The 284,728-nt window shown below is 25.4% G+C and overlaps 6 protein-coding genes across 16 annotated transcripts; 3 read left to right on the top strand and 3 right to left on the bottom strand.

Moving 5' to 3' along the window:
• Positions 1–40,409: 40,409 nt before the first annotated feature.
• Positions 40,410–46,224, bottom strand: LOC113552760 (uncharacterized peptidase C1-like protein F26E4.3). Its single transcript, XM_026955670.1, has 9 exons — positions 45,994–46,224; positions 44,762–45,104; positions 44,086–44,301; positions 42,969–43,017; positions 42,607–42,805; positions 41,569–41,867; positions 41,301–41,500; positions 40,973–41,124; positions 40,410–40,654 (listed from the first exon to the last, which is right to left on the bottom strand). The coding sequence occupies exons 1-9, from the start codon at positions 46,030–46,032 to the stop codon at positions 40,457–40,459; spliced, it is 1,695 nt and encodes a 564-aa protein (XP_026811471.1). The 5' UTR covers positions 46,033–46,224; the 3' UTR covers positions 40,410–40,456.
• A 6,387-nt stretch (positions 46,225–52,611) lies between these two features.
• Positions 52,612–54,709, bottom strand: LOC113553936 (methyl-CpG-binding domain protein 4-like). 5 transcript variants are annotated; one of them, XM_026957535.1, is made up of 6 exons: positions 54,576–54,698; positions 54,451–54,518; positions 54,260–54,332; positions 53,813–54,115; positions 52,934–53,083; positions 52,612–52,860 (listed from the first exon to the last, which is right to left on the bottom strand). In XM_026957535.1, exons 4-6 carry the CDS (start codon positions 54,111–54,113, stop codon positions 52,682–52,684), a joined length of 630 nt encoding a protein of 209 aa, XP_026813336.1. In that variant the 5' UTR covers positions 54,114–54,115; positions 54,260–54,332; positions 54,451–54,518; positions 54,576–54,698; the 3' UTR covers positions 52,612–52,681. The 5 variants fall into 5 exon arrangements, with proteins under 5 accessions (XP_026813336.1, XP_026813334.1, XP_026813335.1 ...); XM_026957533.1 differs by having other exon boundaries at positions 54,455–54,518; positions 54,576–54,697; XM_026957534.1 differs by having other exon boundaries at positions 54,447–54,709.
• A 1,222-nt stretch (positions 54,710–55,931) lies between these two features.
• On the bottom strand, positions 55,932–60,828 carry LOC113551653 (translocation protein SEC62). 2 transcript variants are annotated; one of them, XM_026954027.1, is made up of 9 exons: positions 60,412–60,828; positions 60,141–60,273; positions 59,964–60,057; positions 59,171–59,387; positions 57,638–57,825; positions 57,324–57,510; positions 57,031–57,245; positions 56,069–56,180; positions 55,932–55,977 (listed from the first exon to the last, which is right to left on the bottom strand). In XM_026954027.1, exons 1-8 carry the CDS (start codon positions 60,448–60,450, stop codon positions 56,075–56,077), a joined length of 1,179 nt encoding a protein of 392 aa, XP_026809828.1. In that variant the 5' UTR covers positions 60,451–60,828; the 3' UTR covers positions 55,932–55,977; positions 56,069–56,074. The 2 variants fall into 2 exon arrangements, with proteins under 2 accessions (XP_026809828.1, XP_026809827.1); XM_026954026.1 differs by lacking the exon at positions 55,932–55,977 and having other exon boundaries at positions 55,981–56,180.
• A 10,621-nt stretch (positions 60,829–71,449) lies between these two features.
• LOC113551123 (ectonucleoside triphosphate diphosphohydrolase 5-like) lies at positions 71,450–79,943 on the top strand. Its single transcript, XM_026953166.1, has 10 exons — positions 71,450–71,470; positions 72,966–73,152; positions 78,086–78,159; positions 78,251–78,397; positions 78,454–78,571; positions 78,651–78,819; positions 79,243–79,406; positions 79,504–79,554; positions 79,765–79,796; positions 79,866–79,943. Exons 1-10 carry the CDS (start codon positions 71,450–71,452, stop codon positions 79,941–79,943), a joined length of 1,041 nt encoding a protein of 346 aa, XP_026808967.1.
• An 8,613-nt stretch (positions 79,944–88,556) lies between these two features.
• LOC113554506 (ectonucleoside triphosphate diphosphohydrolase 5-like) lies at positions 88,557–92,254 on the top strand. Of its 2 annotated transcripts, none has more exons than XM_026958387.1 (12): positions 88,557–88,670; positions 89,020–89,089; positions 89,166–89,318; positions 90,320–90,402; positions 90,491–90,634; positions 90,694–90,811; positions 90,888–91,050; positions 91,123–91,263; positions 91,464–91,621; positions 91,714–91,764; positions 91,898–92,010; positions 92,098–92,254. In XM_026958387.1, the coding sequence occupies exons 1-12, from the start codon at positions 88,662–88,664 to the stop codon at positions 92,164–92,166; spliced, it is 1,272 nt and encodes a 423-aa protein (XP_026814188.1). In that variant the 5' UTR covers positions 88,557–88,661; the 3' UTR covers positions 92,167–92,254. The 2 variants fall into 2 exon arrangements, with proteins under 2 accessions (XP_026814188.1, XP_026814189.1); XM_026958388.1 differs by having other exon boundaries at positions 88,616–88,670; positions 89,030–89,089.
• Positions 92,255–115,879: 23,625 nt separating this feature from the next.
• On the top strand, positions 115,880–256,762 carry LOC113551151 (calcitonin gene-related peptide type 1 receptor). 5 transcript variants are annotated; one of them, XM_026953203.1, is made up of 11 exons: positions 115,880–116,045; positions 144,904–145,058; positions 155,583–155,696; positions 157,499–157,605; positions 183,023–183,114; positions 220,739–220,865; positions 226,334–226,551; positions 235,406–235,706; positions 241,131–241,172; positions 242,088–242,177; positions 256,528–256,762. In XM_026953203.1, exons 2-11 carry the CDS (start codon positions 144,959–144,961, stop codon positions 256,573–256,575), a joined length of 1,239 nt encoding a protein of 412 aa, XP_026809004.1. In that variant the 5' UTR covers positions 115,880–116,045; positions 144,904–144,958; the 3' UTR covers positions 256,576–256,762. The 5 variants fall into 5 exon arrangements, with proteins under 5 accessions (XP_026809004.1, XP_026809005.1, XP_026809003.1 ...); XM_026953204.1 differs by lacking the exon at positions 115,880–116,045 and adding an exon at positions 116,105–116,248; XM_026953202.1 differs by lacking the exon at positions 115,880–116,045 and adding an exon at positions 131,861–132,086.
• The last annotated feature ends 27,966 nt before the right edge of the window (positions 256,763–284,728 follow it).

Here is a 284,728-nt window from a genome sequence, read left to right as displayed (position 1 = left end):
GATTTACTATTGATTTACACGCTCGTCGCACATAATATTATTATTTATTATTTGATGTATACGCTGACAGTGTACGAGAAGAATTTTAGAATTTCCGAAAAAAATTAACAAAAAAAAAAAAAAAACACCGCCGCCGCCACCGCACTGTAATCAATGAACGTACAATGTGTACAAAATATTTTAATTTTATTTATTTCACCGAATTCCAAGAATATCTTGTCAATGAATAAATATTATTATTAAACATCGCATTTGTTTACAGACAGAAATATCAGAAATGCCATATTATTATTGTTATCTCACAAGTTGTGTTTAGCTTTCAAATCGGGATAGAATTCGAACTAGTCATTTCGATTACGTCTTGCAAATGAGCAAAAACAAAATATTTTGACTTCATGTTACAACATATCTATGTGCCCTTGAAATTGAAATATGTAAAAAGTATTAGCGTCATTTAACGGTGTAATAAGTATGGCGATATAATATAATATTGTTCCTAAGTAAATTATTTTTTTAAACTTTTTATTTACCTGTCGTATTGTGTGTACAGTTTTGTTTTATTATTAACATACTCGATATTTTTCAATTAAGTGGATTTGTGCCGAAGAACGAATATTGAAAATATTATAACAGCTATCTATGTTTACGTTCAATATCACAATTAATACGCGATGTTTTGAAATGATTACCTCAGGACAAGTAAAATAAAATAGGCCAAGATTGATTTCTATTTACCTACACGTTCCCCTATGGTACTTAAACATATTATAAAATAATATTTATCAATACAATGATCTTTATTTATTGTTTTCATTTTGCAAGACATTATGAAACGATTTCTTTTTGATATTCCGTATAATACCAATAGTATAATATTTTGATGGATAAACGAGAACGCTATACACATATATACCTACTATCTATAATAGCCTACACTTATAAAACTATCTGTTAAAACTAAAACTCAAAATATAATTTTAAAGGTTGATATTATAGTATAATTTGAACGTTCCAAAGCTTCGTGGAATACAACAATTTTGCACGTTACATTTATTATTGTTTCTCATAAAAAAAAAAATTCAATATTCAGTAACATTGTGAAGTGGGTTGGTAACACGAATGAGTCACGAAAAACTGATTTACAATATTAAATTGAAATGTGTATGTACACAAGGATAAGATGTAGGTAATGATGATTCTAAAATAAATAAATATGTTACAACTGTTGTTACAATAATATATTTTTGCACACAATAAGTTACTGTCGAACTTATTATAATATCTCCCGTTTAAAAGTAATAATCCGATAATTATCTCATTGATAAACAAGCCTATTAATGTATAATATTATAAAGGTACATAATATACGTTAACACGTTATTTTTTATTAATTCGTATTTCATACCATATCGATGGATCTCATTAAGGATGAAGGCTTGTTCACTGGTTGCATGATGTGTAATATAAATTAAGTCGTTTGGTATTTACAATGTTACGGGCTAAAATAAACGCACTCGAACGTCAGTATATCACATCAATATTATATTACGCAATGGAATTCCTAAAATATGCATAATTAGTACATTAAAAATACCTAAGTGCACATTAAAATAATATTAAAAAATAAAAAAAAATATGGAAATATCTTTATCTATTTAACGCTATAAATACCAGTTTCAGATCTAAATAGACACAGTTTAAAGAGTGAGAGAGAGGGAGAGAGTGGGCGAGATAGAGATGTAGAATGACTCTTTAACACAGACAGTATTTATGACATCACGCCCACGATATAGAGCTGATAACCCGCAGGCGACAAAATAAACATTGCCAGTTGTCCGCGGATGATTAACCTAATACCTTAAAAAAAATTTTTTCACGTGATGGGTAAGTGGAAATCGAGTCCAGTAATTTAATACAAATCGCGATGTAGCTTATTTTACGATTACTCACCCATTTTTTTTAATCCAACAATAACCGTGTAAGTCATATAATGTATATTTGTATACGTATTATAATTGTATAGCAATACTATACTAAATACGATATTAGTTAAGATTTGCTGAGGAATTTAAATAAGCCTAACATAACATAAAAGTAATAAATTATTCAGCGAAACATTTTGTTTACTGAGACAGTTGTATTGCGCTTTATAATACCAATCATCTGATTTACAAGAAATATCTTTACTAATACTATATAATTGGTACAATCGAAAACAGTCGGCAGGCACGTTAAAGAAACCACATCATTAATAATAACATAAAATACCTACTATTTATTATTATTTGGCTATAAAAAATTGTTAAACATTTATAAAAGCTTTTATAAATGTATATAAAAGTATGATCTTAAATTTATAAAAAAATCCGTGAAATATATTTACTAGCTAACAAATAATAATAAAATATTATTCCTTAAACTATTGCCAAGCTATATATAATAGAGATGTATGTAGGTACATTCAAATCATTTCTAGTATAATATACATAATATAAGTTTAAGCTACCAATTGTTTAAATACTTTTATATGTATTATTTTTTTACCAAAAAAAATAAATTCAACATTACCATTGTAAGCAATTTGTAAATACATTTTTCTTTCTATAGATATTGACTGAAAAATAAATACAAATAATGATATTTCAAAGATGTATTTCAAAAGTTAAACTTTAAAGTATTTAGTATTTGACATTTACTTTTGTTATAAGCGGACAATATAAATAACATATATTTTTTAAAATAAATTTAGACCTCAAACATATTTTTATGTTTAATTTGACATAAAAAAAGAAAAGAAAACTTTCAAAATTGTTTACATACATTTTTGATTTTATGCTTTTTTTATAACATTATTATGTCACAAAGTGGCAACCAATTACTAAGAGAAATAAAACCTTATCTTTTTTTAATATGCGGTATCCAAATGAAAACTATTTTTTTTTAATTTTAGTAGGCCGCTATACATTATATAAACTATTAAATATTATGCACTTACATTATGTTTTATTGATATTCTTTTGAAACACTTTGAAATAAATTACAAAATTACTTATTTAAAAGAAATGATTGAGTCCATTTATTTGCATTTTTACTTTGTATAGTTATATGTTGTGGATACACATATAATATGTAATTATACAAATATTATCTTATTGTTGATATTTACACATAAGAACATATTTTGACGTTTTTTAGTGTCGTAAGTCCGAAACCAAGACAACAATTATAATATGCTCGTACAATGCCGCCAATAGTTGAAGAATATAAGCGTTAAATGTTTACAAAATTATTTAATATTACGCTCAATTATGGAAATATTGGGGATAGATGCGCTATTATCGTAAGACTTATTTATGAATGAATTTTCGTTTCATTAAGTACGCTTGTACACGTGTAATGTAGACGATTATTATGTAATTAGCAATCGATTTTTCGTCGAAACAGCATTTTTACACATAAAGAGTGCCATATACATAAATTCTGTAAGGGTATTAGAACGGGGAAATGGTTAAAATCTGTGAAAAAAATCGAACCTCTTGCCTTCCCCCCTATGATTAAAAAACAGCATACGAGCATCCTCCTGTCCAGAGAAGAGCGTTTTCCTCGCGTAAACAAAAAAATAATATAATAATATTATATACAAGTTTTGGGTATTGATACATGTTATGTTTTATCAATAGGTATTTTATCGTATTATTATAAAATTTAATTAATAATTAAGACACTTTTATTATACAAGATTTTTAAACTCATTTTGCAAGGCATAAAAAGTATACACTTTTTTTAAATATTTCTTTGAAATGATATCATTGATAGTCCAGGGGCGGATAGGCCTAACGAGAAATCGGGAGTTTTCTGGTGGGCCCCTGTCCGTACCAAATTACAAATTATGGAGCTCCCAGTCACAACACGGTATTTCATGTTTTAAATTTTATTAATAATATAATAATAATATCAAACTATATACAATTTGGAAACAGTTTATTAAGTTTATTTTATTGGTAGGTATTTGGTTTATAATTAAAAATGAAATAAATACTTTTGCGTTTACGTTACTAATACACTACATTGTATATTATATTATAGTACGTTTTCTAGGCAGTTTACCAATTGCGCTCAAACAATTTTACAATACCTAAGGAAAATGTATTAGTTAGTTATAAATTATAACTTATGATTATTATATAGTAAATGAAAACATTAACCGATTATTTTATGCGTATTAATATATAATTTCACCTTGGGCCTTGTGCCTTTTATATAATAATAAGTACAATAAATAAATAAATAATTTTTTGCATTGTACAAGTTATTTTGTCTTGGTTAATTTTTCAAAATTAAATACCAGTTATATTAAATTATAATTCGTTTCATAAAATTCCCGATACTGTTATAAAATACCCAGTCACTTAAATCAGTAATCAATTGATCAATAAATAAGTTTTAATTTGCGATAATTTTAGTATATTATACTATACAAGCGTAATAATTGGTATACTGACCCTAAACTAAAATGTTGTTTTATTGGTTCATGCCCGTTTTCTATGTATATTATGAATAATGAATATATTACTATTACCTATTATAATGTATCGTATGTATGAGTGGTGCTCAGAAAAGAAAAAATAACAAGAATGATCTTTTATATGACAAGCGCTTCTAAGTGCAATAAAATAACTGGATTTTTTTCTCTTAGATATGTAAAAATATATTTAAGACATTCAATGGCACAAGAGCATTTAGAAAGTTTAATTTTAATGAGTATTGAAAAAGACTAACTAAAATTAACCCTAATGATATTATTGATAAGGTGGCTGCATAAAGTGATGTATTAAAAAAAATATATATATTAATGTATTAATAATTATGATTGAATAGTTACATATTAAAATAAAATAATATTAGAGTGAGAATTATATAAACTTGTTTTGTAAATGCATTGCGAGCGAAGCGATCAAAAAATTGTTGGGCTCTTTCGTTCTGGGCCCTCGAATTCAATTCCCCGGTAATATAAAACAACCCCATCCGCGCCCGATTGATACTATTACTGAATTTCAACCAGTTATTTACCATTGTACCGGGTGCTTTCATATTTATGCGACACGGTTCAGGAAAATGTGATTACGTCGATCATATTATTGTGTACCTATACTTATATTATCCACAGACGGAACCCGTGGTCACGCAACGAATGTATGAAATGAATTAAGCTTGTTATGATAACACCGGGGACATTACACTGTTTAGAATGCATTTTGTGGGGACGCATTATATACCAGGGGAAAAGCAGAGATTGTACCTCGCCGACGACGGTTAAGCATAATAAATGAACCACCATCACCACCGGGTGCAAAGATTAAAATTGCAGTTGGCCGTCGGGAACAAAAAAGTTAAATAAAATAATAATAATAATGAATGTCATTTATTTTTTTAATGTTACAAAGAAATTTTAATAAAACAATATAATATATATATATATATATAATGTATTATGCTCGTTCACCAGGTGTCTCATATAACGGCGGTGTATTATATTATTATCTGTATGGCATATTATTTAGATGCTCCGACGAGGAAGACAAATTGTGATTATTTTGCTTGGACGACAATATGATAATATTATTTTGTATACATATATAGTAGCGACTAGCAGCTTAGTGAAAGTGAATAATATACGGTTAATGTAAGGCTCATTAGTATCTACAACCGTCTAGTCCATACGATTATTGTATAGTACGGGGTAACATATACTATCGCACAAATAAACAGTTTGTGAATTTAAAATACGAAAATGTCTAATAATAAATTATTGTGTACAAGAATAAGAATGCTGCTGTTGGTATGATAAAAAAAATAATATTATACACAAACATTTACATAACGAAGAGATTCAGATTATTTGGCAATAGTTTGAAAAACATAATATATCGTGTTTGAAGAATAAAACATAAAAAAAAAAAAACATGACAGTGATTCGATTATGTTAAAACACATTCGATGACACATTTACATATATCGAGGTTAAATTGACAATTATTCATTCAAGAAACACGGAAATGTTAACCTGTCAAATCTGATTCACTAAAACATTATTACTTAACAATGAATAGTAAAAACTATTAAATTTAAATTTGTCAAAAGAAATCTTGTTTTTATTTTTGTCATTTGAGTAACCACAAATACCTGCAATCGTAGTTAAAAAAACACGGCATGAAAAATATACGTTTATCGGACCAAATCTTCAACAATGTATTAAAACATTTTTGTAACACAATATCTTAACGTTTATAAATAAAAAAAAAATGTATGGGCAGATACGGTCAGTGTTTTTGATTCTAAGTGAATCGATGATTGTATTGTTTTTACTATGTTTTGGTTTTTTTAAAGTTTTGTACACAGAATAAAACACGATAAAAACTTGAAAAATTGCTTCGATTTTTAATTTTGAGGGTGGTTACGAAAAGCAAATTGGATCAGTCTGTACTTAAGAAAAGTCGAAACCCGGTTTTCGACAAAATCGATTTTGTATTTTTAGTGTAACTCAAAAATTAATAATCGTATATTTATCATATTTTTATGTGATAATTTTCTATACATCATAAAATTTTCAAAATATTTTGATTATTTACGAGATATTTATAAACATTGTATTTATTAGTTTTCTTTCTAAAAATGTCTATAAAAAATGTCCGTTTTGTAAAAAAAAGCTTGAAAATGTAATAAAAAAATCTCACATAAACTGTTTTTATTGATATGCGAAAATATTTAAAATATATATGCACAATTATTTTTATAATCATTTGAAATTCAAATTTTTTCAACATTCCTCAAAATTACGAACATTTTGCTAATTGTTTTTCAGTTGAAAATGTATAAAATTTACAATATTTATAATTTAGGCTTGAATTTTAATACAAAGTTCTTCATAAATATTTTATACTGAAACGATTCTAAAAATTATATAGACATTTTAGTTTTAAATTTTTATGAAACTGCATATCTAATAAACCATCATATTCATATAACCATTATTTTGTTATGTTCAAAAACATTATTCGTATGATCGTGGAACACGTATATTATTATATAACACAGAGTATAATCAGTGTATACACAATGATGTTTTCATATTAAATTTTTTTGGCAAAAATTGAATGTCTAAAATTGTTATGAATTAATTTAACTGAGTGTTTCCAAACCTTGAATTTAAACTTATATTATTTAATTGTTTATTTCAAATTATATTGACTTACATTTATTTTTATTGTTGAAGAATTGATCATGACGATAAATAATTTGTTAAAATCATAAACTTCATATTAGTGAAAGAAGTTCAATTTGTAATACGTCGAATGTCACTAATATCAGTAATAGTGAAATGTTTGTACAGTGATTGTTCGATTGAATTAAAATTGTATAAATTCCAAATGTGACTTCATAAAAACTTTACTAATAGTGTAATAATTATTCACAAATAATTTGTTTATCAATTATTTAAAATTCTGAGCAGAATAATGAATATATATATATATGTAGATGAGTTATAAAAAAATTTCCATGTAAATTATTTTATATTTTTTTTTACAATAATAATAAAAAATAAGTTTTATCATGAAAATTATTACGCTTCATATTTTTAATTTTAAAAATTTAAAGTATATTGATACAACTATATACGATTGACGTCAACAAAATGCTTTTATTGTATACCTTTAATTGTGTTAAAAATAGATACTTATATGTATAGGTAGTAAGTATTATAAATATATGAGTTTATGCATAAAATTATGATTTATTGTAATTTTTTTGATTGTATAAATTACAATTTGAGATATTAGAATATATGATAAAACGACATAAAATAATATAAAAATATAAAACAATTGATGATAACTCATAATCTTACGTGTGGACTTCAGGTCATTTTTTGAACTAGTCGTAGTTAAGTGGGAGTTATTAGCTTACCAAACAGACGCTAGCAATGGGAGTAAAGCACATAGCATTGAATAGTATTTGTATTTACCATAACATTTGCTTAAAAATGCAATCAAAATATACTAGTTACATTTATCATAAATACGTGAAATTTTCACCAAATTAGAATGAATTTATTTGTGATCGTATTCAATCGTATTATCTTTTTAATATCAAAATAAATAATAAAGAACATTTTAAACCTCTAAAATTTTTAAATTCGTTCATAATAATATATAAAAAAAAAATCCTCAAGTGGCGCTACCGTAGAGTACTAGTGTGACAGAGTTACACTAGTTAATAGATAACTAAAAATATAATATGTAAAGAAAAAAAATAACGGGAAAATAATTTATCTAGATAAAGATAAATCTACGAAAACATTTAACTACTTATTAAAAATATAAAGTGTTTTAAATTTTATTGAAATTTTAAAGTATATTGCAAAATGTCAACTGTTTAATTTTTACTTAAGCATCAAATAGAACTACATAAAACCAAGCCTAATCCCGTGATAGATTTAAACAGTGAGCTGAACCAGAGTTCCATTGATGAATTGACCTAATGGTAGATAAGTAAAAAGATAATAAATAAAATAATGAATATAATTTATAATGTATAACAAATAAAACATATTGATGGTTTATTGATAATGTTAGATGATATAACAGAATATTTGTACGAAACAATCGGATAATTTTCAAATGTCATTAACCTCATCTTTCATTTAAATAAAAATATATAAATTAATCTAATGTAAATAATTTAAAACATTTTAATTTATGATTATCTATTTATATTTGCTAGTATATAAATATAAGTTTTATGTCATTATATCCCAAAATAATTTAATTAGTATTATGTCCACATTTACAAGTTACAACACAATAGTTCATCAGCGTTTCACACCTCCACATTTTACTACACGAACTAATACATTAAGAATAAAGAAAAATTCATTTTTTTTTCATTTTTTCAATTCACGGAAGGTTTTAGAGATGACGATACTAAAAATGTTAATGTATTTTTAAGATTTACGAGAAGAGTATTATTTTAAAGTAAATTTTAATAATTATTTATTTTAAATCTTACAAACTAGATTTTATATATCTACTTAGATAATAATAATAATGGATTTTAGTGATTCTGTGATATGTTTAACAAACATCAATGAATTTTAATGAATAATGTTGATATATTATAAGAAGGATTCATACTGATTAGTGGTTAATAAGGACACTACTAGGCAGTAGGCACTGATGAGGAGAACACTAAACCAATAAAACGATCGATGAAGCAGCACGCTGACTTAAGTTAAATCTGATAAAAAATTTCAATAGTAAAATAAATTGTTGCGTGCTTACTTCATAAGTCAGGCGTTAGCCACATGTGTATTGTAATACAATTATATTTAGTAAAATTTTTTTCTAAAAAAAGAAATATCCTAAATAATTGTTTTTGATAAATTAGATTATAGACAATCATTTTCAAGAATTAAACGTTGTTGTTGTTATTAAATTCACGTCTACTTTTATTTTATTTTTTGTAGTTATGAGTTATAATAGTAGGTAGTTAAGTATTACATGGGGGTAATAATAGGTGTTGTACAAATACGTGAAAAACTTGAATTTATCATCTCAAGGACAATTTTCTCGTTCGCTGTCATCGACACAGAGTGCATTTGCTGTCACACATTTTTTATAATACGCATTAGGTAAGTAGGTGATTATACGATATTATTAGATAACGGATTTCTATTTAGATAAATATCTTCACATGGTTATCATATTAAAAAAAAAAGATTTTTATTAAAATAAAAACTTTTCAAATATTTTACGGATAAATGCATATTATATTTTATTCAAATATTATACATTTAAATTGTACATAACGATTTTTATCACGTTACAGAAATGAATAAATTTAATATTTGTTAAAATTTTAGTTATAAAAAACAAATATTTTTAAAAGTTCAAAGTTGAATACAGATTTTTAAAGAAATTTAACTCATTACCAAAGTATTTTTACTGGTTATTCGGTGAAATAATCTTTTTGTATTATTCATAAACAATAAAAAAAGTTATCAAAATATTTTGAAAAAATAAATAGAAACTTTTGTTTTTAAATTTATATTGTATGCCTGTTGTTATTATTTTCATAATTTAAAATACATATTATTATAAATACAATTATTGAGCTTGTGTGAAAAAAAGTTGAAAAATACTTATAAGCTTTTGTTCGTAATTTCATTCCAAAAATGAATTGTATGACTGTATTATCATCATATTATACACGATATTGAATGATATTATAGATATTAAAGATCTTAAAGCAAATTTGAACATCCTATTAGATACTTAGTGTGAACTTCAAAATCGTTGTAACTACTCAATTAGTTGTATTATATATATATATATATTTATCTGTACACAAATATCGACAACTGTCGCAGGCGAACATGTGATAAATTTAAATTTTAGGTACAGCTATTAGTATAAATATTATAATTAGTCATTGCTTTGCTGCTACTGTTTATAAAAATGATCTATTTAAATTAATTGCATAATAACGCACGTCTTTACGTGTATGTTTAAACATTGTATTATTGACAATATCCTTTTACGAGCTATTCGTTTCTCCGTTGATATCGATGCAAAAATCACTTCCTTAAAAACAGTATCATCTAATTCACAATACGTGCATTTGTACAGCTATAAATGTACAATTAATTTTAAAATACATTATTTCGAATAATGTTTTTATTGCGCGTAACGGTGCGGTATGCCGTCGTTACGAAATAACAACTCTCATCGCGATATTTTATATTTATAATAAATTAGACGTAATATATATTTTTTTAACTATTGCGGACCACTGCAGTTACATATTATTAGAGTTATGACATATCAATAAAGCGTGTTAAACGCACAGTATCATTGCACTGATGATACTGATCAGGACAATTAGTACAAAAATACATTTCAGGCTGTTTGAATACACGACGATCGTACTATATGTATACGACGGCGGCAGTTTTAGCAGCTCTTGACGCCAAACGTGATATACATTTATACAGTTTTCTTCTCCTGCACCGGTCGACAATGGCTTTTTAATGGTCTTTAATAATAATAACTATGAAAGTCGTACTTAACACTCGCTGCAATTGAATGACCAGTGTGACACTTTATTACCGTATTTGATAAACAATTATAAGTCCATTTATTTTAATTTTACCCTGCCGCGGTTAATAGACGCGAATACATTTTATAACTAATTGTGTTGGTATATAATAAAGTAAATACAAAATATGAGTATAATATATCTAGCTGTTATGACTTATGATTGTATTTGTATTTTTTATTAGCAAGTAAAACTTAGTGTGAAATACAAGTATGAATATTACCTATTATAATTAATTTAACAATATTATCACGTATGTTATGATTGGACGGACGCAGTATCGATTTATAACAACAATTATAATGATAATAATAAATGAATAATATTTTGTTTTAATGTGTATATCAGTTATAGTTCATGCTCAGTAAATAATTGATATACGTATTTTTACCGTTTATGAATAGATATAATATAAATAAAATATAAAACCATTCAAGTCCAAAACAAAATAATGTTATGTTTTTGTTATGATAGACTAAATTATAAAATAATAATATAAAATTATTTCTATTCCAGTCGTTTATTATTTTTATTATTTTTATGCTGTTTGTACTACGGTTGTTTAGCGAAACGATAAATTATTGTTCACTTCCAAAATAGTTCTATTCGCCGACCTATCCCACTTATTCCCCGCAGTTGTTATATAATATTATCATCATCCATATTATGTCTACCTATTAAGCTAGCACTATACGTGTATACCTTCTATTTAGTCTACGACAACCGAAGATAGTTGGTCTCCCGCATGAACACCTTTCAGAATAATTTATTGCTGTACCGATTCACCTATACGTGATGTACGTATAACCGGTCAAATCGTTATTACATAATTATATTAATAATTATTGATTAATGATACATATTTACTACGAATTCAAATCAGCAGTAATTTAATTGATTCCATTAATATCAATGCATTATTGTATGCGAGATTGTTTGATCTTGTTGCCAACGAATGGCCGTATGGAGGCTGTACGAAATTATGATATATAAATATAATGTAATGCGATTTATATAACCTCAGAAAAACATTGATACAAAAATACGTTATTACTACCATAAAATATTTTACCATCACATTTTAGGAGCACGATAACTGTGTATAGAGTATAGACTAGTAGATTTTTTTCTTATCTTAAAAAAATAACAAACACATTACATAGGTATTAATATTATATTGAGTTTAAAACAGGAGTTCCAAAAAATTGTTATCACGTGGAACAATAATAATTAGTGACTTAAAACAAAATATTTAATCTGTAAAATATTACACCAATTTCTAATATTACGCCAGTGTTTTCTAGGCAAAAATAAGGATAATTTATTAAGATTTACCTCATATTATTTTCATAACTGATTGACAGATTAATAAAATTAATCGTAATTTCATAAAACAGGTTTAAAAGGGTGTGCCCTATATGTAGTGTAAGATACAAATTATTTTGAATCTACAATACATTACTACTACTTAGCGCACTTACGAATTATGATGAAATCGCATTAATATCGATTTGTAATAATAGCACGTAATATTTCTCGTCAAATGAAAATTTGTGAAATCGAGGAAAAAACGAACAGCAACAAATGTTAAACACGAACAAAAATAAAATACATATACTTTGCAAACATTTTTATAAACATATGTATTATGTATACACCTACAGAGAACAAGTTACAACGAAAGTGCTGTCTTTTAACTGGGTGCTTATAAAATGATTTACAATCATTTTTAACAGTAAATTTGTACGCCAGCAAGCCCGCTTACTAATACGCTTACTCAATGTTAGACATAATGATATGTCGCAAATATTTTCAGGGAATATCTCACTGGTATCGTGTATCTTGCGAACACGGAAATTCTCTGGTTTAAATTTAGCCACTGTATACCATATAATATAAGTTTATTGCAATTTTTACAATTACAGCAACTATTAATACGACACGCAACTATATTATATAAGTTCATTCGCCAAGCATGCACATCCCGTTTTTTCTCATAGTAACAGGTACACATTTTATTCAAATACTCAAATTATTAGAATTTCCACGTATATTTAAAGAACATAATATTTTCACAGAAAGATACAAATTTTTTTTTCAAATATTACACGTCTTTTTTCATAAATTGTTAAAAACTGTAATTTGTTTAAACTAATGTACTATTACTTATAAAAATCCAAATTAAAAAAGGTAGTTTATAAATTATTAAGCTTAAAGTACTTTTTCTTTCTTTTTATAAAGTGTCATTGGTTTTGTTTTAGAATTTAATGTTATTTTATTATTTATGATTAGAGGTCGGATTTTTATAATTTTACATATTTGTTTCTAGTCTATGTAGTTAAATGGGAGTGAGAAATCTTTATGATTCACGAAACACAGAATTATAAATCATGATAAATAAAAAAATATTTACCAGAGTGAAAAAACTTTAAATTTGAATCGTATATTACTTATTATACCCATGTATTATTATTATAACTATTTAAAAATATTAAAGATTCATAGACGCAATTTTTTTCAGATATTTAAATGTAAAATAATGATTTTAGCAATTTTTTTGTATTTTATTTTTGTAGTTTGTATTCATCATGAGTACTTGAAACTTTTAAAGTTTAATATATTATTATATTTTATACGCACAATGGCATTTTTAAAATGCAATATTTTCTCTAAAAATTAATTAAATCTACTGTATAAGTAATAGTTAAATAAATTACTTTTATATCAACATAAATATTAAATATATGATGAAATATTCTTGGAAATTTATTTTTTTATTAAATATATCATTTACAGATCGTCTCAGAATCGTTTTCCGTATGCAATGATTTATTATTGAATTCAAATTTAATATAAACATTACAGTAACTTACTTCTCAACGATGATGTTGACACCTCCTACAGTACTGAGTGCACTGTGCGGTTACCTACTTTTGCCCTTTTACATTATTTTTAATGCATTTGCCTGCTTAGATGATCTCTGAATAACATTTTAAATAAATTCAATCGTTATCGATTTATATAGTTTCTAAATACATATTTGACATTATACATAAATTATCTAAGTAGTGTTAAATTTTAAGTTATATTTGCTGAGTTTCCCTTAGTCATCTGCAATGTGTATGCCTTTAAAATATTCACTCGTGATAGTGGCGCATCATATCCTTGACAAAATACATTTTCAAGTATTTTCAAAATTCAAGTTTAAAAAAATCCCCGTGTTTAAATTGCTGTGACATCATTATATTGGATTATATGGAGTTATTTAAATTATTTATATTATTAATAAATTTAACCAGGTACAAAATATTACCATTATAAATCATTAAATGGTGTATTGTCTTAAAAAATAATTAAATGATATTATTTAATACCTATCTATTTATTATTTATTAGTGCGATCATAAGATTTAAATGTATTTCAGGATTAAAGTTTATAAATACATTTTACAATTTCTTCGTTTTATAGTCAATAGATAAATTTGTATACTATAAATTAAAAAAAGTATACATATACTACTTAAATCATATTTAATTACTATAGACGTTCAATATATAATACTAGAAACATATACCCAATGAAGTTGTTATCGTACAATTAGTAAAAATATAAAATTATATTCAGTACAATATATAAAGGATAAAATTTTTATTTTATAAGTTACTTTCATACACGGAAAATGTTTTTTGAGTATTTTAGTAATAGTTATATTAATTTTTCTTATCAACACCTATATCTATATATTTTTTTTTTTAATATTATATTAACTATATTATTTAATTTATGTGAATTTAGAACTATTATTTTGATTTGTATAAGACAATCTGAATTGTATTCATTACAGCTGATGACCATTAGAAGTCTATATAACACGCTATCTTCGTCAGCAACTGTATTCACACGACCGCACCATGCACGGGAACAAGTATTTTTATTGTAATTATTTTGATTATTAACGGATACCGACACGGTCACGTCAGTGAAAAAAAAAGTTTGTTTTAGAGGTTCAGGTAACATTCTGATGAGTCTTATCTTTTAATTATTTGATTTATTACAATATTTGTGTATTTTTACGATAATTACTGTAATTGATATTATAATTAAGTTATTGATTTATAATACGTAATTACTGAGCTTTAATGGCTAAAATGTATTATTATTCTGGTGTATAGCACTGCTATTATAATAACCAAAAGATACTTTTAACAATATTTCAATAATAGAATTTTAATTTTATGTCTCAATTCTGCTAGGGAAATTTATTATATTCTGTATACATACCTATGTCATGTATAATATACTCATGATATTATTTGTATGTTAAGTACTTTTCCTACTTTTCCAACAAAATTTGTAAATAATGTTATTTTTATAGTTTTTTTGCAGCCTACATACATAGAAATTTAGTCAATATTATTGGCCCAGTTGATACTTGATAGGTACTTTACGTTTAACAGGACTTCTATAATAGGTAGTCGTGGAAAGATTTTCTGTATGCGTAACAAACTGGTACATTGGTACTTAAACTCGCTTGGAAAGCGTAAAATTAATTGAACTCCGGCCCTAATTATTACGTTATTGTTGAAATTTATTTTTATATTTATATGTATAAATGTAAGTTTGGATGAGGTTTTCACTTGAAAACTATAGAACCAATTGGCACCAAATTGTACACAAAATATATTCCTTGAGTCTCGGTGAGTGTTCTTTGATCTTTTTCATCCCCAGCAATAGGTTGATATAGATTGATACAACGCTACCTATTGTCACACTATGAAAAGTAATTCTATATATTTCCGCTATAGATTGACGTATATCCATCTCGAGCAATTATCCGGAACGACTATTGCGGATTAAATGCCTATATAGCGTTAGATAGTATACTTAACCGTGGAAGAAAATTCCAAGACTCAAAAAAAAAAAAAAAAATTAATTACAATTTAATTACAATTGGTACGCGGCGTGCTCGGGCGGACACGAGTCAGACGAAAGGATATAGCAGGGGCGGACAACATGAAAATGTTCGCGGGCGACGTGGGTAAATGCCAAGAGCCAAAATGTTTATAGATACATTTTATAAGATTTGATAAATTTTTATAAATGTATACAAAAAATAAAAAAATAATAATAATAATAAGTGAATTTTGATTTTATAAATAAGACGCGAGTCGCATCTGACAATGACGAGAGCCTGTAAGTTAGCCATCCCAATATAATATTATAAATACTACCGTTGTCGTGTTCGTCGTCGCCGCTAAACAATAAACCAATCAAGCGGACGAGACTTGGCCCGTGGAATGTATACGTGCACAATATACACTATTATAATACATAATATTATATATCTATGGCGGTTGGTTCATGCCGCCGCCGGTCGTAAAATTGAGTATTGTGATAATTACATAACATTTAAGAATTTACGGGTGTAATATACGAAATAAACAATTTTTTTTTTTTCGAAAATCGTTTCGTGACAACGTACAGACTATAAGCATACACTCCGCGTAACCGAATGCGGGTGCTATACAGCTACCGGAGTTCGTGCACAGTCATTTTAAATAATATATTATAATATTTAATCACTTTTAAACGCAAATCGTTGGTAAATGTTATTTCTTAGAAGAAAAATAAAACTATTATATTGTGTGACATTATACCAAATATAAATTTTATAATTATTTTCATTATTTTTCTCGTATTTTTCAATCATATTTATTTAATAATCAAAATGTGCTATTTATCGCAATGTTATTGTCAATATTTTCCATCCGGCTATCAGCTATTGTTTAAATAAAATAAAATACAAATAAATAATGTACCCTACAAATACGTATGATTTCCCACCTTTTGTTTTTTTTAATGCACTTGCCTACAGTTCATTGTGTTAATATTTTTTAGTTAATAATATTACAAGACAATAATATATTATTATATAAGCATTTTTAATGTATTTAAAGTTTTAATTAATTATTGCCTAACCTGTAGGCTGTAAAAAAAAAATCAATATTACACATACTTACTTCAACTTGGTTTTTTTAATAAATTACATTTTGCGATGATATTTTAATCGATTAAAATTATACTGTGGTATTCAACCCTTTTATTTCATGATAATTATTTTCGAATTAACTCATAGATAAATTGTTATTTTTAAACAATCATAATTAGGTAATAACTACTTTCAAGATCGCAATTCCATTGCTAATCAAACCTATTATTAATGTATTTGTTATTTATGGCTAGAATAAAAATTTACCACACCTAAGCTACCTGTGTAATGGAATTTATTTTATAACACGGTCGTCGGTCATGTAGTGTAATAACAATAAAATTCATCACACTCGTAGAAGTATAAATATTCGTATTTCGTATAGATATATGACTAATACATTTAAATTGTATGTTAGAATACCAAAGAGAAATTATTATATAGTATCATTATCGCTCGAATGACTCAATATACGGTATTTAGAAGTTATGAGTATAGGTGTATAAGCACCAGGTTTGAATACGAAGCTTTCTATCCTTCAATACTATTTCAAAGATTTTTCTGGTTTAAATAACTTAATTTACAAAAATATGTAATTATCTATGTACGTATTATAGTCTCAACAGTACCTACCTATTAACACATATCTACCTATACCTACTTACAGAAATACGAGTACCTTATGTTTTTCTGCGTTTTTATACTTTTTAAAGCTATGAGTATTTAATTTATATAAATATATATAATATACCTGTATGGCATATATAAATGACTTATATAAGTTAATATCTTGTATAAGATCCACCTCTTTTTGATTCCTTATTTATATCTCCTCTGCATGTATAACTATTTATTAACATCGATATCGTTTTGGTTAATAATATTATAGTCTGTGATGTATAAAAATGATCATCGCCCATAGTCTTATGACTCATTCCTTTGGTTTTGATGCGTTTTAATTTCCAACTTACTACCTACATCAATAATTCAGACGCCGTGTACCTACAACAACTAGTTATCTCATTTATTTTCAACAATATAGTCTGTAAGTACTTGTACTTCAATCCATATATTTATACAAATAATGATTTTTTTTCAAGTTATCATGTTATCACTGTACATGGACAATAATTTGAGCATGCTTATGGGTATTATTTTGCAAACTGTAAAATAAAGTATAATCTACTTATTTTTGTTATTGTATTTTTTTTTTTTAATTTTTGTATTTATCTATAAAAAGATTTTTCTAGATTTTAAAAATTGGATATTTTGACCAAAATATTATCGAATTTTTCAATATTCCCGTTTATTCCTGAGCATAGAATTTTCAATAAGTTATAGTCCCGAAGATGAAATAACCCTTATTAAGCCACAGTTGCAAGTAGGATAGAAATTATAGATTTTCTAAATAATATTCAATAAATTCAAAATAGTTTAGTTCCGATTTAATTATTTTACTATAGTAGCACATTCGCATCACTGGATCCCAGAAATAATGTTATAATATATATTATTATATACTATTATGTTATTTGGTCCACAAGCATACAGGGAATCTAAGAAATTATGTTTAGGTAACTCTTATGTCTTATATAATTTTTTGCCAACATACGAGTGCGTGATTCTGAACACGAGTTATGTAAGACAAGAAAAAAAAACGCCACCGATGAGATGATAATGTATCTTTTATCATTTATGACTTGTCTTATAGTTTTTAAAATCCTATATTACCAATAATTATGCTTAGTACCATAAACTGATATGTGCATTCTTAGATGTGCGGTCACCAGATATAAAATATTTAAATGTATTTGTACTCTAACCAATAAAAGTATTATATAATAATAAAAGATATTTTAAACAATAATCATTAGAACAGGTGTAAAATAATATTTAAACTAAGCCACATTACTATTTTATGCTTTTACTAAATTAAGTTTAACGTATTATAATATATTATTAACATAATATTTATTTGAATATCTGCCTATTATAATATTTATTATTGGATACTATGCTATAGGAAATTGTTTTTTATTTCTATGCAATGTATTTATGTGTATAAAAATATATAAATGCAGAAAAAAAATTTAGCTAAGTCATTTTTTTTTATATTATATTATACGCCGTACGCTGATTAAATTAGACAGGTCGAAAACACCAAAAATTATAAAAAATAACTAGTTTATAGTATGTAAATATTATATGCATGTATTATGTACTGATATAAAAAAATATATTAAAGAGGTACCTTTACACGCAGCTGTATAATTTATAATTGACGAGAAATTATAAAAATAGGTTGTATAGTAATTCAATATATTGAATATAATATTATATAAATAGGTACTATCAGATTCGGGATACGGTTACAATGTATTGTTGTGGTGAAATATTGCGGTCTCCGCTTTGAATATATCTACATTTTTCCGGATTTAATCATATTTAAGGTTTAAAGCGGAGCGATAAATGTATTGGTTTTAAAATTATGTGGATTGTTTTTTTGTCTATGTACGCGTTTTAAAGCTTGATTTGGATGGGTAATTTTGATTCTGAGGAGTCGAAATTATTTTAATATTAATCGAACTATGTTTCAAAAATGATGTTTTAAGTACTATGAATGAAACATAACTGTATGTTTGACGATATTAATTAGGCACAGCTTACAACAGTCGTTATATCCTATAAATATGTATTTTCTTGTCTACTTTACTTGATATCGACAACATAAATCCTAAACATAATTAGTACTCTGCGGATTCGACGACTTCTACTGTTATTTAAATCGAGAAAGTTCATCCGCGAAGGCCGAGTCTTAACCAATAAATCAGCGTCTTTTACGCTGAGTTAATATAGTTAATTTTGTATGCAAAATGCAATATACGTACGTATACATATTATATGGATTATTATTTACCGAGCCGGAATATAACATTGTAAACACGTAATTGAATCGACGGTACATATCAACTAATAAGCAATAAATAATAAATTATATACTTTAAAGTTTTAAGTCATTCAAACACTGTGAATTTTTTAAAGGAAAAATCTTTAACGGTTTGGGCGTTTGAACGATTTCAACAATACGTGATACACTAATAATACGCTTTACGCAATACATATTTTAATTTGAACGAATTCATTATTGTAACACTATAATGTTACAAACTGTATAAATTATACAATATAGGAAAAATATTCTGGTTATGTTACAACCATAATCCTATTACATGGTGTTTACTGTTTAATACCTACGTTTTTCTTGAAAGTTTATAGTTTATACTAATTTATTTAATCTCGTTTCAATATATACGTATAATAACTGTCATCGTGGCAATTCTCTGAAACGACGTAGCTCTTTTATTTTTTTGTTTTTTATTTTATTATTTAGTTTAGAACATACTATGTGTTCTCAATTTTTTTATGATTTATGATTGTCATTCGTTATTTTGCATAAAAATATCTTTGCACGTGCGTCTCTTTCGGAATAATCGTACGCCGCTGTAAATTAACGAGAGAAATAAATTAATAACGGCGTGCGTATTGCGAACTTTATGAATAAAACGCGTTTATTCTCGTTTATACACTGTGTTTCAGCCATTTACGCAGTGCACAAAACAACATTTCGCATTTGGCTTATGAATAAACTACGTCAACGTGCATTGCATTGTGTCTGACGTATTTACAAGTTTACAACCCATGAAAAGACCAGAACACATAATCACATCTAAACACGCACAGGAGACGGTTTCGATGAGACTTTTGCTTTTCAACGGTTTTTACTGAAATACCTTTCAATATTTATTCAGTACCGCGCCCTGTATATGTGTATACGATGATGCAATGTACGCGTACGGGCGCCACTATAGTGCATTGCAGTTAAAATAGTAATGCACAACGCGTCTACGCTATAGTGTATGTATACATTAACTGTTTAATATTATTGTCAATTATTACGTACGTAAAACACAAACTAGGCACGTGCAACGCACAACATTACAGTACTGTTTACAAGCATTTCAATTGGGCGAAGGAGAGGATTTCTTTTTCAAATTTTTTATTAAAGCTCAATACGTGTAATATTATGACGCGATGGAATATAATTGTACAATATATAGGACATGATCTATAATATGGCGTGTAAATAGAATGTTTATTAGCTATGGATACAAAACAAATTTTAGTTCAACTTCTGTTGTGCTCAAAGTTTAAACGACATATTAATAATTATAGTTGGTGCTTATTTTGATAATTATTATACCATCAGTGTCGAAGTTTGAAACTTGTTAGGGGAAGCAAGTGGCACCCCATTTTGCCCGTTTGCTCACTTTTTAACTGTACGTCGGATTGCACGTGCATGTTCGAACTGTTGCCATATATTATCAAACGTGATGTGCGACCATACAGCTCGAATATATTACCGACGATTCGATCGAAGTTTTGAAAGTCTTAACATGCGCATACACTCGTAACTTGTAGACTTTTAATGATTTTTTTTTTTTTTTAAACAATGCTCTTACAGCCATATTTTGGTTCCCATTTGTCACAATAATTTTTTCCAAACTCTGATCCAGCGCAATAACTTCTAACTTTGCGTAATTAATTAATTCATTTTATATTAAAATGTTACTTTTTAATCGTTGATAATTTTTTTGATTAATTAATTGGAAAATCGTTGAAAATAATTATGTGTATGAATTAAATTAAACTAAATTTTTTTTTTAATTCTTAAATACATTTTTATCAACTATTTGTATTACAGTTACATACAAATTTACAATATTTAAATTATCACTATACTTATATACTATAACATATTTTTATAATATGTTTTTCAAATATATAACTTTGAAGAGTCGTCAGTTTTGTGGTAATTATTATAATGATAATTGTACGACCAGAATAAACTAGTATAGTATTATTTCCATATAATCTCATTCTTGATCAATGCTAACACGAAATTAGGTACACATTCACTTATTATCGAATACATTTTAAGGGCAAGATTATAAAATATCTCTTGTAATTAATAACTGAGGAAATCAGGACAATACTGTTGATTCATATTATTATATTTTATACACGCTCTCACTAAAATAGAATCTATAACCGGAAATAAAAGGATATACAAATTGCATGACATTTACTGCCGAAACTTCAGCTTTGACGTGTGATTTGGTCATTACCTCTCTTGTGCGCTATATTAATAGGTTAACACTAAGAAATTATAATATTATTTTCTGCGGTGGGCGTGAGACTGAGTGAAAGAGATACTGACGGGTATGTATCATGTTAAAAGACTGTAACGATGTAGTCACCACCTTTGGAAGACATCCAAAAGTCAAATAGAGTTATGTGGCACAATATATGTGTTGTGTATTCAAATTATTGTTGTTATGATCCGTAATAATATACGATGAGATTTTTTACCGGTAGACGCTAATTTCAAAATTTATTGTTAAAATGTGGAGCGGGATTTATATTTATTATCATTATGCACTGTGCACTTTTGCTCTATTCACCTGAACATAAATTTTAAATTATACAAAATAAATTTTTTATTCAATACATAAACGTTTTCAGAAAAAAATATTATCCTTAAGACGTAGGTTTTCATATTATAAAAATATATGTATATTATATTTATAAGCATATTAAACAAAATTATGAGCTTACTGGAATTATTTATAACCATGACGTACAAATATACAGTTTAATGTGAAGTGCTATATCAAAATCATAATTCATAAATTTTATTTGAACCTTATCGACCCGTTGAGAATATTAAAAAAAGTTTTAAATAATACAATTATAATTTATTATTTTTTTAAATTTTTAATATTTTAATACCACATTACATTACTTCTTACCAACTACCGAGGTGAATAAAACGTATTTGTAAGACATAATTAAATTATATTTTCATTATTTCCTTAAAAGTTAAAATGTATTTATCTATTTTAAACTTGTGAATTGTTCATTACATTAAATATTACTATTTACTATAAATACGTATTGTATAATAATATTGTTATTGTTATCATTATAATATGATATTAGCATATCCACTAAAAGCCATACTAACGAATCAAACTTCTAAGGTCAAGGTATATTATATAATAGTGTCTCAACTATTAATGTTGATATTGTGAAATGATGAGATTCGTGGCACTATTTTAAATATTATATATTATAAATATTTTCAAAAAATACAATTTTGAGGAATAGAATGGAAGACTCGCTATGGAAGAGTATATTCATGGGACAAATTACTCAACCCCTAATGTTCTAAAAATAACTTACAAAATACCATCTGCATATTATAGATGCTATCGGACACGAATCACAAATATTATACACAATAAACCACGATTGTAAGTTTTATATTATTATCGTCATGGTTATTATTACAAACTGTGCAGGCGTGCAGCATATGGCACATACAGGAATTATGCATGAAAAAAGTATACGCGCCCCGTCGGTTCTTCATAGTATCATGCCGACGAAAAATTACGAACATCAATTAAATTCAGCTTATATTATAATCGATACAGTACAATACAAATTAATGGTAATATAATATACACATTACGACGAATGCATTATAAAATCTCTCTCCCTTCCTCACGCTCGTCAATACCTATTCGTCGTTCAGCTGGCTCGGATTGATAAATATTATATTGATACATAACGTCAATCAATATCGACACCACAACATTTTAATATTTACAATAAAAAAAAAAAAAAATAGAGTGTGTATTTTGCGTCAATAACGCGTCTGCGGTTTTTCACATCTCAGACATGCCTAATTACAGCGATTTAAGAAAACAATACAGCAACAATATTACCATCAATATTATTATTGCATATGGTACACATAGTCGTAGGTGTAAACGTGTAAATAATGATAAAGGTTCGGACACGCTGTCACGCCGACACCGTATTTCGTATAGCCCATGTGATAAACAGTCTATCGGCCACCGTCATACTATATCAAAAAGTTAAAAATATTCAACTACTCCTAACAGTGTGCGGTTATTAATGACTATAGTAATATCGTTTTACTTAAACAGTATTGTTTATTTTGGCGGATAACAAGACAATTTTGAATACGGGCCACGCGGTTATAATAGGTGTGGAATATTGTAACAGTGTTATGGTAACTTTATACTGTACATAGGGTCGGCAATCAACGAAATCAAGCGAACATATTATATAGTGTTTCGTTTGAGCGTCATTTGAACGATTAAGTCAGATAAACGATAATTTTTAAAAACAACAACTCACGATTAACCCAACCCAAGTGTATAACAATTTCGCCGTCAGCCACCTGTAATATTTTTTATGATTGCGCTTTGCCGGTAATTCCGGTTTCACACAGTGTATAGTGCAACGGATGTCGTTTTAAGCAATGACATCATTGTGCACCTACGCGTGAGTGTAATAATATTTAATCTCATTAAATCGCGAGGGCGTGAACCTGAAACTTTCAAGTGCCCTGCAGTGGTACAAAATATTGTTTAACCAACTATTATGATTGGTATAGTGTGAAGACGTAAAGGTTATTTTTAGATAATAGATGCTACACCAAATTGTCTGTACTTTGTTGAGTCTTTTTAGCAGTGCTTCATCTATACCTATTAATTTTAAAATGCTCTTAAGAAATGATGAAAAAAAAATTAATTTGAATTTCGTGATGGATCATTTTTTTAATTTTATTGTTCATGTCTCATTTGTAACTAATGTTCTATTGAAAAAAAAATAATGGATTTCATAAAATTTCATCACATATTCTTAGTATAATATTTGTACCCAATTTCACAGGAGATACTGCAAATATTACTATAACGCAATTTTCAGTTTTAGAGAGCGCTTGCTAATATAATGTATTTCAGAGAATGGCTCCCATCTCTCATCAGTCATTTTTCTAAAGTGGTAAGTATACTGTATATTGTGATTTGATAGTTTTTTTTGATGAAAATAAAGTTAGTTGTTTATTTAATTAAATACTGACTGAGTTATTGTTATTTTTTAAAAAAAACCATGTGTTTCCTGTGGCTAATGGCTGATCCTGTAAAATCGTCCACATTAAATTAAAAATAGGGCCCCCTGCTCTGGAGAACTTATTCCCTCTTCAAATTTAGTGCCCATCGAATATACTACATAAAAATATAATCTAGAAAAACTCCATTATAATTTTAAAAATAAGAAACTAATATTTAAAACGTATGTTTTTGTAAACCGCAATTTAGTATATTAGTATGATATAACAAAGTATCGTAAGCTCTTTACAAACAAAATTTAACTTTATATGATCCTAATTCCCAGGAAATTCGTATACGGGATAAGCCTATTTTTTTTTTATTTAAACCACATAATATACATATAGGTATAAAATATTAATATAGGCACACGATTGAGGAGGGTACCTACTGTGTAGAGGAAGTAATATGTGAACACAAAAAATGGAGAAATAGCCATCCACTGGACTTCAACGACCACATCAACAAAGTCGATGCACTCATATCATTATTGTTGCAGTCTGTCGGTCGCCGAACGGAATACATACGTATATTGTCACGCCGTCACGCCGAAGGTCGAGCGCCAGTGATCACACCTTCAACGAAGCACTGCACGTCGGCGAAATACGAGTCATTTTTACAACCGAGATTTACGGGTACGTCTGAGAATTGAAAGATAATAATATTACTCTGTGTTTAGACGCGTGCACATGATTATTCTATTATATTGATGGTTGGCGGAAAATCAGTTTCTCACAATAATAAAGCCGTCATAGGACAATCGCTATTATTATTGTTTTAATCTGTTTGTACTTGTACGAGTGTTGTGCAACAACGCAAAATTTATTGTGGCACCGAGTTATGTTAAAAATTGCAATGAAATGCACGCGATAGCTGTGTAGATAGATAGACAATATTTAGAAGAAGGCGTTGATTGAGTTATTGTTTCCGTGTTCCGTCTGCACATAATATTATTATCTATATATTTTACATACACAACAATAGTTAATAAATACCAACGCACGCAACAGTTCATTATACTGCGGAGAGTTGACATTTTTCAAATCGTTTCTTTTCGATGTACTTATTATTTGTACATTAACGGAATTATCCATATTTTCAAATCTTAGGTTATGCATATATTTATATTACTGTCCGCTGTTCATATTTTTGTTAGTTTTGATATATTTTGTCTATAATAATATCATATTAGAAGTTAATACAAGTTTATAAAAGATAGAATTAATTCTATGTCTAGAAACGAGTAACGAAAAGAATCGTCAACTATCGTCCCTTTTTGGTCTTAAAAATAAATAAACCTAAATATAACTATTTGAATACTAATATAATGCATTTGTCACTTATTGCTATAGGTATTTTTTTCTCGCGTTTAGAATTTAGAATTTTATGGTTAAATCTGACAATACAATTGTTGAGTGGTAAAATAATTTGCGCGTTCAAAATAGCATGTATAAACTATTATCTAAACAATTTGTTGTACTTATATAAATTAAAAAAATTGCAACTGTAACAATCGTGACAGGCAATCACGTGTGTGTATGTGTGTGTTTAAATAAAGTATCAGGCGGTTAGGTTAATGTATTTAGTGTAGGTTTATAAAGTATAGTTCAAGTATGCATATTTTAGGATTCGGAGATAACTACATGAGTATTGCCAAAATTTGACTTAGCTAACCATGCATGAGGCATGACATGATCGAAATGTGCCAAGTCTTGTTGTCACTATTATTTGTTTGAAATTTATTTCCAAAAAGGTGCCAAATATTTAGAATTTTATCAAATTGTTAATTTTATGTTAAAAATTCGAGAACAAAAGTTACGGAGTTGATGGTAAGAGGACTTCAATAATAAAATCACTATAAAAATCGTATTTCAACTCAATAATCCTCAATTTAAATCTATTATTAATTGTCATTTATAATCGAAAAGTTGAACAAACTGTTATAAAATGTATAAATGTATACTGCCATACTGCAAATATATTTATTGATCATCTATCGCTACAACAAATAGATCATAATACGTACTAAAATATTATATGTCCAATATCGTATAAAAACGTTTATAGACTTATTGATGATAAAAAATATACCCGAATTATATCAGGGGTCTTAAAATTATTTCAAGAAATGTTTCAAATCAACATACGAAAGTCTTAGCAAATCCTAAGAAATAATCATCTCAAAAATGTATGATTCAGTCATAAAAATAGCAGTTATTGAATGCAGGTTTCATTATAATTATGAAGTATTTATAACATGAACATTGAACATAATATTATTATGATTGATCTATCCGGAGAGAGTTGAATATGAAGCATTTTCTCTTAATGGCTTTTTTAAATCAAACATCTTGTGTCACCCCTCCCCTCGAAGTGGATACCTAGCTAATAAAGACCGCTTGGCCCCTACAAATAATACTATTTTTTTTGACGTATGAATTGCATACATTGCGATAACATTCCATTATTGTAGCATACCTCCTGGATCAGTATGTCTTATAGACATAATTTTTGCTATAACAGAAGACTTAAATAGTTCAATCATTACACATCGCGTATGTAATCATGCATCATCCACACTACTCATACATAATTTCGAAAGATTCTAAACTTGTCGGACACACTGTAAGTCTGTAAGTATGATGATTCGCCAACCATACTAATTATATAAGTATCTTAAAATTATTATTTTTCAAAATATTTAGTATACTTAGTCACATTTACAAATATCAACTTAGTTTTTTATACCATTTGTTAACTTTAATAAGCCCCTTTATTTATAATTAATTGTTGAGGATACGATTTTTTTGTTGATGCATCTTAATCGTAATTCAAACGAGTAGTTTTTGAGTTAAATATTGTACATTTTTTGAACGTAGATAATAGCCAATAATAATAATTAATACCTTAAAATATAATAATATGGAGACTAATAGGCTATGACAATGGTTAAACATAATATATTTATAAAATATACCTATGTATTATTTCAACTCGTTTGAATTTTTATTTAATAACATCAGCATTTTTAAAATAAAATCATCTGATTAACAATTTTCAATAAAACAGTGAAGTTTACAATCGAAAAATAAAGTTTGTGTCACTGTACACTATACAGCCATACAGGTCACTCATTGAATAGCATTGAAAAAATATGGTATTTATATCTATAGATACTTGGGTTTGGTTGAAAAATCAAAAAAAATCAGAATTTAAATAAATGCATACCATTACATGCATGGGTGAACCATGCTCGGAGAACCACCATGTGTCTGTATCGTAATATATGCGTACGCCGTACAGGTGTGCAGGTGTGTGCATAGGAAAGGTCGGGAATAGAATTGGGATAACGCAAAATACAGCGTAGGTATAATCCATCAGACGCGTTTAACTGCGTGCCAATAGTAGAAAACAATCATATATAAGACGGCATCACTATATGTTATACTGTTATTGATTATTGTTATTGTTTTCGTTACACATTGGCACCTACGTATCATCGAATAGCAATACATATATAAGAATAAATATTGGTGTATAATCATTTAATAATGTTATGCTCAACGCGTCATACGAGAGAATTTTATAATAATGATAATTTATTCTGTAGGCCTTTTATATTGGCGGTGTGTTATGATGTCACGCGATCGGAGACGAGAAGAATACTGAAATCAAATAATGGATTTTTTCAGGACGCTGCAATATAACATTACCGTCAACGTACACATTATAAGTATTATTATATTGAACGGGCATGAATTCATGACGCACGTGGATTGTAGATCGCGATGTACGTATAATAATATAAGAACGTTTTAGAATAATAATTATTTTAACGATTTAAAAAACAAAATGTTATCAAAACATTTATTGCATTAAATTGTATTACAAAATATGTTTATTGTCGCCATATACACCGATATTTAGAAATGTCAAAGCAGCGCCGAGGTGCTAATTTGTTTTGCCTTCCGCCTAAGCTCCGTTTTATAGAAAGGAATGTGTGTTTGATGATTTCGCAGTTGGTAAATAATCGAGAAATTTCTTTAAATCACATCGATGACATGTGAATAAAAAATCTGTAAAAAAAAAAAAATAGGCATGTTGATGCTATACCGATCTATTTTCTTGTATTATCTCAAAGGTTACTATATACAATAGATTATCATACTGGAAAACATACATGAAAATCCATAATGTGGTATATTTGTCTTTATCGCATACCGTGGATACATATTTTCCCAGTCCAAATGTACGATAACACAATCTTAATTCGTTTCTCCCTCTGCTCACTCCACAATGACTCCATAGTCCATGATTTATGGTATGATCTTCAACCGCATCATACATCAAACACCAGTAAAAGTGCACATAGTGTAAGTGCTATTTACGTCCTATTATTTGAACAACATCACTACAGAAGACCTATATCAATAATGTTGGTTTTTTTTTTTTTTTTTGCTATCAATTTCACTGAAAACCGGACATATCATGCTGTGCAGATGTTTGTTTCCGTCGTGGCGTCGTCACTTAAGCGTTGTACACGTAAATGTATAAGTACACATTACGTTTTTGTGTTGAATATTAAAAAAACGCAGTTCATGGTATTGTTATACACGTATAATATAATACACATTAAATATTAGTATGTATATATATATATACAGGCGCGCGCGTTACAACAATCGAAAGAAGGCGGTAAAGGAAAATAAAAACCACACGGTCGAACGTGATAACGTTTTAATACTTTGCTATACGATCGTTGTGCGTTCACAATAATAATATTGCAACCATGGGTAAAATAACGGACGATTTACCGACCCGCCGGGGATTCAAATTTAATATCATATGCATAGGTATATATATATATATTGTTAATAATTCCTATATTACAGACAGTGGTGTATGTTAAATGTACATGAAATACCGACGTATGATTTGAGTCTTCTGTGTTACATTGATTCGATACTTTTATTATACGAGTATTTTTAGGCAGCTGAGTAAGAAACAACAATTTTCGTGAAAAATTCGATTGCACCGTATAAATCACAACATGTACAATACGTATTATCGTGTCGTGTATTGACGTATGGACCGTATAGTATACCAGCTGCGGAACGTGTTTTTCTTTTCACATTTATTTTTCAACCCCCGACCACTCCTGCAATAATTGCTAATCGTCCTTGTAAGACCACGAATATAAACGCATAAATGCGCCAAACCGTTGCTTGGTCAAACGGGAAGGGGGGGGGATACAAGTGGAGGCACAATCATAGGTAGCTCTTGTGGATGTTTTTTTTTTAAAAAACACCAATATTATCAAGTCATTATAATTTTTAGTCCGTATAAATCGAGTGTTTTTATCGTGCAAAAGTTCAGAGCATACTTTATATCTATTCACTATATTACGTTTACTATTTTTTACACACGCACACGCCACGGGTCACTCACAATAATATATTATTGTGTCCATGTCGATACATCAGTTTAATTTTATTTAATATTATTCTATTCGTTTAAGTGTAGTAGAATGTGTTTACACGGTTCGTGTTATGTATATGCGATAGCTTTAGTACACATTACAACTGTATAACAACGATTTATAACATTCGGAAACCATCCATGCCAAGGAATTCGATAAACAAAATAATATTGTCAATGAAGAAAAATTAAATGTTTTTATTTATTTTATTTTTTGAAAAGCTTTCCACTCAAACAAGTTTAATTTTATAACTGGCATCTGTCTTGAATTCCTCTCCAACGTTTCACGTTTTTTTCCCAGAAAACTCATCATTAATCATTTTTTAATGCTATATTCTGATATTGTGATGTATATATTTAATATTTATAGCATAACAATATACGTTATCATTATTGAATTTGAATACTTGGTCTACAACATTTTAAAATATTATTGACAGTAAAAATAATACATTTATAACACCTATGACGAATTATTTAATGTTGCCTTTAAAATTTTGCCACTTTAAACGACCATCGACACTCGCGGTTTCAGTAGGTTATACTAAGGTTATACGCGTTTCTATAATACTTATTCTCTTTTTCTCTCTCTCCCACTCACTAATACTAAAAAGATTTTACTGTAGTCTTGCAATAAATTATGATTATTATGTGGTAAACATTAAACATTACCAGACGTTTAGCACACTCGAGACGTTTTGATAAAAACAAATTCCTATGCGGCAATAATAAAGAAACAACTTATGTGCATTGTGCAGCATACCAATCCCGATTAATAAGTATGACGTGTATATCTATATAAATATTAAATGCATTTTAATGCATTTTAATACCGAAATTAAATGTGGAAAATCTCTTAGTGGACACGTGATATTGCAATGCTACGTTAATAGCTACATAATTTATAAAATAAAGTATTGAGTGTGCAGTTTAATCGACTCTCTCACATCGAAAAATATAATTCTGCATTTCCGATGCTACGGATCACAATAAATTATTGCGCGTAGTTATCTGCACTGAATAGAGTTATTCTTGGTATCTATTTATTCGATCAATTAATCATTCTATTATTATGTAAACAAAACACTAACGTCGACTACGATAACAAATCAATCCAAAAGTATGCAAAACGCCAAAACACATTACAATATTTTACACATACAGATACTGTGATGGAACGATTCGTTTTTAAAATATTATCGTACATTCTGCTACGTAGGTAGTTAAAAATTTTCACAACAATATTATATAATATGCACTCAATATCAATAGTTAAAACAGCAACACTATGCAAGATTTATTGGAAATACGTATAACGTGGTTGTTTTTGAAATTTGGGCCGATTCGCTCGTATTTCTTTTTATCGATTTATATTACAGATCTGCAATAACATAAAGTCCGCCAGAATTTGTTTGATAAATTTTAAATGTTTTCATTTGGAATTCTCGCTGTATAATATATGTCTATCGTGTGTGTGGTTTCGTAATACGGAAACAAAATATGTTGTTACGCGAAATCGACAATGTCATATATAATTATAGACAACTATTTTGCAGTACACTATTATACATACCATTAACATTTGCGCCGTTTGTATACATTCAATTAATACGTTCAATAATTTATGTTTGAAATGCGAATATAAAAATGGTATTTTTTAATACTAAAAAAACAAGACTATATACTACCAATACTATACATGAAATTTTTTTATTATTATTTAGATTCATCGATAATTTTCATAATATGTTTTTAGATCGCGATTAGTTTTTGATTTCAACTATGTATGATTTTTCAACGATTTTAAAACCAAAAATCTTCCTCTACCATAAAAAGTTATATGTGTTCACAAGTCTCATAATTTTATAACAGTTTTTCATCCTAAATACTTTTAGATAAATTGCCACGTTACATTTTATTATAGCACAGCTACGATTATAATTTATATGTATTGCACTAATCGATGTTCTTATAATATTATATTATTTACCTTGAAGTTTAGTCAAATATATATAAATATAAATGATAGTAATTTTAAAATAATTAATAAATTATTTATTCTACACTATTATAGGCGTTTTCGCTTAAGAACAAAATGCTACGATTTATATTTAAAAGCTTTTAAATGAGACGAATCCAATATTTCTGTAGACAAAGTTACAAGATTTATAGATTTTTTTCTGAAATTAATTGACAAATTAGCAGTTAAAAATTATTTCATAAAATACCTATATTATGACTAAACTTTATTATTACCATTTTATATAAATAATTAAATACTTGTGGTATCAAAATTTTATTTATAATTTGAATAAAAAAAGATAATGGTTCAGATTGTTTTATTTTTATTACTACAGTTATATTTGAATCGTAATGACAAAACACTTTTGATAAAAACACTATTTCGTACTACATATAGGTAGGTACTCACTCTTGGAATATAAGCTTATTGCATATAGACAGCCCGAAAAAATGTTATGAAACATTATGAAATGTGAAAACTCACGAGTTTAATAAATGTATTATTATACACGAGCAGATAAGCTCGTGAACGATTACGTGCATGCATGTCTTTGGCAGACCAAACGAAATAAAAAGTTTAACTAATTTGAAACATCTTTTTCGAAAGGCGTCAAGTACATAATATTATAATGATTGATATTGGGTTATTAATATACCTAATACGTATTATTGACTAATTAACATTGCGGTATACATCAATAATAATAACTAGGTATGGCCATAAATTTAAAATAAAAAGAATAAACAAAATTAAAAGAATCAATCAAGTACTTATGTAATCTACATTAATATAGTCGTAATTGTAAATGCTCATTTTTAATATTTATTTTAGTCTATTAAATATTAATTATTATATCATTAATCATTACACACACTTGTTTATAAAATGAGCCATTATGAAACTTTACATAATATGTATATTTGAATATAAATATAATTTCTATTTTCAAAAGGCGATAATTGCCATTATTGTAATTATTACTAAAATGGAGATGATAATAATTATTGAATAAACAAATTTTGCAATTTATCATTTATTATTATTTGTATGTATAATAAAATAACATCATATATTATAATATTAAAAGTGTATTATTTAAATAGATTTAGGATAGTCAAACAGGCAACAACTATATTTACACGGACTTAATATGTACCTATTACTAAAATCGTAATTTCTGTTTAACTTAAAAAAAAAAAATCACGATTATTATAAAATTATTAAATAAAGTCAATAAATTTAAAAACTATCAAAATTTAGAAAAGTAAATTACCAAAATAAAATTTTCAAAGTATACCAGATTCAAATTATTTACGTTGACACATCGTTAACACGACTTAAAACAATTCACATTAAGAAAACATAAATTTGTACATCACTACAAAGTCATATTTAAATGGTAAAAAATATGTCCAGTATTAAAATTATATAGTCTTTTAATACCTATGTTTAAAAATTCCAAAAATCAGATTTTGAATAACTACATTATTAAAGAAAAAGAAGTTGGCCATCCTTAGCCAATTAAACTGTATAATATCACATACGTATATGATATATATATATATATATATTATGTTTATAATGTACACTAGTAATTGTGTACTTGTATACATTTGCGAATGTCTGTGTTTACTTTTTATGTGTACATATTATAGTGTTTTAGTTATTACAATTAATTATGTAATAACATAAACTATAATTTATAATATTTAGTGATGAATCTAACACTCGACAATAACAGATACTCATAATATAAAAAATATATCGAATGAATTTGTTGGTCATTGTTATATGGATATGTATGGGTTATTCTCTAATTATAATAATGAAAACAACAGACTTACGCATAGGCGGACGTTTAATTGAAATTTTAGGGGGGGGGGCTATAATAATGCAATGTAAAATGCACCTTTTTCTATACACAAGTATACCTAACATATTATTAAATTCGATTTTTGGGGATTCTATTGAAACACTTGAGGGATAAGCCTCCCTAAGGCCCCCTCCCCTGATGTCCGCCTATTGAATTAGGTGAGACGAAAGCGATTGTTGTGTAAATAAAATACGTAAAAAATAATACGCCTGAACTTGAATAATATTCCAATATCATATTCAAGTACGCTCCTTGACGTTCGCAGAGCCATAACCAAAGTCACACGGCCAGTGACGCAAAAAATTATGTTATTATAATTATTATAGTCAACGACAATAATTTTTTCCTGTTTAATAAATCCATCCCTTGCGTTTCGATTCAAAGTCAGACAGCTAAAAGTATAATAAGATTTAGTTAAGTTTAGTCAAAATTAACAAATAATATAACACCAATTCTTAGAGCTTAGAACAATAAACTCGACCACAAAATGACTAGTATGCGATATTTATATTTTTTAAATAATAAATAATAATCGTTTTATTAAAATAATATATTCGTCCTACTTAACACATATACTGTATAATAAAATGGTTAAGCGATCACGATATATTTCTGTCTACTAAATTATTAAATCAAGAAATATTTTTTTTATGTCATAGGTATATGGACTGCGTGGGGTCATATATTTGATATGGGTTGCCAAGTGACAACATTATCAGAAAAAAATAGTCAATACCACTAGCGAAGCGTCATACGAGACAATGAGGTAATATCTACCCGCTTAAATACGGACAAATAATTTAGTTTTATTGTATTTAAATAAAATATTTTTTTACAAATTTCATTGTTATTATAATATAAAAAAATATTCACGGCCATGCGCGTCAGCCAGCCAATCCAGTAAACAACCAAATACAGTACACAAATAAATATGAGATGATGTAGACTTCATCTTATTCTGAAAGGTCTAATTTGCGAGGAAAATAAAAAAACGTGCGGGTAATCGTTGCGCTGTAATGCTCGTCTCGTCGTCCATGTATCTGTTTTTTTTTTTTTTAAGTGCCTCGCTATTTACTCGGTTATCGACGTCGCGCCATCAATGGCCTCAAATTCGCGATCGTAGTTATTTTTTAATTTAAAGTTTATTTAGTTCTTGTGTGATAATGTCTAAATATGAGTATCAATAATATTGATATTATTTATTAATTTATTTTCATCGTCTTACGTCTTCCTGACCTAAAGACTAACACTTGCTTCAAGTCGCCACTGGTAAATGCATGTGAATATAATTTGTGTACGCTATATTTTTCTAAAAATGTTTTTATCTTTGTCATTGAACTTCTCCATCTTTCTCTCTCCCACACACACTCACACTTTTAATGGTTATAGATAGATCAAGTTGAATGCTATCTTTTAAGACAAATGTTGGCCTTCAAACCACTGTCACTGCTATTAGATCATTTATTTATAAGTATAACGTGATTTAGAAAAATATATTTAATTCATTTTGAATTATAATTATGATTTTAGATAATATAGGTATAAACACTAGAAATATTGTTTTAACCTAATAAATTATTTTTCTAATTAATTGAAAAATTAACAATGGTCAGTCACACTAAATTTACATTTTTTTTATATAACATATTACAATCAGTGCATTACACTATTAAATTGTTAATATAAAATATACATTTGTTTATTTGTACTTAATTAGAAATTTCAAATATTTTAACTTAGTTTAATAATACCGTTAACAACAAAAAAAATTCCAATATTATTTTTACTCAAAATCTCCGTTATAAGTACTTATAACGGTTGTCTTCTACCATAAGAAAAATAATTAATGTGAACTACATAGGCTCATAGGCACGTGTCCAGTTTTTAAATGTATGACGGTGATTTGTTTTAACATCACTTTGTATAACATCTATAAACAAACGTTTTACTTTCACTCGAAATTAACTTACGCATATTTTTACCCTAAATTTTACAGATTTATTCAATATTCGTCTTCTAAAATCGAAACATATTAGAAATTATTTGTAGATTTCTCGTTTAAAAGTTATTATTGTGGGCCTGTTATTGACTCTGTAATCTAAGTACACTATGGCATTACGTCATTATATAAGACCTGTGTTCCTGAAGTTTTCTCGTTATGAAATTTAAAATTTTTATATTATAGTAATCCTTCTGTAAAAACTATCAGTTTAAAAACATTCAAACAAATACAAATCATGTAACACTCGTCATCATCCACTGCATAAGGCTTCTATATTAACATTCCCTAACACTAAACAAACACGTCGTAATATAAAATATATTCAATAAACTTTTTGGATGCTATTAGATTATTCCTCGCTTTTATTAGAGTAATTTCGCCGGTATAAAAATTAATACTGTTTATACAAAAATACAATGTATTCCTTATGTTGGTAAATTTTTCCCCGAATAAAACATGTCGAGTTCAACAAAATAAGATATTAATCTTGCAAACAATATAATCTATAACAAATTTACAAATTGTCAACAAATTCGTTGGGTATATTTTTCATAATATTCCAATATATCTGTTATGGTTATGCTGCTATTTTTGAGGGTCAGTTCGTCATTAATTTTATATATTATAATTTATGTTTTTACATGGCTTATAACTATAATACTATACACATAACACGTAAATAAACATACAAATTCGCAAATGTATAAAATATGCGTAAGTACACTATTACTACTAATAAATTACTAAAGTATATAATATGTTATATATATATGAATATGTGTGGATGTATGTGTATATATACCTTGTATATGTCTATATGCAAGGTTATATAAACTTCTGTTTTTTTTTTTTTTTTAATGTGAATTCCATTTTTCACTTTAAATTATTATACAGACAATATTTTTTCGAAAATATCGATGTACCTATCTAAATCAGTTATATTAGTAGTTTCCGATAGCATTATTAAATATTATGTACCACAGACACGTGTACAGGGGGGGGGGTTGTGTACGTGGCTGATGTACTATATGAGAATAATATAAGTTCACAATACTAAGTTTTGGAAATATGGGAGCAATGATGATTTTAAAATAATAGTAATTAATATAAACCTATCAACACATTAAAGTTTATAAGAATAGTTCGAGTATAGTGAATGCTAGGTTCAATATTTACCGGTTGAATAATTAAAAACCAAAAAGGGGCTATGTAAAAACACAAATTTGAATCGCCGCAGGACATTCCTTAAGTTGTATTACATTACATATTTTTGACCACAGCGGTCAAACTATTTGCACGTGCAGAGAAAGCGTTAGTCGTCGTACTTATAGATACCTATAGCTATATACGCGGACTATATTAGTATAGTAAATCACAGAAAACAAAACAACAGTACCCACGAATAATATACAGTATTATTATTTACCGTTGTAATGTATTATATTAATATATTGTTGACGGGGAAAAAATATAATACAATATATGCATAATATTATAATAAATAAACGCCGAGGCGACGGATGCCCGCGGCGCGCTGGTCGCGATTAAACAGCGATACCGCGAGTGCGCATTACAATAATACCATGCATATTATACGCGACATCCACAGTATATTATAGTTAGAAATTATTAGCAATTTTTTTTCACGATTTTTATTACCGTTGTTTCCACCGACTGTACGCACCGCAGCATAATAATATTATTATTATCAACATTATACACAAATACGAACGCATTGTGTTTTTACGTGCCCGATCCCCGCGATCGTTATATTATCATAGCGTACCCACAATATAATAATATATCATTACTATACAGGCAATGGCCTTAGCACGTACCTACGACTCCCGTCCCAATGATTTAAATTTTAAAACATCCCGCGGCCAACGCGTTTTTTATTTTCCCCCGCGCCAAAACAGCCGTATCGCGGCTCTACACCTTCTTACTGCTGTACACCTGCATAACCTACAGCAATAGAAGACATTGCGGTTCTATACGATATCATCGTATGCGCTCCTCATTACAATAATACAATATAATATACTAAATGGTGATTATTTTATGAAGTGTCTGCGGGCTATAATATAATATCTTTGCAGAAATAAGGATTTTTTTTTTTTTAGTTAAGAGGAGGGACAAGACTTAGTATATCTAATAATTCAAAAATGATCGATAGTGTCTGTACCGGTATCAATGCCCAATTATATAATTATTACAATACACGATATGTTTATAAAATATATTATGTAAACATTATTATTAGTTACGATTTTTATTGTAATCTAAATATTGTCAACAACGCCGCTACCATCGTCCAGCCACTAATTTTAGTAGCTTTCATTAGCCGACGACCGTGGGTCGCCACTGCACGTTTATCATTTATTTGTCTCCCCTTCAGCCCACATAGAAAATAATAATAATATTAATATTATTGCAGTGAAATCGTTCTGTTGTATACACAATAAAGTACGTACTTATAGTACTATATGTATCTACTATATTATTATGTAGGTACTACTGTAATATTGCACTATCGGATAATGGGCGAATTTAAGTTCCTACATAAATACATACACGATTTTATATGTTAGTTCCTACTAAAAAATGAAATAAGATAAATAAGTAATTGCTTCCTACAGAAGTATTAAAATATAACGTACACAAAATAAAGGTCTGTAAGTGTGTTCTTATTTTTTTTACATCTTTATTTTATTGATTTATGAGCTATTACTATATCGATATAAATAAACAGCTTAGATTTGTATGATATATTTTTTGCAAAAAACAAACGATTTAGATTATTCTTTTTTACAACATATGATATATTTTAATATTTTAGGGTAGGTGCATGCATAATAAATTTAATATAATTCATGAGTAACCTAATTTAATTGATTTATATGTACCCAACTATGTCATATAGTTGATATGTCAATGATATATTAATATCATCTATACACCAAATCACAAAACCGAAAATACTACTCATTCACAAGCGTTACGCTAAATGTTAGCATTGGCAACGAAATGCACGGGGATAGGTAAACTATACAACATAATATAGGTAACTCGTGCGATGAAGATTCAGTAATTTTAACTAGATGACTTATTCAAATAAATTCACCTGGATATAAGTCCCTTTGGCAGAATCATTAATCACACCTAATATATATTTTCCATTTACCGTTTTACGAGTACATCACTATAACCGCGACATATTATAATTATGACGGTGCTCCCAGAACAATAACGGATATTTACAACATAATAGTTGTTGTAAAATCAATTCGTTCATCGCGCCACTAAGGATTCAAATGCGATGATAAAATATTTTTTTAACTTAATCGACGTTTATATTGCCAATTACCAATATGTACACTCGATTTTAAGTCTAGTGTCGATTAACGGTCCGGACATGGTCCGCGGCGCGCGGTGTCTGTATTGTTTGACGCTCCAATGAGACCTTGCCAAATTAGACCAAAATTTAAATCTGATGTGTATAATATGTTTTGTTATATACTACCATATTAGTTGTATATAGAAACAGAGGAAACAGTGGGAATAGCCGCGCTGTGCATATTTCGATTTTATCTTCAAGACCAAATTTTTCCATTATACTTTTTGAAATTTGTATCTTGTAAGATTCTGTTTAATTGTACACACTACGTGTGAAATTACGTCACCTGAATTTCACGTATAGGTATTATATTCACTTAGTATAAATACACTCAATAGATTTATTTTAAATACTTTTAACCTGATTTACTTATTATTTTACATGAAAGCGCATCAGGAGCTCAGACCGTAAGTACCAACTTGGTTGTAAACAAATATGAAATTATGAATAATATTTTTCCATAATTTTTTATTCGCTGAATGAATTAATTAATTTACTTAAGCAAAATCAATTTTGGTGCCATTCAGTGTGTATGAAGCGTTTTCTTTAGACAACCGATCTGCTATGTTACAGAAATCGCTGATGTCTGCCATTGCAGCTACAACAAAGTCTTCAATATGACACTCGTTGGTTCCTTTCAGTATCCGGAAGTATCCGTTTTCGCCCCACCAAAGTCCCCATGAATTTGAAACGATCTACAATGATAACAATGAAAAATGAAAACGCTTACTGGCAACACATTGTTGGTTGTTGATTGTAAGTGTATGACGTATGTTACGTTATTTTTTAATACACTGATTAAATATTACAATACAACAATGCTTAATCGGTCGATGAAACATAATATCGTCATATAAATTTATCATTATAACCATACACCACTCATCTATCTTACTACCTATTATGTAGTTATTAATATATAATTTTGTACTTATTCGACATCGTATTGTATTCGTTTGAAGTTCATCGTATATCATAATATAATATACGTATGATACTATAATGTTACCTACCCAATATTTTACGGTTTTGCCATTCTGTTGCTCTTCGCCCCAGCCAACAATCCTTACAGTGTGGTATCTTGTTTTCGATCCCTCGGTAACGTTTGAACATTTGTACACGCCCGATTCATACATGAAAAATTCTTTTGACACTTTCATCATGGCTTTAAACATAACAATAATTATATTATAGTTAACTTTATACGTACAAGTCACGTACGACGGTACGAGTTCAAGTAAACGTTTAACTGCGTCAGTTTCCGGTAAAATAATTTGAAATACAAAATATGACATAACAACGCACGCTATTAACAATGGTATGATAAATTACAGTACACACCTTGTACTGATCCCCAATTCATAATCTCATTCATAATACCCTCTTCTGTGGACACTCTGTACATCAGGCCTACTCGTCTGAGTTGTGCAGTTTTGGATGAACTCGGACATGGCACGATTAATTCATTGTTGCTACTCTTGTTGGACACTGCACAACCTGTCATCCGACCATCCCACGGATTACATTCTTCAGTGACGAGTCTGCCAAATATGTTTGTACCGAATAAATAGGCACGATCGAATCCTAAACAGTTAAACTTTCTACTCACCCAAATTTCCTAACCCAATTCCAAGCAGTGATCAAATGTCCGCCTTGACATCCTCGCTGTGGGCCAAAACTGTTACAGGACAACAGGTGTTTTGGTGACAGCGCGTCGCCCATGAGTCCCCGAGTCATTATAACAAAACGATCGGTGATCACTTGAACAGTGCTTATGGCCCAGGACGCACCACACCAACCCTGATCTATAGGATCAGTAATTCTTTCACCCCAAACTTTGCGTAGATCGAAAGACGACTTTAGATCATCTTTGTGGAATACAGCTTTCAAAGGTACAATTTGTAAGATCTGAATAAAAACATTTAAAAACCATAAAAAAAAAACTCAAACGAACGAAAAAAACTATACATAAACAATATAACATTTTACCTACTATTGTAATTTACGAAAACGTTATCCAAGATAATACATCATATTATATTGTTGCAAAAAATATATAGAAACGTTTTAAAAATATTTTATGATTGTCATGTAATTATTCTTAAAATGTTTTTAAAAATTTAAATATTACATAAAATGTAATATGTAAACACTATTTTGACTTAAAATATAAAATACTTATAACTTATAAATAGTACAGCAACCATATCCTTTTCATACATAGCAATAAATTTATTTTGCATCTCAAAATATTAGTTATGAAACAAATATACTTATCAAATCCTGACAATAATGCATAAAGTTAAAGTAGTAGATTATATTATACTTATTTATTAGACATGACATTATTACCTAATAATAATTAACATAATTCATATTAATTTAAATATTTAGTATTAGCATATTCCTATAGCCCCAACAATTTTTAAAAAATGTTACATATTACAGTTGCGATATTTTATTTTAAAAACGGTTGCATAATATACATTTCAATTTCAACTATTTGAAAACGCATTTTTTAATTTTTTATATTAATCAAGTAAACGTCTATTTAAACATTATGTATGATTATTTAATCGTAATAGCGTAACAACTTAAAACACGTTAGATATGGTTTTTTATGTACAAATATTGATGTGTCACATACCTTTTCCGGTGATTGCAATGTACCTAGCCGCCACTTAAGTCCGTCGTCATATGTTTTGCCCCAAAATTCACTGTAATTTCTGACCGACCATCCAAATTGATAACTTTGGATTTTGATCGTATCCAAGAGTAGCGGATCAATAAGACATTCATTTTGGTCACATATTAGTGTCGCGTTTCCATTGGTTATTTGACAACGGCTACGATAAGTATTAAAAATTAAAAGTAAAACTCGGTAATATTATAGGAAAATCCGAAAATACTTGAGACGTATGTGTAGCCGTCTTTTATTTTCAATACATTTTGAATTAGGCCTTGTTGAGTAAAATTGCGGGTAGGTAACATATTTAAAAAAAAACTCACCATTCATTGCAATTGATATTAACCACTTCACCATCATGAGTACAATTTGCTGGAAAAATACATTACATTAGTAAAATAAATATATTATGTATAAATATGATTATTTTAGTTAAGATATTCATTTTAATAATGTCATAAATTCTTAATTATTAATAGTTAAGACGCCCTAGTCAATTAAATTTTTTTAAGACTTTATGTGGGATTTAATGGCCGGTATTTTGTGTGGTTTTAGTACTCTTAATAAATTTGATTTAAAATAATGTTATTATTCTAAATAAATACACATACATTTCACACTACATTTTAATATTCAATTGGTTATAACAAATTAGAAATAAAAACTCAATTTTTTTTTTTTTTTTGGGCGGAGCATGGAAAATGGGTAAAATGCCAAAATTCCATGCAATGATAATTATTGTATTGTTTAACAGATAATCACCGTATACAATAAAATATACATCAATACATCAATTGTGTAAATGGGTATGATTATTAATAAATAATAGATCAACTGCTACTATTCATTAGTATAGGTACCAACAACACGTCATATTATTAAAATAAAAAATATAGCTACGGTTGACGAGGTTGTGTTTTTTAAATAATCAACAATATTCCAATATTCAAGGTCATTAAGATGCAGCAGGGAATATTAAAGAAGAATAAGTGTTATGCAATAACAGTAAAATGTGCATAAATTTATCATAATAATGTATTAATGTAGATTATCATAATTTATAGTTAGTTGTACCACATCAGTTATATCCATTTACACAAAATAAAAATGTAGGTACAATTATGTAATATAATACGACGTCGGTACCTGATGGCGTACGCAAGGGTAAGGTTATGCTTTCCCTTAACATTATTTCTTCCACAAAAAAATCTAATTTAACATCATAGTAAATACACTGAGTACTATATTAGTTGTTAATCATTTATAATAATTATGTATAAGATAAATAGTAAAGGTTCAAAAAAATCGAGAATTCTATCAAAAAACATTGTTAATACATAACATCTTCCGTTTTATTGTTATATCAATTATTATCACGTTTATTGAATTTGAATTACTGTGCCTGGACCACTAAATAATATTAAAGCGAAAACTAATTACGTTGAATGGTTAGCGGATCGGGCGCGAGTAGTTCGACGCCTTTGCAGTACGACATGAAGTCGGGACAACAGTCCTCGGTCCCGGTACGATTGACGTAGCAGAATTCGTCGCAATAACACAACGTGCCCAGTATTGGCACAGAGCAACTCTCGTTACGCCCCTCAGAGCAGCAACCCACTTTCTTGCAGTAATCTCCGGCCAAGTCGTCTGGTGTTTCTTTGTAGCCAATAACGTCAACATTAAAAAATAATATTAATAGTAAATACAATTAGTATAAAATATTAAAATAGTTTTTGTTCAAATTTGAAACGAGTGTATTATTTTGTTTACTGTTTGATTGTATGACTTCAATCAATTTGTTTTACTGGGTAATTGGACTTGTTTTATGTTGACTATAATGTTATAATTATTACTTTTAAAATGTTATTTTTTTGCAGATGCTGTTCAACTAGTTCAAAATATTACGGAGTTAAGAGAAATATAAAGATAAGCTTTTTGAATATTTTTTGCATTTCTATGTTAGTGCTGTATTGATTAGTTTTTCTTATTAAGCTATGGCAAGGGGTGAATTCCCCATACGGGTCTGTGATTAATCCTATCCAAACCAAAATCATGCATACGATTTTGTAGTACTGTGTCTAGACAACTAAATAATATTAAGGCGAAAACTACTCACGTAGTTTAATTAGTGCTCCTAATGTGGACACTGGGGCGTCTGCGGGTGGTTTGGATGGTTCGACGCCTTTGCAGTACGACATGTAGTCGGGACAACAGTCCTCGGACCCGGTGCGATTGACGTGGCAGAATTCGTCGCAATAACACCTCGTGTCCGATATCGGCACGAAACAACTCTCGTTACGCCTATCAGAGCAGCATCCCACTTTCGCGCAGAAATCTCCGGACAAGTCGACGGGGTTGACTTGTTCGGCCGTCACGATTTGCAGGGCGTAAGCAAACGTCACTATCGCTACTGAAGCTACCACAACAATTCGGTTGCAGTTCCGGTATCCAGCCACCATCTGACAAACAAAAAAAAAACGATTTTGTCGTTTTTAAATAGACTGCAATTTTTTACTGATAAAATTGAAAATTAACGTCCAAATAAGTAACAAATAGAAGAACTAAATCTAATTTACAAGCTATAGCAAATATTTATTTGGATGTATGTGTGTTTAATTAGTGCTTAAATTTCAAATTTCTATAAAAACTTGTATAACAAAATTTACCAAGCAAAAAAATTATTATTTATAATAATTGAAAAAAAAACGAACATTTCCCATATTTATAAATACCTAAATATCAAAAATAAAATAAAATGTCAAAATATTTTGAAATATTAATCATGAATAGAAAATTATAAACATTTGGTAAAAAATTAAAGTCTCTACACTGTTCTTCTTTCTAGAATTACGCCAAAAACATATGTTATCGATTTTGTGGAATACTGATTTTACGCAAAATTGACCGTTTACTCTTAATTCCCTCCCCCGCCGCTTATCCTAAAAAGTTTAATAAGTACTGTCGTACTGAGCATTTTTTACTTTTAAATTACTTTTGAAAATAACTAGATCCAACTTTCAACCAGAAATCACCAAAAGTTACAAACCGAAACATTTTTATTGCCTAAATAGTGAGGTTAGGTGAGAGACACAAACATTTTTTATTTAAAAAACACGCATAATTGTAAAATTAATACACTCATATCGCTACTCAAAATGTATAAGAATAAAAATGCATATATTTAATAACTTATTCTTGAAGTACAATATGAACCATACAATTTCAATAAAAAAAAATTTCTTTTTTAATTCACTGGAATAATATTAGTTAAAATAATGTATGATATATGTATTTTTTATTTTATAATATTATTATACTTATACACTATATCTATATGATATTACTTACGTTATACTCAAAGAGAAACGTAGTCCATCGGGTCCACATGGTGCCGCTGATTTACAGTTAAGAAATATATATTTTTAAATAATTTATTATTTTCTGAATCATTGACAAAATTATTCGTTGTTATTAACATGTACAACATTCGTCGATAAATTTATAATTGTACGTAATCCTGCTCGTTATCAAAACGTTGGTCTTCAACTTACTGGCATCAACGATGTACCAACACTGAATGTTTCTACGTTATACATGAACCTAGCTATAGGTAGATCGACAGTTTATATATTTATATCATACACAAATACATAACCCCTTACTATTTAACATATTAATTGTGTTGAAATTATTTGAAAAAAAACATATGATAGTAATAGTGCTATAATAGGTACTAGTATTTTTTATATGCTAATATAAAGTAATAAAACTGGTAATAAAAATCTGAAACTGGTAATAATTAATAATATGTACCTAATGTAAATACAGTATTTACCTTCGGTTATATACCTACCTGGCTACCTACGTTCAATTACGAGAATTTTATTTGTTTTAAAATAATATTTTTTCCCAATTTTATCAATATTTATACGCAATAAATCAATAATATTTTTGGCTTCGACCCAGTAGATAAGTACCGATTTTTCAGCATTACCATACATGTATTTTTATTAATTTAAATAATATATTAGATATTAAGTACAATAATTATAATATATATATATATTATGTATTATAATAATATAACGATAATGATCTAAGATCTCATTTTCTATAGGTTGTACAGGATTACTTTTATTCATAAATATTGAAACGTCTTGTGAAATATAATATATTATATAAGTATATAATGTTATAAAGAAACTTAAACCTCGAAAATCGCATATAAATAAAATATACTTATTAAATATTACCTTTTAGAAAAGTTATTAACGTTTTTAAAAATTCGTATAAAATAAAACAACAAATGATTGGACCTTTCCAACAAACCGTAAACCGTAATAAACAATTTTGGATGCGGTATTCGATATGTTGAAGTCATCGGAGCAAGCGTAACAACGCTTACTTCTCTATGCTCGACGTGTTGGAACTATATCCTCATCATTATAGAGAAGAAACGTTACTGTGCAGCCGTAATTTTGGACGGGGTAGAACTCGATTGAGAACGTTTTTTTTACCTGCTAACTTTTATATTGCCGCATTGATTAAAATTACAGAATAATTTATCTGATATTAAATTTTAATTGATATATTATTAACATTTGATATACATTTTTTTGTCATTTAAAAAACATACAAATATCAACTACTCGTTAGTTTAAACTTTAAAATACAATTTAAATTGTTTTCCTAGATAGGTATAGGTACCTAACCTACTTATTTCCAGTTAATTTTAGATAGGTATGAAGTCATGATATCTTTAGTTTGTTTAAACTCTTAATAATATAGCCTTTAGTAATAAGAAATAATTGTAGAAATGGGTTTTGATGGATTTTTGGATTGATTTCATTATTGTCACAGTATTGAGTTTTCTTCAAAACAGAAATCACAACACACGTACGAAGATGCTTGCTAAAAATTTAAATAAACGACAACGTCACTCAAAAAATCGTTCTCAATCGTTTAAATATAAGGTACAAATTATTATTTCTTTGATTTGCCGACAATCGTTCTCAATCGTGTTACTAAAAAAGTAAAACGTTCTCAATCGTATAACACCGTTTTAAACGTAAGTATCCCAAGCGTCTGATAGGGTAGGTCAACTATTTAAATTAAAAAAAAAAGTGTCTGCCTGTGACTTACCTACGTTTTGGCTACGTTCTATTGATTAATTGTACTTGAACGATCGCACCTTCGTTGTACGCCATAACACCAGTTACTCACATTACCGTCACTATCTACTTTAATATTTTAGCTGGAGTTTCCGAAGACGGTGTTTACTAGTTGGAGTCACTGTTTTGCGCTTTTATAACTCAATAGTAGGATAAAAACACAAAAGTAAATAAATATTTCTTAAATATATAGTATATTTTATATTTCAAAATTCAAAATCAAAAGTGATCGACTTCAGTTGAAGTTTATAGTATTACAAGATGATAGAAACAGTCATTTCAGGCGAAAATTAGAATTTCAGATCAAATTTCTTAGAAATTGTGAATACAGTAGCTATTCTAAGCACGACTTGAAAATTAGGGAATAAAACAATAATAATATAAATAAATAAAGCATCTGACAGGACGATGACACAATAAACGTGGACGATGGGGGAGGATTCGCAAATTTGGTGTTAAAAGGTCACTGGCCACCTGCGCACAATTCTTCCGATTTGTCTTGCGGGCAAACAAGTGCCGCGGACGCGTTTGCTTGGGCTCGCGACGCGTCTACCGCAACAACCGTAGCCATTTTCCTCCAAAAACGAGATACCGTTTTCCTCTACTATCCATTTTCCTCCAAAAAAATTAAAGGTTGGTTTCCATTTTCCTCCAAATTATTTTTGACTAAAATTATGACTATTTTCCTCCAATATTTTGCGCGCATCTGTTGATTAAATTCTGGTCGCTTGATTAATAGGTATATAATTACGAAAAGTAAAATAATTATTCATATTATGTCTAATTTTTATTTTCTTTAAACAGGTATTCATTTGTTGCTTAAAATGTCCTATGATTATAAAAAAAATTATAATATTATATACTGTAGTGATTTTACTGTAGTTTATAATTTATTTTATAAATATTGTCCGGTTGCATTGTCATCAACCACTTATTATTAATTATTATCTAATTTTTTATTATTATTTCATTTTTTGGAGGAAAACGGAACCGTCCATCACAACGGCATGCGAGGCCCGACCGCGGGAGCGACAGCTTACGGCTCCGCGCGACCTGAGCGTCCGAGCACCCGCGTCACCGCCAGAGGGTTAACCGCCCGCAAGTGATCTCCGGTGAAATGTGCACAGATGACTTACCCGCCTTCTCGTATCCCCCCCCCACTCGTCCTTCGTTGACGCCGCCGTCCTGTCATATGCAGTACCGGCCTAGGGGCCCGATCTCATTCGCCGTGGTCAAACGCCGCCGGCAGCGGGAAACGCGTTTTTCTTTTGTCGATCCGTCCGGCTTTTTCGCACGGAAAAAACAGTTATTTGTACTATACATTTAGTAGGATTGACTGTATTTTATAGTTGCTATAACCGTGTCAACTATAAAATATACCAAGTAAACATTACCATAGCAAAAAATTATATTTATATAGTTATAATAAGTAAATCATTTTAGTTATGTTACATATTAAATAGTTAAATGCACTATAATTTTCTTAATTATAATATTTTAGTAAATATTTTTTCCGTGCGGGTTCTTGTCACCATCCGCGCCCTCCTGGATGGTGCCGTCACCCGAAGCGCATGCCGCCTCTACAAGACCTTCAAGCACATCGCCGATTACCGCCACATGATGTATATCGTCTATCAGTTCCCCGTCGTCTGCTGCCATTTTTGTTTCATGTTTTAATTCATCAGCTATAATAATTTGGTCGATCGCGTTTTGCACCAATTCTCTACAAAATTATTGAATTGGTATACATCAGCGTGATCGTCTGCCGCAGAATCGACAGTTATTTTGAATATGTTTGTTGATGATGCCACATTGTTTTTAAGAGCAGTGAATAATAGTAGTTATGCTACACGTTAGGCGTCTAGTAAGTAAATAAGGTTGAATTTATTTTTTCGTACACCATGACGAACCCTCTCGCGTTCGTCAATTCTAATCGGCCGACATTATAGGATTTTGCGGGCCCGTTTATTTTTTCGAACACTATTATTATTATTATTTATTTATATAAATTACCTCTATAGAAACATTATAACGATTTAACGAATATTTCGAATATTTCGATGCATATTGTACCCGTTTTTAACTTTTAAGTGGTCTTTTTTATTTTATTTTTCAATATAATATTTATATACTTCATTCGATTTAACACTGTGCAAGTTGTCAATTTGTATTAGACTTTCATTTAATTAATTTATATAAAGTGTGACAAAATATAAAACAATGTTTAAATATTATGTATATTTTCAACTTTTTTTAATTAAAAATTTACCTAAAAAATATTTTTAATAGTTCAAAATGCTAATAACACGATTCAATACTATTAAAATGCTTGGTTAAATTGAACCATATCAATAGTCAAAATATAAATGTGGTATTTTGCCCCACAAGACTTTCAAAAGAAATCGAGCTTCATATAAAACATTAAGTATAAATAAATCAATGTATCTAAACTACAAATGTAAATTACACTTGATTAGCTATTGAATAATAATTAAAAGACGCCTGTAGAATTTTTTTTTTCATATGAAAATTCCGCCTTTTAGATTTTGATAATATTTTATTAAACTAATGAAAATTCATTTAAAAACGGGATGACAAAACACGTGTATTATCATCTATACTACTATATAAAATTATAGTCTTTATTGATTGTATGTTCGGGATAAACTCCAAAACTACTTATTCAATCGTCGTGCAGTTTTTTTTAAAATTAAAGAGGACATCACAGAGAAAGATATAGGCATACATTTAGTCCGATAAAGTTAATAAATAATTATTTATTAATAATTAAAATAAACGTATAAATTGTATACCTGTATATATTATTGCGGCCCACGGGTTTCCAGCTACCTGTAACCTGACCTTTTTTTCTTTTGTGTGTTGTTTTTATCGGCGAGTAGATATGAATAATTGTTCCGTGAAGTCTTTGTTTAGTTAGCAAAAACCACTCGAAGAAGCGAGTTCTTTGGTACCTAATGTCAGTGGCGGACTTGCGGCCCAATGCACGGGCGAGCCGGGCGGTCCCCCTGGGCACCGGTAGCGCATTTGTAGGTGCTCAAAACATTGTAAAAACGTATGATGATTTAGTAAAAAAATTTTTTAAATAACTGTGTAATAATTACATTTCTCTATAATAAATAGTTATATATTTAAATTATATTTTTAAAGGCGCCATAATATCTTGGGCCGGCACTGTATGTTTCGTTTATACTAAAATGTTAGTATGGAATTAGTTATTTAATTAATCTATACTAATAGAGGACATCACAGAGAAGAGTTTAGGCATATATTTAGTCCGATAAAGTTAATAAATAATTAGTTATTATTAATTAAAATCTTGGGCGGAGCCGAGACGGGTATGCTAATATTCAATAAATAAATAAAATATTTCAAACAGGTGTATTCAGTTTACGTCACTACAAGATATACTAAAAGTATATCTTAAACCGTGGTTATAAGATAATAATTATCATATCGTCTTTTATTGTAACAAACTTACAGTGACGGTTGATAATCATTTAAGACTACTATACAGTATATTATATAGTAAAAACTAACATAAAATATTATCAACTTTGGACAAACAATATTCTAATTCAGGTCTGTTCGGAAATAAAATATTTTGGAGTTAATTCTTCAATTCTCGAGGTATTTATAATAGGCACAATTTGAACGAGGAATTTTGTCTTTTTGGCTTTCCTGTTCATTATACTATATAATATAATATCGTAACGGTTACAATATGTAAACTCCTCTAAAATAATCAAATAGTAAATATTTTGCTAGGTACCGTATTATTACATTTATGTAAATTTCCTTAAAACCATTTAGCATTACCCGGAGATCACCTGTTAGAGGAGCCGAGAATAATTTAAATAATTGTATTTTTAGTTGTGTTTAAAAAATTCGTATTCAAATTCACCATCATGCTAGTATTGCTAGTTTAATTAAAGTTATATTTATTGTTGCAGTAAAGTAAAACGATTTTTATATAATAAAACGTAGTAATATTTTGTTGTACAACCATTTGTTTATTATTATTTATTGACAATTAAATAAGTCATATTAAGTTCATGAATCATATAAAATATAAATAAATATAAATTATCTCTATTACTACGTCAAACTTTTATAAGAATTAACATGTTTTATACGGTAGCAAAGTGTTCTTAAAAGAATTTGCAACATTTTAAGAAAGTTTACATTTTCTCATCATAAATAACAAGAACGCAATCTGGTTTACCACAAGTAATTTACATAATATGGTAAATGGTAACTGATAGATAGTACTTATATCTACCAACCTACTCTATTTATGTTCTTGTAGTCAAAATTATTATTATAAAATAATCGTGTCATTGTATTTTTGATTAATATATCAATTAATATATTATAAGAAACCTTGTATTAAATTTTCAAGTGTTAATACCAAAAACTAAAAACGTTTTACAACATACATTGAAAAAAGTAAAAAAATTACATTTCAAATTTTATAAAGTTATAATCTTGTTTTTATCACAATTATTATATTTTTATTCTTTATAACATAATTAACAACTCACAATATATAATTTTTTTTTTATGTAATGAGCAATATTGTAATTGTAAGACTTCATAATATGTAAGAAACATTAACCCACATCAATTCTTTTTTAAAGATTAAAATAAATATTGTTATAGTATCAAACTATGAAGAGATCAAATTTACAATATATAAATAAAATCAAAATGTAGTACAAAATATGTATAAAATATAATAATTATATGTATAAGAAGTACTTGGTGACTTTAATATATTAACAAACATTTATATTTCAATATAGACTGTAAGAGTAGTTAAATTAAATTGTAAAATAATAAAAATCTTAAATTCCAAGTTGTTTTTCATTTAACGTTAACCAGTCTTTATATTTTGATAACAGTATATCATCTGGTTGTACTATTCGCCATTCATTCACACAAAAGAGTCTATATGAATCATTACCGTACTTGCCAATTCCGTACAACTCTATTGGGTACTTCCAATTTTTTGACAAGAAATCCGCTATAAATAAAATATATATGTTTGATGCTAACAAAATAGATATTTTAATTTATGATAATATTATAATATTAACCTGTAAATCGTTTTATAGTTTTAACACGGGTATTTTCTAGTCCTAAATTTTTCACCGAAAAAAGTAAATCTTGGGGATTTGCTTTAGTCACATCTTCTGGTGTGGGCCATTTCAGTAAAAATTCATGAATTTTTGGAATTGCAAGTTTAGCTGAAAAAATTAAACATAAAATATACAAGTTTTATATTTATTTATTTTAATTTGAAAGAAGCATATTAATAAACATAAATCATAAAGTTTATGTACAATAGCCGAAGATGCAGTGGCAATGATGTCAGTTTTAAATGGTATTGCATAAAAATAAAATCTGAGATAAGGTGTACAGGTACCAGTAAACACTAAGATATGGGACAAATTGCAAGTGCTTCAATCACCTGTTACGGCGTCACCCGACTAAATTAAGTATTGCATTCACAATACTTATGAAAAGTGATAACAAATTAAAATATTATATAAATGTATAAAGAAAAGTGCAGTAAAAATGGATCAATAAAAATAGTTAATTACATGAATAATATAAATCTATGAATTAATGAATAAATAAATAGGTACCTAACACTATTAAGGGAAATATTAGGATAATATAATACATTATTAATTTTGGAATAAAAGTTGCAAGATAAAATAAATAAGTAAATATTAATACTAGGAAATCCAGTTGACCATGCTGAGTTTTGTTAAAATTTAAAGTGGATTTTGAATAAAAACACAATTTAAAGCATCATAAATAATAAATTCATAAAATGATTAATAAGCCTAAATTCAAAATATTAAGAATGTAATCCTTCTAAGAAAAATATCTTAGTCTAATATAATATGTATCACATAATATATCATTATGTAATTTTTTTTCAATTCAATGATCTAATAGTTATTTACCAGTTACTTTTGTTAAAAATATAGTAGCAATCAACAGTTGCCAAGGATTGTGAAACAAGTCTTCTTGTATAAGAGCATATGGAGATCTAGGTGGGATCCATTGATGAACACCACATGTCAATTCAAAATATTGACTGGTTTGTATTGCATTTTGATTTTTTATAAGATTCTTATAAATCAATCCTGGTCGTCTGCAATAAGTTATCTTCCGGGCATTCACAATCTTCTCTGTATGTGGTGTTGGACACTTCATTTTGGAATTTTTATCAATACATTTAAGTTTTCCATGATCTGTTTCCATTTCTAGAAAAAAAAAATTGAAATGCTCATAATATTTAAATAAAGTGGTTTTAAAGAAACAGTGTCAATAAATATATGCTGTTTATGATAAAACAAATATACGTAAATAAGCTAAGTAACTACTTAAATTAAAAATATTATGCTTACTGAAGTTTTCATAGTTTATTTGACATGTAATTTACGTAGCAGTTAACAGTAAAGTTGTAGAAATCATCTTCATCTATAACATGAAGTTTTCAAAGGGAATGCAAATATTAAAAAGATAATACCAGATATTTATAGAAACTATAATAACTATAATAATTATGTAAAGAATTGTATTTTTATCGATTACCTACTTACAGAATAATTATGGAAAAAAATATAGACATATTCCAACACACTCACACAACAGGTCCATTGTACACTAAACATTTGTACCAATTAAACTTTGCTAACAAGTAACAATGCTAACATTACTTACTACTTAGTATTTGATATTTAAAAACTTTTAGTTTAGTAACTTATGTAGGTTGTAAACAATTGTAGGATGCAGGTAACATGATTATTGATTAAAGATAATATACAACTGATAAGGTGGTAGTTTATAGTTTACCCATAGTCCTTATACTATATAAGGTCTATGAGTTTACCGCCTTTTTTACGCATTCGTAATTCGTATATTTATTATGTTGCTAGTATTTATTATATTCGATTGGAGCGCTACACCTTATTTTTTGATAGTAGCTTGGTAGTCACTTTGTGGTCGATTCATCAGAAATTCAGAATATGCCGTTGGCCGTTGGGCAATCTATATATTTTTTAATCGGGATAGGTACTAGGCCAGACAGATAGCGGTTCATTAGCATAATATAATAATTTATTACACGAATGTGTGAAAAACTAGATTATGAATGTATGATCCATTGAATAATTAATGTGTTATTAAGACGTTCAGGTAAACATTTTCTCAAACGCGTTCAAAATAATTTATAACACTTATTTTTTCGGTCTTTATAATATGTATACACCGGTATTGCATGAGAGCCATAAGTGTTGCATATTAAATAAAAACCTGCTTTTGCAGTTCATTGATTCAAAAAATTAACATTTACATACCATTCTCATATCTACTATGGTTATAACAAAATATTATATACCAGCTATAATTTATATATTTTATCAAAATTTAATGATAAATAAATTAAGCATATATTATGTTTTAACTTTAATATTATTATATTAAAAGAAATATCTATATATACATTTTCACAGAGTAATCAACTGACTACCTGTGTTAACGTTCATGTTTGCTATCTCTATAATATTTGCTCAACAATTCAAATTTATATAAATATAAATTGTAAGTTATATGTAAGAATTAATGTTATTTATGTATTTTACACTGTGTATGAATCAGACACAATATTAAAACTACACAGCAAGTGAATCATTAAGTTATATAATATATATGTGATATTTTATCATTTTAAATGTTACATTTAAATTTAAACATTTTTAAAATATCAGTAATAGGCTTTCAATTTATCAAATCAATTGGGAGAAAAATACTGTTAAATTTGGAAATAAAATAATTGTTTTTATCTTTGTAATTATACAACATATATTTATATATGTATTTATACCAATATATTTGACTTTAAATTACAAAATAAAAATGATTTGCTACAATGAGGATAGAATTTTTTTTTAATAAACCACTAGTGTAAATAACAAAAAGTATAAAAAATAATAATAATGTTGTTTATTGAATATAAGTTATAATAGGATAACAGTAAAACAATAATAAATTATTATATTAATTTTTAATCATACCACAGCAAAAGCTATTGGAAAACATAAATAAAAGGATTTGTTAATTGTATCTGGAAAATAATAATAATAAAAAAAAAAACAACAACAACGAATTAATTTAAAATGTTAACATAATGAAGTACAAACTTTATAGATAATTACTTATTATTATGTGTCTTGGGCATCTTGTTTTTCCACCATGACAAAATCATTAGCACTGTGCGATTGCTGGCTACTTGTTTCTGTATCAGTTGAAGAAGAATCTTCAGAACATCTATTTACAAATTTGAAAATAATTTTTTAATAATAATTTAGTTTTTATAAAAATATTAGTATTTTAAAAAGTTTTCTTTTACATATGCATTGAAAATAAATACTTTTCAAAGTTAGTAAACTAAAATATTGATTAAAAAGTGTATACAAATGTACTAAGGTCTTATATCAGATTTTATCAAAAATTATGACTAAAAAAAATTATGTTTATAACATTAGCTGTATTAGAAGATACTAGTAGTATGACAACTTAAGTATGAGCGTATACAAAACTTAGTAGTAATAAGTTGTTATTTAATATTAGTGATCATCATGTTAACATTCTAACTATGTGATATTGTGTTGCAGTTAAAACATAATTTTATTAAATTAATTCAATAATATTGTTGAATTTTATTCTGTCGAGAAATCACAATATCACATAAATTTGGAACTAAGAGATTAGTTTTAATTGTTTAATACGAAACAACACTTTAAAATAGTTTTTATAAAGTAGCAAAATATAAATATTATTAACAATATTTGGTCTTTAATCATTACTAATTAGTAATTTAATAAAAATATCTAATAATCAAATAAATATCTCGAAAAGACCAAAAATACTTTGTTTTAAAATAACCTACAAACAATATTATGAAAAAAAAATATGTTAACTTTCTTGTTCTTTATATTTAAATTGCTTTTATACCAATTAGAGAAGAAATATGTAAGAATATGTTTTGTATACTAAAAATATTAAACTTTTATCACAGTTGGCACTTATAAGGTTGAGGTAATCTTAATTATTATTTAAATTCCAGTCTATGACCTAAAATAATTTATCATTTTGTAAAATGTATAAAATTTTCTACTTTGGATTTTCAAATTTCCCAGATTCTGAATCTAATAAAGTGTTGTCATGTTCAAATGTTTCAGTTTCAGGAACCTTTTCGTCGATTTCGGATTCTGAAGACTTTTTTTCTTCATCACAATCATCCAGTTTCTTATCGTCTTCATCCTCGTCATCTGATAATTTCTCCTTTTTTTTCTTTCCCTTTTTAGCACTTTTTTTATAGAATACACTATACTAAAATATAAGTAATAAATATTATATAAAAAAATTTATTTATTTACCAAGAGAATAGAATTAATTATGTGTACATACTGTATAAATGGGCCAAAATGAAGCAAAGAACCCTACATCTTCTGTCAAATTAGGGAATAGCCAAAAATGTAATTTGCCTGTAGTCAATATCCAAAGTAAACTGAATAAGACTAATCTAAGAATGGCCAAAACAATAATGAAAATCAGAAATCCTGCCGCTGCTATACTTAAGTACTGCACACCCATTCTGAAAATAAACAAATTAAAAATATTAATAAAAACATAAATTTAACAAGGTAGGTAGATAATAATGAATAGTTATTAGTTATAATATGTATTTTTGAATAACTGTATATACAAATTAATTAAATTACCTCACTTGAGGTGGCCATAATGGAAATAAACAAATTCCAATTCCACCAAATACAATGAATGTTCCAATAACCCAATAATAAAATGGAATAGGATCATAAATCCAAACATACGCATCCAAATTATCAACAAATGATTGTTCCATATGCATTTCTAAACGTATTTTTCGACTTTTTTTTTTCCGTTCAATCTGTTAATACAAACACAGAATTTTTAGGAAATAATAAAGTAATTTGATTGAATATAATAATTTACTTAAGCATAATATTATAGGTAAAAATTCTATTGAATACATTTTATGAAGTATTTTAATCTTAGATTAGAATCTCAAACAAATAAAACAACGATGCATAACTGACAGGCATAATCAAGGGCATCATTTCAGTTTTTTGTTCTTTGTTGGTACCAAAATTTTTACTTTACAATAAAATCAAATTGAGTTTTATATTATGAAAAATTATATAATATACATAATTAAGTTGTTTAGTATAATCATTTATTTTTTTTAAATTCTTTATAGTTTTATTCATATGCATACTATAATAACAAATACAGTATACAAAATAAAGTAGCCAATTTTTTTTACAACAAGCTAACTTAGAACTGTTAAAATGAATAATAGGGTGATACCAAGGTAGACTATGTTATAGCTTGACTAGCATGCTGCTGAATTTGACTAAGCAGCTTTAACTTGCACTGCCCATAGACCAATAAATCTATCTAAAAATTGTTGCAAATGCAGCACATGAACTTTTTCCTACACCCTTGCACATGTCTATGGATTCATTACAACACTTTCTAAAATGGTTAAAGATATCAAGCCATACTTCTGAAATGTCTAAAATATCTAAAATAATTCAATTAAGATGTATGTATTTAAAAGCCTAGTTTTCTTGTATTTTCTTTTATTGATTTTGGAAAATATGGTTAGACTAGATAATTTCTTTCAATCGTTTATATATAATTTAAATAACCAAAAAACATTTATTATGCAAGTGTTAATTACGGCATATCCATAACTTAAATAATAGTAGGTATAAAAATATCTCATCACGTAACCTATGACGGGATATATTAAGGGGTTATCAGTTTGTAGAACATTTGCTGGCAGTATTGTACAATTTTAATTTTCAATAAATTAATTAATAGTATGGTTGAAATTAATTCATTTATTAGTTATATTAATCACAACTCGAGGAGCTTGGATAGGTAAATGGTATTAATTGTATAGTTTATATTACTAATGCTAGGTTACACAAAGTTTAATAGGTTCACTAAAATTTAATGGACTAATTATAGGCCACTAAGTCATGTTCAAAGGATCTTTAGCAGGTACTTATTCACTATTTGCTCATCAAATGTTTATTAATTGGTTGTACAACCAGGCATTAATATGATACTTTCAAACCAAATCTGATTATGTATTGAATAGCAACTAAATTATAATATACTAAGATAAATACAATATAATAAACTTAAATTAAAATATATATATATATTATAAATGACTACTTATAGCGAAAACATATACTTACTTCAGTGGATTTGATTTTATCATCATCGATTTTGTCATCTTTACTAGTTTCTTCGCTTTCATCATCTTTTTTATCTTTTTTCTTTTTATCTGTTTTCTTCTTCTCATCTTTATCAGTATCATTTAATTTTTTGGATTTCTTATTTTTCATAGCTTTTAATTCCTGATCAGATATTGGTACTTTCTTAGCACGGTGATAAAATTGATGCTTTAACATTCTGGAAAGAAAAATAATATCTATAAATATATATATAAGATAACATTTATAACTAGGGCTAGGGACTTATAGGAGTTTTCATGCTTTTCAATAATCATTAAAAACATAGCTAACTAAAATATAAATTTGTTTCATAGCAATATGGGTGTATATTTAAAGTTTAAAAGTGCATAGTTGACAATTATTTATATAATGGTGTAAGTTTTAAAATTTTATAAAGAGAATCTTAATTTTAAATATATTTTCTGGACCTAATATACATATTAGTGATTGTTTTATTTAAATAAAATAAATATTTTAAAATTAGTGTTTATTAATCTTGCTGATCAATTACAATTGTTACTTATAGGTACACCGCAAACGTGATTCAAAGAAAAAATAAATCAGAAAAGAAAAATAAAAATAAACAATTTTGCAAATTTACTTTGATATTAAAATAAAAAGATTTTATTTAATACTATGGTTTTTAATGCATATTTAGTGGTTCTTTGGGGAATAAATGCATGCATATTTTAAGGTTTTTTAGGGCATGAAGTCCCTAACCCTATTTATAACGTAACATGAATAGATATCATACAAGTCCAAAAACGTTTCAATCTCCTGTCTAGTAGTGAATAACTTCTCGCTGGTTGCCCATTTTGATTCCAATAAACTGTCGACAGCTTTGCTACCTGAAAGGACAACAAAAAATAAAAATAAACTAACATATTATATTATCTACATCGGCAGAGAAAAACGATTCACCAGCACAAACCTGTGAAGTACTCGACATTGTGGCCCGCAAATTTGGTCTTCTTGTGCGGAACGTGCTTGCGTAACCAGGCGGCCACAGAATACTCAGTCTTGCTGGGTTTGTCAGCCGAGGCCTCAGGATCCAAGTTGTACTCCTGACAAGAAAAAAACCAATTGGCACATAAGTTTTACCAGTAGTCAGGCGAGTACGACGATCAGGGTTATGTGATTACAATAACTTGCCACCTCATCGACGACAACGTTGTTAGTGTTATCGCGCGACAGAAACTCACCTCATCTCGTCGTCGTTTGCCTTTTCTTTTCTCGGCCATTGTGCAAGGGCGGGCGTATCTCTATTATCCAGAAGACCGAAACATCCACCAAACGATAGACCACTGTTACTTATTATACAGCACAGCTGCTGTTGATGCGTTGTATTCACCGCCACCGACCGTTTTATTAGTGCGTAGTAAACATTTAAAACGGGAAAAAGAGTAACAACCAAAACAGAGAGCGGAAGAAACGTTCGACGTTGACTAGACACACAATATAATGTCTATTAACGAGTCGATATTTTTATATATCTTTCGTATGGTCGTTTCGATAACGAATGTCCGTAGTAGCCACCGTGGACAGGACGTGGAGCGATGACTAGAACACTACGACGCGTAAAATTGTGAAAACTAAAATCCCGTTGATTGACCGAGTTTATTTGTTTTGCTTTTTGCTGTTCGCCACGCGATACAGTGCCGACACAAAAGCGACCCAAAACATTCCGATGGTCCCGACAATCGACTCGATCTGGCGCTAGCGCACACATGCGAATACAGAGTAACTATAAATTTAATTTTAATTAATTGAATTAATTATATAAATATAATTGAGACTGATAAATTGCCATTAAAAAGTATTCCAAATATTTTAAAAATATTTTTTTATTTTTTTTATTAAAAAAATGTTACTTACTTGTCTTCGGGAATAGGACAATAGGTAAGTAGGTATTTGAGACTATAGTCCTTATACATCAATACATCGTTGTACTTATTTCAGTATTTAAATATAGCCAAATAGCCAATTTAGGTATATTAATTATATTAATTATGATCATTTATGATTTACAATATACCTAATGATAAATATTAAAATAAAAAATGTAATTTAATACTATAAAAGTATTCTGAATACATCACAAAACACTTTTGGTAAACAGTATTTTAAAATTATTCCGAATAGGTATAGGAATATTGTATTGACTGCCTACTACCAAGCCTGATCATGATAAATTATAACTCTGTAACAATAGTATTATAGGTAGTTATTGAAGTAGCCATGCAATTCAAAATTATCTTCTTCGTTCTCTATATAGAATTTCAAATTTTCAAATAGGTATAAAGCTAAACGGCTATACTTCACTGCAAGCTCAGAATTTTTATATCTAGATTCCAGAGTAGGTACTTATTAAATACCTGTTTATTGGGTTTTTTTACTGGGGAGTTTTTTTATATTGAATACGATTTATATTATTATGTATTTTATTTACATTATTGTAAAGTTTACAATACAAACTACTATATTTTCAAAGTTTAAACTACGTATTTAATATTTCTATAATATTATGTTAGGTATTTATCAAATGATGTGTTTTTGTTTTTTCAGTTTCTCACTAAAATATTTTATCTAACTATTTTGGTTTATCTATAGATATACAACACATCAAAATATACCAAATACATATGCATAATTTTTTGAAATTATATATTCTAAAACATTGGATATTTAAATGAAAAATAATTATTTTTGTTTGTGCAGTAATTTAAAAAATATTCTCGTAGGTAGACACTTTACATATTATAAGAGAAAGAGATAAATATTAGAGCTTAAAAATATAACTATATATTATTGTCAAAGTGAAACATTTAATATTTATTATCATATTATTATTATAAAATGTTTATTATTCTTGACTTTTAATAATTTATAGTGAATTAGTAAACTTTATTATTGGAAGTCTTGTATAAAATCTAATATTTTATGTCGGAGGACCTGCATATACCTACCTATAATAATTTCTTTTCCAAATTATGTCGATAAAATCAACCCATTAAATTAAATATTTATAACAAGATAAAATTGATTGAGCAGTGTCAAACGCTCTATTATATTATATAAAAACAAATATATTGACCTTTCAAAATAAATACGTAGGTACGTTGATTTAAAACATTATAAAAAATGTTATTAAACACAAAACAACTGAAGTTTAAAAATAAAAAAGGGAGCATCTATAAGACCTGGAATGTAAAGACCCGAATGGCTTAAATCTGGACCTTTTAATTCTGGAATATAAAAATCTAGAATTTTAAATTTTGAAATCTGTAAAAAATTTGGACAGTGAAAAATTGGATTGTAATTGTTTAGAATTATAAATTTTTTTAGTTAACGGTGAAAATGCTTGCAGTATGAAATCTGTAAATATTTGTTGTAATTTTTGACATTCTTAGAAATATTTTTATAATTTTTTGTACTTATACTATACTGGTAATTTGTACTATTTCTTATTTATTGGAAAATATTTTGTTATACTTACAAATTAAAATATATTTTTAGGCTTTTAGTTAAGTTTGGATTATAATAAATAGTACAATTCAAGGATAACGTATTTATTTACAATAATTTGTTTTAGATATCGCAGTATCATACCTAAAGTTTTATTTCAAAGAAAGCTTGATGAATAATATGACGTATAAATGATGATTCATTAAGCAAGTTCACCCTCTATTTCTTTACAGTTATTAAAAATCTGCTTTCTGGCACTTTTTATATAGATACTTAAAGATATATTTTAACATATTTTTAAATTCTCGAGATTTTTTTGTACTACTTAAGGAGTGTTCGGTGTTCAGTTCAGTGGTGTATTTTGGGATATTTTTTTGGGGTGTCTTGACTCCTGGCAATACTTTATCTTCACAAAATATTAACATAGTTTCATCACGAATTTACCTGGTTATTATCCATCTTAATACCTTATGTAAATGGTAATTTTCCTTTTAAAAAAATCATAGGATTTCTATTTAAATTTTTAATTATATTTATTTATTTATTATTAAATATTACGGACAATGTCCAATTAAAATAAAGTTACAATACTGATGAAAATAACAAGTACAAATCTTGTGATTACAATAATATAACATTGATACAAATATAAGATAAGTATATACAAAATATAAATGAACATAATGATTACATAATAAGAAATAAACATACAAATATTTATACAAATAGAATTAGTTACAATGGAGAGGTTATTCCCATAGACATCAAAGTATTTAATGGCGAGATGGATAGGTTAGGTACCTAGTTTAAATTTTGAATTTGTATTTATTTTATTTTGTTTTAAAATACCCGGACGAACCTTATTAATATAAAAGTAGAGCAATAAACAATAATAATATTGGCTCAGAGGAAACGTTCTCAATTTTGGAGGGAGAATGAAAGGTCAGTATTGGCAATGCGCATAAGACGGATGATTGGTGAGTTATGAAAGTAGTTAGAGGAAGAGAAGAGTATGTGGAATGGAACAGATGATCGTGTATGGCGGGAGGGGACATTATAATAAAATTATGACAAGAATTCTTAATAATAATTAGGTAGCTAGGTAGGTTTAGGGCGTTAGAACTTTAGGCGATTAGGGAATGCTTGTCACAGGTTCGATCCGGACTCATGCGTTTGGTTTTGCATTTTTTTCATGTTTTTATTTTTGCAGATACTTTTTAACCACAAAAAAACATAGAAATTTTAACTATAATAACTGATTAATTTTAATATTCATTAAAGTTAAATGTTAACTAAAGTTGAATAGTAATAAGAACTTAATGAGTAGGTTGCTAACCTACAATTTATATGAACTGTTTAAATTGTTACCACAATAATTATTTTTTTCCGTGAATAAAATAAAACTAATTTAACATTTAAATTAACTGAGTATTTTCTCATATAAGTTTAATTAATTTTGTATAATATTCATATATTATTATAATTTATAGATATGTTAAAAGAAAAAAAAAACACTTAAATTTCAATGCTTTAATTTCACAATTTTAAAGGTAGACGTATTTTTTGTTTACCGTCAATTCGTCCAATACTTTTTTACTTTCAATGCGATTCTTTCGATTGATTGATAACATGGCTAGTAATAAAACAATTATTAATTTATTTAATTTTATATTTGTGATTTAGACTTAATTAAAAAAAAATAAACTTACTTGGACCATAGTATTACGTAAGTAAAGTAAGTCTGTATCTTTTTAAGTGATGAAAAGAATCTTCCATTCTGTGCAGTTGAAATTGGTAGTGTCGCAAAAATTGTTAACAACATAAAAAAAACATATGTTAACAAATATATTTGGATATATTTCCGGATTACATAGAGACAAAGCTTCCATTGCGTTTCTATAATTAGTTGTTTCTAAATTTCTTAGTCGTCGTTGCACCAATTAAACTCCGATAATAACACTGCCTTAAGAGGATGTCAGCGTTCTGTTTTTTTCTCTCTCTAGCCCACGCGCAACATAGACAAAATTCATTTACACGGTCTGAGTAAAACTCGCTCAATTTTGGTTCTAGAGTAAATATACCTACTATAAAATTAAATCTTGATAATATAACTTAGTAGAAGACAATGATTTTTTTCTATTATTCCCAATACAACGTTAATTATATTGTTTAGAAATAACTATAAATTACAACATTTTTAAATTACCTTTAACTTTTCAATAATTTTAATTTTTTTTACTCAGAAATATTATCAAAATTTAATTTTATAATAGGTATATTTATTTTAGAACCAAAATTGAGCGAGTTCTACTCAGACTGCGTAAATGCGTTTTGTCTATGTTGCGCGTGGGCTAGAGAGAGAAAATCAACAGTGTACTGACATCCTCTTAAAGGATAAACAATAATCATTCATGTATGTTTCGGTTAATGATAAACACATTTTTTCATCCGTATTAAGACTTATAAATGAATTAAAATTATATAAAAAAGCTTTACGACTAGTAGATTGAGCTTTTAATTGCTCAATAAATGATTCAATATAAGGTATAAATATAGCGATTCTATAATATACTTCTCTTGAATCTGTTTCAGCATTTATACGGTTTGATTGTCTTTTCATAGTTCTAAGGATACTATAATATTACTATTAATAAACTTTATTGTTTTCATATTCGTCATCAGTTTGGTCGATCATTAATTTATTGGAATCTCTGTGATCTCTAATTGCTATATTCTGCCTGCCACATAAAATAATTCCTTCGATTATTGGAGTTAAAAGTTCACGATTTTTCATTAATTGATTCTTTCTTTTGGAGTTTAATTTTACTGATATGTCTTCATTAATATTTTTTTGTACTTTAAGGAAATGTGCAGAATTGGATAAACAGGTTTTGTGATAATTTGTTTCACTATGGCTTTGAAATCCTTCCGGAGCTTTTTTCCAGTTATCAAATTTAGTTAGTATAAAAGAATTTGTTTTTTTTTTTAGTTATATCCAACACCAAACTCAACGAATGCTACACAAAAGCTAAATAAATACTATATACAAATTTTAGAGAAAACGTTTTAATTTTTTTGTTTTAACTCAAAAAATAACAACTACTGTAGATACTTTAAATTTTCACCAAATATTTATATTATTTATATTTAGTAAAATAAATTACTATATTAGTTATTAATAGCACTACCTATATTTATATGATAATAAGTTGACAAATTATTATCTCCACTAAGAACCATTTTTTATATGGCAATAATTTATTGTTGAATTCAAATTTAACACATTATAGTTTTCTACTCAATGGTGAAATATTCTTGACTTATGCAATATAGCAGAACGATCACCAATTTGCACGACTTTTTATTTTATTTGGTGTTACAAAAAAAAAAAGTTATTACACTTATAATATTTATTTGAATTGTGTATTACAAATTCTTAATACCTATTGATTTTAATTATATTATAATATAAGAACTAAAACACTAACTCTTTATTTACTTAATATTATAAGTCGGATGTAAATAATTATAATTTATCATGATCAATGCAATAAATGTATTGTAATACTTAAAACAGTATCTGGGCATAACTGTCTTTTTTTTTTAAGGAAAATTCAGTTTACAACTCGTTAATTTATCACAGAATTATAACACATATATTATAATATTAATTAATTAGTATTAAAATATTTATTATAATATAATATTGTTATTGTTGTTATGTCTAAATTATTGAATGCCAAAAAAACTTTACATTAAGATTATCAGTTGGTAACAAATAATTACGTCATTTTTACGCGATTTCCTTGAGATTTTATTTTTTCAACAATCGATGATTTTCTTTCAGTAATATTAATACTTATTTCAAACTAGCTACAGGGTTTTATAAAGGAAAAATTAATATAATATTATATAATAATGTAATAGTTTTGTAAAAGAAATAGGTGGTATACGAAAGCAAAAAAAAAAAATGTATTGTATAGTAAAATTTAGAACTAATTTTATTATACATTCAATTTAAAATAGTAAACACACTGTATTTCATTATATTTCAAACATTTCGTTTTGAAGGAGTTTTGTATAGGCAATTTTATTGCAAATTCAATATTTTTTTTTTTATTTTAATTTTGCAAAGATAACAATGTTGTTCTCTGGCAAAATGTGCTCTTCTTACATATATTCTAGTTTTCATTTTTATCATAAAAACTAAATATTTAACAAACAGTTCAAGAATTAAAACAGCAAGTCGCCCACTATGTCAAGATAAATCAACATTAGAACTTTCTATTAAGATGTAGGTTTGTATTTATGTATTAAACCAATGGTTTTCACCTTTATTGCATCCATGGCTACTTTTAATTTTGGAATCAAATAAAATGTTCCCATATGAATAATAATAATATTTTAATAATAATAAAAAATGTTTACAATTTTATTTTTTGCTTATACTACGCACGCGGCTCCCCCGACGACGCCCCTGGGATCCGCGACGCACAGATTGAAAAGCAAATATAATACAATACACGTAATAACTAATAAGGTTAAAATAATTAATAAAACTAAATTTTTACATTTCTAAAATTATTATGAAAAAAAAAAACAAAAAAATTATTAAAAAAATCATTATTAACTTCATATTTATCACACCTCTAAATTTACTTTCGTAACATTCAATTTTAAAAATATTGTACAGATTTTTTTTTTAAAAAATATACTATAATAGGTAATGTTATAATAAATAATATTACGTAAGTAATCAATTAACAATAATACAACTAAGATGTACGGTTGACTAATCGATTTTTATTATCAATTCATTATTACTCGAACTATTATATGTATATTTGTATTTTAACTATGACTGTAATGGGCCAACAAAAGTGTTCATTTCAATATTTATATAATTATGACTACAATTCAATTTATTTGTATATCTATATATTATATATGACTTATGAAAATTATTTAGTTTTCAACCGAAAATTATTTTTTGTACAATTCTATTGTTCAGCATCAGGTTCATGTTGATGTGCACTTGATATGTGATAATTTGGTACAGGTAAATTGGACGTGCGATGCTCAAATGATATACGACCTATTTTTCAAAGGGCGTATATATATATATCAATTGTTCAACTTTTTATTTATTGATTCCGCTGAATATTTATAAATCATTTATTTTAATAATATCAAAATGTAGAATGCTTACATTAAAATAAATTAATTTTCAGTTCACTCGTAACAAAATTACATTGTTGAAGTAGAGCATTACATGAACATGTAACTTGAACTTCATGTATACCAAATATACGTAACTATAGCAAATATTATAGCGTCGGATTTCATATTGAGAAGGTACTCAATATAATTTATAAAGTTGTATCAAAAAGAGCTAGACATATTTTATTATATTATGTACTATGTAGGTACATCAATAATATTAGAAGAAACAATTTAAACATTTTCGTCCACAACGGAAAATATAACACAATTATACATATATTATGTATATTATGACAAAAAAAGTAATTAAATAATAAATACAAAGTGAAATTTATTAAAATAGTTGAATAATATAATTGAAATACTAAGTTTTTTTACAAATTGTTTCGCAATTTATTTAGTTAGGTAACGCCAAAAAGCAAAAATAGTAGGTACAGTTAAAATAATAAATAATAATTAGTGTATTATTGTGTTATTGATTTATTTTTTAGAGTATTGGTTTGATGCCAGTTTTTATATTTAAATTTATTATTTTTTTTCAATTTAAATAATCATCAAAATTTTTGCTATATATTTTTTTTATTTTGATAAATAATTTAAAATTATTTTGTTACGAGTGAACTGCAAATTAATTGTATTATTAATGTAAGCATTCTACATGTTGTTATTATTAAAATAAATAATGTACAAATAGTCGGTGAATTGAAAACCAACGGAATCAATATAGAAAAATGTCGGAAGGAATTGATATTAAAACGGCGGAATCGATAAAACTCTTTTTCAAACATCCATTTAATACCAATTTTTTATTAATAAATATGCTGCATCATAATTGTACTTAAGTTATTGAAAAAAGTTGTTTCAGCACCAATAATACATGATCTAGTTTACAAAATTAACATCGATGATGACGAAACATTTGAATACAATTCATATTTATTACATTTGTGTAACTAGTTAGTACCTATAGTTACAATAATTAATTAACAGTGCTGGATCTTAAAATAGAGGCGACAACTAACATTATGATACTTAGTATTATTTCCTTAAATATTATTCTATTTATGTATATTCAGATAATAAATTAAAATGTGTCACAAAAAAAAAAAAAAAATACGAAAAATATAAATAATAAAAAGTAAACGATTAAATGTATCATACATCACTATATGTAACGTGTAACCTACTTTTAGCCAGTATGAGTACCTATATTTTTTTTCGATAAAATTTAGAGCTTAATAACTATTTTTCGACAAAGCAAGTTTTTTTTCAGTCTTAAAATATTATCATGAACATAAGTATATTACTAAAAAAAAAATGTTTTTCAAGGAAGTTAATGACTACATAAAATGGAAATCATAATATAAAAATTACAGTTAGATATGTATTTATGAGAATTTGTATTATAACTTCACAGTTTATTACCTGTGACTTTGAATTATAATATTGACGAAAATATTTATCTCATATTTAAGGTATCTAAGGTATCTTTCTGGTATGTTGGTGTTTGTTTCATTTAAATCGTAGCGTATAAATAATGTCGGGTGTATACAAAGAGGTTAAGATAACAGTATATAATATAATATTAACTATTATTCTGTTGAATACTTGAATATAATTTTTATTATAATTTATAGTACATTGATAGTAAATTGAAATATGTCATCAAAATCATTGATAATCTAAATATCAAAGAATAAATAATATGCATCCTTTACTATATCGACGGTGGAAAGGAAAAAGGGTGTTAACGTAATTTTGTCAATTTTACAGGAGAGCCTAAAAACCAATTTTTTTTAATTTTGAAGCCGTTTATAATAATTTCATTGAATTTTTGCCTAAACAATTTTTTAGATATTACTATTTTTAATAAATTGGCATAATATTAAATAGTGATTGTTATTTTTTTTTTTACCTGAAAAGTTAGGTTTTATATTTTTTTGGTGCTTACGCCAAACATTTTTTGAGAGTATGGTGCTTACGCATCATTTTTGTTACAAATCTGAATTTGGGTGGTTACAGCTATCATATCATAAAATTAAATAATAATTATGATTACACGTTCTACACGATTTTAGTGTAAATATATTAACTAATAACTCATGTAGTAATTAAAATAATTTTCAAATATCAATAAAACTGATAATAACTCATAATATCAATAATTATAAACAACTGTGGTGGTTACGCCCATTTTTAAATTGTTTAAATTTTTTGGCGCTTACGCCCGTTAGTTAGCTCATACACCTTAATTTAATATTAATTTGTTAGATGACGCTTACGCCATCAACTATTGATTATTTTATTATCGATCATAACTATGTCAAAAATCAAGATATCGACAATCGGGTAGGCACAATCGATGTAGAATTATGTCGCTTACACCCTTTCTCCTTTCCACCGTCGATATAATGTATCATTATTGTAGCATGTGCAACCTACTTTCAGTCAATAAATCTTAAATTGTATTTTACAAAAATTGATTAGATCCCCACCACAAGGTTCTCCTAAACTTTTTTTCGGATAACTGTAAAAAAATAACTCCAGCGTCAATAAAGAAACAATTTAATGAGCGTATGAAATTTAATTTTTTACGAAATCGCGTAAAATAACGATATATTATAATTTAGATATAGATAATAATATAATATATCCTACTAATTATTCTAGACTGACAAATCATCTCCGTTCGGTATCGTTTTTCGTATACAATGATAGCTGTCATTACATTCAAATTTAACACATCCATTATAGTGACATGCTCCCTATCTCTACTATACAGCAGAGCGAATGAGCGATACCCACTTGCCCACCTTTTTTTACACATAATATCATAATTTTTAAAATATTTTAACTATTTATGAGCTTTTTATAGATATTTTCAATTTTCAATTTTTTTAATTTTATTTTTTTTTTACAAAACTTTTTAAAAGAGTATTCAAAAATGCTTGAACAATTGAACATAAAGTTCTTCATAACTCATAAGTTACCTATTTACCAATTCAATAATATCAAACATTTATATTCACAACATTTTTTATAAATGTTTAAATTTTGAATTTTGACAAAATGAGCATTTAATATTGCGATTTAAATTTGAACAGTTAATTTTTATTTTGAATGTAATACAAAAAAAAAGTAGGTAAGTGATATGGGCACCGTTCTATTGTACACGTCGAGTGAGTTACTATTATAAGTATGTTAAAATAGTATATGAAAAACGAATAATATATATAATAATAATAATAATAATATATGACTCATTAATCACATTTGATTAATGATTAATGTACTTTGGGTGAATCGAACATATTTATAAAAGTATCAAAAAACTAGAACCAAGTTGTTATATGATCTCATATACCTTGATATTTCAGGTATTTTTTATTTTTGTTTATTTATTGGTGTTTGATGTACTAGCGTATAAATTATAAACAATCACAATATATAATCGCATTCATTCACTACATTGCAATAACGACGTATATAAACTTAGTGTTATTAATATAAAAATATTGAATTGTTGATTGGTGAAAAGTTCACATGAAAAACATGACTACAAATATGAAAAAGGTATGTGGATATCGATGTTTTTGATATAAGCAGATTTGATGCTTATGATTTCTATTTTTAGGATTTCATAAAATCTATATTTAAAATTTTTAAATTTCATACGACGATTTTGTATATAATAAACAATTTTATCTAAAGCAAGTTATATGAATAATGATTAATTCAATAAGGTTTCATAAGTTAGGTATATCAGAAATATCATTAGTGGATAAGAAAAATCATGTTCGTATTTAATCTTCCCGATTACTTTAAAATGCGTGTGGGTCACACACTTTAGTTACTTCGTGCAGCCCATTATTATATTATTACATAATTTCAATTATATGTTAAGTACATTATTAGTTCTATAATATTACTTAGTGAGATGCCATGCTTTCATCACAAGAGTCAGATGTTGGGCATTAGTTATCTATATTAATATAACATATTACATTACCTATTATACGAGTACATCATTCGATACTCAATAATTTTTGTATTTTCGAATACTTTCTGTAATTTGTCTATAGAACGATTGAGAAGTTCTTTGATTAATATTTATGTACAAACAGTGTCAAACTCGAGGTATAAAAATACAATAAGAGTTTCTTTGAGGGACCAACTCTCTAGAACGTCTCAAGCAGGAAAGCGTCGTATGCGGGAAATATTGGAAACAAAATTAAGTACTTAGTTAAAAAATAAAGTTTATTTGCATATGTAGGTATTTATTATTATCTTATTATTGAATATAACTAAACAGGTAATAAATTTATAAATCAATTATAATTATTTTTCTATTGAAGTTAATTAAAAAATAATTACATTTATACATATGCATTTCAATTATTATTATTTTTAATCTATGGGTATTAATTTATAACCATCTCATTTTATTTGCTTGGGACTACGAGAAAACATTTAGCATGGAAGTTTTCTATTTTATTAACATAGACGAACATTTTTTATTAATTCCTATTTTTATCAACTCATATAATTATTACAAAACTTTATCGTTATCTGAGTTATTTCCTTAACAAAATATCGTCTTATCCGATTAAATAGAGACACATATTAAAGTGTTATGCTGGAAAGCGTCTTAAATGAGTTTTACTGTAAATAAATAATTTGAAAATTTGAAAAATTCTTTTTTTCATGAAACTATATAATATTCAAAGTTAAAGTATTTTACTGAAATATAAACACTATACCCAAACATTCTTATTGTATCGCTTAGTATTTTGTTTAAAAATTAAACTTAGTTGTCATTTTATAAAGTTATTATTTTTATATTACCTGCAATTATTTGTTTACAGAATATTTTAGAATATAATAATAATACATTAAAATCTGATTTAAATCAAAGAAGATATTTACTGTACATTATCGTTGCATTGATACATTTCATGATAATCTATTGTAAGTATAAAATTAGATACATTTACTTCTTTATTAATTATATTAATTAAATAGTTATTTTTAAATCATTTTAGTTCAGTTCACTTTAATATACCAACAGATTATTGTTGAAGTAAATGCTGAAGCAAGTGTACAAAAATCAAATCGAAAAGGTCATTTATATTGTGCAGTTATTATAGATGCAGGAAGTACTGGATCTAGAATATTAGCTACAGCTTTTAAGAAAATCTTTATTAAAAGATCTACTCTGGAGGTGATGTTTTGCTGTAGCGGTTTTGGTGAAAAATGTATGTTAAGTGTACTGGGTGACGTGTTAAATTTAAATTTATTGATTAAGCATAGTGTTCAAAAAATTGCTCTGAGGAAAGTATACGGACACACCAGAATTCAGTTTATGTCTACAGACATTATATATATATACAGAGTTGACCACTGGAATAAAGACAAAAATAGACTGTTTTTCTCGACGTTTTATGTGAGTAGGAAGGTTTAGATAATCTCATTCGATCCGTTAAATAATGACATTTAATTATCACTATGGCACAGGGAAGTGTCGCTTACCGCATATTTGTATACGGCGTATTTGTCAAAATCAACGAATCGGTAGTTAAGGTGCAGCGCGTATTCAGACTTCACTTCGGCGTTGCACGTCGCGGTATTGTTCCCAATTGGTAAACAATTACGAGGTGAGTAGTATGAAATAGCCGGTTCTGGATCCTCTCCGCTTCACCTCCCTGCCCTCCACTCAGCACCCTAAACCCTTCCCCTCCCCCAACTTTACAGCCTATGTACGTCACGCGAATCGGGTTCAGGCTTCCCCGTCCCCCAGCTTCCCGCTCTCTAAACCCTCCCCTAGCTTCCCAGATTGTGTACATCACTGAACCCAAGTTCCCGGCCAATGTACGTCGTGGCCCCGGCCGCGGACAGCTAGTGGCCGGCCAGCGCGGCTGGTGGCCCACTAAGCTTTCACCCGTCGCAACTTCCCACGGGTCGCATAGTGCCCGCGAACACAGTTTATCCCGTCCGCAGACAAATAATAAACAACTCATATTACGACAACATTACATGTGTTATTATTGCAAATTATTATTTTTGATAAATATTATTGGTTTTTAAATAACGTAAATATGTACTTAGAATTTTGATGGTCCGTGAAAAATTTTCATATCTCTAATGTGGCCCTTCAAAAATATTAATTGGGGACTTCTGCTGAACAGTATAGTATATGCTTTTCATATACCATGTATATACTCTATATAGTATAGTATAGTCTATACTTTATATATGTTATTTATATACTCTATATATTATATACGATATTAGGTCGGATTTTTTTTTTTTTTATATAATATTAAATAATACTTATACATATATATATATGCTTTATTAAATACTTTTGCAACATATTAGCGCGTTCCACGGATGATCTTTTAACTTACTTGCATTCACGACAAGCGTGCTAAAATATATACTAATCACAGATCATTGCAAGTGCAGCTGCTTAACGTTCAGTAAGTGTGTGTTTTGTATGGTTTTTATCCCATTTTATTATAAATTTCATACAAATGTGTTTATCAGGGTAGGCAGTCTATACGTATATTCTCTAGAATATGCTTAATATACAGATTTTATTGGTAATATACTAATATTAAATAATAATTATATATTAGTTTATACTTCGCAAGATATTAGCGCGTACCGCGGAGGTGCGGATGATCTATTAACTAAGATAATTATTTAATCGCATCGTGACACGCTTGTTAGAATATAGATCATTGCAAGTGTAGCTGTTTAACGTTCAGTAAGTGTGTGTGTGTGTTTTGTTTCGTTTTAAAGTTAAATCTTGTTTTTATCATTAATTAAATACAAATGACGCAACTCAGTGTGCAACTAGCAGATGTTAATACGTCACGTCCGCACGACACAGTCACCAGCCGATTTAATCAATACCACTATAATTTCACCATAGACTTTACCGCCCGCAAGTCTATCAACATCGGACTCGATCCATTTAATGATTTCAACGTATCTATACAAATAATTACAACATCACGGTTCGTATGCTTGTCAACTGATTTTTTACGTCGTATTTACTCGTTGATGGGGAATATTCTATCGATTATATCCGACCCATCCATTAAAAGTCATGAAAGGCTTTTTCTCAAAGATGAAAGACGAAACCGGAGCGCGCACAATGTATGAGTTTGCGGCGTTACGCGCTAAATCTTACGCGTACGACATCGAGAACACAGCTATCATACGAGCAAAGGATTAGAGGTCACGTGATCCGAAATCACCTAACGTTCGACAACCACAAGCGATGTTTCTCTACATACTGAAATGATTAAAAATAAAGCTTTTCGTAACTTAGGGTTTATTAAACGTACTTTTGCTGCATTTTCAGATCCTATTCCCTTAAAAATCCTCTACTTCTCTCTTGTCCGTTCTAATCTAGAGTACTGCCCCCTCATCTGGATAAATAGTTCGTCGAAATAAGCTCTTACGCTGGAATCTGTTGAAAATAATTTTTTACGTTTTATCTCTTTTAAATTTAACATAGACAGACCTGTCCACGGCACATATAATGTTTTAAATTTTCTTAATATTTCTCTACTCTCTGACCGTCGTACACTTTTACTCTCTAAATTTTTACAAAAACTAATATTAGGTTCAATAGATTGTCTTGAAATTCTCTCTTTAATCCGTTTTAAAATTAATTACCATAATTCTAGAGATCTAAAATCCTTTTATTCACTTTTTTCAACAAAAAATTACAGCTTGAACCTCCTGATAACCTTCTTATGACTACAGGTAATACTTTTGTCTTTGATTATATTTGATTTGTATTCTATATCTACTTTAGCATTATTATTTTATTCATTTTCTAATTTTAAGTAGAAACTATAAATTATGTTTTACGTATTAATGTGTTCTTTTACACAGAATGTTAATGTTAATATTATTATGTATTATGTTTTAGGACTCACGTCCGTTTATATTAAATAAATATACTGTACTATACTATAGTATAGACTATATACAGCTGATCCACCATAATGACGCGCAGATGGCGTATATATATATAATGGGTGGGTGGGGAGCCACGTGCGGGGAATGGCGGACCCCGTGATATGAATGGGCCGGGTTAGGGCGATGACCGACCGGCCGTACACATAGGCTGGGAAGTTGCAGCGGGGAAAAGCTTAGTGGGCCACCAGTCGCGCTGGCCGGCCACTAGCGGTCCGCGGCTGGGACCATGACGTACATTGGCCGGGAACTTGGGTGAAGGGAAGGGTTTAGGGTGTTGAGAGGAGGGCGGGGAGATGAAGCGGAGAGGATCTAGAACCGGCTATTTCATACTACTGAGGTGGGTTGATAGTTCTAGAACAACGAGAACCTAACCTAGGATAGTTAATAAAAAAACCACCTGATCCCAAACGTACCGTAATAACGGAGAGGGTACGAGCAACTGTTATTCTAAGTCCCAACACGTTCGGTGCGCAAACAAGCTCAGGCTCTTCAAATTCCTCGTTCTTCCATTCGATGATGTATCATCAGCCGTGTGTTGAAGTTTCATTGTTATAAAATATAAGTTATCAATCATTCAACAGCTAAAACTTACTAATTACGACCCTAAAATGAAGTCTGAATGTGCGCTGCACCTTAACTACCGATTCTTTGATTTTTACAAATGCATCGTACACAAATACATGATAAACACACTTTCCTGTGCCATAGTGATAATTAAATAGCATTATTTAACGGATCGAATGAGCTTTACTAGATTTTCTTACCCACATTAAACGTTGAGAAAAACCATCTATTTTTGTCCCTATTTCCGTGGCCCACTCTATATAGATGAATATCTAAAGATTTCCAAAAAAAAATTATGATTTTTCATCATTTTATTTTAGGTATTTTGTTGTTATTTAAAAAATATTATTCATAAAAGTTTGAAATATTTTTTATCAATTATGTTTTATACGCTGTAGTAAGACTAGGATGGCTATAAATAATAAATTTGTATAATCATGTATTAAATAAGATAGGCTTTCAGTTCAGCACAGATAAAGCATTCGAACTGGATAATTAGTGAAGGCACCTGAAAATTAGTAGCGAATGCTCCCATCATCTTCTGCAAAAAGCTTTTACAGTGTTTATTTCTTTCTATTAATTATTATTGGAACATTTGAATTAAACATTTTTATATTTAACTGTTTTACTATTCATGATAATTTTTGAAATTTTTTAAATTCTCTATAGTCAGTATAATTAAAAAACAAACAACTAAGTTTATCTAAAAACGTTTTAAGCAATTTATTTTTATTTGTATTCATTTGATTTTTAAAAACCTCTTTTAATTTTTGGTATTAAGGCTTAATAATATAATAGAAGCTTCTTCATAAGTTGTTGTTATATAAATTTAGAAATAAAAAAATAATTGCTTTTTTTATATATGCGTTTGAAGTTCAAATTTTTATAAATTTATTAAATCGTTTAATATGCTTTAAAGTTTAAATCCAAAATGTAATACATTAAATTATTTTAAAGTATTAATCTTTGTATATTCTATATGTATAAATTAATATTTCTTTGTTTTTTCGTCTTTATTTTTGTCTTCAATATACTTAGAAACTACCTACTGGACTATTTTCAATAATTCGAATATGTATTTACAATTAGTTTCAAATCGAAAATGATATAAGATATATTACAAGATTTTGTACATACAAATTACATTACATGAAAATTATTAATGGAAAAACAAGGTTATGAAAGAAACATCTTTTTAGAAACAAAAGATTTATTTTCGAATATAATGAAAAAATTATATCAAAATTACGAACTTAATGGGTATTTAGGAATTAAAAATTTATGAAAAAAATTATTTAACACAAAAATTAAATTAGTTTGGTTAAATAATATTATGTTAATATATATATATATATATTATGCATAAATTTAAAATTTCTTTCAAAACTATTCTTACGGATGAGGCCAGTTAATTTAAACAGTAATTATTTAAAATATTCAATACCTATATTATAGACACTGGTTTTACTTAATATTCTTTCACATTATTGTTTACATAGTCTATTATAACTGTAAGTGTCTTGTACGTATGCCATGGAGATTGTACCACCGTCATATTATAATTTATTTAGATTTTGTTAACATGTATACAACAATAATTATTGCTATTTTTATTTAAATATATAGATTTTGAACTATACCACTATATTTTTCAACGAACAGAAGGTGGTTTATCTCAATTTATTGACGACAAACAAAAAGTAAGTAGAATATTTGTTGTGATTCAAATAAACAGAAATTGAATTAAATAAGTCTAAAGTTAATCATTAAACTTAATTATGTTGGTCATAGAGAGAAAATATAATACGTAATTTATTAGAGCAGGCTGAAGATTTTATGAATGAAAATCCTCGTTGTGGTAGAACACCACTTTTATTGAAAGCAACAGCTGGTTTAAGATTGTTAAATGAAAAAGACCGCGATGAAATAATCAATCAAGTATTTTTATTTAATTATTAATGTATTCAAAATCCTCAAGTGTGATTTATTCTTAGGCGAAAGATATTTTCAATGAATATAGCAAAGTATTTCAAGTAGATGAAAATTCAGTAGCTATAATGGACGGTGACGACGAAGGGCTTTTTGCATGGTTCACAGTTAATTATCTCCTTGGTAAAATAACAGTACATCTATAAGATATTACTTTAATTATTTATTTATGAATAAATAATGAAAATGTATTTATGTTTAGACAATTTACAGGATTTTGAAAGTACAGAAACAATTTTAGATTTAGGCGGCGGATCTTTACAGGTCACCTATTATTTACCTAATTATAACTTACATCATTTCTTCTATAATACAAAATATGTGATAGAACGTATAATTACGGGGAAAAGAAGACATTTTTATAATCAAAGGTAATAAAAATAGACTCCACTAATTTAATTATACTAGATAAAGTTAAAAATAAATGTTTTAGTTATTTAGGTTTTGGTTTGATGGAAATGCGAACCAAGATTTTCAAACCTATAAATGAAAATAATATATTAAATGTCATATCTCCATGCCACCACACAACTAGAACATTATCATATACATTTAGTTCAAAAAATTATTCTATAACGTAAGTTTTTTTTCAATGATTAAAAATTGTTTTAACTTAATGTAGTCACTATAAATATAAATATATAAATAAGTCGTATACGAATTACGAATGTTACATTTGTTAATATTATTAGTATAATCTATAAAGTAAAAGAGATCATAGATATAATGTATTTATGTTTGAGTGTTATTTTATAATTTACTGCAATTAATTGTTACTTATATTCTCACTTTAGCGGTGCAAATTTAAGTACTCATAGTATTGAAAATTACAACAAATGTTGGGCCGCTATTCAACCTATAGTTGTAAAAACTGTGGGAGAACTGAAAGATAAATCAATCAATTCAGTAATAGCGATTTCTTTTTTTTACGACGTGGCTTATAACGCTCAACTCATACGTATGTTCAAATTTAAACATACTATTATTACATTTTGTTGATATTATTAAGTTTATGTCTATTATTTTAATTCACATCGTAATATATTTGTTAATAGAGAAGACTGGACAAAATATACGTATTGAACGATTTGATGAAGCTGCAAAAGGTAAATTGTTATTATTTATAACTAAGTATTAGTAGTATTAATTTATACATGCATAATTTAAATTAATTTTGATATTACATGTATATTTTCAATGTATCAGCAACTAATATAAGGTATATATTTTTTAAGACTGTTTTAAAAACGATTTTGATGAAAGCGACCAATTCAAATGTTTCGATTTGCTCTATATTTTTATATTATTGCATCAAGGATTGGGTATTACTAAAGATTCTATAATTTCTGTTTGTATATTATATCAATAAGTTCAAATAATTTTACTACTCAAGTTACTAACTTATTCAATATTTTAGTTGGATAAATTCATTGGTGATATTGAATTGAGCTGGGCTCTTGGAGCTGCTTATGAACATTTAATAGACGAATTTTAAACGTACAACATCGTCAATTGCTGAAAATGAAGAATACCGTTATTATTTTTATTTATAATTTTCAAATTTTTACTATAATGCATACTATTTAAAATTTATCAATGTATCATTTTGTCGTATATAACTGTACTTGATAAAGCGTGTTGTTTTTTTTTTTTTTTAATTGTATTAATTTATGTGATATCTTTAAATTATTATTCAATTTAGCAAGTGATAAATATTATTATATCAATAGTTGACTGTAGTTTATGATTAAAAATTTGATTTTGGTACTAATATAGTCCATATAAATTAAACAGTAGGTATCCTATATGTGAGACGTAGGTGTTCAAAAATTTTGGAAAGGGGCATTAGAATTAAACTAATTGAGATTGATAAATTATAATAATTATAATTAATGAGGTTTTCCAATATTTTACATAATAAACGTGATTATCGGTGTTATACATGTTATTATTGATTTATGTAGATATCACAATATGTATACGATATTGAATTAAAGGGCTTACACACTTTTTGAACACATAGTATAAAAATAACGAATGAACCTACATTTATTTATTTATTAGAATATACGGGCTAGGCCCTTTTTTACATATACAAAACAGGTTGAAATATGGTTTACAATGATAGAAAAGAAAAGGTAAATAGAAAAAAAAAAGTTAAAACCATGTTCTTTGTTATTCCTGCACTGCGCGCAATCGTATACCCAAAAAGATAAAATACACAAATCGTACTCCACTGATATATTTAACATGTAAGTTAAACATTTTCTTCCGTAATAAATGAAATTAATATTTTTATTATTACCGATAAAATTAGTATAATATTAGTAATCGAAGGTTAGGAGTATTTGGTACAAGTTGGAATACCGTTTTTGTAGCCGATAACAAAATTCGTTTTCCTCATTATTTTTCTAAGAGATTAAAACATTGCACTATAATTTGCAGTGTTCACATTGATAACCTTTTCAATCCAGAAAAATGTGAACATTTTTTGTCACTGATGAAATATACGAAATTGAAAGAGGTAAACAATAGAGTTGTTGTTATTTTTGTTTTTATAAGATTCGGAAACGTTAAAGATTAAGATATTTTTTTTCTTAAAGAACGGTCTTGGAGCTCGTTGAAAACGTCGGCATGAAGTTTGGTTGTGTCAGGTAATGCAGTAGGTTCGGCTTCAAGTTTTACAATTCTAGATTTTTATCAATTTTAGTCAATATAACGCCCAATTTTCTTATTTGGTTTGTTCAATTAACGTATGTTATATCACTTGGTTCTGATTAAATATTGTATGAATTATAGTGGTTTTATTATAATTTATGGTAGCACATTTATTTTATTTAAGTAATTTAAATATTATTTATTGATTATTGAGCAAAGTAGTTATGTATGTCGTCGTTGTCTAGCTTGACTAGCGATGCTTTTTTATGTAGAGAACACTTGTACGACTGCCGCAATGATCAGTTATGTGCTAAGTTAACATTATTTGTGGTTCCTGTATAGAGGTTCACTACAGTGTATAATTATGTATAATGTGCCAGTAAACAATATATGATATTGTAATTTTTCTAAGAAGGGTTTTGATGAAAGAAACTCTTTCAAATGTTTCGATTTAATCTATATTTATCAAGGTTTGAATTATCAGCCAATACTTCAATATTTATTTGTTTATTACATAAGTAAATACATTCGGCTTAATTAATTTACGAAATTCATAGTAATTATCCTTTGGTCTACTACATATGTGTGCAGAAGTAGTTTCGTTTCCATCTCCGTTAGTTTCGTGCATTGCTACTAAATAAGCTACCAGTAGAGTAAAATATGTAAAATATGCTATGTTAACATATTATTTAAGTTAGTAAGTTAAATAATGGTACTAGGTTTATCGGTAAGTTTAATCAGTACTTTACTAAGTATAATATTATTAACATAAAAACCTTCATGTTTATCGTTTAGTTGCAATACCGTATTAGAGAAAGACAACGTTTTATAGTTTTTACCATATAATACTCGAGCTGATGTCCAACTTGGAATTTAACTACTTAACCAATAAGAATAAAAGATCATATACCGCGAAACAGTATATGTGACTCCTAAAGAGCTCAGTGTACAAGTAAATGTTCTCTCGACACCAATAGCTATCATTAGCTAGCTAGCTAGTTGCAGCTAGCATTATAGGAGAACTGTGAATAAGGGGGAATAAGACAAAAGTTAAGAGATGAACATACTTTAAACTAAGCTATACTAATAAAAAAATAAATAAATTGAAAATAGATAACCGAGTAGAGATATATTTTTTAAACATAAATTTAATACAATTCGATTTTGTAAATAATGTAATGGAATCTCAATTCTCAACACTTCTTTGGAATATATTGTTTCGTTAAAAAATTACAGTTAAGATTAAGTACCCGTATAACCAAAGACTGGTTAACGTTCTTGTACGATTTTAAAACTAACTGGTTATCCGAAGAATCGATGACTAAATCACATCACGTATTGTATTTCTGGTTTAACAATCCACAATTTATAGCTACAAATATATCATTTTTATAAGATCGGATCGTGTTTATATTAGTTACTAAGAAATTGATTAAAAGTTAAATATTATAAAAATATATTATAATATTGGAATATTCTATCCCATCTACCGAATAAGGCGCAACTCAAATTTTAATTATGGCATATATGTATTCACAAATATGAGAATCACTATAAAGGTGTTGATCAAATCATGGGACCTAAGACATCTGGTCTCAGACAATCGGGAGAAGATCGGGAGGATAGGGACATATAAAGAAGTCCACAGCAACTTGTATTTTAATAAACAACCAAGTCTGCTTAAAGCTTAAATTGACTTCAGCAATTATTTAACTCCACAATATTTTAGCAACGAGCGCTCTCTACAATAAAATAAATATACGCTATGCATAATAGTCAGGTTCCTTAAAGTCTACCAACCAAATTAAAAAAATCGTTAAGAAAGCATCACATTTTCAAATACACCAGTAATAAATGAAATTTTTAAATTGGAAGTAGATATCTGGATAAGTACACATTTGCTTAAACATTTAATATTATTCACTTCTATTAATAAATATTTTACGTCATACTTGTAAGCACGTATATCGTTATTAAAAAGGTAGTTTCAACGACAAGAGTACGTGATCATCGTTAATAGAATACGTACAAACACTGATGATGAAACACTTATATACGATTCACATTTATTACATTTGTGTAATTATTTGGTAGTTATGAGGATATTCGATGAAATAATTATTAGTGCTGAATCTTAAAATAGAGGTGACAATCAGACACATACATTAATGACATAAAAAAACTTTTATTTTTTAATTTTTAAAAATAATAATTGTCTCTGACAACTAAGCACGAACAACAGCCTCGGTTTAGACATTTGTTGATAAACTGTAATTTTTTTTTATTGTTATTCAAAAATGTATAATTCTGGTCTTTTATATCTAATATTTACATTTGTATTTATAAACATGATGTAGTTTATAAAAATATTGGATTCTTTTGTGGTATTTTAAATTTTGAGTTTTTATTGATTTATGTGTGATATTTTTTTATTTATTAAAAAATAAGATTGGAAATTAAGAACTACATTTTAGTTTCTTATTAATTCATTATAATAATGATAGATACTTACAGCTATGAAATTTAGTTTACTGTATAGTATAGTTTCAAGTTTTACTTTTATTCATATTAGCTTAATATTTTAAGTTTAAAGTCAATCACAGGTAATCGTATACAAAAAATAATCTGATTCTGAGTGAGGTCAGTATTTGTATTTTAGTGAGTCAAACATCATTTATAAAGATATTTTATAATTTATTATAAATTAGAGAAATTGTATGTTGAATTCATTTTTGAAAAAAGCATTGAATTTTTATATTATATTATTAATTATTATAATGTTAAATCCATATACTCACATGTTATTTTAATTAACTTGTATCATTTTGATACAGATGTATAATACATATAAGTACAGTACAGTGTGAATATTGATAGATAGTGATGGTATAAATAGCTTAAAATTAGTGAAGCATTTTGAATATTTAATTCTGAATAAAAAACAATGATTATGAAATAGAAAAAAGTTTTTATTTTCAAGTTTGTACATTTATATTTTTATATTACAATAAAATAATTAAAATCTTTAGAAAATAAATTATTATTATTGTAAAAATATAAAGCTAAAATTTGGAAATTTAAAAGAATGTCAATATATTTTTATTATTTTAGAATATTGCTAGACCTTCAACTTACTTATCAGAAAAATCGTATTACATTTGTTTGAAAGTAGTTCAACTTTGGTGTAACACAGGTTTAAAAATTAATATTTTAACGATATAATACTGGGTGTTATTATGGTACAACTGTGTTATGATTTCAATAAACAGAAACTAAATTAATCAAGTCTTTACTTAATTTATAAAACTATGCATGTTTGTTATAAAAGAATGGTAAATACGTAATATTATTAGAACTTAGAAATAGCTAAAGACTCTATGAAAAATATTCTGTACGTAGAAAAAAACAATTTTATTGAGAATAACAACCGATCTAAGATTGTTAAAAGAAAAATACGGAAAATTTATCAATCATTTAATGTTTTATTTATTTACTTTTACTCTTTAATTATGGTTTATCCTTACTTGAAAAATATTTTCAATAAATGTAGACAAACATTTAAAGTAGATGACAATTCAGTAGTTACGATGGATGGTAAATTGGTAATGATAAGACCTTTATAATATGGTTCACAGTTAACTTTGTCATTGGTAAAATATCAAATTATACTTTTTATATTTATTCATTAATAAATTATAAAAATGTGTATATGTTTAGTAACTATTTGAATCATTCAGTAACTGCTTTCGATTGAGATAGTGAAATCACCTATTGTTTTTCAACTGATGACCAAATTATCACCAAGGACACAAATTGTATAAAGCAGTGTACAATAATGGGAAAAATAAGATCATTATAAAGGTAAAGTAAAAGTTCATTAATTATATTATAGATATTATACTAAACAAATTTAAATAAAACTGTTTTAGTTATTTAGGTTTTGAATTGATGGTAACATGAAAATAAAAGTAGAACATTGAGAAAGAAATCTTAATATACATTACCTAAATTGTATAAAATTCTATTGAATTTATTGTTAAAATAAACTACCAAACATGTAACCTTTAATCAATATTTAACAGCGATTTCTTTTTTTACGACCGAGCTTTAGATGCTGATCTTGTTCACTTGTTGATATGTTAAAATTCATAGTTATGTATCAAATTTTAGTGGTATTATTATGTTCAAGCCATTTAAATGTGACTGGTTTAATCCGCATGATATGACTTTTAATGGATACAACTGGAGGAGATATAACCATTTAAGAATTTTATGTAGTTGCAGAAAGTAACTAAAAATTTATAACTACTAACTAAGTACATATTAGTAGAACTTATCAGTTTAAACAATATTTAAATTAATCGAAAAGTCAGTAATTGTAATATTCGAAATACAATGCAATTATTTTAATGTTGTTTTTTCAACATTAATAATACTAACATAGTAATATTATATAACTTATAAATAGACTATCTTTTACAATGGTTTAAAATAAAAACAGTAAAAATCTACTTAAATTTGTTTTTGAACTTTTCAAAAATGTTTAAATGTATCTAAATAATAATGCTGATAATAATATGAATTATACTTTGGTGAGGTTAATGATACAGTGATATGTCATTAGTGTTACCTATTATGTTTAAATTATTTCTGTGTATAATGAAATTGCGTATAAATAACTTAATTTAACATTAGGTAGGTAGTCTTAATTTTTATTTTATTCCATCTCGTTAATTTAATAAATAGAAATTTACAATTCCCAAGTACGTATAAATGGTATTTATTTAAGATAAAAATAAATACAAAAATTAATTGTCGATAGTGCATATTATATTTTACAAGAAGTAATTCAAATATAAAAAGTAAAATATTATCAATTGATGACAATCATGTCTATAATTATTTCTTTATTTAACATAGGTCATATTTAAAAATTTTTTAAAATGATGTAAATGTTTTATTTGTATAGATATTCTACATCGGTATAATTATATAATGGAGAGCTGTAGCTTTTAGATTTATAGTAACTATATGTGCATTTTTGACATTTTATGTCTTTGCTTTGGCACATTAAAATAAAAAACCGTCACGAAAAAGTGTCCACGAAAAGCGTTACGTAATTGCTATGGATACCACGGTTGCTATGGATACCACGGTTGCTATGGATACCACGGTTGCTATGGATATCACGGTTGCCATGGAGACCCCGGGTTAGGTGTATATACACATTCGAAATATGACGTTAATAAACTAGGTTTATTATTATTAACATAAACAAGTGTGTTATTTAATTAAAATTATAATTATATCCCAATCAGTTGATAAGACTTATACTTAAATATGTTATAGGAATATAATATAATAAAGAAAAATTAGTATATTATACATTTTTACAAAAGTTTAAAATTTAATTAACATGTAGGTACATAATAGTTATTTATTATTTATAGTAACTATAATTAATAAATTAAAAAAAAAAATGATCAATTAAGTGTTTATCTTAAATTAAGCTAAAAGTTATAAAAGTATTATATAATTAATACTATAATATAATAGTATTAATAATTTTTATTTTAAATTATAATATTTAAAGTAATAATATTAGTATCTTAAAAATTACTTAAAATGATTCTGTGCACAAATAATTGATCATAGTATAAATTATTAGTACCATATAATAATACATTATTGTGGAACTATTTAGTAATTATCTACATTAAATTTTAAAATAATCATATAATTTTTTTTGTGCCTATTGTGGTCTTTGTACCTTTGGAGCTTGAAACAATATTATCATTTTTCTTTCACTTCCACTAGAATATCCTGATTTACAGTCTGATACAAAACATTTATTTGGAATTTTTTATTAGTGAATTTACTTATTAAAATTTTAATAAAAATATAAATTATTGTTCATTAACTCAATAGTCAATAACAAACGTTTAAATGGACAGTCATAGTTCTTACAATAAATCTAATAAATTTGGAACAATATTGGGAGATGATTTTTATTTTAAATACTGTTTGTGATGACTGGAGTTTGGAAGTCTATATATTTATTTTATTAAATTGGTGCTTATATATAACATTTTTCTTTATTTTAACTTGCTAGTATGATATAATCATATTTCATATAAATTATGAAATGTAGACAATAATATTAAATTTTATTAATTATTATTAAATTTCATATTTTATTATAAAGTCATATTCAATGCATTAAAATAGTAAATGTGACCGGCCTTCGAGTAATGTGGCGGTGCCTGGCGGTATTTATGTTAACTAAATTTGTGCCGTCAAAAATCGTGCCGCTTTTTTCATGAAGTGTTATCACCTTCTTTTCTCTACATCGTGGTTGACGGTGTCTTCACGAGAAACGTATCTAATGTACAAACGCTTGCTTAAGTATCCTACTTTACACACCACCGACCATTACTTAGCGTTACGTCTCCTAATAATGTAACTTGTTAATATATAAATTAAAATAATTTTATAACGGCAACAGTCGTGTCTTTATTTTACTTAACGTCATAGACTTTACGTTATACGTCATACTTTCCTACCTATACATCATATGACGTATAGGTAAGAAAGTAAAGACATAAAATGTCTCACTTAACGCGGACTCGTATGCGTTATGATTTTTTTTAAAGTTAAATTTATTTTTACCACCCGTATAACACCTAAAATTATAATTTTTTTAATTTCGTTTTCTTGAATTAATATTGTTATTATGGCATTTACAAAATAATATCTCTGAATTTATGTATTTGTTTTTGGTGTTAACAAAAATAAAATACTTTATGTATTTTATGACCATTTTAATTACAAATTTTAATCAAAATTATCCTAGATTATGTTATTATTTCGATTTTTAAGCTTTTTCCTCGAGCCTACATATTTTAATTAACAAAAAACAACTTCAAAAAATCTATAAACCTATAAAAAAATGATAAATAAAGTAACGTGACGCTGTTTTAAATTTTACTAAATCGAATTTTCTGAAAACAAGTTAATAAAAAGTTATCCCCAAAATTCCCGAATTTCCATATATTTTATTTTTTGCGGGTTATTTTGATAATTACTGGAGTCAATTCAATTCAATTTTTTACTAGAAATTACTATTAAAGTAGAAAATGTTGGTGCATATTTAAATACCTATTCCAAAAGGCGATGATAAGCATACAAATAAAAAAAACATATATTGCTGTTAATTCATACAACCATTGCTATTTGCTCATAATTTAATATACATTATATTTTATAAATTCATTAAAATCTACAATTATTATAAAGTATTATATTGGGAGACTTAGATTAGTATATTATGACCTCATATTTAAGAATATATCGCAATTTCAGGTGTATTTGTGTTTGTTTTACTAAAAATGTACCGTTTATAAATACAATAATTTTAATATGATCTCATTCATTTGTAACAATCTAATAACGACGTACCTATACTTTAATTGTGCGAGTTATTCAACGTTGTACAGATATCGACTTATTATTGAAGGTTTGAAGTTTTGATTGGTGTAAAGTTAAAAAAAAAAACATGAAAAAGGTATGTAGAAAATGACATTTTTTACAAAATAAGGAAATTTAATGCTAAGCGGTCAAGAAGCATTTAATTTATTATGATCTTTTTAACTTTGTATAATGCATATTTGTCATGTAAAATGTGTAAACTATATTATGCTGATAATCATAAATAAAATGAATAATTTAATCCATATTTAATGAGCAAAAATAAATAAATAATTTGAATATTTTAAATTTTTATTTGAAATGATTAGTTATTTAGTCAAAATACAAACACTTATACCCGATAATTTTTATTTTCTCATTAAAATTTCATGAGAATTTAAAAAAATGTACGTTTTTTGTATTAGTTATAACTTATTTGTACATAGAATATTTCAGATCAAAGTAAATATTTGATGCAAACCACTGTAACAATTATACGTTTCATAGTAATCTATTGTAAGTATAAAATTAAATAATTTATTTTTTTTAAGATTTATAAATTGATTAAATAATTATTTTTTAATCATTTTAGCTCAGTTTACTATTTTATACTTACATAATGTTGTTGAAGTAAATGCTGCTCCATCTACCCAACAATCAAACCAAAGCCATCAATTGAATTGTGTAGTCATTATAGATGCGGGAAGTACTGGATCTAAAGTCTTAGCTGCTGCTTTTAAAAAGAGTATTTATTTTTATTTCATTCAGAAATACGCTATAAGACCAAAAAAAAAAAATTGAATTTGAATAATATAGTGATATGTGTGAAGTATAAATAGCTAACTAATTTGGATGTCTTAATACATTACTGTGATAAACTGGTGAGAGAATAATTTCTTGAACACGTATAAAACCATTCGTGTATGCAATGGTATTGCTAACTAAGTATAGGTAAAAATTATCGAAAAGTGTGAGCAGGTGAAACTGAATTTATAAATATTCAGAAAAAGTTTGAGGGACTTATTCTTACGGAGCTGGGTAAATTGAGTCCGAAACATCGTTTTTGAGGTACCTAAACTGAATCCCGGATTTGAAAAGGTATAAGGTGAGGTATAAGGTATAATGAGTCTCTGGTTATAATAGGTTTAGTTTCCAAGCACATTTTCCTTCTCACTTTTACAGACTTAGGATTATCTATTATGTTAACAACTGGCGTGGTTAAAAATGTGCTTTTTGTATTTAATAAATAATTATATAATTCACAACGTTGTATATGCAAATCACAATTAATTAAATATAATAATATATTGCAATATACAAAGTCACCCAATTATTTAGGACTCAGTTTACCACTCCCGATTCTTACTAATCATTTAGGTCATTTTGAAGAAGGTAGCTATTAAAAATCGAATTTACACGTCAATAACACTTCATAGAACTTGCTAAAATTAGGATGGTCACAGAAAAGGAAGGTGATAGTAATTTACCATGTGGAGTCCTATTTATGATATTGCTCGGAATCTAAAACTTAAATGAATTAAATTATTAATAAATATTTAAATATTCACTATTTATATGGGTTTTAAATATTAATCTTAAGTGGAAGATATTAAATATAATATTGTATAGATACTGTCATGAAAGTGCCTAACGCGTATTTTTTACAAATTTAATATTCAACTTTTTATATTTGATATATAATTGATAATAAAGCATAAAAAAATAACTATTAAAATTGTTATTTAGAGGATGGTAGCTATTTGCTAGACAACTATATTTTTAAACGAGAAGAAGGTGGTTTAGCTGAATATGCTGATGACGAAAAAAAAGTAAATTAATGAATTATAGTTCAAATAAACTGAAATTATATTAAATAAGTCTAAAGTTAATCATTAAACTTAACTATGTTGGTCATAGAGAGAAGATATAATACGTCATTTATTAGAGCAAGCTGAAGATTTTATGAATAAAAATCCTCATTGTGCTAGAACACCACTTTTATTGAGAGCAACAGCTGGTTTAAGAATGTTAAATGAAAAATCAGATGAAATTATTAATCAAGTATTTTAATTTTATTATTAATATACCTACTCAAAATCCTCAATATAATATATTTTAAGGTAAAAAGAATTTTCGGTGAATATAGCGCAATATTTCAAGTAGATGACAATTCGGTGGAAATAATGGATGGTAGTGATGAAGGGCTTTTTGCATGGTTCACAGTTAATTATCTCTTAAGTAAAATAACAAAATATAAATATATACTTTAATTTTTTATTTATTATTAAAAATGTAAGAACATATTTATGTTTAGAGAGATTAGAGGATCTCGAAAATTCGGTAGCAGTTTTAGATTTAGGTGGTGCATCTTTACAGATCACCTTTTACCCAACTGACGATAAAAAAATACCAATGAATACTTCATTTATAAAAGAGTATGCGATTATGGGAAAAACAAAAAAATTATATAACCAAAGGTACATTACAAATAGAAGTCCAATAATTATATTTAATGCACCTAACAAAATTAAAGTAGAAAAATATTATAGTTATTTAGGTTTTGGATACAAGGCTGTGCGAACAAAAGTTTTCAAATCGGTAGATAATAGTAAAATAAATTATACTTCACCATGTCAACACACAGCTGACCAAGTATCTTATTCATTTAATTTAATAAATTACTCTATAACGTAAGTTTTTAATGTTTTTCTAAAAGACTAAGAATTTCTTTAAGTAAATTAATATGTTAAAATGATAATTGTGTTCAGTGTGAGTTTAACATCTATTGATTATAACTACTATATTTTTATGTAAGACTATCATAGATATTAAGTTTTTATGTATTACTATTATTTTCTATTTATTTTTCTATTTCAATAAATTGTTATAGTGCAGAAAATGCAGAAAGAAGTCCTGATCTTCATTATTTAAACTGTAAAAATTACATTGAAAATATTGTTAAAGAAACTGTCGAACCTGTACATTTAAATAAAAATATAGTAGCAATTTCTTTCTTTTACTACCAAGCTTTAAATGCTGAAATGATTGGTATGTTATTAATTAAACATAATACCATTACATTTCATAGATATTATTAAATTTATGTCTATTATTTTAATTTACATAATATAATCATTAAGATGAACATGGAGGAGATGTCACTTTACAACAGTTTGAAAAAGTCGCAAAAAGTAATTTTTTTATTTTTATTATAATTAATTAAGTAAAATAAAATATAAATTCATATATTCACATGTTATATAACTGTGGATATTTAAAATTTGTCAATAGACAGTAACTAATATAAGGTATATATGTTTTCAGAATGTTTTGATCAGGAATTTGATAGAAAAAATCCATTCAAATGTTTCGATTTGATCTACATTTATGTCTTATTTCTACAAGGATTTGGTTTTCCTGATGATACTCCAATCACTGTTTGTATATTACGTTAATAATAAGATTTTACTATTAAAGTTTTCAATTATTGTGGTATAATCTAATTAAATATTTATATATTATAGTTTAAGAAATATATAAACAATTTTCAACTAAGCTGGCCTCTTGGAGCTGCTTACCAAGCTTTACAATAAGTCATTCAACCATAGAACATTTAATAATCACTGAAAAATGAAGATTATCATTATTTATTGTTTTTACATTTTTATTCATTAATTATTTTTATTATCCATAAATACATGTATTGTACTAAATTGAATAGTAGTAAAAATTATATATATATTTTTTTTTTATCATATTTCATTTTATTATTTTTGTTGTGCCTTGAGCATGTTAAAATATATTTATAATTATTGCATTAGTCTATGTATTTACTAATTATTAAGTACATTAGGGGGCGATGGATAATTTTTGATTCTCAAAGTGGGCGATGCATGAAAAAAAGTTTGAGAACCTATGGTTTAGTGGATATCGAATAAACAGGAACCTTATAGATTGATTTAAAAAATTATGTAATATTTTATATAATAGATTATGTAAATAGGAAATATTGGAAAATACCAAAGGAGTAAACAAGTATATAAGCTTTTTTATGTTATTTTGTCTAATATATTTCAGGTGTGTTACAGGTGTTTTTTCTTATAAAATAAAAAAATAAATAAATATGATTTATAATAGAATTTATTCGATACATTTCAATAACTATAAATTTCAACTTAGTTGTTGTTGAATTTTTTAGTGCTAAAATATCGAATTGTTATTGAAATTTTGATTGGTGGACATGAAAAATATGACTAAAAACACAAAAAAGGTATGTAGACAACGACCAGTTTATATAATTTAGAAATATTTTGTCCTTTTAATTATTGGACTAATCTTATGAATCAGGATATATTCTGTAAGGTATAAACAATAAATGATAATTTTTCACCTGCCGATTTTTATCGTTGTAACGTTAAAGATCTAAATATAATGTCGGTGTCTCTGACCATTTGCTATTGTTATTAATAATTATTTAAAAAAAAATCAAAGATTTATGTATTTGAAGAACAGAATGTTTTCATTGTTTTAATAAAGATAGTTATAATTATTATCAATTATAATCATCATAGTGATGCGATGTCTCTTAAAATGGTCATGCGCCAACGGTTTTCTCACAGATGAATACCAGTGAGGGTTGTCGCTCCTCTTAAAGGCTTTGAAAACGAACAAACACTTAACCATATCACTACGTTTAGAACTCTGTGCAGCACTACTTTTAGCACGATTACTCTCGCATAAAATAATCACGTAATAAAGAAAATTAAAAACACAATATGAGTGTAGTCGTGTAAGGTCAATCGAGAATGCTGTGGATCTGGAATTTGGGGGGTTGATCTAATGGGAATTGGATTTTGATTTTTGTTTGTACCAAAACACTCTAATTCTTTTACGGAATTCAGAAGAAGAGTGGTCCAGTACAACCAACCACTATTGGTTTATCTCTGAATCAGCTTCTGAAGTTCAAATGGCTAGCTAAAAAAGCTATACATTTATGCGATTATAAGGCAAAGAAAGGAATTCTACGCTAGTTCCCTTCATTATTGAGAATGCAGCGATCGTAATCTTTTGTGTGGTGCTTTATTAATCACTGTAAAGAAAAGTTTGTTGAAAAGGCCCGCGTACTCGAACTGTGCTTGATCGTATAGTTTTATCAAGATTATAAGGATCACAAAAGATATTTACTGAAACAGATTACAAACGCGATTGACTAACTTCATCACCACGACAAAATTTTGGATTTGTGACCTCACACACCTGCAATTATTTATTTACAGATTATTTCAAACAATAATTATTATAATAATACTTTAAAATCTGACTCAATTCAAAGAAAATATTTAATGAACATTTTCGTTTCTATGGTAAATTTCATGGTAATCTATTGTAAGTATCAGGTTAAATAATTTTATTTTTTTATGATTTTCATTGATTGAGTTATTATTTATCAATCATTTTAGGTTTGTTAACAATATTATTTCAACGAATTTCCGTTGAAGTAAATGCTGAAACAAGTACTCATACACAATAATCAGACTAAAATAATGATTTATATTGTGTAGTTAATATAGACGTAAGAATTATTAAATCTACAATATTTGCTGCTGTTTTTAAAAAAGTATTTATTTTTTATTTTAATCAGATGTACGCTTTAAGATAAAAAACGGATTTTAATATAATTGCGTATGTAAGATATGAATAACTAGTTTGAATGTTTTATTTTATTATAATATTAGTAGTAAGGCATGTTATACAAGTACTGAATCTAAAGTATAAGCTGCATCTTTTTATAAAATGTCTAACGAAATATCTTTTTAGGAGTGAAATTTTAGCTATAAAAATTTTAGTAAAGAAGCTATAAAAGGTAGATTAAGTGTATTTGATGTGTTAAATTTATTGATTAAACATTGTATTAAAAGGTCGTTTCTGAAGGAAGTAGAAGGGTGCTTCGAAATTCAGCATATATCTAAATATTTTTGATGATTTCTTATGATTTGTCATAATTTTATTTTAGTTATTTTGTTGTAATTAAATATACATTATTCATGGAAGTTTGAAAAATGTTACAATTATTTATATTATATACGTTGTAAAACTAAGATGATCATAAAATATGCATAATCTAGTCTTTAAGTAAGATAGACTTCTAACTCAGCACAGATAAAGCACAGGAACTTGATAAACTTTTACAGTGTTGATTTACTTCTGATAATTATTGAAACATTTGAATTAAATATTAATTTATTACTTTTAATTTTTATTCAGTTTATGTTTAAACTTTTTTCAATTGTTTGTTTTAGTTTTTAAAAATGTAATTGACATGTCCCCATAAATTGTTCTTATATAAATTTAGAAATATTGAAAAAAATATCGTCTTTAATATGCGTTTGAGGCGTATTGCGTATTCAAATTTTTCAATATTTTTAGAATCTAAAATAGTAAAATATAATATAGTACGTTATTGTTATGTTGAATCTCGAAACTTCAAACTCAAATTCAATAGCGTTTAACATTTGATAACTCGATATAAAATTAATCGTTTTTCGCTACTTCGAGTACACAAATGTTATTTTTACTATAGTAAAAATATTGATAAATAACACAATTTTATAGGTACAAAAATCATTGTAAATCTCAATGAGAGTGAAGGCAAGGTACTATAAATATTGATACAAAAAAAGAGGGCAGCGATATTGATGTTCATTTAGAAAAAGAGGACAGCACTATAAATATTCATAAAGATGAATTTAAAATTGCTCAACTCGCCTTAAACAGTTTAAGTCATTTTTTTGAGACTACTATAAGAATCTATAATGATGCTTTATCTGCATTATCCGATTTGGAATACATCGTGGATGTCCTAAGTAATATAGAAAAAAAATTATGTTTAAACAGAGATGAAAAGTCATGGCTAAGTATATAGTGTCTTGCACGTATATCATGAATATTATACCACCGTTAAATTTAAATGTACTTAGATTTTATTTAGAAGCTCAAAAAATAATTATAACTTTTCTTATTAAAATATAAAGGTAGTGATATTCAACTATATAACTATATTTGTCATACACAAGACAATAGTTCAGCTCAAAAAGTTGATGTAGAACAAAAAGTAAATTATTGTGTTATGATTCAAATAAACAAAAATTAAATTAATTAAGTCTAAAGTTAATCATTAAACTTATATATTTTGATTATAAAAGAATGATATTAAACTCGCAATAAGTAATTTGTTGAAGAAAGCTAGAGAATTTAAGACTACAAATTTTAATTGTGGGAATCCACCACTTTTTTTGAGAGTAACAGATGATTTAATGGCGTTAAGTGAAGAACCCGACGAAATTATCAATCGAGTAATTTTTATATTATTATTATAATGTGCTCAAAATCTTTAAGTATGATTTATTCTTAGGTGAAAAATATGGTAAATGAATATAACAATGTACTTAAAATAGATGACAATTCAGTTGCTGTAATGAATGATAATGATAAAGGCTTATTTACGTGGTTAATAGTTAATTTTCTCCGTGGTAAAATATCAAAATATAAAAAATTATTTAATTGTTATTAAAAATATAAAAACGTTTTTATGTTTAGAAAATGTGAAAGACCTCAAAAAATCGGTAACAGTTTTAGATTTAGATCTTGTATCTTTAAAAATTACCGATTTTGTACCAGAAGACGAAGAAAAAAATTATCAACAAGTAAAAATGCATCTATAAAAATAATTAGAATTATTAAAACAACAGAAAAATTGTGTAGCCAAAGGTAAAATATAAATAGAAGTCCAATAATTATTTTTATATAAATAATAATTAATAAATAAATATTTTAGTTATTTAGATTTTGGTTTGAAGAAAATACATTGCATTTTTTTTTGGTAGATTTCGCACTGATAATCCATGCTGCAATAATAAATACACAGGCGATGGGTATGTTCTTTTTTCTTTCAAAAAGAGTAAAATTTGTTATAAATAATTTTACTTACTAAAAGTTTAAATAAGTTGAATATGAATTTGTCATCTGTTAGTTATAAGGTAGATATTCTGTATATTTAGGTGAAAACGATCATAGGTGTAACGCATTTATGTTTTAGTGTTATTTTCTATTTTCACTGCAATTAATATTTGTTATGCTGTCACTTTATTTATTCAAATTTAGATGTTAACGTAACTGGTGGAAATCACAGTGGCTGTTTATCCGAGATTAAATCTTATTTAAAAATCTTAGGAAAATTAACCTTACCTAAATATATAGAAGCGATTTCTTTATTTTATGACCTGGCTTTAGAAGTTAAATTAATTGGTATGTTAACTTTTAAACATAATAATATTATCACATCGTATTAATATTATTACGTTTATTCTTATCATTTTATCAAGGTGTATTGATCAATACACCTTGAATTCTAATTCACAAAATTTGATTGTTAATAGATGATGCTGGCGGGAATGTAATTATTGGAAAATTTAATGATGTCGCAAAACGTAAGTTGTTATAGTTTATAACTTTATAACTTTAAGTATCAGCTTATATATGCATACAGATATTTATAATGTATCAGTAACTATTATGAAGTATATATTTTTTAAGAATGTTTCAACGGAGAATTGGATATAGACACAAAATAAATTTGTTTTGATTTGACCTATGTTTTATGTATTATTGGAACAAGTATTTGGTTTATCTATCGATACTTCAATCAATGTTTGTATACTACGTCAATAAGTCAACTTTACAATTGAAGTTTTAACATTACGATTACTGTATAATCTAATCTAATTAAACGCTTATATATTTTAGGTTCAGAAATGTATGAGTATTGACAAAGTTGAATTTAACTGAGTTTTAACCCAGACAATTTTATTTCTCGGTTCCACACAGTTTTACCAATATCAAACCGTTAAATACCGCATATACCTCCACGTATCAATAGCGCACACATTTATCTAATATTCCATTAGTGTCTAAATCCCTTCGCCGGTTATTGTATTAAGCCAAAATAATAAATTCATAAGAATATTTGAAAACAATACGATGTTTATTCAAATCTAAGTATTATCTTCTATACACTATCTATTTCATCTTATTATAAGTACCTTGAGTTATTTTTAATTAATATTAAAATTATAATATCTCATGTATGATGAATTTTTTTTTATACAGACATACTATACCGTGACTTGCACGTATGTCATTACGTGATTATACCAATATCATATTATTATTTAATTATAATGTATTTCTAAGATTACAACAATAATAATTATTAATTACTATTTTATTTAAATATTTAAGGGTGGTAGTTTTGTTTTACACCAAACGTATCTTCACGAAACAGATCGTGGTTTACTTACCTATATTGATGACAAAAAAGAATAAAGTATTGTATTTTAATTCAAATAAACATAAATGTAATTTAGTTAAATCAAAAATGTATGATTAAACATAATTATTTTGATATAGAGGGCACTTATATACTCAAATTATTAACGGCATTAAAATAATTTATGGAACAATTTCTTAAATGTGGTGGCCACCTCTTATATTTAGAGGGGTGACTGGTTTTAAAAGATTGTCAACAGAAAAAGCCGATGAAATTTTCGATCAAGTATTACTTTTATTTATTAATATACTAAAAATACTCAAGTATGATTTATTCTTAGGTGCAAAGTATTGTCAGGTATCAAGGCGATGCATTAAATAAATTAAAATCCTATTCAGTGGCTTTAATAGATGATGAGGATGAAGCCATTTTTACATGGATATCAGTTAATTATTTGCTTTGTAAGATATTGAAATATAATTAAATACTTTAATTATTTATTCGTTAATTATTAATGAAAATGGGTTTATGGTTAGGTAAATTATTTCCAATTGAAGATACAGTAGCTGTTTTAGATGTAAACAATGAATCTGAACAGATTATTTATCTTTTACCAAATTCCGACAGTTATGACGATGATGACAAATACATAAAACAACGAACAATTCTGGGAATAGAAAGAACATTTTATAACCAAAGGTAATATAAATGGAAATCCACCAATTAAATCAAAGGAAACAAAGTCAACTATACATATTTTAGTTGTACAGGTATAGGTGTGTTGACAATACGAAAAGCAATTTTCCTACCTATAATAGATGATCACTATAATATCAAATTTTCATCTCCGTGCATCCACACACATAAAACATTTTTACATACAATTGATTCAAAATTTTTCTATATAACATAAGTTATTTTTTCAAAGGTTAAAATTTGTTTTGACTAAACGCATTCATTAAAAGTATAAATATGTTAAGCATGAATCTAATATTTGTAATTTTAGTAAAGTACAAATGTTATAGATGTGTTGCATTTATGTTTTAGTGATATTTTCTATTTATTCACTGCAATTAATTATTATGTTGTATTTTCAGTAATGTGGATATAAATGATGAGTTTTATCATCATTTCGAGAGATGCGTGGAAACTATTAAATCAGAAATTATAAAAACTGCGAAAAAAGCAACTAATTATGAAAAAAATATTTCAATAGCTTTTACTTCTCATGAACTGAATTTCGGTGATGCATATAACAGTAAGCGGTAATTTTGTATGGTCTATTGTTTAAACTGTATAACACGGGCACTTTGTATAGCCGGGTAAAAATGTAAGTTTAAGAATGCGGACACTTTGTACTATTATATATTAATGTTTATAGTTATGTAATAAATATATTATATAACGTAAAAATTAAGAATAAAATAAAAAGTCAGAATAATCAGTTCTTAATATTGTGTAATCAAAACCATCTTTAATAAGTTTTGGTCTTAATTTAATAGTATTTGTTGTTATCATCGTGACGATATGACAGTCGTCGTCTAAGTGAAATACATTTCAACGATAAACGTAAACGATACTTTTATTATAACTTCGATATCGCCTTTTGGAAATATGTATATGTTACGGTCAAAGTGTATAATTCGGGCATTGTGCACAATGGTCGTCATACTTGGGCAAAGCTGAATCTGCTTTTAATTTGAGTACATTGCCTAGTCATTGTTATACAATAGCTGGGCATTGTGTACAGTGCTTAATTGTTTGTGGGCAATGTAAGTTTATCTCGATTCCGCGTCTGCATGTATAGTGTATACTAATTACATCTCCGATATAATTAAGAGAAGCGGCTAGAAAATTTTCAAATCTTGGCGGTCAAGGATATAACCATAAGCGCAATTTGAAGGGGGCTCAAATTCATAAGCCCCCTCAAAATCAATCATAGCCCCCCTCCCAAAAATGGTTTGTATATTCCTTTCCACCTTTAAATATCTCAGGACTCAGGGAGCATACACACAATTTACATACATGCAAATTATAATAGCTCCCCCAAATTTAAAACTCAAATTGCGCCTATGGGTGTAACTGTAATCAGCAATGCAAGACAAATAAATGTAAGTGTAGGACTGCAGGTAAACTATGTATTTTTATATGTCATGATAATTAGTTATAGATGTATTATAAGTTGCAAAAATAAATAAAAAAAAATTGTCAATATTCATAAAATAAATTATTGTAAATTATTAAGATAACAAAATTTTTTTATACATTTTTAATTAATTAATTGTAATTTCCCACTGTGCTCTGGTCATTCTATACAATGCCCGGGCAAAGTGTATAATTGTCCACATTGTCCGGGCATTGCACCACAACGCCCGATTATACAGTTATTTGACCATAACATACATATATATATATATATAATGTATTAGATACTTAGATTTATAAAATAATATTTAAACTTAAAAACATTTTTAATAAAATTAGTTATGACTTTATACTTAATTATATTATACGTATACTTTATATATATTATAATAATACAAAGTGTCCGCGTTTCGCACTTTTAGATTTTAAGACCGTATTATTCACCTAGAACTGCATTCAACTGTAGGTACGTTAAAATGTTTATATCATATTATCCTATTGTATTGGTATCAGTATATATTCATTCGTATTGTTCTTATTTACATCATATAATACTAATCGTTAATAGGTATGTTTGAAAAACCGATGGTTGTTGAGACTTTTAAACGTGCTGCATTGCGTAAGTTGTTATTATTTACAATCAAGCATCAGTCTGTGCGTATACACAGATATTTATGATGTATCACTATATCAGTAACCAATTTATGGTATGATTTTGTTTTTAAGATTGTTTTATCGATCGTTTTGATTTCAAAAGAGTATTAAATTTTTTTTATTTGACCTATGTGCACTGTGTATGTATTATTGCATCATGGATTTGGTATTACTGAAGGTGCTCAGTTGACTGTTCGTTTATAACGTCAATAAATCAATTTTACTATCTAAGTTTTAAAATTATGACTATTGAATAATATAATTAAATACTTATATATTTTAGTTTCAGAAGTATGGAAATCGTTTTTCTTTGAACTGGCTTCTAGGAGCTGCTTACCAGTCTATAAATAAAGACGAATATATCGAAGAATAACGAATTTATAGTCACCAGGAAATGAAAATTGCTGTTATTTATTGTTTTAACAATTTTATAAAGGTATTAATTATTATTATTTATTATTCACTCAAGCATATTATATCGACGTATATCATGTACAACTGAATTAAGTACCTACTAGCCATATATATTTTAAATTTTTTATTTTACATATTCCATTTTATTATTTTACGTTTTACCTTATTAAATCTGTCTAATTATATCTAGGTATACTTAGAATTCATTCAGCATATGTGTTGAAACTAATTGTACTAATCTAAATAAACTATGTATTTAACTTTAATAAAATATTGTCATATAGCATAATTGTGGACGATTGTAAAGAAATTCCCATCATACAATTAAATTTTTATTTTAATATTATGATGCTAAAATGTAGGTTTCTTTCCTATAAGGATAAACTTTATGAAAACTATTTATGAAACTTTCTACATACTCTTCAAATTCTGCTAATTTTATATGTATATTGTAAAAGTATATAGTTTTCTCGAGTCACCTATCATTTTCCATAACATATTATTTACTTTACTTGTTATTCTTTTAGTAAGGCAAATTCGTAAAAGTAAATGTTTTCATAGAATGTCTTATTAAATGTTTATTATTATTCAGATAATATAGTATTATAGCACAAATGCAATAATTTTACATCAGTTTTATAAATTATAAATTTATAACCATAGGTAAAATAGAATATAAAGGACAAAAGACGTCAACTGTATTTTTATCCACTTCAAAAATTAAATTTAAAAAAAAATGCACGTATTACAGTTCCGCTGTTTTCGTTAGGATGTCTAATTTTTATAACACCCTTAAATTGTTTAGTTGGATAATTTAATAAAATACAGTTCATTACAGTTATTTTGTGATATGTTAAAAAAAAATCACTATATTTCTATAATTAAGCTTTACACGACGTCAAGACGTGATATAGTATGGAAACTAAGTAATATGTAATTTTATAATATTACATATAAGTACCTACGACGACAAATAAAATCAATTGTAAAATTAAATACTTAGTCAACATATTGTTTAACTACTTGACAGGATCTATATTACATAGGAATGATTAGTATACTTATTTTGGTGTGAGAAGTTCTAGTGATACACGCGATATAGAACGAAGAAATTTCACACTTTATTCAATGAAGTTATACATTTTTTTTTAAGTTTGTCATATAATTTATTTTACTAAGAAGTCTAATATTTTAAAATTATTTAACTCTAAGTTTATTTTAGGTTATTAAACATTTTAAAGATTATTATGATATTATTTAATATTTTGTATACGTTTATAATGTACAATAATGGTATTATGTTTTTTTAAAAAGGCTGTAGTCAGTAATACATTTTGATTTTATTGTATTTTATTATATTGAATTTATAAAACATTCAATATGATTCTTGTGTGTTCTTTTTAATAAAAACTTATATTATTTGAGAAAATGTATATATTTGAAAAATTAGGAAACACCAGCACTTCCCATTGAACTCTACGGTGAATAATATAAAAAAGATTATATTAATTTATAGTTTTATCGAACAGAGCGCGCCTACAGTATATACTGAGTGTCCTAAACTAAGATGAGCTGAGTGCATTCTCACGGTATAACGAGTAAAACAATTCGAGATTTATCGGTACTACTCATGGTAATTAAAGCAAATTAGTCGAAAAATATATTAGTAGTAATATTATATGTTGAAAAAACTGATTAATCTACTAAAAATCTAAAACAAATCCCGATTCCTTAGGGTTTTTTTTATAGAAAATAAGACTGGGTTTTCTACAAAACAAATATCATAATAAATTCACTAGATGAAAATATATTAAATGTTTATTGGTTTCAAAGTAATGTAACGTCCCCTCTTCACCGGGCCGACGTCTTCCGACCGTACTGGCGTAAGTTATGTTTCTATTAACGAGGTGCCGGGGACTCGGGGGTGTAATATTAATACTAAGATCAGGGTTACCTTATTTAAGTAAAGCACATAAGCATATAAGACGTATATTATTATTATAATAGATTATTGTAAAAGTATAATGAGTACTGCTGTATTACATATATAAATATATAAATATATGAATTGGGTTACCGATCGGGGTAGATGTTGACGTGCCGTGAGTGGGGATATTTAATGGTGGCCGTACGGATAGTCGCGGAGTTGTCACTGCAGTTGTGTTCTTCTCCGTGTCGCATACTTCCGTCAAACACACATCGTTCATAATTATATACACCGCCGTGCGCCTTAAAACCCTCGGTCAGCCCGGTGTTAGCCCCGTTCGCCATTCCTCACACTCAGAATGTTAGCGGCGTGTCCCCTACTTAAGGACTAATGTATAATGTCGATAGACGACAATCGTTACAGTACCTATATATTACTATTAATTGTGCATACGCAGTAGTGCAGTGTGTAGACTGAAGGATGTATACATAATGTTATTCTTTAAATTATGAAGTTATGGGTCTGTGTTTTGTTGATCAGAGATTGTCTCCCAGTACAGTTCTGTATTTTTCGTCAATTTTATCCAACACTGCTTCAAGTATTTATTGAAATGTTTACTACAGTTGTCTGCTTATAAATTTATAATAATCAAATAGATCGTTATTATTTCTCAGATGTAGTTATTCGAAGACTAACTGACTTGCAGGACAGTAGGTTACTTCGTGGTATATATGCCTATATTTAATTAAATTAAAATATAGTCTATAATGGTAGTTGGTATTTCATTTTAATGTGCATATTATGGTAGGTACCTACTATAACACTGCACTATTTCCATGTATGCGATTAAACTTTGAATTTATAGATGAATACGACCGACTAAAACTTGAATATTAAATTTACGTTCGACGTTCACTGGTAAAAAAAAACTAATCCATCACCACCATCGTTGAATAATGAAAAAATTAATAAAATACTTTTATAAATTTAATTTTTTATTTTTTTAAAGAGATTATAAAAATTACATTTTATTTAATTCTTAATTAAATACTTTAAAAACCTCTTGTACAACTTCTTTTTTGTTTTTCCTTGTTTTAATAATCTCATCACAAAACTAAAAGGATAACAAACAAAATACTAAGAATTTAATTTTCTTCATAAAAAAATAATTATTAAATTAAATTAATTTCATGTCATGTCGCAATATTTGTATACAGATACATTGAGATTTTTAATTTAACATCAAGTTAATTGTTGACAATTTTTTTGAATCTTAATTACAAAATTGTTTTGTATAATCAAATAAGAGCGATAATTTTTAGGAAAATGATATTTTGCGTAAATTTTAGTACTCGATATTGATGCCTTTAATGGTTAGGTTAGGTTAGGTTTAAGTTAAGTAGGTACATTTAAATACGTATGTAATCTATGCTAAAAAAATATATAATTTGTGCCTTGGCCTAAATATTAGTTTTAATTATCTATGCCGTGACAGAACATGTGATTATATATATATGTAATTATTTTCGTAACAATTTGATTTGTTTGAATTTACCTGTTAATATACCAAGCTTATATCAGTTATAGCACATTAGATTTAGATGTGAACAAATATGATGAAAATTATTGTTTAGTGAACTATGATATCCTGGTTTTATACATATTTTTATTAACTGTAATATTACTCATTTATTCACAAACTATGTAGGTATACTTACAACTACAATTAGTTTTAATTTTAATTTTTACTTTATGTATATCATACCAATAATTTTCTTCTTTCTCAAAATATATCTATTGCAATTTCTAATGCGTTTGATTAATGAAGGATTTCAAACACACATTACTAGGTTTGAAAAAAAAATGTAATTACTGTAAAGTGGCTAAGACACAATTGAACATAAAAAACTCTGCAATGTTGCCATTTTCAATTTTTAACTGCATTATACATATATATTTATTCAAATAATTATAATAATTCAAAAAAAAACATAATTTCATAGTCAATATGTAATATACCTAGTCACATTAAAATAGTAGGTATTTAGATCTATTTGATAAAAATAATAATAATAATAACAGTTATGACATGAAATAATAAAATCAAAATATTCAAAAGTCAATAATAGTCACATTATATAATATATAAATCTGTTTGATAATAATGATGTAAAATATTTATTAAAAGCTTGGAAATTAAATTCTATTTTTTTAATTTCATTAGCGGATTATAATTTTATCGGCTTATGTAGAATTATATGTGGCAACATCGCATAAAATATTCTATGCTCAAAAGGTTGCAAAAAGGTTTATGCTCAATCGTGAATTATCATGTAAAGTGATGCAAATTAAAATGTTGATGAGGCGAAAATAGCAAAAATTACAATTTTTATAGGTAGGTATACAAAATTGTGAGGATTACATGATGCAATTTTATCTAGTTTTATGTGGTGCAAATCATAAACTTAAGGTGACTCATATATTAATAAATTAATAATTCATTTATTTCTGGATTGTTTTTGGCATAAATTGCATTCGACCATTTTTCGTCATTTTTTTTTTTTTTTGTAAACATATGAGTGGATTTACCATTTTTATTTAAATGCATTTCTCAAGTTAAAATTTGATTTTAATTGAAATAGTATAAATTCACTTACAAACGAATCACTATTCATTACAAACTTACTATGATTATATTATATTATTTATACCATTAAATAAATAAATATACATATTATATATTATTATTTATTATACAAGCCGAATAACCCGGTTTCGATCGTGTTTTAAATAATCGATTAGTATTTCATAAATTGTTGTATTATTATAATTAAACTATTAAGCCTAGCCATGTAATTTAAACATTTTTATAATTTAACTTAATTTATGATATTTATAACTGAAATAAAAAATAAAATAAAATTGGAAATAATAAGATTGATTTAACCGTAGGATTATTTAGAAATAACTTTGTAAAAAAAAAAATAATTTAATTATTTAAATGACACGCTAAAAACCCGTAATCTTTAAATACAACCTACCCCACCAGATAAAAAAAAAAAAAAAAAAAAAAATGAAAAATCGGGCGATGTAGTGACACTCAAGAGGGTATTTGGAACATCTATATGAAAATAAATTGGAAAAAAAGTTAAATGGTTTCGTCACATAATAAATTAGAACATAAAAAAGTCCTGTTCTGCTTTTATATATACAATAAGGAAAATTCAGAGTAACAAAAATTGTCCGGACAGAATCATGATGGGAAGTCTAAGGGTCCTGTTCTTCTGAGATTTTTCAGAAGTAAATATTAAGTAGTAAATCGAGAATAGTTTTGTATTTTTGTTAAAATGTTTTTAAAAAATGTCGGATCCATCCTGAAATATTTATTTTTAGTTTCCGCGTGTTACAGCGCTAGTAATACTTATATATATATGACCCTTAAACAAGTTCATCCAACATTATTTAAGTTATTTAACCATATAATAAATACGTCGGTATTTACAGAAGTTTAAAAAGATTAAATTTGCTCGAAAAAAATTTTACTACATGCTATTAAGGAGAATATGATAAAGCTTAAACACGTGATACTGAAATTAACCACTTCATTAAAATTGTATTCATCTCTATCGCAACTAGCTATAATGAATTTCATAATTTTCAAATATACCAATGATGCCTATTGCTGTGTATTGTGTACAGTGAAGGTCTACATAATATACTCACGTGCAATTCCATTTATAATTGAGGGGCCTCAATGCAAAACGTACTTTTTCCATTTTTAAGAATTTTGAGTTATACATTGATTCTTATGGTAAATTATGTGGGGATTCGAATGGTCACATAATTATAAGCCAAAACGGTCTTTTTACTTAAGAAAACGATGATTGTAAGACTGCGTTTTCTGCAAAACGTTCTTTTTCCAAGATTTCCTCAATGCAAAACAATCTTTTTCCATTTTACTTCAAAATATACCTTTTCCAATGTTAACAGGGTACTTTAGAATATATTTAGAATAGAAATTCACTGCACAACGGACTATTTCCTTCATTATTTGTCAAAAAGGTTTTTTTCCGTAATGAAACAAAACGTTCCTTTTCCAACACATTTGTATTGAGTCATTAAATGTTTTTTCCCAAAACGGTCTTTTCATTTTTAAATATAATTTAAAAAAAATTAATTTTAATTTAAGTTTATTTAATTTAATTGCTAATAATTATATTTATGCCATGCGTTTATTTAAAATTCTGTATCCTTCATATTTTCATAAAATGTGCCTATCTCGATGCTAACTTCATTACAATATGAGATATCTTACCATTTCCCTCCAAAAGTGTATAGCTGATTAGAAATTTGCTCGTTTTGTGTTATTAATAACTATATTACTATAGTTTAGCTACGTATGTTAAAATTGTATATTAATTCAGTGGAATTCGCATCGGTTCAATCATTAATTCGTACATTATGCTCAATAGGTATACATATAGAAAATATGTGATACTTACATACTCAAATACTTATAATTTATCGAAATATTTGCTATTAATTTAAATTATTTGTACTGCGTAATCTTGTGTCCCAGTGGTGTGTTGGGCGTTGTAGTAGTGTTTATATAAATTATAAGCCAATCAATTATGTCTGCACGTATGAATTTCAGTACATCATAGATTTATTATTTATAGATTAATTTCTTTTTAAGACTATTTTTTTACTTTTTTCAAACTTACAGTGTATAAAAATACAAAACCATTTAAAATGCTGATACGTATTCACATACTCCTGTGATTGACGAATGAGATCTTATTTATTAACTATATATAAGATATATTATACTAAATTACTGGAAAAAATAAAACGCTGTTTGTCGTTACCTCGATTTGAATACTTACATTCGGATAAATTCTATTTAAACTAATCCTGTACAATTTCTTTTGGTATCCAACAATTTAAATGTTCATTACAATATTGTAAAGCGATTTATTTTACATACTGTGAATATGAGTTATGCATTTAAAGGAGCATTATTAGAGTGCCAATTTTTTGATAGCCGTTAAAAAAAGTCAATAAAATTTACAATTGACATTTATAGTTCGATATTAGATAAGAATTCATATCTACGTTTTACAATAAACATTATATCAGTTTTATAAATATAATAAAATAAAATACAGAAAAATCCTAACATTTTATATTTGTATTAGGGAATTTGAAATGTAGCGCGGGCCACCGTTGACTGCGCCAGTTGAAAATGGTTGGCAAACGCGGGCCGTTAATTGCCCATCCCTGGTATATAGTAAAGGCGGAAAGTTCAGCTATAAACGTTTATGAAAGTCAATCTGATACGATTCCATTTTTCGATTTTATTCGTCGGTGCAATTTTAAAAATCTGCACGTTTTGCTTGGTTTCATACTATTTTGTTTATATATTGATCAATTTAATTTTTGACCAAAACTATAATGGACTTGTTCAAAAGTCACGTTTTATTTAATTTATGAGTGAATCATATAGCTTAAAAAAATTATGATCGGGCATCATACAATTTTGATGAGAAATATAATATTTATTCTAATTTCAATTATGGTAACTAAATCTTATTTGCTTGGAGTTGTGATCTTATTTACTCAACGACAACGATAAGATTTGCTTTAAAAATATCGAATTTATACAATTAAATCATATAAATAATATAAATATTGCAAATCGATTTATTTAAACCTTATAACTAATTAACTACACGTTAAAAATTGAATTTGTATGTATACATTTTCTGTTTCAGTATGTAAAATTAAAAAGTATGACATTATCGTTTAAAGAGTTAATTAAAATTATAATGGTTATGTAAATGTACAGTACCTTATAAGTCAACAGATATGCTTAATAATGTAAAAATGTCATTTATTCAAAATGTATAGCAAAAATATTTTCAAAAATATTCATACTTTTCGATATAATAAATTAGTGTTTACTATCAAAATAATCACTTTGTGTTGTTTTTAAATATTAATACATACTAATACTATCTTATTTTTGATAATTATTTTATATCGCTAGTGTTTTTATATTTTGCTCACAGATTTGGTATTTTTGTTTTAATCCGTAAGAATATTATTGGTTTTAAATTACATTGACTACAAGCTTATTTTCCCAATTGTTCCTCACGTCAAGTGGCCTAGCTGCACCAATGTATCTGACACAAACATTAAAAAGCTTTTGAGATTTGGTGAAAATGTGAATAAAACAATGTTATCATAAAATACAATTTAAGATCAACGTATTATTAAAACATATTTTTTTTTATTATTCGTATTTAAAAACTGTGGTTTCTTTTTCACATAAAAATTTAGAACTTACCTTTTTTAAGACTTTGGTACGTTCAAAGTGTGTTAGTGGCTTATACGATATTCATATTTTGTTCATGTTTTTGGATTATACGTTTAAAGTAGTAAGTATTATTAAATAATATTATAGCAACCAAATAAATTTGATTTGTTTTTAAGAATATAAATAAGCAGGTACATTTTCATCGACAATGGTGTATTTATGGTGGAGATTGTAGTGGTTCACTTCAGGGAATAAATAATATTTCTAGATAATTTCCCGAATTAAAAATAAAGTAAAATATTAACGATATATTTTTTTTTATTATTATTATTGAAATGAAAAATATTTTATATCACTATATATAAAATTTTTATATAAATCAAATAATTTCATGATATTTTATTTTCGATAATATTTTCATGCTATTTAGTATATGCGAGTGATTTTGTTAGGCATTATAATATGATCAGTTGTATAAATTAATATAAGTTTCTACATGTGGATTGTGTACTTATACAATTTAATACAGTATATAAGTGGAAACTCGAGGAATTAAATTATATATGTAAGTTTCTATTCAACAATAATCTAATAAGTACTTAATAATTATTATGAAACTCTCATGGAAATAAACAAAAATAAAATTGTACGCTTTCTTGTGATATGTAAATTTGTTATTTATTACGAGTAATAAATAGCCAAATAATACTACGAGTATTGTTAAAATTGTATATATTACAGTACTACCTAACTGTTTAAAGTGTTATTATACTAACCTTACTCATACCTAAGTTTGAATGAAAAGCGGTGGGAAAGAAATTACGAAAGAAATAATTAGCATGAATGATTAATATATACAATATACTTAATCATAAACAAATACCTACATATTTAGTGTAATAAATTATCTATAAATAATATCTAGTGTAGGAATTTACATTTTAGTAAATTATTTAACTTATTTACATAAGTTGATTTAGAAACTTACCATTCCCCGTGTATTTATAATCATAGTAATTATTAGTTTTTAAGCATTTTTTAGGAGCTTGCCTATAAAACTGTTCTTAATAAAGAAACATTCTCCGGATGGCCTCGCATAAAGTTATAAATATGCAATATATATAAATAACAAATAACTAACAATAAGTTACTTACAGCTGAAAAACAGCACTAAAACAGCTCTTATTATGTGTAAGTTATTAGATAGGTATAATTTATTAACAAATTAAACAGTGTTTTGTATTTAGTCACTAAAATAAATAATTTTTATTACTGTTTTTAACTATAGAAGTATGCTACAAAATGTATTAAAAACAACAAACACTACCACAAGTAATCAAAAGTTATCAAGAACGTCAAATATTAATTAGAAATAGGTATTTTTAATTAAAGGAATGCTGCAGCAATAAACAGCGAACAATAATATAACATTTATTTTATTATAATAACGTTAAATTCAGAATATCAATAACTATGAATATTGTTAATACTGAGAACAATTTACGATGTAAAATATTGTCTACGAAAAAATAATTTACACTCCTGCAAGTATTATACTATGTCTTTTGCGAGACATATATATTCGGTTATAACGGGTTGCTTGCAGTGCATCAGTTCATGCTTACCACTTAGATGTGATTTCTTCTCTATATATTATCCTCATCGTTACTTTGCAGCTATTTGTTACTTTTAATACTATAATATATTTCATTCTTTGACCTTGGCTCAAAATAATATTAATTTGCTTTAATTTTCGTCCAGCATTGTTGTAGAATTTAACTAATTAAAACTTATTACTCTACATTTATATATCTACGTCTACCATACCTAATTATGTTTTTTTTTTCTGAAGACTTCTAAATTTAGTCATATATTGTTGAGTATGTATTTTTTTTTTTTATTTTAACTTTTTATATAGGTATTATAGCACACTATTCATTACAAAACGAAACTCTAATCTTTAGATGGAATTTATTTCAACCGTTATTATGATCCTAGTAAAATTAGAAAATAAAAGTTGTTATCATGTATAACAATAAAGAGGAATAAGTTAGAACGAATAATTGTTAATATTTTACTATTTAATAATTATTATTTGACCAAATTTATGATTGGTTTTCACTAATTACCCCTATTATTGTTTATAATATCTACGAGTAATACGCACTAAAATCTACAATGTGTTATTTTCGTATTATCGAAGTTAATAACTATCCAACAATTAATTTGACCGACACTGTTAGCTTATATTGAGGTGCGATGGCCGTAAGTTTATTGGTTCTACGCTCGTTCCCATTTAAACGACCCAATGGTATGTATACTCTAGCCTGGATCAACCCTCAAATATTGAACATAAAATGACTCCAAATATAAAGCACAACACAATTGTTATGGTCAGAAACACATTTATTACATAAAACATTGTTTAAGTCCATGAGACGTCCGTTCACCACTCCCCGTACGAGGTACGACCGTCTCACCTAAAACACTCCCGCCGAACTCTATGACAGCAACGGGACTCTCCCCGCACGTACGGCAGCAGTGGTGTTTAAACTACATAATATTGTTTGTTGCCTCAGCACAATTAGCTTCTCGGACTTTATTCTCCTCGCTAAAACATATATTATTACATATTATTATATCTTTATTAAATTATTGAGTTCCATATATATTAAATTTTAATGTTAATAGCCGTCTATAATATACGACAATAACAAACAAGACATTCAAACAAGCTAATCAGTCACCACACATCGCAGGTACTTTTCGAACAATACAATATCTGATATTAGATATATAGAAGGATAACAGATGTGCAGTAAGCTAATAAAACATACGCTAAACTTATATCAGCTAGACAATATTAAAAATGATAAAATTAAATTACAATTTATCTTATATATAATACAATTTATGAACTAAATGTGTAATTAAGATGATTATAGAATATTATATTAAACGTGTTTAAGTCTATATTTACGATTCAACTCTAATGAAATGATTTTCAAAATTTTAAAATTTTTAATAATTTATTTTTGTTTTTAATATACTAACATACGGACATGATTTGTAAATTCAACGATAATAATTCACAAAATTTACTAAAACAATATTTATCATAACTTATTTACTTAATTACTAACTTACTTTTTTAGTATTAATGGAAAATGTATAATTAATGAAAAAATAAATAATAATTATAATAATACATTCATAGTATTTTATGTATCTAAGAGTTATAAAAAGAAATTAAATTTAAATTCCATGGTAAAATAATAATGATAAATAAACCTATCAACGTAAAACAGTATAAAACATGATCCATTTAAATTTCTTCACTCATTACTTCAAAACGTTTTTAACTTTTTAGAAAATATTTTTTTATATTAATACATATTATATTATTGCAAAACGAATTTATAACAAATAAATTATCATTTACAATTTTATATATTCATAAATATGAAAGTTATTTTGAATAACTAAGTACTCCTTTGAATTTAAATACATTAATGTTAGGTGATACCATAAATAATTATGATTTAATGAGCAGTCTGCGATATTTATAAATGCCACACCGTGATCCGTGGCGTGAGTATTTTTTCCATGTCAAATCCTTGAGGTTTATTTTATTAATTTTTTCCAGTTTATATAATGTGGTAATCTATTTTGTATCCAACAAAATTAAATACATATCACGTGCATACGAATATCTGCATAAATAATTAGGATTTAAAAAAATAAGCAAATAAATACTTATAATAACATTTTTAATGAATAATAATTATGTATTTTTTTGCAAGCTATAAACACAACCAATCAAATGTTTACATGCCAAAAATGAAAACAATTGGTTCACCGTGAAGGATTAAAATGATCTCATTATCAATTGGGTTAATCACCGTAAAATTCACACAAAAAAGACTCAAAACCGATATTATGTTTTTTTTTAAATTTTGTCCCTTGACAGAACTCAGCGGAATCATTTGGGTAAGGGTGGGGGAGGGTAGGTAGGTAAAAATTTTACATTGTTTGATTTTATAAGCAGTTCATCTGGCCGGTGCCTGGTTGTTGTTGTTTAACGATTATTGACGAAAAAACATGCGTATTTTTATATTTCCTAAAAACATTATTTTGTGAGCTGGAAATGATAAATTATTTATTAATAATTAATATTTAGAATAATATGTATTTATATACATATAATACTATGTCCAGCGAAAAAATATTTCATGGCTCGACAAAAATCAGTTCTTTTGCACATCCCCATGCGATACCCTGAGACCGGCTACAGTGGCTACACTATGGCGAAATATCGTGTGGTTTTTTCTTAAGTTACCTATTTTGGCTACAAAAGTTTTGACTATTTCCTCTAGACTTTTTTATACCATTTCAGTTTGGGTATACTAGAAGAGTTACTCCACATATCATATCCGATACTCATATAAAATGTATATATATACACACATATATATAATATAATGTATATCTATATTTTTTTTATCATGGATGTGAACAAAATGTATTATATTTTAAAATTTATTATTAATTTATAATAACTATATAGGTATTTTTAGCAAAATATATTTTTTAATCTGGTCGTAAGAAAAACTATTAGTACGAGTATGCTTATTTACATATTTTAAATCTATTATATTCATTATATTACTATAATAGGTATTATAGTACAATATAGAAAAAATATATTTTAAACTATTAAAATTTGTTTTGTAACAAATAAATATTAATTAGCATTTATAAATGTGAGTATAATATTAAACTTAATAAATTGTATTTATCATTGTTTCCTCTTTCATAGTCAACAAACACTCTGTAGTAGATAGACTATAATATTAAGAATAAAGGATACACACATTTATTAACTGTTGTAGTAGGTACTTAATACGTATGTATACATCACATTAGAAGTAGGACATTATGAGTTTGTGTTTAATACATAATTTTACCAATGTTTAATGTTCAAGAATGTTTTCCATCTATAAAATATGTGTGATTGATTTCGAAAAATCTAATTTTATTTTATCAATATTCAATACTAAATATTATAATTTAGAATACCATTGGACTAAATAATGGGGAAAAAAAAATCATGAAATAGATTTAATAGTTTATTCATTAGTGTGTTCATTTACATACTGACCATTTGTGACATACTATTCATCATTATGAGATATTTTCTTAAATTTAGCATTGGTTATTAAATATGTACATTTTAATGCATTATGTGTAATTAATTATAGGGGAGTTGGTACTTGGTATACTGTACAATAATATTGATATAGTCGATCACGATAAATATATTCGTCCCGTACGCAGAAATCCGCGGAGTGCCCTCGGAGTTGAAACTTGTAATGATATATAAATATAACATATTAGCATGACAATTATTTGCGTTAATTATTTTACATCATTACGTCAAAAAACTTGCCACGATAACCTCTCGACGTATTTATGTAAAAAATATATTATCTATATTAATAAAATATAATGTTAGCGTGTGTGTGAGTGATCCACAGAAAAGTGGACAGCAAAGTGAACATCGTGTTTCTGAAAATTGGTACATGTGTAACACAAGGATGCGAAGTTTAAAGCCAATTTTTTTTAAATTTTGCATTAAAATAGTACATACGGGGAAATTAAAATGTTGTTGGTTCACGAAAAACGGATATTTTTTGTTTATATATGATTGCTATTGGTTACAAAATAGTTTTTATAATTATACAATAAAATTATTTTAGACTTGTATCCTATATTTAGTAGAGATCACTCCGATGATTGTGTTAAAATTATCTACCTATTTAATTTTTTACGGGCAATGCCGTGTTGAATCATCTATAATCAATAAATATAATTATTTACTGTATAAATCAATGTTTAAAACGGATGTAAATCCGCAGTTTTCGATTGATTTCCATAAAATATTCGTCAAGTTTCAACAAAGATCTACAGACTATTGTGCAATGAGCTATTTTAAATATCTGTGCAGTTTGCATATTTTAACGGAGCTTAAGAAATGTTATCTCTATACAAGTGTTTAATTCGTATCGGATAACAAAGTGCGGAATCCGCTAGTGTAATATATGATTTAGAGTTCTATATTAAAAATATTATTCTATGTTGCCATAATATGGTTCTATTTAATATTTTATGTTGTTAATATGAAGATTGATGACAACAATAATGGACATTTTGTAAACCGCCCCTCCGCCGTGTTATATATTCAAATATAACCCCCCTTCACCAAAAAAAAAAAATCCAGCCTGCTCACCACTGATAGACGAGTTATAAAGTACTGGCTCACTCCCGGTTCCCCGAAATTTTCCGAATATTTCTATTATTACAATTTTTTAGATATAATAAAAATGTATGATCGCGGTGCGCGGTCCAAGCCGTGTGTGAACCGCAGACAGCGCCGCAGCCGTACCTCCGCGATGCGCGCAGGCCGAAAGAGATAGGAGCAACAGTTCGCCGCCGCCGCCGTCGCAGTGGTCGCCGTGGTCGCGCGTTCTCCAAAGGACCCCTTTATCGTGCCCCGCCGGCTGCCGAAACGGCAGTAGTCACGCGACGCTCTCGTCGGTCGTCGACTGTTTCCCGCGGTGGCGTTTTCGCAAAATTCACGGCACTAGAAAAGGGATCCGCGTGCCCCTCCACGGCAATGGACGCAAAGGTAACTCGCCATACGATGTATATTTTTCATATCGCTATAATAACAGGTGTAGGTAGTTATCGTACCTAATATATTACCTGCGGTGTGTGTGCCTACGTGTTTAATAGAAATACGTATATAAATTATATCGATTTAAAAATGCTGTTAGCGTTGTCGTTGTCCGGTGGTTAATGGTCACGCTAGTGGCGCCCAGATACGTATAGGTAAGTATACATATTCAGTGGTGACATTTTGTGGAAGGTTGAATGTTGTTAATTTATATACATAAATAAACTGGAAGTTAAATAAATCATATCTAGTCCAAACTGGCGCTGATTTTCAAAATAGACTCACATAGATGATAATCTTGACAGCATCCCCTCTATCTATACCTAAGAAGAGAAAAGACACGATCATATACGTCGTGTTACGACGTGAATTTGGAATGATTTGTTTACTAAGGCGACGAGTTCTGTGATGAGTCGACACTTCATATCGTGACACGTGTAATCGGCACGTAAAAATTAAAACCACTAGACTCTCGCAGTCTAGTAAATGGTCTCGTAAAAATATTCAATATACTATATTGCTTATTGATCTATGTTCAATTGTTGTCAAAATGTTAATCTTTTTGACTAAGACTCTTGTCAATTGCTATTAGAAGTACATAACTGTTAATTGAATTAAAAAAAAAAAAAAAATTTCAAACGTATTATATCCTTATAGTATCATCTAAAAATCTAATCTAAGTAAAAACTTTAATATTTAAATTATTTAATACATTAATTATATTCTCAATTTTTAAATTTAAGTTTGTTTTAGTTGTATTTTTTTTTTTTATTAAATTTATTTAAATTTAATAAAATGATAACATTGAGTATACCTTCTATTACAATTTAGTACAATGTATAATATTTTGAACCTACAAATTACTTATCATTAAATGATTTAACTAATTAAAATTACATTATTGTACCTACCTAAATATTACAGTGATTAAAAAAAATAAATTTTAAACAATATTATTACATATTATGTATGGTTTAAAAAGTTGTATTTGACGTTTTCATTGTTTATTAATATTTGTAGATATTTGTTGGTTTGCACCCAAAAAGGTAAAGGTTGAATGATTGTAATTCATAAGCGCAAAATATAATCCAAACTTTCCAAAAACGCAAGATAAAAATTACCTTTTTAACAACCTATAAGCACAAATACATTTTATAAAAAAAAAAAAAACAAAATATATTTTATTAAAACCATTCCATTATTAATTAAAATACTATATAACTAATTTAGGTGGCCAAATATTATTTGGTATACGATTTAAAATATTATTTCACTCGAATTTTAACATTTAAACGTGCTGCAATAAAAAACAAAACGACTAATGATACAATCATTTGGTAATTTATATAGTTTTAAATCTATAGTTATCAAAAATCCTATTTGATGTAAGTTTATACTGTATAATATTCTTTATAGTTGTCTTAAATGATTATCAACCGCCATCGTCATTTGTTACAATAAAATACGATACAATAACACTAAACTTCAACTGAATTCGATCACTGTTGTTTTTGAAATATAAAGATACAATGTATTTCAGAACCAAATGTAGCGAGTGTCAAATTTTAAGCTAAAACTTATAATACGATGGATACAATATTGTAACAATAGTAATATAATTTATTTTTGCATTTTTATGAACCTACCACTATATTGAAGAATGCAAAAACACAAATATAAATAAGTCTGTTTCTAGCGTAGTTATGGATTGAAAAACTAAGTTACTAAAAAAGTGTTCTAAAAGATTCATTCAGTACATCTATATATCTTCTATGTATAAAGTTCAGAAAGTGGACAAAGATTATATTATATTCAATATATAATTTAGGTTATTCGATGTATAAATTAGTGTTTTTCTAAAAAATTTCTAAACTTTAACAAAAAACAAAGACATTAGATATCGAAAATATTTTGTGGTAACTAATCTGATCCTCGCCAGAAAATGTCTAATTTATTGCTTTATTGTATACGTTTATAGTAATTCTTTTAACTTAAAATGCTTATATACTATTTATTTTATTAAATAGTTATAGGTATATTTTACAAACAGTACTTGTATATATATAAAAAAAAAGTAAGGTGAAATTTCTAATTTTAATTTTATATTCATATAATATGCCAAACCGAGTTCTTATGGTATCCGAAATTTTGAATATCGACCTATTGTTTAAAATCGTTATTCAGGTGTAAAGAATTCGGTGAATTTCCAAAATATCACTATCGTTACACTGAATCGGATCACAAACAACGTTCGTTCTTATAATAGTTAATAGGTATACATCGACAATTTGGTACCATGGAAATTTATGGCGTACTACACTACTGCGGTATACATTTTTTTGACATGATCGAAAACATTGTATCCACTGACTGTGGACGATGAATGAAAATAATAATATTATTGTTGTGCTCGCGATGGAGAAAAATATGGTGTGATATTATTTAATTATAATGACTCTCATTAAATTAATCCAGAAGGGTTATGTTTGTTTGTGTCTTTTTTTTTTACTCAGTCATGACGAATTTTAACAAGTATACACACCATAAAGTGCACTGATATGCATTTTACTTCTTCACGTACGGTGAACAGTTTAACGCATACAAGACACAAGTATAGCCATTTTTACTACTGTTCATATACACTTGATACAATTTTAATTTGTTTTAAATTTAATTTGTCTATAGCACATGTCTATAATAGAGGTACCTAATGCTTGCATTACGTTTTTGTTAGTTCTATGAACGAAGCATTTTTAAATAAACAAAGAATTTCATCGTTGTTTTCACCGTTTTTGTTTATAGTATACTATAATGTTTACATTTCAATATATTTATATTTGTTCACATCGTATGTATTTTTGATTCATACAATGGGGAAATACTAAGTTTTCATAGCAGTGTCTAGTAGATAAAAACATAAAACAATAATACGTCAGATCCTATAGAGGGTGAAAAAAAATTAAGTAATAAAGGTACTAATATAGTTAGTTCCTTGTGTTCTTAGATAAGTGTTAATTTTGATAATAATTTCACAATGTTTTTGTAAAATGTTATAATATAAAGTTGAACTAAATGTTTTTCATATTAATAATTCATAAATTATATTTCTTGTTATTTTTAACTATATTATGATATTATAAAACTGAAATATTTTTGTTGACTTTTGAAGCAATATTTAAATAAACACCAGTGTATAATTAATTTTATTAAAAATATTTTTAACCTCTACACTTATCGATTTATTAAATTAGGTATTTATTTAAATTTTAAACAAAATTCTCTATTTAAAATGTTATGTAATTACGAGATACTTTCAACTAAAATTAGCCATTCAAGTATCGTTTTAATCCAATATTTTAATATTTATTAGCTGCAATTAAAATTGAGATAAAAATAATTTTACAACATAGTATGACCGTGATTTTTTTTCACTCTCAGTTTTTAAATACTTTAAAAAAATTATAATTTTGCTTAAAAATTGATTTTTATCAAAAAATATTATTATGCACAATGCACATTAAGTACCTAAATGACTAATGCTATAAACAAAATTGATATATAATATAATAAAAAGACAAATTATTATAATATTTCACATTTTACCGTTGTTAAAAAAGTTTTTTTTTCAAAATTTAAATTTAGTTAAGATAGAAAATCTATAGGTTGTTTTATTTGTTGTAAAATTAATTTTCACAGAATTTAGTAATTGAATTGTTGATATTTTTATTTTAAATGTTTATTCCTAGAAACAATAGACAATAGGTTATTAGTAAATATTAGGTACATCCATAATAAAAATTATATTTTTACAATAGAAAGTGATGAAATTAAGTTAAACTATGTAAGAGTTTTAAGTATCATAAGATTTTATAATATATAATAATAATAATATATTATTATTATTTATACAAATAGTATATGACTTTTATTTATAACAGCATAATATAATTTAAATAGTAGCACTGGCAAGCGACAAAATAATGTGTAAATGAGAAATGGAAACTTAATAATGATCTGAAAACCGAGATTGCGAGAAAAATTGGCAATAAAGGATTTATAGCTACAGTTAAATATAAGACATTGTACATATTGGAATGACACAATGAAGTAATCAGAAATTGACTTGATCGATGTAAGCAAAAAGAAAATGGATTATATTTAATAATCAATTTTCTATTTATTAGTTTTTAATTAAACGTAATATTGGTTTAATAATATACAAGAAATAATCACTAAAAACTATTTTGTTATAATTCATTCAAAATTATAGTTAAGTGAAGTAGTTTTGATTAATGTATATGTGGAAATAGAGATTATATTAATCACAATTTTAAAGTTTTAATATGCATTTTTTATGATGTCTAATATATTGGAAATTCAAACATTCAGTGTTATATCGCAACGTCAAGTAAACCTCAAACGAAGGCCTTGTATTTCATCGTTCACACTTTTTTGAAAAAATGTGTATAAAAACATAAGAATACATTTAATCATGGCGTTTTAAAAAAATTGAATATTTAAATATTTAAAGTATTTAATAGTCAGCGTCTATTTGTTATTGGGCGTACACGATGTAGCCATGTAGGTACATTATTATAACGGTATTCGATAAGAATGATATTTTTTATGAAATCATATATTATAACCCTTTCACATTATATTTTTCGCCAAAACAAAAAATAAAAGCAAAATTTGAAATATTTTTTACATATTTTGTACATTTTTGAACGGTTTGCTGAACTTCGTTTGATATACTGTGCCGTCACTAAAAACCCGGTCATATATTTATTACTTTTTCGTGCCAACGTTTAAGCAATGTTTGGAATCGATTTAAAGATTTCAGAATCCCACAAGCCACAATTCTAGTGCAGACTTGTGCAAGTCATGTGTGCTATAATCTTTGAGTTGAAAACAAATTATGAAAAACCTGTATAATACTATAACGCATATCGTATGTTTTAAATACCTAATGAAATAAAATATATAATATCTAATAGAAATAAAACTATTGTCGATAAATAATTGGGAGGCTAATTTTCAACAAGGATGAGAATGATGAGATAAGTGACAGTCTGTTTTCGTCTATACTACCACATACCACGTAGGCAAGTGTCTCTAAAATATGTCTGTACTTTAAAATTGTGATTGCGGAACTCATATTGTTAGTTAGTACTATTTTGTACTTAAGGTTTATCTAAAAACATAACTGTCCTGTGTAAATCATTTTTTTTTTTTTTTATTATTATTTAGTTGAACAAAAACCGTGTGCTATAGAGAATAGATACCCATCATAATTTTCATCTTTTATAATAAATAGGAAAACCTTCTAATGAAATATTATAAAATTACAATACTCTATTAGTTTACTGATAAAAATCTAAAATCATTGCGTATGGTAAATAGTCATGTTGAAAATGTACTCGAAATAAACCTTGTTAAATATAATATGGTATACGTTAATTTAAATCAGTTTAAAAATGATATAATATCACGTTTTACAATTGGACTGGTTTTCAATAATGATCAGTGGTCAGTGAAAAAGTTGTCGGAAAAATGGGCATTTTAAAGTTAAAGCGTTGGCTGAACTTTTTTTCTATTAATACGTTCACTATTTTTTAAATAAAGTGATTTTCGAATACAATGATTGTATTTAGGTAAAAAACAAATATTAAAAAGAATCACGTGGTTTAGTATTCAATTTTCTTTTGTAGATTTAAAACTACTTGCAAATAATAATTAATATTTTTGGATGTTGCAACAATTAAAATTGAAGCTAACACGACAATAGGTACCTAATAAGCTTGATCATAATAGTTGATGATTGCTTATAGTCTCGGGATTTTAATTTAATTTAATTTTTATTAGGTTCGAATATATTTGATAAAATAATAGTACCTATATGTGTAAGGATTATATTTACCTAGAAACTACAATTATTATTTCAATCTAATAATTAGTGATATGGGTTTGAATAAATTAAAAAAAAATTAACTCATTAGTTTTATTATATCAGTGTTTAATTATATGATTAAAATTGGTTTTGAATTCAAAAATAAACCATTAAGTTCGACACCATTATTTTGTAAAATCTAAAAATTATATTATTAAGAATCTTTAGTGTTTACAAAGTATAGTTTATTTCGTTATGATGTTGACAGAATATTCTAACATGTTTCTCATAATTAATGTCTCATAAAATTCTTGATAGTAACTTTCGAGTTTCTAGATACAACGGCCAACATATGCATACATTAAACTCTTTGAATTTGTTTGAAATTAAAAATTGTAAAACCATATAATTTTTATTAGATTTTAACTGTTTAAAATTATAAATATTTTTACTTCTGAAACTACCTTCTTAAGATAAAAATGCATAAATTATTTTAAAGGTATATTATAAGTACAAAATTGTTAAATATTTATTTGAATATTTAATTTCATATAATATTTTGGTTTAACAATTTTCAAACAAAATATTTATTTTTATAATAACTTGTTGTTTATTTTGGAGAAGTATAAGTATTTTATAAATTATTTATTTTATCTTAAACTAATATTGTATGTTTATTAAAACAATATATGTATATATATATATATATATTTATATTATATTCATTGTGTAATTGATTTGAATGTTTCTGGTGGATTTGAAATTGGCTTATTAAAATTAAATCAAATTGCTATTCGCAAAATTGAATGCTTCTTAATTTTGTACTTTAATATTTACTACTAATAATAAGCATACTTAGTTAAATATGAATAACAATAATTCTATTTAAATCTTAAAAATGTGGATAGTTTTAAATTTTGTTAGAGATATTTTGTATATTATAGTTTATTCTTTTTGTCACCATATGTTCTAATGTCTTGTAATGGTATAATAGTATATTTATTTTTGAAAAAAGAAGGCTGGTTAAACTCTTATTATATTTTAAAGTAAAGAAAAGAAAGTCATGTTTACTGTGAAAACCTTTTAGTCAAATGTTAAACATATAGCTTTCGTCATAAACTTAGATCTTAAGATTCCGTCTTGAAGCAATTCAAATACATATATATATATATATATATATATATATATATATGTGTGTACAAAACTGTTGTATTTTTTTTTTTTAAATCGTATATTAAATACTTACTGTTTTTGTTTAATTTATTAAAATTGAATTTCCTTGCACGGAAGAGGACTTCAAATGTTTAAATTAACAGTTGAAGTAAGTCCTATGGAATAGGCAGAGGCTAAATTTATAAAGTTATTATCTTATACAATATAACATGAGTTGATAATATATTTATTTATTTATTGGTTTTTGAAAGTATAATATCTTATAATTAAAATAAAATGATAAGCTACTAAACAATAAAACGCATTTTACATTAAACGGTGACATAATATTTAATAGTAGGTTACGCATCTGTAATTAAAGGTACTGATTATATTATTATATAAACCATAACTATAAAATGTAGGTGTTATGTCATTATAATTCTCTTCAGACGATGACTAAGATATAAAATATATTATAAATTATAAATTCTAAAGCATTATTTTTTTTTATAAATAATGTATACCTATTACCTACATAAAACTAATACATAACCATTACTAGCTAATGATGTAGAATGTACTTGTATCATTGTAAGACGTCTCATGGCATATTGTTTAAAATAATTTAAGCAATTATCCATATTTATTTTGTTGTTATGTTTAATTTTAAATTAAAAATATATTATAAATTAATATTACACAATTTGTATATTTATACAGATACTTTTATACTTTAATAGCTTTTTATCGACCTTCTAATACTTAATGTTCTGCTTTAGTTTTATTATATCTTAGTATATTTAATTCAATAGCCGAGGGTTATTCGGTGATTTTATCGGTACTATTTATTGGTCTCTCCGCGTTTCTTCAATATTTATTTCTTATCATTTGTAAGCACTTGATTATCTATTTTATATACATTAATTATTTCGTTCTTGTATCTCTGCAGTCAATTAATTTAAAAATCATAAATATATTCTTGCTTATAAACATATTAAATAACAACTGCCTTAAAATTGTCCACTAATATTGGTATTTAATCTATACGTAATATTAACAACTATTTATATGACATCATTATTTTTATAGTAAATTAGTAATGAATTTGATATTCTTTAGATGTAATTCTATAATTCACTTATCCGAAACCCGACGAAGGTTCACTAGTCATAGGCTTATGGAAAAAAAATAATTTTAAATTAAAAATTAAATTGAATCAATAATTTACTGTCATACTTTGTCTTCTATTAGCCATCCACGAACAGGACCACATGCATGATGTATCCAAACACGTTCAGAAGCCTCAATCTCTTGATTGCCCTATTCGCCACACCACTGGATATAGTTATAATTGTTATTCTAAATGCGTTTAATTATTTATATATTACATTTCGACCGGCACCTATGTTTATTAATATTATATTATAATTTACCATTTACCACAATCTGAATTATTTTGGTACCTGATTAGTAGTAATTTTTCGGTTTCTAAAATGTTTAGAATTTCATATGATTATTTAAATATATACATATTATAATTTAGAACAAATATAATAATAAAAATAATATTCTAACATCCAATAGTTTCAAGGTATAATACTATAAAATATAATTAAATTATTTACTATATGTTAGAATTTATATTTTATACAAACTGATAATTATTTTTCATAAAATTTAACTATAGGTATATATATATAAAATATTTTGAAACATAATGTCATTGCAGTATCAATAAATTATTACACTCAGTTTACTATCACAATTTTTTTGTGTGCCTGAATATTTATGAACCTAAAACTTTATCAGATCCCTCAATAAAATATTGATGTAAACTGATAAGGTCAATAATGAAAAAACTTCACGTAATTTTGTTTCATTTATTTTATGTTAAAGCTATTTTCAAAAAAAAATAAGGAGCCAGCTACTTCTACTTTTTTAAATTGTACAACGTTATGCTAATACTATAATATTACACCAAGCTAACTAAACAACAAATTTCTGTTTCTTGACAAATAGGAGACAATGTGGATTAAATTCCATGACGTAATCTAAACTGGCGATACAATGTTCGTGTTTCTAGAGAAATTATCGTGACCGCTGAAAAGCGTTGAATATAATTTTGCATCAAAGGGTTTCTGTTTTGTCCCTGTCTTAGCAAATTTTATTTATTTAGTGTAAACAAATGTTTTATAACTAATTTGTATTTGTAATTATAAATAGTAAATTAATTATCATGGTTACTGAAATAACTGAACTAAAACTGGTATGTAGAATTATTGGAATCATACCAATATCGTGTTTTTATTATACCTTATAGTAGGTTGAAAATAATAAAAATACATAGGCACAATTTTTTTTATAACTATTTGAAGATCAATTTTTGACTATGTAAAAAAAGGACTTGTAAACAAAATAATAAAAAAACTTGTTATTTGTAGTAATTCAATGATATTTTTGATAGGGACTTGAAATTATTTCTTATATAACCTTATAACTTATCAGCATCGCCATGGCTGACTTATTCTGTTAGGCCTGTGGGCTATAGGCTTGTGTGTATACATTAAATTTGCTTTAGTTTAAATACTTTATAATAGATAGTAGGTTACGAAAGATAATTAAACATAGTTTCACGATTTCTAAACTTAAATACTACAGAATACCATATGGAAGTATGTAACTTATAATTATGATTTACTAAACGAACATTGATAATTTTGTGTGTAAATATTAAATATAAAATATAAAACATTATAAAGTATAATTATGTAATAGAGTTTATTGTTTATGTTAGTAATGTTATACTCAGGTTATTAACATTAAATTTAGAACTAATCTTTCAATGCTTTTAAATAGTTAAATATACTTGTATTTAAGATTAAATTTAATTCTAATAATTAAAATAGTAAATTAAAAATATATATTTTTTTTTATCATAAATGTTTGGAGATTTGTTAAGTTCTGTTTACTACATTTTTGATGTAATACTTTTTCATAACGTACCTATATAAAAAATTTACTTAAACATTTATTTAAAATGTAAAAAAAAATGTATTTCATGATTTAAACTTTTTTTTTATTTAGTGCTTAATGGTATAAAATAATATTATATTTTTTCAAATAAGGGAATATTTAATACAAACAATTTTAGCTTAACACATATAAATACCTGTAGTTTGAAAAATTAAATAGTTGAAATAGTTACAATATATTTTTAATATTTTTATAATATTATTAAAAACTTAATAATCTGTATTTTACAACACAATGATTAGGTAAATTATATCAAGTATCATATTATTATGTACCTATGATATGTTATAATACTATTAAGAGAAACATAATAATAAAGAACATCTGTTGATAGAATCTCGAAATCGTTAATTTAAATAAGAAATTGTAGCCTTTTGTAGGGAATTATTTTCAGTGAAACTATTAGCCATAATATAATATATTTATAATTGATTTATTTAATAACTCGTGAAGTTCCATCACTGGATGGTTTTTCCTTCAAGAATATATTCACAACCTACCTTCATATTTTGTAAAAAAAAAACAACATATTACAGATTATATAATGATAATTGAAAAAAAAAATGTAATTTCAATTTTAGAATTAAAAAATAAACGTTTGGTGAATCAAGAAATTTTCAAAAAAAAAAAATTATATTTTTTATTTTGTTTTACTATCATTACACTTTTATTATATAAATAATATCATCTAATATTTTAAATGTCAAGAACGCATTTTTAAATTAATTTGAATTTAATACTAAATTTTGATAAATTTCTATATCGTACTTAATGTTAGAATAAAAAAATACGTATAATCACTATGCAAGCCATTTTTTTATTTTGTGTATAATCTCAAATTCTCAAATTCTTACATAATATAAAATTTAGTGCCAATTATTTAGCTAAATACTATTATGTCATGATGACGATGAAATAGCTTTAGCTATATTAGCTAGTTACAAGCATAACTCATATAGCACGGTTGATTTTTGCTATAATTTAGCGTTTCTCGTACACTTCAAGGTTTCAAAAACTCAATTTTTAAAATATGTGTAGAAGTGATAATCATTATTATATAATATTATACTATTTTCCTTGAATTATCCAATATGGCACTTTGCTAAATTTAAGACAAACAAAAAAACTGGTCTAATGGTTCATCAAAATACAAACTATAAAGACAATCTAAAAACATATACGTATTTAAAATTAAAATATTTTTATCTATTTACTTATTTTACCTAATGGTTATAACTATTTATAAATTACTAAATTCTAAAAATAAAAAAACGTTTATTTTATTGATTCTATGATTTTTAATTATTAAATAAGTTTAATTTCTTATAATTTATCAATTAATAAAAAACATTTTAATAAGTGCCTATTTTGAAGTATACAATTATCCATGAAACCAAAATCATTAATAATTTATTTTCTATCTGATTTATGTTTTATCTTGATTATAGTTATGCAGGTAACAGATGTAATGAAAATTATTTTACAATTTCAGTAATATCACACAATTCTTTTTAATTTTACAATTTCAGCCAAAATTTTAAGGACTCTATATAATATAACCTATTCTACCTTAATGTATAAGGGACCTTATCATGTTTCTCGTTAATAATTTATACATTGCGTCGATGAAAGCCAATTGAAAGTTTTTCAATAATAATGAAAAATGTTTAATGAATAATAACTTCATTAATTATATAACATCAATATAATTTAATATAAATTAATATATAAGCTAATTAATTTCAAAAGTATATAAATAAATTGTTATTCAATTATTTTTTAAGCTTCCTATTGCTAGCTATTTTCTTTGAGCACTAATATACTATTATAACAATTTATTATAATATAATTTAGTATCATTAAATAATCTGGTCAAATAGCTAAACCATAACTCGATAATGTATTCTATTTATTATTATCAATATACTTCAAGTTTGACATTAGAAAATAGACAATATTTTGGAATACATTTTATGGGGAAAGTTATTATAAGTTATTATTATTAATATAATAACAAAATAAAATAAAAATAGGAAAAGATAGGCAATGACAATTTTTTGGGTCATACCTTAGTTTTTCGTACTCACCGCTCTATTAAATTATGAATTATTGTACGGTAATCAAGAAATCATACAATGCATATAGATATCACTTGTACTTTGAAAGATTGATCATCTATTGGTTCAATTGGGCTGGATAGTACTAGATAATTAGGATTAAAATCTGAATTTGATATTCACCGTTAATAGTAAATGATATTCCCTTCTACGAGTCTTAAAAAACTTAGTGTTAGATTATTTTACTGTGAATCAATTTTATTATTCGTGTTATAAAATATTCAAATCCCGCGTTCACCGTAATTAGTATAATTTTTTTTTTTTAATTTTTTAACCTGAAATTTAAATATTAAATTTACGTACTTGGTGTGTACTAATATACTTTTTACATACTATACTTTTCTACAAATTAATATTATATCAAATTTGATAATTGTTATAACATTTTGTGTACAGTGATTTCTCGATTTTCACATCCAGTTTATGCACATGCCTAGCAGATGACCTCTAGTTTTGGAGAGAGAGTATAGAGTTAAAGATTTTAGTTTCTGTGGAAATGTTGGTCGCCGAGGGAGTACATATTATAAGCCATCCGATGAGAATAGGTAATTTTCGCGGTGAAGGTTCGTGCACGCACGGTTGAATTTCCGTCATGTTATATATCTAATCCGACGTAGCGCTCCAATACGTGTGACAGATACATAAAAATAAATTTAATTGATAACGAGGCGAAATGGCCTGTTACATTTCGGTGACGATCTTTAACCGAATTCAGAAACGTGTGGATAACAATGTCACTGCGTTAACTTCTAAAATATATTCTGGCGTAATGGTGTACGGTTTTATCGAACATTTTTGGATTACCTGTCGAAGCCATTGCTATTACACTAATGCATTTTTGTTTTCGTATCATACTTTCTGTGCTTTTAAATTAGATTATAATTTTAACATGGATTAGATTTTTCAAAGGAAATATTTTATAAATATCTTATGAATTTCAGAGAGATACAGTTAACATAATAATTTGGTGAATAATAAAATTGTATACAAACACCTGTATTTTTCATATTAAGTTCTTGAAGTTCTATAAAAAACGATTGTCGCTTATCTACCCACTGATCCTAATACTGCGGTTGCTGATTACGCAGGTAAATACGCAATAATATTTATCCCGATATATCTTCATTTTCCAATATCTACGAAATTCAACATTTCCATATTATTGCGTCAAGAAAATTGATAAAGGCCCCTTAAAACCTAAATTATTTTAAAAATGTTTCTACGATCATCCGATCTTCCAACCTAATTTACTTTTCAAAATTCTTAAAGTTCCTACAACTCCCATTAGTCCTTCCAAGAAGCCTTGGCCGTAAATAGTGTTATGATAAATTATATATATATATATGTTTATAATACTAATAATTGCTACTAATTACTAATAATAAATTAAATATTATACCAAATAAATAATAATAAAAAATAAAATTCAATCTTTGAATGTATTAATGGGTGGTTTTTCGCAACAATGTTTGTCCACTTATATTAATATGTTATGTATTATTTTTTCCTGATGCAAATAGTTATTACCCGTATCACATATAATTATTTTTCTCTTAACTATATATTAAAATATTTCTTGTAAAAATGTTCTTTTTATTTTTTATTTTTTATTGTTAGATAGTCGTTGTTATAAATAATGAAATGACTAAAGTTTCCTTTTTGTATACTAAACATGTTTGAATTTATGTAGTAAGCTTTATATGTATTAAAATATTAAACGAGTTATCTCTGTGGCTTAATATAATGCATACACAATTGATTATTGAAAACTTTGGTTAACTGTCAATATAACTACTAAATTTTCGAAGTGTGTGATGTGCAATGTTAGTGAAATATTCCTGTATTTATTTTATGAGAGCGGGAAATTCCAAATGAAATATATTGGAAGTGATACAGACAATTGTGTAAATCCCTTTTACGAGTCTCTCTTACAGCTAAATGTACTTAAGTCAGAGACACTAACTCAGAAGATTTCGATTGCCTATTGTTATTGTATATTAGTTTGTGTGGTTATATTTATAAATAACAATATATTCAGATCTTAATATTTATTATTTAAAATTAAAAGAGTGATTGACATTAAACTATTTTGCAGAGATCTATAAATATAGATCTGAAACTATTTTAAATGTATCGTTAAGTGTATGGTTATCTTAAAAGTATACCATGATTATAAATATATTACACATATGTGAGTTTATTAATATGCATGAGTACCGTATATAACGATAAAATATTCGTGGTATAAATTAAACACACACATATATATAATATGTATAGTTTGAACTTTTAAATTAGATTCTTTAAATTATCGATCAAGACTTTACAAAATAAAATATTGGAATTGTATTAGGCAAAGGGGTATTAATGTTATTAGGTTCGATGTAAACGTCATTAAAACAATAATAAATAACAATCTTGAGTATTTAATAAAAATGATTGCAATATCATAATATTATAATAGGTTCGTTTTTGTTTACTAAATTATTTAAATTAGGTACTTTTATATTTAATACAAACATATATTATGCCGTACACCTAATACGAACTTAATAATAATAACAATAATAATAGCTGATTAGTTAGAGCAGTTGATTCAATATAATACGTTTAATCATATTTCGGTAAGTGTACTTTACTATTTACTTACGCCGTCTATACACTTTACTATACAATATACATGTGAAGTAATATGGTATATGCGATATGCATCATCGAACATCCTGATAACTTAGTTTTGACCTTTAGTCAGTTATGACGAGTTTGTTTTGTAATCAATATTTATTACTGGAGCAAACTTTTGAAGGCGATTACAAAAGTATTATTTGGTACAGTAGAAAATATGTATTATACAATATTAGTAACGTAAACACTGTCACGATTGCATCAGTATAGTATGTAAAAATGTGTATTGTGTGTACATGAAAATTAAAATACAATGGCACTATACACATCGGTCACTGGTTGATAAAATTGACGAGTGGTGGATATTTAAAACACATGTACGTTCTAATATTTATTGTTAACAACTGTTTACGACGAAGTAAAACGATCATGTAATTTTTATTTTTTTATCATAAATTAAATAAGTTATCCTATTAAAATTAATTTTAATTTTATTTTACGATTATTTAGATTTTTGAACGTGTTAGGTATACATAATTTCAGACGTTCAATATTGTCCATTCATGCACAAATAACTAGATATTTATATCATAATAGTTTATCCATGTTTAGAGCTCAAATATAGAAATTAGTAAATTTTGTTTTATAAGGAATAACTATAAAAATATTTTAAGAATTATTTTTTATTTTTATTTTTATTTCTATCTAGAAATATCGTATTGAAAATATTTATAAATGTTATATAATTATAAAATTATTATCATAAATTAAATATACACATGCGGCATCTATTGTCAGGAATTTAAAATTCATATCATAATATGGGTGGAGCTATTATATTATTATTGAGCGGGTTATCTAGTTTGTGCTTAATGTTTATTATTACTTATTACTAATCCGAATGTATTTTTTTTTAGAGGTCAATAATTTGTGTTATACTTTACAATATTACTCGTGTACCTACTTACGGAATAAAAAAGTTTACACTTAAAAAATTTGAAAACCGTCAATTTTTCAATTAAAATTTAAACTATTCAAGTTTTAAATATCTTAGTATTACAATAGTGTTGGCTAATAAGTGAATAAGGTTTGGAATTATTTACTTTATTTAACCAAAATAAATATTTTTGTGAACAATGAAGTGGAATCGTGATGTATTAGCACTATTAACAAGTATGAACTAAACTTTAAAACCGTAATTCTTAATTATTGTTATTTGTAATTTTTTTTTTTACATGTAATTCTCTAAATTGGTTATAATTTACTCGTTATTGGTATACAGAAACTATAGTTTAATTTACTGTATTATAAAACATCACATCAATAATTATATATTTTATTATTTCTAATTAATTATGTTCAAGAGACTATACTTTTAACTACCAACTAGCTATAAATAATGAAAAATTCGTTTTCTAACACAGTTTACTACGGTAATAATAAAGAATCTGATTCAGGTTATTATCTTGGATACACGTATTGTCTAATATATTTTAGGCTTATTGTCTATATTTAAAAAGTATTATACAGGTTTTTGTATTGCTTTACATCTACATTACAATACATCTAAAAGATTAGAACTTAAAAATTTAAATTTGATATGTTTATAACTTCGGATTTTTATAATGTAATTATTATACCTACTGCATGCTTGATAAATATATCAAGTCATTATAATTTTTCCACTTACTTTTAGAAACAGTTGAATAATATTAAACGCAATATTAATGTATTTGTTTAAACGTGTAGTATATTATTCGAAAACAATTATATAATTGCATTATTATTTATATTCGTTACTATAAGTAATGAATACAATATGATTTGTATAAAGAAATAAGTTTTCAAATTTAGAAATATTTTCAAATCATTATTATTTAAAAACAGTAATTTTTATTTCACTAGTTGTATATCAATTTAACACGGTCTTAAAGGTTTATTTTTAAAAGAGTGTCTTTTAATTGTGAACAATTGACTGAAGTCTATTTAACTCAATTCATTCTAGTTTTAAGGGTATCTTCTTGAAGTCTAATGGACCAATGAACAAATCAGCTAATGTATGGTCAATGAGTTATTGAGCAGATTAATGAAATACTTGATTAGATGCTGTCAATAGTGAATATATATAATAGAGTAAATGATAAGATTTATATTGGAAAAAATATAAAATTATTGTTTTACCGTAAAGCATTATTTTTAGTTATTTAATAAACCCCATTCATAATTAAAACAATTCTACAATTTATTCTATTACTATTCCTATTCCGACCAAATATTTTTAATTCGATAAATAATCCTCTCTTTATTGTATATTTTAAATATAAGAATTATCTATAATAGAAAACGGTATGATGTTAATCGTTACCACCCATTTAATTATACACATTTGGTTAATTACCCAAACTATAATTAAGTAGTGTCTATGTGAATAAATATTTAAAATGCAATGATTATACATATTATTCTTTAGAATTTAAGAGACGTTTGTATAAAAATACAAAAATAATTAGTGTAATACTATAGGGTTATATAGGATAATTATACAATATGATCAATTGGTACATTATGAAAACTAAATACAATTTATAGTTGAACTGCATACATTTTTTTAAATATGGGTATTTCCAAATACGAGTAGGTATCACGATTGTATTCAATATTAGGAGCATATTACTCGTGGTAAATATTAGTGATTATTACTGAGTATGTTTGGGATTGCATAATCGTATTTAGAGAATTAAAAAATATTGTGAAATTAACATATTTAACGAGTGTTAAGCATAAAATGCTGACGTATAACATGTTTAACGTAATAACAGTTACGTTAAACATGTTTTTCTTCTTCAATTATCGAATCAAATAAATAGTAGCACTCACCCGGAAATTTTTAATAATTTAAATAGTAAAATGTATAATATTTGAAAAAAAAATCATGAGTTATTTTAAATTATTGTGTACTTTGATTAATATTTTTTCCAGTTTCTTTAATTTATTGTTATTGGGTTTTTACTCATTCAAGAGTTTTTGCTTACACTTTTGGATTTTGGAGGCATCATCCCTATCATTAGAGATTCGTTAGATTGTTACAAAAGAAATTAATAACGATTAAATTAGAATGATTGAATTGGATATCGAATATCTCTGATCCGTGTTAATAACATAAAAATATTTATATTTTACACGTGTTAAATATGCTACTAAAAAAAAAAAAAAAAAAAAACAATAATTATAAATTACTAAAAATATAAAATACCTATAACTGTAGAATATTTTGAAAAATTTTTCGTTTAGACGACACATTTGATCAATGGTTAAAAAGATTATTATCTAGTTTATTTAGCTTTTTAGAGAGAATATACTTTACCATAAACTATTTTTCTCTGAATATAAGGTAAATTATTATACCAACCATTGTTCATTAATGATTTTCTGAAAAGAAGAAATTAAGCGTTAGTTCTTTTATTTTCTATCTTATTTCAATTGTTTTTGAATCCCATCCTTTAAATTTGAATATGGTTATGCACGCAGTGTTCAGAAGAAAGGTATTATTTAAATACTGAATATTCTAAAAGTATTGTCTTTACTCTTTAGTCGTACAAAAACCTTTATTTTCAATGAAATTGTTTTAAGTATTAAAAAAAGTTTATTTTTTTTTTAGAGGGTGTTGACGTTTATCAAAAAAAAAGTACGAGTGTGTAATCTTTTAGAAAAATAAAATAAATTATTAAAATATATTTAAAGTATCCAAATCTACTTTGTAATCAAAATATTGTATACGTATTGTTATTTGGCTATCAAAATATGCTTGTTAAAATGTTATTTTGATTTTATTAACAACAGAGCATAGTTGTAATTTTCAAACAATAGTTATAAAAAATAAATTTTTCTATATTATTTAAATTATTAGGTTCTTCTACAGTATAATATAATATAATATTTGTTTCGTTCACATTAATATCGACGACTAAAATTATAACACATTTTTTTTTTATTTATGTTTAATCGGTAGAAACTTAATTAAATATAAATTACTACTTTAAGCACTAGTTTAAATTAAAATAATTAATAATATTGTAAATATTTCTTTACAAGCCTATGGAATTAGATACATTTTTCTAATATATATAAAAAAAAAATGGTCGCATTTTTATTTTTTTGAAAAAACTTCATCCATTTTTTTTCGGACTTAAAATACATTGGTTATATCAAATGTCACTATACATACACAAATAATTTTCAATAAAATAAGTGAGAAAAAAGTTATTGTCTAAAACAAAACATTGTAAGGCACTCTGGCTGTATATGTCTAAATAAGTTTATTAAAAGTAATATAAACCTACTCACAAGAAACAATTGATTTTTTCCAATTTTCCATATAAGGTTTTTTTTTGCATAGATATAGAACCTTAAGTTTGATACACGTTTTGACTCTCGTTCCTGTTATTGGTATGTTCAAAACTTTTGGTTTAACTAAACTATACTAGTATATTTTCAAAACGCATTAAACGTATTACAACTAAATCAGTAGTTGAACTAGGTAGTAGTTTAAGTTTCTCTTAAGTTTTAGTGATTTGTTTATATTTAAATTATATGTCAATCACAGCATATGTTATGTTTTTCTTCATTTTCTTGATTTTATTTTAATTACATTTTTAATTGTCTAAGTAATATGTTATTTTACATTATAAACTTTTCAGTGGTTTTTATCAATGTTTTGCTCATTATAATGGTCAATGGGCTTTAAACAGGTATTAATACTGTTAAAACTCAAAAACAACATCGAAACTGAAATTAAAAAAATCAATGATAATAATCGAAAACGAAATCAAAATTGCAAAATAATCGATACTGGTATTTGAAACTCAAACAGGAAAAATGTTTTTAGTTCCAAACTCTTTGTTTTATATAATGAAAAATAGTTCGTGACTGTGGAAGTGTAATAACTGTAATATAGATGCACATATGATTATATTATACCTGCATATTAAGGCGTATTCGTAGAAACTGCTCACATTTTTCTATATTTTATATGTTTTAAACATTGGAAAATTATATAAAAAAGTATAAAAAAAACTTTGTCCTTTGTTCTAGCTTAGATAAGTAATAATATGGTTTGATATTTTTTTAAAGATATAACTTCTAACAATGCTCTATTCAACCCTCGATTAAAATATTGTATTATACTGTTTGACTGTCCTTTCCGATTCAAGATTCTTATTGTTTTCGCCTTTGCTTCTTTTTAGTTAATATTGCCTGTGTATAATATCTTCTATATTTTCGCAATATAATTTTATTTATGTTATTATTTAAACTGACATTTTAAACTTAAATATTAGGTTATACAAATTTCTATACCTATTTTTTTTTTTACTACTTGACTGCTTTGTTATTAATTATATTATTGTTCCTCTCAAATTTATTTATTACGATTATTTTAGTATCACCATTAATATAATTGATATATTATAATATTTTTTTTTTTTTTGTAAACAAAAGGACTTTTTTTTTAAAAAAAAAAGACTATGAACATTATTTATGAAGTATTAAAATATTAAATAATCAAATTTTATTAAAAGCTTTTTTTTATTTAATTACAATTACGATATACACATTAATCTTGTTTGTTAGTATTAAAACTGACATGCATAGAAAATATTTCAAACATTTCAACAAATAAACTTAGGCTATAAATGCATTCTATTTTTTGGTATTTGTATATTTCATATGGTTAGGTATTGTGCTGTTAATTTTTCCAAATTGTTAAGAAATGTCTTGGGATATTAAATCACTCTCACCTACACCAACTGACAGTACAATTAATATTGAATATTTAATTGTTTTTCTGCCCTGATACTTAAATTTTTAAGTTTCCTGAAAACTTTTCCTATCAGTTATCATAAGAAATAATGGTTCGAAAATCTATCAGAAATATTTTTTTAAATGATTAATTTAAAATAAAATATATACTAATAATAATAATAATAAACCAATCGGTAGTTAATATTTGAATGAATACTAAAATTTTTATTGAAATACTCTTAAATAAATTATTGAACTTGAATTCCAAATTTTAATAATTATACATATATTTTAATTATAAAATTATGTAAAAACATTAAAATATCACAAATATTTGAACTAAATTTTGAGGAATTATTAGTATTAGATTTTTGAGATTGGTATTATACCTATGTTATTTGGTTATTTATTATTTATTGGTTTGTTTTTTATGCCTTAATTTTATTTTATTTTTACATTTATTAGAATTTTGTTAAGAGTATTAATAAGTTTCCAGAAACATTTGTAAATAATAATAAGGTTTGATGTAAATGAAAATTATCCAGGTTCTTTATTTTATATAAGTTACTTTACAGAAAACAACTGATTTTATCATTGTTTTGTATGGTTAAAATTCAACTACTAAAAAGGTTGATGTTAAAATAGAAGGGATACTATTGAAGAGAACCTATTTTGGCTTTCTTTTAGGCATCATGAGAATTGTATAACTGTTCAAAATATACTTTTATACGGAAAAAATTAATAATGGACTTAACGATCCTAGCAATGGTACTATAGATAATTGATGTATTGACATTATAATATGATAAAAGTGGTTTTTTTTATTTCAAATAACTTTTAACCTGTTATTAATAATATTTTTTGATAATCGTAGAAATTTTAACTTTTTATTTAATAAAAATATATAATAATACATCATATTAACTATTTTATACAGTACCTATGTTTAAATATTATAACACTATGCAATATTATGCTAATATTGTATGCTACGATATCTTCTATTTTTTTTTCATTTAATTTAATAAAACTATATACGATTGATTGATGGTTTATTTTCTTTTGTATTTAATATTGGCATAAAAAAGTTTTATTTCTTGAATAATGGACCTTTTTTTATTCTTGTTTTTGGTTTTCGATAATAAGTAACGATGATTGGTATAATATTCTTATTTTATTGTATTTGCATATATTTCAATCGATTGCAGATTTCACACTACAGCAAGACGTTAACAGATCTTTCTATTTTTCTTTCATAAATACCATGTGTTTGGCGTAGAAACTTTTGTTTGTTTCAAACGTTGATCGAACTTTTGGAATATTATTATGGAGGATAAATCCAGTGTGAACAACTTTTGTAAAACATTAAAATATGTAATTCGTATTTTCACACCTATGATATTTACAAAAAAATAAAAACAAAATAGCTACACACTTGTGTAAAAACTATGATATTGATCTGCATGGTTTACAATAGTAATTTTTTATTATATTTAATTTATACATGTTGAAACATAAACATAGCTCAGTTAAATATAGTACAATTATATGCATTCTATGATGATAAGTTTTCTGTTAGGTAAAAGAAAAGAGTATAGTTTTTAAAATACATTTTTGCAATATCATAAGTAATAAAAGAAAAAAAAATACATTTTATATAAATGTTTATTCTACATAGTTGGTAATAAAATATTTATTAATGACCGCATTTGTTTCAAGGGCCGGAAAATTTCATTTAACCGATATTTTTCACCCATTTTATTCATTGTGATGTAAGGCATTCGATATTTATCTAAACGAATGACTTTCTATTCAATTTAAACTAAGTTGGTTTTTAAATTAGTATGTTGCAAAATAAATTGTAGTTGAATGTGTCAAAATGGTTATATTTCTTACTTAGTTGGTAGTTTTCAATACCCACATCACTTATTATTACGGTATATCACTTTAAAATGTCGCCTTATTTAGAGTCATAAGGATTTGTTTGTAACTTTTATCTAATGATCAGTCATTAAATTGACATAATATTCAAATAGTTTATTGCGAAGTGATCAGGACATTAAGGTTTGTGGAAAGCTGCAGCTACTGGTACATGTTTAAAGTTGTTGTGTACGAATAGTTTGATAACTTCTTGCATTTAGAGTAGTAGTATTAAATCCTAATTAATAGTTTGATAAATAACTTCAATGATCTTGAAATTATTTTTTTATTTAATTATACATATAAGTTAACCAATGAACACCTCCAATAAATGTTTGAAAAAAGTGAGGTAGTATAGTAAATTCTTTAATGCGTACCTATGTACCTATTTATTTTATTTTTTATCTTAATTTATGTTTTAATAATTTTATGTAGAAGTAACCTGTTAACCGATATTTACAATTTTACTATGGTTTTCTTACTTGGTTATTGGACTAGAAAATAAACAATAAATACAAATATATTTTCTTAAGAGTTATAATATTAAGGAATATTAAATTAAATTATGTACACAACTTAAAAACAAACATAATTGTTATTAATTTGATAATAAACGTTTAACTCCAAAAACTTTATTTACTAAACATAATTTATCTATGTTATATAGTATACTTTTAGATGAATAGTAATTTAGTTTTATATAAACGTTATTCTTAATATTTCTTTAAGTGATCATTGGTTTTTGTGAAAATACTGATTATTAAACTGATACCGATTACAATTTTTATAATTGAAAGTCAAAAGAATCAAAGGAATTTCCACATTAAAAAATGTTGAGTTAAAAGTACAAAGTTCAATATTTGATTACTTGTTAATAAAACGGCTTAACAGCATCTTTTTTGAAATTTCTTTTAAAGTTGAATCTATTTAATTGCATTGTGAATTAATTTATAAATGAAGAAGATATTAGTAACATAATATAATATATATATATATATTTAACATCTATAATAAACAGACTGTAACGATAATTTGAAATATTATTGACGAGGTTACATCAACCAACCCTTATATAATATTTGGTACATCCAAAATATAACACACCTTAATAAAAATAATACAACGCATCCATGAAGTATTTATATAGTGTTTGTCATAATTAATTTTGTTATTACATAATATTAGGGTTGATTAGAGGATGTCTTGTTTGGATTAAAAGTAAACTTAATTACATTTAACAATTAGTTAACATTTTGATGAATGAACTATTAACAATAAATCAATTAGTTGTGTACAATTATAATGGGGTAATTCGAACAAAAATATTTTGTTTTTACAACATTTTTTTTGCAAGTAAACAAGTCCAAAAAGTTTCATGTGTAAAATGTATGTATTGTATTTTATCGTAAAAAAATATTAACTGAACAATTTTAATGTAGATTACCCAAAATTTACTAATTTCTTCAGAGATTTTAATAAAATCATTGAAGTGCATAAATATCACAGTTGTACGACTGACAATACCGTTGATAGACAGCATTTATGAATGGAGGGCCAAAAAGTAAAAATAAAAATTTACCTATGATAGTAAAAATGTTGCATAGTTTATTTATTTTTCAGATCATGTTTATTAATTTTTTAACATAAAATCACGGCTTTATATGCATAATGGACAGGTGATATAGATTTCGATTATAGCGTTGACAGTACCAGAGCTTGCGCTAAAGAAATATTAGAGCTGCACACCCTATTGTTTTACAGAAGTGAAAAAGTTCACGTATGCGAATTTTCCATATAAAATTAAAAAATTAAAAATATAAAATTTGTATTAATTTCTCTTTCTATATATTTGTAACGTATAAAAGTATCAATACATTATATATAATGTATTATATGTTTATTGCTTTTATTATTTTTTGATTTAGGTTGCATTTGACTTTATTTTTCAATGTGACTGTAGCCATGTAAAATAAGCCATGGGCCGCGTTTTTGACACGCTTAGTCTCAATATAACATAATAAAAAATAAGAACTTATTTGAACATTAATTTTGTATCTCCACGGAGTACTCCTTAAGTAGTACTAATTATTACAAGGATATGATAATATGACCCTTAAGTATGTAATATCTCCAAAAATTAGATTTGTATTATAGAAGAAAAAAGGATTAGCTTGCATGGTGAATCATCGTGTACATTGTGAATGGGACCTATTTACGTATTAAACTTTTGGTAAAACAAACTTAGAAATGATGCATTTCTAGTATTGCAAACTATACATCTACATAGTTATTAACGTGGTCTGTCACTTATACTTGGCTCATTTCTCGGTTGGTATCTTTATTTGTAATTGCTGCTTCTTATCCGGTAGGTCACGGCTCATTAACTTAATGTCAGTAACCACGGTAACTATATAGAGTTGACTCTCGTTTCTTGTTTTAAAATCAGTTTACCTTATTCGTATATAAATAGCAGGCTATACCGAAAGGATTGTTTTTGAGATTCTTCAAAAAAATATTGTTATTTTTTATTTAAATATGAATTATTTATTAGGTAATAAAATATTACTTAAATTATATTAAAATACATCTAAATAGTTTTTCAAATTTTGTATAGGTATATTATTAGTTTGTTACAGCTTAAAGATAAGTTATTTACAAACGAAAAAATTAAATTATATAAATTATAATACAAGTTATGAAGGAGTAAAGTTAGTGTATTATGTGTACACTGTACATGTATGTATATTTAGATACAACCGACACTTAGTTATTTTTAGATAATTTAATAATTGGATAATGTTTAAGCTACCTCATATATTACAAAATATGTCTATTAAATTGTACAAATATTATCTTAAAAGTTTGCAATGTGATTAAAAGCATAAATAAAGCAATATGCACAACGAAAAAAAGTAGGAAAAGGAATGAATTAATTATTTTTTGTTTGGGTTTAGAATTGTAGATATAAGCATTGAAATTCAAGTCATTGACCGCCTATGTATTCGTTGGGTATTAAATAAACTAGAACAATAAGTAAATATAAATAGTTCGAAATTCTGAAAATACAATTAGTATATTAGATAACCTAAGATTTTTTAAATCTCAAATCTCTTGTATTTCAATATTATAACTACATGAACGACCTCAAAATCAAATAATAAGAACTGTGTAGGTATATTTAAAATAAATATAGGTACATATGGTATGTTGTAAAATGATTAATATGGGTAACAAGTTATAACGTGGTACTTTTTATTATGAACTTAATACAAATTAAGTAAAACATTGACTCGAATTAAAAGTATGGTGAGATATTCATTTTTGTTATTATAATGGTATCAATTTAACTTTATAATATAATATGTTATTTTATAAATTTAATCTAAAAAGTATAGCTCAGCTGTTCAGATCATCACGTACGAATTTCAATGATGTATTTTAATATATCATAACGCATTGTTTTTTGTAAACAAGGTATTCAATCGTCTTATAAGGAGTTTATTCCATTTAATTGTTTAACAAACGTGTTATATTAATATTATCGCGTTATTTATCATTCCCCACGTCAAAAATGCGTATCACCGTATATTTATGAACAAAAAGTTATTAATAACCTAAATTTTTCATAGTCCTGTTAAAAAATATTTAAAAATAAATATACGTATATAATATAATATACTTAATATTTAGTTGTTTATTTTTTTAAATACACAGTTTTATGTAATAAGAAATAATATTAGTTTTACAAGCAGACAAATACTTATGAAAAAAGTTTATTATTTTAAGTAATCTATAGTTTTCGTCATATGTGTTATCAAATTAGAGTCATGCGTATGTATGCACATTAGCAAATTATTATACTATTAAATCGCTTTAACATTACAGAATATCTAAAATATTAGTTTTATATTAAAATTGTAATACATTAATCTTATGTCAATTTTTTTTCGTTATAAATATGTTTATAATCGAAAAAAAGTGAAAAAATAGTTTAAAACCAAATATGTATATATGATATACGTAGATAAGTGATGTTGTTTTATGTACCCAATCAATTTTTATGCACGATTTTATTGACATGTATAGTTCAATAAACTTGAGTAATAAATTAATTTATCTTAATTATTTAATTATCTAGAAATTAGAAAAAAGATCATTTTTTTTTTTTATCTAACAAAATTTAGTTTTTGTTAATTCTTTGATTTTTTTTTAATGACCGAAAAACACATTTAAAACAAAAATAAATTTAAATGTTCTTTTAAAACTTAATAAAATATTGTATGTTTTATTTAAAAAATAAGTCTTAAATAGTAAGATGTAATACTTTATGACTTGTTGCCCTCCAATTGTAAATATACATAAACATAGAATATTTTTTTTTTCGACAACAGAAAATTACCTTAATATAATTGTGGAAGACTATCATGAAATATATATTTACCGTTTTGTTTTATTAGATTTTAGGTAAGTATTTAATTTTTGTATCACTGGGATAATATCTTAAACGGTTATGATTTGAACTTAAATTTATCATCCTTACTATTGGACCTCTCGTACTTAATTCAGAATAATTACTATTTTTAGCTTATTCAAAAAACACGACTGCACTTTCGGTGATGTGTCACTAACTCCTAACTATGAGCACTTAATTTTGACAAGTGTCTAGAAGGTGTCATGTCAGTGGCGAATGTCAAAGATTAATTATTTCATCATGAATTGAATGTAGTTACTGAATTTAGAGCCATAATTATCTTACTCAATTTTCTAATGAAAATAATTAATTTAATCTAATAATTTTAATTGTAAAAATAATCTATGTTTAAAGTCGATGTGACCAGTATTGACTGCTAATACGTAAATAATATGGTTTTCAGTTAACAAATTTACTCTTGCTTACAGTGGCTTTTTTTACTTTATTATGTATGTGATAGAGTTTGTTTTAGTGTTTTAATCGATTATACCATTAATAATCAAATAAATACGTAAAACAAGCATTTAAAATATTTTATTTTATTAATGAGATTTAGATATTTGGAAATTTTTGTCGTCTATAAGGTAAAACATTTTTCAATTTAAATTATCTGAATATATCGTATCTCTCTTAAAAAGTTAAGCCATAATTAGTTTGAATTAATATTATTTGAACGGTTCTTTGTTCACTTAAACTATATTATTAAATAATTTATTAAGTATAAATTTGGTATTTTTATATTTGTTATTAAAAATTGCATTGATACATAATATGCTTACTTAAATTTTTACGTATCTAAATTATGTTTATTTTATTATTATTTATAGATATTCATATTATTATGTTCAAAGTTATTAATAATTTAAAAGTTCCTTATTTAATGTAGGTAGTTAGTAGATAGTTCTGTGATACAATACTTATCACTAGATAATATTTTGAATTCTGAGCGGAAAGATGAATGTATTGATTTTAAAATAATATATTTTGTTTTATTTTTCTAGGCACTAAAAATTATATTTTCAACTTTGAGGCAGATTTTAGGTTGAAAATTGAATTTAGTTGGTACTTTTGACGGTCTAAAGTTCCAGTACACTAATATAAAAACATTAAGGAAAACGAGTATTTTCACGCAAAATACATTTTGTTTTTTTATAACTCAGAAATGAATAAACTATGATACTTTTCACCAAATACTCTAGTATTAGAATTTGCTGTACGCGATAACATTTATACTCATTTATTTGAGCTATTTATGAATTTTTTTTTTTGTGCAAAAAACGTACAAGTTTGGTTTAACAACAGTCTATATTGGAACATTGTATACTAGGCAAGATTTTTACTGCAGTGGTTTCTGGTTGTTTTCTGTACAGAGTGATGACAGTGTGCCTCTACTCGTTTACTCACTATACCAATGATCACCAATTAATTTATAGGGAGGGGGTCTGTTGAAAACCTAACAAACTTTACGTGGTCAAAATGAAATACTTTTATAATATTATATGTTTTGTACATAAAATATTTTTCTTGACCACTTTTTTTTATGGAAATTTATACCAAAATGAAACTTTTATGTTGTACCTTTCTGATATAAATTATAAGTTTAGTTTGAATTAACGTTTATTATTATAGTATTAGTATACATAGGTTTTTTGATAAAATAAATAGATAATAATATGATGTATTGATTTATATAACAAACAAAAACTTATGTTGATGTATATACAAATTTTGTTAAAATATTTGTATCTCCTTAAGTATCATAAACAACATTTTAAAGAAATATATTTTGTATTTTTGCAGTTGCTCTAATTGAAGAATGGTTTACGTATGAATTGGTTTGATTTTAATACATAAAATGACTACAGAAAGTCCAACGGGGATTTCTGCAGAGTTTCAAAATCATTTGAGATCAGATTGTGAACTTAAATTAAATGAAACAGTTCACACACATCCAAGTAAGTCATTGTGAATTATTTAAAGTAAATAAATTTAAAATGTCAGCTGATTATGTACTGTAATTATATACCCAATAAATATTTATATTTTCACACATACGTTTTAAGCTTAATAAAAAAAGGTTACCTATACAAAAATAAAGAATAACAGTAATTTTAAATTCACGTGATTATTATGATGGATTTAAAATTACGTCTTCTGCCATAATATATGTATAAATTGTTATTATTTTCAATCTTACGTGAACACTCCACTTCATTATAAGGTACAATCGAATTTCAGAACTTTAAGACCCCTTATTTACTATGCATGCTTGTATAATGCTTTTAATAATTACGTCTGGTTTATTTAATTACAAGACTTACGTGAATAAACAATAATTTAGAAATAATTAGAAGTATTTTTGAAATTTTATAATTACTATTAAATATAAGACTACTTTATAAAATATCTTAGATTATTCTTACATTAAAATTTAGTATTTTTTAGTAAATGTGTTAGATATTTAAAATATCGTATTAATAGTTATTGTGATTCTGTTATAATTTATTATAACTATGTAGTATGTATATCATAAAATTTCGTTTAGTAAATACAATTACTATATACAATAACTGAATAATATTGAAAAATTCCATAATTAAATGAAATTATTGTGCTAATTTTATATTTTTAGTAATACTTAGCAACTATAATAAACTATGTGTTCTGCGAATTTAAGAGGATTCATTCATGATGTTTTTCACGTTCTGAAAAATGTATCTTAAATTTGTTTTAATATATTATTAAAATTATAAATGTATTTCAAGGTTAAATAGTTCTTTACACTATTAGTATTATGAATTGGGATTTAAATATTTTAAAATACGAAATCCATACTACATGTTGTGTAGTTTTATTTTCAGGTTTTGAAATTACTAAAAATATTACTATTTTACATCTTATGATATGTGTGGATTTTTGTCAATTTTAAATTAAATTTCAAAAGCTTTTTCACAGTTATGTAGATATATTTTATATTCATATTTTTATACGTTTAAAATATTTGAATAAAGTAGCACTTTATTTTCACGTATAACCCATTTAATGTTATATATTTAATTAGAATAGTTATTACACAAAATCATCTTTCATCACTGATGGCAGGTGAGTCAGACGACTAACTAACAGTAATAGTTGGGATTTGCAAGTGTCACTAATTGGACGGGTCATGTTTATAGATTTAGCTGTATCAGTTGAGTTTATGGTGGTAAACTGGTAACAAACACTAAATATATATTACTAGACATTTATGTTTATAATGAATTCATAGTGATTTTGTCAACTTAATATTTATTAGATACTCTTAGACGATAAACATTCATTGCGCATTTTAAATTTCCCAAAATGAAAAGTAGGTATTATTTTTTGTAAGTATCATTATTATTTGAGTTAAAAATCGATAATGTTTATACTCATACCGATACCTTGAAAATAGATTAAGTTTCACGTTTGATTTAGATTTATCATGCAATTTATTAAAAATTGTAAATAAATAGTCAATACTTTAAAAAAAATATTTACTCTATATGAAAATGTTATTTGGAAAATTATTTCTTCTTAGGATTAATCATTTTTGTTAAATAATTATTTATTATTATACTTTATATTGGTTATAGATTATTTGAATATTTACAAAATTGTTTGAAAATTGTATTTTAGTTTGAAACATTTTTATGCTATACATTTAATCAAAATAGGAATAATTATAATTTGTTCTAATAATTTTTTTTATGTATTTTACATATTATTTCTTATATTGATTTCGGCATTTTTCTAAATGGGAATTTAGTTGCTTATTTAATTTTATTGTGCAAGGTTAAATTAAAATTACCATTTTTATTGTACAGTTAAATATGATTAATAATTTTTGATATTAAAAAATATATCAATTTGATTGGAATATTATAATTATTTGTTATTAATTAAAAATGTTTATATCGTTTTATTATGGAAGTAAATAATATAATCATATTAAATTTAAAAGGAAACAAACTAAAAATGATTTAATTCAAGTAACAATAAGAAAGATACCTTCATTTATTTTTTAAACAATTATTAGATTTATGATGATTATTTACAAAATTAAAATTATGCGTGTGAGTGTAGAAATAAAAAAAAACTAATAAAAATAAAAAAATATCGATAATCATTATGCTGTTTATTAGACTTTAAATATTTTTGAAATTAATTAGATCAATATAAAACATATTTTGTTAAATTTGAAGTCATTAGTGATGTTATGCAAGCATTGCACACGGAAAATTAATTTGAGCAAAAATGATTTGTCAGCCTCTATTTTAAAAATTATTTAACATTTTATGATAGCAGCTGTTAGTTATTTATTTTCTCTTAATAGTCAACATGTTTTTCCAAAATATTTCGCATATAATATAATAATATAGTAATTATAATTATTATTATATAGTATATACAATTGTTATTCATATAGAAGTCAACACTGACGTACCGGAGAACGTGTAATAGGTTCATGCTATAAATACCCTAAATTGTGAATGAATGTTTATTTAATCAAAAATAATAATCTACGTAACAATGGTGAAAAGTTTCAATTGCCTACAATAATTACACTTGGAATTGGAATACAATCACTATAATCATTAAAAAAAAGGTTATAAATGATTATATGTTGTTTAAATATCTAGTTGAATCAAAATTTGAACACTAAATGTCCATAAAAATGTAATGAAGCATTATCCAAAATGTATTATTTTTTTAACAAAAAACTAACTAATTGTTTTAATTAATTATTTATTAATTTATTTTATAAAATTTTCAAATTTATGTTATACTTAATTTTTATTCATACTCATTCCTTATAGAGTTTAATCGGTTAACCAAAATTAACACTATTGTATGGTAAATAATACATGCACTATACAATACATTAAATTAGATCTATATGTTTATAGTATGTATTAATAATTCTAAATTGTCCAGAATAAATATATAGTCAGAAAACAAAGTATTACTATATTATGTCCGTTTATTCAAGCCTATGGAACATGTTGTGTAACTGACATCGAGTAAAAAAATAAATGAATAATGTTTAAAGTTTTGAACACTGTTCGCTATCAACTGATATACTGTTTGATATCTGAAAAAAATCAAGTTTATTGTATTTCAAATATATATTTTTTATTAATTATTAAACAAGTACTTAATAAATATGATTTTTTAAATGTAATTTATTTATACATTTTAAAATTGAAGCAACATAATAACGTAATAATATAATATAATATTCAATAAATTTTGTTTCAGTAATATTTTGTGAATACTATTTTAAATTATTCAGAATTAAAAATTATTAATTTCAGTTCATAATATTACTTATAAAATTATTTATTTATCTAATCATAGTCACAAGTCCACAACAATGGTACAAATGTTTTAGGGTTTTTGATAACATATTGTATTAAAATTGTTTTTGGTTATAATAACTAAATAATTTTGATTTACAAAAAAAGTAACACAACTTAACCGGGTATACAAATGTAGAATTACTATAAATATTTGAACTTTGAAGTATTTTAAAAATAAACAATTTAATAAGTTTTACTAAAATATTTGAAAATTCTAATAAATTACTTTTGGTAATTTTATCAATATAAAAATACTATTTTCCTTTTATTTTGTATCGGTACATATTATAGTTATGTTATACTAATCTTGTAATTATTCAAATTCTACAATTTAATGTTGTATTTCTTTTTTTCGATTATCATTATTATTATATTAATATATTATTATTATTTTTTTTAATTACAAGTTATGAAGTATATACTATATACCTCGGTACATTATTTATCAGTAGTTATAAATGTAATTATTATAATTATTATTCATGTATTAACAAGGCGCTATCACCAACGCCTATATATTTAAAATAATACAATGCTATAACTAAAGTTCGATTTTTTAAAGTTAACTAGCAATATACTATTTTACTAAGCCAAAATCAACCATAGTCACTAAATCATTGTTATTATTAAAGAATCTGGAGGTAAGGATGAATTTATTGGTTTTGTGTGAGTGCTCAAAAGTGCGTTATAGTAGGTGGAAAAAATAATTTCGTTCAATTTTATTTATAGTCATTTAAAAGTTTCAATTATTTTTAGTTTGTTTTCAATTAATTTATGATATAATTTTTATTTGCATATAAAATAGCTCGAATATTTAATACAAAGTTCCCTATAAGCTTATAATAAAACCATCACATCAACTTTTATGAGCGGTTGAGTTTAAATTTTGACTAGATTTAATATTCAGCCGTAAAATTAACGATTTGTATTAGTTATTTTGTTGTAATACAAAAATATTAAGAAACTAGATTTAACTACTACTTAAAATATATTTTTCTATGCACAGTCAAGTTAGTTTTCATCTTTTTATACCACGAAGTTAATTCTGTTGATATTTGATTTTCTTATGATATGTGTATGATTAGTGTGGCTGATTTTCAGTATGTTTATTATTATATTTGTTCGGATAAATACTTCGTAGCACTCAACTTGTGATTTTTTTTTTTTTTTTTGTATGCGCCAATTAAATGTTTTTTGTCAACGACCAAATCATTCTCAAATTATTATTATCAATAAAAAAAAATTGTAAAAATATATGAAGTACTAATATTTTTATACTGACATAATTCATAAATAATCTCAAATGGTGTATCCGCAGTTCATACCACCTGCTTACTTTTAGTACCTATATGATCAATATGTATTCAATAATACAAGCAATTATTTATTATTAGGGATAAGATTTATATGCAATATAAAATAGACAAGTATGCTAAAATATACAATAAAATAATATATAAACATTCAATGAGTTTACAAATTTGTATCGATCTATTATTATGTGATATTTATAATTTTTAAACAAATTTAATAATAAAATTACATTTTATGTACGGTAAATAACTTTTGTTAGTCTTAACATTAAATAAACCCATACAATATTGTGATACCTAAATTTTTACACTATCTACTTACGTTTAAATATATTTAGGTACCATAAAACATATATATTATGTGTTTTGAGTTAAAATATGCAATATGTACTTAAATTGTGCAAAATAAGTCATGAGGTGATTTATGGATTAAACTAACCACATTAGAAAAGGGACATTACAAAAGTAACTTACTAATGCATATTAATCCTAGCCTTTCTTATTAGATAGTGATCTGTGATTTTGAATTCATACTATGAACTTATTACAAGAACATTTTTTTTATATTAATAAGTAATATAAATTATTAATAATTATTATCACCAAAATAAATCATTGAAAATAATTTGAATTTATACGTATGAATACTATGTCTAAATCATATTTTAATATAACTATTAGTTAATATTAACAAAACTTAAATTTGTTATAAAATTTTGAAGACATAATGTTTAATAGATAATATAAATATATAAGATAAAACATAATATTTAAAATATTATGTTTTAAATATAATGATACTATTACTGATATACAATTATATTAAATTTACAATATGTCATAATTTCTTATTTGTATATGAAATAATGCCTTTAGAAATCTGTCGTAACAGTTAATATAAAATATATTGACTAAATCCATCAATTCGGGACTAAGGTAAACCACATGCCGTCGACATATGTTACTGACACATTAAATCGATGTACTATTATATATACTTATAGGCTATAATGCACGCACATGAAGTTGCCTCCTCACTTTGTCTTGCTGATTCAAAATAACACCAAATAACAATAAATACATGTATTGAATGATTTTTGTAATTTAAAAGATATTAATCGAAAAACTCATAACATTCCACTGTCATTTAAATTAATATTTTATATATACAAAACAGAAATTAGAATATACCTCTAATATTATTTTTACAGTGATTTTTTGGAAAAGATTTCTACAGTCACACACAATTCACTTGACCAATGTTAACAAGCTGTGTAAGGTTAGGCGTATATTTTTCGTGAAATTATCTCAAATGAAAGTACATATAAACTGATTATCTATTTATTAAATTGGAATCAAAATAAACCATTTACATCTTGATTGGATTTATCAACAAAGCAAAGTACAGCGACACCATAAATTGAGGTACACTCTCGCCAAAATATACCGAGTGCTGTATTTTATATTTTCCTGGGAAAAAGTCAAGTAATATAACTAGGAGTACATACAATATATATACAAGTATAATACAACACACACACACATGTGTGTATATATATATATATATAACTTATATAGTAACTTATGCCTTTATTCAAATACATATACAGTTATTGAGTTATTTCATATTACAATATAATGTTAATGATATATTATTTATATTTTCATTCATTTTGATTTTGTATGAGTTTTGATGAAATTAACAATAATATGAGGTTTATTATAATTCAATCATTATATTCATGCATTAGTTAAGTTTAATTTAAATAATAATCGAATTCTTTCTACCGATCTAATGTCCTATGTAATAAATAAAAAGTACTCAAATATTTAATAAATATAATGTACTTATATACTATTTAGGAGTATAATATAATCTCATTTCAAAACAAACAGTACCTAATAGAACTTAGTATAAAGTTATAAATTGGTAGTTGTACGGCTTGAATTATTAGTAGATTAGTTACTTTGATAATTTTATGTTTAAAACACCGTTAATTGTCTAGACTGCAATAAATCTTATAATCATCACTGCCTGAATAAATTGAACCATTCCAGAATTTTCCCCGAGAAGATTTGTTGTTATTTTATTTAATTATTTTGGTACCTAGTTAGAGATCGTTGGGGATTTTGAAATAACCATTAATCACTAATCCGTTGTCACTAATTTTTTTCATAAAAGTAATTAAAATGTAACACTTAAAAGTTATGTTTGACAGATGTTTTTTTTAAAAATAATATATATATATAAGTATAAGTAATTCACTCAGAAATTATCAGGTGCTATGGTGAGTCTAAAATGTATTATAATATATTACTGTGAATGGTTTCAAGTAGATTTTTTTGACGTTATTTGAATATTATTCAAAATAAAATAAACAAATTGCCATCGTGCAGTTGGAGTACGGTCAATCGTTGGATTAAGATTGAGCCATACTGTTCTTTACTAATCCTATCAGTTGAAATAAATCATTTAAGGCCTGGAAAATTTACGAGTTACTGCGCAACACCTCTATTATTTTCTGGTGTTATTTGTAAATGAAAATGATTCATTGTAATTTAAAGAGATAAAATGTGACTATCATTGGTTGGTAAAAAATAAAAAATAATAATTTGTTATCGTTTTACATGACTGTTGGGTGTGAAATTCATGTTGATATAGGTAATTTTTATTGGTTTAACACACATTCAAATACACAATTTACCATTTAAAAACTACAAATACATTGTAAAGACTTTAAATTAATGTATATAACTTTTAACTTAAACTTTTATTTTCGTAATCGACCAAAAATGAAAATAATAATACTAATACGTATATATATATATATATTATTTCACTTATTTCACTACAACAGTGAAATAAATGGTGTTTATTTATAATGATCAGAAAGTATGTGGCGTATACCACCATAATATACCCTTCACTATAGAACTGAAGCCAGGGAGTTAAAAAAAAATGTTATTGAAATTACAAGATTTTATACATTTTATAATTATACAAGATTAAAAATATTGAAAATATATTTTAATGATTTTTTTTTCAAAAAGATTTTAAATTTAAACTGTTGACATATATGTCGTTGAATACATAATAATTTGTAAATTATTATGTAGTTTTAATTTTATAGATAAGTAATATGATATATAAATAAATACTTCAATAATAATAATACAAAGTCCTTTATGAGTGTGTTTAGAATCCTAAAATTGTTAGTCGTAATCGAAAATTTTCTCTTTCGAAAAATAAATAAAAATACGAATATGTATACACCAACGTATTATGATGTTTCTATATAATATGTTTTAAAATTTTCGAAACATAAAAATAAATTTTAAGCTATTTATATATTGCACTTTTTCATATAATTTTACGGTACGTGGTGTTTACTTATATGCTAATGTATATAATACAATAATGAATGGTAATGTTAAAATAATCAGATAGTATATATTACTATATAATAATATATGCCATAATTTGACAAAGAATAGTTCAACGTACTATTATAGATACTACTAATAGACAAATAAATTACTAAATTACTGATAATAATAAATTAATACCGTACAATAATATAAATTAGTTATAAAATATCCTTAAAAATAGACGCTGACGCACCGAATAATATGTTTAGAAATATTTCCAATATACAATGTAAAACGATTTATCAGTGAATTCGAATTTAATACAATATTCATTACAGTGACCTACCACCTAATCAATGATGAGATACACTATAAATCTTTAGTCAAATCAGAGTTTTTAGTATTCGTATTTTTTGCTGTTTATACTAGTCCATCGGGTAGTTCACTAATATAACATGATACCCATTGCCTAGCCTAGATTATTACTGTGACAAATTTATTAATTTTGGTTGTTTTAACTTCCAATTCGAATTATTATTTTTCGAGTAATTTCATTAATGTAGGGTTTTCTTTATGTGTTTAAAGCAAATATCGCGGCCAAGTAACTTTTTTTTATTCCTATATTGCAATATTCTTATGTGTTAAAATTGTATTGTGATTATTTTAGTTTTGCATGAAACGATTTTTTCCTTAAAGCCTTCACTCTTTAGAGCATAATCTCCTCTCTGACGCAGGAAATTCTCTCGCATCTTGTGTCTATCACTGATAGTCGTTAAGACAAATGGCGTGTGGCCTTGAGTTACGTAATTAGCAAAACATATTAAGTATTTGTGGGTAGAAAATAGTTTTTGTCATAACATTAACAAACGACTTCTAGTAGTATCGTTTGGTAGATTGAAAAAAAAACTTTCTTTATCTAAACAAGTCAATAAAGAGTTGTTGATTTATTAATTTAGTCGTTTATTTATATATTACTGATCAAAGAGAAATTATCTAAATTTAATAAAACAAATTGGGCATCCAAATGTTTAAATTTTAACTAATACCATTTTAGTTCTTTTAATCATTAACTTTTTACTAAAGCATAATGATATACTACATATATTTCATTTAATTGTATTAAAAAATTTATAAATTACTTATATTTAATTTATTTTTAGCTTCAAATAATAAAATAATGTTTTATTTTTTTTAAAGTACAGCTAATCCTGGCAAATTTATATTATAAATTATTATAAATATTTGTAGACAAATGGTGTACTCTTTTTAATGAGTATTATAAAACGTGGCCAAGTATTTGAATTTTTATTGTTACACATTTTTGTGAACTAAACAATTAGTAGCCGACTATTAGGCGCCTATATAATATCTAATTAGATAATATAGTGTAGAAAATAATCGTAATACCGATTTATTCATTTCTCTAATAAAAAAAATTGAAATTTAGTTATGTCAATTTTATATCCGATATAGGTATGTGGATTATTTATGATTTATTTTATTATGATTTTTTAAATTTTATTAACATTTTTCAATACAATTTTCCAGTATATTAAAACGCTAAGATGCTAAGAAACATGTATAAGTGTGACTAGTGTGAGGTACATTCATTAAATAGCTAGAGATAACTATAATCTATATTATATTTTATACTTATTATTCCAATATTAGATAATGTTTTCATCTGTCTCATCTTAATTTTACATTATGTTATTGATTGCAATTTAACATCAAGTACCTAATACTTATTTTAAATTGAACATAATGCGTATAGTATAATAATTATGTTCATTAATAATTCTTGTAAAAGCTTTTAATATATTTTGTGTAGTACTAAAAAATTATTCATATTAATTAAGTATATTGATATGATGATATAATATTTTACTGTCACACTTTATTTTACTTTAAATTTATAGATATTGTCTTCGTATTACGTTAAAATATTTTTAGGATGATACAATTAGAACCTTAAGGTAATTATGTTTAAAATTCCTTATAGGAAAACTGATTGTCATTTTAAATTAAAATGTAAAATTTTAAATTGGTAATTACCAATAGACTTAACTGAAGTACAAACTATATTACATTATACTTTATTACCAATATTATCGACTATTGTCCCTAATATAAATATACATTATCTTGAAAATAAAATAAAAATTATAAGTGTTATCGTGTAAATTAAGGCAACAGATTTTTCTAAACATATCAAAATTTCAAATATTTACATTTTATTTTATTATATATTATGTATCTATTGTTTTATCAAACGATTTCAAGCACATTATTTTATACTTTTGTTATAATGTAAAATATATAATGTTTGAGTAGGTATCCAAATTTTGTGCACGTGTATTTCATTCGGTCTCTTAAATTATGTGAAAGGATTAAGGTTAGGTTTATTTTTTGACAGGTTCACATTTCTGTCGGGGAACGTTTGATGGATGGCTTTGCTGGGCAGATACAGAAGCCGGAGTCACCGTCCACCAACCATGTCCAGAATTCATTTCTGGATTTGATCCAACGAGTGAGTTTTCTTTGTTTATTTTAAACGCTTGTACAATATTTTTAAAGAACAATTTTTTTTTTTTTTTTAATTACAATAAAGATAAAAATATTCGTTTATATATATTTATAATAATATGAAAATTAATTTAGTTTATTTTCGCCATGATTATAATAATTATTTGTATACCGTTGGCAATAAAAATATAAAATTAAAATTAATTTTATTAAAATATCTATCAACCCTGGTCTCTGATAACATTATTCGTTAATATTAATGTAATATAAAAGTCCTGTAAAAAGTTTATAAAATAAGGATCAGTATTTTTCTCTTTTAGATAATTCAATATAAATATTAAATAGGTTTCCTACGTATACTTTATTATTTGATTATTATAATTTATTTTTAATTGACAATATTATTCGTCTTTTCACGGTGTATTTGATAATGAAAATGGCTTTTTATATTTAAATATATATAACCGAATTTCAAGGGAATATCAATTAAAATGTTATATTTTTCAAATGATATACTTTTTTAAACATCTATTATGCTTCTTTGAAATCGTATACATTAATATGTTACATAAATATTTACTTGTTTGTATTTTTGCTTGCGATTGTTTATCTATATGTAAAAAAAAATTAATCGAGGTAGTGGCTGCTGTATAGGCATACCTCGTAATTGAATAGTGCACAACAATCGATATATTAAATATAAATTTAATATTACATAGTATATAAAAAATGATTTATAACAGAAATGGCTAATTAACATCTATTAATTCTAAGGATATTTTACGATAAATTAACCTTTATCAAATTAAATTACTATTAGTTATTATTTTTTTTTATTAGTGAGACATGTAACTATTTTATTTTTTTTTAATATTTCATAATAATTATTAGTAACTATTATGTTAAAAAAAAAATATTGAAAACGTGTATAAATAGCTTTACGTGGCCCCACGCGTTGCGTGTTGAAAATAACAATATAATCTGTGAAGTTTCAAATTTCCGTGATTAATATTTTTAGAATTACAATATTAAGTTTAAAATAAAATCATTTTAATATTATTATTAATAATATTACAGTTTAATATAATAGATATTAAAAGACTGGGAGATAATGATTAAAATGTGTCTACATTTTAGAGTAATATATATTAGACTCAATAATAACTTTATAGTAGGTGCCTTTAATTGTTATACAGTATACTTGTCTTAGTTGTTTTATGTTACTTTTAAATTTAATAATATAAAAATACAATATAATATGCATAAAATAATATAACAATTCTTATTAATTTGTTTACATAAACCATGTTATATGAAAATTGTTTCAATTAAATACACATTTTTAAAAATATTTTCAATTAAAAGTTTTAAAAATATTCACTCATAAGCTTTCATAATATAAATAATAGGTAACGTATTATTTAGTTGTAACCTTGTTATTGATGTAATTTTACTGGATTGTATTGCTGTTACATAATATTGTTAATTGAGATTTGTTATTTTTGTTTAATATATTTCAATGACAACTTTATTTAAAAATGTATGTAAAAATAGAAGTTTGTATACAGTACCTACAGATTTTATGAACATAAATATAACTTAGTTTGTATAATTAAATTGATGGTCAATTTTAATAATTCAGAGGTTTATTAAGACATGTTCAGAAAGTATTACGAGTTATCATTTGACTTAACGAGTGATGGTTACATAGTTTAATAATACTTATATATTTCTACATTTACATATTTTAGTTTACTTATTTTTGATTTCCTATGTCTTATAATAATTCAAAATGTTATATTCTAGGAACTGCTTATAAGATCTGTAATAAAAATGCTACATGGTTTAAGCACCCAATATCGGGTGCAGTTTGGTCCAACTATACAACTTGTATCAACCATGAAGATTATAATGTAAGTATATATAACTAAACATACACTTTTATTTTATTTTAATATACAATATACTTATTGACTAAAGTTTTTATATCAACCATTCTATATAATATATACCGTTATTTACTGTATGTGCTGTGTTTAGTGAGAAAAAATTATAAGGGGTACTATAAACACCAAAATATTATAACACCATACTTTTTTTTTTGTTTTTAAAAACTATGTATTTTAAATGAAATAGAGTATTTACAATTTCTTCTATTTATATAATAATGTATTATCAACAAGTAAAAAGGGTAATTTATGAATAACAGAACTTAAACTTGAATTAAAATTATGGCAAGTAGACAAAATTAACAGTTTTGTCTTCCAGTTTAACCTTTGGGTATATATATATATATATATATGTATACAATACAACCGCGTTTGTTGTATACACTATACACCGCACAAGTATATAACATATAACTCATGTACGCTCAATAGTTTACGTTTAGCTTTTTAGTTTTGATATTTGACTAAATAGAACTATTATCAAACTTTACGATAAGAACATTTTAAGTGATTGCATGTAGGTAAGATTTTTAGGTGAATTATAAGTACCTATGTAAAATATTACAATTTAAAAGTGCACATAACTCATGTCGTACAAACACAAAGAGTATTTTTATTTTAAAGTTTGGTATTAGGTCAATTCACGCATGCATTAAGGCTGACGAAATGACGAAGCTAAATATGAATTCACTATCTAATTCTAATTGTCCAAGTTGTGTAAAGCGGAAACAACAAAAGTGGGTGTGGTACTGCGGCATCTTATTAAAAGTGAATAGCTATAGCTTTTAGAAATATTACAATAAACATTTTCTTTTTTTTCCTTACGACTTATTTTTCAGAATATAAATATAATAATATCTATTTCATTTACAACAAGGCAATTATTTATTAGATAATATTAAAATAATAATCATGATTGTATTTTTGTGAACAACATGTGATTAAATTAATCATAGATAGTAGAAACAGTAAAAAATATAATTAGTTAGTATATTATATTTATCTTTCCTGCTGGTAACAGTTAGTGTAAAAAAAAAAAAAAATATATATGGCTCATCTCTTACAGTACCATATTCAGAGTTTATTATTACTATATTATGAAGAACATCCAACCATAACATTGACAAAATATTATACCTTGGCCACGTGCACTATGTTATATTTAATGTTATGTCAAGCGTCTTGTTAACTATCAGCGTTTTAAAGTACATATACAAGGATTTTCAATCCATTTGTTAAACTATCGGATCAAAGCATATCCATCAACATCAATCTCAATGCTATACTCCCCTCTATCATAATCGAAAGTTTGAAAAAACTTCAATCCTATATATAGTAATTTTCAAAAATAACAGCAAATCACCCAATTTAAATTCAAAAAGTACCTTACAACAAATTTCTGCATTATTATTATTATTATTTTTTTAATGTCTATACCTTCTCTAATTTTATTAATAGGGAGATCAATATAATTATGAATTACGCATGTCACATACATAATATTTGTCGCTGAAAATCTGGAATTGATAAAAAAAAAAAGAATATATTATTTATTTATTTATTTATAAATTTTTGCTATTTATTGAGTTTAAAACATATTTATTTTTATTTTTTGGTCTATTAATATTGTGCACTGACATTTTTTAGTATACAAACAACATTACAAATACATTATAAAAGAAGTATATATTTTATAATTGTACGAATCCGAAGTTTTTTTACATTTATAATATTTATATGATATCTTAATCATATAATATAATGTACAGTAAATATTCCGTAAATGGTCACCTCTATAGGACGGTCACGCGGTCACCTCTAAATAGCGGTCATTATTTATGGTCCTTTCGGTGGCCGTTAATTGAAATTTCACTGTATTGTTAGACTAATATGGATAATAATCATTTGTTAATTATTATGTAAACATAAAAATACAATTAAATTGATAATATTATGTAGTATATTATATTCATTATTGTTTTTATTTTATTTTGATTAAAACGAGATGAAAGTAAAGTTTATAAAAACCTCAAATAACAAGGACTTATTATCTTCTATACTAGTTTCTGACCTTTTTTAAGTTTCATAAAAAACTTTTTTTTGTATAACTGCGTGATTATACATTATATTTATACTACACTAGTCTACAATAAAAATGGAAACAAAAGAAATAGTGAAAATGTGGAAAACGGGCACAGAAGGATAAAGCCATAACACCTCGTAAATATTAATCTTTTGAAAGAATACGTGACTCTCTAATTAAGGTTCAAGAATAGCATTGTCTCTTTTATTCACCTGTACAAATAAAATATTGTTATATACACAACAAAAATATAGAAAACTATAATGTACAATTTTGCTATAAACATTTAATGCTAAATATACATTTAAAGATAGCCACTAATATATAATTCTATAATGATGACAAAAAATTTAGACACGTCTTATATATTTTACAAACAGTATAATAATATGTTTCCAAACTTTTTTGATGTCTTGTATACGCAAATTCCAAAAGTTTTCAAAATTGTTATATGTTGTAATATTTTTACGTTCTTTCAATATAGTAATTTAACATAAAAAAAATACGTTAAGGTATACAAACTACTTCACGTTGGGCACTCATAGCACTTCATTACTTCACTACAAAATATTGTTGTATTACTTATTCCCTATTCAAAAGTCATAATAAAAGACTATGAATATAAATTATACGATTTTAAGGAGAACTCAATTTACTCAAATATAAGGCGTATATTTACAATTTGTAAATTCTTATTATAGATTTAAAATTTAAATTATAATTTAATATTTAGAAATATATAAAGTTTAATGAATACAGAATCTTAAATTGTTTAATAATACTTTATAAATAAATATTTAAAATTAGACGTTTATAGTAATATACGAGTTTGCGTTGTTTTTTTTTTTAAATCAATTATACAAAAACTTCATTTTTGTATAGTATATAGTACTTATATATGTCACTATAGTACCGTTTAGGGAATTTCAAGTAAGACATATATACTTTATACTTTAGTTTTTCGTCCCAAAATAATGGTTTTAGGGGTATTCTCGAGCAACCAAACAGTTCAGTATAAAAGTTACATTATTTGTAAATCATATATTTTAGAAAGTTTGGTTAAAAATTTTAATAAATAAATTGTGTATAGTTATATAATATAAATTTCACATATATAATGTATATTGATATTTTATATTACCTATCAAAATTAAATGAATATTTTTATAAATAATATGAAAAATAACCCTGTAATATATAATATAATCAAATATCAGTAAATTAACTTTAATTAATTTTACTCATCGTTAATTTTAAACTTCACCACAAAATAACCAGAAGGCTCACTTAATGAGAGTTGATAAAACGTTCAGTGTATCAGTGTAGCCAGAAAAAAATAATGTTTTGCTACTTAATGATTTTTAATATTATCGTACAATACAATTATGTACGACATTTATTCATTTATTGTATAAATAAGTCATATTGATAGTTGAATTGTATTATTATCTTTCTACAGGCTATACTGATAGACCAAGAGGTATAGCAAATATGAACCCAATAACAACCCATGTAATACTAAAATAATGAGCTTTTTGGTTATTTTGTCACTACACATCCAATAATAATCATATTATTAGTATTTTAATTAGGGAAGTAAAAACAGAACACATTTTTATTTTTATCTCTTTACGATGTAAGTCAGTATATAACATTTTTTTGCCGATAGTTTTCTTATATTTTAGATACAGCTTAAGTTCATCTTTCTCTAAAAGTTAACACTATTCTGTAAAACTATACAAAATGGTATATTTAACACAAATGTTAATAATCTCAAATATCAATAAGTGTTTGTGTTATGACTTTATTCTATATAAAATTGTATATAATATTAAAATAATGCTATAGTGTAGTATTAAAAAAAGACATACAATAGAACGTCAAATATCCACAGTACAAAATTAAGAAAAAAAATAATTATATTTTGTACTTTTAACAATACATAAATATTTATTTTATCATAATATTATTCTACTTATACATTATATATACAGTACCTGTATTGGTTTTATTTTTAATTAGAGAAAAAAGTAAATTCATAGGTATGAATTGTATATTTTTAATCATCGTTTAAAAATCATAAATTTAGGAATTTACAACGGCGCTGCGTGTGGTGGTAGAGCACGTAGGTCGATTAATATGTTGTTACTTGTTCGTCTATTAAAATGTGGTTGAGTGAGGCACATATGCAATTGATCATAATGTTTTCTAAGAGTTACAATAGACGAGGCTGTATATTATATTTTATATATAAATATGAAGAGATAATTAAATATTTTAAACTTGAGTCAAATACTAATATATTTTGTTGAAACTTAGAACTACTCTATACCTATAATACTAGATGAATATTAAATAATACAATTTATATAATTTCTGTATGTTATATGAAATCAAATCAAACAAAAAATATTACTCAATATTTATATTTATAACAAATACAGACAATACAAATTGGTAGTAAAAGAATCTAAAAATAAGTAAATAACTAATTCATAAAATAGATTAGTGTTAATAACTGACCATAATATAACACATACCTATACTTATATAACTGACTGACTTTCAAGTTTCAACCATCGAGATATACTATGCTACAAAATGTATATTATTGAATGATCTTGTATAGACATAAATACATAATATTTTACCCAATACCGTTGGTTATAAATATTATATTATAGTATTTACGATCAATGCTTATAACTATATATATTTATATATTCTCTATCTTGACGCTTTCAACATTTTCAGCCACGATGATAATTTATCAATTACCATTAATTACTTAATAATTACTTCATTGAAAATTAAAATTAAACATTGCGGTAAGTACATGATCAACTACAACTAACCATCTATCCATAATAATATATCAATGGTGCAGTGCACTAAAAACAGTAAACTCAAACCACCTTTGATGTTTATAACTTATAACTTTAGTAGACCTATTATTCAAATAACCTATTTATACCATTACATAATTATAAGTATAACAAATCAACATTGTATAATTTTGTTTCTTTTAAAAGAGTAATGTGTGATATCTATCTATATTTAATATTTTAATACAAATTGTATACCGAAATAATTAGAAAAAAAATCAACTATGATTACTAAATTAAATGCAGAAATGTTAATAATCATTATAGTATTTAAATAGAAGTTTTAAAAGAATAAATAAATATATAATAATATATCATATAGATTTATTCATCAAACATGCTTACTTCACTTTTATCCTTTAATAATGCATTTATTGAAATTTAGATTTTTGAAATTTTTAAGAACCCTTACTTGTAAAGAGCATATTTTCAGATAATTTTATTTTTATAATATTTAATTAGTGTTCTGAGGGACCAAATAAATGAGTACAACACTATTAGATTTTTATCGGAAAGATGAACGTTTTCATTTTATAATAATGTAATAGTATTTTTGTTTTTGTTGAAATCTTATGCTTACATTTTCAGCATTCGGGATGGTTTATCAGTACAATGTATTGGTTTAAAAATTCTTTTGATGACTTATCTGCAAATAATTATAGAAAAAAATTACGAGCCGATAAAACACCAGTTGGAAACTATACCGAACGTATTTTTATAATTAAAATAAGCTCCTACTATTAGCCAGAAAAATGTCAGGTAATTCAGTTTGATATGTGTATATATATATATATATAATTAAATCTAGCAATAGCAAAAGACTTCACTCATTATCAGATAGTATTTCATAAAAAGTCTAAAATTTGCAAATTGAATCCTTAAATATACTTAAAAATTTCAAACAGAAATGTTATAGATTCATATTGCTTAATAATTTAACAAATGTTGGTGAGAATTCCTAAACATCGTTCTGGTATTTTTTTTTAGTAAATGTATATTATTATCTCTTTATCTATGTATTTATATATATATATATAGTTATTATAAATTATAATATATTATCAAGATTTTACATTACATATAATGCTATTGAATTGGATAAATAATTTATATTTAAATACTACAATAAGTTACGAAAGTTAATTCTGATATTAATACAAATTTATTATATTATATTATTATTGGTAAATAATCAGAATCATATCAATAAAATATTTATTTCATGCCACCTTTATTCTTTTTAAAACATCTATTTAAAATCCTTCATATTTTTTTATGATTTAAACATTTCTTAATTTGAACTTGAACATGATATTAAACAAAATATGTTTGTTAAATTAATGAATATGTAATGTTATTTAATAACAATAATTTAACCTACATCTAATTATACAAGTAAATAAGCATTTTTTTTAAATTCCGAATTTTTATACAATGGATTGCGCTGGATTACGTACTTCAAAATTAAAACACTCAACACTTTGACAACGATTCGTGTTTTTTTGGTCATTGGTAACTCTTGTGACCATTATCAATGCATTAATATGTGGTTATTTTGTCATTATCTAAAGAGTAAACCATAGTTATATATGATGATCTATTATGCTTTTTCAGTTCGTATTTTCTTCGTCAATATATTCAATTTAATTTATCCAAAAATCATATAAAACACTTTGCTAACTTATCATCATGTTAATAAGACTTCAAATGGTAGTCTATGAAGTTTATATTATAAAAATAATAATGTAATAAAATATACTATGCCCAAGTATAACATTTATCGTGCGTTGAAATATCTAGCACGGTATAGCTTACTAGCTTAGAAATACGCATGGTGAATAATGAAAGAGCATAAATGTAATACTGAATCACTTCTGCTAAACTAACGTATATTGTGAGCATATTTTTTTTATGGGGTCTCGTCTTGTAGAAAATTGAACCTTTTCTCTTCCCTGTCATCGGTGATCTGTAGCTCTAAAGGGTTCTTTTTCTTGAGACCCATAAACATAGCAAAATCTCCTTGGTATCGTTTTAATATAATTCAAATTTGAGTTGAACACGTGGAAAATATTGTTGATATTTTTATGTTACACGTTTTATGTCTTATTGCATCTACTACGTATAATTAAAAAACACGTAGTTATAAAATTGATAAAATAAAATAATTAATTATTATATTATTATGTAAAATCACGAATTGCATCGTTTTTATTGGTTGAACAAAATTAGGTATGTAATAAATGTCTACCCTTAGACAATAATATTATATTATCATATTATTCAGTACTTATCTTGTAAAAAAGACAACGAGTTTTCAAATTAAGTAAATTAAAAAAAAAAAAAAAAAAAAATATGAACTAAACTTTATTTCAACCTTACTAACAAAACAATTCTCACAGTGAATTATTAAAATAAATATGTTATTTTAATATTGTTTAATAATGTTTACATATTAGATAATTTGAATAATGCGTAGGAACTTATTATAATAATTCCCAAGCTCTTTAGTTATTTTTATTTCAAAATTACCTATATGTTTTAAAGTTATGACACAAATTTATTTTATTCTTATTAAATATATTATTCTTAGTATTTATATACATACAATTTAAATATTTAACAAATCATTTATTATTTATTACAATATTTTAAGTTTTGAGAACTAAAATGCAATTCTAGTGAAATATGTTTAAAACGCTTTTCTTTATTTCACCCTATAAATTATTATATTCTTAATTATTACAAATTGGATATTATACAGAATCTAAGTACTAAAATTGAAAAAAAAAGTTTTAACTTAAAGTAACAAACTAACAGTTATGTTTTACAGTTGAAAAATGTATTATGTTAAAATTAAAAATTAGAAAAAATTGAGTTTTCTTGCAAAAAAATAGTAATAAGCAAGACAAATATTTGTTGTTTTATATTGATTTAATTGAAAAATAATAATTACGTTTATTATTATTTATAATTATTAATAAACATTGTACCTAAAACAACAAAACGCTATCACCTAGATATCTGATATAAGTACCTAAATAAAACATACATAACATAATATATATAATAAACTTAAAGTTCTTATAGTCATAAGATGATGCATTTTATTTTTTTGTATTTCATTTTGAGTAAGTACTGAATTGAATTTTAATATATCATAGTTGTTTTTAACTTTAGAAGTTCAAAAAAAAAAGTTAATAAAACAATTGCTTGAAAAAGCGTATCTTATCAAACGTGATTTGTTTACTTGCCTCTGTAATTTACACGGGTCAGAAAGTTTGCGACGATAAATTTATAGTACTGAGCATGTTATATGCAAATCAATTGAACTACCCTTTTCACTCAGATTTTGAGTTTTATCCAAAAAACCTTTTGTAACGTGCTTGTGAATATTTACTTCTATCGGGTTTCATTAAAGGAAAAATAAAATTAAAAAAAAAACAATATTCACGGTTAACGGGTTATTTAAACGAATACGATTAAATCTTTAGATGGCATATCTATTTGAATATCGGCATTGATGGTATTTTTATTTGAAATTTCAATTTTAAAAATGATTATAAAACAATAAAACATTTTATACAATGTTATTATTGTAATAATTTTAAAGATTCTATAGTCATAATGACTTATGACACGAATGTTATTATTATTTTTCTAATATTATTTATAATAAGGTAATGTGATTTAAATAAAAATAATTATTTTGAATTAACTTGTATGTGAATTTTAATTATTTATTGCGAATTTTCGATTACTGAGATATAGTGTTGAGCTCCATTTGAAATTTTTATAGTATTTATGTTATTATTATTGTTGTTATTTTTTATTTTAATACTATATATTTGTTATATAATATAATAACAAACAAACAAACAAACGAAAACTGTAGTTTATTAACTATTCATTAATAATATAACATAAAACGTGAAATATTAATAATTGAGAATTTATATTTGTGCAAGTGAAGTGTTTTACAGTATTACTAAAACTATAGATACTAAACTACTTTGATAATCAAAAATAAAGTTTTAATAGTTTTCGGTACTTACCGAAAGTGAAAATTACTAAGAATATTATTATGCTTTCTGAGATCACAAACATGTCTATGTAATGTATAATGCATTTCATATTATATAATGTATACCTAAATGTAACATATTCTCCTTTATTATCATTCCTTGAATACTAAATTGAATTTCGTTTTATGTTCTTATATCAAAAAATATCTTTAATATTAATTCTTGTATTTATGGTAGTTGTTTTTAACTATTTTAATTTTATTTATTAATAATCATTTGTTAATAATGTTTTTTATAACTTTCTTTTAATTTTAAATTAGACTTAAATGTACATTTTATTTTTCTTATGTATGTAATATTCTTTATACTTAGCAAGTTGAACTAGATAAGTTTCTACATCTCATTAAAGGCATTCTTACGACATCGGGGTCATTTGTAAGGTACAATAGAACTCTCGTACCTACGTAATAAGTTTGATATGTTAACGTTTTCGAAAAGTAATTTTAGGCTTAGAGTATTTTAGGATATATTACGTGTACTGTATATTACAATCATCTATTTAAATTAAATTTTTGTGGCTCGCAATTTGCAAAGAAATATACAATTTTAATTACAACATTCTGATATTATTTAAATAACGTTGCTGACATAAATATTTCTAAAAAATGTAGTTTTAAATAGTACTAATGCTTATTTGGATAATACTTTATTGAACTAAATTGTATTATACTAATAATATATTAAGCTCAGTAAAGTTAATTTGGTTTATATTGTGAAATTTATAAAAAATACATCATTTCCTTTTTATTTTAATTCTGAACTTACAAATAATTTATCGTATCCATATTTTTTAGTATAATTTGATTGTTACAATGTAACTATGTAACTATCGATAAAATCCAAACCTTTATACTGGTATTGAGTGAGCTACTATAATTAATGGACTAATCTATTTAAAGTTAAGTATAAAGATAAATCAAAATATAACCATAACATATAAATCTCAGGATAAAATTATATTACAGATTTTGTTAGCCATAATAATTTAATGTTCTTTGCTTTTATTACTTATTCGTCTGTTTTTACTAAAACTTCTTTGATGTCTGAAAAATATTCTAAATCAGTGCCCAGTTATAAATCTGTAATGAAGCTTAAAAGAACTTTAATTTTATTGATATAAAAAATGTTTAAGTAAACAAAAAAATAAATATAAAAAACCTGTATAGTTCCTGCCTTCAATTAAAATTTAAGATAATATATGTAATACTCTAAAGATTGTTAGTTGTTATATTTATTATTTAACGATATATTCTTATGTTATGGACATCAGAAAAATTATTCCAAATCTCAGTCATTTTTAATTTTATTCTAATTTTAATTTCAATACTAAATTACTAATGTGTTTACTTATTAATTATAAATAAATTCATGAGTTATATTAAGTACAATGACGTAAGTAGTATTTTTTGATAAAAATAAATAACCATGATCATATAATTTTATAGAAAATTAACTTCGTCAGTGAGATTTTAGCAAATACCTACCAACCTATCTACAAGAAGAGAATTAGAGCTTCAAATAATGAAAATTTTGGCCGATTGCCATTAAATTTTATATACATTGATCATATGCAGGAATACTGTTTTTATTACACTAAATTATGAATTAATTCAATGTATTATAACATATAAGCGCGTACTTATTAATATTCCCATTTTTATTTGATATATATAAAAAAGAAATAGTATTTAAAAAAATATTTTATTAAGTTATATAAAAATTCCGTTGCTAAAGTTAATGAAATTAAATTAACTCGATAATTATTTTTTTATTTAAACATATTATTTAGCGATAAACAATAAGCTTAAGTGAATTAGGTTTTTATTGCCAAGATTATTTTTTTTTGTTTTAAAAATTAGTATAAATATTATGTTTGGTATCTAAATATTATAAATTCAACAATAATCTACTTTTATAATACGCGTTAAACTGGAAAGTTAGTGTAAAATAATAAATATTTTAGATATTTTATACAAAAATTAATTATTATGTATTTATATTCATTATGAGTATTTATAAATTAATAAAATAAATAGGTACCGTTACTTAATTATATTACGTAAGATTGGAAATTAAAGTTAAAATTTAAGAACTTTATTGAATAAAATTATTAATAAAATAAAGTTTTGCTAGATAAGAACTTTTTTAAAAGTTAATGTTGTGTTCAATTTACGTTAACTTAATATGTTCAATAGATTTCAGATAATTTTATCTTTTTTTTTTGGCCATAAGTAGAATGCATGCAATGCAAAGAAGTAGTGATGATTTATGTCATGAATCCTATGAATAAACTTGTAGCCTATTAAGTAATTCAGGAATATACTTTCTATTATACCATTTTTTCGTCGAATATTTAATTCAACTAAATCAATAAAATAATGATAAATATTTATTTTTTTTTTAGAATTACTTTTAATGATTTTAAAATACGTTTGTAATTTAATGATATGTGTACCTAAATAATACATCTAAACACGAATAATTTATACCAATTACTAATTAGACTAAATGCTTAATTTCATAAACTTAAAAAAAAACTGGTTTTGACCAGTAAAATGTTGAATGTTTGATGGTAGCTGAGGTACTTATTAAAAAATACTATATTTGGATTAATGGAACTTTCATTGTGAAATAAATTGAATTCAATAGAAAACTAATTTCGAAGTGTCAATCGCAAAAAAATCTAGTAAAACAGGCAACGAGTAAAAGAAATGGTATTTACTCTTCTTTTTATTTTTCGCCTCAACACACTGATAGTTCTTTAGCTAACCGACGTTAAATTATAAAAATATGCTATTCCTGAAAAAAATAATCATTCGGTCGCCATGATTAATTTTTAATCAAAATTTATTGCTTGTGCTTTTTTAACTTACTCACCTTCTAAATGTTTGTAATAAACTCGTATCCAACCACAACCTCACCTGACCTCCCAGGTTATACCTACTGATTAAAATTTGTTGGTCAAAAACCATCATGGTTTTATGAAAATGAATATCTGTAATTTAATATTAGTATTATAACATGTTCACATACAATATGGCATACACGTTTTCTGTAGATTATAATGTTTACAGTTATATTTTTTTTACCAAAAATTAAAATATTGACATATTTTTTTATGGATATATTATATCGTTAATATTATGCATATTACTTGGTATACAATTTTAAAATATAAAACAATATGGAGCATGGAATACGATTTTAGCTACTATAATTAAATAAGAAATATTTTCGTTTTGAATTTCTTTGATAGTGTATCACAACAATAAAACTTTTATATAAATTAGAACTTCGAGCCTTAATGAGTGCATGTAACAACTCAATTTTAATATATATTTTTTTTTTTTTTAACGATAAACGTAAAAATATATGCTTATGTTCAATAAATAGTAATTTTCTTAATCATAAATTCATAACCTTTATTGCGTATGATCGGCAGTTACACAAGCCTGTTCTTCTGTATTATACGATTAAGGTTGCTTGTCATTTCTACTGACAATGATGAATGGGTTAATCAGAATATATTTCTACAGACTGAAATCCTTTAATAGATAATCTTATCTAATAACAGATTATATTTTCGTAGTTCATACATATCAATAAAAAAAATATTTTCAAACAAATAAAATTACTAATTGTCCTAATCAAACCCTACCTGAAACATATTATATTAAATATAAGTATCCCAATATGCTGTCACAAGAAAAAAATTTAGTGAAATGACAAAAAATCAAGAATAAAACAGTCGACTATAAGATAGAAAATAAGCTAAAATATTAAATTGAAAATTAAACCAGACTAGGATTCTAAATACTAACTGACACATGGTTCTCTAATATCGAAAGATGATACAACTTTAAAAATTAAACAAGTCTTTAACAAGTACAGATGTTTTGATGGACACGAATTGGAACTCAATAAACTCATGTACCGTACAAAAGAAAGTTTAGGTCCCAATCCCAAAAGCTGATATAATATAATAGCTATAGTTATTATAGATTTAAAAATGTTGATACATTACAAATTGAAAATAATATTATAGTCTAGGTATAAAACCATAACGATACACTTACACTATTATTATTATAAATGTAATGCTTTTCGTAGCTGTAATTTATTATCTTTATTATAAGTACTAATAATTATAGCAATTATTATTACGATGTCATGTTTCCGTATTACCATACCATGTCTTTATATTATATATCTACAACCATATATTTTAACTTTACATAAGTAGGTACACGCGTGATTTTCCCAATACTATTATTCATTAATATGATGTACAATGTCCACACTATAATAATATAATATAATAGTATATTATAGTATTAATAATAATGTAATAATGTAAAAAAGTGATAAAGTCAGTAACCGCTCTCTACTTTACAGTAAGTGTCAAGAGTACTTCATCATTGATTGAGTACTAAGATCGTTGTAATTTATATGCTAAATTTGAATTCAATAGTACTTTATGAATAAAGATTCCTATAGTGGAGATAATATAACTTTTTGGTACCTAATTATAGTTATTAACCTATTATTTTAATAATAATATTTAAGAACTGAAAAATGATTATATTATTTTCCTTTGATTATTTTGAAAAATAATGAGAAGTTACTAATTTTGAACCACCGATGTATAAACTAGATTCAGTTTTCTACCAGAGAAATCCTCAAAAATGAATGTGATTGGTGAATTTTTTTCTACTAAAAAGTGTCTAAAGACACACACACACAGATAATAAATAATCAAACACAATCGTATAAAATCGATAAATTCATAGTTTCGCTCGGAATCTAAAATATTTAATTACAACAATATAATGTATAAATGTGTGTATGTGCAAATGAATAGTAAAGTCGTTAAAAAATAATTTATGTTAAATTTAGAAGAGTATAAGACGTATTTAATATTTACAATATATTGTCATTAAGTTCGACACTTGTATTGGTTATAAAATATTGATGAGATCATTTTATCTCAATTAAATGTATGTATCTAAATATTATATAGTAACACTTCGTAGAAAAAAAAAAAAAAAGAAAATGATTCACAAATCACTTTTAAAATTTAAAAACCACAAGGAATTATTTAAGTTAAAGCTTAAATTAATTTTTAAAGTTTAAATTTTTAAATCAATGATTTTTTAGTTACTATAATATATGTTGAATATTAATTATGATTATTACAGTTCTCATATCCATACATTTATTTATTATAAATACATAGATACGATATTAGATAAGTGTTTACTTACATACGCTATTGCTATAAAACGATTATTTTTGTTCAAGTTCATATGTATAAATTCAATTCATATTGTGTATAATTTTACTATATAGTGAATATGATTATTTATGATTCAATATTATTTCTCAAACAGATGTTCAACATTATTTGTTTTTGTAACTGTTTATTAATGTTGTTAACATAAATAACAATATCAATGTTAAATATTATAATTATATGTATTTATAATAATATTTTTCAACAATTGCCATTAGTTATAAGTGGATAATGATTATTCCATATTATATTCGCTTTCCATACTATATTCCATGTTACATCAGTTTTTATCTATGATCGTAAGTAATAAAAAAATAATCCAGAATATATAATTTAAACCTATTTGATAAATTGTGCCGTTATTTTATTAATGATTTGAGATACAACTCTCAACCTTATTTTAATCTTCAATAAATCACAGTCATAATTCTTATTTTGTTATTCAGCATAATTTTACAAATAACAATTTTAACTTAACGTTCGTGGAATAAATAGGTCAATAATAATAATAATAATAATAATAATTAGGTATCTAACTAAATTATTAACTAAAGACAATCAAATTATATAAAGTTATTAATAAATATAGTATAAAAATACTTTTGTTACTATACAATATGGTCTTTTATATGTATAACCAAATAAAATAACAATTTGTTTAGATAATAATTATTTTAGTCAACTAAAAAGTTTCAATTACTAAAAAAAAATGTAAGTAGTTACATTTATTAATTTAGCCCACGCTACAAAGCTCTGAAGTTTGATTAATAGAACATTTTTCAATATCGTTAATGGTTTTAATATAATCAATCATAACTAAAAAAAAAAAAAAATTACTAGTATAATATTCAACGTATAATTTTAAATCATTAATTATAGGTAGGTATGGAAAATTAAATTAACATTAATTTATTAACTGTGCATATTATTTGTGTTATAAATTTTAAACTTTTTGGCAAATATTTGAGTTGAAAGGTAAAATGTAACACATTTATAATAATTTTTTTATCACTGCAATAATAAATCAGTGTATAATATATTTGTGTACTGAGTTTTTACGAATATTCTATTGATACAGTAGATTCCAATGAATTTATTTATTTTACAATGATGTCTATTGTCTGTGTGTTTTTTATATATTTTTTTTAATTATCAAAATAATTTTCTATAAAATTGATTTTTTATTTTGTAATTAAAAAAAAACAAATAATCATAACTCCTTAAAATATTTACTAAGTATTTAAATGTTGGTAATTATAGATATTGTGTTATAGATTTTAAAATAAATTGGATCATTTTGAGCTATTTAGTATTTACAGATATTTGAAATATTTGTCTTCTTTGATTTATGTTTTTTTATTCACAAGTAAAAAACCTAAAACTGAATAGACAGTTCCTTATAAATTGTTGTTTATAGTAGTTGCACCATTTTAAATATTCAATTAAAATAAACATAGAAATTAAAATTTTGTCACAATGTATTTTATGAAAATATGTAAATTATTTCGTAGTTAAAAACTTAAAAATGCATATACTTGTAATTCATAATTTTAAGAACTATGTAATACAATACTCATTATGCATTGTCTTTACAGCAATTTAAAAAATACATTAATTCATATATATTTTTTAGACTTTTGAATTTAAAATATTTACAAAATTAGATAGTTAAACAAAAAAATAAAAGTTTTTCCTCTATTGGTTCTAAATATTTTTTTTATTAATAAATACAAAAAATTAATACTTTACATTTTTGCGATACTTTTTTTATACCTACAGGAATGCTTACCAATAAAAATATAACATAAACATGGATAAAATACAAGTTAGCTAATTTTTTTTTATACTAAGAATGAAAATGTTCACAGAAGTTAGAAAAAACAAGACAATTAAAGTATAGATGGAATTTAGAGCAGCGCACTTTATATCAAAGCTAAATGTATTAGATATAGCATATTCACAATTTGGATATAATATATAGCAGAATAATATACATTTTTATATTTTAAAACTTAAGAATATTTATTTAATCATATTATTCATATTTACATTTTGTTGTTGCGGTTTACTTGAATAGAGGTGTACGAGCATAAGTCTTCATACTCAATCAAATTTTTTTGTACACATTGCTAAATTTCGGATCAACAGGTACAAGCAAAATATAAGTAATTATGTCTATACATTTTTATAAACTATTTCTTATATTATCTTACATAAATATTCATAAATAATTATCAAATATTTCCGCAAAAACATATGGTTCTAATAATATTTAACTAAATAAAAGCGATTAAGCTATTTATTTTAAATTTGAGAATTAAAAGTAGACCATCACTTAACATTGTTATAAAATTGCTATTCATCAATTTATAGAAATTTACCATCGTTGATTATATTATTTTATTATTTATAATTGAAGATACGACTACAAAATATTTTTAAAAAAAATATAAATATCAGATATTTTTAAAATATGGCAATATACTTAGAATTAGTCCAAGTACTTGTTTGTTTGAATTTAATAAATGATTTAGAAAATGAAAATGAAGATATTAAAACTATAAAGCATGTACAAATACCTAAAAAACACTTACATACTATTACATTACAGCTACATATTACAACATAGTCATGATACACACACACACACACACACACACACACACACACACACACACACACACACACACACACACACACACACACACACACACACACACACACACACACACACACACACATACACACACACACATACATATACACATTTATAAATATAATAGATTATATATTTGTCCTTAAACTCAGAATTTAAAATTATTAGAATATAAGTCGTTACATTGTCAGTTAATAACATTTATAATTTTTTTCTTTCTTACAACATTAAAATCAATTGTTAACTATAATTTATAATTTAGATTCCGCATAGGTACTTTAAACTTTCACTCCAGCCATTGACAGTATATTTTAAACATAAAAAAAAACAATTTTACTTCGTGTTCTAAATAAATTAAACTGGGATAAATGCTTAAATGAATAGTAATCGCTTATATAATAACAATTAACATTAACTGCTATACACGCTACAGGACACCAAAAACTAATACAAATCATATACAGATTTATTTGATTATAATGTTTATATATTTTGTAGCAGTTGATTAATTGATTAATATTTTTTAATTGAACTATTTTAGAATTTAAAATGATTCTATATTTAAAAAAAATGAATCAATCAAATGTTTACGAGAATCATGAGTTTTTAATAATTTATTCTAATATATATTGTTGATATTTACTATGATGTATTAAAATTATTTTGTTAAAAACAAAAAGTTTAATAAAAAATCATAATAATATGTACAAATTGAAAATCGAAAATTAATAATTTTTCTGTTTTCAAAAATTAATTTTCCTTATATCAATCTGAGTGTGCTATTTTGATGCAAGGAATTGGATTTGATTTACTTTTTCACCATAATTTAAATTACAATGTATATTAATGTGTATAAAATTTTAGTAAATATTTGATATGATTATAGGTTTTGGCGTTTGAATAAAATGTATCGATGGAAAATAACTCGAGAGTTATTGACATAAATTCAGTTAGCTCAATACCACTGTACTTTTGTCGTTGCAAAACAAACCAAATATATTTGATTTGTCAATAATTTAAATTTCTTGTTTTGAATGTTATTGATTGAAACTATAAATTATTTTTAATTTACCTTTGACTGAAAATCGGTAATATTATTAACTTTTTTTTAAGCGTTCTTTATAATTTATCATCACTCATGTTAGTGACAATGATACTTATTATTGCTTATAGTAATGGCCGTAAGTAGATATTATTTACCATAGCTATTAATATCTGTACTTGGTTTTCGGTGGCTATTGTTTTGCTTGAAAATATCGATGAACTAGTTCAATAGTGAGTATTATAATGCAATATTTATTTTATTTTTATAATAAAAATATATTTTATATTATAATTAAATATTAAAAATTGTAATATAATTTCTGATAAATTAAGTAATAATAAAATAAATAATAAATAAAACAACAGCACCTATAGCCGTTATAAGTATGAAATACATTTTTATATTATTGCATAGTTAATACTAACAGGTACTGCTTAATAACTATTTAATATATATTGTTTAAATCAATATATCAATATTAAATTATCAAAATTAACTTCTTTCTATTCATTGCACACGTATTTGGTTACTACGTAAACTTTAATGTAAACTTTAATATTCTGCACAACGCATTTATAAACTTTTAACCCTAATAGGTATGTCCGCGGGCTCTTAAATTTGAATTCGTTGAATTTGAAGTTGAGAAACTATTTACTATAATATGTAAGTACAACACATAAATCAAGGGTTATTTTTTAGTTAAAACACCAGTATAATAATCAACAAACACTGTTATTATCAATATATATATATACAGCCAATTCGCGTTTATGAGCAACATTTAAATATTTCATATGAATTATTCAAAGTGTGTTCCAAACCTATATAATGACAATATCTAAAACTTGTTTAATAATGCGTTACACGGAGTTCGTGACAATTACTTATATTTGAGTATTACTACCGACGTTGATAACAAAGTTTGACTGCCTAATTTATCTTTTAAAAATTTTGCAGGTAGTAAGGAAACTTTATTTTATAAATAAATAGTTAATATTCATAGAAGTTGTTTTTATGTTATGTCGTGGACATGTTGTTTATTTAATATTATTTGATTATAATTAATAGTAGTATAGTACTAATATGATAGATAAAATAATAAGTAGTAACTTGTTTTCGTTCGATAACGCATTTTTATGATCGTGTCTGCCTTTTGGCACCACGGGGCAAATATTTGCAAATGCCCTCTCTCATTATCTCCTCCCACAATTGAGGTGGTATTGAGAGGATTAAACCCCCCAAATCAGAAAAGGTGACTATTTATGTTATTTAATATATGTATAAGAAAAAAGATAAAAAAATTAATATTTTTTTATAATAATATGTAAATAAAGATAATACAATATACGAGTATATATTATAATGAATAAAATGTATATATAATATAAAAAACTTACTATATCAAATATTAAATGCTGTTATAACTTTATAAGTCATTATAACAAATTTTTAAGATTTTGATGTTTCATTATTATAATGGATTGAAATTGGTCTAAAGTCATAATATCATAATTCATGACTAGTTTATAAACTTCATTATTACCGACGTAATATCGAATAGGTAGATAATATCTGCAGCAAATTGTATAGCACAGTATCTCATTAAATTGTGTGTATATAATTTAGAATTTTACATTGCTACCGTGGAGTACTTCGTGATATAGACCATCTACTTTAATGACTATGTGAAATATTCATTTTTTTTTTATAAATTATTATAATAATTAATAATATTACCAATTAATTGTTGAGGGATCTATAGATATACCGAGCTGAGGAACTCTAAAAAAGAAGCCTTCATTGGCTTTCCTCCCATACGTCTCTGCTAATATATTATCATATCGAACATAAGTCGTAATATTATAATCATGTTACTTGGTTATCTATCATAATGATCGACCAAAACCAGAATTATTGTTATTTTATCAACATTTTCCAATAGTATAGTGTTCATTTTAAAAAGTGTTAATAAACATTGTATGGTGTGGGCAGATTAAGCGCGTGTAACAATTGATAGAGGATTAACCTGACGGCGTCGTTCGTTTTTTAAACGATTTTTTAATTTGTAAAAATGAGAAATGAATCAATTTTAAATTTCAAATTAGTGATGCTATTTTTTTTATACCCATCGACACGTGATTGACTGCAGCAAATTTAAAATTAGAGAATGTGTTATCGTTAATGGACAAACATTCGTATTGAGTAACACGTACTGCTGCAGCTACGGTGGCAGTATAGTGACCAAATGTGTACAACAATAATAACACAATACACGTTGAAATAAAAATAAATCGAGTTTTAAATACTACTACACATTTTAGTCAATTAAGTCATTTGGAAACGTGTCAATGCCGCTTGTTGTATTTGTTTAACGTAAATCTGACAGTGTATGATATTATTATTTTTTATTATTCATAATACTTTTCATCGTAAAACCGAGAATTGTATTTGCACCCCAGTGGGCGCCGTCCAATCGACATTTTAATGTTTATTTTGTATTGACAGACATACTGAATCTGATTTGTGCAAAAGTTCTGCGGTTTTTGCGGTTTAATGACAATAATATTAATGTATAAATATTAGATATATATATGAATCTACGTTGGAACAATGATGACGGCGACAACGATTTAACAATGATTACTGCAAAACTATATGCCAGTGAGATGACTACGATTAGTAGGTAGGTAATAGGTACTATTGCAATACGTATTATTTGAATCAAATTCCAATAGTTCAAAATAAATGTATAATAAGAAGGTGTCATCGTTTATTGGTCAAATAATACGTTTATATTATTTTCCTAAAAATTCATAAGGGTAAAATTATTTTAATACATAAATCAATCGACCGTGTATTGAATAGTTATATATTATAATAATTGTAGGTAGTATCCAGACACATCTTGTTGAAATAATAACTGTACGTGTACCAAAGCGTTCTAAAAGATCAAAACCATACGGTAATGGTGATTAAGGAGTGATATAACGATCAACTTCACTATAAAACGCCACTGCCAAGATCCCATCGTAAATTACGTAATATTGCCGTACTCTGTGTAATTTGGTTTTCGTGTAGTTCGTGTAATGTGCACTATACAGCTAGGAGATGATTCTATTTAATAAGAATTTATTTATTCTTATTTTATATTTACTTCTGTTTAAAAAGTATAATATGCATATTGATTTAATATGTTGAAATAATTAAAACCGTTCGTTGAGATGATAATAACATTAATCAATCGAACCAAAATAATTACTGATTTCAAATAGAAAAAAATGTATGAGTTTTGTGTAAATGTGAATTCAGGTTTAAGTATGGCCATAATACGTACATACTATTATTAATTAATTATATTTTATTTCGTTGGATATTGAATTCGAAACATCCGTACGACTGTACTGTTTTAATAAAATTTTTAGTTTTTTTTTTTTTTTTAAATATACCGACCACAGTATTCACTATAATTATGTGCCATACAAATTATGGTACTTAAAGTTTCTACCATTATTTTCATGTTTGCTCCACAATTCATGTATGAGAGAGGAGAGTTAACGAGAAAATAAACACAAACCCCATGATGTAGAGAACTATAAGTGATCCCTAAAAAAGTTTTACATATATTGTACATACGTGAGTTGATAAATAATTATTAGAAATAACGTATTGCATTAATTTGCATACTTCATAGACCATAGTGTAGGACGGTTTGAATAATTTTAGTTAAATTATATAAAAAAAAGTGTCACTCAAAATAATATGTATACCTAATACCGATATGTAATTTTTTTTTTCATTTTAAATATTGTATTTTGTTTTCAATGTTTTCAGTGTTGGAAGTTTAAATTTTCGGTATAAACCTATACAAAATGTATTCCATCCCTTTCGATAAATAATGATAAGTCCACCATGACCCACTGTTATCTGTATTTAGAGTGTATTACTAATTTACCCCTAGACCGAATATTAATCGATAATAATTTAGTAGACATCACGATTTATGCGCGAATATTACTTATATTGCGTTTCTATAGTGAGTGTGACAGAGTGCTAGGGATGGTTTCACTATAATACATTATGACACTGTAATAAAATAACCGTCAAAATTATTTTATGTATAAAAAGATGTACGTGATGGGTGGAAAATTAAATCTTAGAATAGAAATCCGGGCTGACGACCAATGGACTTCACCATGACCATGTTATAACAACTACAACTTGTTATTGTCAGCGCGTTATAAACAACACAATTTACAAGATTTGTTTAAAAAACGATAAATTTACGTGTGTACAGGAGGAATATAATATTTATTACTCATAACTCATGAGCTTGTACATATTTTTATTACAGTGAAATATAACATATTTTCGAATACATTTTGATACATATATCATAATTATTAGAAAGCCACATAGTCTTTACATTTTTTTTTTTTTTTTTTTTTTTTAATACGCCAATAATTAATAACCCCGAAATTCTGTTGAATACATTATTTTAAATATAATACGAACACTCTATATATACAATATAAATGTATGATATATAATAGTATAATTAGTGGACAATTGCAGTGTAGTGATTCTCCTACGCGTGCCTATTATTTTTAAACGTTTAAAATGATATATAAAATGCTAACTGTTTTTTGTCTTTCAGTCTGTGACGAGTAATACTCCCAACAATGATACGTTTTTATTAATCTTTATTGTGCATGTTCTAATACTATAATTAATTTCGCTATAGTAAAATATAATGATATTTCTGTCCGGAGAACATCGATGATCATAAATTGATAATAATGTGCTTTTTGTTTGATCTTTGTACCATCGTCCTTCTCCGTGAATAAGCTACAGCTCATTGGTTTATAAATTATTTTACACGATAGTCAGTTACTCTTAGTTAACGTCTGATGCAAGGGAGAAACATATGGTGATCGAAACAAAGGTGGTAGGTACCCTACCGTGGTCGGGATCAAACTTACCGAACCGAAACCTAATTATGCAGCCCTGGTAGACTACAGGAATTGCTATACATTCAAATCGGGGGAATAATTATATCATTTTAATGCATATTCCACAATTTATTATACACTGCTACAACTAACAAGACGTAGGTTATGCTTTGTAAAGGTTTAAAATTAACAAACTGATTTATGAAATTAATTTCCTGTGTCGTCTTTGTGAACAAAACTTCTGTCTTTAACTATAAACAAAGTAAATTTTATAACTTATAAGCCTAAATTTCTGGACAATCGATATGGTATATATGTTTGTATAAAAAATTGACCAGTTGCAGAGTTAACTATAGTTATTTTTATTTTGTCTATCGTTTTTTCAAACAAAATAAATGCAATTACCAATTTTTGGTTATCGATTTACTTTGTATCAACCTTACAATTTGCTTAACTTTTACCCGTTATTGATACAATAAAATAGTTTTAAAATAGAATTTTTAAAACCACTATCAAATTGTTCAGAAATCAATTGTTTTGGAAATATTTCTGGAATTTACGTAACTTTTATTTATATATATATATATTTAATATTATAAAAATATTCCTTCGTTTGATATATTATTACATATAGGTTTATATTCTTCTCCCAAACCTAATACTGATACCTAACGCAATTAAACTACATAAATACTTACTTTCAGATTAGACTGTAGCGTTTCATTTTATGCAAATCTAATAAATTCAAAATTTAACAATGGCTTTTCATTTATTTTTCGAAACCATTATTACTTTTATTGTGTGTTTTGATATCTAAAAATACCTGATGACCCACATAATATTAAAAACGTGGTTTTGAATTTACATATATGGTGATATACTTATATTAGGAACTTTTACTAGCTGCCATATAGTCAGGAAAAACAGGAAAAACTACCTTAGATTTAAAAACTGACGGACCCAGGAGATATGCAACTTGACGAAAAAAGGTATTCTATTCCTGTTGAATGTACGACTGGACCTAAACCTTAGACATAAATGGAACGGTATGTTACGACAATACAATACGTCGTTTGTGCAGTTAGCCAATGATCCCGTGATCAATATTTCTTTTGTAACCCGTCTAAGTCCTTCGTAACTCCAACTATATATCAATATAATATAGCCCAAATAATACCGCTATCTGTACACTCTATGCACGGCAAAAATATGTTATTACGTTGTATCCGTTTGAATAATTTGTCATTTTATTAGAAAAAAAAAACTAGACATTTTAGAAGTGACAAGGAATATGTATACATTTTGATTATTTTCTTCGCACACAATTATTGACTTAACTTTAAATTAGGTAGTTGTTAAAACAGCAATAACTGAATATCGAGGTATTCATAAAATTTAGTCCAAAAATATTTTTTTTTTATCACAGTTGATCTATACAAGAAACTTCAAAGCTCCGTACCTCAACTATACGTATATACCACAGTGGACGTGAAATGAAAAGTTTTGGTTAAGATTCGGTTGTCTGCATTAATATTTTATTGGAATAATATAGCTTTTGAGTATGATCACTAATGGACAATGGCGGAGCCCGATCGATACCCATACCTATATATTATGGTTTCAACCAAGAACCCGATCACATTCTTATTAATCAAGATGAGTGCTGAAACGCGTTATTGCAAAACACTTATTAACCAAGTGCTGATTGTGTACTTTTTGATTGTATCATCTAAATAGTTAAAATGTGATCGGTGTCTATATAACTAACTAGCTTTAACTAGCTTTTAATGATTTAACTGACTTTTAAAGGAAAAACAATACTCAATCATGCCATTTTATTTTCAATCGAATTGCAAAGGTAGTTATTATTTTTTTTTTTCGTAAAATCAATTTTCAAATGCGGATTCGATAATCTCTGCAGTGACACCGATATGTGTTTAGTTATACTATCAACTGGTATATAACATTTTTTAAGTACACGCAAAAACAAATTGCACATTGACAATCGGTTCAAAAAAATAACCAATTTTTATATGTCAGATAATCACTACGTCAGGTAACACGCAACAATCACGTCATATTATATGATACAATATTCCTTCAATTACGAATCATTTATATCACAATAAGTCATTCCTGGTTGCATATATAATGTTATAATCACCATGTTATGTATTGTGTTTATTTTTTTTTTTAATTAATCGGTTGGGTGATTTCCGAATCAAAAAAATACAATTTTATCATTATAATTTATATATTTTTAATATTATGCCGTACACATTACAATATCCGATTGTAGTATTATATACGCATCTGTAGACTGTACAATTTATACGCTATTTTAATGATTAAACGTAATCCCTCATAATATTATGCTTTATGTTACAGTGGACACAACAAATCAATAATATTTATCAAACCGGATACTTAGTTTCGTTCATTGCACTCCTGCTGTCGATTGCCATTCTTACATATTTCAAGTGAGTAATAAATACTATTATTGTTTTAGATTCTATCAGAAACACGATGATGTGTTATTTTGTTTGTTTGTTGCTTACATATTTGTCGTTAGTTAGAAAGCCCAACCAAAACGTTCCGAAACTTTCATAATATGGGCTCGATTGTGAAAATATGGTAATTGAAAACACACGGTACTCTCAAAAGGTTATTTTATTGTGAAAATATAACGGTGGGGTGTACGCACTCATTTTTAACAAACACGATTTCCAGTATAATACTTTACGTAGGTAATAATAATGCTATGAAAACATACATTTTGGATCAATTATTTTAAATTTACATTTTTATAGCTGGGTTTTATGCAATTGTTGTACACAAATAATTAAGTGTGAAAAATCTGTTAATTTTTTTTTTCGTTTTTTATTAATTTTATATCGTATAATATATATGACCATCAATTCATTATAAATTAATAATGTATTGAATACAAAAGTTATAGTTAAACGATTTTATTTATTGGTTTTTTTTTTTTTTTTGTTAATTATTGAAATTTTCATGACGGAAAAAATGTAGGTTTCAGAATAAGATGCAACTGTATTATAAGAATAATACAGTCGCATCTTATTCTGGTCGTACTTAAAAAGATATTTTTTCGAATATCCCAATAGCTTGAAAAACTACATATAAGCGGTTGATTTAACGACACTCTATTTTTATTCTTTACTAAAAGTTCTACTGTGAATTGTTTTTTATAATCAATCATTTTTATTATTATAGTAGATTTATGTAGCATGATTTTTTTCTGTAACTGTACTATAACATTGTTGCAAAATATATATATTATAAAATATGAATATTAATGTATTAATTCTTCAATGACGTGTGTGTGTGTTTTCTGCCTGTAATCAACACTAAGTAGTAAAAATGCTTAAAATTTGATTTTTAAGTGTGGTTTCTGGAGACGAATAGGATCTAGTTAGTACTTACTATAGTTACTACTTGGTAAATGTAAAAAATTCGCAAAAGTTTTTTTACAAAACACCTAAAATAACTTAAAAACGAACAGTTGTCGATATTTTAAATTTTCACTAAATGTTTATATGTATTTTCTATGTATGATAAAAATATTTTGATTTTTTTGAGTCATTTATAGAGATTTTAAATTGTTATTAGTTTTTTCTATATCAAAAAAAAAAAAATGCATACAAAATGTATAAAATGCTAAAATTGTATAGCCGAGGATTTACAATTTTTACACAAGGTTTCTCATAAGTACGAGTAGTTTATACTGAAATAAAACAATATAAAGTCAGTTTTTTTATAAACATTATAAGTAGAAATTCGATATTTAAACGAAGAATAACAACTTTAGTTACTTTACTGTAATTTAAAAATATTATTCACAAATACTTGAAACTTTCAACGTATATCATTATATTATTTTAATATAGATACACAATGACATTTTAAAATACAATGTTTTTTCAACAAAAATTAATTCTATCTACTGTATTAGTATTATTATGTTTATAATGTTTTATAAGTATACAATATTTATATATAATTGCAAAAATTATTTTATATAAGTATAAAAATATCATAAAATGTACTTAGCAATATATTATGTTGGTAGACCGTCTCGCTCAGAATCGTGACTTTAGAATAATTCATAACTAATTCAAATTTACTAAATAAATTACAGTGATTTGTTCATTAATAGTACACTCGATATCTATTAACTACAGTACAGTGCAGTATAATTGATACCTAATCTATAATACGTTTTCTACATTTAAGATCTCCATAATTAAATTAAATATTAATTAGAGGTATAAGATAAATGCAATATTTTCGGTAAAAAATATATTAACTTATCGTAATACTAAAAGTAAAACATGACTTTAATATATCATTAAAATATATGATTAGTGATAAGTCTGAGAGATGTATTCGTTCAGTATAGTTTTTCGTATGGAATTATAATGTATCATTGAATTCAAATTTAGCACACCCGTAACAGTGACCCACTGGACACATAATGTACAGCAGAGTGTTACCCATTTTCCTACCTTTTTTAATTAATCGTTTTATTTTTAAACTATAACTTTAATATTATATTATATTTGTATGTAATATTAGATCGTTACGGAGAGGATGTTAAATTTTCTATGAATGGCACTCATTACATACATGAACCTAATTTACTATAAAATGTCTGAAAAACGTTATTTTATTAGATAATGAATGTCCGTGAATTCAACAAGCTTCTCTCATATGGCCATTTATTTCCGTTTCGTTGACTGAGATTTAGCGTGAGCTAGATAATATGGGATAATAGTAAAAAAAAAAACAACGTATATAATAGATATTCACTATACATCACAAATATAACATAATATTACATAGTATATATATATTTGTTTAGATACGTTTAATAGTATCGATGCAAAATAACTGCAACCTATTCGAAGAAGCGTATTAGATAATTTATATGGACCGTTGAAGACTATATTATTATATGTTACTATTTAAGTGCTTATTACACTCAAAAATGGTCATCATTATTTTCAATTCTTCGCGGTTAACCGTTATAAATCAACTAGATTTTAAAACAAAAGAACTTTTTTACATTACTGTACGCGCACATTGTATTAAATCCTTTGTGCATACACCACATAATAGAATGATTACACTAAAGTATAATCGTTGTACAACCACGTCCTTTGTCGGTTGAGATTTTTCAAATCTCTATAGAATTTATAAAGATTTACATATTATTTATTTAATTGATTGTTGTACAGACAGTACACTATTAAGCCACCTATGGTACACACATATTTAAATTTCCGTAAAAAAGTTTGAATAACCATTCGCATATCTACAACAATCCTGCGTTGAGTGAGTTTTGATTTTTACACACATGACTGCTTAATTTTTCCTAAATTTTCATCGAATAAAATAAATTTGAAAAAAAAAGGAATTTTTATTTAATTGAAAATGGGATTGTAATAGATTATTGAAATAAGTACAGCGTTTAATATTCGATTCTAAATAATATATAAAAATACACCAAAACATTTAAATTAGCTTTTATTTTTATACATTTATTGTTTAAATTATAACTACCCGATAAAAAAAATAATAGAAGCTTTACAAAAAAAACATACAATAGGCATGGGTAGGTTAAACACTATTAAGATAATATTTTTTAATTTATGTTACTGTGACACTTAAATAGTAAATAAGAACGCAATGTTTTCAGAATTTCATATTATTTGTATCAACAAAAACAATAATTAGAATACTCCATAAATACATCATAATTGTAGATATACTTGGCTTCTTAGAAACATTGAAAAACACTGAATTCTCATTGAAAATAAAACATTATATTGTAGATATATTATTATACGATTTTCTGAAAATTAATGATATACCTACATTAAATGCAGTTTAAGTTAAATTGTATTTTATATTGTACAATGTGAATAGTGCATTAAAATTGTAAAATGTACAAAAGTTGTACAGTTAATATTGTGCTTTTTATTACTAACATAATAGTATATTACATATATTAAATTATTCAAAATAATTAAAATACATATTTTATAAGTAAGAATTTAATACTCGATAATTGTAAAAGAATATTTGGAGTAGAAAATGTTGTTATTTAATTAAACTAAAATGTTAAAAAATGATTCACTATAAATACAAAAGTTAAACTAAATTATACATGATATTATAAAATATTTACTATAATGAAGTTGTATATTTGTCTTCGATTGATTTTGATCAAGATAATGTAAAAGCGTAAACAATTAACCAAATGTTTATTGTTATCCATTTCCTTTATTCGTAAATGAAAACATTTACATTTTCACACAATTCTACGATAATTGCATTTCATTTTCATTTTCCTTATCAATATTTACGAAAAATGAAATACATTTATTTATTTTTATTTATAATGTTTTAGATGTCCTTTTAAAATTAAAATACTTTATAATAACGACCTCTTTATATTAAGTACAGTGATATACACCAGCCATGAATATAATAGTAATTATTTTTTTTTAATAGTTTACAATAATATCATGTGATACGTATTTTTATGACAACAGCCATAAGATTATTAGTGATAACATTTTATTATTTACATTGTTTATGATAATGTTAAATTAGTTTACATCAGTTGCATTTATATCATTGAATATTTAATTAGTGAACTCATTTTGAATTAAAAGGTGTATTATATTATATTATATGATAAACCTTGTTAGTTTAATAAATTTTGGTACGCCGTAAACAAAATATTGAATAATACGAGTACATATTTCAATTTACAATTTAGTAAATATTTTAAAATACATATATAAATAAAATTGTTTATGTGGTATTAAAATTATACGATTGTATTAATAAAATGTAAAATTACTTTCATATGAAAAAAATTAATTAATTTTTCATTTATAAATTAATATTATTACGTCAATAAAATAGTAAAAAATATTTTAAATAATTTAGCTATTTAATTTTGCATTAATATAATAATTTATTATTTTAATTCAATTTTCACAGATTTCTGGACAGTATACATAAAAAAAAAAAAAAAAGTAAAATAGGATAAAATAAAATACTTTGGCATGGAATTAGGTCATACAGTTGATAGTTTTAAGAATTTAAAAATGTTGTTGATACTTTATTGATTGGGGCCTAATACTTTTTGGAGTCTGTCGGGTATTTTGGTGCTGACTGATGTCTCTTTAGTTTCGGCAGTGACAAATGATATGTTTGACCGTAAGTGATTCTCTGTATATATGACGTTGGTGTGGTTCCGCTTTGGTCATGGCAATAATTTTTATAAGTAGATATTTTTAGTACTTTTTTTATTTTATTAAGCTATTATTTTCATTACATTCAAAGTTTTATTTTTTCAAAATTATTTAAAATAAATAAATGTATACATAATATATATATACTGCATTATTTTTATATGAGTATCAATTTTAGCCGAATAATTATTATTCAATATATTTTAATTTCAATGGAAACGACCCATCTATGTGAAACCTGTAGTAGTTTGGCTTACTCACTAGTAGGTATTCATGATTCCATAAAAAAAAAATAAGATGTTTGAAAAATATTAAATCAAAAATATTTAAGAAACAAGAAATAAAGAAAAATTAAGAAGTTTTAATAAAAAATAATTATTATGTTCTTTATAGTTAAATACAATGTTCATAAGATTTAACGTAACTTATGATAGAATAATTCCATAGAACATTTTTAAAATACGTATCGTCAGTATTTTAGGTCTATTGTAGAGTTTCCTGTAGGAGGTATAACTCAATAAAATCATAATTTTCATAAATTCATAAATACAGATAATAAAATAATAAAGGCTAAAAAATAATAATATATGTTTGTTTGAAAATACTTACATTTTTTTTTAAGAACGTATTTTGAAGATATCAAAGTTACATTATTCAATAAAAAAACTTTTCAGTTACCTTTTAAACTGTAATAATATATTGTTATAAGTAATAAATGTTATAAAAATATATTATGAAAATACGAACAGCCTAAGAACAACTAAAATGAAATAATTTTAATAAATAATTTGTGTATGCAGAATAAAACAATTAGAAAGCTAAATCTATCTTTAATTTACAACTGATATTAATTGTTTTAGCGATGTAGTACTTAAGTGAATTTAAGAAACAATTGAGATTTTTTTTTATCTATATATATATATATATATATATATATATATATAATATATACAAACAATTCTGCTATCCATTCAAAAAAATAAATAACTTAATTAGATATAACCAATTCAATTTATATTTGTTTTATAAAATATTTAAAAAATATATATGTATTATCTTTGTGATATTTTTTTATTATTTACATATTTTTTTGGCATATTTATTATGTAATGTATTATTATATGTGAGCGCAAAGTGGATAATATTATTTTCTTGATTTTCGATTAGAAATTTGATTGTGTCCTTTTTTTATTGTAATTAATGACTTAAATTTTGTTACATACATTTTTGACATCACTTTCGAGTAAAATAATTGAAACATAAAAACCAAATAACTGCAATTAAAATAATTATTCAAGAATTATGGTTTACAAAATGTTGATATGTCATTCAATTGTGTTTACAACATACTAAGTATTTTTTTTTTCGATATATATATATATATATATATATATATTTGTACCTATTTGATTTTATATTTTTATAACATTATAATAATTACAATTTAAAAGGAAAATTAATTTAAAAACATAGTATTTTAACATAAGTATCATCCATAAATACAATTATTCAACTACCTGTATATATAATATAAATGTATACTAAATATTCATAAATCAAAAACATCAGTTGTGCACAATACTCCCACCCTAGTTCAAATCACAACTTGTTTGAATAAACAAAACTTTTTTAAAAAAATCAGTAAATAGGTACTTTGATAGGTCACTTTAAATGCGTATATAATTTCTACAGTATTATTATAACTTTGCTAGAAAATGTGGCAAACCGCCAAAAACCCAGCGGGTAGTCGGCACCTAGAAAACTACCGATTAAAAAAAAAAGTTTTGAATTATTTTCCATTTTAATAATCCTCAAGATTAAAATATTAAAAGGTTTAACGATTATTTATTTTGATATTTTTTGAACGTGATATAATTTTTAATGCTTTTCCTTTAAAATATCCTTGTATACATAACACTCAAAATTTGATTAGGAAATTTAACCTTCATAGGGTTTAACAAAAATGATTCAACTAATAAAATATTAGCAATAGGTTCTTATCAATCTTTTAAAAATTTTAATCAAATATTCTTTATGTTTTTTATTGAATATTTAAAATGTTCTAATGTAGGTATAAGAAATTACTATCATTAATTGTATTTATTTATATAGATTATAGATACATTAGTTGAGTGCCGGAAGAAAATATATGTATTTAACTTTATAATTTATTATTCATTAACCTTAAAACGATTACGTCTCAATACATAATCAATCATTTTATTGAACATTCATTTTTATTTTTTCGTTTTTGAGAAAATAATGAGTAGATACAGAAAACAAACATAATTATTAGTGTTAACAACTTTTTAGGTAACCATAAATATCAGATTATCTAAATAAATACTTTTTATTTAAATCGTACAAATAAAAAGTTTTTGTTAGTTTGGCCAAATGAATTACCATAACTCATGTTCTTAAAATAAATGTATAATTTTTATATAAATGATTATTTTAAATACTTTAAAGTTGTTTTTGTCAAACATTGCAATTAAATGATTTTTTTTAACAGTTAGTATAATAAATCTGTACTAAATAAACATCTATAGTCTATACTACTTAAAAGTTACTACCTAAACAATCCTGCTATACCATAGAATAACCAAAACATCATATAAATATCCACAAACAGTAAATATTAATAAAAAACCTTTATACTTTATTAAGTTAGATAATATTACTTGAATAGTATTTAAATATTTAAATATTTAATTTAACTTGCAAAAAGAAAAAAAAAATGTTTAAAACTGAGTTGTAAACATGATATATTTTATTTTGCTAAATATATTTTTATTTCATGTAATCATGTTGTATAATCATTGTTAAATATAAAAAATTATTTTTTCCAATATATTATATTATTATGTATTAATTTATTTCTACATCGTAGATTTTTTAAATCGTGTGACTAAAGTATACAGTCTATAACTATCATAAATATTAATTTTTATTACGAAATTGTGAATTCTGCACGCATGAGTTAAGTTCGTTATAAAGAAATATATCCCTATTAAATTTAGTTATATAAATTGCATATTAAAATTAAACTGTAATAAACGTAAAAGAATAACATAATTTATTTAAAATGTTTAAATAAAAAAATAAAAAAATACTGTTTTGTTACATCGTTACACTTTTTATCAGAAAATATAATGAAAATATAACCACTATATACTTAATATACCAATATACAATATGTTCTATGTTGAATAACTTTTAATAGACCAATAGGCGATAGTTTGCAGATTTACAATTCTTCATATACATAAAAAATTCACTAATTGGAACTTGTAATTTATTTAATTTTTTTTTCTTTGTCAAATAAAACCATGTTTATTAATTTAGTAACTTCTCTTAACAACGTGGTAGATATTAAAATTTGTTGTACATAAAATTAATAGCAATTTTAATAATTTTGTTATGATTCTACTAGATTTTGTTTCTTAAAATAATAATACTCCTAAACAAGACACCATACTAATATATATTATTATCATTACGCTACAATATTATTAATATTATCATACTATACGTCTATACATTGATACAATTTCATTTCAAATTGTTAAAATTGTATTCATTATGAAATTGTAAGATACGTCATAGTATTATTCTTGATTATGCATTCAAAATACAATTTTAGTTGTTAAACATCCCTAATTAAATTTCAATATGCTTAAAAAATATCACAAATAAATTCAATTTAGAATTAATGACAAAAAGTAATAAAGAAAATATTATTAGAAGACTACAGTCTATAACTTGTGAAAAATTATAATAACGCAAAAATAACATTCATAATATTATTACATTATTCCATGCAAAATATATTTTTTCTTAAATTTGTTTAAAACACGTGCTAATATGATTTTAAGAACAATATACCTAATAATTACTTATTTTTTAACCATTATATTTTATTTGAAAACAATTTTAAAACTTAAAATTTATATTCAGTACTTTATTATAAAATAATACTATATAATATCAATACCAATAAACATAAATTAATCAATATGAAAATTGAGATACTATTTTCATTATAATACATTTGACATTTTTCTTACGTTGATTGATGATTAGTAATATACTAATACCTATTATATATATATTATATATTATTATATATACTAAACCTATTATTAATTATATATTAATGTTATTCTATCTTACTTAACTACATGGAAATTAAATTTTACTAGCCATTACCCACTATATATTTTTTAACCTATATTAATATAAATATATGATATGCTGCAATTAAAAATAGAAGAATAAATATAGTTAGGTAAATTTCATAACTCGATTTTTTCGATCACTTAATTTTTAAACTCATTATACTTAGAACTATTATTATAAACAACTTCAATTTGTTTCCTATAAAATATATTATTCAGATTTAAAATATTGTATTTTATTTTGCTCATAACTCATACCTAATGCTTAATTTATTTTATTAAGTTTAAGTCTGATCAGACTTGACATCTTATGGTTTTTCATTTGATATTTATTTATCGTTAATTGGGCATTAAATTATTTTATAACTGGTTTCAAATTTAATAAATTATTAAACTATGATGATATTTTGATGAAACTAAAATTAAAACTTTAATATTTCAGTATTTAATATATAGAAATAAATACATTTCATCATATGAAGTTTTTTATCTACGCATTTTAAAATATATTGTGTACCTAGAAAATTTAAATTATTTTATAAATATAAAATTTGAGTTCAGTATAATCAATTTTGTATTATTACTTTAAGTATTATAATTAATTGATATATTATTAACTTAAAGGTAAGAACACATTATCTGTGAATCATTTATATTTTGCTTAGAAATTATTTGCTTTTATGTGAAATGCCAAAAATTAAATGTGTTCATATTTCACTTAAAAATTAAAATATTTATTTATTTTTGTCTCAGCAGATTTTTAAAAACTATTTATAATCAATACACATATTGTATAAAGATTGACTTATACACATTAATCCTTCGACGAAAATAGCAACCTTTAATAGCACCACTTATTTTGATACATGTTTTGAATTTTTTTTTTTTTCAGAGGGGAGATAGATTATTGATTTTTAAAGCATAAATCTAATGTACAGAACACCACTTTCGTTTTAGAAGTTTTTGGGGATTACGGAGGTGTAAATAAACTGGTGTAAAAACGTTTGTAAAAACTTACTTCTTTTGAATAGATTTAATCTTGAAATCCGAATGTGCTGTATGGTTAGATGTAAGTCAGATCAATTATTAATTTTCTTAGTGTGATATTTTGGAATGTTTAATTTCGTTGATTTCGGTTTGGTAATTATACATTCAGATGGATTTAACTTGGAATTTTTAAATAATATGTTTTCAGTGTTAATGAGTATTAATTTATTGTTAATTTTAAATATTTTTAGTAAGCGTATGAGATATTTAAATTTAGGGTCTTTCATAAGTCTCTATGTAACTTAAATTTATGTTAGTCTTAGATACTGCACTTTGAATGAAATAAGTAATTGGGCAAGGAAAAAGTCTAAGCGTAAATGTAGTGTGGACGGATTTAGATTGGTTTATTTTGAACTTCCATTTAGTATACCATTATTTTACAAAGAATAGGTGATTTTAAAGATTTAGTGATGCTATAACTGGACCAGAATTGATGGAAATTACGGCCTTGCTAACTACGTAGTCAGCACTCAGCCATTGGGAAGTTTAAAGTGGAAGGTTGATTGGCAGCATATATGTAATAAAAACAGGAGTAAGGGGGGCACCAGCTGAAGTATTGACTATAGTTGAGATTGCATCACCGAAAATAATTTTATTTAATTTAACTGATAAGATTTTATGATTAAAATATACAATACCTATCTAAGATTCTTTTTAATTTCAAGTATAGGCCACTGTGTCATACCTTATTAAATACTTATATGACATTTATTTTATGAAGGTGCATGAATATTCTATACAATATAATAATTGTTTTTCAAGTGAGTATAATTTGCCACCTATCACTCTGTGAACTTGCTATATTGCAGAGAGATTAAATTGGATTTGAGATTATGCAAATTGAGAATCAGATAAAATGGATATTCGAAAATTCTTAATAAAATGTACTTTAAGAGAATTTTTTCTAGTATTTTTGTAAAGAATGGTAATAAATTTATAAGACGAAAAAAGGGTATAATGTTTTTAAATTTTTAGGCTTGGCGATTAAAATAATAGCTGGTAGACGAATTCCAATGTATTAAAAACTAGAACATTTTTAATGTGACATTAAATATATGAGTATAGAGTGGTAAATTTTTTCTTTTTTTTTTTGTGGGCATCTAGCAACTTTATTTCTTTAGGTGATGTCGATATCAATACCAGGAGAATTATTATTAGTTTTATTTAAAGTATATATTTATTATTTTTTTTATCAAATTTATTGAAAACTTTTTAAGATGGATTATTTTTCACAACTAACTTATAAATGTAATATATAGGTATATTTAATTTATATAGAGGCCATTTTAATTTAATTTATGTCATTCACACTTGTCTGAATTTATTTCTAATATTTATATTTAAATATTTTTTTATTACTATTATTAAGAAGAAGAAGAAGAATATTTGCGATTCGTATCAATAATGTGTTATTTTCTCTGTCAAAATTGTTTACTGTGCCCCATATATATTTCTATTAAAATAAAATTTATTTTCAGTATATTTTACATCTGTATAATAATATGACTGAAAAATATGTGATATCTGATCGAAGCTTGGAAGTATGAAGTATTGAAAGCATAAAAAAAATGGTTAATGGAGTTTATAGTATATTATTTTTCTTTTTCTGGTCTCTCACCTTAGGTTGAATAAAAATGAAAACTTGTACTACCCATTCTATCCGAAACGTAAACCTATAATGAATGATACATAGCAGTAACTAACAAGATGAAATATTTTAAAAAGAAAATCAAATAACATTTGAACGTATTATACTCTTCGTGCATTGTATTATTAGATTTTATTTTTTAAAACATTCAATATAAGTTATAACAAAATGTTATTTAAACTTGTAGCACAATAGAAGTTATAGGTTATTATATTTGTTAATAAAAATGATATAATTTGTATTTAATTAAATATTTTTTATAATATTCGGTATTCAATTTCTTTTTCCTTTTTATTTATTTAGAACTATAAATGTTAAAATGACTATGCGAACATTTTTTATATTCCTAAGATTATAATTATATAATATATGTGCCGCATCTGTATAGTTAAATCGTCATTTCATGAACTGGATATTCAGATAGTGAAATTCTTCCAGATCGTGAATTTTGACGAAAATACATTATATAGACATCCATTTCATGAAATGGACAATACCTTTGTATGGTTAATGGTTACGTTATTTAGCTATAGATTATTATATTATATCATAGTATTATAATTATACTTTTCTGTATTGTTCTATGAACAGAAATATAACAACATTTAAATTTGATATCTCTCTCATATAATATAGATCAGAAATAAACATTATTATCTTTATCGATATTGAAAAGTATGTTTTGTAAGTTATTTATTGCTAAATAACATAATTATTATTTATTTCGATAAATTAATTATTTTATTAATAAACAATATAAGAAATAAAGGTAGTTAAATTATATAAGTATAGTTAATTTCATGAGTATTTCATAATACTTCATAGGTAACATTGTCGTTTATAAAATATAATATACGTATATTTTATGAAAAATAAAATAAAAATATAATGTAATACGATATAATTTATTGACTATAACTGTTATATTTTATAGAAAAATATAGAAAAGAATAATAAAGTCATAATACTATGATATAATATAACTTTTATTGCTAAATAACATAGCAATCTTGTTTTATAATAATTATTCAAAGTACACAATGTATGTATTGTCCATTTCATGAAATGGATGTCCATAAAATGTATTTTTGTCAAAATTCACAATCTGAACGAATTTCACTATCTGAATTCAGTTCATGAAACGAGTGATTTCACTATGTAAACGCGACATATATTTATATATATATATAACATTATTAAAATATACCTTGTTAAAATTGACGTCTGTTGTTAATTATAAAAATAAAATAATATTAAAAACAAAACAAAAGTCCGTACTTTATTCTTCAGCATAATTATATGATTTTTTTTAATTTGAAAAGATATACTAACTACTATTTGTAATAACATTTATGTATATAAATACATGTGTCATTATAATTAACTTATGCTCGAATGAATATTCTAGATTTTACGTTACAGTAACAAATATTTATAATAACTTGTTATATGAATACTGTATTAATGTTATATCCAATAACTGCTATAATATTAAATTGATAATAGTTGATCAAACTTTTCAAGTCCACAGAAAAAAAAAACAATTTATTTTAATGACAGACAATACTATTAAAACTTATAAACAAACCGTTTTTATTGTATTTTAAGAATACGTCTTATAAAAGATTTAATCATTCGTAATGTTCGTACCATGTACAATTTAATCGTGGTTAAATGATATGATACGTCTCGTCATCATTTAAAATGATAGTGTTTGTTGTCAAATAAAACGGAATATTTTGTACAAAAGAAAACTTCAACTATACGCTATCTTATTTCGATATAATATTTATTTTATTGCTTGTTCATGAATTTTTAAAACTTATAGTCCCTTGCTATTGGTTGTTTTCTTTTAATATAACAATTATGTCGACTATTTTTTTTTTTTTTTTGGTGTTTCTACGTTTCAACAGTTTTTAAATTTATCGTTTTTAATATGAATATGTATATTTTGTTTTATCCTTGTTTTGTGTTACTTCTTATAAATCGTTTGATTACTAAACAATTAAATTAATAAATTATTTTATTTATTTATTATATTATCTAAATGTTTAAACCTACGTGATAAACTCTTATGATAGTTAACTAATAATTCTTTCGCAGTTATTCAATTTGAAACACTGATTAGTAACAATAGTTAATACATTTTAATAATCATAATGTTATTTTTTAACTAACTTTAGTTTACCTCGTTTGACTGAGAGTACTTCTTGACGGGAATACACCTAATCGAGTACTTTTAGTTGTAATTCTTCAAGGAGCAAGTTGAGTTTGTAATGTTACTACCAATGAGTGTTGCTCTAATACATGTGTGATGTTTATTTTCAAATTAAAATAGTTTTTGAAAGCTGAGTTTGAGTGTCTTTTTATCAATCATAACCGCATTGTAAATCGGATCTGGGTGAATAATGCACTTGTTACTGATTTGATAAATTTCCGGTGTTTATTGTCTCAATTCGGTTGAAATTTTATTCATAACCTAACCGTACTTGTGCATGTGAGTGGTCAAAACAAAACAAAATTTTGATAAATCTTGTTCTTATATGCTTGTATGTATGTAAAATAAATTTAAAATGTAACCTATCTTATGTAAATTGAATATTTTGTAAACATACATTTTTATTCACAATGCATTATTTCAATATAATATAGTTACTTTAACTATACTATACATATTATATAGGTATTATAGATAAATTACAATGTATTTATAAAATTAATCTATTTTTTTTCACGATATATATTATTTATTTGTTAGTATTTATTTTAAAAATATTATTTGTTGCATAACTTTGAATTATTTTACATAATTTTGCATATTTCGAAGTTTTTGGTGCATATTTCTTTATAGTTTATTGCATGTATATTTTAATGGTTTTAGTGATTTTTTTAGATTCATAGTCCTAATTTCTATAGCAATTTTAGTGATTTAAATGGTGTAAATACGGATTTTCGAAATATTTCATTGCACGTCATTGTATTTTATTGATAATGCTGCAAGTTATTTCCGAAGTAGAATGGAATTTGTAATGTTTTATTTGCCGTAAAACGTCACCAAAAACGTATAATATTTTGATATTTTTAGTTTAGTTTCAATTCACATTTTTGGTTCATTTTAGCCATTAGATTAACGAAACGTATATTATGCTATAGTATGGCAATAACTAAAGGATTGTCATTTTCCTGCGGAGCGTGGCTCGCACGGTTTTTCTACTTTCTAGTAAATATATATTCTACTTGTACTTACCAAAAGTGTCATGACGATGTGGTTGTGAGTGGCAGTTAGTATAATACATATCGAATAAAACATATTCGTTTGTGCATATTCGCTACAGGACATGGATTTCAAATGAAAAGCCACACCACCAAAATGTTCTCATTCTCTTTGGTTCCATACTCTTGGTTCCAGTTTCCGTATGAAACCCGCGGGTTCATAGCTACGGTCTTTCGCGTAACTTTTATCGTATTATGGTCAATTTAATCTGGGTATCGTTCACCGACCATGATCTTCAGGGAAATTTCTAGAGTTGAGCTAAACTTAACTTTTGAATACGACAGACAATCCAACGAAGTGTCGGGCCGCATAATATATATATTTATTATGATTGTGCACAGACACTCGAGTACCATAGCATATAGGTTGATATCGATTTCACAATATTACCCGTGAGTTCACATTTCGCCGACGTGCTGAAATTGGTATCATATACTACAACAATACAACCTAACTATCATGATTCTATTATGGTGGTATATGACCGATATAAATGAAACTCGTTGAAACGGCTATTTATGGATGTGCGCAATACCATTTATATATTATAACAACCTAGTGGATGTTCGTACATAAATCAGTGATAAATGTAAAATTGTGTCACCACTACGCTAATCTTCGCCGTTATTTGATTCAGTAATGGGTGATTATAATAATTATACAGTTTTGGCATCAGATTGTATTAAATGTTCAGGCCTTAGGTACTTAAATCGAAAATCTTTCGATGAAATTCGTTACAGTTTAAATTTTAAACGTACGGAAAACATTGTGTGGCTATTTATTGTAAGATCTTGTAGCTGCTTGAAAACAGCATAATATAGGAAATTTAATATTCAATTTTCAAGCTTTTTTAACTGAGAAACGGTGCTTATAAAAAGTTTAAAAAGAGTGGAAATATTTTGAAAAATCTTTATAACTATAAAATACTAATATGAATTGAACATTTTAAGTCTCCACAAGTATTTTTTTTTTATTAAAAAAGATACCTAAATTGGATACAGAAAAAAATATTATTATAGCCAATTTCGTTGACATTTGAATATGAAACGACAAGATATAAAAACAATTGGGGCTGTAAATATTATTTGATATCTTTAAATAATATTGCTGTACATTACTTTTTTTTTTAATGTTCTGTTCGATGTTTAAAAATAATATCATCATTTCATAATAGTCGTCTTATTTAATTAAAAATAAAATATTATAACTTTAAGAGAATATTTGTATTACGATTTACCAGAAACCGGAAATTAATTTGTTGAAATTTAAAAATATGTTTCTTTGGATAAAATGTATATTCGTTTCCATATGTAATCCGATAGAGATTATGTGTGATTTTAAAATTAGAATTTTTAGTTTTAAATAAAAAAAATATTATTCATTATTATTTTTTTTACTTATTCATGTAAGTATAATATACTATAATAATACAATATAATTTATTATTATTTTATTTTATTCGGAACTTCCTTTAATTTTTTTTCTAATTAAACTATATAAATTATATTATATATATCATATAAAAAAACCATATTACTAGAAATATTGTTATATTTCCCCCGTGTATTACATATATTTTAATCATTTCCTGATACCACTATAACTATACTTTCTAAAATGTATACATTTTTATTTCATTAAGGTATTATTATTATTATTATTATTATATGTATGTATGTAATGTGATGTAAATACATCCAAGTTCAGTAGGTATAATTAAATAACTAAGTGTCATATAGTATAATATATAATTTACAATGGCGTATGTCAGTATATAAACGTTGTCCTTAATGCAATTGGGTACACTGGGTACAACAAAAATATTTTTTTAGGTGTCCCAAAATTATTACTATTTTCTACTACAAATGCATTCGCACGATTGTATTTTATTATCATTTAAAATTTAAGTATATATTTCACCGGAAGAATTTCCAATGAGTTTTTGGATTTAACTTCAGAAGGAGTACAATCAGGAAATTATAAATCGTCCATTTTGCTTTATCGTTGAAAATCCCACATATTATTTTACTAATTGAAGTGAAAAACATTATACCTATAGAATATAAATACTCATAGAATATTAAAAACATTTTGAAAAGTTACTCAAATGTATGAAAAATTGTATTTTCAACCTTATATAAGTTTGTTGTTATTAATGTTTGTTTTCATAAATTATTTTAATAATTCTTATAAATAATTGTATACTCTTACTAGTTAAATCAAATATATAAAAGAATCTGAGTAAAGTAAAATGTATTTGTCTTAGAATTCATGTTTTTTACGAAATTGATCTCTTTTTGTAATTTATTAAATCTCTTTTGAATAAAACATCATATCAAAGCGAGTCGTCGGAAAGGTATTACATGGATTACGTGTCGGTTGCCACACGCGAACAAATTTACAACACCGAAACAATATTTTACCAATATGTCAAGTACGTCACTGTAAGACGTATAAATTTAGTTATGTGACTGTGTCAGGGCGATCAATGACGTGTACGGATGTGGTTCGCACACATACTGACGTCGATATTGTTATCGGTACGTCGACATAATATAATAATTATTAACGACTGGCAGATTGTAACCGTAGCCTTGAGCCGCTCAAGGCGTGACTCGATGCCTAAAAATTAACTGCCGTACACAATAACATTATGTATACGCTTGCTAGCGCGATTTTACACGGTCACGCGGCATACGGTTTTCACGGTAGCTGGACGGGAAGGGCCGCGAGCGCTCGCAGTAAGTCTCCCGGGTGCACCACGTAGGTACGATATAATAATAATAATAATAATAATAATAATAATAATAATAATAATAGTAATAATAGTAATAGTAATAATAGTAATAATAATAACAATAATAATAAAAGTAATAACAGTGTATGGTATTACTACGATTCCCGGAATGACAGCAGCAACCGCGGTACTGCGGGTAAACAGATAAATAAAAATAATACGAAAACTTATATTTGATGTAACGCACGAAAATCATTTGTTTACATCGTCCATAACGAATAACACGACTTATATCTACCTCGGTATATCCGGGCGAGAGGGACGGGGCGTTAGGGGCGGTTCCGTACGCTGTAGCGCAGACAACTCGGAGATATAACTATATTATATTGTGTAACAACCGCAGGGGCATTTCGATCGTCTACGCGGCGGCGAAATGAGGACACAGTGAACAGAAAATAGCTCGGAAACATAAGAAACACATATAATAATATATAGAACCGCCACCGTGCAGTTGTAGCAGTGCCAGCGTGGCAACCACCGAGAACGTCACGAATTTCTATAACTATCGTCGTATTATGCACGCGCGCGGATAGTACAGCATTTTGTCGTTCAATAGCCTTTTATGCGTAAACCGGCGGTGACGTTTTTATGGCGATGGGAGGGCAAGAAGAGCCGTGCCAACTTTTCTCCTCTCTCGTTGCCAATATACCTGGTGCGTAGGTACCTATAATTATGTATATTTTGTCAAAAATATTATAACGTTACTATCGAAAACACGGACGTTGTTTAAAAAAGTGTACACTTTTAACAGGTGAATACAGATTTGGGTTTTTTTTTACGCCTCCCGTTTCATTAATTATTTTTAAAGGCGCCCCCCTGTATAGTAGTGGATTCGATATTACCAACGTTTTCCACAATTTTTTCGTCAAATAACAAAACTCTATAGGTTTTATTACGCAATGACGGCGATGATATAATAGCTTAACAATGAGAAAATATTACAATACGCTGCAGACATTGTCGGGTGATTGCATTTTTTTTTTCAATGTTGATTTATAATACATTTTCAATTTTTTGTCGGAACACTTCTTTCTTTTGACGTCGAGTCTCAACCGCCACGGAATGTTTACGTTTATTTAAGATAGAACAATCTACCCTTCGAAGTGACTGAGTTAATAGCTTTTTAATACTACCAGTTAAATTTTTAAAATAATGATTATTTAGTCATGGGATAATGTTTCTTGAGAGCTTGTTATACATTTAATACAAAAAGAATTTGTAATCTCTACAAAATACACTGTTATGTTGTTTTCTATTTATTGACAGGTATTATAATTTCCTTCCCACATTGATCTCATGTCGAACTAAGCCGCATTAACTTAATCAGTATAGAGCTGTTTTTAAAACCTCGAAAGAAAGGTAAACGGAAGAAATTTACATTGGCTGTAGGCATGAATTCAGAATTCGAAATCCTAAGATTTTACAAAAATCCATACCATACTAGTTGATCCTGCGTGGCTTGCACATGGCAAATTAAGTAATCCCAGTAGACGTATTCTGTCACCTTCAATAGTAAATCTAAAACTACATATTTTTCTAACACAGACTTTGTTCAAATATATAATACAAGTCCAAAGTTGTATATCATATTTATAATAACTATTTTATTTAATCAATATGACAACCTTAACAAACAAAAAAATATTAATTTAGTGTCAACCAACAAATCCCTATGTGAGTCCTTATTAAAAATTTAAGAAACTAGCTTCAAGGTGAACATCATTGGTTAAAAAATTTACCTGTATAGGTATGTGCCAAATTTGAGTGCGATAAAATTAGTTGTGTATTACTTATATACACACACACAGACATCGCACTTTATTTATTTAAATCACGATGAATTTAATTATTTTCCTTTCATTGTTTTTACCAAAGCAAATTTTTCTGTTAATATTATTTTATTTAGGTCTAATTATTAGACTCTACTAGATATAATTTATTCGGTTTAATTTAAAAATAAAAATAACCTTATATGATTCTCAAAATAACTGTTCACATTTTTTAACAGTAAAATACATTTCCAAACACAAAAACAGCCTCAACAATAATACCCGGCGCTCTTGATAAGATGGCAATTTTGCAACCCTCTTTATCTTCAAAAATTTTTACTCATTATGGTTAAAAAAAAAATTAGCATTGATAGCAAAATGTTTTTGGTTAAAACGTTAATAATCATTTAAATAGTAAAACTGAATAATAATTACTAAATGTAGCTATAATTAAAATATATTTATTTATATTTATTTTATTTATTAATTCTATTTATTCACATTTATACTTTTAAGAATGAGTTACTTATTAGTTACATAGTATTGAGTTTTTTAGTTTTTTTTTTGTTAGCAAACTCTTAAATTTAATAATATAGGCGTAGTTCATATTTGATGCGATTTCATGTTCAATCGAGAGTATAACTAAATTTGATAAACGGTCTTGATACACGCTAGAACGGAGATAGTTTTTGATGAACTTTAATTTACTAAAACTTTTTTCGCAAGCAGCTGTTGTTACAGACACATTGAAAATATTCTTTGAACCACTTTCCTATCTGAGTACACATCTTGTAAAGGATGTTAATGTATAAAACTCAAAAAATAATAAGAGATTGCAGTTTCAAATGATGTTAATAACTTAGATGCTCGAAATTTAAAACTTTGAACTTCAATGTAAAACTCACTACCTACCATCTAAATCGTATTTTTATGTTAAAGATAAATCATCAAAATATTTTTTTAATACCGTCTTTAAGATATGAATATTTGTCCAGATAATTGAATTTAACTTAGACGTTGTTAAAGATACCACAAAAATATATGGAAAATTCTACTTATATGTTTACTCGTTCAATGACACTGCGGCGCTGTGTATATTATCGGCGTAAAGTGCATATCGCCATTTACAAAATTGTTTCCATCAGTAATAATAATTCTACCCAATTAGTTATTACTGATATCGACATAATACTTTTGAGTACATATTTAATTTGGTAAATATATCAAATTTTGGGCTTTCCACTAAATTCAATTTGTTGCACCCCGGGCAATCACCACCTTACCAGACTCTCGGCCCAGCTCTCTCCAAAAATCATAGCTATACACAAACCGACCGTCATTACAAGTCTATAAGTATTTAATGCATGAACGAATGTCAGTACATTATATATTATGTAATTTATAAAATTAATTTATTTTCTTTGGATTAAATTCGGTTTTTTTATTATACATTTGTATTACTTAGTTACTGATTTGCTATAATTGAGTTGATTTATTAAAAATTTATCTTCGGCTTATACTACTTTATAGATAGACTATAAGGGACAGTTCAAATATGTTTTTTCAAATTGTGTAGCTATAGCTATTATATCATTCGTTAAATGAAAATTATTAATTAACGAGTGGACAAAAATAAACAATAGAAGTGGAAGTACATTTATCGAGAGGAGAAAGACATAGGAAGGATATTATTAGTTGGTGGTTGGATCAGTAACTATTTACAATAATAGTCCAGTCTAATTACGATTCTGATTAAGAAAAAAAGAGTTCAGAGTATATCGAAAACCAAAGTAATCATATGTTGGACAGATCGAAGGCCTATATATAGGTTTTTACGCCTATGATAGATATAAAATATAAATGATACAATTTGGCGCTCTGAAAAAAAATGTTCATTCATTAAACGTCTTGAAAAACATGATGCTTACAATAAAAAGCATCATAGAGTTTACAATGTTAAAATTAGATTGGGATTTTGAAATTCTATTTAAGCCTCGGAGCAAATTTCTTCGAATAAATAGTCGACATTTTATTAAAAACTGAGAACAAATAGCCTGTGCAATATAATATACACGTTTGACAATAGCGTTTAATGAAATTAATTAAAAATTATTTGTTATCCACTCGTATCTAAAAAAAGAAAAATTGTAAAGCTAATATCGTTATCTTGCTTTAATAAAAATCTATTTTTTCAATTATGTAGTAGGTACTACGGTTCAGAAAATATTGACACATAATTTTATTAAACCATGAATTCGACGACTGATAAAAAAAAAAAAGTATAAATAAAAAGAGTGTATTTTTTTCATATGTAATTTGATTGAGTTGACCTGATTTTTTTTCTTTTCGTGCCCATAAAATAGAATTACAAAAATTGTTGGAAATCGTTAAAGAACATTCAAAGAAAACTAATCAGTTACTCGTGATCATTATAAATTGTGTTCACATCCAATGCTTCACCAAGCTAGCTAGTATAAGTACTTATACACGGTAAAGATTATTAGTTATGATTTGCATTGTAGCCGTTTTAATATCAGTTTCTGAATTATTGCAGTATGCGTATGCATATGCCCTCGTGAATTGTAAATCACTGGAATGCAAAATAAATGTGATTTATGTGATTTATGTAAGCTATAACCTGTCTTGAGAATATTTCAATATCGGAAATATCTAATACAGCACTGTACGACAAAATACACTTACACCATAATTTGTCTGATAATCTTTTGAGTTTTGTTCTGTAGATCTTATACCTGTAGCCCACGAGTAATTTATGCATGCGGCTGTATAAATAACGATGCACAATAATAATATAGAACCGAAAGGAACACTGCGTAAATATAACATACATTAAATACTGCTTATGTAAACACGCGTGTGCATGTTAAATTATTGCCATTCTCGTATCACCTATATTCAGTGCCTACATAATGTGAAAATTACTTTGTTTACACTTTGGGAGAGTACATGAATCCATGCCGTGTATTTCTAATTTCTATCCGGGAACCGTGTTTTCTCGCCATAATATATCCACGAATGCGTTGCCCTCTTCCGCCGTCGTCACGACCGTCGCCGGCACAATAGAACTTGAAAGAGAGTACTCGCGAAACCTAATAATTCAACCCCAGTGTCTGGTTTTTCATTTTCAGAAGTGACTGCGAACGACCGTGGCCCGGGTGCATGAAGTTGTACGGCTTTGCAGTATAATTATTATATCGTATAATATAATAAAATATGTTTGATAATGTGCTCCGGTAAAATGTATATCTAATAAAGGTTTTCCGAGTGCGGGAAGAAAAAACACAATAAAAAAACCTTCCCGTGATTCGACGGTATCGGAGATTGGGGGGTCAACATAGTTCGGTGGGATATTCGTTCGCATTCTACAGTTTCCGCAACCATGCCCCCCCCACCCCCGAACGAGTTTAGGGATTCAACGTCTGACACACGCGCGTGTTCAACAGTTCCGCGTTGGGGCGCAAATTCGGCGAATCAGATTATAGGAAGTTTGCGAAGAATATTAATTTTGAATCGTATGACATGCGTACAGGTAAATGGCACGCATCATCACTATATACGTATGGTATACTAGGTATATAATATTTATATTTATATTTATTATATTTCCTTAAGTTTTTCCATGCCGTCGTGTTGATAAGAAATTGATTTTTTCAGACATCTGACACATTGCAGCCAGTGTAGCTTGCCCACGTCTACGTACGTCATATATTGGATAAACGGTTTTTAGCAAGGGTTGGTTTTTTAAAAATGATCGATATTTTGTTTGAAAAAAAAAATAGTGCCGTTTTTGTTCTTTTGTTTTTAAACTGTATTTTATTTCGGTTTTTCTTGTGGAAGTTTCAGGGATAATTTAAACTCGTATAATCTCTCTAGAACATTGTTGATGATTTCCTTTCATTAAAAATTGTTTATCGAAAAAAAATAACCTGACCATAATATCACACGAAACACTGCAGTCTCTATCTTACATATACCTAGCAAAGTTTGTACAAAATAATAAAATATAATTGATTAAAAACATCGGTACTTTTACCGAACAAGCATAAATCTATAACCCCATATTTTTTGTTGAACTACAATGCCCATTATAAATACAATAATTGAAAAACCAAATTTATATTATTATATTGTATTTTATTTTAAAAAATAAATAAATAAATAAGAGTTTTAAGTATGTATAGTTAGTAATAATAAATGATGTAAATATAAAATAATAATAGCAGTTATCTGGGAGGCAAAAATTCTGCAATGTTATTTAAATAAATTAGGTTTATAAAAAGACTTTTTCATATAAATTTTATCTGAATAAGAATCCATGAAATGTAGATAACTTAATTCTGTCCTTCAATGTCGCAGACTTTCTCAAACAATTCTCACAATATGCGTTCTGAATTTCGAATATGTATATACTAGACTCAGGGTCTATACAATATATAATATGTATGATTTATCGTATTGTGTATAAAACTCGATGTCCAACAATAAATTAAATGAACAAAAGCTACCAGACAATAATGGATATTTTCAATCCCTGAAGCCAGTTATTTCTCTGAAGCCTAATTTATATTCTACGGTCTCACTTTATGCTATCGATCAAGACCGTAACTAAAAACAAATTTCGGGGGAGAGGTGGTCTAAATTTTTTTTAATATATATTTTGGACACTCGTATTTATCACAATAATGTTAAAATATAAAACATTTGTGCCAACAAAAAACTATTTCTTATTGATGACATTACATTATAGTTTCTATTGTCGATATTAATCTTTTGAGATATAAACGTTTTTTACAGCACGCAATTAATTTAATTGTTGTGCAATATTTTGTTGGTTTTTGAATGGCTATCCATTGTTATCCATAAACAATTGTTACCTTGTAAAACATTGGTCTTATGAAAATTTTTTTTAGAATATTTGCTATTATTTCAATCATTGCGCATGTTTCCAAATTACTAAACATTTTGACTACTAAAGAGGAAAGTTATTAATAATTGCCTTTGTCTCCAAATTCCTGACCAAATATTGTACATTATTTACATACTGCACCACCATTATCAATTGATGCGTAAATAAGCCACAAAAAACGTTGTAATCAACTAAATTAAAATTTTAAAGTTTTTTTTCTTAGAAGTTGTGGATGTTGGAAATATGTAATTTTTTTTTTGGCATCCAAGGAGAAGTTAAAAATTTAAATTTTTCATCACATACATTTTTTTTAAGCATTAACTGATATCTTTGTTTTTTATCTCATTTTTCCTTTATCATTTGAATTTAAATCATTGTTTTGTTTTGTTTATGATTTTAGTTTGCACAATACCAGGCCGGCCTGATTATTTGAAAAATCTACACCTATTTATGCTTGAATAGTATGCAAATTATAAGTTTAAAATTAATAAAATAATATTTTTGAACTAATTATAGATAATAATTATTGATGAACATGAAACATTTTTAAAATAACCATTTTATATGAAAATTGTCAGTAAATTTTCAACATACTTTTTGACGTTTCATAAAATAATTTTATACTTAGTTTAATTTACTTTTCACAAGGTTCCACAAGATTATTTTTTAGACATTTTTAGATCTCCAGTTACGGCCTTTAATTACCTATTATTCCTCCTAGAATCAGAAAATTCAATTTTATGATCAACATTTACATACATTTGTGATGAATTTGAATATAATAAAATTATATGTATAATCTTTATAAGCCTGTTCATAGATTTATAATTATTAATTAAAATACCTTATTTATTTATTTGTGAGGGTGGTTGACCAATATTGCCCACAATGTCTTTGGCATTTAATAAATGGTAGTCCAGTTTCCTCCGATCGAATATATTAATAACCACAATATCAATTACAGAATAAATATAATATTGTTAATAATAAATAACAAGCTAATTTGTTGAAAAAAATATATTATTACTATTACAAACATAACTTATACATTTAACCAACATTATCTTTCTTTTTTGAAAAATATTATGTACTTTTAAAATTGTTTTTATTCACTTATAAATTTAGATACCTCTCCTATTTTATTTTACATGTAGTTGTAGATAATATGTTAAGGATAACTGGTATATTAAGTTAAGAACAATTGGTGAATTTTATTGTAAATAAGTAGTTTTGTGAAAATTAGTATAAAAAGGTAATTTTGAAAGCAACTGATAACAATATCACTTTGAGATTCATATTTCGATTTAAGTGATGTTGTGACCTTTTGCTTAACTAATTATTTCAACTTAATCTAAATTAATAATTAAAAACTTTAAAACAACAAAAAAAGAGAAAAAATCAACTTGTGTCACTAACGAGTAGCTTTCTTTAAAAACTATTTCATGCTTGAAGTACGATACATTAATTTAAAAAATGATTGTGCATTAGTGTAGATTGTTTATTTCAAACTCGAATGATAAAAAAAATAATATGCATTTTGATTTTTAAATGGTTCAACGTTTTTTTTTCGTGAGTTATAAATGACACAAGTATACATAAAGTATATTATGATACTATTACAATAAATAATAATATACAAACAAAAGATTAATGAGTATTAACTTATAACGACCAATTTTTATAAATAATTTACCATGGATAACCCTCATATATACGGTGTGATGATAGATTTGTATAAATTAATATGGATAAAAAAACCCCGTTTTGTATTGTATAGAAAAATAGTTATAACACCTATAGTAAATATTACATAATACATTTTATACAATATAGCACTCTTAATACCAAAAAATAAAAATTGAAACACTTTTTGTCACAAAAAATAATTCAAAGATAATGAATGGTTCAAAAACCATTTTATTTTTTCTTATAGATAAAAATGATGAGAGGAACGATACTATTTCATTACCATACATTATTTATTTGTGGTCGGCCATGTATTGTGATCACATGACATAAAACTATAATATTATATACATTTTCGACATACCAGCAGTATATTATAATATACTATATATTCCGTACGTTTTTATTAATTTTATCATAATTCACGTGTTGGCGAACGCCCTTTCGACACTCCCCCCAGTCGTCCCGCCAATCTAAAACCCAGGCGTTCGTGTCAGCAACTGCGGCGGGAAATTAGAGATTTCGTTGGGACGATAAAACAACAAGAGCCCACGCCGCGTGTGTGGCGCTCTTGGCCTCCGTGCAATATACGATAATGTTATATTATAATATTAACAATAACGCGTGTAAGTGTATAGTTAAATATAATATATTAGTATATATTATAACATTACGATGTTATCTTTGTGACCTGTATGCACCAAAAGTGTGAACTTCCGTGCTATATGAATAGTCAATAATGTACGAGTGTTCGTAAATTAAGTCCCCGTGAAGTGGTGCGCACTGATATTGTTACTTATATCACACGAATCGGTTCAATGGATAAGAAATAAAAAAATAAAATCTACGTCTGTTATTTTTTTCTTCGGAATTGTAATAATTATTAAATAATATTACACAAGACCCGGATGTAACGGCTTGACCATTTGGCGTAAAATAATGTTAACTCTAGGTATTGAATCAAAAAGGTGCAAATATACTAAATATACAACTTCAACAAACTTGAAAAATCTAAACTGAAAAAAAAAACTTTTATTTTATTTTTACTTTTAGAGCAGAATGATGATTGTATTGATTTGAGAATGAAGTATTTACACTTTTGCTAGCAGAAAGAACACTCCAACTTCAAGGTTGGTTTCTGCTGGCAGACTTAATCTAGTTGGTACTTTGTAGGGTGGAAAGGAAGGGTCCAAAGAAAAAACTGTCCAAAACTTTTCTTAATAATCTGGAAAAACTAAAAATCGTGGTAAAATGGAAATATTTGCTCAACACTGAATTTTAACAATTTGTTATATAATATTTCATCAAACATTTTCTTTACTAGGATTTAAAAAAAAAAAATTTATACTCAAATTCATATTATTTTTATGAGTGTTTAAATTTCGAATTTTTACGAAAGTTATTAATTATTTTGTAGTACAGCAACCAAACACCATCGAAAACACACATTATTTTTATTCATAGACATTCCAAGATCAAATTTTTAAAAAAATCAATATTTAAACATTTTAAACAAAAAATAACGATTTTAGTATTTTTTTTCACAAAAATAAAATAATAATACTATTAGGTACTTGAAACATTTTTCATTTACTTATTTTATTATTTACTACACACTACAATACAATTTATAAAATATTTGGATTAATTTTTAGTTATTTTTACCAAGAACCTATCGTGTTGGTGTATGGTAGGTACATCATCGGTAATGGCTAATAAATAATAAACTAATAACAGCTATTATTATTCTATGAAATATATCGTGTGATACGTTCTCGAAATAAATTATTTCAACCTATTGTATTACTAAAAATAAAAATAAACTACTAATAGCAATGCAAATATATAATTAAACAATCTTAAAACTATAGTGCGATTGACAGTTTTTGCAAAGAATTGTTTTTCGCCATGTATGTAAATAATAATTTATTATTGAATTCAAATTTAACTTATCCATTACAGCGTCCTATTCAATGACAAGGTGCGCTCGTCGTTCATTATACAACGAAGTGACTCCTGGTTTTTTTTTCTATTGAATTAGATTTATTTAAACATTAAAACTATTGTAAGTTATAAGACAATAGTACATTATATATATTCGTATATTATATTTATATGTTTTATCGTATTGACTTGTACGCGTTATAATCGTCAATCGTGATATGATAAAATCTGCTAAAAAGTTGCCTACTAAATTTATTGTGAAACGACTCAAACAATAAGAATAAATTATAATCAACGTTGGTTGATAGAAAATTTGATATTGATAAATAACGTTTTTCCGTAATAGCTAACCAGCATAATATTTATACCCAATAGTCACGATACCCATATTCGAATTCAATAACAACAGTTGGAGAAAACACATACGTGACGTATGTTTCGGAAGCAGCTTGGACATTTTAATGTTGCGAATTGCGATAAATAATGCAAAACATTAATTTACTTAACTTAACACTATCTTATACAGTCTTACTTTACGGCCTCATTTCGAATTCCGATGCACAGCTCGCGTCAAAATGGTTAACGTCAAAATAAAGGGTCAACGTTAGGTTGACTCGTTTATCACTAGGTACTTAACCATTAAATCTCGTTAATTTTTTTTTCCATTATTTTAACTTTGAAATAATTAAAACACAATAAATCTCTATAATATAATAGTTTTTAATTTTTTGTTTAAAAAAAATACATTTTTTTGATATATAATATTAATATTTTTTTTTTATTTTATTAAACGTAAAAAAAATGTTTATCTGAAAATTAAAAAAAAAATAAATAAAACCTATAGTTGTTATTTTAAGTACTTGTAACGTCTTATAATTTATAACTTACAAGTATTTAAGATTTACATCGTTAGCTTACCAACATTTTACGGAATATACTTACCATTTCACTCAACAAAATACAAAAGCCTGCAACTAATTAACTATAAGTATCGAGTTAAGCTTGAGTATTAGTTTAATATATTCGTAGTATTTTATAATTTTTAAATGCTTATATAAACATCAAATATTAACTTTTAAAAAAAATAAGCTCTGAAAAAGTCAGAAAATTCTGTCGTATTCTTATATTTTGTTAACATCGTTTTTTACCTTCATAAAAATTATTCTTAAATAACTATTATTTTATGGACTGTATTTCAAGCTATTCAATACTCCAAGAGCCCGAAACAAATATTTCACTAAGATAAATATGCACAACTATCGTAAACTGAAAAACAAAAGGTTTTCATTTTTGATTTGTTAAAATTTAATATCACATATTTAAATTAAAAAAAAAAAAAATGTTAATATCAATATTTGATTAATGGAATATATTTATACCGTAATTGATTTTTTTCGATTCAATGAACTGAACATCCGTTATTGTTGTTCGTGTTTCTGCTGGCGCTTTCCCACCTATTTGACTCTTGAATGATTTATATCACGAAATGTAAAACTGTGAGTAATCATTTATTGACTTTTCTGATATAAAAACCGAACAAAAGGATGAAAAATAATAACAGATTAATCAAATATTTTTATTTGAAACCGTTAAGATGTTATAGTAATTACTAAATAATAAATCATTATGATCAGCATCATTAATATTCACTTGACATTTTTTGATACGGCTAGACTAAATTTACTCATTTTATACTTTTAACTAGTACACCATATTACAATATTATGTTGTCACTTTTTGAGATACTACGAATGTTATATAATATTTAAATATAATGTGCAAATAGTATGCAATCGGATATTGTGTGATTTAAATCCTATTACTATTGGTATTTAGCAAATTATAAAATTATTATTATTATCATGGACATATTATACTTATTAATAATTTAATATTATTAAAAATGTGTTACATAAATTTATTTGAGTTTTCATCAACTACCTCATTTATTTAGATAATGCGCTATTTGTTCAATTAGTTTTAATATTTATAGTATATCTATTATATTAAAGTAGAATATCAAGGATACCTATATCTTTTAAATATAATATACGTTTCCATTTTTTTCATTTGCTTTATTTTGATCAGTTTTTACTTTTTAAGTTACTATTAAAAAAAAAATATTTCATACTAAGATACCAGATTATATACTTACAATATAAGATATGAAAGTACCTCATGTATGATTGGAATACTTTTGAATTATTTCCAGACCACTGTCGCCACAATCTTTTACTTATCTTTATATTTATTAAGATAATAATATTATGTTATATATTATAATCAGCTCTATTAAAGCAACTAATTTATTCATCACCTACATACTTCTATATATATATATATATATATATAAATACATTTTATAAATTTCCATACTATTTTTTGGCTACATTTTACATTATAAAGGCTTACTATTTTATTTATTTTTAAATAACGTAACTGGTAAACTAAATGCATTTTATATGTTTATATGTTAATACTTAATAATATAGTAAAGACATGAATTAGATATTTTAGGAGCCATGCATTAGCGATAGATTTTTTTGTCTCTTTTTATTCGTCGTAAATGCGACAAATCGTATATTATACATAATAAGTTATTTTTTTTTATTTATTCATCTATTTATTACAGAATAGAGTATAAACCAAAGCCCAAAATTTACAATCTAATTTTAAAACATTTTGCAATAAGACAAAATTCAAATAAGGTTAGAGAGATGTTTGTTTGCATGATGTGCAATTCAGTGAATTGGATGGTTACGAACGTGACTTACGACGGAACTACAAAAGGGGCGTAGTGTCGTAAAGAGCATGATGTAAGCTTAAAGTTAATTTGTTATAAAAGTTATGGCACACCATAAGAATCATTTATCAGCTTAATCAATAACTTCGAACACTCTTCTATAACAATTGAAGTGCTCAACCCAAAGTAATGTTGGATATTTGAATGGCCGAACTAAGAGTGTTTGGTGTCTAGAATGTGACCTGTAACTGAGAGAAAACGCCATTGTACTTGGACAGAAGCACTACATACTATGTGTGGGTCTCATAACACTGATGAATATTCAACAACTGAATGTACCAGAGAGCAATAAATAACTTTAACAGGCGCAGTGAGGTGAAATTCGGATATAACGTGCTTTACAAGACCCACTACTTTTAGTGCCCTGCAACTAGATACCACATATAGCTCCGATGTGTGGGTGAAAATCAGGGGTAGATGTTAGAGTAATATCCAAGTCCTTCAAGGGGTTAATGGAGGAAATAGCCAACCTATTTATTTTATACGGGTAACTTAATGAGTGGAACCTACTGAACTACATATAATTACACTTTCCAATATTTAAGTCCAACCCAACAGATTTTTATTACTTAACTAAACAATTGAGATTTTTTGGAGGGTATGACAAACGGAAATAGTGATAATATTCCAGAATAATTGTATGATATCCGCGAATATAAGAAACTTACACTTAAACAATACATATTTTATGCCATTCATAAACAACTTGAAAAGTATTGAAAACAAAGTGTCCTCCTCAGGTCTGTTATAAGTTATATTATAGTTTAATTATATTATAATTAGTACAAAAAATATATTACACACCGCTTCCTTCTTGTTGATTTTTGTATTTATTTAGAGATTAGAATAATTTTTAAGTCATTGAAAAATTACCTTTAACACGCGTATAGAAAATAAATGCTTCTTCGTTAAAAATAAATGGCATTGTGTTATTGAATATTTGTTGTAGTACAATAGTTTGGAAAGTTTGAATTATATTTAAGTTTGATTCTTTTGTTGTACCCCAGAACTCCAATCCTTCGTCCAAATAGTTTTATAAATTAAAAGTTTGGATTTTAAAATGTGGTTAGTAATTTATTAAAATGTAAAAGGGTTTTAGTAGTTTTAATAATTAGTATTTTAGTTCAAATAGGATTAATCCATATCAGGCGTTTGTCTAAGTTGAATCCCATGTACTTGAATACCGACATCAAAAATGGAAATTGGTACGTTTAGTTATGACACATTTTGGCACTACCTTGAAATATTATACTATTATGTATAAATTTATTTTGTTTTATTCTAAGTCAAATTTTTTCGTATTTTTAATATTACTTGGAAATTAAATTAAAATATATTTGTGAATTCTTTAAATAGTTAAAGAATTTTCATTAATAGAAATAATGAATTTATCATTAGTATAGTCAATTAAAATAGTTTGTTAAATACTATAGCCTGGTTAAAGTATATATTTAAAAGAGAAAATATTATAAAACGCCTTCTAATAAAACATTAATTATTGTAATTATTCTCAGAATTGATAAATTATACTGAACATATAAATATCAATCTGACAAATAATATTTAATTAGGAAAAATAAATAATGGTAATAATTAAACTTAGTAAACTCTAATAGTAATCTCTCAATCCACGCCCATTCAAAAGGTTGGGACACATCCAAAAAATCAAAAGTGTAATAACATTTTTTTTAATGATTAAATAACTCCAACAATTCTGTAGACTAGACGTATTTTGCTTTATGAAGGGCGAAATCCAAACCTAGTGTTTGGGAGTGTCTTGTAAATAATATGGTAATATCTGTATTCAAATAATCTTGTCTAGTATTTTGAAATGAAAAGGTAAAGGTTATTTATTGGCCTATTATCGGCCTGTAAGAGGTTTGAATAAACAATTATTTTGTCAGGATTAGTAACTATGATTATTTTAAAGAATTATTTCCCTAGCATTAGGAAATATGATATTTGTAGAGATGCATTAAATACATAAGTTGAAATTACTATAGCTTTTTTTGGCTAAATACATTTATTTTTGAATAATTTTTTTGACTTAAGTTTAAGAAAAGTAATTATCAGGATAGCTGGTAGGTTTTAGGATATGCAATTAACAGTACACAGTTTATGGCGTTTATGCTAATGATCGTCCAAGGTTCTTAAAATCATTATATTTTAAATTTGTTACTACTTACTCAAATATAATTTAATTAATTTTTCATTACATGCTATAACGTGCTATTTGGCATATCACTACCTACCTCTATGATACTTCATTCAAAACATAAGTATTTTTTAACCGCCGATTCAAAACATTGTTGACTTGTTGCTATTTTTAATCTGATTAACTATTTGATTGTGTAATATAGTACAAATATTTTTATTTATGTAATAAGAAAATAATATATGTATATTTATTTATCAACATTTAATCGATGTTTAACTTATAAATACTGTTAAATCTTGATATCATGTGTTTATCGTCTTATCGATAATTTAAATTATTTAATTGTATTCAGATTCAACTATATGTGGTGGTACATACAAGGTTATGGGTTGTGTGCTCATATAGTATATTAATAGTATTTTAGATAACAATTAAATAATTGTAATTTATAATTTATAAATAATACATCTGACATTACTTAAGTTCTACAGGATGACTGATCTTGTCACATACGATTGATGTTGCATTAAGTAGCAAAAGGTACTAAAGTTACTGTGATCGGATATAAAACGATGACTGTATATATAAAGGATAGTTCTTAATGTTAATTTGTGTAAAATTTATTTACCAACACGTTAGATTACTAAAACTAACCTAACGTTGATAGACAATCCTGTACATCGTTTTGCAATTTTAAGGATTAAGTTAAATTTAGAAAGTACCTTAGTTTTATGTAATACATAGGTAGTTATAATATTTATATGGTTCTAAAGAAGCTTTACTATGTTTAATTTAAATTGAAATATAATAATTTTAAGAGTTTTGGACATCATTGTACGAGAATAAAAATATATGAACGGCTTGATTTTATTTATACAAATTATACTCATACATTACATATTTTACTTATGAGTAATATTCAATAATCGTGTTTTAAAAATCGCACATACAACTGAATCATAACTCAATTCCATGTTTATAAATATATAATTTATTTATCTTTATCTGATGTTATATATTCTTGAAATCTTTTTTTTTTAGTTTAAACAAAATATTTTGTAGTATTTATGCGAGAATTTAAGCAATGTATGTATTTATACATCAAATATTTCAATTAACAACCATATCACGCGTATACTTTTTTGATTGAATATAAATCATATGCCTTGTTGCGTTAAAAAAATTAGAATACTAAACAAATAAAAATAATAAAAAATAGCATTTCAAACATAGTTTGTTCTTTTTTAAATAAATTAAATTTAAGAAAAACATAAAATATTTTATTGCACGTTAAAAGACTTCAATCTTAAAAAACCAAGTCTTAAATATCGACGAAAAGTAGTCTTCTTAAAATGTTTATGGTAAATAGTAAATACTCATTACAATAAATTATGATAATATTTCATAGTAATTATTACATTAATGATAAACAATATTTTTGAAAAAAACATAGTGATAATAATAATAATAATAATAATAATTTGCATATTTTCGATCTTTATTTAATTTGTCTGATAATTTTAATATATGAGTATAAAAAAATTGAATTTCGATCTAGAAATTAATTAGTTATACAAGTATTTAAAGTTTAGATTAGCACAGTATGGCGTTGCACCAATAAATATTTTGGGTCTACCATTTCGATCATCTAATTGAAATATTTAATATTGATTGACAACTTATAATAATGTTACATTAATTAATGATATTACAATATGTTCACCATCATCAAAAAAATATGAATGTATATACAAAGTATATGAGCTATTGATGTGCATGTAAATAATTAATTTTTCTCAAAATCAAATATTTTTAGTACAAAAAACAATTGCTAAATAATAAACAATACATATTATTAAAATACGGTAAAATGAAATAATAACCTATTTTAAATAATAAGTATTATGCTAGAATCATTAGGTTATAGTAATTCTATTGTACTGCAGAACAATAATTATTAGTGGTAAAACCTCTTTATTTAAAAAAAATTATATGATGCAAACGAGTTGGTATATAAAAAATCTAACTATAATTCCTTTTTTAAAATACAACAGTTAATTCCTAGATGATAGCATGTATCAGAAAAAAAGAGGTTAGCTGACAGTGTACACAGACCTTTACGTAGAAAGTCCACGCTAATTTGTGTTCATTAAATAGTGTTTAATTTTTTTTTTTTTTTTTTTCGGCACTACTTCAGTGTATACCCGAAATCATACTTACATATTTTTTCATATGAATTTAATCTATTTATTATATATTTAAAAAAATAATATGAGTTACCACTCGTTTGTTTCAGTATTTAATTTTGAATACATTTACAGTTACTTTGATTTTTCGTATAAACCTATTTTCTATGATAAAAATATTACGTTAAATTATTTGTATCTTCTTAAATCATAAAATTAAAATAAATTAAAATTGTCTACATTTTACTTTGAAAAAGAAAACATTTTTGTACATATGTAATTTTATTAAAATTGAAGGCATATTCTATTTAATTATATACTAATTCATAGACTATTTAAAACTTTTTCTGTAATATATTGTCTAATCATGATTTTTAGTCTTATTTTCAAACTTTCGTGTTTATGAAACTTTAAAGTGGTATAAGTGAGTTTTTAAATAATTTAATAATTAAAGTGCATAATAAATAATAATATTTTTTAAATAAGACAGGTAATTCAATCTATAATGAGTAATGACAGACCACATTAGACTAATGAGTATAAAGTCTAAAGTAAAAGTCTTTCCATAAATTATAATAACAAAAACAGAGATTGCGTTGAACATTTACTACAAATGCTTTCACGGGTATTTAAAAGTAATAATACGTAAATAATTGCTTTTTTTTTTAATCAACTCTTAATAAAACGTAAATACAATCAACATTTTGCTAAAAATGTTTTTTTATCAGAACCATACTTGCATAACTTTTTTTATATATATTTAGGTGTTGATATTAACTAATTTTATGTATTGCAATACGTTTCGAATTTATAGATACCTATTCAATTTTTAACGAAACTTTTTGTTTAAAAATTCAATTTTTTTTTTACAAACGTCATTCATAGAGTATATTAAGGCTTCGTGCGTAGAGCTCATAGTTATTGAGGTTTCAAAATATTTTGAAAAACACTATGGGATAAGATGTAATTAAAATAAGGCTGATAAATGAACTTTGAATAACAAAAGGTATTATCTTTTACATATGTAAATAGTTCACTGACAATAGGATTAAGTTTCCCTATAATAATATTTCGTCAGTAGCTCGTTTAATATTCAAAAGCTCACAAAATACCAATACCTTTGAAGTGCATCTTTAGATAGAAAGTAGCTCGATGTATATTGGGATGATTTGTTCAACGTTAAATATACTTTATCAACATGTCATTTTCTATTTGATATAATTCTATAAGGTTTCAAGAAATTCTTAAACGCGCATTTCAGAAATTATTTAATACACACTGGAATAATAGCTTACAATTCAATAATTGGACTTACCTATTTTAATATAGTTTTACATTTCAAACTAGACTAATTAAAATATTAAATTATTTATGATTTATTTGTTAAAATGTTAAAATATTAAGACTGAAATATAAAATTCACCATCAAAATAATTAAAACAATTTAAATGCTATGTTGTGTTTCTGTAAACAATAATTAAATAGGTAATCGAAGTCCATATTATTCGCATTATTTGAATTTAATTTTATTAACCAATCATCAACCATCAAAACATCATCATACACAATGAATTATGTTTATTTTTATGTACATTTACGAATGAAATATGAACCTCTGACGGAGTTTTGTCTGACATCAAATAAGTTTTCATGATTCCAATTTACTTGAAATTCAACATAAACTGCGTTATATGTATATTGTGTAATGTGTACTGTGTATTGAGATTAATGATGTGCGTTCTAAAATACTTAACATTGAAAATCATGTTATCCTATTTCGAAAATATAAATAAATCATCACAATATTAACATAAAGCATAACCTACACTGACTTCGATATACCCACTCATTGTTCGTTTATATATAAATTTCGATTCGTAATTTTTAATTTTTATTTAGCATTTTTTAATGAAAATGTAGCAAGTATTTAATTTTTAATTAAGAATTACTTGATATATTGGAAAATATTATATTATACTAATAACTAGAAAATACCTTAAAATTATACAATTATTGTTAATTTGTGACGATGTAATTACATAAGTTCATCCATACCATTCTATTACATCTAAGCTAACAGTACTTTATCTGTGACCAATATATTATAATTTATTAATAACTATCATTTTCCATCAAAAATATCACAATCCAAGACAACCTCAGTAACCAAGCATATGTACAAATTAATACACTTTTTTCCACAAAAACCTTGTCTCGTAGTATGAAATTACGATTATGTTAATTTACTTGGCGCATTAAACCCATGTCAAAAACCGTATAGAAAAACCATTGCGGTTTTGTATCAATCACATATCAATTAACTATTTTACGGGACATTATTCAAAACATAATAATATATTATTATCATCCATGTAAACGTTTACCTTTTTTACAGGTCTCTGAGATGTGCACGCAACACATTGCACACGCACATGTTCACGTCGTTCGCTATCAATAACCTTCTATGGTTGCTGTGGTACAGGCTGGTCGTCGAGCATCCGTCAGTCGTACTTCACAACGGGGTATGTAAATTTCTGAGCGATTGTGCATAAATTTAACCTATGAAGTTGTGTGGAGCCTTTCTAACAAAATACCCGCAGGGTTTTCAAACCGAGCACAATAACAATATTTTTCTTCCCTCCGTCATTTTACTTTCGAACAGAAAATATTATGCTGTCACAGCTACGTTCCTGTTACAACTACATTCGATATACCGTGTTATAATAACATGTTTTCGAAATAATAATTTCCTATCAGTTTTTCCACCAGGAACGTGTTTATTTGCACTGTTCACAAGACTGTAGTTGCGCATCAATATTACGCTTTTATCATATTTGAATATTCCGAAAACATTGTATTTTTTCCTCTTCTGTATTATTAACCATATAGTTTTTCATCAATTTTGCATACTCAGTTTAAATATTCAAAGAGCATTTATTTTTTACGTTGCGTGTTTATAAACGAACCGTCCAACATTTATTAATCGCGTTTACGGTTACGGCGTATGTACTATTCCGCTTTTTTTTCTTAGCTTGAATAACTTCACATATGAACTAAGAATGAATATAATTATCTTTAACAATAAGTAAATACCGCAATCTATAAACTCAGAAATTATTACGTGTCTTATTTTTAGACTTGATGTTAAGATAATGTTTTGTTTACAACCAAAGCTACAACATTAAAAACCAAGCTATAATTTTTTATTAGTTATATATATTTAATATTATAATTATTTTCAAATTAATTAACTAACTAAAAATGTAAATACTTAATACATATTCAATGTACTATACAATTACTATATGCGATTTAATAAGTTATGTAAATATTATATTTATGATAAAAATGCTATAAATTTATAGTAACCTCAGTCCTAACAAGTTGAAAAACTTGAACAATTACTAAGAATTTTTACAAATTCTTATATTTTGTTACGAAATAGATTTTACAAACACGTCAACCATTGATACTGTTCACTGCATTGGTGGAATTAAACGACGTACCTACCTCAGTTTTCCAATACAATGTTTCAATGTTTTTGTATCATTTATTAAATAATAAGATAATTTCCAAAGTTATTTCTCCTATTTGATTTCAAGTTCTTGTATTTAATTCAAGAAACAAATATTATTTTCATAAACCTCTCATTATAACTAAAAATTTTATTATTTTCAGTCCTATATGACACTTGCCTATGTTGTGTAATATAAATTGATAAAATGTAACTCTAACCTCGAACCCATTTCTGGATTTAAAATGTATATTTTTTTTCGAGCACCTACATGTAAATGTAATTGTCATCGAATTGTTCCTGTTAATATATATTTATGATAAAATAATATACAATTCACCTTGCAGATGTTAAATAAATTATTAATAATACTATACCAAACCACAACAATTTCACAAATATATGGTTAAATAATAAATATACGTATTTACTGTTCTTAGTATTTCATAAAATTAAGTTTCCATTAACTTTGAAAAGTTATCTTTATAAATACGTTATTTTTAGTTAACAAAAGTATTAATCATGAGTTTACAATTTAAATTATTATTTTAATAATGCTGCGAAGTATTAAAATGTATTTTCAGAATCTAATAAATTAATTTTCATCTATATTTTACCATAATTTCTAAAAATATAAAGGAGTTCATTTTATATTTCTATCGTATGAAACTGAAACTAGTAGGTATAAAAATCCTATGCATTATAAAAATTAACTTTGTATTATTTAACAACTTACAAAAAAAAAAAAACTATGTGATTAAAACCAGACTTAGTTTTCATTGTTTTCAACATAGGAAATTAAAAAAAAAAAAAAAAAATTTTTTTATCAAAACATTAAATTTTATAGTATTTGTATTCGATCGTAAATAAAACATTTTTGAGTGAAAATATAAAATGTACATTAGAATCTCAGTTGACTTTTTACTTGACTTTGCTCAAGTGTAAATTAGTTTTATTTTATTTTCTAACATATTTTCTAACATTTGTCATATTTATTTACAATTTATAAATATATATATATATATATGTATAATTTAATGGGTAATTAATTCAAAATTAAATTGAGAAGAAATATGTATTTTTAATACTTATTATAGGTAAGAATGATAACAAAAAACGTTTACATCAGTATAAGTTCAAAAATTATTGACATAACAATTATTTTACAGTAAGTCGATAAATAACGTAATGTGTACTCCTAAATATATTATAAATATAATTTAATATAATATGTAAGTTTTTTTATTACCTACTACATTTTAGGAAATTAATTAATTTTTTAAAAAAAATTTTCTACTGCGAAAAAAATACTTTTTATAATTATTATAATGTTTAAACTGTTTTACAGTTTTTAATTACATTTTTCCATTAGTAAGTACTTAAATGTATAATAATACTACATTGATACATTTATGAAATTCACAAAACTATTTTTTTTTAAGTAAAAGTAACGTTTGTCAGGTGCCGAACTAAACGGGGTCCTTGACGGGTATCCTAACAAATGAGGAGACGTTGGCTGGCCGTCTATTCCTTTATAATTTTTAAACTCCATTGGATTCCATTAGTTGATTATCAGTCACACACCATTCAATAGGTCCTGACAAGTGAACTATAGTCAATAAACGTATTGTTCTATTGTTTTATTGGACTACCATCTATTAAACCGACAAACAGACTGCACCAAAATATTACTACGAACGATTTAGATATTTATTTTAACTGATATATTCTTTAGTTAATAAGAAATTCCATAATACATCAATCGATTGACTGTATTAGATCTCACTATACGATCATTGTACGATTTTTTTTTTTATGTTAACAGACCGGTAAAATTATCTGAATGTTGTTCTTTATTATTTTTATTTTGATTACTTTTTTTATTTATCTACAATACAATAGTAATGATTAACTCAACGGACTCGTTTTATCGGTGTATTTTTCAAAGTTTTTCAACGCTAAAAATCATTTAAAATGAATGGTTTATAATCTAGGATCTCTTAAACGTTATTAAAAAAGAAAACGTAGATTCATAAAATATTAAACCTGAAAGGTCACAGTGGGAAAATATTTACTCAATACGATCGTAAGGTTAAACTGTAAAAGAGGAAAAAACTATTCGTAAAATTCAAACTTTTTTTTTAACACACGTGGGATTTATATTTATTCAACTTAATTTTAGAACTCAAGCACGAGACGCTAAGTAATTTATATTTTGTTTAAATTATTTATTAATTTATCTTCATTAACTGCTGTATTTGTAAAATAATAAAATAAGTAGGCTAATATATGGTACGTTTTTAATTATATTTTAAAAATGTTAATATTGGTTAATAAGTCATTTATTGTAATTATTATAATATGTATCATGGACATAATAGATTATGGTTTAAATCAATTCAAATTTGATCAAATACAACTAATTAGAAGATTTTTGAAAATAGAATTAAATGTACACTTTTCGGTTTTAATTAAGCTTCGCTAAGAATATAAATTATGAGATTTTGAATAGTTTCGTTCAAATTCTAATAACTCATTATAAGTATTATATCTCACTCTAACTTATCCATAAAAGTTTTTACTAAATTATGATTAAAATTGTTGAATACATTAAACTAATCATGTTTAATAAATTCGTAATAGATTTAATGTTAATTAATTTTTAAAATTCGTTGTTAAGTATATTTTTATTATTTTTTTTAATTTTAAAAATTATAATACAAATATAAAATGTTTTATTTCGTAGTGTAATACTTTAAAATATTTTGGTCTCATTTATCTCAGAAATCAAATCGTTCTATTCTTGAAATTGGAAACTTCAATGTATTTACGATTTTTCACATTTACTTGCCTTACAATTTTAATTGATGAACTTTTGATGAAAAATTAAATATTCTTTTAATAATACTAAAATGCGTCATTTAGATATACATAAATATGTGTGTTTATTATGTTTGTTGGGGGGAGTGGAGTAAGAATCGTGTACATAGTGTGCATCTGCACCTAAATCTTAAACATTTTCTTTGGCTTACTAAACATAAAATAAAAGCTCCGTTACTTATTTTTAATTTGACATTAAGTGAATAGCCTTTATTTTTACATTCAAATAAATTATCACTGTGATTTGATTGTCAAATTACTTAGAAAAATACTAACAAACATCCCAGATTAATATAAAAATAATGATTATATAACTACCTAACCATCTGTAGCATATTTAAATTTTAATCTGGTGCTATAGGAATTATGTTAAATATTTGTTGTCAAATTAGAGCATATCAAGTTATCGTTAAGTGTTATACAGTTTAAATTTAAATATATATCATTGACATTTTTTTAATTCTAAACTGAACAATGAATCTATTCATTTTAAAATGATGTTGTTTTTTTGTGGATGAGTAGTGAGTGCATAATAATTTGTTGATAAAATGCTTTGATTTTTAAAAATGGAGATAGTTTTGAATATAAAACTTAAAATTTCCAGTACTTATTTTTATAATAACGAAAAACAAACAAAAAATTATGGATAATATATTTATGCAAATCCAATTTTCAACAAAATCGATTATATTTTTGTTATGTAACTCAAAAATTAATAATCGTAAATGATCAAATATTTATATTATCGTTTTTTATTCACGATAAAATATTCAAAATATTTTGCCTATTTTTGAGCTATTTATAGGTTTGAGACATTTTCAAATTATTTTGTATAGGTGTCGATCAAATTTTTTTTTTATATATTTAAAGTAAAAATATTGATAAAATTTGTCAAAATTATAAAAAAAACACTATTTTTTAGTTAAAAATCATGGTAACTTTTCGTTTTGTATTTAAGTTTTGAAAATGTAATATAAAATTTTTCATAGTTTATTTATAATGAAACCATAAAATCTTAAAAATGTATAAAGTTAATTGTTTGTATGTACATTTCAAAATCCAATTTGAATGAAATTACTTATTTAAACGATAAATAACGATATGTTAATAATTATTTTGTTATAACTTAAAAACATTATTCGTGTGAACTTGAACTTTAATGTATTTTATATTATTATAAATTTCACTACACGCAATAACATTTTTGATTTATTTTAAAATTTTATTTATTTATAGGTACTATAAAACTTTTTTTACTGTTACACAGTATTTACAGATAGATTTTATTAAATTTTGAGTTATACAAGTTAATATAATATGGAATAAATATATATAATTTTATATAATTTTAATAATATAATAAATGCATTTTTTTCGGAAAAAAAAATTGTATCAACTTACTTTCATACTCAAACTAAAATAAATTATTTTAATAGTTATATCAAGAAAACATACTTATAGTGAACCACGTGACACCTAATGTATAGCAGAGCGGTATCCACTTACTTCCCTTTAAATTGAATTTACCAATGGACTTTGGACGTATTAGAATATATTTTATTAACAATATTGTATACGATTTTATATTTTTTGCAGTGGTGGTGTCAAATACTACACGTCGTTCTACACTATTTTTTGCTAACCAACTACGCGTGGATGTTGGCTGAAGGTTTTTATTTGCACACTCTTCTTGTATTCGCCTTTACGTCCGAAGATACTCTAGTTCGATGGTCTTGGACGCTTGCCTGGTCAACGCCGTTAGTTGTCATTTCTCTGTACACATTACTACGAATTTCCAACGATCACACGTCTGAGTAAGTAAAATATATGATATGTATTTAAACTTTAAACATTTTTTGTTTTAAAATACGTTTATTTTAATGTGATAGATATAACCACAAATCGTATAGTTCTAAGTATACAATTTCTTTTTAATCGAACAGTGCGAACATCTTATTAATTTTTGTGCAAATATTAATAATATTTTGTATTAAGACCACAATATTAACATAACAATGTATCATAATAAGATCTATATATTATAAAGAACAAAAGATTTGTCTATACTTTAATAAAAAGTGATAAATTCTAAATTTTAGTAGGCGCATTATCAAATAATACAGTTTTTTTTTTAATTTGATGTACAATTTGTTGAATTAAAAGTAATTTTTATAATATATATATATATGTATAAGGTGTACGGTATAGTGAATAATAAGAATAAATAGAGTTAGGACCGTACTTAACTATTTGAGGTTTTTAAACTTTTTCTTTAGTTATTAGTATAATATAGGGAGTCGTGTCAATAATACGGGGAATCGGGGATACTATTGAGTTAATAATGTCTCAAGGCGAATTACCGAGCTGGAATCAATCGTTGAACATAAAAAAAAAAACGACAAGATAAAACTGGTAAATATAATCAATCGTGCAGACAGTACAGTTGACATGGGTAAAAAGGTATTATTATTTCGAAAAAAAAAAGTTGCCTCGCATGTGTGCAGCGTACACTTTTCAGTTTAGCGTATGACAATTAAAAATACTCAGCCTTGGTGATACATTAAAATAAACTCGAAATAACAAAATTACAAATTAAAATCTCATAAGTATTTTTTAGTAATAAACAAAATAATGGGTAACTAATTTTAAACAAAAACATATTACTTTTGAGTTGGATTAAACAGTTTACTGTGCTCTTAGTCACTGAGTTGTACTTAACTATTTTAAAACAAATTTTTAAATTGTATTTTCTATAAAAACTAAATTAAATCAAAATAAGTTGATAAATGAAAATATACTGAAACTACATAGGTAGTGGTAAAAGTTTAGTACGTATTATCGTCAGTAATAATTTGAAAAGATTGAAAATAAATGTATCAAATAGGTAAATATTGTTATATATATTGTATAGGTTTATGGTTACAATGTAGTTAATGTAAGTTCCTACATATTATATAATTTATTTATGTAAAACTTTATTGACACCAGTTGCTATAACTAAAATCAACTGGACAAATATTTACCACAACTATTATTTCATTTGGTGCTTATCAACAATTAGATGTATCACTCGTTAAACATATAATTTTATACGGGTACGTAATTGATTACAGTCATGGAGAACTATTTCAACTTAATCGGATTTATTAAAATAATATGGATCATATAATACATATATATTTCGAAAATTAATGTTTCATCGGAAATGCGTGAATTTTATAGAATATAAAATATACGGTTAAGGTGATCGTTCAGTGAACGGTAAACTGTAAATAATTTTAAGTGCGCCAGAATAATCAACTTAAATCATTTTAACGATTAATTTATTACATATTTCCAACGGTTTATTCCAATATTGTTCTTAATATTCAATTACCCCTATAAAATTTGATAAATGAAAGATCGAGAATTGAGAATGATCAAAAAATTTTTCAAAAATTTTTCATAATAATAAGGGGAAATATTAAAAATCAGTTTATATATAATTACTTATACATAATTTATAACTCACCTCTTTGAGTGTTAAAGCACGGAAGTCTGAAACAAATACATAATATTCATTCGAATAATCTAATAAGTAACTAATAATAATATATAGTATTGTAATTATGTGAAAACAGAACACCAATTTTATTCTCATTGCGTACAATAAATATTAATGAAGCAGAGATTGATTACCAATATATTTTGTAACTATATTAAATTTGGACAAGTATAATTTTAATTGTAACTTTATTTTTATTTCTAACATATATTCGGTTCTTTAAAAACAATTAATTTTAGAGAATGTGTCTGTAAACTTAAATAAAAACTAAAATATGTTTAAAAATATATATAATTAATATCAAATTAAGAATAACTTTACTATTTGATCAACTATGGCTATTTTTGCTTATACCTATTGAAATAAGTCAACAGAATTAAATTTTATAAACACAATTACAATTGACAAAGTAAACGGTTTAAAAGCATTGTTTATTTTAGCAATTCAATTCCACAATATAAAATAAAAACTAAAAAAGATTTGAACATTATGCCGCTACGTAGCATAATGGTTGAATAAGTAAACCTATTAAATTAAAATCTAAAAACATAATCACAACGCTTTATTAAATTAAAAAATTCAACTTTTTTAACTATACATTTTCAATCGTTCAGTAACTGAATTATGATCCAAATTCTTTAATACCACATGGTATATTATGTTACATTGATTAATGTATATTATGCCAATAAAAAAAAAAACAATTCAATTTGATATTGATGAATCTGTTAGAGGATTGAAAATAATTGATTTGATATAAAACATAATTTCATTGTTTAAATAGTAACAATAACAGTTGTTCTTTCATGCCATATGTTGTTAATAATGTGATATTTATATTAAATAAATATAATAAATTTTTAATTCATTACAGAACTATTGACCTATCGCTTTTATAATATTTTGTGAACACTAATAAATAAAATAATAAAGTTAGCCTTTCAGATACCATTTTAAAAAGCTTTCAAACGGGCTATAAATATCATAGACATTTTAGATAAAATTCTTTAACTATTAAGTAAATAAGAAAATTATCTAGAATTTTATACTTATACTTCGCAATTAAGTTTTGATATTTACTTTTAATACCTGAAAATGTTATTATATAATATAACCAATAAATGTTCTTTGCTTTCTAAAAAAATATAAAAATATTGCAATTTGTAATTATATCAGTATGCACTAGTGTGTAGATTCATCGTAATATTACAATAGCATCAGTGGTAATTTTAAAAACTTGGCATTTTATTATATTCATAATTAATAAAATATTATAGTTATTATTTAATCAACTTAGTACTGGATAGTTGCTTAATTTGTTTTAAGGGATTAATTATTTTAAAAACCATCAAGACATTAGTTTCCTTATTTTTAAACAGAATACTTTTTCGAAATAAATGATTTATCGTTGGTGATAAATTTAAAATAACTCTACCTTTACTAAATAATAGATTTGTATTCGATAGTAAATCTACTGTACAAAAGTTAATGCATTAGTAAGTCGCTGCCACTCAAAAATCATTTATGCCTAGGATTTACGTCTGGCTTAATATTCTAATATAGACTCATACATATCATTAAAATTGAATTAGATTTTTTGCAATCGATGTTTTTAATAATGATATCTGTTCAACAAAGGTAATTTTTTATTTGTGAACCAATTTAATTTAATTATATTATTTATTTTGTATTTTTATGTTGATGTGTATCAGCAAAAACTTTAGATTATATAAATTTTCTTTTTATATTTATTTTAAACCTAGATTTAAATAGAATTTATTTTTATCCTTGTAGTAAGTAAAATATAATATTTTTTTTTCACATTTTAAAATTTTGTCTCTGTGAATAATGGGGTTTGATAAATTGATGGTCCACTAGTTATTTTCGTCATAAATCTAGTGAAAATAAAAAAAACATTTTATGTGGTTTTTTATAACGATGATCACCGACGAGAAGTTTTTCAACAATAAATTTTAAATATTCAAACCACCCTTATAGTTTCTGAATATATTAATTTGATTTTATGATTTGTTTTTATGTCTGAAATGTGTATACTTACAGTTAATTTTCACAGTATTTTAATTGTCGAGTATGCAGTGTTTAAACTTTATTATTCCGATTTGTTATTGTCCAAAGAGTAATTAAACAAAACAGTTTAAATCCAATTAGATTTTGTTTCAGAAATTTAATTGAAGACTTTTTAATATGCACTTTTATTTACGTACTATAATTTTGAATTGTTTATTATTGCATAATGTATTTTATTTAGAAACCAATTGTTCTTGTTTAATTAATGTGATAATTACCTATATATCTTTTTAGATGGATTTTATTTTGAGTATAACATTTATAGTAAATTTGAATTGTATTCAATATTTTATATACATTTTTCAAGTCAATATTTATTTTTATATTAAATACATATCGTTTACGTGTGGATAGCTTCAGAAAAATAACATTTTTAGTTTTTAATCTCTACTACTTACCCCACTGTATTCAACCATATTGATCCATATTATTTCAATCAATTATCGCAGTAAGTATACTATACTGTGTTCTATATTGTGTTTATGAACGATAATAATTAATCCCGAATTGAATTTACGTAGCCATACGTAAGATAATTTCTGCGGTTAAGGGTTGTTTTTTTAATGTTATTTTCGTGTTGGGTATATACAGATTTCACAATACCTACAAACAATAACAATCAACCTAAGCATAATAATTTATATTTTATGCATATAGAACCATAGAGAAGACTGCATGTAGGTATATTCCAATGATTACAATATTATTTGTAAAACGGTGATGATATCAACTCGAATACACGTCCCCTGAACTATTGGTTTTATATAATAATATATGTGATATGATAATATTTTATATGCAGGTACGTATATAATAACTAAAAAAAGTGTATTTCATAATACTTACTATGCTCGTCATTTATAACCAGACTACATTTTGTTTCTACCGTTACTTGAGTTCTTTAATACCACGGCCCTTGTTGATTGTATAATATAAAGTATTCTATATAATATCGTTTGACGTAATTTTTATCTTGCACTCATAAACATTGAGCCTGTATTTTAATGCGAAAAATATTATCTATCACACTTTTATTTACTAACTGAAGTAGAAAGAATCTTAGAATCCTAATACGCGATACCATATAATTTAAATTTAAATTTAGATTTTATGTTGCCTGTATTATTTTTTTCGAAATATTTGTCGAGTATTTTTTATAGACAATAGACGTTCAGTTTACAACAAAATCATTTGTATTTATTGCTATTACTTTGACACACACTGTTAATAATTGAACAGTATCCCTATCTCTAATTTTACATTTGTCAAGACGCGCTGAAAGGCGAGAGGTCAACATTTTTCTTTTAGCTCGTTTTCTAACAAATTTAATCGAAGACAGAATATTTATTACAATTTCAGTTTCCTCGATTATTGTTTTTTTCAAACTTCGATGTGTGGGAATCAAATTTATTCAAAAAATTTGGTAAAATAAAAATAGCCAATACAAATAAATAATATATATTTTTAAATGTAAGTACCTACTTAATTATAATATTATACAAATATTGATTACCAGTTTTACAATATTCAGAATTGTATTGTATCTCTTTTCTTTTATATTCTGTGTCTTTCCGTGTAGCTTTTTGTTGTTCCTTTCAGCTATTTTTAAATCAAGCATTTCTACACGTCCTTTACGTCTTTGTAATTATAAGAATTCTTTGTCTTCGTCAATTTTAATTTAGTATATTTATTACTTTTGAATGAGCGATGTCAATTAAATCATTCGATGTTTCTTCAAATTGTCTTTATCACAGTCGATATAAATTTTCAATTTTATTTTTTTCTACATTTCATAAGTATTCTTAAAATTTTTCAAAATTATCGTGATTTTGATTTGGAATCCGCGCCTTTTACCAGTATATTAAAGATTCATCAATAGTTAGTAAGGCACTTGAATTCAAATTTAAATGTACATTCAACTAAGTATAGGAAAAAAGTTAAACAGTTTCGCATTTAAGAGAATTTAATACCTGTAATTTAGTTATTCATTGTGCCAACGAAAAAATTTTTATTTTTTGACATGTTAACCACAAAATAATTAATATTGAACAGTATACTCATGAGCATAAACGTAATGATAAAATAGGTACATAAATATTAAACTTAATCATTTTACATGTCGATCAACAAGTATAGTATTCAGTATATTATCATCTGAAAACGAATTCATATTTACTTTAATAATTGAAATATTTTATATTAATAATATTAATGATTGTAGATTATATTTTATTGAAATTTCAGGCAGTGAGCAACAATCTCATATTAATCAATGATAATAAATGTCTATTATGACTGAAAATTTTTGGAGTGGGTTTTCTGAGCTTATTATATTTATCTAATTATTATTATAACAAAACAACTAGTCTAAGGAAAATATAATAATAACAATTTTTTTATATCATTTAATTAATATAATTGGTGATTATAATATATTTTATGGTGTCTCCAAAGTCCAAATATACGTCAAACATATAAAAATTACTGAAAAAAAATAAATTTGTAAGAAATTAACTGTTTTGTTTTTTCATATTATTAGAAATAATGAATTTATGCTACATATGTACATTTTTATGCTAAGAACTATAGTTTTTACATATATTTGAAAAGCAACTGAACTACACCTTCTGTCATTTTTAACCCTAAATCAGCCCCAGAAGAAGTTGTGTAATGACTTCCAAATTTTACCTAAATTACTTTCTCGTGTCATTTAATAAATCTATCGGGTACGGACCTATAAATATATAATATGAGGACCACACTAATACATATATAATATATAACTATATTTTAATATAGCTAATTAACGATTACCAATTACAATAATTGATTCCTTGACTGCCGATAATTTTATGTCAGAAATATTTGCATACATTTTTCATTATTCAGGTCTGTTATTCAATATTAAAGTTACCTTTGTATACAATATTAGAATTATTAATTTATTAGTATTTCAGACACAACTAAACAGTGACTAAACCACACATAACAAAAATTAAATTAATACGTTATTATTAAATTTTATTGATAATTTTAAATTATAAACTAATATATGAAATGTTAAAATATATATATAAACCTATAATTTTTCTTTTAACCATTTTTTTAATTTTCTTCAGAATAACTATAGATATATAGTTAAAAATTAGATAGCTCTATTATTTTTGTAATCGTTACATTATTACATTCCATAAACTATTCAAAGAACACCTTTGTACAAAATAGTGCTTGCTGATGTTTTTTTTTCTATAGATGGTCGAAAATTAAGTGTATAATTTTGTTTTTGAATTAAAGCTATATTAAGAAAATAAATTATTAGTTCAAAGAAGTATTATTGAGTCTTGATTTTCAATTTTCAAAAGTGGTATATGAAATTTAATGATCACTCTTTTTGCCTATTATAGTGTTTGCAGAAAAAGCGTTTATGTTAAATAATAACCATACACAAAATTAAAAAAGAGATAATTTTCGTCGTCTTATAATATATACTAATACATTTATTGCTTCGTTAAAATAAAAAATAATCATTTCAATATAAAACCTATCTATTTTATTAATTAGCTTCTATAAAACAGTTTTTTTTTTTTTTTAATTTGATACTAACTATTTATTATTACGTAATATAATAAATCGTGTTTAGAATGTTTAAATTATATGTTTACATGTTTTTAGAAAACTAATTCTGTTTAAATTATACATTAATATTTAAAATTAGTTATAAAAATAATGAATTTAGTATTTATATTATCAATTATTTAGGGCAGCGGTTACCAAAGTGTGCGCCGCGGCGTCTTTGCTGGAGCGTCGCAACGATAATCGTTATGTTATCCAAAAATAAATTTAAAATGTTCTATTCATTATTTTATTTAAAAAAAAATCAGGAGCGTCATGAGAAAAACTCAGTTCCAAAAGGGCGTCGTAAGACGACGCGTCTGAGAACCGCTGGTATAGAGTATAGAAACACGTCAATAGCAACCGCAGAGTTGTAGAGTCGTCTTAAGTGTAGAAAGCGTAACTGGTATTTTTGAGAGAAGGTCAATTCTAAATTTCATAATACCAAGAATTATTAGTAAAATAGGAATTTTAAATATTTTTCATTTACTACATTTCTATATATGTTTCTGTTTTTGTAATTTAAATTCATGTTTTATTGTAATATTATAATAATTAAAATTGCATATTTATCATACATAGATTAAAGTGTTCCTTGACCATATGAAAAAAAAATAATGATATATTTTTGGTTTCTCCTCCTAAATCAGCGTGTAAACATATAAATGAACTGCGAGAAATTTTTGGTCAATCAAATAAAGTTTGAGCTTAATACATTTTTAAATAATTGTAGACATTTTTGATATTTTCGTAAATATTTCGTAAACTGTTATGAAAATCGTAATTATTATATATAATATATATGTATATTATCTTTATGTTTATCCACTAAAGTTTTGATACTATGGTATTACGATGTTATGGTGCGATAAACAAGTTTATAACTTAACGGTATTTGCTGATAACTAGTTTTAAATTGTATTGAAGTCAATATTCTACTGTTGTTGTTTTAAAGTTTCTATTGAACCACCATTTTTTAGATCTATTGTTGTAAACAAATCAAATACTAAATCTTATGGCTTTAATACTTATTTTATTTTTAAAATAGCACATTCGATAACAAATTTAAGACAGTATAAAATGGAAAATGAATGACAATATTTAATTCGAGAATTCATATGGTTTTTATCCATAATAGATTTATTAATAACCTTTTTATTATCTAAAATAATATATTTAAATATTATAATATAATATCATATAAATAAATATTTTTTTTTTTTTTATCTAATTTGCATCTGTACTAGAATTGGAGTGTATTACCTATACCATACAATAATACTTGAAAAAAATATTATTCATATACATATATATTTAGTATTATTAATTTATATGATAAATTTTTAAAGAATAAATTATTGCTAATTTTAAGTTTTTTTAGATCATATGTCCCTAGTCCTTTTCATCACCCCTATCATTTACAGGTGCTGGATCAACGAGTCACCATTTACGGAGGTTTTGGTGGTGCCCGTGTGCATGTCGATGGCGCTCAACCTGGTGTTCCTGTGCAACATCGTCCGAGTTCTGTGGGTGAAGCTTCAGGCCGGCCCATCCCATCTATCCAACAGCACGCCATCACGAACACTTTTGCAGGCATTCAGAGCTACACTTTTGCTGTTGCCACTACTTGGGCTCCACTATCTACTCACGCCGTTTCGGCCACCCAAACAACATCCCTGGGAACCGTTTTACGAAGTAGTGTCCGCTACCACGTCATCATTCCAAGTAAGTGTATTGACGATGAAAATTGACTTGGCATGATAAAAATTAATTTCGATATTTACACTCGTCGATACATATGTATTCAATACGATTACCCATAGATGCTTACTGAGAATAAAAAATAATTACATTAAAACACACGTAATATATTCACATAAAATAAATAAAAATACTTGAAAAATAATTGAACAAATAGACTATAAGCAATAGTTTAGACAATTTAATGCCGCTATACAAAAATGAATAAGTAATTATATATGTATACAATTTTAAATCTTGTTACAAAAATTATCTAGATAATTTACCTCAGTTATAATTAAACAGATTGATAAAATAAACATAAAGCATATTCACATCACTGTTAAGTAGAAGAACCTATATAATTATTATACTTAACCGGGAATCAAAATAAATAATACCGACCTAATTAGTTGAATCTATATTATATATCTTAAATCAACTCGTCACGCAGCCTAATTGGATTATATGGTGTAACACTTACTTGAGTTAAAATAATAGTTGTGAAAATCGACCGATTAAATTAACAATCTGGTATAAAAAATATTCTGAGACATCGACACTGCTTTGAAGTTTATACTTCGATGGTCGAAATTTCATACTAAATATTTTTATGTATTTTATTAGATTTTCTAGGTCTATTCTCTAACAACACAATGAAATTCGAATACTATGCATGTTTTCGATTTCAAGTTAACTGTAGGTAAATAGTGTAAGCGTAGTGGTTACAACTAATTATGTTTTATTATTGCCAAAAAAACGTGTACTCCGAAAACGACCATAATAAATTATACACAGCAAACAAAATTTCCCCTTCGCACAGCTTTTGTTTTAAAATAGGTACATGTTTTTTATGCAACTAGTTTTTCTATACTCATTGATTATCAATATATATACATATATTTATGAATAATTTGAACGAGAGATAATAATATAATAATTGTTGAATACAACATTTTTTTACGGGCGAATCATACACATGTAAAATATAAATATGATTAAACTCGTAACCCTTAATCTGATTTATATCTTTAAAAACTATTTTATTATATCTTTTTTTTTTTAATTTATTTATGAATTTTAAATCTACTGATCGACAAATTTGAACTATCAAACAAGTATTTGTAAAGATTCAATTACTATGAATATTATTTTATCCTAAATTAATGATATTATATATTCTATATTTCAACTACTTTAGTGAATAGATCAATATTATCTTCAAAGTAGTTATTAACCGTATAAACATAACATTATGATATTACAAAAGAAGTTGTTTCATCAATTTACAATATTATTTCCCTATAAAAATCTCAGCTTAAGATAAAAATATTTTATCTTAAATCTGAAAATTAAACTTATCATGGTTATGAAACGAATTTATAGCTCACTTAGCTATAAATAGAAGGCATAAATAAAAATATGCAAGTCCTATAACTTCTCACCCCTATAAGTAACAAAACAGTTTTAGAAAATCGAATTCAGACCTTAGCATACCAAACCAAAGTATACTTAACGTTACAATATCAATATATTATTATGATGTATTGGCATGACGATAATTTTATTTTTTTAAATATGAACTTCTCATTATATAATGATATAAGTAACTGGAAAAATATGATTTTTTTATTATTATAATGGTATCGTGATTCGTGACTAAAGCTACTTTATAAATATGGTAATACATTTATAGTGACTTTTATATAGGTAGGTAGAACAATTAAGATAACGCTCAAAGTAGTCCTTCAAATTACACGACTGACTTGGTAAAGTGTATCTACAAAAACAATATAAATATGAGATTATGAGAGCGAAAAACATAGAAAATATTGTTTTTTTTTTTACATAGAACATTAATTTGAATCTTAAAAAAATGTCATAAACCTTACAAGATGCAAATCTGAATTGAAAATACCAAAATTTATATATATATATATATAAAAAATTAAGTTTTATATTATATTGCTACCGTTAGCGTCTTATAAAAAGTAATTTCATACCTCTCCAAAGACCTATTTAGTAGCCATTAAAAATATTAAAGGTGAAATAATCACAAGGTATAAAAATATTTATGTCAAAGGTTTTTTAAAACAATATCCATTCGTAGCCTTTAAAATTCTATCTAAACAATATTATTAATTGTAAGTCCGAAAATGTTTTTAGTATAGATACGTAATATTATTATACATTCTCTATATAAAATTGAATTATTTAATTTTCCTGTACATTAAATTCAATTAAGTTAAATATATTATTTTGCACTAAAATAAACGATTTGATTAAAATAAAGTTTACTTTTAAATTTTTAAAAATGGAAAATTGTAATCAAAACATAATAATTAACTTACTCTGTATCAAATTTATAAAATTAGATATATTATTATAAACTTGTTTACTCTTATTTAAGTATAATACCATAAAAGTGTCAATATATACTTTTCCAATGAAAAAATATATACTCGAGGGTGTTCTTATAGGATATACTACATATACGCCGTATACTCTCAAGATTTTTTTTCAATATTATGAGTATACTGCGTATGCTCTTAATCTCAATTTTTTCCATATTATTGACACGCTCTTTACCAGCTTTACTCCTATAGACCATAAGAAAAATATACCTATTGTATTAAATATTTATAGTTGATGATAGAGTATACTCTCAAAAAAATAATGGGAACACGGTTGTTATAATTAACATACATATTATATCAATAAGCAATTTTGATAAATTGTCACCATCATTATTTATTTTATTTGTTATGTTTTGTTTTCCAAAATATATTATTTTACTAGGTAAATTGTGTAGTTAAATGTAATATTTTACTCAAAATATACATCATAAAATTTATTGTTTTTTTTTTTTTTAAATCATATTAAAATATATATATATATATTCAGTGTATAGATACACCATTAATTTATTATGACAAAAAGAAAGCGTTGAACTATTAATATAGTATTAGTTTGGGTAATAATTAAGTTAGTTTAAGCATCTATTTTTAAATCATCAAAATTGAAACATAAATATTGGTTCAGACCGTTTTTTATTGATGCTATTCTAGTTAAAATAAACGAAAAAAATCGTAAAATTACAGTTGATATCCATACACTTAAGTCTTACCGACCCCCGTCAGAAAGAAAGAAAAAGAAGATTAATCACTTAATACTTTAGAGTACCTATATACTTCCTAGACAATTTATAACGGTCATATTGATTAACTGTGATAGGAAAAATAGTCATTATTGGGTTTAATTTAATGAAATATATTAATTTAATATAATATAATTAGACCAAATACAAGTGACACACGCAGAAAGTTGTTGGGAGTGGTCATCCATAGTTACCACCATAATCGAAATGCACAAAAAATACTTTTGATTTTAAATATATTTTTTTTTTTTGTGGATGTTTTTAATATTAAAAAAGTAGTAATAAAATTATTAGGTAAGTAAAATATTATTTGTTAGGATTGGTGGGTCATAAGACATTGCAATTACTAAGTTACAGTGAAAGTATTTGATTTTTTTATCTTAAAAGTTATTCCGTAACCTTTATCGGTTTATTATGTTTTATATGTATTATTTGCATAATAGTCTATTATTTTTTAATTGTATAATATAATCACTGAATATTACTGAAAAAAATAATAATTACAAAATATAGCGAAAGTAGTCACACACCAACACAGTTATTAAAATTTAAAATATATTCATTATAATTAAGACTGTTGTTTTTTACACCGTAAATATTCACCAAAGATATAATTTTAAAATTGTTTTTATAATATTTATTTAATAGAAATAATAATTTTATTAACATAAAATTATATAATATAAGAGTATACAGTATAGGTAATCGGCGATTACTGAATACTGACAGTCGGACCTCAGTTGTTCGGAAACCGTAATTGAGTGATCATTACCGCTAAATTGTACTCATAATTATTTTAAAATAATATTATCGAGTATGAATATTCTTTATAATTACTGCCAAAACAAAATAAATTACAATTATACAGCTGCCGTTGTTTGTTACAATCCCCTCTTCAATAAGGGCAAATTAATTGTTTTCAAACACCAATCAATATGTTATAAACTACATTTAATATTTTAATACCAATTACCAAGTAATATTTTTATTTGTACAGATATATAATAATTATTAATAGTTATCCCAATTATTAAGCACAATTAAATGTTTTGATGTTCTTATAAATTAAAATTTAGAGTAAATTTTATTTGAAATGAAATGTTTAAATTTAGTTACTAATTATTAATAATTTTAAATATTTCAATAATATATAGTTTTTAGTGGAATTTGATCGTTGCGTTGTACTGTAGTAGTAAATGAACGTAGGTATTTATGTTATTATTTGCCTAAGGGAACACTTTACAAGAAACATCATAAGTACATCAAAGAGCATATAATATTTAATTTGAAATAATTATGCTTGGTTATTAGTGATGTATGATAATATCTTGCTATAATATATTATATAGAATAACTAAAAATTAAAACTATAACGATACCATAAAAACTAGGTAGTTATTATGTACATGTTTAGTTTGTTAATTTTATGTTTGGTAGTAAGGTCTGATTATCATACCTTTGTTTTGGTTTAAAATAATCCAACCACAATTAAAAATCACATTGTTAAATAAAATCTTAGGTATAAGATATAAAAAAATATTTATAAGTTGTAAACGTATTATGTTATACTATTTTAAGAAATATAATATTAGATAAAATGGTTTTATTCTAATTGAAGTATACTTTTTATGTAATATTTAAAAAAAATGTTTACTACTTTGGTTTATTTATTTAATTTCTCTTTAGGAATTATTTGATAAAAAAAAATCTTTAATTTTTTATTTGAATAATTCTAATAAAAACACATTATATGAAGTACATAAATTATTCTTATTAGTATTATTCTTCAACACGCGATCCATTATTTTGTATAAAAAATAGTATAATTTATTAAGGATTTAACTTAATTATATCCAGACATAAATTGGTAATATTTAGCAAAATATCTTCTTATATATATATATATATATATATATAAATATTAAATCAAGTATTAAAATATTGACATATAATAAATACAAATAAAATGTTTATCATACTTAAATAATATAATATTATAATATTTTCTATGATTAACAATAATCCAATAATCAATACACTTGATCACAATTGTATACTAAGTAATATTTTAATAACGCATATAAGTACACAATACACTTGACACAAATGGTAATATTGAACTGTAATATTTTATTTGTAGATTTATTTTGTTGTTAATATTCCGGTTTTTAAATATTTTTTAGGTATGATAATTTTTTCTCACATTTTAAAACGTTTTTGTGATCACAAATTATTTTTATTATTTTTTTCAGGGACTTTGTGTAGCAACATTATTTTGCTTTCTCAACGGAGAGGTATGTAAATTTGACAATTATATTATATAAGACGCAAAATTGAAAATAGTTAGAAAAAAGATTCTGGGTAAAGAAATTACCAATATAAAAAACATTCTGTTTTAAAAAAAAAAGTTTTTTCTTTAAAAACACATGCTTATATATAATGTTCAAACAAAGTTTTAACGTGTCACATTATTGTTGAACCGTGTGTTTTGTTGCGGCTTAAATCTAATTGCACAAGAAATATTTCATGTAAGAAAATAAGAATGATTTATTACAAAACACACGTTTGTTTCGATCCGAGTGAAATGTAATGAATACCTATGTATTCGAAGTGCACAATACACATCGTAAGCGTGGATTACACGTCTTGGAACTTGTGAATAATTTTTAAATGCATATATGTATACCATAGTTATAAATTAAACATTAAGGTCATAAATCATAATCATAATCGTAGAACCTATTTTAATGTCCGTGACTTTAAAAGTATAAATATTAGATACCTATGGTGGTATGTTTTTACGAAATTCGGGGGAAACATGCACAGTCATTTTTGTTAATCCGTATACTAGTCCATACAATATTTTGTTTGTAATCGTTACGATTCTTTCGTCCAAATGCTATTGCACTTAAGCCAATGACACTTTTTGACGGAACAACGCAATCGAAATTGTTCTCAGTCTAGTTCTTGATATTTATATAATATTATATTGTTGTTAGATATTATGTTTTTAGATTCAAATTATTACCTTACACAATTTATCACGTCTTGGATGAAAAAATTTCAAATACGGTTTCGATTGTCGGGGGGGGGGGGAGTTCCAGATTCGGGGATCCCTTAATTGCGCCCGCTGATCCAGATGTTTCCGCGGTGGCCCCCGAGTACACTTGAGATACTATGTCATGTCGTATGTTGATTTTTCTCCACAGGTTGTAGCCCAAATCAAGAGACGATGGCAATTCATGTTTTTCCGGACGAGGGCAAACTCGTACACAGCAACAACGGTCTCGGTACGTCAGGTTAGCCACTGTTTACTATTTGCACGTTGCACGCACCACATAACCATCGCTACCTGCATAATTTGATACGCCGCGCGTCATCCGACGATCGCAATCGAAATTATGTGAAGTGTCTCTTAGGTCACTGGGCCCTGCTCCGGTGGACATTTCATCGGTTTTACCACGGTAACGGTTTTCGAACGTGACCTTTGACAAGTCCATAATAACGCAAATACCCAACCCTCGACCCTCGAGTATTACGGTGACTGGCCAGATTACTTCCTGTGTACTGTGCATGGGGTCTCGGGAGAATTTTCCGACCGGCCGGCAGCTGTTAGCATTCTCATCGGTTTTCGCTGACCAGTTAACCGATGTTTTATAGATATCACATAATATTATGTAGGCACTCTGTGCCGGTCGATCACGAGTGCTTTGGCGTTTTTCCACCGATTCATCTCCGGTATCCGGTCCCGCTGCACCAGACCACGGACGTCGGTAACGTTTCAAAATCGCTTACAGTAGTTTAAAGCGACTAAATCGATATAGTTTTCTTTTTCTACCCGTGGATATATGTACTTTATATAATACTTTGTATTATATGTATTTTTAAATTTTCCAGGGGCTTAGTTAAATATGAATTTGACGATTTGGTACACTTCATGTATGTCAATAACAGTATGGTAATTTGTTCTATTATCAAAAACTTAATATCCTTTTACCTAGGTATGAAAACAAAATATTAACCTTTTCTGTCCCAAATCGTTTAACTTACTCGGAAAACAAGAAGATATTTTAAAAGTATTTTCAAAGTATTTACTATTTAGTGGTTTTATATTTTTATAATAAACTCTGTGCGGTTATTTTATTCTATAAAAAAGTTTTTTTATGATTTAATAAGAATAACAGCCCAATACATATACGATACAAATTTATTCACTAAACGGAAAAAAATGAAAAAAAATTATTATCGTACGTGAATTTGTGTCATTTTGTAGTTTTGTACCACGTAATTTTTATGAATACTATTAAAACTAATACATTACCACGAAGATATATTTTTAAAATAAAAAACATATTTTTATAAAATAAATAATGTTTTAACCTAGTTATAAAATCATTCTACTTGTCTATACATTATACTTATATTTAATATGTTTATATATCGTTATGAGTATATCGAAAAATTTATAACAAATTATTATAATATAATACTACGCAGCGCACATATCGAATAAAAATTACATACACAAAATACCTATATATATATATACATATTTTATTGGATCGAAATAATCAGAAGTTGTAACTATTTATGGATATATACCATATATGTGTTTTTATTTTATATGAAAGCGGCTTCTTGTAGATGGCAAGTACTAAAATTGCACGTGGAGATTATTTGAGATTGCCGTATGCATTCAATGGTTGTAGGGCATTTTTGGTCGATAAGACCGTGTTCGGATTACGGACGAGGGCTTAAATTTACATGTATACTTCGGATTACCTGAACCACGTCACCGTACTTACGTAAAATACAGCATTTTTTCTTCTTAACTATCATAATATCATAATGATACAGGAATGCTCTTTAATAATTATTTTACCATGTGTGTGCTACGGTATTTTGTCGGCAATTTTAATATAACATTATGGTTTACAGTGAATTTATTGAACTACCAATTTAATGGTTTACGTTATTAAGAATAATATCAATATATATTTTACAATAATTAAATACTTACTTTACTTTTTTTTTTATTAAAACATTTATTTTTTTATTATTATTAATATTAATATAGCTCATTATTAATTTACTACCTAATTTATTTGTTTTAAAATTATTTCTGAGATTTTTCTATGATGTTTTATTCCGAACGAATATATGCTATATATTTGTAAGACGTAATTTATATAATAATAATATATTCTGTTAGAATGAGCATTTTATACGCAGCTTTTGTATGCTGGAAGCATTTATTTCTAAAATTTAAAAAGCAATAGTGGAGGTCTAACGTGACATATTTTTTTATTAAGTGTATATCGATGTCTTGATTTATATCCTCGTTTCTTCAGGTTTATATTTATCATCTGTGTAAAGTTATTTTTATTTAGTGGCATTTCATGTTCATATTTTTTGATTCTATATTTGTCACATATTTTATATTTTTTGTTTAGTGGATAACCGTTTTTGTCATTCTACATTGATAATTTGTAGATTTTACTCGGAATTTATAAGATAGTTTCTTTTTGTTTTTTTTTTATCCGACCTTTAATTTGTCGATTAAATTACAGTTAGTTTCCGTAAATCGGTAACTCTTATGGTTACTCTATGTATAACAGATATTTTGGATTTTCATTTTTGTGTTCAACTATTTTATGTGATACTTAGCAAGTCTCTCGTTATTATGGTATGGGAGGTGATATTATTATGCTTTTACATGAATGGTAATATCTTCAGCCGTGTATACACATTATGGATAGTTTAAAACTATATTTTTGTTATTTTAAGCATTATTTTTTTAAATTTATCATAGGTACTATATAATATAATATTATAGTCACTTTCTCTAAAAATTTGTAATGTTATAAATTAGGTATTTGACTAAAAATATTTAGATACGTTAATTATTTAAATATTCTCTAAAATTTTAGGGAAATTAGAAAGAACTGTGAAACATGTGTTAAATTAAAGTTTTTTATTCAACTTAAGTTAATTTACATTTTTGTTGATAGGTTAATAAATTATATTTTTTAGTTACTAGTTACTGTTTAGTAACCGTGGATTTTAATATAATATAATGCACAACATACGTAAAACATTAATTTAATTTTTACCTTTTTATAAATAAAAAATGTGAATTTATCAAATACTATTCAGAAGTTACACTATATGCTATAAATGAAGATCAAAACTTAAAGTACCTATTGAAATCATTAGTATGGAACTAATCTAATTTTTGTTTTTAGTATTGTCATTATTATTTTCTACAGGCGTTTTAAAATGTACTGTTAATTTATTGTTCTTAAAGTTCTTATTGTTTACTGAGTTTTATAGAATAATTTCATATTCCTATTACAATGGAGATCATTGTGTTTTTTTCAAACTAGTCAGTATCACTTTTATCTGCGTATGATATACATAGTTTCTAAATATTTTTGGCACTACGAACTGCGCTAGATGCTTCCGTGTAATCGCAATATAAAAAATACAATTCATTCGTAAACGATTGATAGGAAAAAAAATAACAACAACAATTGAAGTTTTTATTTAAATACGCTTAGAATTATTTTATCAAATGCAAATTATGTTATACATACGTTATTTAAAATGATTAACTGATTTATTTTTTTTTTTTGCAGTATTATCTCAGTAAATTGATATATCTTTTAAAAAGGTGAATAATTTGTGTTTCATCTTCAATTACATTATAGTATAGGTGTACAATTATTTAATCCCCATTTTTTTATAGACCTAGTTAATTAGTTATTTTGGATTTTATCAGCATTATACTTTTACTGCGATTTTCCATTTCGCCTAATTATCTAACATTATAATATACTGTTGCGACTAAAGCGTATTTATAAATAATGGCATTTAATCAACATGCCGGTGATCAGTAGTTAAACATGTTATCGGAAGCTTTTAAAGGCAAAACAACACACACGATTATTGAAATATACGATGTGTTATGTATAGAACCATAGTGGTCAACGATATTGGACATGGACGCATTGTTTTAAAAACAAATGTATAAAATGTTACAAGGTACAGCACGTTTTTAAATATTAATTGGAAATAATTGAAATAAAATCCAACAAAACACAAGAATGCACATTGTCGAATTGTTAAAAGCAACGCAGTTCAAATATATTATAATATGGTATCATTGACCGGAAAAGATATAAAATTATCTTTAAATATTTTTAGATATCATATACAACACACAAATCGTGTATTATTTCATATCTCGATAAAATATTATAACACATTACCTCACAAAAGTTATTTTCTTACTATAAACATTAAATAAATGTCAGTGCACAGTTGATTAATAGTTTAAATCTTACAATTTTAGGAAACACATCTTCTATAACAGAACTTTTACCGAAACCATCTCACGATTCCAATTTCACTAGTAATTACGTTTGTAAAGCAATATCAGTGAACAGAAAAATGTAGTTATTTGGAAGTATTGGTCAAAACTAACTTTTGTGCTTTATCTTCCTTACCCGATAAATCGACAAATACTATAAAATATGTCAATATGAAGCAATTGACACGTCTCGAAACTAAGCTTATTTATGGAAACATATTCATTACTTTTGTGTTTTTTTTTAATATATTTTTTTTTCTAATGAAAATTGTTTGCTTCATTATGTTAGGACCATGCATAAACAACTGAGTGTCGCTCTACTGCGCCTTAAGTTTTGAGTTTACTTCATCATTAAGTAGGTCACTTCAATAGATGTGTTAAAAATTTTCTCGAATGGTAAACTTTTGCGTAATATAAAAAACAATTCTGAGCAGCAGCAATCTTTTAGCTTTTATTTTTGAGGATGTTTTATAATATAGTATTGTTGGTAATCTATAATGCTATAATTAAATTTATTGTTTTAAAAATCATTGCACACGTTATTTGTTTAATTTTTTTAATATAACATCCTTTATACTTAATATTAGCTTATAAATCAATACCAATGCACCATATATGTAATGGAAGTTATGGAATAAATTGCTTTAAATGTATTTTAATATTTTGAAAATTGTATTGCTTATAAAAAAAATAATAATGCTTATACATAAGCACGAAAGAAAGTGTCTACAATTAATATCTATTAAATTACGAGAAGATAATAAAATTCACTTAAAGGAGAAATCGTTTAACTACCCAATTTCAATAACATTTAAACTTCAAACGCTCATTAAAAATTAATTAGGTTAAACGATAAAATGTTTATTTTAACTATAGCAACTAAAATATTTATGAGAAATCTCGTTAGAAATGTTCAAGCATTAAGTATTAAATTTAAACATTATTGTATCAATTTTTAAATATAAAATAATTTGTTAAATGTCATATTTATCTCAAATTTTGAAAAAATTCTAACTTCAAACGAATAAAAGGAAAATTTTCACTGTGATATATTATCAATACTTTGGAATTTCTAAAAACTTATTAGAAACTGTATATTAAACTATATGATTCTTTTTAAACAAAAACTAAAAACAGTTTAGAAGTTTCTGTAAACAGTTTAAAAAGAGCATATTATTATTATTATTATTATTATATTATTGAAGTTATAAAGTATAAAGTAATGACTAAAAAATGACAATTTTAACTTAATTTAATCAAATTTCAAGTATTTACAGTTTTTAAGTTTTTATTAATAACAAAAAATAAATAAAACCAAATTTTTCGAAAACTTTTATTGTTGTGTAAAAATTCCTATTTTTCAGCAGTATTATTTTTGCTGATTATTTTAATAAGAACAGAACAATTTTTAACTTAAAAAATACAAATTCCATCATATATTCAATTTGTTTTACTAAAATACAGACACACCCATACTTAAATATCACTGTAAAACCAATATGTTCATCAACATTTTAAGAATCTTTCTAAAAATAATATTAATTTTTGTGGCATTATAGATTATGCTGATTAAAATTACATTGATTCATTTTTACTAATTTTAAATGATGCACACATAATTATTTAGAATAATAATTTCAGCATGGTATCAAACAAATACATGCAATTATAAATAATATAAATTTAAAAGTATTGTGTTTTTAACGATTAGAAGTATACCTATTATAGATGCTACATAAATTCTTTAAAATTGTTTTTTTAATTTAAAGTCGTACATATACGTATATATAAAATAATATATTATTGAACATTTAATTTAATCCAAACTTAATTAATAATTATATAATCTAGTTCACTAAATTGATGACATTTTTTTCATACTTGACATTTAAAAAATATTATTACTGACCAAGCTTAACTATCTTACTGTTATATAATATATTCAGTTGTCTATTTAAAAATAAACAATAGGTAACGGCAGGTGTCATAGAATAAATTGAAATCAACGACTTTCTTTTATAGTGAAACAAAAATAATGTCGAATGCTACTTTTGGATGTTATATTAAATTAATTGACAGCTCAGTAAAGGTTAAAACTAAGAATCCAAAAAAAGGAAAACCTACAAATAAATTGTAAAATATCCCTTACATGCCATGTAAAACATTAAAGCCCCGCTACCTACACATTTTTTATAATTATTAAAAATATAGAATAATATAAATTTGTAACTAAAAAGTACTTAGTAATAATAATAATAATGTTAAATATGTAGAAATTATAATGCGTTATAATAGTATTAAATAAAATATTATAAAAGCAAGAATAACACAGTATAGTCACACACTTAAAATCATATTTTTATTTGACTAATAATAAATAATAAATACTGATGTTGAAAATAATTTAATTAACAAAAGTTAAATTTCTTAATACAAAGTTCTTGCTAATGTGTTCATGACTAATTACCAAAGTATCTTAATCGTGTTTACGTAAACATTTTACCAGGCACACTTTAAATATTACCACTATAAACCACAACCTTTTAAAAATTAATTGTCATTTTATTCTGGTAAATTTTAAAAGTAACACGAAATATTTCAGCAAAGTGATCTCTGATAAATATGGGGTTTTCAGGAGAAGATAGGAAATACCTAAATACACATTTTATGACCATTTTAAATTTGAATATATTTTAGTGTGCGCATACATAATACGTATGCTATTTAAATAGCAACAGGTATTTTCAATGCCAAATCCGGATAAATAGAATTTTTTTAGTCATTTTGATCTCTTAAACATGGGTTTAAGATCGAAATCGACTAAACAACAACGAGTCAATGTTTTAATTAAAATCATGACGATTTTCCTATTATTTTACAAATTTCCGTGCGATTCCCCGTAATTGAAACATAAAATTGTAAATTAATGTACAGAAATTCAAAGAAAATCTATTTTAAATGGCTACCCAAATGGAAGTAATGCGTCATTTGCATTCATGCATGGAGAATGATGGAACTCATTTTAAACAATTTGTAAGATGGATATGGGTATTAATTCATTTTTTAAATACATAACAATATAGAAATTACAAGTGTTGTGTCAATTTGTTTACACTATTCTTAGTGCATAAAACAAAATTCAAGGTAAACATATATTTAAAATCAAATAAAGTCTTAAAAATAATATATATCATGTCTAAAAACATATTATGAGTGAAAAAATACTCCAAATCACACGGCTAAGTTGTATTGCGTATGCGCACACTGAAATATTTACAAATTTTAAATCATCGATAAATGTGTATTTAGATATTCCCAATCGCCTCCCATAAGCCCCATATCAATACGAGTTGACTGGACTGAAATATTTCGTGTTATATTTAAAAGGAAACACACTGTAACTATAATATATTAGGTATGAACGTATTATTTAAAATAAAATATATAATATTATTTGCACGCAATAACTATCTATAATATTTTTCTGTCTATTTCAGTATTGACAGCATTTTTTCCTTTTCAAATGCTAAATATGCGTATTCAATTTCTCAATGAATTTAAAATAAGTTCTCTAAGAATGTACAATCTGTGGTAATTAAAAACGAATAACGCTAATTAGAGGTTTAATAATATAGATACAAAATACAACAATAGAAGTTAGGACTACAAAACTACATATTATTTAAAATTGACTTATAATAAAATGCCAGTCATTTCATCCAATAAAAGTTAAAGTTTTTATTTTCATATAAAATGTATTTAAACTGTTTTTGACTTTTGTATAACTCTAAATATTTTTGATTCCATTCCATTATACTATAAAAGACATATTTTCTGTTTGAACTCATTATTTGTCCAGAATTCTTATCTTTGTATTATAACAAATTATATTTTATTCTCGCATTTTTCAGCTATATACATAGTTATTATGTTACTCCGCTGTTTTATCCACAATGTTGGTTGATTATGAATACAACAATATAATAACTTGAATATTAATAGTACTCTCATTGGTTTTTTTATACATAGTAATAATTTATAAATTTAAAATAAGACTTTTAGAAGAATTACAAATACAAACAAAACAATAATTTCCTAAAATATAATGAAAATTAATCGTTATATTCAGAATTTTATAGGAAGTCAGAAAGTGTCAAAATAAATGTCATCAAAATAAAAAAGTTAAAAAAATAAACTATTACTTTTATAATTAATATCTAAATACATTATATCGGGTGAATTTGTAAAATTAAAATGTTGACTATTTTTGCTATATACATTTAAAATTATAGCGATTTTAATAAATTTAGTTTCGTTTAACTTTTTAGCTTCAGTATCAATCGATAAAATCGTGTTTAAACGATATATTTGGTATTGTATAATTTATTGACGTGATAATGTTCTTTAAGAACACAATGAATCTATTACCCTACATTAAAAACATTGTATGTACATAACATTTTTATGTATAAATATCTTTGGACAACTTATGTTTTTAGATGTTTGGAATTAATTAAAACTAATAACAAGGGCTTGAAACTCACTACCAAAACTTTCTTTTAATCTTTTTCGTATGCTTTTAGAAAACCAAAAAATCTTTGAAAATTAAAAAGAAAACTTAATATAAATTAAATATTTTAAATAAAAAATATACTATGTAAGTAAAATAAATTATAATGATTATGAATAATAGTGAATTATGTTTGCTCACAGCTTTCCAAAATAAAATAGATTTTTACATGAAAAATGTAAAACCAATCGCATTTAATAATTATTAATATACAATATAATACTTATCATTTATTTATTACCTATGTAAATATAAGTGTATGATGTTTATTGATAAGTATGTTAAGTTTGAAACATCATAATTTTTAATGTTTGTCGCTAAACGTGCTCTCTAATTTTGTATTGCATTACGTTTCCGTGTCAACTACATCCATAAATACATTTGCCGAAACACTTGCTAATATTCATAATAAAGTTTGTTTAGTGGGAGCATCGAAATTAAATAGAAACACTATTAAATTGTAACCATCTTAGTGAACTTTAAGAGCATTATTTCTTTGTCCATTGAATCCAAATTACCTTTGGACACAACTTTCAACCCTTATACTTGATAACGTTGCGAAGCCAATTATTATCTTTCACCCTTGAAAATGACCAGTTTCAATAATTGCTTTTTGAATAAATATTATATTAATTATTGTTTACTATTTATCCCTTAATAAATTCAATATTTCAACTCATATTTAATAACATACGAATTGTGAATTCAAACTTGAGAAAAGATTCAATTAGTAATTTAAAACTTGATAATTCTGTCATTTATTTTTAAATTTACGTTTTAATATAATACTCTTAATTTTAACCATAACTATCGAGATTTATTAAAAACATAATTAATTATTAACTTATGAGTACAATCATTAGCTTTTCTCACTAGAAATAATTTTTATTTCATTAATAAATGTAGAAATTATGTTAAAATGAAGTATGAACTATATTAAATCCATTTTATATTCTGAGCTGAGTGGCAAATGTATTGATTCTACAATGGAATTTTTTTTTTTGTATATCTGTCATCACATTTTGCAGCAAAAAAAAAACTTCAATTTTTATGTTTTAGCGTAATTTCTTGCGAAAAATGTAATTTAAAATATTAAACATTTTTTTTGACAATAGAGACTATGAATTTAACAACATATCATAGTTTACATAATTTTACTAACGATTTGATAATTATAAAACGGAAACATATGATTAAAACAACTTGTATTTGTTTATTTCATATGTTTTTTTCTTGTTTTACAATGTTATTATAATGAATAGCGTTGAGTCATTTAATTAATTATATTGTGATTTTTTCATCAGTGATCAGTGTAATATTGTAAAATTGGAAACTATATATTATTCTCTGCCGCTTTGTTGAAGTAGCCGTTTATATTAAAATAGTATATTTTGTAGACGATTTAACTTAATTATTGTCTCCATGTCTACGAAATCACAAAGTGGTTTGATGTCTGTGATATAATATTAAATTTTTATATTATATACATTGTATTTTTCGTGAAGCTATTTGACGTATGCAAGCTTTGTGATTTTCATATTATTTCCTTAATCGATATTAGTTTAATAACCTAAGATAACCGTGTATTAGTTATTGCCAATATTTTATTTACTTCGTGTTAAATAAATAAAAAAACAATTAAAACTTCACCTTGGTCTTATGTATTCTATACTGAAAGGTTTTGATAACATTCAATATTTAAAGAGAATGCAGTTGGTTTTATATTCAATTAAATGATTTTAAGTTACCATTTGATTTGAGTTTTTGTTTAATTTATTATTCTTACACTGTTGAGAAAGTTCAACTAAGTTTGTTGTGCATACATATATCATTCGAACACTTTAGTTGATATTCAGTAATAACTTCAATTTGATGTTCTAGATACTTTCAATTGTTCATAACTTATAACGTCTTCAGAAAATAGTTTCTTATTTATAGTTCAATTTATTTTACTTAAAAACATTTACTAGGTATCGACATTTGTTTTTGTTTATGCTGATACAAAAATAAGATAATTTATAGTTTGTACTTAGTAATATATTTTTATTATAACACATATTTCTTCGTTTTGAACAATTCATTTTTTATTTAAGATTTAAACATAAACAAAACGCTAATTCAATTAATAATTTTATTTCAAATATAATTCAATAAATAATTTTTTTTAAATAATATATCCAATTAAAATATTAAAAAATATATTTGTCTTTTCATGATATATTTTCATTAAACACGGTTGTTTAGTTTTTATTAAATATAATGATTGATTTATATTAATAATCGGATAAAACAAATTTATTAGTCTATTATTCTTGCACGACCGTTATGTTCAAAAGAAACAAAAATCAATATACTTGATTTCACTTTTATATAACCATCTAATTTTGCAAATATATTTTATAAAACAATCCAACTGGTGATTAATGCACTATTAATTGTACTCAAAGTGACGATATTAAACCTTTTTTACCTATGATTCAAGTCAAATTTAATTAAAACTTAACTTATATTATTTTAAATAGTATTATAAAATTATAATATATTATTGCAAAACAAGAAATGTTATAACATAGGAAAAATAATAATATGTATTTAATACAATGAGTACAATACTACACAATATGACCGCCTATTTTATAAATACTTACTGGCTACCCACATGTTATTCTTCGTAACACAAATGTACCTATTTAGCCTATATAATACGCCGTACAATCAACTATCGTGCTCAATCATATTATTTGCACAGTGCTTTTTTGATGATAGAAAATTCATTTTCAAATATATTAGCATTATTATACATACTATTTGTAATCTACGAGTATAAAGTAGGTATTCATACATTAATCATTAAAAAATACTAGAAATCACAGGAATTTAAAAATTACAGGGCAATTATTCAGTACACTTTGTAAACTACTTTGTTTAAATCAGTGTTGCAATCAAAATGCATAATTTTTTATTGATTTTAAATATTCTTGTAAATATAAGCATAAAAAGATATCACTAGTTATCTTAAAATTGAGATGGTCTGCAGCCTATAAAATATTATCGAAGTGGTCCGTAGTAGTAAAAATGTTGGGAAATAATTGTCAATATGAATAAATGCCATTTTTACTTAAATGGAAATAATAACAAAAACGATTATATTTGGATTTTAATAGATTTCAAAAGAATAAGTTCCAAATCACAGGAAACGAAACTATGATTGAGATCAGGTTACAAGCTTTTTAGTATTATGTAAAAATTGTCGTGAGGTTTTAACATTTTGTTTGGAAGTAATGCATAAATTAGTTGATGCACTTCACGTTAACTTTCAGCTACTATAACATATAATTGGACAAATAATAAAGGCGTTACTTTAAAAGTTCTATCCACATACCATGCGTTGGAGTTCCCTAAAATTTCACGGGCAATTGGACGTTCAAAAATTAAAATCTTTTCAATTTCTTGAGAACTATCAGCTAACAAAAACTTTTCTTTAATTCTTACACAGGGAGAGTATAGTTGAAATTGTTCTGGTATTATCAATGATTTTAACTCTTAAAAGTTTTAAGTCTTTTGGTTCTGGCAGTATACTACTAATATTTAATATCCTTTTCATCGAATTTGTTTTCTAAAAGCGTTTCTACTTTGAAGAACTTCCTAAAAAAAGTAAATTAAAAAATTGTTGTTATCAAATAAAAGCTTTTAATAATTGAGAGTATAAAGTTACGTGTATATCAGTGTTTACTACTAAAACTGTCTACCATAAAATCGTTGTTCTCTTATACTTTTTTATTATAAACATTAAAAAATATTATTTATTAATTTTGTAAAATATAATATTAGTCAAAAATTACATCATGTATATAAATTAATTATTATAAATTATGTAAGTCGTTGATAGTAATTTTATTATTTGCTACAACGTTACTTTTCAACAAAATCATATATCACTTAAATAGTACCTTCGAACTATCCCATTCTTATACCCAGTTTCTGTACATTTGACATTAAGACACGTTCAACATCACTGGTATTATTCTTTCAATCAAGCCAAAATATAAAATTAAACTTTTGACGCTGCCACGCTGAAAAAGCAAATATTTGATAAAATTGGTTTAATTAATAAACCATTAACTGATTTATTAAACTTTAAACGGTTGAGGTAATTTTAATAGTGATCCAAAATCGATTACCGACAAAACGAAAATAATCAATACCTACCAATATTCAGTTATTAAAATTGTAATTTACGTGGTCAAATATTGAAAAACCACACGAATCATGGAAATAAAATAACATGAGTTTTTTTTTTGTAATTTGTCCATTAAAATTAAAACTGTTTATACTAGTCTGTGCAAAATCTTGTAAAATTTCTCAAAAACTATTGATTTTAAACACATTTAAAGTTATATTAATGGGATAGTTATACCTATAGTGTATCCATATCATATATATGCTAGAAAATAAGCGTATTAAATATTAATCAATATGACGAATCAACTTTTTATGCAAATTTATGAACATTTCACTGTTAGGCGTGTTGACCACACTGTTCACCAACGATTTTTAACACGGTAAGATAGCAATACATCGGTATGATCACATGATAAATAAAAAAAAAGTATGTTAGGGTCAACGAAATTCTTATTTTAGTCCTTATATGTTAACTATACGTCTGTCCAACTACGTATTCATATCTCCCATTGGATTATATCTCCATCCTTGCGTGTATTATAATATATTATTTATATTATTTGTATTATTCGCATGGATCGTTATTGTATAGTTTATATTTTCTTTGCATGTTCAAACGCATAATAATAAAAAGAAATAATATATATTTTACCTACATGCAATATACTCGTATATACGAACATAGACATCAATTGTGCATATGCGTCTACGTTTATGTTGTTAGTTTTATCATAATAATATATATATTATAGCAGCAAGCGCACTGCAGTAGTTGATATCATGATATTATATTCTTATGATGTAGTGATTTATATACTTACATATTCAATTAAGTGAACTTACATTTACAATAGTATTGATAGTGTAATTAGGTTTTGTTATTTTTATCATAGTATTAATAAATAATAAAATAATTTACACTTACATTTCGTAGATTGGAAATAATTTTAAATAATGTGTTGTATATACAATATAGTTTAGCTTTATAAATAAAATTTAGCTTAATTATGATATAAAATTAAAATATAATCTGCTTATTATGCTGTGTGTTTTAATTCAACTACAACTTAAGGTTAATTTATCAAAAATAAAAACAATTAGTCAAGTTAGTTTTTAGACAGTAATACATATTATTTTATAATTTTCAAAGTTCCATTTTTATATTATAAAAAAATGTGTAATATTACTTCATTAGTAAAATTAATTTAATAAACGGTTGACTCAAAAATCATTTGAAACATTCATTTTTAATTTATTGTATTTAATTCTAATTCATACATTTTCTTAAGTTTCATAAGACACTAAAAGTAGATTTTGATCTCATCTGATACGTATCTTCAGCATATTTTTATTACACAAATATTTGAAAAAAAACCAGATACCTATCTTTGTCATAAATAACCTGTTGACATTCATAAATAACATTACTGTAAATTGTTACATACCAATGAACACCAACACTGACTTTTCTAGGAATTGCTTTGCATCGAAAATAAGATAAATTAATATGAATTATATGTTACAGTTTGTAAGATCAACCGCAGGTCCCGGCGATAACGAAGATAAAGTTTAAAGGCGAGATGTGGTCATAAAACGTCATTTTTCAACGGAATATTGAACAATTTTTTTAAATATATAATAAATTGTATGTTTGTACTAATCTGGCACTTACGGAGTTTCCATTTACAACACAATAATAAACTTATTTGTGAGTTCATAATTAATGTTACGTATAATTATGATTCTATTTACATTTTTAATTATTATCCATTATAACATTATTATGTACAGTTATTGTTAAATATTGTATTTATGTAGTTTATAAAAAACATATAATTAGTTACTTTAATACGTACATTATTAAATTTAAATGCATATTATGTAAATTATACCTATTTATAAAGCGAATTAACAATATAAATACGTTTTGTCCTAACAACTTGAGTTATTTAATATTATTATTCATATAAATAATAATTACGTGTTTATACAATAAATGTATAAATATATTGTAAAAGCTTCAATAATTATTATTATAGCCAATAACCTGAATAAATATTTATTAATAATTTATTTTTGTTTCAAAACTCTATTTTATTAAAATAAACATAAATATACAGTTCTAAAATCATAAATTTTCGAAAGAAAATCAAATTAGATTCTAATTTCGAAGGTAATACTAAATTTCAGTTATTGAATCAGTGTAAGTTTTATTACTTTAAACATTAAAGTTAATTTATTTTGGCTATAAACAAAATGTTACGTTAAAAAGTTTCTAATTAATGATAATTGTAAAATATATGCACTCTGGATCGTATTTACATAGGATAGTATGTTTAAATAAAGACACTTTACCCGAGTAATTATTAATACATTTTGACTTCTTTTCACTTGGGTACCATCTATCAAATAAACAATATAAACAAATATAATTTATGAAACGATTGTTATGTGAAGATAATTATAATTCAGTACTCTAATAGGACCCCTGAAAATTACATCTACAATATAACTGTATATATACTATCTTATTCTTTGGTAAATATTAAACTTGTGTGAATAAAAAGTTCATAAATTAAAATATATTGTGGTGAGTACACATAATAATAAGCAATTAGTAATCAATTAGGTTCATCACTACGGTATTATATAAGCCATTGGATTATAGTAAATTTTTATAGGTTACAGCTAATGAATATAGGAACATAATTCTTCAGTTAACACAAAAAAAACACATAAAGGAAATGTACATAAAATAAATTAAATTTATAAATTTAAATTCGTTTTTCTCAAATCATGTATATATTCTATGCACAATAAATAGTTGTTTTTTTAACAAAAATAAAATATGAAAGTTATTTTAACCGACGCACATTTGTTTTTAAAAATTTATTATAATACAATACATTTTAAAATAACATTGAACCATATAGCAATATGGTTTTATTGTTACTGATTGGAAACTCTTGTCTGCGTGGTATAGATGGCAGTACATGAGTAAGTAATTATTCATGAATTTATTAATTGTATAGTATAAATTAACGTAATATTATATGATGAGAGAAATAGTAATTTAATGAATTTTAATTTTAATATTATAATTTAATAAACATAAATAGTTATGTGTATATAATAATTCCCCAAGTTATCAACATAAACTTACACAGCGGTGGCTTAAAAAAATTCAATTATTTGCAATGAATCTAAATTTGAATATTCATTTATACGTATGATAATTATGTGGAATGTAGATACCCTGAAATATGTAAACACGCAAACAAACTACTTCACGTTCGTAAATTCTTCTCACATAAATTATTAGCTAAATTTAAATAATATGAAACAAATATTTAAATAAAAATTTATTGGTGTTATAGTTATTTATTTTAAACAAGTTTAAATTTCGCACAATAACTTATAGTAATTATAACTTATAAGTTAATTAATGTACTATTAATGTATAATCTCATAGTTCAGTGAATATAGTTAAATTGTAAACTATATTATATTTGAAACACAAAATAAAATTATTTATTTCACCAAATTTGTATTTTAAATTAAAAAAAAATGTCTAAATCATTTCAATAACATTAAATAAATTAAATACCAACGAAAACTATTAATATACTCATAATTATATCCCATTAGGTAAATATTACAATTATTATTATATACTTAAAACTTTATTTTACACGAGAGATATTCAAATTTCAAAGTTGAATTTATCGTGCAAAGAATAGATTTTATGTTTTAATTTTACACCAAAGTATTTGGCTCACAGTTATTGTTTTAAACTTTATACATTACGCAGCTTTTGGAGACTAAAACTTGTAGCGTACACAGGTTGTGGATTTATAATAAAAAGAATGTATAGTTTGTCATTGTTAAAAGTGAAACAAAGTAATTTGGCTTAAAAAAAAATTTGGCTAAATTGTTTTAAAGTAGATAAGTATAATATAATAGTTTATTTCAATTTACAATAACTATTTAAATATGCGTTTTAAAACACAATTTGTACATTACTAGTATCTAACATTTAAAATTACATTAATCAAATAATAATATTATTTATAATATTACATAATAATTTTTAATTTATGAAATTCACGCATATGTGACCATAATCACAAAAATTTAAAAATATCTGCATTTTTGTATAAAACGAGAAAACTAGTGTATATTGTAATTTTAATATTACATATCATAACGAAATTGCTTATTATAATGCTTTTAGTTTATAGCCACATTACTGTAAGCATTTAGTTTGAATATAAAAGATATGTATGTCGTTGGATTACGTTCAACCGATTATTCGGTTAAATGTTCAACACTATAGCCCTTTGCTTATACAGAAGACAAATCGACAAAACTTAAGTCATTAATAATTTTTCGTATCATCTAGGTTGATATTTCTTCTCATTATAGGTATTAGCTACTGGAAAGTTTTCGTTAAGTTTTGAGGTTTGTCTGTAAGCCCTTTAATATTTGCTACCACACACAGTAAAATTTCTATGAAATATAATATATTAGTAAATTACATTTTTCCTTAAAGGTTAAAAGTAAAGTTATTAAACTGGTGCAGTGCATAATTTAAAAATATATACTAACACATAATGATAATGTTGTTTAATAGGAATTTACAAAGCACAAACCTAAATATTTAAAAATATTCAAATTCAGAAGTTTTCAAAAAAAAAAATGAATATCAAACGTTCAAACGCCATTGTGATTTATTAATTTAAAATAGCATCGATTAAATAAAATATTTAAAAATGTTTTTGTTCCTTTTAATCTCTATATTACCATCTACACTGCATGAAAAACCAGTAATCTATTGACGATGTCCTTATTTTTATTTATTTTTTAAGCCTTTTATATCAATACCATACAAAATGCTAAACTTATCACAAATACATCGTGTTTACAATATAGCAAAATTTGAAATATTGTGCAATAAAATAAAATATTCAATAGGAATTATTTTTATTTAATTATTCTATACCGCAACGCACCTATATTGCCTACACGATGCGCCGTCATACGTAAAACATAGGACTGCATTTGAAAAATCGTCTAACTGTGATCACACCTAAGTTCGGGGTCGTACACAAATATTATTATATATTATTATAAATGTAAAATCAATTAAACAGTACTAAATATATAGGTTATATATGAATATTTCAATTGTAAAATATTTAATATGAAAATAAAATACATTGCGTTTTGAATACGATTTCTTATCTCTAAAATAAGAAACCGAAACTTTTTTCAAATGCCGGTTTGATATAAAATATATAAAGACCAAGATTTACAAAAAAAAAACAAATATTTTCCTTTTACCTAAATTCATTTACAATGTAGTAAAAGAAATTTTAATTATTTAATGTCACAATAAACAACATGTTAACGTAATATATTATTCATTGCAATAAGGGTGTGGTATTCAACAATTGCTGTAACCATTAGTAGCCTATCAAAGTGTAACACAAACTTTCCAGTTTAATATATTTACGGCCAATACGTGCTAACGATTATTGATCTTATCATAATATACAGACTGCTGCTATAGTATTTATACTATGTATATTTATTATGGTTATGATAACAATGCTAAACGTTCAGTCGCCCGTCATCAATCACACAAGGTTGAACTTGGAAACAACTACAAGTCGCTTTAATAAGACAAGACGGGCCATAATGCAAAGTAGGTAAATGTATTATAATCTTTATAATAATTATAGCAATGTCGATATTATTTTAATGATATTTAATTCCCATTTTTTTCCTTAATAAAGATTCATTTTAACTTTAATTTTTAGAATTTTTAAATATACTTAAGGACTATATTTTAATTATTATTCTATATTTATTATATTTATTCTATTTAAAGAGTTTCCTTCTGTGATAAAAAGATTTTTTTTTTAAATAAAAATAAAATAACTTTTCTAATATAAATAAAAAATTAGGTGATTTTTTGAAAATGTTGGTACATTTAAATATAATTTTAGAGGCGCAGATTCTATAATATTAAAAAATATATTCTTATTATAATATTCCAATATTTGATTCAATGATACTGCCGAGAGCCTTCCCATCTCGCTGTAAATATTATTTTCAACTTTCATCAAACTTACTCATTATACCATTTTATATAGATTTGTAAATATATTTTATTTAATAAAAAAAAAAAAGAATAATATTCATTAAAAATGGTTTCACAAAAATATAAATAACTTAATATTGGAACTAGTTTTTATAAAACTCTTGACAAATCTATTATTTTGTTGAATAAATTATCAATATTAATAGCTAGAATTTACAAATTATCATTGCTCATAATATTTTAAACCCTTTATTATGTACAATACATATTATCCTTAATACACGAAATATTAAACATTTAAAAAAAATATTCGTTGGAATTCCAATTAACGCACATAAACATTTTTTTTTTTTTAAAGCTTCTGACTAACAATTAATAGGTGAAATAGATGATTCTTATTAGAAAAAATAAAATTTGTATTTCAATGCTGCTCTTTTTAAATATTCTCCAAAAATATGCCGCTTAAATATATTTAAAAGTTCCAAAAATCAGAATTTGAATAATTTTGTTAAGTAAAGACAAATGCTTGTGAGCATGTTTGGTGGTTATATTATATAAAATAACATAGAAAAATACTGAATTAGTGGGTATTAAAAATCCAAATTAATCACATTATTATTAACATAATATTATAGGCATTTATATATATAAAAAAAAAACTATTAATCTAAAATTAAATCTCCCGCAGTTAAGTGTATATTTAAAACTATATTACATCTAAATTTTTAATGAAAAACCGAAGAACTCACTCTGCTCTATAGAAGTTGTCAAGTACTCAGGTATAGCTTATCGTCATTATAAGTAGGTCACTGAAGTGGACAAGTTAAATTTGAATTAAATGATAAGTAATTGCATACGAAAAACGTTTCTTAGCGAAGACCGTCGAAGAATCATTTATCATTTAATAATAATATTATTTTGCTATAAATAGTTTATTCTTTCTATTAGTTATATGGTAAATTAAACTAATTTTTGCCAAAATCAAAATACATATAACCCGCAATATATAATAATAACTATATTATTTCATTCATCATTATCAAATGGTAATAATTTATTAAAATTTAATAGCGATATGCGACATACCCTAGAACGGTGAATTGGGTTCAAAGTATTAATCGATTTTAAAAATTAATTTTGTATAAAAAATAATAATTTACATAATGACGGTAAAATGTTTCAAATACTTATGATTAATATTTTTTGAATTGCATTTGAATGGAATAAATTATTTATATCGTCGGACGAAAAAATTGCCGGGCACAGTTGTACATGAATCATTTATTCGGATTTCGAATGTTGGCTGCAGAATGCAGTATTTGATATTCAAACACCGGGATAAAGAATTTTTAACAAACTTATAAGTGACGACAATAATCATTAGAATTCGACTGAATATTAATTAATATAAATTAAAAAAATGTCTAACAGTTTAGAAAAAATCCTAAAAAATATATTAGAAGAATTACCAAACACGTGACGTAAATATATACTATGAAATAGTCGAATATCATCAAAATACACATATTTTATAAATTAAAGTTATTTAATGTATATATAAAAAGAACCTATAATAACTTATAATACTTGCACATGGAATTTGCGACACAAAATATTATTCGGAATTCAGGTTAGCCGGAATTTTTTGTTTAGATTTTGGTTAACCGTATTGTTTTAGAAAAAAAAATCATTGAAGTTATATAGGTAACGGATATATGGTTTAGTTTTTTAAAAAAGGTTTTAGGGATGATAAGGTTCAGGTTGATTCTTGTACAAAAACCCTAGAAAAACGGTACCATTTATTTAAATATTCTAATTTGTCAAAATATGAACTTATTATAAATACCTACATAAAATATTATATATATATTACGCATAATGATGTATTCATGAGATTTATAAGTTACCGTAAGCACAATTTATAAAAAATCTAGCACTTACTATAAGATTTAACTATTTAAATTAAAAATTTAGTTAATTTTAATTGAAAATTATTTTGCACAAATGTTGTCAACATTTGAAATTCGTTACAAAATGTTTTGTATAATTTCGATAAAATATATATATATATATGTCTATATATTATATTTTTAAATGTCTATAAGTACATAGTAAATATGAACACCTTAATAATTTAAGGATAATTGTAATTTTAATTATGAATATAATATCTAATGTCGTCAAAATGGATCAATTATAAAAAAGCTTTCGCAATAATACAGTTTCCCAATAATTGCAGTCAATAGAACTTTTGAATAATTTTGTAAAATAACTCAAAATGTAATGAATTTTTCAAGTAAAAAATAATTTACATAATTTCATAAAAATTTGAACTTTAACCACTTAGAAACATTTATAGCTTCTCATAAAATCTTAAAAACTAAACATACATATACATATAATTATTTATACTTTTTCAGTTCAAACTGCGTAAACTGAAGTTAAATTAGTAAAATAGAGCGAATACTGATGGGAGTATTAAATTATTCAGATAAAATAGACACGCCTTACTGTTTCACTTTAGATGTAATTCCAACCACTAGTGAATATTTACTTTTGTTTTGGACTTTTAGTAGCAGAAAGTAAATTAATATGCCTAAAACGCTAAAATCATGTTTGCTTTTTATTTTATAGTAATTTCAAAATTAATTAAATAAATTACGTATATATTTCACAAGTATAGCGTTAGTCCACGAGCATCATTAAATTTATCAATTCAAAAATTATATAATTTTTTTGGTAGGAATATCAATTTACAAATCAAAAGTTCTTCAATTTGGGTACTTTTAAAGTTTAACCAATAACGATTACGGTGAAGATCAGTTCCACAATGTTTACGAAACCGTATATATTCATAATATGCTTAAATTATTTATATTATACGAATACAATTACGATCTTACGATTTCAAAATTGTAATTTATGTACACATGACTCGCATAATTTTAAATTGGAACGCTATTATGCCGTTACAACAAAAGATCATTATTGAATCATCAAAACCTTATAAATGAATTTTTTTAGATAAATAGTATAAATAATTTGTAATTATATCAAACTGCAAATATATATTTCTAAAATTTGTTACCAAAAACTTAAAATATACTATAAAGAGAGATACTATAAAATTATTATCATACCTAATTGTTCCAAAGTCATTTTTTCAGGAGTTAAACATACATTTAGTCAGTAACATAGAGCTAAATATATGTAGACCATTAAATTAATGGTGACTGAAAAATTAATACAATATTTCTCATAACTCATAAGTAACCAAAAAGTTTAATATCCAATATCGATATAAACACGGTTTTTTTTTATACATATTTGAAATTAAAATGTAGAGATTATTACATAATTAAAATAATTGATAAATAAATGTATTAATTATTTTGTCATATAACTCAAAATCATTGTTCGTGGGATTTTAATCTTTTATGTAAATCATGAATTTTAATATACGCAATGACATTTTCAAAATGTATAAATTAATTTTAAGATATTATCTATTTATACTATGCAAGTATTCACACTATTAGCGGTAAAATGGTAATGACTTAAAAATTAATAATAGTAATATAATGTTGTAAAAAATATATTATACTATTATAATAATTGAATACTAATCTTCGTTAAAAATTAAATCATTCTAACACAATAACAACAATAAGATTAAATTACATAAATAACAATATCAATACACACATTATGAAATATACTGTAGGCTGACAAACTGTCACCACTCAGAATCTTTTTCTTTTATAACAATATATTATCATTGAATTCAAATTTAACACATTCATCACTCGACACCATACACTTGTTCAACTTTTTAAAATTATATTTTATATACTTTTTCGTTATAATATTATTATTCTTTATAAACTTTACATTTTATTTTTTAAAGTATGATAGTTTAACCGATAAAAATCAAAATTGTCTATATTTATATCAATAGCATTTAAACATTGGTCATTTAAATAAAAAGTATAAACGTTGTTGAAATAAATGTATAGTTTTATAATTATGTGTTTAATTATGGTTTAAACTTAAAAGTAATATTGAAAATATATTATTTTTCAATGTCTCTTTTCAAAGTTTATAAATTATCACTATAAACGAATCGCCAGTCATTATTCATCTTTTACTATCAAATAATAACGTATAAATAAATTATTAAGACAGACTTCAATCAATAAATCTTTCAAATCGCGTATTACTATATTGGTGTGTATTCTATTAATTATATTTTTCTTGACAGAATAATTTAATATCATAAATATAGAAGTATACATTGAAAAACATATGGCACTTAGATAATTCATTTTATTGTTTATTATTTTGTAAATTTTATTTTTATAAAAACGACTTAATAAATGAGAAAAAAATATTCTTAAAATTATTTTGAAGGCGGATTCATAATTAATATAATTTCGAATTTTTAGTTCTTGAAAACTCATGGTATGCATACCATAACGATGGTATTAATAAATGTAATAAAATAAATATTTTGAGCACAGACCATAATTATTCAGTCTATTATATTTTTATTCGTTTTATTCATTTTAAATATGTATGAAAAAAAAAATTGGTTTAAAACAGTAATGATTCAAATAATGAATTGATGTTGGACACTCGTTTTGCATTGCCCAACTCAGCGCAACCGGGATTTTGTATCATTGTATAAAATTTATAAGTGCCTAATAATAAATTATCACATTTATAAAACTATTCTGAGCAGATCTTTGAATTTTCCTGAAATAGAGTCTAGGTATGAAAAAAAAAACTATAGTCCCATGAATCGCATAACTTTTTAAACTTATGGTAAAATATAATAATTATATATCTATAGTGCAAGGCATATATACTTAATATTTCGCCTATAAATATAAACAATGGATCTTTTTTTATAACATTTATTTATTTAAAATAAATTATGTTATCTAAAAATAAAAGTTTTTAATGCCAATAGCTTTCAAACTAAGTTAGGTACTTCGAAATGAACATTAATTATATTTATTATGAAACTTATTTTGAATTTAAAAAAATAGTTCAATAATATTCTACATAATAAGTATAATATTATATACTTATTATTTATTGATTTTAAATATATAGTTGGATAAGTTTCCTAACCATTGATATACACATATTATTCTAGTTAAGGTGTAACAAATATACCTTTACATTTTTAAATTTTAAAAATTGATAGCAATAATGAATTGTCTTCAAACGTAAGACTTAAAATGTTATATTATATAATATTAGTATTACGTCTATAAAAAAACTATAAATATGTAATTAATTGATTCAAAATTGAAAATAAATATTTTTAGTATCACTTATCTTGTATAATATCTAATGCAATAATTTCACTACACGAATATGTATTTATAAATACCTTAGGTAATGTAATAGGTTTGTATTGCATAATGAATCATCATATTATTATGTTACTGCGTATTATATAGGTATGAAATAATATACACTGCTATGCATTGTATTGTACCAGTCATCCGCGGTAGTGTGACGCACTAATATGTTTGATGATTATTATTAATAATGTATAATAACAACCGTCAATAATGAAAACAATAACTAATATTTTAAAACGTCTTATATAAATTAACGGATTATATCCGCAACCAAAAGGGATAAAAGCATAAAGGACCTGTAAATGGTAACCATCGTTCTCCTGGACACGGTATCACGAAAATATTATATAGATTAATCACTCAATGTCTGTCCCACGAGAAAACCGGCGAAGTTTAGGTATAATCGGCCAACGAGGATGTCCCGATGAAAGTAGTTTTCTCTAGACGTTTAATTTAAGAACAACTCAAAGACCGCCGTCGGAAACGTTTTGGTTTTAAACATAACATTATACAAAGCACCAAGTAATAATATACTGTAAATATTATATGAGTATTATTTTATATGGTATTCTGAGGAATAATTCGTTCTATATTATATTGTTACGTTATAATTTTTGCTTTTTTTAATTGTATATTCACCTAGGATTAAACATTTTTCATTCAAACGAAAACACAAAACATGATACAACAATAAAATACAATAGATTCCATTACATATTATAATAAAATGTAACAACAATGTTCTAGATTCTAGATGCAGTGTCCGGGCGTTGTAGTCGTATTGTTATTTATTTTGTTGTATCGTTAACACGTTTTATTATTATGTAAATAAAATGATTATAATTAGTCTATGAATTCATACAAACAAATCAAAACTGTATAAAAATTTTTTTTTAATTATAACTTTATAAATATACTTTTTACATGCGACATACGACATTATATATTTATAATAAATAATCTCAAACAACCTTCAATATAAACTGAGAAAAACCTCTATATGAAAAAAAACTAGGTCTTCATATTATGTATAACAAATATAAGAAGGTAAAGTATACTCAATGGAAAGAAAGTAAGGAACAAACTAAAATAAAAAATTAATCAATCCTTTTTTACTTACGTTACATAATGTTAACATGTCGTGCGTACCTACTTATTAATACATCAGACAACGTATTATAAAAACTATATCCTCATTGATTACAGTAATACAATAATAGAGGTTAAAACATACTTAATCGAATATTCAATCCATTTTTATTGTAGCAACCAATTTCATAATAATAGTTTAATATGGAAAAAATAATATATAAATTTATTATAAATGCTGATTTAAGAATATAAGCTTATTGAGGCAAACAAATATATGTAACATTATAACATTTGTTTTTTTTTTTTTTTTTAATTTGTAATATAATATTATAGTATAATCGATAATTTTTAAAAATTATAAAGTACAAAATTAAACTCAAGTCTAAATTTAAGTTTTAGTATTCTAAATCTGCAAAATGAAAATTTAATTATTTAAATAATAATATATAATATTAAGATTAGGCAATACGGTTTTTAATAATTGTTTCATTATTGGAATAGGGTCCATAGCGAGTCTAACTTTAGCTATCTACAGATTATTACATAAATTTAGGTACAAAAGTATTCTTTGCAATATGGCGTGCTCTCAGATTTCTTGTGCTTAATACTACACAAAAAATAATTCTTATTTTTGCAAGTCGTCATGCTTAACCAAGCAGTAAGAGTAAGAAACTACATTTTAAAAGAATAATATAACATATTTAATATTGATGTGATAATCTTACTGATTTGTCAATAAAAATAATGAATATAACAAATATACATTACACACTGATACCTGCTTTCATAGTAATAATATAAATATTACGGCTCGTAATTTTAAAAGTCGTCTACTAAAACGAAAATCGTAATATATGCATAGCATAATATTATAAAACGTTTGGCTAGTTAAATAGTTAAATCTCTACATAGGAGAGTATACGTTGGGATATAAAGGATAAAGTCCCCAGTCCCAAATACGATTTAAAAAATACTTTTCTCATTTATTAGTTGGTTTATAAAAATATAAAATACGTCTACAATATATTTTATGGTTTTTATAATTTTTAAAATAGCGAATTCCTAATTTATAATACATGTATGCTTAACTATACTCTAGGTACATAATATGTGTACTAGCTACCCAACATTATTCCATGATCCGCCTCTAGCTCTACTTAGATATGCGTAATAAATCGTTGTCGTAACTACGGTTAACCACCAGCAGTTGCAGCTCGAAGTTGACCCTTATCGCTTATATTTTTTTATTCCATTTGATAGTAGGTATATCGACCAGAAATTTTTTTATGTTTCAACTCTGTGACCTTATATCGAATATTGCCAAAAAGCCATAAAAAACAAGCTACAAACTTTCAAATGTTTTATACTTTACACAAAATAATTTTAAAAAATATATATAAAATCCCAGATTGGCCAATGCAAAATTAGATTACGATACATCAACATCATCTCCAAATAGCAATTACAGATTTCATGTAAAGTATGTACGTAATCAAATATACTGTGTTTCGAATTACTAAATAAAATGGTGTACTCGTATACATAATGTGTACAACTGAAATATGATAACAATGATTAGTGGTTGTGAATTCTGTATGAAGTCGAACAGAACAATAATGTCTACACAGCTTGTACCTAGATATAGAAAAAAACAACACATTTTTTAATTGTTTTACATAAAAAAAGATTCTATTAAAAAATATATTTTAACATATAAAATGATGAATTTATTATATTTATTTATTCATTATATTTTCAAGTAGATATTTAAACATTTTAATTTATTTTATTTTTAAATCTCTAGTTCCAAAATTTTCCAAGAATCGCAAAAAACTCTTCTAAAACATCTGACTTACGATGATACTTTTTGAACCATAAATACGAAGAAAAGTGAAATTTAATATGATACGGATTATTTTAACTAAATACAAAAAAATCGATTCTACTATAAGTTCTTTCAATGGAATGATTCTTCATTCTGTGAATCGTGAATTTTTATTTTATATACATGATTAAATTTACTTATTAACTCCGGTTCCCTTTCTTTAGCCGAAAACATTTTTGCCTTTTATAAAAAAAAATTACTTATTTTTTGATATATTTATGAGTAGATATTACTAAATTTTAAATTTTAAAAATATATTTATTAACTAATTATTATTTTATAGTAAAAAAAATGTAGTAATTTCTTAAAAATGTTAAAACATATTTTAGTATATTTAAATGCTTTATATTCAACGAATATAATAGCTAACTATAGAATTTCATTAAAATAACATAGATAACATAATTTATTAATGAACCAATACAAAATAAATAACATAATTTTAACAGTTTAAATTTTAAAACAATATAAACTGTTGGTTTACAAATTAAACATTGTAATATTTTCAAAACGTTATATATTAACTTTTAGTTATATGAACAAATAAAAATAAAACTTAATTTACATTTAACGTTTTAAAACAAACATAAAAATTTGAAAAATTTTATATAAATGATAATTACATGATAATTCACCAAGTATGCTCCCTCCATTTTCTTAAATAATGCAGTTATATCTTATTTTTAAGATTTTCAAAAATATTTAAACACCATATTTTCAAATCATATTATACTACTTAGAGAGAATTTTGTTGAAATACAACATTTTTCTGAAAAAATTGACGTATACAAATCAGAATCAAACGAGTAAAAACACTAAAAACGAGTAATTTAACTTTGTTTATATTCTGGAACATTCCTTAAGTAATAAATTAAATCTCAAGAAATTTTAAACAGTCCTAAATATATTTAAAAACTCCAAAAATCTTAATTTAAATAAATTCATTAAAAAATAAAAATGGATATAAGCATACTTGATAAATTACTTTGTATAGTTACACTAATTTTATGATTCCCTTTCTCGTACTAAATAAATTAACAACTACATACCTAATTGTTTTATACTTCTGGTCTTTCGGGATAAATATTTCAATGTCGAATCGGTCTTCAATCAGTTAATTGTGAAGTACAAAATATAAATTTTAATAATTAATTAACATTGGAAAAATAAAATTATCATAGCTCATGTAAATTCTCGTGTTATTGTGTCAATGTTAATAGTGTTCTGCAATATGATTAAATTATATAATCACATTATATTATGTTGTCTATTCAAAATATTTTGTCTAAAAAATATTAAAACCACTATACATACTATAATATATGAAGGATAAAAAATACATATAAGACCAGAATTTAATCGAATATACCTACGCACTAATTGATTTTCAAAATTAATTCTAGAAAGCGTGCGAACGTAGTTCACATATTGTTTAACTGCAGTTATCAGAAATTACTACTGTAATCCTATACGGATTATTGTTTATGGGGAAAAACAATTTTATAGATTATAATTTTATGGAGATATCATAATCTGTATAATATCTAAATCCCAACTAGTTTGCTAATGTTATGTAATTTATAATTATATTATAGAAATATCATATAGATTATAGATCAACCTAATTGATATTTGAAAGACGATTATGTTTATCGGATATCTCTACAGTTCACCATGTTAACCTTAAATAAAATATGTATAGGCAATATAAATTATAATTATTATGCATTAACATTAAATGTTTTAAATGAATAATATGGAAGTGTAGTTAGACATTTTCATATTCAAATCGAATTTTCAGGTGTTTTCGATCAAGTTGGCCCATGCGACTTTTGTTTGAACAACCATTTTTCTCTGAACAAATATCATATGTTTCTATACACATATATACATGCAGATAAATGTCAAATTAGAAAAATAATTCGAGATGCAATTGGAATCCCCTTCAGGGTTACGTGATATAATATCGAAATGTGAAGCATAAATATTAAAATACTAGCTCGTTGTTAATAAAAAATAAATAAATCATAAAATGTTCACGTCTCGGATAACAAACTTGGAGTATTGGCATGAATATTAAAAATAAAATAAGAAAAAAAACCCACCAATGTTAATAACACCAAACTGTTTACGGATTTTCCCTTTTTTTTTATATAAATGAAAAATTATTATCAGCCTTTTGCAAAACACTATCAAAAATAATTTATAGATATTAACTGACATTAATGGATAAAGTAATTTAAAATCGGCCCATCGGCGATCGCATAATATAGCGCTTTTTATGTGCGTATTATAATTTATAACAATAAAAACCCAATGGAAATTGTTCCAATAAAAATAACCAATGTTCATTGTTCTTACGAGTATTATAAAATAAGGTATTTCAAAGGTCGATTTCTTTATCCGTTCGCTTTTATAATCTAACGTTTAATATTGTACTATCCGAACTCTGCACACATACGCCACACTACCATCACATGATGTGTCGGCACTCAATATCGAATCAAATGTTCGCCGTCCGTTGGACGAGTAAAACGACGTCGAGTCATGCTAAATCGTAAATATTATAATATAACTGATCTCATTTTTTCTTTCATCGACAAAACCTCTCCCAGTTGAGCTGTAAGTCATAATATTATGCGAATTAATAAATTAATAAAGCTCAAAATATGTACAGTTATAATTAAATTGCACTCGTCGTAGGAATGCCTATACTAGGCACATTGTACGAATGTCATCAACTTTGATCCAAAAATTTGCATTTTTATTAATAACCGTTTTCTAATCCCGTTTGTTTTAAAATATATTTAATTTATTTTTATTCACAGCTGAATAATAAACTCTTATGACCGGAAAGTTTAAGGTCGATATGGCGTGTCACATACAGATATAATATACCTAGTGCACATTTAATTGTTTTGTGTCACGATACATTCATTCAAAAGTATTAAATAATCAAAAAATAATTGTACAACTATAACTGTAGCTTGGTATACTTAATGGCATCAAGTCTCGTAACATGGATTTACGTGTACCTACAGTACGTGTGATATACGTCGATGTATATTCATAAATTAATATTGTAATATTCAATATACGTTGGTTAATTTATTTTGTATAGTCTCTCTATAATATTTTATATTGTACAAAATTATCAGTATTACTTTTGGATAATATATTATAATTGTATCATATGATTAATAACAAGAAAACTTTAAAATACGCAATAAATATATTTTGTTAAAGTAATTTTAAATAATACGAATTTATATGATAATACGAATCCATACAGATATATCCATTTATATGATTCTGAAGCGGAAATATGTCCATATTTACATTTTTATGACGTATATTGTAAATGCATATAATATGTATCGCCGAATCAATGAAACTGCTGATCTAAGAAATCAACAATGCCGTTGTTGAAAACGTAAAATCGTAAAATCGGCAATAATTTTACTAACAACTTCGTGGAATTGGCAAAATTTAATTGCTGATTTCGTGCATTGGGCAGACTTATATCCTGCCTACGACCAATAAAACGTCATGTTTAGTGTTCGGTCAGTTCGATTCGCATGGTAAAACAGTGTGTGATGTACGGACGTTTCAATAAATGTGCTTACATTGCGTAAATGGTATTTTAATATTAAAATGGTGATAAATTCTAAATTGACTGCAAAACGAGATTTCGAAGCCGTTCGAATTTCAATCAATGACTCTACTGTAGTTAAAGATAAAAGATATTATCATATCCGCGTGAAATTTAATTTAATCGAAGTCGATACTAATGTGAGTATAATTTTTAAGGAGCAAAAAGATTCTAAAAGGATTTCTCTTAGAAGTCTAAAATCCATATTTAGGTAGTCAGATGTACTGTTATTAAATTTTAATATTTATCTTAATAATGTTACAAAAAAATATTTTTATAAAATCATGGTAAAATAAATGTTTAATTTCTATAAGAGTACTAAGCAAAATTAATTCATAGATTAAAAAATGGCAATATGACAACTGCAACGTTAGAATATATAAATAAATATTCGTTACGGTAATGGATTCGGTTAGGGTCATTCCAGTAGAGATGAGGAATAGGGATACCAATGATACACTTACCATGCTAATTGCACACCAAAGATGTACAGGTGTTATAAGAATGGCAGTGATGTTTAATTTGGCATGAAAATCTACTTTCAAATGACGATTCACCACCGCATTAACCGTTAATAAAATGTACAAGGTTAGGTATATATTAGCATTTATTGTAGTGTAACACTTAAAATATTCAATTAAAATTTAATTTTTCGTGGTCTTTTATTTTTTTAAAAATAAAAAATTGTCCATTTCACATAACTTGCAATGACTATTGAAAATAACATAAAATCAGAGATTTCACTAATTTCAACTTTACCTGTTTATAATAATGATAATTATTTAATTAATAATAATAATAACAAAATATTTATCTGAATACAAATTCTAATGCTAATATAAAACAGAAAATAAATAAATACGTTACATAATAATATATAAGCTATTAATTGTTTTTTAAATATATGGTACTGTTACGTGATAGGTTTCTTAAAACGTTGTCTATCTCTTATAATATGGTGAAACAGTGAAAGATTAATACTAAACGAGTGAATATAAGAAAATATAGAATATTTAGATGTTACATATATGTGTTGTTATACCGAGTACAATTCAACGTGTATCGAAATAAAATGTTAATATAATTTATTTTATTTTACTGACGATCTAGTAGCAATACACAGAGCAAGCGATGCAACAAGTACTACTTCAGCACACGAATATGTAGCAGGCTTAAGGATTATATTATTTTATTTATAATACATTTTGTTTAGTTATAAAAATATACAGTGGTGGGACTCCGTGATAATATAGAATATTATAATAGCAGTATAATAATATTTATAACTTCCACGGCTCTCTTTTGGTTTATAAGATTTTTTGTTATAGACTCAATACTTCAGTCAACTCTTCAAATAAAAAAATAACTTTATATAAATCTAGTCTTGATTGTGTAAAATTGTAGGACTGACCTTGATCGATTGCGATTAGTTGGGAAAAGGTCTAAACCTACTTCTTAATGTATCAAAACTGCAGGTAATGACTTTTACACGCACTAAGAATTATACTTAATTCATATACACATTGGGCTAGCAATACAATTTTCCAGAAAATTTGTTCGAGCACTTAGCTTTCGCTTTTCGCGTATATTAATTTCCTGCTTGCACATCCAGGAAATATGTTATAAACTTCTCGGATTTCTTTAAAGGGTCACATACAATGTTAAGTTATCTGTACCTTTAAAATCATTATACGTCTATCTAGTGAGGCTTATTATTGATTACGGATCTGTTTTATAATATCTTTCGACTTTTTGCAATCGTCAAATGATCGAATGAGCACAAAGAAAGTTCTTGCGTTTTGTCACTTTATTTCTGATATAAATTTCCATCTGCGTGACTACACGTCTATTGAATGATTGCTAGATCTAAACAGCCTATCAGGTCACCGTTAAATTTCTAATATAACTTTCATAAGAAAACTTATATTTGGCCATTTAATTCACTTACTCTGTTAACAATAAACATCAACTTAAGAGTGCCTTCCCGCCAACTAGAAAATTCCATTTCTTTCTTCATATCTCTTACAACTATTAACTATTTATATAACTCACTATTGCTCCGCCTTTTTTTGCTCATCTCTAATTAGGACAAAAACAGTGAAATTATTTTGAAAATTGTAAAATATCATGTCTATGAATTGATAAAATATAAATATTAAGTCAAGGTTCAAATCTATTATCATTTCTTTCTTTAATTACAACAAAAAACAAAATTGATTTTTTTCAAAAACTGGTGTTGCGTATATATTCCAGTTATCTCAATGTTTTTTGAAAATTTTTCAAAACGTTTAAGAAAAGTTCTAGAGTAGGTATTGACCAATTAAAGAAACAAACTAAAGAAAATCTTTACCTAAGAAAATCACTTTGAAGATTAGAGCAGAAAATGTGTTCCAATACACAACAGACATAAAAATAATATAAGATGTAAAATAAAGAAAACACTTAATTTTTTTAATACCAACACTTTCTTAATTCCTTTTGGAATCATAAATTGTTTCTTATTTTTTTACAGTATTCAACCCTTAGTAGACGTAATGTTTTCACACGGCTATACATAATATTATAAACATATGTATATAAAATGAAAAATATTTCTACTTTAAATTTAAAACATCCTAATATTATGTAATATCAATACAAAAAAAAACAACATTTATGCTCAAGGATCTTTTTTAATAGATAGTAATAATACACATAAGTATAGCAATTAACGAATGAAATAGTTGAGTATTAAATTCTACTTTATACAATTAATGAGTTCATTTAGTTACGAAAATCGATTAATATTGAACAATAAATTTATAGTTCATCGTTTAAAAGTACTATTTCGAAAAAATCATAAAAAAATGCATGAATATATTATATAATTTATTATATACATCTCACGAATTAAAGACTGATAGCACACTAATATACGCCTCGGTATTAAAACCACAGAACATTATATTTGATGAACAATATACACATATATAAATGTATGTGTGTATGTGCAATGAATTATTTTTAATACTCTATTTAAAAATTAAATCCTCATATGTGTTTACGAATTGTAGAAGTCAAAATTAATATTTTAGTGAAGTCTCATTTCGCGATAGCCACAGTAATTATACTGCTGTGCTTATTCTCTCTCTCCTGTTTTGCATATATTCAGGTGACAGTCGACATGTATCAACTCTCTATGCATAATTTAATAATTATATTATTAGAATACTAAACCATTTAAAGCTGATAGTTTACCACTAAATTATTTGAAATTTGCATTTGACAATTCATAATATTATAAGGAACCAGAATTACGAAAATAAATAGTTAGAATATTATATTTATGTAATCTGTTTAGTAATAATTTAAACTAACCGTACAAGATAATAATTGTTTTTGATGATCGTTTTTAATCGATATTAAATAAACTTAAACGAGAGTAACGAGTGCTCAGTTCAAAACATACAATTTTATGGGTCATGTAGCCATATGGAAAACCTAAAAAAAAAATAAGAAGTATTATAATGGATATTAATATTTATACATGAAAACTGCCAAGATTGTAAAATATAATAATTGTTAATTGATCAAAATATATCCATTTTAGTTATGATTTACGATTTGCTTTTTATTATTACAGCCACTCGATAAATAAAACAATTTTGAGAAAAAAATATAATTTTATTAGATAATAATTTACCAATATTTTTAGTACTCGGCATTAACGTTGTAAAAATCTGTAGTTTATAATGCGCATAATATTTTGATTATATTTATAACGTTCTTTTACTCGTTCATTGTGTTTCCATTATGATATCAATCGTTTAAATTGTAATTTGATGATAAACATAATGTTATATATTATTTATTTCATAATATATTATGTACAATTTGAATCGATAATGATATTCTTTTCAAAATGTGTAACCAATGCACTTACCTACAGGCTACATATTATGTAAATATTTAGGTATAATAATATATTTATTTTACTAGTTTACTACTATAACTTTTAAATTACTCATAATTTATACTGCATACATTGTTCACCATCAATCAATTCATGATGATCAATGAGCCACACATAAGAAAATATTTTTCTTGTTTTATTATTCACATATATAGTATATATATATATATATATATACTAGTTAACCCCCGTGCACTTCGTTGCCCTTACAAAATGCATCCGTGTTAAATTTGGTTGCCTGATAGTAACATTTAGCGTAAGCATAAATACCTTTTTGGTTTTCTGATTTCAGATTTGGTGTGTAGATGATATTTCCGACTTATCAACTTTGCATAACTATCCCACCAACGTTACATTTTTTCAATTGATTATTATCTGTCCACTACATTTTGGCCCTCTGCTGACTTCACAAACTTCCAAAACAGTTGGTATTACTTTACATTATAAGACAATAATCGTAACAGTCGCCAATGGCTAAGATGAACTGGACAGGTTATAATCGATTTTTCGAATAATCGATTTAATTGCACAGCCATAAACATAATAAAAAAAATAATATTCAGGTCATTAATCGGGATAGAAACCATCCTATCTTATGATGGAGAAGTGGAGACCAAATCACACACATTGATCATAATTCATCAAGATCGGTTTTATAGTTTTGCAGTGCATCGCGGACATACCCGTCGTACACTAAATTTTTATATAATATAAAGATATATAACTATATAAACTAAAAGTTATACTATATTCAATTACATTAAAAACATTTAGGCACTAATACTCTCCGAAAGACCATTAATATCATATCTATGTCATCAATTACATTGTGAATGATATGCTCTAATAAAATATTCTATAATATACATTTTTGTATGTAATAATGCATTAGGTACTATATAGTATGTTTTTCGGTACCTACGAATTCTTGTGGTAATCTTCAATCAAATATAAATATTGATACCTCTAATGAAATTCAAACCCAATGCCTCTTTATTTGCGAACGAAATTTAATTTTAAATTTATTGAGGTAGTTTTCGTGCTATTTAAAAAAAATATATTTTTTATTTAAGCATGAAATGTATCCCGAGCTATATACCTGCGCGTGGCTTTCAAAAATCCTAAACGTGGACCACATGTCCCTATTTAAGCATAGCTGCAGTTTTATTCGGACACACTGGGTGAAAGTTATACCGTCTACGGTTTGGAGTTGTACTTGTTCGTTTCTTGATATCATTATTTGTCTTGCCTATATGCTAGCCTCTAAGTATATACAACGCGATATAATTACATTTTTCGCACAAACTGTATAATAGTATAAGTAGATGAGTATGTCTATATAGTTTAACTATAATTGCAATAAACTATAGAAGAAAAGGCTCACCTGTGAGAAAATTATATTTTGGTTTTGTATACACATAATACATACAACGTATAATAGTGTATTATGCGTTATATATATATATATATATATATATAAGCGCGTTAAGATAAGTAGACGAATATAATGTATTTTCGCAATAATTTTCATTCATTTTTACGTTTAGGTGGGTAGGTATATGTTTTCCGTCGTGCAAATATGTGTAAATCTCCTTAACCGTAACGCGTATTTTGTTCTCCAAAAGAACCAATACACGAGCGACAAACTAGTCGAAATCTAATACTACCCTCATTCGATTATTTGTATTATTATATAGGTTTACATAATATAAAAGGAGAGAGAGAGAGAGAGAGAGAGCGAGTGATTTATAGATTGTTGAAACTTTCAAGGTGTATCGATTTTTTACACTTTTTACAATTACTACTTTAGTATTGGACACGCGATACGGGTTTCAGGATAATTTCAAATTCAAACTATACCAATTCCAAGTGTCTATGTATAAATAATAAATACCGCAATACAATATAATATAGTTATGTATTATTGAATGTACTCATATAATATGCAGGGTAGACGCTAGGCCAACATGTTTACGTTCTCCCAAAAAATTAACATAGCCAAACATCGTGCCCTGTCCTCGTCCGTATATTACGCGCTGCGGTTGTTTTATTTTCTAAACGCGATACGTCGTTGCAGTGAAATCGCTATCACCGATTGTCCGATTGTATACCTAATATTATAATAAAACGCACACAGACTTCGGTGGACGCGGTGCGCCAGTGCGTGGCATTGCGACGTTATTATTATTTTAATGTACACGCGTGCAAGGGCCATCGAGCTTCGTGTCCGGTCTTAACAAAACGTAACAATTATTGCGCAATGAAAACTGCCTCGATAGATATTATGGGGGCGGCAGAACTAGTATGTAATATAATGCATCCAGCCTGCGCGTGGCTTATATTATAGAAAACGGTTGCGCGAGGTAACGTTCGAGGAAAATTAAAATACAATCAGATCGCGACAATACGTGTTTCGGAGGCGATTGTTTCACAAACGAAATTGCCAAACGATATTTTATTCTATACCGCGACTATAGCGTCACACTATTATACAGAGCGATTGTTTTCACCCAATCTCCGTGTGTTATTGAACAATATTTTTGACCGCATAGTAATAATAACGATATAATGTTTGATCATAGACCACCCACGGTGTTTTCCGTTATAATATTTTCATAAGCCATAATATAACATAATATGTCCAACAAATGTTTTTAATTCTGTTATATTTTCAATACATCGAATATTGAACAAATATTATGGCTGATTAATAAAACAACCATAAAGTTTCAAGAGCAAAACTTCGTACAACTTTGATCTACTTTAAACGTCTGTAAATAATAAATAAACTATATACTAGTTACCTACATATAATAATATGTGATATTTTGATTCATTGCTTATAAATATTTAAAAAAAAAAAAAAAAAAATACTTAAGCTTAATACTTTGTATAAGCTATATATTTATAACTACATTAATGATTAATGTACTGTTTTATATTAAAAAACTAATGATGGTATTATTATTTTGGAAGTAACTCTAATATTCTCTAACTCTATATATATATTCTCTAAAAATAATGCTTATATTAATAACAGCACGTGTAGGACCTGTGAGCATGTGTTGCTTTTTAAAATTGCTTAACAAAATATTGAAGTTTATTATTAAAGAATATATAACTATATACAGGGTGATTCGACACTATGTTTTCAGTTAATCTATTAGACTTTGATTTTATTTAAAGAGTGTATAGTGGCGATGCAAGCTTCAGTATTTTCAATTTAGAACCACTCATTTATTTGTAAATTTTTAAGGCATTTTTTTAAATAAAATATACTAAATAAATATTAAATGCAACTAAATAAAAATTCGAGTAAGTATTTTTTATATTATTGCGCTTAATTTGCTAATAATAATAATAGTTATATATGATATATATAAAATAGATGTAAATATTTATAGTAATCTACAAATAATTATTACAAGTTGTAACATGTTAATTAAGGTAATTACTATAATTTTTAAATTATATAATAGACCCCATATCTTTGAACCTAGTATTATAGGCCATTGTCCATTATCTTTAACACGTCAAGTTAAATAATTTAAAAGCTGCTCGATTTTCGCATAAAAAAAATATCATCTGCTTAACAATTTATAGTAAAAAAATGGTGATTAATATAAAATAAGTTTGTATAATGTATCAATACAAAACAATCCAAAAAGGTATAAAAATCAATCTAATTGAAAATAATACCATTAAAAGCCTACTTAGACACTTGAAAAAGCAGAATTTGAGTGAATTGATTATTAAAGGAATTTATATGGATGCACATGCTTGGTAAATCACCCTGTATTTGAAATTTATTATTCGGTTTGATCGTTATCCCTGCTTGAATGCTCTCAATTTAGAACCCATAAAGTTTCCTATACAGACTTTTAAATTACTTACCTTTTAAAATGTAATGTCTTAAGAATGGACAAAAGAGGTATAGATGATATAGTTTATAATATGAGTGAACTTAATACGAATAATTGTTAACATAATATGCGTGCGAAATATACGTTATACTTTATTTGTTCGTTATTACTTATTAGATAGATTAAAATCGTTTAATATTATATAATATTATGTAATACTTTATTGTATAGCCTTGTCTGCTGTTATGTTTTTCGCATGCCAATGCCTAATATAATAAGTAATAACACCCTTCATACATATTGGTACAGAGAAATTCAATCAATTTCACCAACTATTTTTCCTTTGATATTAAATGTATTCAAAATTTAAATCTTGGAATTCTTAAGTATATTTCATACTATTTAAGGAGTGTCCTGATTGGTAACAATTTATGTTTTGCCAATGTGAGACAATATTTTTGTTGTATACCTACTGTTGAAAGTAGATGACTTCTAGATAATTTTTATGTAACTCAATCAGAAATTCAATAAGTATTTTTTGAGTTATTAAAGTTTGTTTACCTACTGATTTTAAATTAACAAATTGATGAGTATCTTAAGAGTTATTAAAATGTATGTATTATAAGATAATTATCATTAAACATTTTCTTACAAAAATATAAAACATTTTTAATATTTAATTTATTTATTACCCACAATAATTCGAGTTTAAAATATATAAAGCTATAATGATTTTTAGTTGACAGTAATCTATTAGAATTTCATAGTTTTTAAAAATTATGTGAGTAATAAATAAATTAAATATTAAAAATGTTTTATATTTTTGTAAGACAATTTTTAATGATAATTATCTTATAATACATACATTTTAATAACTCTTAAAATACTCATTAATTTGTTAATTTAAATATATCGAAATGTACAAAAATTATAATCTGCTAATTGTATTCAACATTCGTTTGAAATTATTGGTTTGCTTTTAACCAAATATTTTGTATCGCCACGGCAAACTACTTAAAGCGCATTTTAAAATCAATGTACTTTTTAAAAAGATGATCATTAATTATACTTAAAAATTAAAAACCAAATTTTAGTAAATTAATTATTAAAGGAAAAATAAAGATAAGCATGCTTGGCAAATATACCCTGTATATACAGGGCCGTATTACCGCTTAGGTTGTTTAGACTAAAGCCTAGGGCGACAAATTTTAACGGTCGAAACGAAATGCCATTTTTTTTAGGTGGTAAATTTATTTCAGCCTATGGGCGGCAAAAACCTTAATCCGGCACTGTATTTATATATTATACATACTATATAATATAATATATGGTATGATGTATTAAATAACATTATAGGAAATCGTGGTGTACTCACACTGTTAGTATGCAATGCAAAAGACCATGTCCAATAAGACCGTTTCGTAGCGCGATTTTTTCGTAACAGCTCTTTAACGGTTTATAAATTACCTATATAATATCATTATGTCAGTCGCACTCGCCTGTTTCTCCGTTTTTCACATATACACGTATGCTTACATTTGTACATGTTAACCAGGTAGGGGTTAAAATGAAGGGTGTGAGGAAAATTCTGAGTAAGGGTGACATGATGAAAAAATCATTTGGCATTTTATATTATATATACATTTTATGTATATATTAAACATATATCATATAAAAGGAACGCACAGTTCCGCAGTAATAACAATATAAACCAGAACAGCGGTATATTAGTTCTGTTTAAATAATAATTTAATTCTTAAATCTCATAATTTATTTTACTTTAAATATTTTTTCACTCTATAATTACGACTTACATTGCAAACAATCTATTACGTAATTTGTACTCACTAAATCCCAAAATGGTGTCTTTATTATAGTCCAAAAAAATAAAATTTTTTAGCTTTGACATCAAAAATATTTGTCAAGGAAAATTTTTATAAACGTGGTGATATTATATTATAAACCTAAGCAATAAATATTCTAAGCTTTGATTTCAACGGCCTTTGCCAAGAATAATTTTTATAAACGTGATGATAGGTATATTATAGAACTAAATACTAAAACTTCTAATTTTCAATTTCAACAACCTCTGTCAAGAGTAATTTATTATTAGTAGTAATAACGATTAGGGTATAGTGATAGCACGCATCGATTTTTCGATTCTCGATTTCATAGACAAAAACCGTCAAAGTTTCATTCAAACGTTTATAACTTTTTTAGTACTCCGATAAAACAACTTGCACATCAGAATATATTAAATAATAATGATAAATTGCAACAAAAACAGAAAAAAACACATGAATTAGATGGAATCAATACTTTATAAATTATTTCGAAAACTTGGAATGATTCGACAACATCATCAGGAACTTTTTTACTAACAGTAATAAAAACATCTGAATTTTAAATATTAAAGCATGTACTATATAATGGAGTGGAATCGTTTAATTTATAGGTACATCGTAATATACAATTGAAAGTTAAACATATATTATGACATTGATTGAATTATTTACTGCATTGTGAGAAACTATATGAAAATATTTTTTATAAGTAATATGTATACATTAATATGGTGGATAAATAAATAATAATTCTTAAATAATATAAAATGAAATAAAAAATGTAATTTGAAAATTTTATATTTTTCTCTTGTGAATCCCCTTGAATAAATCCTGCACTGGCACTACATTCGTTCAAAAATAATCGATATGTACTTATACAGGAGACAAAAGTGTAGGTACAATAATAATTTACGATTGGCTGTAACTATATAATTGAATTTTCCATAAAACAATCGACACTCGTGTAAAGTGCATATTGTAAACTCATATTTTTATTATTACTATTCGTGTGAAAAATAAACCGATCACTATGGCGGCTTAGCTATCCTTATAACTAGTTAAACGTGTCCACGATGAAATTCAGGCACTTAATCTATCGTACCGAACGTCAATAACATACACCATATAAAATATATATAATAACAATATAATAATAACTATTTTTCTTCATTTATTAAAAATTAAAAATAAACTTCGGAAACTTGGCTTGAATTGGCTGACATTTGACATTAAATGCACTTTATATATAGTATTTAACTTAATTATTAATACCGATTATTATTATTATTATTATTATTATTATTATTATTATTATTATTATTATTGTTTATTATTTTCTTTAGCTAAAATTTATAATTACTTACACCGAAAATAATTATAGATTTTGCCGATTTTGGATTCTCTCCAACGACAAATCCGCTCGTGTTTGAGTTATATAATTTTTTTTTAATATATCTATTTAAGCATATCTATCCAGTTAACTTATTTGATCTTTTTTCACTCTTTACTATTATGGTTTTGATGTTTTTTTTTACTGCGTTTACCTATGCGACAATAAAAAAAATTGAAATTGTGTGTTAATCAAATATTAATATAGACAAACACACATGATATATACATACATAAACTGAAGTCCTATGCAAGAACCGGCTAACTCCATTTTTTTCGAAATACATGTTTTTAAGTTATATTAGATCACCTAAAACGTACGGCTATAAAGCTATATATATATATATATATATATACCTAACACAAAGTTGGCGTTATAATAAAAAAACATTAAATTTCTAATTAACTTAGGATCTTAATAATTAATTTAATTAACTGTTAAAATAACTAAAATTTTACAGTTTATTAAAAAATAGTCCATCCAATTATAATTAAAAATGTTATCAACGTTTTTATTTTTAACGGTTTCATGTACTATATACTACATTACTTACTAACTGTTTGCTAC

This window comes from Rhopalosiphum maidis, chromosome 2, assembly GCF_003676215.2.
Source record: "Rhopalosiphum maidis isolate BTI-1 chromosome 2, ASM367621v3, whole genome shotgun sequence".
Taxonomy (NCBI): domain Eukaryota; kingdom Metazoa; phylum Arthropoda; class Insecta; order Hemiptera; family Aphididae; genus Rhopalosiphum; species Rhopalosiphum maidis.
Note: the sequence above shows the minus strand (reverse complement) of the source record. Positions and strands in the feature narration are given on the sequence as shown.

Excerpts from the sequence above, each read along its gene's own strand:
- LOC113554506 (XM_026958387.1), top strand. Across the intron at positions 90,403-90,490 it reads ATGCTGATGACGAAAAAAAA|AGAGAAGATATAATACGTCA; the intron begins GTAAATTAATGA and ends TGTTGGTCATAG. Across the intron at positions 90,635-90,693 it reads CAGATGAAATTATTAATCAA|GTAAAAAGAATTTTCGGTGA; the intron begins GTATTTTAATTT and ends ATATATTTTAAG.
- LOC113553936 (XM_026957534.1), bottom strand. The coding sequence starts at position 54,113 with ATGGAAACAGATCATGGAAAACTTAAATGTATTGATAAAAATTCCAAA. Across the intron at positions 53,084-53,812 it reads ATTTTTAACAAAAGTAACTG|CTAAACTTGCAATTCCAAAA; the intron begins GTAAATAACTAT and ends TAATTTTTTCAG. Across the intron at positions 52,861-52,933 it reads AACTATAAAACGATTTACAG|CGGATTTCTTGTCAAAAAAT; the intron begins GTTAATATTATA and ends TTTTATTTATAG.
- LOC113551653 (XM_026954027.1), bottom strand. The coding sequence starts at position 60,450 with ATGGCCGAGAAAAGAAAAGGCAAACGACGACGAGATGAG. Across the intron at positions 60,058-60,140 it reads CAATGTCGAGTACTTCACAG|GTAGCAAAGCTGTCGACAGT; the intron begins GTTTGTGCTGGT and ends TTGTCCTTTCAG. Across the intron at positions 57,826-59,170 it reads ATAAAATCAAATCCACTGAA|ATTGAACGGAAAAAAAAAAG; the intron begins GTAAGTATATGT and ends TTGTATTAACAG.
- LOC113552760 (XM_026955670.1), bottom strand. The coding sequence starts at position 46,032 with ATGTGGACCCGATGGACTACGTTTCTCTTTGAGTATAAC. Across the intron at positions 42,806-42,968 it reads AATATCAATTGCAATGAATG|CCGTTGTCAAATAACCAATG; the intron begins GTGAGTTTTTTT and ends TACTTATCGTAG. Across the intron at positions 40,655-40,972 it reads GCAAAACCGTAAAATATTGG|ATCGTTTCAAATTCATGGGG; the intron begins GTAGGTAACATT and ends TTATCATTGTAG.
- LOC113551151 (XM_026953203.1), top strand. The coding sequence starts at position 144,959 with ATGACTACAGAAAGTCCAACGGGGATTTCTGCAGAGTTTCAAAATCAT. Across the intron at positions 145,059-155,582 it reads AACAGTTCACACACATCCAA|GTTCACATTTCTGTCGGGGA; the intron begins GTAAGTCATTGT and ends ATTTTTTGACAG. Across the intron at positions 226,552-235,405 it reads TCCAACGATCACACGTCTGA|GTGCTGGATCAACGAGTCAC; the intron begins GTAAGTAAAATA and ends TATCATTTACAG.
- LOC113551123 (XM_026953166.1), top strand. The coding sequence starts at position 71,450 with ATGACTACAAATATGAAAAAG. Across the intron at positions 78,160-78,250 it reads TTATTGACGACAAACAAAAA|AGAGAAAATATAATACGTAA; the intron begins GTAAGTAGAATA and ends TGTTGGTCATAG. Across the intron at positions 78,572-78,650 it reads CACAGTTAATTATCTCCTTG|ACAATTTACAGGATTTTGAA; the intron begins GTAAAATAACAG and ends ATTTATGTTTAG.